Genomic DNA, 243469 nt, shown 5'->3' on the forward strand with positions numbered 1-243469 from the left:
AAGCTGAAAAAGTGGGAGAAGATTAATCTGAACTGCCCCTGCCAAATTGGGACAACTGCAGGGTATGATGTATGCTTAGTTTATTCCACATATCCCATTTCCCAGGTTTATTCTTTCTTTACAAGTAAATTTCTTCAAGTCATCCATGGAGAACATCCTTTCACAAATTCCTTTGTATAGATGGAGGTCCACTTGCATTGCAGGTTGAATTGCTATATGAAATAAATGGAAACCAGATAACTGTATAACTATTTAAGTCCTTTTCTGCCTTATTATTTTCTAGTCCATAGGTTACCTTCTTAGAGAGAGCTAAAGACCAAATTCTATTTAGTCAGTTTCATTGGTGAGACCTTCTCCTCTGGAGAGCTCTTCTCTATCTTCTTTTAAATGCAGGCCTAAAAATGCAATCCTAAAAATCAGGAAAGCATCTTTGGCAAACTTCTTTGTTTTCTGCTGCTCCAGAGATTGGAACACGGAACAATGGATGCAAGCTACAGGAAAAGAGATTCCAGCTCAACATTAGGAGGAACTTCCTGACAATGAGAGCTGTTGGACAGTGGAACACACTCCCTCAGTGAGTGGTGGAGTCTCCTTCTTTGGAGGTCTTTAAACAAAGATTGGATGGCCATCTGTCAGGGATGCTTTGATTGTGTATTCCTGCATGGCAGGGGGTTGGACTGGATGGCCCTTAGGTCTCTTCCAACTCTGTGATTCTATGATTCTAAACCCCTTTGCTTCCTCAGCACAGCCCTGAGGGCTGAGAGAAAGCTGAGGCAGCTGCAACTGAAGCAACCTACTTGGCAAGGCCTAAAATTCTGCAGACCTTTTGCTCCATGTCAGGGGGAAGAAAGAAGGATGTGTGTTTGTGTGCAAGGAACAAGGCAGCAAAAGGAAGGGGGAGGATTAGGTTTTAGACCTGGCCTTGTTGTAGGAAAAGGACTAAGTTTAATTTTTTTTTAAAATGGAGAAGGAAGATTTATTTTCTCAAGTTGTAAATCTCGTTGCCTTGTTCTTCTGCCCAATGAAGCATGATAAAGTCCTTTTCCATAAAGTATTCAGCATTAAAGCCACAAAGCTCACCAAATCAGTAGCCATCTGCTTCTCCCGTAACAGTGGCTCCCAACTCAGGAGAGGAAAAAGAGCCCACAGAGAAAGAAAACCACTGTTCAGGCTGCGAGGACAAATGAGGAAGCTCTGAATAGCAAGGGAGACCCTTTAGTTTTCCTTGTAAATCTGTATCTATAGAGACAGGGAGAGAAAGGAAGCATTATATTGATACAACAATTGTCACACAAAACCACAAAATAGGGACGAGGCATCGAAAGGGCAACGGGAGCACGCATCACAGGGCCCTGTGTGAAAGCAGGGACTAACAGATTTATAGAAACCTTTAATTGGTTTTCAATCGCAAGATAAAGAGGTTGGAGCAAAACAGAGGAGAGTGGCAAAATGTTTCACATTCGGCTGCGCAGTGCGAGCTCCATTCATGCAGGAGCCAATCATTTCCCCCCCTCCTGCCCAGTAAGTGGGCCTTGTCTGATTTGGAGTGGGGATGCCTCCTTCCTTTCCCTCCCTGTCCATTTTTGTCATCCAAAAATTTACATGGAAGTAAAAGAGATTTTCCTGAGAGTTCCAAGAAGAAAAGGAGTCTGATAGTACCTTAAAAGAGGGCCTTTCCCCCCACCTTCCTGACAGCAATCAGCTTCATTAGGCAATAGCCTAGTTCTTGAGATGCAAGAAGAGAGCAGGAAAGGTGTTAGGAACACTCAGTTAATAAAGGAAATGTATTCCTCTGTTACTTCTTTACCAGAAGAAATTTTTCTTAATTTATAAATTCTTGCTGTAATGAATTCATTGGTGAACATCGCAAGTGCTCTTGCAGTTTTGTAGTTATAAAACAGATATTCTATACTCCAGAAGAAATTGTAGAAATAACATGGAAAGAATAGGGATAGTTTCCTATCATGAAAACGAAGAGTTGAACAGGTTTCTGAAAACTTTCATTCAAAACTAGCAATATGCACTTGTAAAGTGGAACAACTAGGTCAAATAAGGCTTGTGTAAGGACCTTATCAACTAGTGAGAAAGGGGATTTAAAGTAGATTTAAATTAGAAAAAAACTGCAAATGTGGGAAGTTTATACCATGATGTTTCGCCAGACCAAAAATAACATGAAAATAAAGTGAATGTAAAGGGGAGAAAAATGGCAGCTTTTTACTTTTAGAACTTTTTGGAACTATGTAAACAAGAACTTGGGCTGCATCCACCTTGCAGAAATAACCCTGCTTGACACGGCTTTAACTGCCATGGCCAATGTCTGGTGCCGCAACAAACTACAGTTCCCAGAATTCCATAGCATTGTGCCATGGCAGTTAAAGTGGTGTCATACTGGATTATTTATGCAATGTGGATGCAGCCATTTTGAAGCTTTTATAGACCACTTGAAAGCTTCTTTCATTTCCCCCCTGTCACCAGCCCAATTTCCATTGTGCACACTCTTGAGTGTTTCACTGATAGAAACTTGAAACATATGTGGCCCAGCAACATCAGGTTGTGATCAAGAGGGGGAAAAGTTAGTAATGAGTAAGAACACACAAGCTAGGAGAGGTGCAGGAGTTTGCTTTTACCAGTGGCTACTCCTTCCATTCCTCTCCTCTCCTTCCCTCACTGAGCTGAGTACAAACTTCTTTGAACTCTATTTGCAGCAACTGAATTAACCCAGAAGACAAAAGTGTTTATCACACAGAGGTTTTTGCAGCTCATGGTTCAGCTATGCAAATTCATGTTATAACGTGAATGTTTTATCACACTTGGTTGCCCTTCCGTTGCCTTTCCGAATTGGGGGGGAACCGAATCCAAGGCAAATCACGTAATGTGGATTCATGCAAAGCAAAGTGAGTGCAAATTGTATTAACCACACTGGTGCATTCCATGCAGATTCAACAATTCGAATTGGCACCCTTGCACACGCACAGTGGGGGTCTGAATGCATCGAGACCTTGTACGTTTTTGGGGTGAAAAGGGGCGCAAGTTCTTGTTCCCTGTTCTGCGTAATTGCATGATTGCATGAATATTTGCCTCGTGAATATTTCTATGTCTTCTTCATCCCCTTTTTTATTTTCCCTTCCATTTCAGCAATTTCAACACACAGATAGATAGATAGATAGATAGATAGATAGATAGACAGACAGACAGATAGACAGACAGACAGACATATCTATATATTCACATTCACACACATACACACATGTATATATTCCAAAAAATAATTAAATAAAATAAAAATGAGTTGCCCTGAAAGTTGCCCTGAAAGTGAAAGGACCACTGAAAGGAAAATGCAAGTAGATAGATAGGTACCACTTCTCAGTGGGATAGTAACAGTGTTCGGTGGAGTCATGCTGGCCACATGAGCACCAGGGCAGTCCTCAGACAATGCTGACTCTTCAGCTTAGAAACAGAGATGGGCACCACCCCTACAGTTGGTTACAACTATACATTCATGTCAAGGGACTACCTTTACATTTACATTAGAAAAGACAATGATGCTGGGAAAGGTAGAGGCCAGTAGAAAGAGAGGAAAACCATATGCCAGATGGATAGACTCAATCAGGGAGATCATAGGCCTGAGCCAACAAGACCTGAGCAGAGAGATATAGGATAGAGGGACATGGAGACTTCTCATTCACAGGCATGAGTGGAGGTCAACTCGAAGGGAGCTAACAACAAACAAGAAGTACATGTTCTTGAAGAACTTTGATAAACTAGACTGGAGCCTGTGTAGAGAACAATGGACAGAAAGAAAAAAAATTGAGAGTATCTGATAGAACCCATACATCTCAAGATGCGATAGAAAGATATTTAATAATGAAAAAGCACAACACATTGTTGCCTGTGGATATTTTAAGGCTTTCTTCACCGGACTATAGAAAGATTATAAAATACAACACATGAAAGCATACATAGGAATATCTTGAAATGTAACATCACATGAAATATTTTAATTTAATGTACTAAATCCATATTATATACATATTAAATACTGTAAATATTTACTTAATTAAAAAGTCTACAGACATTTCTGAACTATAAAACTCATATTTGCTGTTGAGTGAAAGTATATGAATAGTATAGGCTGAAGGTTTTGTATGTTACAATGCCTACATAAATGTTTATGTTTGATAAGCGAGTACAAAAAGGAGACTTGATAGCAGTTTCAAATATCTGAGGAGCTGTCACACAGAAGATATGGACCAGTTTTCTCTTCCTTGAGAGGACAGGATTAGAATGGAAATTGTGGAAATTTCAGGGGAGTATATTATGACTAAATGCTAGGAGAAGCTTCCTAGTAGTAAGTGCTATTTAAAAGTGGAAGAGACAACCTTAGCAGGTGGTGGGTTCTCCTTAGCTGGAGAGATCTGAGTAGTGGTGGTTGTTGGCCAGAGACACTGTAGATGCTGTACTCTTGGTGAGAGTTCTAATACAACAACATCCATGGGACCTTTAACTTTGTCCATTCCCAAAGAGCTTGGCCAACACAGCTACCCCTGTATAGGTTTCCTGGAAGTGAAGATACTGCATTTTAGCTGCAGCATGGGAATCCTAAAGTGGGAGCCAATGGAGTGGGATTTTACTATCTGAGTTTTCTATCTCCAACCAAGGTAAATCAATTTTTAGAAAAATTGGGGACTGCATTTGGCATGTTTTACCTAAACAGCATCTAAATATTTCCTAATGCAAAAGCAAGGTGGCTTCTTGAGAAGTTCAGAGTTCTCTGCCTAACAAAGGAGCCCGTAGTTTCACAAAGGATGGAGACAACCAGGATTGCAAAGAAAGTGGCTTTTTGTGTTGCTATTGAAATTTGAATTTTATTTCCTGGATGCTTTGTCTCCCAGTACCCACCTGGCTAGAAGGAGGAACGACACAAATGACATGACCAAATACAAGCTGGTGACTAATATAGTCATATTTTTTCTGCTCCTGTATGATTTTCAGCACCTTTGCCCAATGAAGAAGGCAATGGAGTTTTGAAAGCATGTGACATGTATTTTGTGCTGTTTGGTTTGCCCCAGAAGGGTATCACTATTTTTTGGATTTTGGATTTCTTTATACTCTGCTATATGGCCAACACAGCTACCCCTGGATACGTTTCCAACATGATCTTTGTTCAGTACATCCAAAGAGACCATTGCAGACAAAGGCACCATCCTTTGCAGACACAATGCAAACAATACACTCAATATTGCCCTGGTGTAATTATACAGGATTAAGTGTTTCCATAAGAGAAAACTGTTTGGTGGAAAATACACATCAGATTATGTTAATGGCTCTTTCTTGCTTCCCCTCCCCCTCCTTATTTTGCATATGAACATTTCCCTAACAACTGGACAATCAGACTTAAAAGACCTGCCAACATAAATGTAGTAGGTCAGAAAAGGCATTTGTTCGTGTAAGGGATTAATGGAGGCCTTGTATTATGCTGCTTTTTGGAATTACTCTCAGGATTAAGAGGCAGATATAGCAAAAGGACATATTTTGTATTCACTATCCATTTTGATTAATGTTTACTGGAGGATTCGGGGAGGGGAAGAGATACAAATTACTGAACTAGCTTCAAGAGCTACACGGACTCTCTCTCTCTCTCTCTCTCTCTCTCTCTTTCTTTCTCTCACCTTCCTCCTTCCATACCCTCTAACATCTCACAGATGAAGATCAGGATACATTTGACCAAGCAACAACAGAGTGTAGTCAAGAAGGCAAAAGTTATTAATGAGGCAGTATAGAAGAGCTCGGAAAGACTGCAGCAGTTTGCTTTTGCTGAACCTACTGGGAAAGACAAGACTGTGCCCCCTCTTCTCTTCTCCCACTTGCTGAGTTAATAGAGTGCAAGCTACTTTTGCACCTTGTACTCAGTTTGCAGCAGCTGAAGTAAACTGAAGACAAAGGGGAAAGTGGGGGGAGAGGAGGAGAAAGAATCTGGGACACCTAAAGAGCTGAGCAAGTGGCAGAGGACTAACTGGGACTGTCCCTACCAAACTGGGACAGTTGGAGTATATGTCTCTTATAGGACCATAGAATTCCAAGAGACCCCTAGGGCCATCCAGTCCACCCCCCTGCCATGCATGAAGTCACAATTAAGCACTCCCGATAGAAGGCCATCCAACCTCTGTTTAAAAAACACTAAAGAAGGAGACTCAGCCACACTTGATGGAGTGTATTCCACTGTCAAACAGCTCTTACCACGAGGATGTTCTTCCTAATATTTAGGTGGAATTTCTTGTAGTTTAAATCTATTGCTCTGTGCCCTAGACCCCATTCAGACTCACCTATTTGCACTGGATGGAACTTGGCAGATTCGGTCCCCCCCCCCCTCAAATCCCTCCGGAAGCAAGTGCCCACTAGAAATTTACCTCAATCAGGGTAATTAAACCCTGAATGCCCTTGCAGCTCTTCTGGAGAGTTCACATTTGCAGGTACCAGTTTAAAATGAAGGTGCTTTTGCTATCAATCAAATCAGTTCTGCTTTCATCAGGGTGACCTTTCCTGCAGCCATTGGGCAATCACATGTGTGCTTCCCCCACTCCCTTTTTTTTTTAAACAAACAGATGGCAGTGTGCGCATAGTTTGTCAAATTTAAAAACCTCCAGGTGTGTGTGTGTGTGTTGTGTGTATTTGGGTCACTACATATACAATAATAACATTAATAATAATAATTAATTCCTCACCCCAAATGGCATCTCTGCATCCTTTGCTTTCCCTCAGCCATCCCCAGAATTCCATACAGACACATACAGTAGCAAAAGTATTCTGTATCAGTTTGCCAAATTGAAAGAGAAACATTTGTAACATTCACATTGTAGTATTCGCATATAAAAAATAATTAAGAAAAAAAGCCTTTTGCAAAGAGCGTGCTGGGAGCAAGGAAATGAAAGGGAAAGTAGCACAAGCAGACACACATTCTATCTATATATGTATATACCTGTAGCAAAAAGCATGTGCATAGTCTGTCAAAAATAAAAATAAAAATAAAAAAAGAGAGAAAACTGCCTGCGAGAGCTGAGGCTTGCTCCATTCCCTACTCTCTCTGACTTGCACTGAATTGACCCTTTCTCCGGCTCCTTCCTTCTTGTCCTCCTTCCGATGCTGCCCTCCATGGCCCCCTGCGTCCTGCATCCTTCATCCTCCTCCTCCTCCTTTTCTCCGATGTTGCCCTCCATCACCCCTGCATCCTACATCCTTCATCCTCCTCCTCCTCCTCCTTCACTCCGATGCTGCCCTCCATGACCCCCTGCATCCTGCTTCCTTCCTCCTCCTCCTCCTTTGCTCCGATGCTGACCTCCATGACACCCTGCGTCCTACATCCTTCATCCTCCTCCTCCTTCACTCCGATGCTGCCCTCCATGGCACCCTTCGCCCTGCTCCTAAATTCCCCTCCTACTCCTTCGCCCCAATGAAGGGGAGGAATGTTCAGCCCTCTGCCCTCCCTCTGACCTAAATCCCTCCTTTGAACTTGATCCCATCATGATCGGGGGCAAGTTCATATTCGCCAGACCCGTTTTGTTTCCAAAAGACACAGCTTTTACTCCACTTCCAAATGACTTGTGCTAAGGGGCATTTGCCCCTCAACTGATGTGAAAGCCTCGGATTCGCTTGTGAGAGATTCAGGGCGAATATGAACTTCCCGTGGTTAATCCGGGTTCTGATCCAGGGTAAAAGGTAGTCTGAATGGCCCCTTAGTCTTTGAAGTAGCAAGCTTGCTTCTCAATATGACAGTCCTTCAAATATTTAAACACAGCTATCATGTCACCTCTTAGCCTTCTGTTTGCCAGGCTAAACATATCCAGCTCCCTAAATTGCTTCCCATAGGGCAAGGTTTCTAGGGCCTTCACCACTTTTGTCTCTCTCCTCTGGACACACTCCACTTGTCCACATCCTTTTTGAATTGTGGTGCCCAGAACTGGACATAATATTCCAGGCGAGGTCTGACCAAACCAGAATAGAGTGGTACTATTACTTCCCTCAGTCTAGACACTATAGTCTTACTGATGCAGTCTAGAATTGCATTGGCTTTCATAGGTCCAAAAAACACTTTAAACCTGCATCTGACCTTTTACTGAATCCAGTGGCAGCCTCACAGTTCCTATGTCTGTGGGGCATTGAATCTGCTCTGGCTTTTAACCTGAACTCTAAATAAACTATCAAAAGAACTGGAACTCTTTCCCCAAAAAGGATCAGAACTTTGAATAGGTTTTCTAAAGTTTGGACTAAAGACTAAAACCTGGAGCAGATCCACTGCCCTATTGACATGGAAGCTACTAGCCACAAATATGGAATCACTCTAAATGGTAGTGGATAAAATCTGGTGAAAGTGCTTTGCCATCAGAGGAACAGTATTTCAAGCAGCAGCCAAGTATCTGTTAGGACATACTGAAGGAGAGTTGCTGGGTATAGCCAACTTTACAAATGCTTTCTTGTTTGACCTTTTCTTTTGCAGAGATTTCATCAGTACATGTAGTGGTGGTGACACTAACAGGATTTATACAGAGCATTAAGTTATGGGCATGGGAGGTAGAGGGGGAAAGAACAGCCACTTCATTGCTGTTCGCTGTGCCTTTGGCCTGCTGGTCCTAACTTCTCCCACCTGTGAAGTTGTTGAAATACATTAAATTTTGCATTCTGGGTGGAAAACCGCCATGGCTTTCCCTCAAGCTGCCTGGCATCCAGCTGTGCTCTAGTGTGTCAAAGATTTGGAATATCTCACAGTGACACATCTGCTAGGTGTGGGTAGCATTCATTAGCCAAGGTTTTCTGCTTGGTGAGAAGCCAGAGTTCTGACAGCCATGCCTGATGCCAATCATTTGTTTGCTGCCAATTCATTTGGGGATGGCTTCTCACCATGCCTGGCCTCTGGGAACATGGGAGATGTAGGCACACTCCATGGGGATGTGAGGGAAAAAAAGATTCATGTGAGGGATAACTCAGTGTTGAATTTACCAAACAGGAAGCTGACTGCATGATGGCAAGGCAGGAATTGTGCTTGCAAAGATCTAGAGATGTAAGGTAGGTAACACATGGGCATTTATTTATTAAATACAGCTACAGGCTGTTGGAAAGCTTGCATATCTTCCAACATTTCACAGATGAAAACCAGGATGCATGTAGCCAAGCAACGCCAGAGTTTCGTCGAGATGGCAAAATATATTAACGAGGAAGTACCCTTTGGAGAAGGGCAAGATTCTGACCCTTTTCTCCGGCTGAGTTAATTAAATTAAATTCAAGCTACTTTTGAACTTGATCTGGAAGGAGATGCCACATTGCAGCAGTACCCTACCACCACCCTACCACCACCAGTAGTTGCAGTAGTGGTGGCAACCATTGGTGACAATCATGGAAGCCTACACAACCCCAGTCTTCTCATAGCTTGGAGGAGAAGTCATAGAGGTGAGCCATATAAGAGGGAAAAGCCATAGATCCCAAATGGGAAGGTTATATAGACAATGGAGATGTGACACATAGGGTTGGTAAAGGCCTTCAGACGAAATTTCAGTTCTGTTAAGGAAGTTGTGACAAGCAAGCCAAATTGGCAGCACTGTCTGCTTTATTGTTTTATTTTAGTATAGCACTGTGTATATAATGGCCAGGTAGCTTATATATGCCTGGTGTAGTGGTATGAGCATTGACTCTGGAGACCAGGGTTCAAATCCCAGCTCAGCTCTGTAAACCCACTGGGTGACCCTGGACAAATCACACTCTCTCACCCTCAGAGGATGGCAAGGGCAAACCCATTTTGAAGATATGTGCAAAGAAAACCCCTTGATAGGTTTACCTTAGGTTCGCCTAAGGCATGTAACAACAACATATTGAAGGCACTAAATTAATCCTTCTCCTCCAGGTTAGTAACTCAATAGGTGTTTGATAATAACAAAGATGGGTAAAACAGGTAAATAATTAAAAGATGAAGAAACTCTGTGCAATTCAATAGGGAAAGATTTATCATGCAAACAGTTGTCCCAAAGTGGATATTTAATAAACCAGGCTTGAACTGAACATGCCATCTTATACTCCACAGTGGTACATAGGCCTTACTTTCCCTTCTTTTGATTTTTCCCTCTGTTCTTTCTCTAAACCATCTGTCGAGGATGCTTTGATTGTGATTTCCTGCATGGCAGGCGGTTGGACTGGATGGCCCTTGTGATCTCTTCCAACTCTGTGATTCTATGATTCTATGATTCTAAACACTGCCCTAGTCCTCAAATTCTCTCTTTTGAGGGCAATCTTTCTCTCACTCTCCCTATCCACACTTCCTTGATCAAATTTCATGGCATTGCTATTTCTCCACTGCACCACTAAGATCACTTTCTATCCCTTCTCAGCTTTTTTGGGTTTGTCATGTGAGTCTAAGACCTTTCAGTCCCTGACAATAGAGTCAGCTTCAGCAGAAGTCCTCATCGTATCTCTTTCCTATCTCTTCTCATTAAAAAATACCCCCACCTGTTTTTACACATTCCTCCCAACATCTTTTCTGTCAATAAAGTCACTGCTTTACAAGGTCTGACCCCATAACTTAGGTTTGTGAGAGAAAGACCAGACATTGGAGGGTTCCCCCAGATTTAAACCTGATGGCCAGTATCCTACAAAAGATCACACATAGCATACGACTTCTGCATGCCAAACCTGGCTGTGGCTCCCCTGTCACCAGACCCAGGAGTCACTGTGTCTATGCCATAACTTCCCTCACTGCCACTCCACAGCTGGAAGAGAGCAGAGGGGAACTGGAGAAGCATCTGGCTGTGTTCCTATAACCAGATGCAGACTGAAGACATTTTTGCAACAGCAAAGAGCTGTTCTTTCTAGTCAAAAGCAAGTAATATTTAATACTGTGACTGTCATTCGTACATCTGAATTCACCAAAATCTACCCTGCCTTTTTGTCCTCTCGAGAGCAGCCAGCAAATACTTTGGCTCTCGACCACCTGCTCAGGAACAGTCTTTGTTCAAAATGGCAAACACAAATCTAAATAAAGCCCATGGCCCACTGCAGCCTCAGCAACAGCATTAGGCATCAGCTAACTAACATTTTTGAGGGCATATGGTACTTTGGAAGCCATATGTATAGCTGTTTAGCGATTCTGGCACAGAGGCGTGGAATGGTGAAATCCAACTGCCAGCATTGCTGAAAACAAATATGTAAATGCTCCAGTGCTTTTGTTATTCATGACATACCTCTCACACAGCACATACAATATGCTGTCCATTCTGTAACCAGTGCCACTACTAAACTATAGTTGATTCTATTCTAGTTCTAGGGGGAAAAGTTCCTTTGATTAAACATTTGGTATTTCCTGTTTTTGCATTTCTTTCTTTCATTTTTATAGGCATTTCTCTCTTACAATTAAGTTAATCAGAAATATTTAACCAAGAGGTTCCTGTTAGGTATACTTTGGTCATAAAGAGCTTCTGTGGAACCAGCTGCTTCAAACATGGCCAGATATAAGAATAGGAATTGTTTGTATAGCAGTTTCAAATATTTAATGTACTTCATAATCAAGATCAGAAATCACTGTTCTGGCCCCAACTACTGGCTTTCATTTTGTTTCTGAACACAATCAGGTACTGGCTTTGACCTGCTATCTCAATCCGGGAATGCCTCTTCCATAGCAGCCTGCCAAAGATGTGAGATCCTCAACGGAGTTTCTCTTGCGAGTGAACGGAATGATTTCAGTCACAGACCAGAATACATAACATATTTTCCAACTGCCCTGATTTGGAAGGGATGGTCCTGATTGATCCTGTCATCCCACTGCTCTTACAACATCTCAGTTTCTCTCCCCCCCCCTCTTCTATTCCTCTTCATCTCACTGCATTTGCTGCAAACTGAGTTCAAAGTGCAAAAGTAATATGCACTAAATCAACTCAGTGTGGGGAGAAGACAGGAGTGGTGGAACCTTGTCTTTCTCTGTAAACTCAGGCAAAAGCAAACTGCTGAAGCTTCTCCTAGCTTGTCAGCTTCAGCTGGTGGCAGGGATGGGGTGGTGATAGTCATTGGCATTTCATGTTATGGTGATAGAGGGTGTGTGTGTGTGTATGGTGTGTGTGTGTGTGTGTGTAGCCTCCCTGCAGACTATTGGAAAGCCCATATCTCCCCAGATGACCTTGTCTGGGTCTTATGATCTTCAGGTGAAGGCTTTCTCTCCATCCCATCCCCCTCCCAGACTTAGATGGTGAAGACAGCCTTTTTAGTGGCTGCTCCCAGGCTATGGAAGTCCCTCCTTGGAAGGTTTGATTTGCATCTTCTCTACTCTCTTTTGCTTAGTCGTCAAAGACCTTGCTGTTTAAGATGGCCTTCAGCTTTAACTGACTAGAGTAGACAAACGTGTAACAAATGTGCTGTTTTTAATAAGTAAAAAGGTAAAGTTTTCCCCTTTGAGTACTTCATGTCTTTTTATGTTAATGTCTTAGTTTAATGTCATGGTTTAATGCTTTAAAAAAATTTTTTTTTTGGCGTTCATATTGTTTTAGCTGTTCCGTTTGCACTTGCATTCTAAGTTGCTTCAAATCCCAACTGAGAGAAAATTGGAATATCAATAAAATCAAATAGATAAATAATAAACTAAAAGAGATGGCAAATCTGCTCTAGGTTTTAATTTGAGCATTAAAAAGCCTATCCAAGCACTGAAGCCCAAGATGCTAAAGCCCTTCCCCAGCAGGTCCAGCACCTTGGATACTTCTTTAAAAGTTTAGACTAAAAGTCAATGCAGATTCACCACTTTACTGACATGGGAGCCACCAGCTGCTACTCTCTGTGGAACTTTCATTCTTTGCCATCACCTGTCTCCATAAAGAACAGCTACCTGGAAAACGGCAAAACGAGCCTAAGGAAAATAAAAACTTTCTATTGGCATTTGTAGGTGTTCCATCCCTCTGAATAAATGTTATGCAGAAAGTGATTTTCTATGGCTGTTTTAGTAGAGGGAAAGTTATATATCAGCTTCTACAGCGTACTCACATTCACAAGTAGCAACAGCTTTTGCTTTTCTGCCCAGTACAAGAAAGAGAAGTGGTCGCACAACAGTGTTGTCCCTTACATGCAATTCTCTATAAATAGCAGCAGGTGGAGTGAGATGAAAGTTTGAAAGTACACACTAAACATCTGGCTCAAAAGTTGTTCGTGTCAACAGTGTAGCTGCATTTAAAAGATGTTTTTCACTACAATAGTTTTTGTAATTGCTTGGATCAGGGTGGGTATGTACTTGGGTTTTGTGACTTCATCTTCCTTTAAAGAATCAGAGCCTGCTGGCACATTGCAGTTTGACCCCACTTTAACTGTCATGACTTCGCTGTATGGAATCCTGGAATTGTAGTTTGTTGTGGCAATAGTGATCTCTGATCGAGAAGGCTAAGTATCTCACAAAACTATAGATGCCTAAATTTCACAGCACTGAACCAGGGCAATTAAAGCGGTGTCAAACTGCATTAAGCCTACAGGTTAGGGGCAACCTCTAGAGTTGGAGAACTGATTCTTCTGGTATACAGTTATCACTAGGATGTAGGCAAACACTCACCAAATAGTGGGAAGATTATTAAAGTTGTTCCATCAGCTGGAACTCACTTCTCTATAGGCAGAGATACTTTCAGTCTTCAGCATGGTGTAGTGATTTGAGTGCTGGACTACAACTCTGGAGAAAAGAGTCAAATCCCTGCTCGGGTATGGAAACTCATTGGGTGACTTTGGACAGGTCACATTCTCTCAACCTCAGAGGAAGGCATGGGCAAACCCCTTCTGAATAGAACTTGCCAAGAAAACTCTGATAGCTTCACCTTAGGGTCAGAAATGACCTGAAGCCCAAAAGTCAGAGATGATTTGTAGGCACAGAACAATAAACAAAAGCTTCTCGGCCAGAGTTTGGAAACATTTCTTTTTTAGATTATGGTTCTAAGAATTTTCCAACCATTTTGACCCAATGCTGGGGGATTCTGGGAGTTATGCTCCAAAAATGTAACATTTTCACGCTCTGTTCTGAATGTGGCAAAATTTTTATTTCTCAGTGGTGGAGTCTAGCATAGAAATAGGTTTGAAATGAAGCTTGGGATCTCTTTGTAATGCATACTGGTAGAAATGGGGCAGGAGGCAGAAGGGAGGGAGGGAAGGAGCAGAGGGGAAAAGGAACAAATAAAAGAGATGCTCACAATGGATTTTTTAAAAAATAAACTTTATTGATATAAAAAAAACCAGATTAAAAATGTAGCTTCATCCATTACAGCTTCATCCTGCAAGTGCTGCCTGCACACATTTTATGCAAGGAGTTTTCAAGTAAAAGTGAAGATTTCTGTGATCAGTTTTTGGGGCTGTATGTACAGGTTTGAAATTGGAGGTTTTTTTTTCCAGCCAAGACAAATAACAGAGAAAGAATAAAGGAATCCTTGAAGGCAAACTGGATTGGTGCCAGATATTCCTCCGAAGGATGAGGGGAAAGAGCAGCCTTACTTCATCCTAGCAGGCCTCCAGTTTGCAATGTAGGAAAATATTTGTTTCAAAACATGGAAAATTTACTTTTTGGAGAATAAGTCTTAGAACTCTGAGTGTTTATACTCAGAAATGTCACTTTTCTAAGATATGGTTTGTTCAAGCTTGCACAAACTGCAGATCCTTAGGCTTGGCAAAGCCATGCTTTGGACAATCATATCTTAATTTTATTCAGATGTTTAATTCTTATGTTTGCAGTATCTTTGGAAAAGAAACTAATAACATTATGTTGCACTTAAATAAAATCTTTTTGCTACTTTGAGGAATGTTATTAGAAAATTTCAGCTGATAAACTGACATACTGGATCGGATTCAGTCTTGGTCAAGCTTAGAGTAGACCAAGTGAAATGCATGGTGCTTATGTTAGTCATCCCATCAATTTCACTGGTTTTACTTGACTAAGACTGGGTCCAATTAACTATCTATAATGAAGCTACAGACAAAATAAGACCTTGTGTAAATATTTATGATTCAGTAAAGCTTGTTTTCCACTTGTCAAATCTGGAGGATGTGTTATGTTCAGACTGGAGAAGGTTTATCTGAAGTGACTTATATGCATGTTGTCAATATAGACATATAGAGTGGCATCCTAGAATAATAGAATCATAGAGTATGCAGTTCCTACCATGCAGGAACACACAATCCAAGCACCCATGAGAGATAGCCATCCGGCTTCTATTTAACGATCACTGATGTGAAGGTGGACCACCCTGTACATTTTGCTCACCTAATAAAGCAATGACAGTAACCCAAACTGTGGAAGATTATACACTAGAGGGGCTCTATTCTTATTAACTATTTTTGAAGGTGATAATACAAAGGTTCTGCATAAATACCTTATTGCTAATTTGCTGGGGTCTGCACTATTAGAAATTACCAGAACGGGGAAATTCCTGGAAGATCTTTCATTATGACAGTGGTTAGAACGAGTGTGAGTCATTACCCTTTCAGAAAGACTGACCTGTAGAATTAGAATGACCAAAGGGGAACTTTAAAATGCCCTGCAGAACTGCATTTGACTATCCCTTCCAATGGAAAGGAACACAGCTGCCCAGCACCAGAGCATGCTTCAATAGCCGTTTAGTGACCAGAAGAGTGTGGGGGCACCTGGTCAGCATCCTGCAGGAATTATGAAGTTTCAAGAAGAGAATAGGTATTGCCCTCCCAGATCTCCACTGAATCTGCTAGCATAAGGTGATTTCTTACCTCTTCATGCTGTGAAATGCTGCTAGATCCTGTCTAGGAACTCCTGGTTTCTCTTGGTCCTTAAATGTTTGTGAGAACCATCTTTAATAATAAAAGAGAACGTATGTCTATGTCTGTGTCTCTGAATTCATTTTAGTCAATGACTGTAACCTGAGGTACCATCTTCAGTCACTAGGTGGCAGATTCACCTAACCACCAAAAGAAATCTGCAGATAGACCTGAAATATTACACCAATATTAAAACCTCTCCACTGGCTCCCAGTTAGTTTCAGTGTGAGGTTGGTTGTTACCTTTAAAACCCTATAGGGTTTGAGTCCTGGTTACTTATCCGTTTACCTCCTTTTGCATAATCCATCCACAGCACTCTATTTCAAAGAGAATTTTTCCCTCAGCTATCCCTAGATTATGGAATGACCTGCCGGAAAAGATTTTACAGCAGAATACACAGTCTGAATTTAAAACAGTATTAGAGACCAGTCTCTTCCGGCAGGCCTATTCAGATTATTTTAAAAATGCGAATTTTAAATAATGAAATGTAAACAATGGATTGATTGTTTTAATATGTACTGGTCTTGTTTGTTCTTTTAAATTGATGCTATGTCTTTTAACTGGTTTATGTCTTTTTTAGCTGATGTTATCTGCTGAACCAATTGGCAAATATATGGTGGCGTCTTCTTCGTTGGATGCCTTAGAAAGAGGCTGGACAGCTCATGCTTTAGCTGGAGATCCTATACTGAGCAGGGGGTTGAACTTGATGGCCTACGAGGTCCCTTCCAGCTCTATGAGTCTATTGTATCTTAAGACAATGACAAACATACAGGCCAATTTTGCTCTGATATTCATAATAAAAACCATTAGAAAAAATGGGAGGGGTCTGGGGATGCAACAGCCTACATTTCTCAAATTTCAGGGCAATCTATTTTTGCAAGGTTTTCCCTGCACTCCTCCCCATTCACCATACACCCCTGAATACACACCCACACCCTCCTGTCATAGTTTCTCTGCTCAGATGGGATGTCGAGCATGGAAGCTGGGACCCCTGATGTGTTGCAAAGAATTGATATGCACTGTTTCAATAAAAATGGAAATGAAGGTGTAACACTTCAGTTCCATGAAAAGTTAGACAGAAGTTCCTCCATGTGCTCAGCTCTGCTAATACTACAGGATATATTGATTATCCTTTACAAAGTCTGTGTAATTTCCCTTGTCCTCCTGCATGCAGAACCTCAAACTCTAATATCTATCCACATAATCTTTTTTCATTGTGTCCACAATGAGTAGAAACTTGATTTTAGTGAAATAAATATAATGAAAAGTGAGAGCCTAGTAAACTAACTTTTGCAGCCTGCACCATGTTGTTAGTTTGCACGTTTATATTGAGCCATCTGTGTGGTGTGGTAATCTGTTATTAGAAACATTAGCTGGGCCTGTATTTGTGCATTTTGTTGCAAAATAACTAGCAAGTACATTTCTATATGCTTATCGGTGCATTTAAGCACTCCCTAAGCAGTTTACAATGTGTAAGCTAATTGCCCACAGCAATCTGGGTATTCATTTTAGTGACCTCAGAAGGATGCAAGCCTGAGTTGAGTTTGAGCCTTTGGCTGGTATTGAACTGAGTGGCTGCAGTACAGGCATTTAATCACTGCTCCATGAGAGCCATCACTAGAGATATGACTAAGGTTCAATCGTTCTCCAATGGCTCCTTGAATATGTATGAGTACAATTACACTGGTTTGCAAAATGGAGGGTAATACAAACTTTTTTTTTTTAAAAAAAGTCTGTTTTATAAGAATTTTGCATTCTAAATCCATAAAATGACCTGAGATTTGCTCCATCATGTATAGTTTTTTCACAACTTGCATTGACATTTCTATGTTGTAATATGTGACTGAATGAAATGATCTTGCAAAGAATTATCCCGAAAAGGGTACAAAACAGGTTGAAGTCTTCTAATAGACTTTCTAAACACTTTAATTCACTGATATGAAACTATATATATTCTAAAGCCTTAAAAGAAATTGCGCTGGTACATCATTATCCTCATTTAACCAAAGCTGAGTAACAACTGAATTGATAAAAATACCCATTTGGTGAAGGACCTGTGTGTGGTACAACATTTTTTTTACTGCATTTTCCAAATTCAGCACCCCAAAATACATTAAAAACAGTTACAATATTGAAAAAAAATTTTTTTTTCATTTCAGGTTTGTGTTATCAGATTAAGGAGGCAGACTGGCAATCTCTCAATTAGTTTCCATATTGCCCAACTGGCCAGATTTTAATCAGTTCTAGCTGTGCCAACAAGTGCCTGATCACACTGTTAGCTGCCTCTTTAAAAAAGCAAGTCAGTAGTTCTTGTAGAACAGGAGATATGAGATAAAACGTGCAGTGACTATTTGCCTATCTGTTCTGTAATGAATGATTTGGCTCTTGCCTTTCTCTGGTTTTAGCCAATGATTTGTAGTTTTAGCTACAGCTATGATTATATCATGTTGGTGAGTGCTAGCCCTGGAGAAAGCAGAAGAGTAGTACAACACAACCATCTGGGGAAAAAATGACTCTCTAGTAAATTCTGAAATGTGTGTGTGTGTGTGTGGGGGGGGGTTATTCCTTTGTGGGAAAGGTGTGGAAAAGCAATATGAAACTGGATTATTTTTGCAGTGTGGATGCAGCCCTGCATTACAAGGCATAGTGCTAGTTGCCTAGAAAATCAGATAACAACTGGAGGAGTAGTCTGATATCCCAAAGGGATATTCTTTAGCTGATGTCCCAATGTGCTGTCCTGAATATCACTGTGAGAGATAGGTGTGATACAAATCCAATAAAAATAGATAGATAGATAGATAGATAGATAGATAGATAGATAGATAGACAGATAGATGATATGTGTATTGGTCCCAGTGTGCAACAGTCACTTTGCTGGCTCCTCTATATAGCACTGTAACTGCACCCCCCCCCCCCCCCACAGAATACAGACATTGCAATACTGCTCAGTTCTATTCTTGAAGATGTAAGTCCACTTATGAAAACTTAAGTCCCCAAGTGAATTCCAATTGTAATTCTTTACAAATATTCCCGTACAACTAGCCATGTCGGTGTTAATCAAGCCTCCAATTCTACAGACACGGCACAAAGCAGAGAGTTGTAGAAGGAAAGGACATCGCCACACAGCTCTGGTGTAATTAGGAATCATCATAATCAAATACAGAAAATTGGCACATCTGCTTTTCAGGCTGTTGATCCAACTGTGTTGCTGAATGCACACCCTGGCAAGAAGCTACGGCTCGATGTGCTCAGCAAAGATGTCTCTGCATAAATATTTACATAATTTTCTCCAGGCAGCAGTGCTAGAAGCAGTTGTTTTTTAACACTTCTCTTCCCCTGTGCAATTTTCTCTCCCCTCCCTTGATCCTGAGAAAGAGGAACTGACTTGACATCCCAATGTTTGTCTTCTCTCCTGTTCTCTCTCATTCCCCGCTCTCCCTCTCTTTCTCTCTCTGGAAGAACACCTCTTCTTCTTTGTAAATTAAACACTGGGTAATTCTTAACTTGGATAGTTAAAAGCAAAGCATTCAGATTACTGTAATATTTATACAAGCCTTATGCAAGAGTTTGGAAAACATTTGTTTGGACACTTGGCATGAATTTCCCAAACAAAGGAAAATTCCTTCTTCTGAGGGACTACCTTTTGTTTTTTGTGGTTTTTTTTGGGCTATGTGGCCATGTTCTAGAGGAGTTTCTTCCTGATGTTTCGCCAGCATCTGTGGCTGGCTTTTTCAGAGTTCTCTGAAGATGCCAACCACAGATGCTGGCGACATGTCAGGAAGAAATTCTTCTAGAAGATGGCCACATAGCCCAAAAAACCCACAAAAAACTATGGATGCCAGCATGAAAGCCTTCAGCTTCACATTGGACTACTTTTTGTTTGTGATTGCACAGGTCAGAAATCCATCATCACCCTCCACTGAAAAGGGATTATGCTGAAATCAGTCTTGGGTGACCTCACTGCGTTGGGTGCCTTTGCTTTTCCCTTGTTAGAGGCAATCAGGTTTCTAAATATGGTCTGGCTAGGTTTTCAGCAGTAGGGCTGCAACCTCAGCATCCCTTTTGATATCAAATACAAGAGGGGTGATTGGGGATCTGACTCTGGAGTAACATAGGATCAACTCAAAAGTGTTAAAAACAATAGGTTTTGAGGTGATATGATAGCCCTGTTTAAATATTTGAAAGGATGTCATATTGAGGAGGGAGCAAGCTTGTTTTCTGCTGCTCCAAAGAACAGGACCCGGAACAATGGATGCAAGCTACAGGAAAAGAGATTCCACCTGAACATTAGGAGGAACTTCCTGACAGTAAGGGCTGTTCGACAGTGGAATGCACTCGGAGGGTGATAGAGTCTCCTTCCTTGGAGGTCTTTAAACAGAGGCTGGATGGCCATCTGTCAGGGATGCTTTGATTTGGATTTCCTGCATGGCAGGGGGTTGGACTGGATGGCCCTAGTGGTCTCTTCCAACTCTATGATTCTATGATTCTATGATTCTATGAATAGTCTGAAAGACTGCCTTCTTCTATATGAGCTTGCATATAATTTTTATTTGACTTCTGAGGCCTTGGTACATATTTCAACAAAGGAGATGACAGTGGCCAGTCTTTGCCTTGGCTTCTGTCTGTGGCCACTTGCTGATGCAGGGAAGTGAACTGAGCATCCTTCAACCCTTTGCGGACCTCCTGTGAAGACACTGAAGCCCTCAGGTGTGTGTATATGTGTGCGTGGACCACAGTTTATGAACCATTGCTCTAAAGCAAGCAATGTTTCTTTTGGGTCATGTTCAGGACTCCACCTACTCCATCTCAGCTTCCTAGTGAGTTTTGATGAAATAATTTGCCACTAAATTTCAGTGGCATGGTTTGGGGAGCAAGACTGAGAGCTGTAAGAATAGCCTCAGGGGCTGCATGAGGCATCATACACTCCTGTTCTATGCTGCCTGGAGGCAGAGCAATCATTACTTGGCTAATAGCCATGATAGCTATATCATATGCAATCTTCCTATTCAGACTTCTTTTGTTGGGTACCTTCCACTTGTTTTCCACTCATGGTGATCATGGTTTTCTTGGCAAGATTTTGTCAGAGGGGATTTGCCTGTGCCTTCCTCTGAGGAATCGAGCAGATTTCCATGGCTGAGGGGTCATTCAAACGATGGTATCCAAAGTCCAGTGCTCAAATCATTACACCACACTGGCTCGTAGTACAGCAGGAATAGGTGGTCTAGCTCTGGCAGCAAAATAACTTTTGACAGCCCTGCTCCCCTCTGTTGCTTGTACAAGTTGCTTGTACGGAGGGGAGCAGGGCTGTCCAAAGATGTTTTGTTGCCCAAGCTAGACAATCAATCTCTGCTGTACTAGTTATAGAACCTAAAGCCAGCTGACAAATTCCATCCCATGGAAATCAAACAAACACTCTCCTCATCCTTGGAAACAGCAACAATAACATCAACAACAATAGTAATATAATAGAAATTTGCTGTCTTTTCATGATACCACAGAGTTGCTGCCTGAGTAGCCACATAATTCTGTGTAATGGTCAGGGCCACCCTAGTAGGAGGGCTGTTGCCCATTTTGTGGGCTTCCCATAGGCATCTAGTTGGCCACTGTGATGCTGGAATAGATTTGGCCTTTGGTGTCATCCAGCAGGGAGCAGTCCATCAAAGGGATAGTCAGAGGAGGTTGCAAACAGATGCTAACCATCTGTTCCAGATGTTGATCCATGTGAAAATGATATTGTCGCTGTTCCAGACACATCATAGAAAGAGACCATGAAAAACGTACTCCAGTAAAGTGGGGGAAAGAAATTCATGGCATGATAATGAAAGATACACCCAGTTACTGTATGTGCACATTCAGCAGAGGTGAGAAACTGTGCAGTAGGTAAGAAGGAGCAATTTTCTGCCCTTGAGATTTGCTATTGTACTGCACAGAATGGCAAAAATGCCACTCCTTCCTCTGCCTCCAAACCTCTAAAGCAGAAACAAATCCACTTCTGGTTTTGCATTAGAGGTTACGTTTTGATATTAGCCAGTACAGGGGCCCTATGAACCTATTTAAAAGGTGGATTGCCAGTTTTGGATGTAGGGTCCTTTTTGTTGCCTTCTGCTTCCTACTGAGAGACATGAAGGTCTTTTCTTACCTAATACATTTATTTTTGTAGGCCTTTTTTTTTCTTCGTTTTTACAAGTTGTTTCTGAAACATCAGTATCTCTATGGATACCTGGGGCAGATTTCAGCATTAAAGAGAGATTAAAGAACATTTAAAGCATCCCACAAATGAAGCGGAAATGGTGGTAATTGTGGGAATGATTATCACATGCAATTGTGCAAATAAAGTGATATTGGAAATGTATTGTCACTGAAATCCCGAAAGTAAAAAGATGTGTATTAATGTTTCTTTGTGATCACTTTAATGGTGGGTTTTGTGCAACGTCATGTGAGATCGTTACATGTAATTATGTGATTTCTCCAGGATATTCACAGGATAAACTCCCAATCTCCTTCGTGATAAACTTCATGATAAACTCCTAACTTAGATTAAAAAACATCTTACAGGATAATGCTTAAAGTATGCTATAGCAAAATGAAACTTTATTCTGAGTTCATTCCCACTTACTTACTAGAACATATATCACTGCTGTTTTTGCACATGGAACAGCCTTAAGCCATTTTCATTGTTGTGGCAATGCAAAAAAGTTAATATTACAAACAGCTCTGTCATATATTACTAAGCATGTATAACTCTCCACCCACACATGACAGGATATGCAGCACTGATGCCAAGCTGTGTTTGTTTAGTTCCCATTCATATCAACAATGTGGAAAGGGGATGCCAGTTTTACAAAGAGCTTTTGTAACTATGCCTTTAATATACAGGCAGTAGCAGCTGTTTGCGAAGCTTTCCATGCTATTAAAAGGCCCACTGTTGGACACCTGCAAATCCAGTTGTTATGAAAGGTGTGAGAGTAGTTCTGTCTTCCACACAATCAGCTGAAAATACAGCTGCCAGTGTGATGATGTGATTGGAAGAGGGGTAGGTCTGGCCCTTTCCTCGTGGGCTGCACCCTCCGTGGCAAGCTCATTCGTCTCTGCAGTCCTTCTAAAAATGGCTTCACTTCCTGTTGCCATTTTGAGAAGGATTGCAGAGGAAAATTGAGATATTTAACATAGTATGGGGTTCTGGGCTGCTTGTGTGTGGTGTGCGGCTGGATATTGTTATGTGTTTTCATGCAGTTGGGGGGCTTTCAGTGTCCTGCTCTCACATTGTACTATTTATTTATTTAGAGTATACTCCACTCTTCAGCCAAAAGGCTCTCAGAGCGGCTTCCCTCAGGCTTACAATCTAAAAATACAAGACACAAAAGGAGAAGGGAATGGCACTGAGGATGCCTGGACCAAGGCAGATAGACTGGAGGCAGGGCCCTTCTTCTTACTGTGGCTAGGCCTGATGGAGCTGGCCTGCCTTTCTCTCCCTCTGGATGGTGGTGGATAAAGGGAGGGCATTCTTCTTTTTCAGGCAAGGCTTCATGGAGCTGGTGCCGAAGGAACAAGCAGTATCTGATAACAAACAGTCCAGGGTCAAGAGCCAAAAATCCAAAGGTAACCGAGTTAAGAAGAAGTCCAGGGTGATAAATCACAGGATCAGGTCTCACAGTAGATGCAGGCTGGGAGAGAAACCAAGCTTGTTTCTTGCAACCAAAAGGAGGAAAGCCCCCTGGCTTGTAAAGGCAGATGACTCAGCCTCACTCAATTTGCAGTCCATAGTTCAAGAGGTTGTTTCCCCAGTGTATGCACACAGCCTCTCATTTCACCTGACAGAGAAGGACTGGGTTTGTGCTAGACACTGAAGCCTTTCCTGAGGACTTGGAGCTACCTCTCCTACCTTCTCCTCCTGTGGAGCACTCTGGTGGCTGTCACACTGAGCTGGAGGAGGACATGGCTGTGATAAGTCTGTGTCATCTCTTGAAGCCGAACTCTCAAAGGGTGTGTGGGTATGACATCTTCAGAAGTCAAACTCTCAAGGGAGGGCGTGCCATTCAGTGTGGTTTGGGACCACACTTCCCCCACTCTTGTGCGATTGACTAGCAACAACTCTAACAACCACAAATTTCCTGACCTGTGCACTTTAGTAATTTCTGCAATGCTTTTTACACTTTCCTTTGTTTTCACATATATGGAATGCTAACCGTATGTGTTCAGTGGTAACCAGGTGTGTCACATCTTGAAGTTGATGTAAATGATTAACAGGCTTTCCAGGTGGAAGCTGATTTTGATATTGAGTCTGTTTCATTGGGAACCATCTCATATTCTATAATAATTAAGAAATGGTTCCCAATGAGCTCACATCTGCAACAAACTCACCAGGAAGCCTTAGGCATGCTTTCATTTCTCATCTTCATCCCACTAAATCTGTGATATGGGAATAGGAATACAGATGTACCTTATGGGGTTTTTCTAAGGATTGGAGGGATATTATATGTGAAATATTAGCTGTGCTGATCCAGCATGTTTACTCTATCTGGCTGCATAATGAAATCAGTTTTAAAGAACTGAACACCACAACTGTATTGACTCCTTCTTCACTTACTAGTGAGGATGAAAATGTGCAAATTATGTGAGGGAGAGAGATAAATGTCCAGTGTTAAACCCAGAAAACAGATAACTGTCTTCTAACTAGTAAATGGCAATGCAGCATGTTCCATCTTTGCCCCAGTAATGCTGGCAAAGCAAACATTCATTATTTTCAGTGTTTTGTCTGTGAGTTGAATAAGGAGTTGAATCAAAATAGCATGTTAGTTTGTAACAGTATCAGGAAACGGAAAGGAACTATGCATGCAATAACTGTCCTCCACACTTCCTGGAAGTTATCTTCACATCCTGGCTTAATGTGGTTTCCTTTTGAGTCAAGGCTGTCAGAACAACCGTAAGATTTTGCAGGTAAAGGATGTGGTAGAATAACTTTTTACAGGCAAAATAGACTTTTTCTCTACAAGGAGTTTGCAGAATAGACTTCAGTTTCTCTACAAGGAGTTTACAGTCAAACAGGGATAAAAGATTATGCAAAGGCAAAGAAAGGGTGTTATATTATGAGGCAGTACCAGTTCCTTCCACCCAGTACTGTATCTTGTTTTAGGACAGCTTCTTTTGTCTGCTAGTTGAAAACAAGCATTCCTGTTAGGTTAAGTGAGTAGCTCCATCATAGCAGGATGAAAAATCATATTCTTGTGGCAATCTCTTACACTATATTTGGTTTTTCAACCTATTTCTTTAAAGACTACATATATTCTCATTATACTTTAATCTAATATTATATCACAACTTGTCTTTCAAATAGGGTGGCTGTCTTTCGCTTTTAAAAACATGATTATGCTCTTGTGCCTTTAGCAGCTGTCTCACATAGAAATTAAACAGTGGGTGAAACATCCTTAAGCACAGGGGAAAACATGGCAACTCTAACGGTATTTTTACACCAAACAATTTTTTGTTTTTGCCCCCTCCAAAAAAATTATTTATTTATTAATATCCTATCCCATATCTCAAGATCTTTGGGTGGCATACAGACAAAATGGACAAGTAAGCAGTTAACATAAGATTCTGGGCATAATCTTAAGCAGTTGTTAATGCCAACAAAACCCATGTGGCAGCGTAACAGCAAGCAAACTGAACAGGTATGAAAAATATTAAAGAATTATCCAGGATGTTTAAATGACACAGGTGACTACTGCTTTTGAAGTAAAGCACAGTATGAAATGAAGCTGCTGACATTCAGATAGGCAGATGAGTATTCTCTTGGGGATAGGGGGGAAAGATCCCTTTGAAATTTAACACTTTTAAATCTAGTGTTAGTTTTACCACTGTCACCTTTCACCCTGATGGGGTGCATCACATTCATGAGCCAAAGCTGAAAGTGACATGATGTGAGCACATGGCTGAACATGGGAAAACTACTATATTTAGCTGCAGTTTGAGTCCCTTAAAAATGACATTTGGGCCAAAACTGACCCAGTAAAATTAATTGGGGGGGGGGGAAGGTTTGGGGACTTAGAGGGGCATCCTAGGAGGGACCAAGGGCTGCAAAGAAGAGTTCAGTGCATACCCTCCAACTGCCTGGTTTGATAGTGGCAGTCTTGATTAATCCTCTATCGTCCCACTCTTCCAGCTTCTTTTAAAATGGCTTTTTTCATTGTCCTCTCACTTTCCCTCTTTGTCCAGTTTACTTCAATTGCTACAAAAAAGTGCAAAAGTAGCTTGCACTCAGTTTACTCAGTGGGAGGAAAGAGGAGAAGGGGACAGAATCTTGCCGTTCTAGTAGGCTCAGGCAAAAGCAAACTGCAGCAGTCTCTCCTAGCTTGTCTGTTCGTCCTCATTAGTTACTTTTGCCAACTTGATCACATTCTTATATTGCTTGTCCTCATGTCCCAGTTTCCCCTGGATTGTATATGTCACTGGCTGCATATAAGCCAGGACCCTAATTCTCCCCATCCCTGTTCTGCTGGATAGATTTGGAAACTGCACTTTAAATCCACACCCTTTTCTGAAACACAGGAGTTTATCAGACAAGGGAAATTGGAAGTATAATCCAATGGTAATCCAACCGCAATCATGGGGTTTAACATTATTGCATGATAGACTACCACACGCAATTTCGAGCAATGGCAAGCTATTTTCGGGCAATGGGAAGTCAGTTCGAATGCAATTTGAATTCACGTAAATTCGCTGAACTAGCGAATTCATGTGAATGCATTCTGGCCCCACTTTCTTTTCATTTGAAATTAAGAGAAATTCCTCCCGTGTGATAAACTCCACAGAGAATACATTCTGTTACATTTATGGATGTCAAATCTGCATGTGTTCTTTTAAAAAAGACATTCTCATGTAAAATCTGACCCCTGAATCTTTAAGGGGTAACAAATGATGTGCTTATGCAATAATGTGGTTGGTAGGTTTGGCACCAGTGCTAGCAAGTGTGCATTTTGATAGCTAAGCAAGTACTGTAGTGTGACCTGGAAGGCATGTTCTAGGACAGGAGTGGGGAAAGTCCAGCCTATATGTTTTATGGGGCATCCAGGGACTATTTTTTAAAAGGTCTCCCAATGTCCCCTGGGTGTGTGTATGAGAGACAACTGTTCCATGTATTTGCCCCTGTACAAGTTTTTTTTTTAGGCTGAGGGGGTGCTCCTCCCAATATGAAATAATCTATAGAATCGATAGGTACAAATATGGAATCTAACAAACATTATTACAGTAAAGAAAACAGAAGTACTTTACCAATCCTCTGGTACCGGATGTACATTTAGTTTCTCTTCCTCATTCTTATTCACAGGAATAATTCCTGCATGACATAAGTAGCCCATGAGGGAAATCAAATGCATTTTTTTCACATGGTTAAAGCATCCAGTGTAGCTCAATTGACGATTATTGCTCATAAGTGGCAAAAACCACGTAGGGTCAAGTTACATACCTTCTAACTGTCCTGATTTGGCAGGGATAGTCCCAATTCATCCTCGGTCATTTCACTTTTTCAACTGCTTTAATAATGTCCTGGTTTCATTCTCATCCTACCACTTTTCCTCCTTGTCTTCAGGTTACTTCTACTGCTGCAAAGTGAGTTCAAAGTGCAAAATTAGGCCTCATACAGACAGGTCAAAATAAAGCTCCTTCGGGTCACTTTGGAGGTATGCTGTTTAAATGATGCATTTGTCCCAAGAGGCTGGAAGCCACACTAAAGCCACGATCCAGTCCTCAGGATAGCTTTGGCACAGCTTTCGGATTCTTAGGACACAAGCATAATTTAAACAGCATACCTCCAAAATGACCCAAAGGAGCTTTATTTTGGCCTGTCTGTATGGGGCCTTAGTTTGCATTCACTCAACTCATCAGAGAGGAAAGAAGAAAGGCAGAATCTTGCCCTCCCCTGTAGACTCAGGCAAAAGAAAACTGCTGCAGTCCCAGCTTGCCTTTTCTTCCTCATTAATATTTCTCATTTTGATCATGCTCTGATGTTGTTTAGCCACATGTGTCCCAGTTTTCATATGTGAAATTTTGGAAAGTATGAAGTTATTCCCCATATAATGTTTATTTATATCTTGCTTTCCCTTCAAAAAGTGGCTCTCAGTTTAAAAGAAAAAAAGCAACCAAAACATGCAAAAAGTGAATATTAAAATAGAATTAGACTACTACAGTATTAAAGCACATTGCACAATCCATGTACACATTGGATTTCTTTGATTCATCCACTCTTCAGTTCGTAAAGTAAAAACAAAGCAAAACAAAAGATTATGAACAGTAGGTTTATTTATTTATTGAGAACAAATGAGGCAATGATAGTAGGGAACACTGGAGATGAATACTAAAAGGTAAAGGTTTAACAAGATTGACAAGATTATCTAGGTCATGTCATGACTGTCTTGACGTGAATACTACGGAAACAACAATGAATCATAAATAGGAAATACACTGGGACAAAGCCCCCAAAGAGTAAGGACAGATTGGCCCACCATTTAAGTAAAAAACTCTGAGGTTTTACATGAGTGTAGTAACAGATGTTGTAAATTTAAAACACAGGAAATGAATCAGTGAGGCTAGTCCTCATGAAAAATTCTGTAAGATGAATGAGTATCTAGATTCTAGAACTTCTGTTTGATGGAAGTAATTATCCAACTGTGCTTTTAAGACATTTTCATAAGTAGGTCCTTTTATGAGAAAATCAATTAAATGTGTAACAGTTAATTGGGAGATAATTTGTTCACTGATAAAGTTTTTTTAAAATTCTGAATTGTTGGGAGATAACCAGAGTTGTAGTTCAACAAAGTTACCTTTTCCAAGCTCTAGCCAGAACATTTACACATTACATTTGGGCCACCTTGTAACTAAGGTTAGGGCAAGGACCAAATGTCAGAAGATTTTTGCTATATATATTTTTTCTTTTTTGGAAAAATGCAATGAAAAGAACATAGCTTTCAATCAAATTGAATAGAAAAATTGTAATTTTTTTTTTTAAATTTGGAATAATTTTTTGGCACAGCACTGCTTCTAAGGGCAAGTGGCTCTAGTCATCTTAAACTATGTGTTTCTCACTAAAGAGTTGAATTTGCTCATAAGGCTACATCCGAAGAAAGAGAAATAATGTGCTTGATCTCAGAAGAGTGGAAAAGGTGTTGTGTGATCCCATTTAATAAGCATATTGCTAGCAATTCTGTATCAAGCCATATAGTATTTTCCTTATTAAACAAACAGACAAACAAACAAAGAAACAAACATCAACTCAGAGTGTGGGGGAGCATTCTGTTAGAAGTGTCAAGGAATTGGATGTTCAAGAGATCAGCTTGGGTAGCTTATCACGAGTATAATGGCTGCACAATTCTTCTTGCATTTTATCCACTATGGACAAGAAAGGAGTTAATTCAAAGAGCAGAGGTTTAATGAGAATTTTTCTTTTTTAAAATGTTATTACATAAAGTAATTGATTAAAATAACCTATGGCTGACATTTCTTTTAGGACTTTATCACACGGGGAAAACTAGGGCTCTAAACAGTGATTATCCCATGAAAATTGCACAATCACGATTAAGATTTTCACACACGTTGTGATTAAAGAGCCATTATCCCAGGAACCAGGCAATAAACAGCAACAAATCAATCATAGGACAATTCTGTGAATGATTTGTGCTGTTTATTCCCTGTCTATTCCTGGGATAATGGCTCTTTAATCACAATGCGTGTGAAAATCTTAATCCCAATTGTGTGATTTCACAGGATAATCACTGTTTAAAGCCCAATCCCCCTCTTTTTCACCATGTGATAAAGTCCTTAGACTGTAAGAGCCCTCTCGACTTATATCTCAAGAGAATGAGTTGTTGTTGTTGTTGTTAAGGAGTCCTGAAATAACAGAGAGAGCCAATGTGTAGTGGTTTGAATGTTGGACTAGGATTCTGGGAGACCAGGGTTCAAATCTTGCTCAGCCATGGAAACCCACCTTAGGTAAGTCATACTCTTGGCTTGAGAGGAAGCCCACAGCCAAGAAAACACCATCATAGGTTTCTCGTAGGGTTGCCATAAATTGGAAACAACATCAAGGCAAACAACAATTCATGAGCTAAGCCACCCTTTCATGGAAGCCATATTGAATCAGATTTGCAAAAATTTGCATGTGAAGAATAAAGGAGAAGTCGTCTTGTACACACTTTCAAAAGTGTTTGAGCACTCAGAAACACAGTTTAACTGTTGTAAGCTGCCTTGAGTCCAAAACTGGGAAGAAAGCTACCTTGAGTCACAAATTGGGATATAAATAATAACAATAACAACAACAATGGAGTTTTTACTGACTTCCAAGTAAGTAAGTGAATAGTTGCTCTCAAGTTTGGTCATTGTGTTGAATGAGACTTACTTTCTGGTATGTATGTCTACTATTGCAGTGCAAGTGAGAAATCCTAAATTATTTGTTGATCTGTGCCTTCAAATAGTTTCCAAGACTTATGGTAACCCTAAGGTGAACCTATAATGGGTTTTTATTAAGGCAAGATTTGTTCAGAGGGGATTTGCCTTTGCCTTCCTCTGATGATGAGTGAGTGTGACTTGCCCAAGATTATCCAGTGTGTTTACAGGACCAAGCGGGGCTTTGAACAATGATCTCCAGAGGTGTAGTCCCAAAATTCAGTCCACTATACCATGTGGGCTCTATGGCTCTTGCTTACAAGGAATTAAATTCCATAGTGATCAATGACCCTTGCTATCAAGTAAAGACAGTTAGGATTGGAGTGTCTAGTACCAAATGTATTGCAATCTTTAATTGTACTGAAATTTGACAGTTGATGGAAGGAAAGGTGTGATAAAATGTTCACATCCAACTAATTTATGCCTCTCTGAACAGCTGCTACGTGTTTAAGTCATCAACAACCATCTAACATTAAGCAACACCACATTTTTCTTCTGCATCGAAACAGCTGCATTTTTTGACATGGCTTGTTGCTTGTGAACATAAAATACGGAGAATGCTCTTTTTTTCTTGTTCTGCACTAAATGGTTAAAAAGAATGGGATAAGAATATGTTTTATAGTTATCACCTGAAGGGGACAAAATATGATCCTGATTGGTAATACAGGCAAGAACATAAGGCAATGGCAGAGCAGTTGCATAGCAAGTTACTAGGCCTTTGGTTCTGTTTCAGGTAAATCTAGTGAGAAAGCCTGAGTTATCCCTTACTGGAAACACCAAACGCCACGACACATTTATAGCACTATGACTCCACATCAGCTGCCAAGGCTGCATCCTATGGAAAGCTCAATAAAGGTCCAAAACACACTGCAGAAAGAATCCAGTCTGGGGCCGCTTTAGCTGCTCTGGTTCAATGCTAGGAAATTTTGGAAACTCTAGTTTTGTGAGACATTGAGCCTTCTCTGCCAGAGAGCTCTGGTGCCACGATAAATTACAGTTCCCAGGATTCCCTAGCACTGAGCCAGGTCTCAAACTGGATTATTTCTGCAGTGTGCTTTGGACCAAAGTGGAGCTTTCTGCTGCTGTTCTGATGCTATGGACAAAACATGTTGAAGTGAGTCTCTGTAACCATAATCCAGGGAGAAGCAAACAATGTTTATTATATACAGAGAGATCTTGTAGCACCTTTGAGAGTAACTGAAAGAAAGAAGTTGGCAGCATGAGCTTTCCTAGACTTCAGTCTCCCTCCTCAGATGCATTTGGTTAGTCTCAAAGGTGCTACAAGATCTCTCTACATACCGATTCTGCAGACTAACACAGCTATATCTTTCAGTGTTTATTATATGATATCTTGTGTGTGTTTTGTTTGTCTGATAACACTTTTGTCAGTTAGAATGTTGTTAGTCCAAATAAAAATAATAGTATACACACACACACAAGCGGAGAGACAGGGTGCATTCAGACAGCAGAAATAATCCCTCTTGGTCTTGACACCACTTTAACTGCCATGACTCAAAACTGTGGAAATTTGGAAAGCTACCAATCCCAGAACTCCATAGCATGGAGCCACGGCAATTAAAGTGGTGTCAAACTGGATTATTTCTATAGTGCGGATGCAACCTGGTTCTTCTCTTTTGGCTCCTTTCTGGGCGACCCATTTTTGGTCCCTCAGCCCTCAATCCCTGAAGGTTAGGCACCTGCCTTAACTTTCCTCACACCATAAAAGGCCGGGGAACAAGGAGGAGGAGGAGGAGGAGAGGGAAATACACACACACACACAACACACAGAGGAGAGGGAAAAAGCCAAGCCCTGGGCCTTTGTGGCAAATGAGAGGGAAACTGAGAAGGCCCAGGAAAGAGAGCCAGATTTGGAACAAGCCAAGTGGGGCAGACCTGGCCACGTCCTCCATTTCCACCTCCTGTCCAGGAGGAGGGCCAAAAGGTCCTCCATTTGGAGCAGGGCTGACAAGTACGGCTTTCTAGTCTCTCCAGGGTGACCAAGGTACGCCCTCCTTTTCCAGGGGTGTCCTCCATTTTCTCCTCCTGTCCGGGAGAAATGCCATCGCCTCCTCCCTTTGGAGCAGGACTCAGAGACATGGAGGCCTATGGCTAGGGCTGCATCCACGCTGGAGAAATAACCCGCCTTGGCACCGCTTTCACTGCCCTGGCTCAAGGCAATGGCATTCTGGGAGTTGGAGTTTGCGCTGGGGCCCAGAGCGGCGGCGGTCCAATCCCAGAATGCCATAGCCTTGAACCAGGGCAGTGAAAGCGGCGCCAAACCAGGGTTGTTCTTCCTCGGGGGGGGGGGAGGCATGCAGCCTAGGAGTGTTGTGTGGCTTTTCTTTGCTCCTGCCCTCCATTTCAAGCCTCCTCTCCAGGAGGAGTTCCCCAAAGTCCTTCATTTGGAGGAGGAGGAGGAGCGGGAGGTCTCTGGGAGGCTGTTTTCTCTGGGCAGCCTTTGCCCGGGAGGCAGGGGGGCCAAGGGGGCCAAGGGGCCTTCCCTTCCCTTCTGCTGCTTCTTCGCCCAGTATTGGCGGCAACTCCCCTTTGTCCCTTTCCCCTCCTCCTCTTCTTGGCCTTCCTCCTTCTCTCTCTCCTTCAGCCCAGCCTTCCTCAGTGGGGCTGCTGTTGCTGTTGCTGCCTCCTTCTTCTCCTTCTCCTGCTGCTTGGAGCCATGGGGACCCCGAGAGCCAGCCCAGGCCCCCCAGGCCGGCCTTTGGGCCCCCGGGCTTGGGCCCCACTCCTGAGCCTCCTTCTGCTGGGGCCCCTTCCTCGCCTCTCTCGCACCCAGGACCAGCCTTCCTGCCACGGCGCCTTCGATCTCTATTTCGTCCTCGATAAGTGAGTGGGGAGGGAAGGGGGGAGAAAGGAAAAGAAAGAAAGAAAGGGATGGAAAGAAAGAAAAAAGAAAAGAAAAGAAAGGGAGGGAGGGAAATAAAAGAAAGAAAAAAGAAAAGGAAGGAAGAAAGGAAAGACAGAAGGAAAAGAAAAGAAAAGACAGAAAGAAAGAAAAAAGGAAGAAAGGAAGACAAGAACGGAAAGAAAGAGAAAAGGAAAGATAGACAGAAAGAAAAGAAAGACAGAGAGACAGCCAGAAATGTAAAGAAAGAAAGGAAATTCAGACAGACGGAAAGAAAGGAAAAGAAAACAAATAGAAGAAAAAAGAAAGAGAAGAAAAGAAACACAGTGTAGAAATAATCCAGTTCGAGACTGCTTTAAATGCCTTGGCTCACTGCTAGGGAATCCTGGGAACGGTAGTTGATTGTGGCATTCAAGCCCTCTGACAGAGAAAGCCCAGTGTCTCCCAAAACTACACTTCCCAGGATTCCCTAGCACTGAGCCAGAGCAGTTGAAGCAAGTTGCTCAAGCTGGATGATTTCTGCAGTGTGTTTTTGGATTTCTGTTGGTGTGAAAGGTGCTACTAGATCCCCTCACGTACTGCTCCTACAGACTCACACAGCTATATCTTTGAATTCCTCAGAAGGGGGTTTGCCATGGCCTTCCTCTGAGGCTGAGAGAGTGTGACTCATCCCCATGTCACCCATTTCTATGGCCCAGCAGGGATTCAAATCCTCCAACACTCAAAAAATGCTACAATACTACATAAAGAATAACTGTTTCTGATACACCAGGCTGTACTCATCTACAGGCCTCGCATAGCTGACACAAACTTTTTGTGGAACCTGTGTCAATTTACCCAACTTTTTGGAGGTTTATAGCAAGGCCACAAGGTCTTTCTATATCCCACTCTGAAAGTATCTTACTGCAAATATTTGTTGTTGTGGTGGTGGTGGTGATGGTGGTGTGCCTTCAAGTTGTTTCCAACTTATGGCAACCCTAAGGGGGACCCATCAAAGCACTCCACCCTTCAGTCAGTGGATTAAAAAGAAAAATACAACAGCCACACAGTAACCCAGACATCCTCCTTTGCCAGGCCATGTCCTCCATTTCGACCTCCTGTTCTGAAGCTTCTGGGGCTCAGGCCAGTTTTGGGAGTCCCAGGCCTAAATGCGACCCTAAAATCTGGTACTCTAAAAATCTCAGATGTCTCCTGTGGAGAGAGTTGTGGTTGCCTTATTCAGTCGTTGCAGAGTTGGTTGAACTCCAGTTTGTCAGCCTTTTTGTGTCGCCTTGGTGTCTGGAAAAAGTAATGGGCCAGTCCTTTCTGTGAGGCATCAAGAGGGAAAAGTATTTTTTTCTGACTGCAACTCCTGCTAAACTCTCCCAGCCACTGGGATCAGTTGGAGAGGCTGGCAAAGAAAGGCAAAGAAAGTTTTCAACTTTCAGTCAACAAGCCAAGAAAGTTTTCTTCCTATTCTTCCTAGTGATACGAAGAATTAACTTCTGAATGCCCGAAAATAGCACATTCAAGGAAGAAGGCCAAACTAGGATCCTTGGGCGAAAACACACTGCAGGAATAATCTAGTTTGAGACCATTTTAACTGCCCTGGCTCAGTGCTAGGGAATCCTGGGCAGAGGTGTCTTTGATTCCATGTTCATGTTCAGCAGCCATATATGTGACCTCTGTTTGCACCAAGTCCTGCAGGAGTGCTTGTAATACAGTGGGCCCTTCACGTTTGCTGGGGTTAGGGGTGCAGGACCCCTGTGAAAGTAGAAAAACTGCAAAAAATAAATAAAAATTCCACATTTTTTTTCTTACTCGAGAGAACACCTCTCTAGGAATCTCAAGGTCCTCCAGTGCAAGACTGTGCTGGACAATGACCAGAGAATTGCAGTGGAGGACCTACAAATGCCTAGAAAAGTTGTTCTCTTTAGGAATAGCTTGGTCCTCCAGTGCAACTTCGGGTAGTCATTGACCATAGAGTCATGTTGGAGGTCCTAGAGATTCCTAGAGAGAACATATTAATCAAATTTGTGAATAATCAAATCTTCAAAAACCAAAGACTCAAATATGGAGCGGCGACTATATACTCTTTTCGCTTAAAAAAATTAGAGGCCCATTTTTTATCTTGTGCAGCAGCATACTTTTTGTGCTTGTGTGTCTGTGTGCCCATCTTGCAATTGTGAGTTTATCTTGCTTCTGCACTGCCCGCTAAACTCTGTATAATGTTACACACTGGCATCTTAATATTACGTATCAAGATGCCAGCACTCTTTCCTTATCCATGAGTATAATTTTGGTTACAGAGAGTAAGCACTGCTAACTTTTCTGGCTTGTCCACAGAGGTCTTCAGTGATACAGAAAGAATAATTGTTTCTGATATGTCAGACCATACTCATTTAGAGGTCTGGCATATCTTACAGAATTTTTTTGTGGGACTTGTATCATCTTACACAACTTTTTGAAGGTTTATAGCTAGGTCACAATGTCCATCTTTCTGTATTCTATTACATGCTGACAAGTATGCTACTGCTAATATTTGTTGTTGTTGTGTGCCTTCAAGTTGTTTGTGATTTATGGCAACCTTAAGGGTGACCCATCATGGAGTTTTCTTGGCAAGATTCGTTTAGAGGTTTGCCATTGCCTTCCCCTGAAGCTGAGAATGTGTGAGTGGCCCAAGGTCATCCAGAGGATTTCATGGCTGAGTTGGGATTTGAACTCTGATCTCGAAAGTTGTAGTCCTACACTCAAACCACTATGCCACACTGGTCCTATGACTTTAATTCCAACTCCATCTGTACATAAATATCATCATCATCATCATCATCATCATCATCATCATCATCATCATATCAAGAAATGGATTGAAATTCATGAAAGCTCATTCAAAAATAAATAACTTAGTCCCAGAATCATAAAATTGGATGAGGTCTTGCCTCTCAAGTCTAATTCCCTGCTCAATGCAGAATCTTCAGGTAAAGCATTCCCAGCAGGTAGCTGTCCAGCTTCTTTTTGAAGATGTCCACAGAAGGAGATCTCATCACTTCTCTAGGGAATTGGTTTCATTGCCAAACCACTCTTTCTGTCAAGATGGTCCTTTTAATGTTCAATAAAAACCTGCTCTCCTGTAATTTAAAACCATTAGGCCGGGGCCTACCTTCTGGGGCAGCAGAGAACAGAGGATAACCCCTCCTCTCTGTGACTGCATTTGAGATACTTAAAAATATTTAATTGTTGTTTTTTAAAAAATGTTCATTGCACATTTTTTAAATGGTTTTATTTGTGAGCTGCTTTGGGTCCCCATCTGGGAGAAAGGTGGCATAGATAAAACAATAAATATAGAAAATAAATAAATAAATATTTTCTTTTAGTCTCAAATGCACTTCTAGATGCTTTCTGCCATTTTTCTTTTTCAGGGTGGCACATGAGACTTAATTCATGTACATTTATTTATTTAGTGATGACCATCTCTTGCAAGGCTTTTAGATGTTTTTGGAATGCAACTTCCAGCAGTCCTTGCCAGGATAATCTGTGGTGAGAAGTTAGGAGTTGCAATCCAACAATATCTAGAGGACTGCATCATTCCTGCCCATGATGTCTTGGTTGCATGGAGGTAAGGACCTCCTGTACTCTGTTGAGACATATTTTCCTACTTAACTGGTGCTGATTAACAAGAACTCAAAACATTTCTGTGATTTTTCAGCAAATGAATTTACTGTTAAAAGTTGCAGTATGAATCTTTTCTCATAGTGGCTGAGCACCACATTGGTAGCACAGAGGGTTTGAAAGGAGAAAATTTTAAAAGATCTTTTGCTAATCTGGTACCTCTCAGATATGTTGGACTACTACAGCCATTGTCCTCAGCCAGCTGGGATAGTGGTTATTGTAGTCAAACACATCTGGAGGGAAATGGGTTGAGGAAATGCTGTTTAAGAGGATATGTTCCATGCATGTGTTCTGGAAGATTCAAGAATCTGGAGGTATGCAGTCAACTTGCAGAACACAGTCCTGTATGTTGCAGGGAAGCCTTAGTAGAGGTAAGCAACCTGTTTGTAGGTGAAACATGTCCACGGTTGTTGAGACTCTCACTGAAGAATGTCTGGTTAAACTGATGAAGAACCTGAGGGACAAGAGTTGGAAAACTGTTGTATTTGTCTATAGCTAGTGCTGTGCTTTGTCAAAGAAAGCTGTTGAATAGAAACCAGAGAAGGAAGATCAGGATATGAGAAGGCTGAAAGAGTGCTGTTAACTGTGTGGTACCATAATGTGCATGTCTGTCAGAAATCTGCTTGTGGAGCATGTGTGAGAGTAGATTGTGGTATGGTGAACTGGGGTTAAAATTGGACATATTGAATATGTGAGACATAAAAAGAATATGAAAGGGTTATGTGCCTTGCTCTTGGGAAATTATTGTTCCACATTGCAAATGCAGAGTGTATACATTCTGTGACAATGTTACATTTATATTAAGTTTTGGTAGTTTAGTTACATTTTAAACTTTTGCATAGTGTAAATGTTTAGCTATGCTTTTTAAAACTGTTGTAAGCCACCTTGAGTCCTTAACTGGATACAATGATAATGATAATAATAATCTATTTACATTATGACCTGGAAATGTGCTTCACTGAGAATCCTATGATGCTTCAAAGGAATGTGTGATTGCTGCAAGGGAAGAAGTCTTAAAGCAAGGCAATGTATGCATCTGGCATTTCGTATTGCCCTACACAGGAGTGCATGTCCTAAGGGAAAACATTCTTGTTGCTGTTGTATACCTTCAAGTCATTTCTGACTTATGGTGACCCTATCATAGGGTTTTCTATTGGCAAGATTTATTGAGAATGAGTTTGTCTTTATCATCCTGAGGTTGCGAGAACATGAATTGCCCAAGTTTACCCAGTGAGTTTCCATGGCTAAGTGTATGTGTCAGAGTTCAAAACAAATGGAGGACAAAAAGTTTGAGAATCACTTCCTTAGGATACTCACAGATAGCCTCCAGAGAAATCTTGTAGCTGGATAAATATATTGTAAGGTGGACTATTCCTCACCTCCACCCTGTTCTCTCTTTCATCTGTATACACCCTCTATACAATGAAAGTTTCTGGGGACTTTTACGATCCCCGTGTATTCCCTACACTATATATAGGGATCGTGAATATGAATAATTTACAAATGCATAACTTTAAATTACACATTTGTAACTGCAATCCTGAATTCCAGCCAACACTAGAATTAAATTAATGCTTTTGAAAGGAAGAAGTGAACTAAATCGAAGTGAAGATAATAGGATGTGGGCACATTCTACACAAATATTTTATCCATGTTAGATTATTTTATCTTTTCAACTATAATACACACTTACTTTTGTTTTCTCTGCAGATCAGGAAGTGTCACAGACAATTGGTTTGAAATTGTGGACTTTGTGAAACAACTGACAGACAGATTTGTGAGGTGAGTTGTCTTCTTCGTGCTTTCCAAGATTAATTTAAAGGGGATAGATTACAGAACAAATGCTAACCTTCAATTCATGAAATATTTGGAAATATGTATCAGTTTGCTCACGTAAGATAGTTTTACAATAGCATGGTATTCTAGAATGCAGTGGTCCCTCCACATTCATTGGGGTTAGAGGTGAAGGACTCCCGTGAATGAAGAAAAACCGCAAATAAAGAAGCACTATCCTTTTTACCTGAGTCAACACCTCTCTAGGAATCTCCAGGTCCTCCAGTGCAACTCTGTGATCAAGCATCTACCAGCAGTTAATTGTAGAATCATGCTGGAGGACCTACAAATGCCTAGAGAAGTGTTTTCTCTAGCAACATCTAGGTTCTCCAGCACAACTCTGATGAAGTTCTTGCAGAATGCCTCTGGAAGAACTGGAGATTCTTAGAGAGAACATATTAATCAAAACTGCAAATAATCAAATCCATAGAAGTTAAAGCCAGAAATGCAGAGGTCCAATTATATATATACACTTGTCCCTCTATATTTGCTAGGGTTAGGGGCACAAGACCCCTGTGAATATGGAAAAACTGCAAATAACAAAAACACCATGTTTTTTACCTGAGAGGACACCTCTCTAGGTCCTCCAGTGCAACTCTGTAGTCAACGTCCAACAGACACTGACCATAGAACTGGATTGAAGGAGCTACAAATGCCTAGTAGAGTATTCTCTCTAGGAATCTCTAGGTCCTTCAGTGTGACCTTTGGTTAATGTTGACCATAGAGTTACACTGGAGGACATAGAGAAAACATATAAATTAAATCCATGAATAATAAAATCTGCAAATCTCAAAGCTGCAAATATGGAGGGATGAGTGTATTTGGATTGCCATGTATGGCTCCATAAGCATGCAGCTTCCAGTTTTGAGCATTCGTACTTTGGGCCAAAACAAACTGCAGAAATAATCCAGTTTGACACCACTTAACTGCCTTGGCTCAATGCTAGGGAATTCTGGGATCTATAATTTTGCAAGAAATTTAGCCTTTTCTGGCAGAGAGCTCTGGTGCCACAACAAACTATAGTTCCCAGAATTCCCTAGCACTGAGCCAATAATCCAGTTAAAGTGGTCTCAAACAGGATTATTTCTGCAGTGTGTTTTGGTACTTTGTTCCTAGTTCAGTTTTTTGACGGAACAGTTTTTGGACAATCTTGCTAAAAGAGAAGAGCATTTTAAAGGTGACTTACTGTAACATTACTATCAACTCACCTGGATCTGGTAAGACTATGTTGTTCTTAACAGGACCAAAGTGTCTAACTTTGCATATATATATATATATATATATATATATATATATATATATATATTGCACCATGGATAGTCAACTATGTTCATGACAAGATTACCTGCCCTCTACAAGTGACAAAATGAAGTGGGATTTGCCCTTCTTTCTTTCCCATAGGGTTTTCCATTTTAATGATTTAATGGGAAAGAAAGAAGGGCAATTTAAATCAAGATTTTTTTTAAATAAACAGGGACACCCCTTGGTTATTACAACAACAACCTGGGAACTTAATAAGAACACCTTACTTCAGGTCAGATGATTTAGCCATAAAGCCTACTACTGTATTATTATCTATGCTGACTAATGGGAGTTTCAGGAAATGGACATTTTAGAAGCATATGCTGAAATTGTTATTTTGATTCAATTTTAATTTAGAAATTCATGAGGTTTTTTTATTTAAAAAAATCCTGATTCTGGGATGTGAAAATGTGAAAGATCAGCATTTGAAAGGAAACACAAGTCAGCTGTACTTCCTGTTTCTCACATATACCTTCTTTTTAGTTTCTCTCTCATTATGTGTGAAATAGCTATTAATCTGGAGAAATATGTGTGTATCTTCTGGAAACTGAATGCTAGGATAGATGGAATTTAGTTTCTTTTTAAAAGGCTATTCTTGTAACAAAGAGCCCATGTTTTCTGTCCATCTAAACTAAAGATTGCATGTTCAGCTGTTACATTTAGTTGCTCGTGTAATGTATCTCTTAACCTTTGCAAACTGTTTTGAGCCTTTGATTGGAAATAAATAAATAAATAAATAAATAAATGTGTAGAATATATGTGACAGAAATATTCTCTATTTCTTCTGCTGTTGCAGGATCCAGCATACATGATTGTGTACTGAAAGTAGAGAACACATCCCTTTTTGCATTGTATGAGGAAATAATTTGATGCCTGCATAGACTTTTTCTCATTTTTGTCTTTTGCTGTTGCAAAAACAAAACAAAACAAAATTTCATTTCTAGAGCACCAGGGCTTTTAGTCTCTTATGTGACTCCAAGGCTAGCCAAACAGAATACATTATGTAATCTAAGCCAACATATGCAAGATCTGCTATTTAATCTTCCTACCCGATATGTAGATGTTGAATGACAATGGTGATTATTGTATTTTAGCCTATACATGTTTAGCCCTGGTTAAAACCATGAAGCTGGGAGCACAGGAGGAAGTAGCCACACATACAGTGCAGTTAATTGTTTCCTATGGAAAATGTAATACAGTAGGCAATTGTGAGCTTGACCAGCTGGTGAAAAGTCATGTGAAATAGCCAGGCATAATTGCATTTTGCTTGCATCTCTCTTCCAAAAGCCAGAAACAAGGAGAGAAGTCTAGTAGAAACCCTCTCCCTGTGACTGTAAACTAATGAAAAGATTCTAATCAGTTGTTCCAAAGAGGCTATGGCCCAGACTTGACAGTTACTGGCAAGAGGAATATTTATCTCTTCCAAAAATGATTTGATTGGCCATTCCAAAACCTTTTGGTCATCTTTTATTTAAGCCAAGAATCCCCTCCCTTGCAAATCTTTTTTTTTTTTTTACATTGAATTGGCTGAAATAAAATAGATTGAGCTGACTCATTTGAACAGTTCTTAACAGCTTATTAAGATTTCTTCCTCCCCCCCCCTCTATTTTTGCTTAAGAAACAGAGGACGGTTTAATGGTTGACAAAAGCTGTTCAGCACAGCATATGGTGAAAACACAGAGCAGGTTTCATTATAAGAATTAGATCATTCCGGTATGAGTTGTACATCTGTTTCCCATTTTTCTGGGTCTGAAAGATGTAGATCTGCTGTAGCCTCAGAACACACAGTTTATTCCCCCCTTTAAGAGACTCAGACTTTCAGTGGGTCCTTAAAAAGAAAGGAGCAGTGCAGGAGATCTTTTTTATCTGCATTTAATTCATTGGTGAGGGAATTAAGGGAAAAAATTGAAGAAAGGCAAATGTATTTATTAGCAACTGTACCTCGCTTAAGGAAAAACTTGAAGAAGATACTTAAGAGTGGCACTGCCGACTAGAACAAAACCTTTTTCCTGTGGTGATATACGGTATTTTTAACATTAGTTATGTAAACTATATTTTATGTAAATTGACAAGCTGAATACAAACTTGAGAGTGTCAATCTCATTTATGAAGCAGCGGCTGCTGACTTTGGATGTTGCTGGACTTCAGCTCACAGAATTCACAGCCACTTTGGTCAGTGGACCAGATTTCTAGAAATTATAGTCCCACAAAATATAGGGAACGAGGGTTGAAGGAACTACTGTTCCAGAATATCTGCTTTGCATGCAGAAGGTCCCAGGTTTGTTCTCCATAATCTCTGGGGAAGCCAAAGCCCTTGACTGGAAATATTTGTTCATCATGGGAATCGTCTAACTAAAAGATTGTATGTACAGCGCTGTGTAAATTTACAGCGCTTCATAAATAAAGGTTAATAATAATAATAATAATCACACTCTGCCCTTTTGAGTTTAGGATGGCACAATCAAAGTCAGAAAATGGTAAAGCAGCAGTGCTTTTGTGTTTTTACTTTAGGCCATACCTCCCTGAACACTCCTGTTCTTGTCATTTGGTTATTCAAAGCACAATTTTTTTTAAAGTTACTTTTTGGACTAAAACTTCCTAAATCCCCTAGCTAAAATAGTGATGCCTGGCTGGGGGATTCCAAAAGCTGCAGTCCAAAATTAACTCTTTCATGCTCTTATTCAGAGCATTGAATGAGCCTGGCTTGGACTTATAGGGCTCATATTGTGTCTAATTTGTCCTGCTGATATAAAGCAGAGGTGGTAAATCTTCAGTCCTCCACATATTTTGGACTACAACTCCCACAGTCTTTGTGTGGGGTTGATAGAAGCTGTAGGCCAAAACAGTGGAAGGTCTTGAGGTGAATGTTACTTTGCTTTAGTTCCCCCTTCTGATGACACTACATGTGATCTTATCTTGGAATAGGAAGAGTTCCTGACAATGAGAGTAGATTAGATTACTGGTATACAGAGCAATGGTCCAAGGTAGCACGAAAGGTAGCACAAATGAAACCAAACATAGGACATTCATTCTTTTGAAGGTTTGGCCTGCAGGGCAATGTCCTCTGTCAGCTGAAATACAGCATGTGAACAAGAATGTACATACTGGACCACTTGATACTTCCTGTGTGGGTTTTGTGTTTACTTGGCTCCTGTCATAAAGGTCAAGAGGGAGCGATCTCTCAGGATCTACTTATGGCAGAGATCCATTCAAAATGAATGTGGGTGCAGTGTTCTGAGACAGATGTTTTTCTTTCTTTCTTTGTCTTTAAAAAAGCCCTCGGATGCGGTTATCCTTTATAGTGTTTTCCATGCAAGCAAAAGTCATTCTGCCATTAACACAAGATAGGTAAGTAAATTGCTATGCTGCTTGTTTTTTGTACTTAAACGGAGTGCTTCTGCAATATGTTGTTGGCAGGGATGGACTGTTTGCCTTACTTGTACCAATAACATGATCTCCCATTTCCATGGCACTGACAGCAATAATTTTCCTGAAAGAATAACAGTCACACAGAGTTGACAGTTTAACAAATGGAAAATGAAGCCTCAAGTGGTATAATTCATCCACTTCACTACCTCAGTCTTCTAGAGATTACAGACCCAGTGGTGGCTGGTGGGTTCCATGTCAGTGGGGCAGTGAAACCCCTACAAGTTTCAGGCCCCAAATTGCTTCAGCACCTTGGATAGCTCTTTTGAGTTTGGACTACAACTGGAGCAGAGTAACTACTCCTCTGATGTGGAACCTAGTAGCTACTTTATGCTGTCGTAAGCATCACTGGAACAATGTAAGCAAGTCCATCCATGTCATATAAGCCTAGCTTAATAGTATTAAGTGGAGATACTAGTGGATTAAGTGGCAGTAAGCCATGTATCTCCTTACATTTGATTACAAGTCTGAAAGACTTGGAGAAACAATTATTGAATGGGATTGCGAAGGAAGACATCAGGCACGATAACTTTCGGAACAGAAATGTCTCTTTTCTGAACAACAGAAGTGTGAGATTCATGCACATATGCTGCACTGACAAGAAATGTTCTGTTTGTAACCACTGAAAGCAAGCAGACAGCCTCCACGTTCTCATCAAGTGGCTTTCTTTTCCTTTCTTTGTCTTGAATTCTAGATGGATTTGATAGACATCCCAGGACTGGTTTCTTATGACATGATCCCACCCCTACGAATTGGTCTTTTACTTTCATTTTAACAAAGCATCACCTATTAAATGATGCAGATGTCTGTTTCTCCTGTTGGATTTATTTTGGTGTGTAGACTTTGGTATCAGAGACAGTGACTCTGCCTCTTTGGTAAAATCAAGTGAGAATCAGTTTAATATAGACCACTGCTTCTCAGACTGTGTGATATAAGGGACAGCAGGGTTTCCCCCCTAGTGGGCCAAGGACCAGTGTCGTATTTGTGACCACTGGCTGCAATTGTTCTATTCTGTAAACCACCATGGGGCAGCAGTCAGTGGCTCAAATACCAGCACCAGTCCAGACACCACCACTTTGAGTAGCACAGGTATTGAGGTTGAAGCATTGGAGTAGACTATGGAGGCTATTAGTCTTCACAGAAGTGAGAAACTCATTGGGTGACCTGGGGCCACTCATTCTCTCAGCTTGGCTTTTTTTTTTTTTATGAAGCTGAAATGAGAAGGAAGAGAGCCATGTACATAATCTTGAGCTCACTGAAGGAAAAAGGTTTTTAAATATATGTATTTTATTAAAAATACAACGTGAATACTCACTGTTCTTTTTAAATATCCATAATGATCATATATATATATGTGTGTGTGTGTGTGTGTGTGTGTGTGTACTGAAAATTCAACACAACATACATTCATTTCAGTTTCATTTATAAAATTATTTTACTAATTTTCTTCCCAGCTAAAACTGGAATATTTCTCTACTGCCTGACATTATTTAAGCTAATTACATTACATTTTAAATGATGTCTTTGACCTCCCAGCCCTACTCTAATCTTCATTGCCTATATACACTCGTTGCTCTTGTTGTTAATTGCCATCATGTTGACTAGATTTATGTCAGCCCTTTCTATGACAGACATCCAAGTCACCCTGTCATCAACAACCCTGCTGAGATCTTGCAGACTCAATGTCGCAGCTTCATTGATTGAGTCTATCCATCTGGAATGTGGTATTCCTCTTTTCTTACTGCCTTCCACTTTACCAAAGAAAGCATTATTATGTTTTCTAGTGAGTCATGTCTTCCTATGATATGTGCAATGTATGACGGCCATAGTTTAGCCATCTTGGGAAAATGGGATGGCAATAAATAAACACCTTTTAGTACATGTTTACTTTTTTTGGGGAAAATATGGATACTTCAGTTAAAAATTATCTTTAAATTATGTTACATTAATATGTTCTGCACAGTTTATTAAATCATGTAGCCAATTCTGCTCCTCTTCATTAGATGAAGCCGGACTAAATGTCTTTCACAGACCACTGGAAAGTGTAGGTACCAATAACAATAAATCTGAAACTTCCTGAGACATGGGAGATTATTGCATATCGTTCTCAGAATGTTGTGCATCGTAACGCTATGAGAACGTTCCTGGAACGGATATTACCGCATTGAGTAAACTGGAACGTGATCAGAACGTGATTGGAACGCATTTTACCGCACAGCGCTTCCTTTTTCTTGAAACCATTCCCAGAACATTTTCCATGGAGGTCCATTCAAGCCGAGAGAAATCCATTCTCTCATTCCTCCGTCTCCTGATTGGCTGAAAGAATGAGCAGGAGCAGGAGGGCAGGCCGAGGCGACTGCAGTGAGGAGGGTGTGTGTGTGGGGGGGGAAAGAAGGAGGGAGGGAAGGGAAGGAAGTTTGGGACAGGAGAGAAGAGGACAGGAGGAAAGGAGGGAAAGAGAGAGAAAGAGAGAGGGAAAGAAGGGACCAGGGCAGAGAGCAAGAGGGAGAGGGTCTGGCTCTTTGCTATGGAATTCTGGAAGTTTGGTTGCTTTTGTGTGGTGCTCCAAACAGAGGAGCTTTTGTGGGTTCCCTCTTTGAGGGAAGGAGGAGAAGGTCCTGTACATCCCTGCCATCCCTACCTCCTGCAGGCTGCCAGTATAAGAGCCCTGCTGGACATGACACAAGAGGCTCCCCGCTGAAGCAGCCAGACCCTCTCCCTCTTGCTCTCTGCCCTGGTCCCCTCTTTCCCTCTCTCTTTCTCTCTCTTTCCCTCCTTTCCTCTTCTCTCCCATGTCCCAACTTTTCCTTCTTCCCCCCCCCTCTCTCTCTCTCTCTCACACACACACACACACACACACAAACCTTCCCTCACTGCAGTCCCTTGCCTGCCTGCCTGCCTGCCTGCCTCCCTGCCTGTCATTCTTTCAGCCAATCAGGAGACAGAGGAATGAGAGAACGGATTTGAGAACAGATAAGAATACCACACAGACCTCTGTTGGAACGTTCTCATCACGTTACAGCTCGCTGGGAACACATTTAATCCATCCCCTCCTGGAACACTGTAGAACACATTTAGAACATTCTGAGAACCTGATTGGAACACAGACATTATTATTATTATTAACCTTTATTTATAAAGCGCTGTAAGTTTACACAGCGCTGTACATCAATTTTTTAGTCAGACGTGCGGTATTCTTAAATGTGTTCCATTCTCATTGGGTTCTCAGAATGTTCTAAGAACGCAGTGCGGTATTCTCCATGGTCTGTGCTTTTTCAGACATATCTTCAAAGGCATAGAGACCTGTCGATTTTTATTCTAGAACATTATGTAATTATGGGTGGTTTCTTATTTGCATTTGCTGAGCCTTAATTTTGCTGTTTTTCAGGACTAGTAGCCAAACTTTGTTCACTTTAAGGGTTTCTTATTTCCTGTTGAAGTTGTCCAGGAGTTTGAGGATTTCAACTAGAGTCAGGGGTTTCCCAGCAGACAATGTTCACTAATTAAGCAGACACTAATCCTCTACATTTCCTCCCACCTTGAGGATTAGACTGAGAAGAAGGAGGCATCAAAATTGGAAGAAGGAACACCAACAATCTAAGATATGCAGATGAGACCATACTGCTAGCAGAAAATATCAGCAATTTGGAAAGATCATTGAAGAAAGTCAAGGAAGAAAGTGCAAAGACAGGTTTACAGCTGAATGTTAAGAAAACAAAAATTATAACCACAACCTGCATAATTTTCAAGTAGATGATGAAGTCATTGAAATATTTAAAGATTTTCCAAACTTGGGCTCAGTCACCAACCAGAGTGGAGACAAGAAACCAGAAGACTAGGACTTGGAATGGCAGCTATGAAGGAATTAGACAAGATTTAGAAGTGTAAAATTATATCACTGAATAATAAAGTTAGGATGGTCCATGCCATCATATTTACCATATAGAATTAGACAAGATTCAGAAGTGTAAAGTTGTATCACTGAATATTAAAGTTAGGATGGTCCATGCCATTGTTTTTCCTATTTCCCATATAGTTGTGAGAGCTGGACAGTGAAAAAGGCTGTTAGGAAAAAAGAATCAACTCATTTGAGATGTATGTTGGTAAAGAGACCACTGTATGGGTTGTAGAGAAAATCAGGCCCAAACTCTCTCTAGAGCCAAGGATGACTAAACTGAGATTGTCATATTTTGGCCATATCATGAGAAGAATGGACTCATTAGAAAAGACAATAATGTTTGGTAAAGTTGAGAGCAATAAGAAAATAGGAAGACCACATATCAGATTGGTAGATTCAATCAGAGAAGACATGGTCAAGAATCTACAAGACCTGAGGATAGGGTGACTTGGAGAATTCCAGTTCATGGGCTCACCATAACTCAAAGTTGACTTGAAGGCAGTTAACAGCAACAATGCTAAAACTCACAAAGCAGAAATACACTCAGATTCTTAGAACCCATAAGAACCCATTTTAGGATCAAGCTGAAAAGCCAGTGCAGAAATTGTTTTTTCAATTAGTAGACAAGAAGCAACTGCAAGACTAAAGAAAAAACTGATCACATGGGAGGATCTTTTGTGTTGCTGGGTTGGTGATGAAACCCCACTCATTGAGGTTGTGTAGGCTTTGATGTTGAGTGTCTCCCCTTCCCGCTTCTTCCACCTCACTTGGGCCAAAGCCTTCCATTCTCTATTTTGTCATGTTAGAGAATATTAGTGGGCAGATGGTAACCTGCCCTCTTTTGCTGCACAGTGAATTCTTTTCTCCTCACTCCTTCCTTCCTATTCATTGGGACCATCAGTTGAAATTGGTCTGTAGGTGTCAGAGATTGCTGGGAGGTCTCGCTTATATGCTGGATAAATAAAACTGAACTGATTGTACGAGAGCTATTTTTTGCACCGCGAAATCTGTTTCAGAAAACTGGAACTCGATTTGTTGTTTGTTTCTTGGCAGTAGAACTGGCGGAGCCTGTGGACATGCTGCCACTCATTCCTGGCAAGCACAAAGTGTCTGCTTTGTAATCTGCATTCATACATAATCAGTTTCAAGTTGTTTTCAATAGATGCCGAGTGTAAAATATTTTGGATTAAACAGATTGCACTGACTTTACGTAACTTGCTCAGCTGCCATCTATAGTGCACAGCATGTCTTCCGTTGAAACCCGGACTGCCAGTATGGATATAAATTGCTTTATGCAAGCTTTTCTAGTTTACCTTTTAAATTGGTTGGGGATGGTGGCAGGTTTGGGGGGGGTTAGTTGTGGCAGATGAAAAATATAGACGTTTCAGAACAAAATGTTTTGTGCTGGCAATAAAAGTGAAAACTATACATTTTTGAAAAGTATTCTTTTGTATCAAATATCCCTTCCCCCAGTTTGTGGGAAGTATATTTAGAATTTCATGGTCTGGATTTGTAGGGCCATTTTATATAATGGTTTCCCATCTATCTATGTGATGAACACATTCATGGCTGGAGGAGAGATTTCTGTTTGGCACAATAGTGGCTGGTGGCATTGAGGTCAATGGAATGAGGAATAGGGATGTAATTCTTCAATTCCACACAGTTTTTGAACTCTATTTATATTTTGGGACTTAATGAGTGCAGATTCACACATGGTTGTTTTGCTCAGAAAAGAGCATTTGCTATCCAGAAAATAATATTTCTATGCAGAAATGTTATTTTCTGTGCAGAAAAAGCTGTTTTCTATGCCAAATAATCACATGCAAATTTTGTATAGAATGAATCCCCAATGACAGCATTTTGTTCATATAAAATAATCTTTTCCCATAGAAATCTTTGCCAAAACAGGTGCTTCAGGTGCTGAAAATGTTGCTTTCAATGCAAACCCACCCTTTGTGCAAGTTTGTACAAAAAAGCCTCAATTGCAGCATTTTCTGCATATAAAGCAGTATTTTCTGTACAGAAAATAATATTTATGTATAAAATACTGTTTGCGGTGCAGAAACAAAACACTTGTTTCGTATGGAGAAAATACTGTTTTCTAAAGAAAGTAACCATGCACAATGTGAAGTCGAACTATGCACAAATTTTGCACAGAATAAATCTCAAACTGAAAATTCTTATTAGGGTTTCTTGATATTGGAAATTACATTTAAAATATTTTTTTTAATTTTTTTAAACCATATCCCCCCCCCCCCCCATCTTAGTGGTAAATTGACTCTGTGGTTTATCCCAAATGGACGAGATTCAGCAATTCAGAGTGCTAAGAAAATTGAGAGTGCGTTCATTTCCCCATTGACATGGAAGCCACCACTAAGAATGGTGGAAAAGCCACTTTTCAGTGGTTTATTTGGGCTGTGGAGGCCAATCTAAATCTCCCCAGTACATGGGAAAAGGGCAGGAGGAGGATATATTAGGAATCAGATACATCCAACAAAGCAGAATTCTGAGTTGTTCAGGTGGAGGTAACACTCAGGCCAATGAAAGACTGATGGACATTCCAGTCTGATGCCTTAGCTTTAAAAGCCAATATGATCCATCAATAGGAGTGTAGTGTCTAGGAATAGTACCACTCTATTCAGCTTTGGCCAGACCTCACCTGGAACATGGTGTCCAGTTCTGGGGACCACAGTCCAAGAAGGGTATTAACAAGCTGAAACATATCCAGAGGAGAGCAACCAAAACAGTGAAGGGTCCAGAAACCATGCTCTGTGAGAAGCAGCTTATGGAGATGGGTATGTTTAGGTTGGAGAAGAGAAGGTTAAGGGGTGACATGATAGCCATTTTTAAATATTTGAAGGGGTCTCATGTTGAGCATGGATCAAGCTTGTTTTCTGCTGCTCCAAACCCTAGGATATAGAGCCAACAGGAAAAGAGATTCTACCTACATATCTGACAATAAGAGCTGTTCCAATAGTGGAATACACTGCCTCAAGGTGTGCTGGTCTTTCCTTCTTTGGAGTTTTTAAACAGAGGTTGGATGGCCATCAGCTGAGAGTGCTTTGATTGTGTCATTCCACATGTCAGGGGACTGGACTTGATGACCTTTTCCAAACTCTATGGAGATTATCATACGGAGGCTTACCGACGCTAAAACATGGCTAAATCATCCAAAAACTGCAATGGTCTGAATGCCAGTTGCATTTGTTTCCCGTGATTAAATTGTCAGGAAGGCATCCCACTGCTTTCCTGTCATCAAAGCGTTCACGCAGCAAACATTTCTCCAATAACAGAAGTTCCCATTAATGGAAAAATGGCTGCTAGGAGAAAGCTTTGATGACAAGAGAGCAATGGGATGCCTCCCTGACGATATAATTATGGGAAACAAGTGTGACTGGTGATCACACTGTTGTGTTTTTGGATGATTTATCCACATTTTAGTGATGGTAAGCCTCCATGTGATAATCACCTAAGATTCTATGGTCCGGGACAGGCTGCCTCAAAAGGGTGGGCTGGCGGCAGCCTGTTTCCCTTTGGAGGGACGCCATAGCTGGCAAACCGAGCAGTGACCTTCCAGAGTAAAAAGAACCCAGAAAAACTGGGTTCTTTTTTCGGTTACTGGGCAGACGTTACGAATGGCACACTCATGACGTAAGCAATGCATTGCAATGTGTATATGCTGCACATCACTTACACTAAGATGGTGTCGCCTGTGTGGTCAGGATGCCAGCATGATGCCGCCACTGTGCCGTACTAGGATTAAGGACTGTGCGGTTGGTGCATGGTTCCTAACCCTAGAATCGGCGGCGGCATGGTGCTTCAGGACCATCTGTCCCGGGCCTATGTTTCTCAGAACTCCAAATAGTGTACAAATGAAACATTGCTGTTTTTCAGTCTGTTTAGTCACTTTTGCTTTGCTTTCTTGTTCTCAGGGGAGAAATTGAAAGAGGCCTGGAAGAATTACGTAAAGTAAAGCCAGGAGGTGAAACATACATGCATGAAGGAATAAAAGAAGTATGTTTGTTCCCCCACCCTGTTTTTATTAAACCAGCTGCAGAATGTGTTACTGTCCAAGGTACCTCACTCTCTTGGTTAAGTTGTGACACGATTTGTTTTTGTTCTTTGGTGACTTTTTTTCCTTTTAGAAAAGAGAAGCAGGTGTCAGAGAACTAATCACAAGTGAAACTGTGGTGGGAGCAAAGGGTTAAATTTTCATGTTCCTATCATGGTTAAGAATCAGTTCAGAGGCTTCCTGCTTTTGCCTCATAGCAAAAATGAAAAACAACCACTTTGAGTATAAGTGGCATTTGAAACATAAATCAATTTCATGCTTAAACTTGGGTCCATTCTCCAAGATATCTCATTATGTAAATGCAAGTACAGTATTCCACAGTCAGAAAAAAATCCAAAATCCAAACACTTTTCATCCTGAGTGTTTTGGATAAGGGAGACTCAACCTGTAGTTCTCGTATTTGGAGTATTTCTCCCCTGTTTTCCTTCTCTATGGTCTAGAGTTTAGAAGTTATTTTCTGGAGAATAGCTCCCAGAATAACCTTGCTTGGGAATTTGGGCAGTTCTATTCCAAATAAGTAACTTTTCCATGCTGTGCCCCCTTGCCAAGACAATTGTGGTAGAACATTTTCTTGGTTTTTCAGGCAAATAAACAAATTGAGGCAGCAGGAGGCTCAAGGTCAAATAGCATCATCATTGCTCTAACAGATGGGAAGTTGGAAGGCTTCATACCGCAGTATTCTGAAAAACAAGTAAGTGCTGAATTGTGACCATGGCCCCCATTATGTTTACTGTTGCACTTATCTCTTATAATCCAACAGTTGCATACATTTTTTTTTTTACTTTCTCTATAGGCAGATATAGCCAGAAGTCTGGGAGCAAGAGTCTACTGCGTTGGTGTTCTCAATTTTAACCAAGAACAGGTAAGAGGAATCCTTCTGTGGGTATTTATATTGTACAATATCAGCAATTGGCAATTGCTGTTAGTTATAGGTAGTGGCTTCTAGAACTCTCAGTGTTTGTACACACCGCCCCTAAGGGGCGGCCTGCAGTCGACTCTCTCAGTGCCAGATTGGGGCTGCGGCAATTGCATGCCGCAGCCCCAATCTTGCCTTTCTTTGCTTGGAAAGGGCACTATAGCTGCTGGCATCAAGGCTTTTCAGCGCTTCTTTAGCACTGCATAATCTAGACCCAGCGCCAGAGGAGTGCCATGACACTGCCTCCCGTGTGGTGTGGCATGTGGCATGCAGCCACCTTGGGTGTGGAGTTGAAGTTTGCATCCTGTGGACACCATGCCCTGGCTCTGCCCCCAGTCCAGCCTTTATCACCAGTCTGCACAGCCCCTCAGTCTCCAAAATAATGTCTCCACACTCTGTTCTGTACATACTCTGGGGTGTGCAAAATGTGACCCATGGACTGCTTGTGGTATTTAGGGCTTGGATTTTTGGCCCATGAATTCTTCCACTAGTCTTCCAACTGCCCAGTTTTAAAAAGCTTTGGTATAACTGCCCCTCAAATCATACAGAAAATCCCTGAAATGCATAAAAACCTGTGAAGTTAACCCACCCCCATCATCACCACAACTATCACAGAACCTTGTACCTCAAATGATGTGATGTCACTTTCAGTTACCATTTTGAGAGGAACAGCAGAGGAAAATTGAGGTATTTGGGCTTGATGTCTGTGTGTGTGTGTGTGTGTGTGGGGGGGGGGGGAATGCTGCCTGTAAGGGGTCTGAGAGTGAAAAATTGGTCTCCAGAGAGTTGCCCACACCTGACAATCACAATGGAATGAGGTATCAAATTTTGAGCAACAGACCTGCATGTCCCATTTTGGGCTACATGTAGAGGTTATCCTTTCTGGTGCAACTTGGATGCTCATCAGACTAAAAGTAATAAAGAAGCACCCCACTGCAAACAATAACCCTTCTGCCCTTCAGAGAGAATAAAGTTCTAGGATGGGGTGGGAAACTGCATGGAGAATGGGGTCAATTTCCTCCTTTACGGGGCATAACAGCATATAGAGGCACATAGTAACATTTTGTCACTTCTGGTTTCAGTTCTGCTTGAAAACTGACTCCCAGAAGGCCTTTTAAAACATTTTTTGCAGGGGGATTCTGCACATATGTGGCGTTTTTAGGATTTGAGGGCTTTTACTTGTGCAGAAGAACACTGCTGATCTGCCTGTGGTCACTATTGGTTTTCAGGTGGAAAATCAAAATCACATTGAATAAAAAGTGGGAGGGAGCTTTGGTGGACTGCCAGGTGGCTTTGAGGTCGGGTTCAGAGGTTGCATTTTGTCCACAGGCTGCACTTTTCCTTCCTCACTTCTACAACAACCTGTTTCTTGCTGTGGTCAGTTTGTACCACATGAGGTTTCAGCTGCAGAATGAAGTGGTTAAACCATTCTGTCAGCTCAGAGCTTTGCAACCTTTGTTACATCTTTGTTTTTCTCTTTTATGTAATTGTTGGCAGGATGGGGAAAAAGCTGTTTCTTTCTTTCAAACTGAGAATGCACTATATGAGGAAGGGAGGTTTTTATTTCTTCACTTGCCACCCATGGCCAGAATGAAATCATCCCCCACACCCATCTAAAGCTAAGAAGTTTAGGAAAAATTTTCATTGATGTACAGTGATTTATGTCAATTTGGGTTGTGGAGGAGTAAGAACATAAACCTCCCCTCCTTTTTCTCTTCTTTCCTTTTAAGAATCAGCCTCCTCCATGCTGGTAATTAATTAAATTAATTAAAAGTGTGACATCACTGCCTGCTATGCATTGCATTCAGTGTGATGTGTGTCCTATGCTTGAATCTCCCCTAAAGTGAGTCAGATTAGGTCAACCTAGCCAGCCTTTCTCAAATAGTGGGCCGGGCCCCCCGGGGGGGGCGCGATGCTTCGTAAAGGGGGGCGCGAGGCTCTGTTATGCAGAGGTGTACTTATAACAATTTTATAGACAAATGATACTATTTACAGTCGCGCGGGGGGCGCGAAATGTTTTCTTCTTCCTAGGGGGGCATGACAGAAAATAATTGAGAAGCACTCCTAATCGAATATTGTCTTTTTTAACTTTTGGCTCTAGCAGCTTCCTAGAGCCTCAAGTAAAGCACTCCCTCCTTCTCTGTCTATGTAGGTGGGATTCTAATAGGACATGAATACAGAAAAATTATTTGGTTAGGAAGTAGGAAACACCACTTCAGTGGTGCTTATGCTGTTTCTGAACAGCCTGGTGTGCTGTGAAAACAGCTACAATGATGGTAGAAAGCGAGGCTCTATCTGCTTGTGTGGTTTTATGTTGTACATTTCTTTGCTCTGAAATCCTGTCAGAACTCAGAAAAAGTTCCTTTTTTGGACTGCCACTCCTGGATTTTTCCAATGTTTGTGGTCCAAACCAAAACACACTGCAGAAACAATCTAGCTTCAGACTGCTCTGCTTCAGTGCCATGGAATTCTGGGAATGTAGTTTTGTGAGATGTTTAGCCTTCTTTGTCAGAGAGCTATTCTACCAAAATAAACTACAATTCCCAGGATATCCTATCTCTGAGCCAGGTCAGTAAAAGCGGTCTTAAACTAGATGATGTCTGCAGTATGTACTGGACCTCTGTTGGCTGGTGGGTGGGAGGTTTCTGGGATTGTAGTCCAAAAAAAAAAAAAATAACTTGCAAATTCTGATCCCTGCAGTAGGTGGACTCTCTCTCTCTCTCTCTCTCTGTGTGTAAATGCACCAAGATTAGTTGGATATTCTGTATTGCTTTGCCAGATGTGTTTGTTTACTTCCCTAGCTTGAAAGTATAGCTGATTCAAGTGAGCAAGTTTTCCCAGTCAAGGAAGGATTCAAGGCTCTTCGAGGGATAATTAATTCTGTAAGTATTCTGGAAAGCACAACATACTGAACTTTCAAGCTCTGAGTTTGTTTGTTTGTTCCTTTATTTCTACTTCTGTGGCTTCCCTTTTTATGCTGATGACAAGCTGCCAAGGCTTTCTGTAGCCAGAGGGTTTCATTCCTAAAGAATGTACTGTTGCATGTTAGGTGGGCTAAAAGTGCTTACAAGGGTAGTCAGGCCTCTACGGTAGGGATGGGTAATTTTTAAGGGTTAGGGTTTTGGCCTCCATGATTTTCTTATGGAACGGGTGCACAACTAACATGGGGATCAGGGTCCAATTTTCCATCCTTTAGCCTTCCTTCCAGCTCCCCCCACCAAATGTCCCAAGATATCTTCTTATCAATGTGAAGTCGAAGGCTTTCATGGTCGGCATCCATAGTTTTTTTGTGGGTTTTTCAGGCTATGTGGCCATGTTCATAGAACATGGCCACATAGCCTGAAAAACCCACAAAAATATATTTTCTTTTCCCTTGGTTTCTTTTTGAAATGGTGACTGGAAGTGACATCACATCACTTGTTTCCTATTATCATTTTGAAAGGGAAACAGAAGGAAAAGAAGCATTTTTGGGGATGAGTGGATCCTTTGTGGGGCAGAGGAGGGTGGATTGTTTTTTATGCATTTCGGAGGGCTTAAGGTAGGACTTTTGGGCAATTTTTCTCCAAAAATCACAGTGGAAATAGTAATAGTGTGTGTGTGTGGGGGGGGGGGGAGGATTCAGAGGGTTTTGGTAGACTGTTGGGAGGAGTTTGTGGGCTACATCAGTGGCATCACTAGGGTTGGCGTTACAGGGTGCTGTAACTCAGGGTATCACCACCCATTGACTTCCTCCCATACCACACCATACAGAATCCTCAGTAATCTTTCTTGTACTAATGTTACTCATAAATTGTAGTTCGTGTATACCACTGAATGTAATGGCGTAAACAACTAGAAAAATTAAAATTATACATTTAAATTACAATATCATACACCCAACCTAAATGTATTTACATATACATAGTTTCATGTCTCTAAAATAAAAATTTGGTAAGATAAAAAGAATAAAAAATTAAAAAATATATATTTTAATTCAATTTTTAAAAACCTGGGGTCTCTCCTTTCTCCTCCCACTGAGCCTTGCCCTACTTACACTATCCTTTCAGCACTTTAAAGGGATGCAGGTGAATGCTGCAGCCCTTTTCTGCCAAAAGGCAGATGTTTGGGAAGCAGTAGTGTTAGTCCCCGATTAAGGTGTCACTTGATCTGACCCGAAACCTCCCCCCCATACACCTCCATACTGATGCTCCTGGGCTACATATGCTAGGTCCAAAGGCTGCATGTGGCCCAAAGGCTGCACTTCATCCACGCTGCTCTGTGAGCTTTGCTAGGACTGAAAATAGACAAAGTAAATAAATGCAAAACATACACAGAAGCCTATTTATGGCTTTGATGTTGAGGATTTGAGTTTTTGTAAACATGCAAAATCATTGCGCCTAGAGACTTCCAAGATCGGGGAGTGGGGCAAAGCACATTTTGCTAGAGAGCCCTGGTTAAATGCTAGTAATGCAGCCACTCACTCACAGCCACAAGGTTGTGAATTTGATTCCAGCCAGGGGCTCCAAGGTCAACTCAGCCTGGCATCCTTCTGAGTTTGCTAAAATGAGTGCCCAGCTTGTTGGGGGCAATTAGTGTACACGTTGTAAACTGCTTATAGAATGTTTAGTTCAGTATGAAGTGGTAAAGGAATGTAGCTGCTATTGCTATTTTGCTATTCCCCCTCTCTAACAGGGCAATGCCAAGATTTGCAATTGGGCTGAAGCCTGCAAAAAAAAACAAAGTCATGGGGCCACATGATGCATACAGCTGTATGTTGTCCAGTATAGCTGCAGGGGTAACAATTCCTGCTGAGATCCATGTTAAACCCGCAGGTGGAATCCTTTCAAGTACTGACTCCTGATGTGTTAAGGGAATTTATGCTTGCTCAAGTCAAGAGTGAGAAAGAAGGGGTTTCTCATGTCATGCTGCTGAGATTTGCTGCAGGGCAAAGCTGTGCAAGGAACTGATTGTGTACTTCTTACTATGCTTTCAGTTTATATTGAATCACATCAGTCTTCACTAAAAGGTCTTGTTTTTCAGTTGGAAAAACTGTACTCATCGTGTGGTACTACTTCTTGGAACTGTTCCACACTTCCAGTGGGCTGACAGCATGGTCAAAATGAATGTGCATTTGATCAAATGCAAGCTGAAGGATATGGGGAAGGGGAGAGGAGGGGAATTAATTCAATAAGAATTTGAGATAACTTGTAATGTTAAGTGTAAATATGAAGGGAGATGGAATTTCCATATGAAGAGTTTTGCATAATGTGGTTTGTTATGGGTAGTCTAATTTGGAGGGGTAATGGTGTTGTCAGTGTTTAATTCTTGAAATTAAAGGTTAGGCTCTACTTTTTTGGCTTGATAAAAAAACTTAGGCCAAGAAATGAGAAGTTCAACAAATGTTTTAAGGTTCTTTGTGTTGGAATATTGAATGTTCCTTTCCTTAAACAATATCTGTGATGAGATCATTGAAGATCTGAATGTTACATGTTTGTGTATTAGATTTGTCCTAACAAAAACAGAATTCTGCAATGCATATAAACGGAAGCAAAGGGAACAAGTTATCAATGTACTTAATATACATTTCAGGAACAGAGAAGTGGGGAATCACCCAGAATCCCTCACTAGTTGGGTGTGCTTTCTAGTCCTGGTGGGGGTCTGCAATCCTGTAACATCTGGAGAGCCACAGGTTCCCCAGCTTTGCTGTATTCTGTATAAGGTAGTTTGCTTTTGCTAGCCAATGGGGATTCCTGCTCAGTACGGTTTACTTTAAAGAGATATCTCTGACAGTTCACACCTGATCATCCAGCCTGTCCATGAAAAATAAATGCTTGTTAGACCCAAATATGAGTCAGTAGTTGTTGCTGTACTTGGTGCAGTGTACTGATTGTGGGGTCTCAGTCTGCATGTGTCTTCTGCTGTGAATGCACTGAGGGGAAGCCATTCTCTCTCTTACTCTCTCTTTCTCTCCCTAAGCCTCAGTATCCCTATCTTTAGCATGGGGCACAATAGTAGGGACTCCCCTCGTGTGTATGTGCCTTCAAGTTGCCTGTCTACTTATGGTGACCTCATGAATTTCATAGGGTTTGCTTAGGCAAGGAATATGCAGAGATGGTTTTGCCAGTTCCTTCCTCTGAACTATAGTCTATGACACCTGATATTCATTGGTGATTACCCATCCAAATATTAACCAGAGTTGGCTATACTTAGCTTCCAGGATCAGATAGGATCTGTGTTTCCTTTCCTTCAGCGGCTTGGAATACAATCTTTAGTATAGGAGGATATAAGCTGAGAGGGGAATGATGGGGGATGAGTAATGGTGAGAAAGAGGTGGGGATTTTTCCTGCACGGGCTTTTGGCTGGGGGAGGAGTAGACTAGCATTGGGGATTTAGCTATTGCTTTTGCTGGGAGGGGTCAGTCTCAGCTAAGAAGCTTAATGGTGTGGAATTGCTGATTCTGTAACTATCAATAAAGTGATGTTGATTCCTAATCAAGCTGACTGGTTGATTGTCCAGGGTTCTGGTCTCGCATTCTGACAATCTGGTACCTTTAGGGTATTTAGGCCTCAGGACTCACAGAGTTGTTATTGTTGTCAAAATTACAGTCTTGGGTAGAGGTGGGTAAAAAGATACATTAAAGTGGTATATTAGGTAAATCCTGTAAATTAAAAAATGATGTTTGTTAGTGGTTATTGAATGTTGTCTCTTTTTAATGAAGTGTTATTGGACCCTTTATAAACAAACACATGAATATGTGCATTGCCTTGTCTTGAGATAATTGGTTAACCTATTCTGCCTGGCCTCTCACAAGATATCTGATGTCCACTGGATGCTTGATACCCATGGGGAAAGCGATAGTCATTTTTGGAGCACAGATCAAGTTTGGTTGGACAGATTTTGTTTTACATTGCCTTGCTTGCTGGGGGCAACTATCCCAGAGCTGGTGGTATGATATTAGGCCTGCATCATCATCAATGTCTGTTGATGGTGAGATCTTAATGCCTAGGAGTGTATTCCTGCAAACATTTGGTGAGGTTAACCTCAACAACCTCAGTCCAATTTCTGTGATGTTCCCTCACATTCTCACAGCAATTTCTATTTTTCAGAAATGCATGTTAGCATGAAGATTTTTTTTTTTGCCTAGCTCAAATGATAAATGAAAGTTCCAGTCCATCTTTATATGTGCACTCTTACGTGTTCTCTTCCTCTAAGGATGATTCAAGATGGGAAAAGAGACATTATCACTTGGGGGCAATCATCCTCTTCTCCAGGACTTTTGTGACCAGAGTTTGTGACTTTATCAAGCTTGGGGTATACCTCCCTGATGCAGTCCTCACAACTGGTGGAATTAAAAACCAGATCCTGGCTATCTGGCTGTGTTTAAAGCACAAGTGGAAACTGTGAAGCCCCTCAGAAAATATTGAGGAATACTGGGAGTTACAGTTGAGCAGCACTTGCAGGCCCACATAGGTCCTACCTATGCTCAACAAGTCCACACTGCTGTTACTGGAAGAACTCTTTTTGGGTGAAATTTTAATCAACACCAGACAGAGTGATCTGTCTAAGGTCCTGACAGGTGCCACATAGGCTGCATCTGCACTGCAGAAATTATCTGGCTTGCCACCACTTTAATTGCCATGGTTCAATGCTGTGGAACTCTGGGAACTGTAGTTTTGTGAGACATTTAGCCTTCTCTGATATAGAACTTCTGGTGCCACAACAAACTGCAATTTCCAGAATTCCATAGCATTGAGCCATGACAGTTAAAGGGTGTTAACTTGGATTATTTCTGCAGAACAGATGCAGCCATAGTTTGATGTGGCTCCACTTACATCAGATGAGCCTGTCCTTCATGTAAAGTGCCAGAGCTTTGGAGCTGCATTCTTTAAGAGTCCTGAGTCAAGATAGGACAAAACAGAACTGTCATCTCATCTATTATTTACCTTCTTGGGCTGTTCACACAGTGATAGCCAGGGTGAATGAAATCACATTGTACTGTATGTCCGTAAGCCAAAATCGTATGGCTGCATACCTTGATGAAGATCTGGAAGCCAACAGCTTGAATTTGGCCAGTGTATGTGGGATTTTATGAACACGTGCCCCATGGATATAGGCTGTCTCCATGTGCAGTTGGGCCAGCATCCTGGTTCCACTTATAGTGCTACCTAGTGGACTGAGTCATCTAGTTAATCTTTTCCCCAAAGTGTCCCATGCCTTTTCTCAAGAAAAGTAATATGAGTATGCTGACCAAGCTGTTAGTAGCAGTGCTTTTGTTTGATTAGAATTTTCTTGGAATGGTATTGTCTTGCTTTTGAGCTCAAATGGCCCAGTAAGTTTTTAGAAATGAAGTAACAGATCCTTGTCCTCCACTTATGACTTGCTGAATGAATCTTAAAGTGTTGCAATGATTTGAAATTCTGAAAATGTGCTCACGTGTATAAAAGTTGCCAATGTACCTTACAGGTTCAAATGAGATGTACTTCTTGTGTGCTTTCAACCCTTTCTTGTCAAGATTTATTCAGGGTTTGCCACTATTTCCCTTTAAACATACATGAGTGAGTGTGACTTGCCTTAGCTCACTGAGGGGTTCCATGGCTGAGTGCCTATTCAAACCCTGGTCTCCATGGCACCACATTGGTTCTAAAATTGGCTACTTTGATTGTGTATTCCTGCATGGCAGGGGGCTGCACTAGGTGGCTTTTATGGTCTCTTGATTCTGTGATTCTACTGAATATCCAGTTCCACTCTTCCTTCATGTTAGTTCTAATAGAGATTACCTCATGGTAGATAGAACAGCATTTTGCACAGAACTTGGAAATCTTAGATTTTGGGCAGCTCCAAGAATCCTTCAGCCACTAGCCAGGCTATTTGGGGATTTGGGGAGTTGTAGTCTAAAACAGTAACTCCTCCAAGCTCTGCATTTATTCATTCATTTATCTTATATTGTATCTCATCTTCCTTGCAGAACTAAAATTCAAGGCAGTTCAAAACAAGATTAAAACAAGTACAGTCGGCCCTTCTTATACACGGATTTTTTATACACAGATTCAAGCATCCACAGTTTGAAAATATTTTAAAAAAGTATAAATTTCAAATAACAAACCTTGATTTTCCATTTTTTATAAGGGACACCATTTTGCTATGTCATTATATTTAATGGGACTTGAGCATCCACGGGTTTTGTTATCCATGGGGGATCTTGGAACCAAACCCCAGGATCCACTGTACACAGATAAAAATACGTATTTATGTTTAAAAAAATCTCAAACATTATTGTATAGGTATATTGTGAAATCACAATTAAAGAAATTATAATATTAAATCACCATTCAATTAAAAAGCACTTTAACAATATATCCATTACACACACACACCCAACCTTCACCACCAGTCTCTTGAAAAACTCATGTCAGCAGCCATCCAGTTGTCAAAAGATAAAGGAGACCTGCAGAGAAGTCAAGATCTGGCTGCTGAAAAAGAATAATTATATGAAATAGTTGAACAGTGTATAAAATGGATGTATAATCCTCTGCTGCTACAACTCTGCCAGTGAACTTTTGCAAGCTTTTCTGGTACTGTTAACGTTTCCCAACTTTACAAAGAATTTAAATGAACACTGACTTGTCAGAATAAATAATCTGAGTAGAAAGCTGAATGGCGCAAGAAGAAATGCTGAAGGCGACTTAAGTTATCCAATCAGTAATGGTTTACTGATCTAGTGTGGCTGATCATTATCTGGAAGTATGGATTCATGAGTAAGTGTTCTGGCAATATAAAATAAATGCTCTGCCAGTGTAAAAATGCAGGGCTCATGAGTGGATATGTTTTCCTTCCTCTCCTCCACATAATAGTATTTCAGTGCAGATATTAATTCCTTGCAAAAAGGCTGTTTGAGTTGAATTGCTAAATTCTGTTCTGATAAACTGACCCTTTTGAGCAGTGGTGGGCAGCCTAAAGCCTGAAGAGAAGTATGCTTATAACGTGCCATGTGCTTACCCTACCTCACGCCATAGTTGTGAGGATAAAGTTGTGAAAGATTTTTTTAACTCCTTAAGGTACATAAATTGGGTTTTATTTAATGAGACAGTGCCAGGTAAACTCTGTGGGTTTCACACTGAACAAGTAATTAACCTAACTTTATATAGAATTCTTACAAAGACATGCAGCTGTAGCAATTGAACAACAGAAGACTATGACATGCAAATAAACTCTTACCAATAAGGAACAAGCACAAACTATGTTTGTTTTACCCATGCTTTATGTCCTGGCTGTAGTAGTAGCAGAATACGTCAAGATGTTTTGGAGCATGGCTCAGACGGTTTTGTACTGTACAGTACATGTTTAACCTAACTGTTTTGAAATCAGTAGCAACTTTACAGCATTCTCTCATCCACACAGCTCTACTGTGTTTAGGACTTATGGCCACTTTCTGACCTATCCTTTCAGTAGGAGAATGAGATACAGTGGTTATTAATTAATTTCCATGTTTAGGCTTCATTGGAATGATCTCACCCAGTTGGGTGAAGTGGAGGACTGAACTTAGCCCCTTGGATGAGTGTGGTCCAAATCCATGTTCTGCCACAAACCTTGTGAGATTTATTTGTTTGATATTATTTACTACATATGTCCCACTTTTGCTCCAGTGAGATCATTCGTGCTTCTCCTCATCCCCACTTTATCATTCCAACAACCCTATAAGGTAGAGCAGGCTCAGACAGGATAACTAGCCCATAATCACTTAGTGAATTCCATGGCTCAGCAGGGACAACAACCTAGAGCTTACAAATTCCAATTCAACACTAACTATTAGCAACTGGCCTAACTTACTGGTTGATTGAAAGTACTAAACAGTGGTAAAGAAACCATGTAGGCTTCTCTGGGCTGCTTGGACAAAGGAAGGAAGCAAGCAAGCAATTTGTTCTTTAAAAAATGTAGCTGTGCATATTTATTTGTTTGTTTGTTTGTTTATTGTGAATAGGAGCAAATGTAACTTACACTGGCTGGCTGCTTTGCACATGTTTTGCAATGTTTTTTGTTTTATTTAGAAATTCTTGTCCTTCAGAGATGAAATTTTAGTTGGATTTATTTCTGAATGGGGGAAGAACTGGGATTAATGTCCTGGACTGCTATTTCCTCTTGAACACAACTGGGAAAAGCCAAACATTTTCTACAAAATGTGTGACGTGTTTACCTATGTGCATGTCAAGAAGCTTTGCAATAGGGAATTTCTTAGGCTTAGGTTAGCCAAGGTGTTGAATGCACTGTAACCTTGGCAAGTCTTGCCTTCTTCTCTTTGGTGTATATACTTCTAAATAAATACTGTTGACGAGGGGCTCTAGATCTTTACTCTAGTTTCACTTTAAAATAAGTCATGTGAATGTGCATCTTGTTTCTAAGCAAAATTGTTTCCAGAAGTCTTTGGCTTTAAGTGAAATTGCATTTGTTGCTCCTGTGGATTGTGGTGTAGCTATAGAAGCTTCAGGTGGGGAGAGCATGTGGCCCATGGGTTGTGTGACAGGCACTTTAGAACTGTTAGACGCACCCCTGTCATGAGTTTGCATACATCATGCTTCAGTGTAGATGGCAATGCCAGAAGAATGACACCCACATGGTGATTGTGATGTGGGACCTTGCTTGTGAGTCCCAGTATTAGATGAAAGATGGAATGTAAATCAGTCAGTCAAATAAAGACTATGGAATGACCTGCTGGAAGAGAGTTGATGGCTGTATACGGTGTCTGTATTTAAAAGTGCATTAAAGACCAATCTCTTCCAACAGGCTTATCCAGATGACTTTTAAATTGTGAATTTTAAATGTGGATTGTTTTAATATGTATACATCTTATTTGTCCTTGTAAATTTATGTGTGTTTTAATTGATGTCTTTTAACTGATGTTGTTTGTTAATTGTTGCTGTTCCCTGCCTTGATCCATGGGGAGAGGCAGGTAAGAAATGATAATGGTAATAATAATAATAATAATAATAGCCTAAAACTTGGCATGGTTGTGGTAATCATACATGTTTACATTTTGCCTGGAGAAGAGAAGACTGATATAGCCACCTTTAAATACTGTATCTGAAGGCATATTATGTAGAAGATAGAGCAACATTCTTTTATGCTGTTCCAGAGACTAGAACATGAATTCAAATCACAAGGAAAGAGATTCCACCTAAACATTAGGAAGAATTTCTTCACTGTAAGAGATATTTGGAGGTGGAATGGACTGCCTCAGTGGGTGGTGGACTCTCCAACTCCGTCTGTAAGATGGGAGAGGAGTAAAGGAATGTGAATTCATTGTTGTTTGGTGCTTATATATGTGGTTAAAGGTTCAGCTCTCTTTTCTGAGCAGTGGATAGAAAGGCCAGGAAAAGTTGAGGTAGATGTCACCATGTCACCTAGCCTACCTTAGGAGTTATAGAGGTGAGCAGCTAGCAGGAGGCCTCTTCCATATGACACTTCATGCTGAAACTCCTGCCCGTCTTCCCCTGTTCTTCTCTCTAGTCACCTGCTCCAAATGCAACTAAGCAGAAAATACAGATTTTGGCAAGAGGGCATGAGAAAGACACACACCTTGTCTTTGCCTGGATTTTTTTGTTTTTGTTTTTCTGTGAGAAACAAAATCCATTTGTAAGTAGCATCTGATTATTAATTATGGACCTTCTCCTTAATTGGAACATTTCATGAAGGAGAAAAAAATATGGTTGCAGTTTGGGTACTGGGGTAGCCAGGAACCAAGCCATTAAATGCTTAAATCATAAGCAGCAGAAAGAAAAGAAAAGGAGGCACTAAGTGAGCACCAAGGAGAATTATTCTGATTATGTCACTCTGGTCTTTAATCCACATGGATAGCCTAACGCTTGAGCTGCACTTGCTGTGCGATTTAGAACGAACATGTTAAGAGGTTTCTGCTCATGCAGCTGAGATGGGGAAGGAGCAGAGAGTTGCACTGGGGGTGGGGGACAGGCCAGGAATTGCCGAGTTGAGCTGTTAAAGTGACTCAATGGCCTGGAAATGGAATATTTCTCCATTCCTACCCTTCAGCATTGTACAGGGCTTAATTTGACATCCTGTGACATATTACAACTCCTATAATCTTCTGGTGCACAGAGAGATAAGCAGGAAGGAGCAACTTAACTGATCAGGTTCCAGGTTCTCTCTCCCTCTGCTTTTCCTGCCCTGTGTGTGTGTGTCTTCATGTATGCCTTGTGATGTAGATTTGACTTGTCAGATACCCCTGAACTACTATCGGTTACATTACATAACTGATATAGTAAGATCTCTTAACAAAACCTCACTTTGGAGCAGAGCTTGAGGAAGTTAACTTGTTGGAAAACAGCTCTCAGAATCTCCCAAAGGCCATACTAACAGGGTGATTCCAGGGGTGTCATTAAAAAGCCCCGATAACTTTCAAAGATATAGCCGTGTTAGTCTGTAGAATCAGAATGTAGAGAGATCTTGTAGCACCTTTGAGACTAACTGAGAGAAAGAAGTTGGCAGCTAAAGTCTATGAAAGCTTATACTGCCAAGTTCTTTCTTTCAGTTAGTTTCAAAGGTGCTACAAGATGTCTCTATCCAATAACTTTCTCAAGCTTTGCTGTAGAGCAGGAATTCTTAGCCTCTCTTCTCTGCTCCTTATTTCACTCCTGTTTGTTACCACTTCACTGTGACCTCTTCCGAGGATTAATTCAAGCTAGGGTCTTCCAGGGATTGGCCCTGGTATCTCTATCAGAGTGCCACTGAGCAAATACTGAGTCCATTTGCCTTCTGAGCTTAATAAATGTAGCTATGTCGGCGCTAGCTCAGGGATGAGGGAACATAGACCCTCCAGATCATTTTGGCTACCGATCCCATCAAGTCCAGCCAGCATGGCCTATGAAAAGGGGTTGTGAGTTGTAGTCCATAACGCAAGGAGGGCCCAAGATTCTCCCCCTCTGTTTTAGTCCCCTTTCAGTAGTAGTAGTAGACCACTATTTCAGTAGTGAATTCACTGTGTAGTGTCCCTCCGTTCCTCTCCTTTTCTTGGTCAAGGTCCTATAGCACTTGTTGCTCAAATCCTCACATTCATAGCTTATTGTCATGGAATCAGTCCTGATAGGATATGTCATCACTTGGTTCCCATTTCAACTTCTGTGAAGGCCTCCCAACTTTCCCACTGGGATCCAGTCCTGCAAAAATCAAATTTCAACAGACCCCACAAATCTATAATTTCTTTGATATGGGCTAGATAGACTTATAACTGGCATAAATGTCTGCCTGTGGCCTGTTACAGACAGCCAAAATAAAGCTGCTTCGAGTCACAGTAGAGATATGGTGTTTCAATGGTGCATGCGTCCTAAGAGTCCAGAAGCCACACTAAAGCCACACTCCAGCCCTTAGGGCTGGAGTGTGGCTTTGGTGTGACTTCTGGACTCTTAGGACGCATGCACCATTGAAACACCATATCTCTACTGTGACTCGAAGCAGCTTTATTTTGGCTGTCTGTAACATCTATCTACATTCTCTGTTGGAAAATTGTATTTTATAAAAACATAATTAAGCTGCTGTCGTAATGTGGTGGTGCCCAAAGCTGTGACCACATTACTTCTGTTTCATTACTCTTCAACCAGACAAATTATGGCCAGTTTATCCCTTCACTGTGTTGGAGCAAACCAAGTAGGACATGGTTATTAAATGGGCAGGTGGAAAATAAGTCACTTAATTTTCCTGCTCATTATAGGTCCTTTATTATCCTGTACAGAAATACCAGCGATTAAAGATGTTACAGCACGGAAAGTCACAAAGCTTTGCTTTGCACATTTTTTGCAAAACAACTTCCTGTTACTAATTCATTTTCACCTCTTCCTTTTTGAAAACACACTTCCTCTTTTGGAGGGAGAGGATGAGACTTTGGGAGCAGGGTTTCTTCTTAAAAACTCATTGTATTAAAATAGAAGCAAGAACAAGTGAAGTTAATTTGGATGTGCAGTTTTGATTTCGCAAATGTATGACTAAATCCTATCCATAATGTTTCTTTTTTCTGATACACAAGCCTTTTTGGTACAGCAGTAATCCATAATAGGTAAAGAATCTGTCTTTGTGTTCTGTCTCATGGCAAGGACACAAATGGAGCTAACAGCGATGTTGCAGTGATTGGCTTTATTTAATACATTGTGTGGTCAGTTATTGATTTCACAAATTGTGATATCATAGGTGGTATCAGAAGGTGAAGCCCATGTGAATCAAGGAGAGGAATCTGCAGAAGTTCAAATGTATAGGCCACTTTAGCTACCCAGACATGTAACAACCAGGCTGTTATCTAACAGTTGTTTGAGCTCAGAGATGGACAAATTGTAACCCTAAGTTGTACATTGATACAGAAAACAGATGTTGGGCTGCCACACTCATCACATGGGACAAAGGAGGAATTATAGAACTTGGAAACTCCATTTTTAGGACTAGAACTCCCAGAAAATTCGTTGTTGGGGAATGTGAAGGTTGTAGGACAAAAAGGGGAACTTTTCCAGGCTGTGGAAGTTGTTAGGATTACATGTGGGCTGAAACTGGATAAAGGCAAGGCTGGACCCCAGGAGAATTGAAAAGCTAGTGGAAGGAGAGTGGTGTGGTTAAAGGATTTGCTCTCTAAAAAGTCTGGCTTGAACAAGAAAAGTGCGAGCCTGGTTTAGAGAAGACAATTCCTGCTGGTAATCTTAATTGTGTGATGTTTCTGGTGTCCTTGCATAGGCCTGGTGTGACTCTTGACTTTTGGATTGCTTTCCCTGTTAGGCAAATAATTGGGTGGGACTTGTCCCTCTTCGTAGCTCTCGGTTGTTCCACTTCATTAGTGTGATATATTGACGTAACCTCAGGAACTAGCTGTAATTATATTGACCTCCTCTGAGACTACAGATGTTTCACAGAAATAAAAAAAAGATCCCACAGAATGTGCAGATCTTGGCTGCTTCCTTTTTTTCTGTCTTTTCAGCATCTCAGTTTATTCTGGGTGCCACTGAGACCATGCTGTAGTCCTTGTTTTGAAATGAACCCAAATCAGAGTTGGGGAAAGTTGTCTTTTTTTCTTTTTTTGGACTGCAGCTCACAAAGTCCCCAGCCATCTGGCCAGCAGCATGTTGGTTTGGGCTTCTGTGAGTTGTAGTCCAAAAAGTAACTTGTGAAAATGGCATACACCCTCCCCTCTTTTGCTGACATGATTCAAGCTGTTAGTGGAGTATGGGAGTAATAGAACGGTGCTATGAGCTAACATTGGGACTCTGGTATTTTCCAGACAAAGTATCATCCCTGTTGGGATTGAGAAAAAAACACCATGAGGATGTCATCTGGTGGTCTGTGTGTGTGTGTGTGTGTGTCCCTCTTGTCTCATTTTACATGAGTAAGAGGCATTTTCCCTCGAACCTATTCTTGTTTTGTGATCCATCACTTCTATAAATCATTTAGTTGTCCCACTGAGGTATTTAGCAACTTAGACATGCTTTCTGCATACCAAGTATAAGGGGAGCTGGGATTCAACAAATCTAACATTTTCACCTTAGAATGGTGTTGTGGCTGACAGATCAAGCAGTCTTAAAACTTGCAGTTGATGGCAAAAGAAGAGTGCAATGGAATATATGGGTTATCTTCCCATTTTGGTCCCTAGGGTGAGGCACAAGCCAGTTGACACAATACAAACAACACTCCTAGCAGAATGATGGCTAGAAACATTAATAGAAAGAAAAAAAATATTTGCCAAGAACGATTAGGCTAACTATTAGTGTTAGGGACAACTACAGACTCTTGGGAATTTTACCTTCAGTTGCTGTCTTTCTTATGTCCCTGTGCAACATACTGCATGGAGACCATAGCAGAGATGTGGAGAATATAGAGCCTTTCACATGTTTCAAAAGTCTAACAAGATGGTCTAGATTGTATCTTCCCATACAAACCTGCAAAAACACTAAGATCTTCAGGGGAAGGCTGGGTTTTTTTTGGTCCCGCTACCATCACAGGCTTGCTTGGTGAGGACATGAGAGATGGCCTCCCTTCCACAGTAGGCTAGGCTTTCCTTTTGCAGGCAGACAAATATCTTTTTGTTTAAGCAAGCTTTTAATGGTTAAGCAGGGAATGATTTTATTTAGATGTGTGTTTTATTTGTTTTAAAATTGTAGGCTTTTGAGTCCAGGCCATTTTATAGTGTTTAATGTGGGATTTTAAATTCTTTTAAAAATTTCATTGTAAACATTTTTAATTTGTCATTTCTGGAAGCCGCCTGGAAAAAGGCAGCATATATATGAAGTAAGTAGGTGAGTAAGTAAACAGATGAGCTGGCTTTAGGAATTAAAGTGACGTTTGGGCAATAGTAGTGCTTCTGTGTACTATAGTTTTGTGTCCATTCCTCCTTGTGATAGTCAATACAGTGTGCCAGGAGGATTGGAGCCAAAACAGGCCCACTAAGAAATGAGAGGAAGGTTTCACCTTGCTTGAGGGAATCCTGAAGTTTCAAGAGATGGGAAAAACCTGAGAACAGAAAACCTGATGAGATAGGAGAGTGCCAAGTTGGCACAGAAAACTGAATATCAACTGGAAATGAAAAAAAAAGAGGTGTCAGGTAGGATGGGACTCTCTTAGGGAAGGACTTGACTGGGTTGCTGACTGTGATTCCAAACAGAAGCATCTCTGTTAGGTGAAGATGCACTGCAACACTTTGTTGCATGGTCTTTTGTTTTGTTTTGTTTTAATTAGAGATATATTATACACGCACTTTGTTTCTTTATAGATTCTGCTCAGAGCTTAGAAAAGTTATTTGGGGAGGGGGGAGTGCAGTTCCTGTAGTCACCCAGCCAGTTTTGGTCACTATGGGATTCTTGGAGTTGAGTTGTAGTACAAAACAGTAATTTTCCCAAGATGTGACTGCACTTTTGTGATGCACTTCTGCTGAAGAATGCAGGGCAGTTTTTAGCAGCTTGTATATGGTTCCCAGAAGGTTTTCTGTCCAGGTTGAGCTTCCAGAAACATAGCAGGCCACTTAGTTCCACAGAATTACAACATACAACCATTTGCTGGATCATTTGTTCTTGTCACTGTGACCTTTTCCAATCGTTTTGGGATAATGTTGGGTTAGATCTGCAAACTGAAACAAATGATAATATCTGAATCATTCTAATCAGAAATGTATTATTTCTCATAGTGTGGTGTGCTGAACCATTATTCGTCATATTATTCAGTGCTGTTGCCAGCTATGTGTATCCCATTAGTACCCAGTGAAATTTTGCATAATGTTTGTATTCATAGTAACCAAGTAGCGGGGGATGAGGGGAGGAATCTAAACATCTGCATAATTATATTATGGGGCCCCTCTCTCTCTCTTTCTCCTTATGAGTTTGCCAATCTTTGAATAACTGTGCATAGTGATAAAACTATTAACGTAATAGTGTGTGCATGTGGTTTTGTTTTGCTTTATTGACACCCAGTTGTGCAGGGTAATTGTAGCAGCAAGTTGCAAGAAAGAAAGAAATAGCTGAGTGGCTGGGCTTGGCTTCCTTCTAGTGCATTTAACAGTTAAGATTTATCTTAGAATCATAGAATTCTAGAGTTGGAAGGGACTACAAGGGCCAACTTCCTGCCATGCAGAAATTCATAACTAAAGCAGTCCTGAAAGATGCCTATCCAATATCTGTTTAAAGGATCAAACAGGATTTGTACATAGTGTAGTAGTAGAATTCAGCAGAGCTCGGAAACATTGACTTCGTGGATTACATCTCCCAGAATCTCCAGCCAGTTGGGGAATTCTGCGATTTGTAGTCTGAACCAGTAACAATTTCAAACTCTAGAAGGTAGTGGCAATGAGATCTGGGTAACAGATATAGGAAATAATAGGTCTAAGCAAAAGATATGGGCAGACGTTAGGCTTATGAGACCTGCTTTGCTTTTGTTTGTTTTTCTTTTCTGAATCCTCTATCTCTATCAAATGCAGCCTGGTGCAAAATGAGTGCAGGATGGATCCAGTTACTTCCTAATCTCTACATACTGAGATGAGCTGCATTTACAAATGCAGCTCTATATTTGAATTATTACGTGTCACATAGAATTCAAAAACATAGCTGGGTTAGTCTGGAAAGTTATTATGCAAAGAAATCTTGACTAATTGAGAAAGGGAAGCAGAGTAGCTGTGGTCCAAAGAATTGCTCAGAGCTTTGTCCAAATCTTGGTGGCTTCTGAATTTATTTAAAGAAGAGGTACACAGTAATATGTTAATATCTGTAACAACAAAATTGGAGATGAAATTTAAAATGCCAAACTGTGAGTGTTAACTAGACGTTGTGGAGGGATTGAACCATCAGTGTGGCACAGTTCCTCTTGAATGGTAGAAATTCATTCCCTCTAGTTTTCTAGATTTAGTCAAAATCTCACAAGTCCTATGGCTTTTTAAGGTAGTGGTGTTTTGAGGATTCCACGTATGCCTTGGATTAAAGATCTAACAATATGTCATAATAATCCCTATCTTTATAAATGAGCAAACAATTGCAATATTGCATGTCTAGTTTTCATGGGATTAAACTCATCTGAAAACTGATACTTGTACTTGGTTGGAAAAAGAGATCCAGCTGTTTTGAAGGCCTGCCCAGAATCCTGAACCCTGTGTGCTGTTTCGTGGGAGGAACAGATGCCAGGAGAGTTATGATTTATGGTAGTAGTAGCTGCCAAAATCTTTTGAACTGCATGCTAAGGCTAAGCGAAATCAAATGATGCTGTGAAATGAATTGATGCTTAGCATATTTTGCTAATTGTCAATGTATATCATGTGTGTTGATCAAAAAGTCACCCATCATGGATACATTCTTTTATTTCTGGCCCTTTCACCCCTGGTTATGAGCTGGGAATGTGTTCAAACAGGACGCTTGCCAGACTTTTCCCAAGGCCCATTTCTATAAAAACAGAGCTACTAGAAGGAAACCATCCTTTATGGTATACTAACCCCAAAGCATGTGCATGTGTGTCATATAACACAGCTGAATTTTATTTATAAAATAAATTGCTCTAATACAAGTAATTGAAGACTTTACACCCATTCTCTATGGAATGTGTTGCTTTCTGGATGTTGTGCTCATTCTAAAGTCTGGATGGATGAGAGAAATGAAGGGGATCAGTGCTTCCAGGACAGATTATGCTCTTACTTTTCACTAGGGGATGATACCCTTTTTTATGAGATAAAGGACTTACATTGAGCTGTGGATAAGTTGATCGAGGTTTTTGGAGTCAATTTTTGACTAAAATTTCTAGACTTATATATGAGTAGATACAGTACCTATCCCAGGATTCCATAGTATTGAGCCATGGCAGTTAAAGGGGTGTCAAACAGCATTATTTTTGCAATGCAGATGCAGCTAGGGTTTATTTTTCAACCAAGTTTCCTGAGTGTTTACAATCCTCAAAGAAATGGGAGCTTAAATTAACCAGTCTTTTCCCCATGAAAATAATGATCAGTGCTATGGCGGTTGAATTAGTCCTGCCTAGAACATATTGTCACGCACATCCTGTGTTTCATTCTAGCTTGCTGAAGCCTGTGAATACATTGAACATGTGGCATCAAGTCTTTCCTGCTCCAACCCCTCTGATGATTGATGAACAACAACACTTCACAGTTAAGCTAATTTTGGATTCTTGGCAGCCCAAGGGCCATCTCCCAATATTTTGTACAGTGGAAAGATTTTCGCCAGTAGCATTCATAGTGGGTGGCAGATATTTATGTTAGGGCTCCTAAATTGGTTCGGAACTTCCATAAGATGTATTCTGTTAAACCTGGTTCTGACTGATGATCCTGCATAATTCTTTATTATATTTCCTACGTTAATGTGCTTTAGTTGTTTCTTATTTCTTTGTTGCTAAAGTTTTCTTTTGGTTGTATTGCTTTGTTTTGAAGGGGGAAGATAACTTTGGGGGCCATATGTTAGAGTCATGGCTACATCTGTTAGGCCTGCTTAGCCATGTTACAGCCATGTTGGGTGCATGAGTGTGAGAGGAAGGGGCTGAGTAGCTGCAGAGATTGTTATATATGAACCAAGGTTGTATAGCTGCCTGGCATTTCATGGGAAATGAATGTGGAAGGTGACTCTGTGAAGTGAAACTTAGCTTGTGGCAAAGAATGTGCTGTAGTACTGATCTTTCCAATAATCTCTGGTTTCATCCATGAAGTGTGTTCATTGAGTCAGATAGAGACAGGATATTACAAAAACTTACACTGAAAAAAGACAAAGTGGAGTGCAGAAGAAAAAAAATGCACTTACAAAAAGAAGATGGTTGAGGGAGTGGGGGAGGGATGCAGCAAAGACTTATGAAGGCACACTCTGGCATCATGGCTGCTAGGCCTTCTTCCAGATGCTGTATCATAATGATAAGTTTGTGAACTTTTGCTAGGTATCCAAAGAAGAAACTAAACTGTTGTTCCACATATAGCCTGTGGTATTTCCAACACAGAGCTGGATAAAAAAGTTTTAGAGGCAATAAAATGTATTAAATCAGAGGTCTAAATATAATTGCTTGTGCTGACCAGAACAGACCCACTGAATCAGTTCCAGAATACTAAGTCAACACTTAATGTAAACCCCATTGATTAAATGGGTCTGCTGTACTTGAGTTTAGACTAGAGACTAAGCAGGGATTTCTACTTGCATTTTGCTGTCTCTCATCCAGGGACTTGTCTACACTTGTTAGAATATTTTGGGCTGCCCCTAGAGTATTCTGGCCACAATTTCCCCCTGAATTTCCCCTTATCTTGATCTCTTTCCATCCATGACGGGTGGCTGCTCTCCCACATGGTCCCCATTTGTCACGCTGCACCACTGCTGAGGTCAGAATGAGACTCCCAATGCTGGGCACCTTGTTCTGACCTCAGATCGACTTGCTCTGACCCACAGTAACAACACCAGACAGCTTACAGGGACCATGAGTTAAAAGGCAGCCATCCATCATTCCTGAAAACCCACCAAAATCCTGCAGCAAATGGTGATTTCTTTAAATGTTGGTGGTGGGAGGAAGTCCTAAATCTGGTGTGGATATTGTGAAGACAGTCTGGACTCAATTTGGAGTTTTGTCCCTGCATTGTGTAAATAGGATGCACCTAGCCCAGGGAGAACTCGGGGCAAGTCCCAGGATTCTATCCACGATGTCATCTTTCCCTAAATTCATGCTGGCTGGGGATGAAGGGAATTGTGGTCCAAATATTGGAAGGTAACATTGGAAGAGAATGCAAAATGCCATCATGCTGCTTTTGGAATGTAGTGGTCTATTAGGTTTCATCCTAGAGATTTTGGTATTTTCTTTAAAATGCTTTTTTGGCGCATGGTTGACAACCTGGAAACATCTATGAAGTGCCCCTATAGACAAAGATAAAATCCTATATCTGTTGCAAATCACAGGGAGGAAAAAGATTACATCACCTTCTCTGCATTCTTCTATCAAGAAAGATTACACATAGATTTATGACAATGTTCTAGGAGAGCCTTGGTTTCCTGTTGATGGCCTTATATAGTATCAGTTTTAACATTTCTTCTTCTTCTGCGCAACAGGCAAACTTGGTGTGCTTTGTTTGCTATCTGGTAAATGTCTGGGATGATATTTCAAAGTAAAGGCTGGCTTTTAGCACGATATTTCCAAACATCTTATCTGGGTTAACTGGTTTTTACTAAAACATGCACATTTGAGCAGCACATGGGATTAAGGTATTAGAAGTAACACAGTTCTCTTTGACTACAGACTGAGTCTTTCTTATTCAGAATTCTAAGATTTGAAATACACCAAAATTGTCCACATGGGTACACAGACTTTGTTTCAAGCACAAAATTATTAAAAATATTACATATAAAATTACCTTCAGGCTGTGTTTATAAAGTATATACCAAACATAAATGAATTTCATGTTTAGAATTGAGTCCCATCTCCAAGGTACCTCAATAAGTATATGCAAACATTTCACAGTAGTAGTAGTAGTAATAATAATAATAATAATAATAATAATAAATCTGAAATCCAAAACACTTCTAGTCACAAGAATTTTTGGATAAGGGAGATTGAACCTGAAATCACTTTTTGTCTAACAAGGGTGCAATAAATTCACATTCCAAAAGTCATTTTATAGAAGAGAAATTATTTCACCAGCATAGCTCAAAGGTGGGGAAACATGTAGACTGTGCTCTTTGTGTCATCTGGGGGCAGTCCTTGGAGCACCTGTGAGCTCCGCAATTAATAAAACTGGACCAAAAACAGAAGTTTAATCTGAAAAGTGTTGGGGTTTTTTTTAGTGTAGTTTTGTGCATGATTGCGCCTTTGGCACCTACTTCCACATAGTCCCTAAAACTGGTGTAGCTTAGGAGGAAATGAGAAAGTATTTAAGAAACCCTCCACATGTCAACAAATTGTTTTCTGTTTCACACGTGTGCATTTCTGTATGTATGTTTACAAGGGATCTGAAATGCAGAGAGGCAAAGGGATGTCATAATTGTGATTTGCATCAAGCTTCCTGCTGTTGCAACAGGAATTATGAGCAAGCAGAGTGAAGTAATCCACATAAAAACTGAAGTACTTGCTTTGCCTACTAGAACTGAATGTCTTATTCTATCTTGTTTTCCTCTGTGTGTTAGAGATAATTTTCATTAGCAAAGATAATTATTAGATGCTTATGCTGCACTGTAGGTTAGCTCGGGTAAACCAGGGAAGCCACTTTCAAGGAATTCCTTTCTATCTCTTTTCTGTGAAACTCTGGCATCAGTTTCTTTGGAGCCAGTTGTTATATCCTAGAGTGGTGGATGATGAAGTCCCTTCATTTTCTGATTGCTTAGTATGGTCAAAGAGTGAATTGCTGAAGTCATTTATGAGAAAGCAAAGGGTGTATTCAAGGATGCCACTGAAAGAGAGGCAAAGGCTTCTTCTTCCCACTGGTGACCCCAGTCTTGGCAATCAATCCTGTTTCTGTATGCCTAGCTTTGCTCCTCCATCTGCATGTACAAATGGAGACTTGTACAGACAGAAGGTCATAAGAACAGCTGTGCTGGATTAGACCAAAGGCCTGTCTAGTCCAGCCTCCTGTTCATACAGCCAGTTGGCTAAAAAGAAAACTCAAGAACAGGACACAAATGAAATTGTACTCACTTTCTTGTGTTATCTTCAGTATCTTGTTCCTGATATGGAAGGTGATATTTAGCTGTCATAAGTAGTAGCTATTGATGGACCCATTCTCCATGCATTTATTCAGTACCCTTTTAAAAGTCTTCCAGGTTGGCTGCCAACTTGGGAAAAATCAGAATGACTGCAGCAGAATGGACAGACACCATTCGTTCTCCTTCATTTGCCCTTCATTCATTAAAATGTCATGCCTATTAGGGATGTAAGTCTTCACTTATTTCATTTCTGTATACATGAACAAAGAATTTCAAAAATTCTTTCTACAAGAATTTATTGGTGCAAAAGGTAATTTTTTTTGCACTGATTAAAAGTATATTTTCTGCACATTTTCAAAACAACAATCACCTTTTTTTTTTGTGTAAATGAATTTTTTTGTAAGAAGGTTCCTAAATGTGTGTGGTTTAGGGTTAGGGTTATGGAGCCCAGTTTCTCTTACCTGAATCGCACCTTCTGTGCTTTTCTCTGTTTCAACTACTGTTGCCACACTACAGAAATAAAGCAGTTCTGCACCATTTTAACTGCCATGACTCATTGCTATGGAATTCTGGGATTTTTAGCTTTGTGAGATTTTTAGCTTTCCCTGTTAGAGGGCTTTGGTGTCCCACCAAACAACAAATCACAGAATTCTGTAGCATTGAGCCATGCAAGTTAAATTGGTATCAAACTGCTTTATTTCTGTAGTGCGGCACTGCCATGATTTGGCAGAACAAGTCATACAGATACAGTATATGGTAGAAACCGTGATGAAATACTTTTTTCTTTGTATGGACTACCCATCTGTTATATTGTCACTAAATCCAACAGGTTGTGGTTGGGCAAACCCTAATATACCATTTCTGTTACAGCTGCATTGGTTGTTTGTCAGTTTTGTTTCCCAATGTCTTCTTAAGTATTGATATTATCTTATAAATTCCAAAATGCCCTGGGATAAGTATATTGTAAAGAACATAAACTCTGTATAATCTCTCTCCTTGAGCCTTGAGCATCTTGCATGTAAAAGAACAAGTTACACAATTTTCATATCTACAAATAAAGTAGCTATGAGGAATACTTAACACCTGCCCTTTAAATGATGTAAATCAATAAAATTGAACGTGCTTTTTACTATGGTTAGAAAAGGATGTTAAAATCTAACATTCTTTTTCTGAGGTTGAGCCCAAATTTATTGAAGTCCACAAATTAAAAATTATGAAAACTCCTATGTCTCAGTCTAACTTTGCACTGCTAAATTCAAAGGTCTGGAGACCTGTACTTCTTAAGGTAGTTTGGGCTGATATCACTCTGAGTCACAGGAGTCATGGGAAACAAAGCAGAGAAGGTCACTCAAGGCAAAGCCACATTTCAAATCTGCATAGACATCCATATTTGCTAATCTAGAGTGAGTGATGATGAAGCAGGACAAGGCAATTTTACACATAACAACCTTTGCCCAGGTCAGCTATTGCTTTTTATGGCTGCATTCTATGGCAGTTCATCAAAATCAGTTCAGTTTTGCCTGGATAAATCTCATAATGTTGCAACATAAAATAAAATGAATTCTTTCCATTTCTCTGAACAGATATTGAAACAGTCGTGCACAGAGATTTTATATCTGGAGCCCTCGAGCGTTTGTGTAGGAGGTGAGTTAGCTGGGGCTGGAAAACAGTGTGCAAATATTGATGATCCTGCTGTTACTTCCTTGGGCAAAATGTGTAGCTCCAAGTTCCATATGCTGAGTAGGAAGATGTGAATTAAAGGTGCTTCTCTTCCTTCTCTAGTTTGCCAAAATCTGCATTGCAAATTTAAACCCTCCAAGAAATCCAGGAATAGCTGGTTTGTAAAGGAGGTTATACTTTGTCACAGTGGCACCCTGTTTTTCTAAATGAATAAAAGCCCTTTGAAATAGGGTTAGGCTAAAAGATTGTCTTTACAGAGCTATTCCCAAACAGGAATTTGCCACTTATTAATATAGCAGAGATAGATAGATAGATAGATAGATAGATAGATAGATAGATAGATAGGGTGGGATAAGTTTTTGTGAGACTTTAGTTCATAGAACAGGGGTTATCTGTCTTCCTTCTCTCCCTACAATAGACCTTTGTGTGTCTCAGAAAAGCTCTTTAAGGACACTCCTAAATAGTTTATGATGTAGCATGTGGTGGTGGGGGATCTCCATTTCTCAAGAGCTAGAATATGCAGTGGTAAAAATGGTACAGTGGAATGGTGCTAGTTATCCCCTTTCTCCTTTTTAATGTTCACCACTGCCCTCCTAAAACCACAGGAATTAATGGGGCATGACAGCATGCACTGAGTTCCTAACCTGGAGCATATCACATAAATTCCTTGACCTGTCATCTGAAGAGTTAGTGTGGTATGACAGCCAGCATGATTGTGGTGGTTAGAGTGTTGGACTTCTGGGAAACCAGAGTTGAAATCCTTGCTCAGTCATGGAGACCCACTGGGTGGCCTTGGGAAAGTCACACTCTTTCAACCTTGTAGGAAGGCATGGCAAACTTCTTCTGAAGAAATTCTGCACCAAAAACCCTAGGATAAGGTCACCATAAGTTAGAGTTGACTTGAAGGTGCAGAACAACCACAAGAATCAACTTCCAAGTCAGAAAGGAAACTCTTGATTGCTGTTGGCATAATTTGTTTAATTTTTGAGATTACACACTGATGTATATTTGTCCATCTGCTTTCAGAGGAATTTCAGGTTGTTTTAAGAGGAAGTGGTTTCACTTTGGGAAGGACAAAGGAAAGCATCGTCTGCTCCTATGTTGCAAATGGAACCACAGTCAGTAAGTATTCACAAAGAACATAAAACAATGTTATATGATTAAATTGTGAAGTCAGAAACTCTTGCCTTTGTGCCCTTTCCCACAAACTGTCATGCATCTAGTGTCCTAAATAATGATGATGATGATGATGTTATTATTTATTAATAAGTATGTGTTTAATATGTATTGTGCATTATCAGTGCATACAGTACTCTACAGAATAAAATAAGCAACACATTCTATTCTTGTCCCAAGGACTTTGTCAACCTAATCTTTCCATAGCACTTTGAATGTACAGGTTGCTTAATAAAAACTTAACATGTGAACCCTTAGACTGCCAGTGTAATTTTAGGCATGTCTACTAAGAAGTAAATCCCTTTAAGTACAATTGGGCTTCTAGGTGAGTTTGCACAGGGTTGCAGCTTGGTTCAGCCTGTAGCTCTCTGAAGTGTGAGTGTTGTACACCTGTGGACCAAAGCTTAATTTAATGCAGCCTTTAATCCCTTTCCAGATAGGGTGACCTGTTGTTTTCTTCATCAGTGCCCTTCTGAGAATGGCATTCTCTTCTCCCTTCTCTATGTGAGAGAGTTCAACATGTATAGAAATGGGGTGGCAGAGGGGTAAAAAAGCCATGATTCTGATCCAGAAAGTAGGTTCAGCAGTTTGGAGATCAGCATTAAAGTTGTCCAAAGAGTGGATTCAGCAAGTGAGATAACGATTTTCAAGCTGTGAAACTATGTCCCATTAAGAAAATAGGCGTGAGCTGCAAGGAGCCAAGAAAACTGGGAGGCAGTCAGAAATTTAGTCTTTATATTTAAGACATGTGTGGTGGTGGTGGTAGTTGTTAACTCCATTGGGGTGGTGGTGGTAGTTGTGAACTGCCCTCGAGTTGTTTCTGACTCATGACAAACCTGTGTATGAGATATCTCCCATTGGGAGTGTGGGAAATTAGATAAATGCAACTCTCAAATCCTCTTGGGATGCCCATCTTTTGTACAAGGCATAATAATTGAAGATCAGTTTCTCATCTAGAGAAATAAGCAGAGCATCAAGATAATATGATGCTTTTTTTTTAACAGATGAAAAACCCAGGCAGGTGGAATCTGACTTTATGCTCTGTCCAGCACCCATTCTCCATGAAGTTGGACAGTAAGTATTTGGCCCTGTAATTATGTTGAGGCATATCTGTGTGCAAGACTTCATTGTGTAACTGCTCTGGCCATGTCCTCCACTTGTCATGGGTTAATAACATTTTTGGAGTTCCCCATATGACTTACTAGATCATTCATGTTCTCCAGATCCAGAGAAAGGCAGCAGTGCCTTTCTAGGTCTAGGAGGGAAATATAGTTCCCCTCTCTGATGATTCCCCCCTCCCAGTTTTTCTAATGGACAGCCTCAAATTATTGAGGAATAATTATGCCAACCCCCCATTAAATGTATTCCCTTTTGGAATGAGTGAAATCTGTAATATGATACATCATAATTCTGGGATTTGTAGTTTTGTGACATATTTAGCCTTCTCTGTCAGAAAGAACTGGTACCACAACAAACTACAAATCCCAGGATTCCACAGGATGGAGCCTTGACAGTTAAAGTGGTGTCAAACCCTATTAATTCTTCAGTGTAGCATCAGTCTCAGTAAGGGATTTATGGCTTCATCTGTGGGAAACAGAACTGAGCAGTTTTGCAATGTCCATATCCAACAAAGGGGCTACTGTGACATTACTACATAGGGAACCAGCAAAGTGATTGATGCCCAACAAGACCAGTACACAATGGGACTGATGTGCACTGGGATCAATGAACATCGATAAATCTTGATGTGCATCAGGATACTCTTGCCAGTGGCCTCATACACATCTTTGTAATTCACTAATAGGATTTGTTAGTGCTTCCGCTACATAGCTAAATATAAGAAAAGTTATGTCATGTAGATCATGATAGAGAATTCCATCCCTCATTTTACTCCTAGACTTTCACACCTTTAGTGAGAGTAGGATTTAATACAAACAGTAGAATCTAGGTCCATGTTTGATTTTTAAAAAGTTTGATAAGAATATCAGTTTCTGCTAAAAATTTGGCCTTCTGTACGTATCATTCCTGCGTGGCTTCAAAATTCCTGAAATTTCCTCTGTGTCCCTCAGTAGAAGAAATGCATTTTGGGAGGACATGGAAGAGGGCTTTTTATGTGGCAGCAGCCCAGTTTTTAAATTCCCTGGTTGGTGCCAACGTTGGAATTATTTCAGTGCCAGCCTGCCTTTTTTATTAGTGCCAACCTGCCCTTAAAAAAAATAAATTAAAGCATTTATGCCAAACTGAATTTATCCAGGCTGCAAATTTTTTTTATAGTTATTTTATTCCAAATTGTTTTAACTGGTTTTAAATGGAAAACAATTTAATACATTTTAATCTTTTAAACGTTTGTAATTATTAATGTTTAAAAGTTGATTTTATTGTAAGCTGCCCTGAGAACATTGGATAAAGGGAGAGATATAAATATTTTAATAAATAAAAAAAATTAAGAAAAATTCTAAGAACCATTCTGTGGGATTTTCCGTTCCTTCCAGTCATAGACAAGCGTAGGCCAGTAAATCTTACAGGAAAATAGAATCAACTTTTCTGAGGGTGGATAAAGCTTTACGCTTTCATATGTTGAGACCAAATCTGTTCAAGCATAAAAGTAAGGTGTGCCTAAGCTCTCTGCAGTTTTTGAAACACGAGTTTATCTGCAGCTTTGTTCTGTGTTTTAGACCTGGAAAAGAACTGGGGTGGGATTAGAATTGTGAAAGATGGGAAATGTTGTGGGGGAAAAAACAAGAAAAATCTTTCTCAAACTTTTTTGGTGAGGGAAATAATTTTTTATTTTCTTTTACTTTCCCACCACACTTTTCATATGTCTAGGAGGTTTGGTTGAGCTAAAGAAGCTGTTTTTCATCCCCCTCTCCCTACCCACTTCCTTTTTGCCAGTGCTCCCAAGGAAATTCACTGCATGTGAAATGAGCTTTAAATAGGCAAGTGTGACCAAACAGATTTGGACAGCACTTTAAAAAGAATGAATCCAGAGTCAGTTAAAAAAAAACCAAAAACCAACTCTGAGAAAGCCTGGCTTGTCATACATTGTGGATGGATAAAAATTGGACATGTTAACATACTTCCATCTGGACAGTCTTTGGGCTTGTGGTTAAAATGCTTACATATCAGTGACACTTGCAAACTATTATTAAAATTTTGAGTCATGATGTGTACCTCAGTTCAACAGGCAGTGATAAAATAGGGCATTGGCTTTAACATTCACAGCAGATCTTAACAGCTCTGTGGTTAAAGTGTTGTCCAGGCCTTATTCTAAGTGTCACTGGATGCTGCTGGAGATCATATCTGTAGTCCTGAAAGCTAACTCTTCTTTCCACATTCATACATGTTTTAGGCCTTTGAAATCACTTTTGCTTAGGCTTAATTTCTTACATATTTAAGAAATAGGGTTTTTTCCCTATCCTTAACACTACCCAAGCTAGAAAAGAAACAGGACTTACAAGGCAATGAAAACATGCATTTAGGATGCTGCACTGAGCTGGCATTGCAAATGGATTGGAAAAATACATGAAGACTAGGCTCTCAGTAGGGCCTAAATACCCTAAAGGCATCAGATCCTGTCTGATCTTGGAAGCTAAGCAGGATCAGCTTGGGTTAGTACTTAGATGGGAGACTGCCATGGATGTTATATTTCAGAGAAAGGAACTAGCAAAACCACCTCAGCTTTTTTCTTGCTTAAAAAAACTCTATGAAACTCATGCAGTCACCATAAGTCAATAGGTGACTTGAAGGTGCACATGTTCACACAGATACAGACACAGACATGGCTATCAGTGGCCTCTGGTCAATATAGCCAGTATCTGAGGTTGTGGCCAGAATCCTTGTAGGGTTCTACATATGTACGCTTATCTGTAGAAGTGATTGGACATTTTTGTATAATATGGACAAAAGATTGTCCATATCAAAGTTAGGTACATGGTGCTTTGGTGCACATAGATGCTCATGCACACATGGGTGTGCATGCACATCACATTGACCTGTGTATTCTGTTGTAGATTTGGGTGTGTATTCAATTGTGCAGTGATGCAGCTAAATGCAAGTGTTGCACAGCACAATCAATGCATAACTTCACATGAAGATATTTACACTACTCAGAAGAACAGACTTTTCACCAGCCAGGAAAAGAAAAGCAGGGAGGGAGTTGCAAAGTCTGGGATCAATTACCAAGAAGGTCCTCTTTTTTTGTGTTGATACCCACCACATATGCCTAGGAATGTGGTGGAACTGAAAGAAGGGCCCTCCCTGAAGTTCCTGGAGCTTGGGCAGACTCATATTGGTAGACACAGTCCTTCAGATATTCAGGACCTCAGCCATATCAATATTTGGAAGGCTTCCTGATGGTGAAAGCTATTTGAAAGTGGAATGGACTGTTTCAAAGATACTGGGCTCTCTTTAATTGAAGATTTTTAACGACAGCTTGGATGACCATTTGTCAGAAATGTTTTAGCTGTGGATTCCTGCACTGGATTTTATGATCTTTTGGGTGTCTTCCATTCTATGGTTCTGTGACAAAGAGGATTGGACAGTTTTATGAAGGAGAAAGTTCTAAATGGCTACCAGTCATGATGGTTGATTGTTATCACCAATATCAGAGACAGTATGCTGGGAAACATGAGCTATTGCTCTCATATCCTGCTTGAGGGCTTCTCATAGCCATCTGGTTGGCCACTGTGTGAACTAACTCACACATCCAATAGTATTTTGGCTTGATTTAACACAATCCTTTCTGTGTTCTTCTGACTTCAGGGCTGTGTATCTGTTGGGAGAGAAGAGTAATGCCACAAAAATGCTCTTTAAGTTGATCTAATAGTTGACTTTGAGCCTAACTGCAGAACACCCTATGCCAGTAACCATTTCCCCTCTCTACAGGAACAGTTAGTTGCTTTAGGAAAATGAAAGAGATGGTGAGGAAAGTGTCAAGTATCCTTCTGGGCAGATTACTCTTTGATGAAAAAGTTGACTGAATTTGGCTGCATGTATTTGAAAGTCGCATTTCCTTGGACTGCTAACTAGTATGGACATGTTAACCTCAATCCAGGACTAAGTAGTTCAGAAGGACACAGAATTCCTGTTGTGTTCCTCTTGAAAATTTCCAAAGACTTGAACTCTAATTCCTGTTGAACCATAATTCCAGTGGGAGATAGTAATATGACCAACACCCTATAACATGATAGCTTGAGAGTTAGAACTGGTGAACAAAACCTCATACATCTTTATTTAGCTGGCACCATTTCATATTGCATATGTTGAGGTGGAGGAAGAATCAAAGGTCTGAATTCTACACACTTGAAAAGAGTATTGTCATAGTATAAATTTCAATCTAGGCTGATAATTGCTTTTTTTAATGTGTGGGGATTATTGTGCAGGATCATTCAAACATTGTTCAATCCCTCCCCTCCGCTTCCATTGAAGTCTAAAATGGTACAAGCCTAACAACAGACACAACACGTAGGCTCATCTGTTTTAGTTCCAAGATGATCACCACCCTGCAGCCTGCCAAATGAACACAAAATGTGCTGGATCTTTATTGCTGTGTGTCTTTTAAACCTTGGTGCAAATTATCAGAACATGTTGTATTTTTATTGTGTTGGAATGTGACTGTCGGGCTTGCAAAGTGTTGCTTGCAGTGGGCACGGCACCAAATCGTAACGGCACGGCAGGCAAAGGACTTGATAGCTGGGCAGTTCGTTTTGGGTCGGCCTTAGAGAATGCTCTCCAAAGCCCATTGGGGTTGCATACAGATGTTACATAATGGTTTCAGCTTGCAAAATTTATCCCAGTTATGTTTGGATTTTAAAATTCTTGTTGTTTTGGAAGGACTTTTAAGAATTACAAAGAGTTTGGCCTAAGCAGTGTGTGGCGAGTTAGGAAGCTGACAGCAATGAAAGCAAATGTACATATTTGAACTTCTGACTTTCCATTGGCACAGCCGGTACTGTTGTTGGAGATCTCCCAAGAATTCTCCTCAAGTGGGGTGAACTTGTGCGGCTCACTCAGCAGCAAGCTGAAAACTATTTCTTTCTCCCCGGTGTCTCCCTAGTCCCCATGGGATCGGAAAAATATCAGCAAGTCAGATTTTACAAACTCTAGAGACATGAAGAAATTTCCACGTGTGTGTGTGCACACACGCGCATGCGAGAGATTAAAAGAAGTCTCTTCTCACCATAAACACAAACATACTGATGAAGAAAGAGGCTGAATAACAGAAAATAAACTAGTACAGCTGGCAAACCAGTGGGGTTGTGTTGGACTCTGTCCCCATTTCTATTGATAAATCAAGATCATGACAGAGAGTGATAAAAGGTGCACCTATTCTGTAGAAATAATGCAGTTTAACACCAGTTGAAGTGCTGTAGTTTCCTCTTATGAAATCTTGGGATTTGGAGTCTTTAGCTTTCTTTATCAAAGCATGTTGGTGCCTCACAAAACTATAAATCCCAGGATTCTGTAGGATGGAGCCGTAATAATAATAATAATAATAATAATAATAATAATAATAAATATTTTTATTTATATTTCCTGCCTCTCCCTGTGGATCGAGGCGGGATTACAACCATAAAACAGTAACAACATCTAAAATCCATATAGTAAAACAATAATGTTGCTCAGAAAATACAATTCGCAACAATAAAATCATCATCTGAAATACACAATTACAACCAGAAGTGGGTTTTTTCCTTGGTTCTTTATAAAAGATCAGGTGGGTAGGCCAACCGGAAGAGATCCGTCTTAAGTGCCTTCTTGAAGACTTCTAAGGTGTGATAAGACGGATCTCTTCCGGCAAGTTGTTCCATAGCTTGGGAGCTATGACTGTGTATGCTCTGTGGAAAGTTGTTGATAACCTGGTCTTTGCATATTCTAATAGATTCTTCCCAGATGTTCTGAGAGTGCGAGGCGGATTATGTAGGGAGAGGTGTTCCCTCAAGTAACTCGGGCCCAAGCATGTAGGTCTTTAAAGGTGATGACTAACACTTTGTATTGTGCCCGGAAGCTAATTGGCAACCAGTGGAGAGATTTTAGCACTGGTGTTATATGGTCTGACCTAGATGTTCCAGTGACCAGTCTGGCTGCCACTTTTTGAACCAATTGAAGCTTCCGAACTTGGTACAAAGGTAGCCCCATGTAGAGCACATTACAGAAATCTAAACGAGAAAATATCAGTGCATATACCACTGTTTCAAGGTCCTTTTGGTCCAGGTAGGGACGCAGTTGGCGTATCAGCCGAAGTTGGTACCAAGCACTCCTGGCCATCACATCCACTTGAGACGATAACTGTAGAGATGAGTCCAGGAGTACTCCCAAACTGCAAACTTTGTCCTTTAGGGGAAGTGTGACCCCATCCAGGACAGGTTGACAAATCTCCGTCCCTGGACGTGGGGTACCTATCACGAATACCTCCGTTTTCTCTGGATTCAACTTGAGCTTGTTTTCCCTCATCCAGCCATTTACTGACCCTAGGCAGGCATCCAGAGGAGAGATGCCATCCTTGGTCACAACAGGGGTAGGAGACATAGAGAAATAGATCTGGGTGTCATCAGCGTACTGATAACTCCGGATGATCTCTCCCAGCGGCTTCATGTAAATGTTAAACAGCATGGGGGATAGAATGGCGCCCTAGGGGATGCCAGATGTCAGCTCTCTGTTAGAGGAGCAGCTATCCCCTAGCCTCACCATCTGGAATCTGCCCGAGAAGTAGGAATGGAGCCACTGGAGTGCAGGGCCTCCAATACCTAATTCCCTCAGGCGATCCAGAAGGATACCATGGTAGATGGTATCAAAGGCCGCTGAGAAGTTCAAGAGCACCAACAGGGTCACACTTCCCCTGTCGATACTGAGATGGAGATCATTGACTAAGGCGACCATGGCAGTCTCAACTCCATATCCCGCCCTGAAGCCAGTTTGAAATGGGTCTAGATAATTGGTTTCATCCAAGACAGCCTGGAGTTGGAAAGTGACTGCCCTCTCGATCACTTTGCCCAAGAATGGTAAAAGGAAGACCGGTCTGTAGTTGTTTCTCATCAGGGGGTCTAGGGAGGGTTTTTTCAGAAGCGGTTTCACTATCGTTTGTTTTAATTTAGATGGAACTATTCCCTCCTGAAAGGATGCATTTATTATAAGTTGTCATGATGTTTTTATTGCATCCCCTCCCTGAGCGGTCAGCCATGATGGGCAAGGGTTGAGGGGGCATGCCGTCCTCCTTACACTTCCAAGGAGCTTATTAAAGTTATGTCAGTTAAAGTTGTGTCAAACTGCATTATTTCTACAGTATATATGCACTCTACAGTATATATGCATGGGTAATAGCTGCCTGGTGCACTATAAACAAACCCTCATGGTGATAGGCCTTGAAGTAAGTTTTTAAAACTTAATGATTTGGACTACAGCTCCCAGCATCCTCAGACAAAATGCTCCATGGGATTGCAGTTGATGTTGGTAACTTTTACAATGGCCATGCTGGCTGTGGGAGTTATCGTTTGTTACTCTATACGTTGGTCATAGCAGCATAGTCATTGAGACACTTACTCCATCTATCCTGTAATTGTCAACTCTTGACTGGCCACAACTCTTCTCAAGAGTTTCAGGCATTTATGTAACAGCTTTGCTTGTGAGAATATTGTTCCTGTTAAATGAATGGTGGCAAGGGAAAGGGAATGTGGCTTATTGACAAAAGTTATCTATTTTACAAGGTTTTCTCTCATAATGGGTTGTTATAAATATTATAAATTAAATATTATAAATATTTCCCATATTTTGACCCATTTGGTCAAAATGGATATTATCCTGAAATCCGTTATTTTGTGTATATTGTTCTATTGTTCTGCAATGTACTCTACATGGGGCAACCCTTATACCAAACTCGGAAGCTACAGATGGTGCAGAACATGGCAGCCCGGCTGGTCACTGGCGCTCCCAGGGCCAGCCACATAACACCGGTTTTAAGGGATCTCCATTGGCTGCCCATCCGCTTCCGAGCTCAATATAAGGTGTTGGTAATTACCTATAAAGCCCTAAATGGCTTGGGCCCAGGATACCTAAAGGACCGCCTCTCCCCGTACATTCCGCCTCGCACCCTCAGAACGTCTGGGCAGCAGCTACTGAAGGTGCCTGGGGCTAGGTTAGCCTCCACCACCCGGAGGACATTTTCCACAGCTGCCCCAGCCCTTTGGAACGCGCTGCCCACAGAGCTCCGCTCGTCTACTACCCTGGCCCAATTTAGGAAGGATCTTAAAACCTTCCTATTCCAACAGGCATTCCCCGAATAAATATCCTGTGGGCCTCCCTCCTCTTCCGTGGCCAAGAGGTTGGGCTGTGGGGCTTTTTTGCTTGTTTATTTGTTTTAATCTGTGTATTTTTAATTGACTGTAATTGTGTTTTAATCTGTTGTAAGTCGCCCTGATCGTAGGAAGGGCGGCATATAAATAAAAAATTTATTATTATTTATTTATTATTATTATATACTGGGTATATTTTGAATAATATATTCAATTTACATTTTTGTATGAATTAAAGTCAGCGTGGTGTAGTGGTTTAGTTAGTATCTCAATCAAAGACATATTTCAACTGTAATGCCTACAGTCCAAAACCTACATAGTTTTACAGGGCAGGCTTGTAAATTAACAAGTGCAGAGGGCTCTAACATAGCCAAATGAGCTGGGTTTCCAAAGCTTGTTTTTAACCATAACTCTCCCATTGTGAGCAGTGGGAGAGAAGTCCTTTAGACCAAGGTCCTAAGCTTCTTGGGTCAGTCTGTCTTACTCCATCCCTTCTTACTTCTCTGGGGTATCAGAAGAATAAAATGTGAAAATGTCATATAAGCATACCAAGTACCTTGGGCAATACAAGTGTAAAATAGATAACTGAGGGGCCACTGTACATTGCTCCACATTACAGGCTTTCTAGCCTCATATCATTTGGCTGTTCCCTGTCCCAGGTTACATCTACACTGTAGAAATAATACAGTTTGACACTCTTTTAACTGCCATGGCTCCATCCTAGAGAATCCTGTGATTTGCAGTTTTGGTAGAGAAGGCTAAAGACCTTGTAAAACTATAGATTCCAGGATTCCATAGGTTGGAGCTATTTACATAGTGCACTTAAAGTGGTGTCAAACTGCATTATTTCTATCGTGTAGATGTGCCCCCAGACACTAAGGGTCTATATAAATGGGAAATGATTTGCAGACCATATACAGCTGAAAGATTTAGTGTCCTGTACTTTGTAGATTTCCCCTCCCTCCCCAACCCTCTGCTTTGCAGCCAAAAGGTCTTAGCTTCCTTGAACCTCCACCTCTTTTCACAACAAACTATTTTTCATTTCTTTATTTCTGCTTTTGTGACAATGCACACATTCCTTTTGGTGAAGCAACTTAGAAGCTCATGTGAGATCCATTAAAAAAAAAAACAAAACAAAACAGCAGGCTGATTTTGAAATCTAGGATTTTTTATTATTAGCACAGAGCAGCCGCTAGCATAAAAGGAGGGCAAGGAGTTTGTCAGATCCTTAAACCAGACATATTTGGGGAATATGATCTGCTTTGTGGACACATCTGTCCTCATTTGAGGTTAGATGAGACTACCCCATAGAATGGTGGCCAGGGTTGTTTGCATGGAAGGAGAGATCTGGCAAGTACAATATTATATATTTCTTCTCTGAAATAACGCTCACGTAATTCAATGTGAATTATTCCCAGATAAAAGTGGAATTCTAAATAAAAAAATGTGACAGCTATCAGAGGTTAGGTTTAGGCAGAAACCTTTTCTGCTAGTAGGATGCCCTTCTGCTAATAGATCTCTTACCTGCTGGTTGATTTTAGGATCTATCAGCAGAACAACTTTGCTGGCTAAGATCTGCTGGCAGAAGAGACAGTACAAAAAAATCAGGCAAACAACCAATTTAAGTGATAATTTTAAGCTATTATTATTATTATTATTATTATTATTATTATTATTATTATTATTATTATTATTTCTATTCTGCTTTCCTCCCAAGACTGAGACCCAAAGTCACTTGAAGTCTAAAAAACACAATACAATTAAAAACCTACAAAAAGTGACAATTAAAATGATATTAAACAGTTACAATATTTAAAAGATCCTTTGTTTAAAAATAGAATACAATTTTAAAAAGATAAAATCACTTAAAAACCCCCCAATATACTTAAAAACAATACACTACCCCCAGGACTTTAAACATGTTCCGTTTCTATAACCTATGTATAAATCTGTCAGTATATTGAGGTGCAGGCTCTTTGAACTGCTGACAGCTGTACCTCTTAAAAATTGTGAACAAAAAGATGTTTTCACTATGTGTACTGTGGGATGACTTTATTTATTTATTTACTTTATGCATATACTGCCTTTCTCCCAGGATGGGACCCAAGGTGGCTTCCACAACAACAAATTAAAAATGATTATGAAAAGCTTCAAACCCATTTAAAAACACTTAGGAGTTTTTAAGAATGAGTACATGAAGAAAGTAAAGTAAGTGCAGATAGTAAGAGTAAGTGAGGGAAGGTAAGAGGAGGAGTGTGAGAGGAGATGAGAGAGAGAGAGTGGAGAAGAGAGAGGAAAAGAGGGGTAAGAGGAGGAAAATAAATAAGACTCAGTAGGAAAGATGATCTATAGGAGTAGGGAAATTAGGGATATAGCAAAGATGAAGAGGATGGTTATTTATTAAACTAATATTTTGGTAAGATTCAATATGAATCAGTCTGGAGGATGTTTGAAGTAATATGATATGAATGGGAAATCCATTATATGTTTTCATTATCTTCTAACTACTTTGTTTTTTGTTACTAGATACTAATGGAAATATGTGGTTGATTGTTTGATATTTGTTAATGTAAATATGTTTGTTTTATGTTAAGGTAAATATGATATGTTGAATATTTGATATTTGTTTGTTTTAATAATAAATGTTATATTAAAAACAGTTTAAAAACTCTTAAAATTTAAAGCAAATATATTTAAAAGCCACTTTGCTTTGCTTTCTTCGAGTATGTATGTGTTTTTTTTAACCAGTTGGCATTGCCGTTGGTGATGAGAAATTATCTCTGAGAATCAAAGTTTATTTTTGCTTTTTCAAAAAGCGGGCAGGAAAGGGGCTGCCATGCAAAGTGACGGATGTTTAGTATGTTTCCCTAATTATCTTTTGGCTAAGGATGCTGAACCATTAAGAAGCTAGTTAGTATACGTCCTGAACAAACACATCTGGTCCAGCGAATGGTGACGCTTCTGCCTGGGTGTGGGTGACAGATGTGACGATGGTTCCCTCTGTCCTCTGCTTTAAATAATTAAAAGCATGCTGGTGGATGTGCCCTCAAAGCCAGCTGCATTGTCTCAGAGCAGTTATCTGTGGACATGTGCCCCATGCTCATTAGTCTGCTCCATCTAGTGCAGTCACAGCTCTGTGCTGTTCCAACAATGGTGTTTAGTTAGGGCGGAGATGGCAAAATGGATTGCATTCTTTGAAATAACTCTGGACACTTGGCTTCTTGGTTTGAAAAGGCAGTTGTGGGAGGAATATAGAGCAGGGCCACCCGTGTGGGGGAAAGATAGCCAAGGCCCCATTAGCATGGGAGATTGATCTCTTTTCCCAAACAAAGGGCATTTTAGCAAGTCCCACCCAGATGTTTCATTCTTTGGAGGTGCTGGGATGAGATTGGAAGCATCCCTCTTCAGGACATGGTGGCATCTTGTCTTCAAACTTGTTTCTTTGGGTGATGTATGGCTGCTCAGGCTAGAACAGCTGGGAAATTGCTGTTAATGGCAGTGAGAGGAAGGAGGGGGAAGAGGGAGAAGGAGGAGAGGAGAACAACAACACTCGAACGGAAGACCGGGGATTTAAGTCATTTCCCCCTGCTTTATATATTGATAGTGCATCTCTGTTTGTTTATTCCTTTATCTGAGTTTTGTTTTGTTGTAGATGTTTTGGCCTAGAGTGGATGGGAATTTGTGAGACAGGGAATTATTTCTTCCTGAGAAGAAGAGAATTTAAAACGAGGTTTAAATTTGTGCTACTGAAAGAGCAGGGCAAAATAAGAAGAGGAAAAAACCCAAAAGCATACCGATCTTCAGAGGATCTCGGAGCCTTTCCTGTTCTACAGCATTTTTATAATGACTGTTGAGGTAGATATCTCTGGCCTCTTGGAGCAATCTGGGATGAATTTGCAACCTCCCCCCTCCCATTTTTGCACGATGGTCAACAATAGCACAGCTGTCCTTCTGCCTAGTTGAGATCTCAAACCTACAATTTGGCAAGAGGAACAGAACAAATTGGATAAATACCAGTAAGCCTGTTGTAAAAGAAAGAAAAAGGACTGAAATGAACTCTACAACTTGTTTGATAGAAATGATTTAAGCAGACATATGGTATAGTGAAGCATGCTTTCAAAAACATTGGCCTGCTTCTTCTTTCAGTATGTTTTTTTAAAAAAAAGTTATTTAAAATTAAAGGGAGTGACTGCAATTCTTTCAATACTGTATTTGGAAAGAAGAAGAGGTTTACTTTTTGAATTTTTTTTAGAGGTTGTAGTTAACACACGTTTACATTTCCCCCTACTGCATTGATAATCCAGGACAAAGTTGGTATGGTTACAGAGAGACTTCTGACAATAATTTTCATTGAGTATAGAAAATTTTTTTCCTGCCATGCTCTGCAGAACACTTGTGGAACATGGGCCTGAGAGTCTGAGCATCACTGTTGTTGCTGTTGTTTTCCTTCAAGTCATTTCTGACTTATGGTGATCCTAAGGTGAACTTATCATGGGGCAAGATTTGTTAGAGGGGATTTACCTTTGCCTTCCTCTGGGGCTGAGAGAGCATGACTTGCCCATTGTCACCCAATGAGTTTTCATGGCTGAGCATGAATCTGAACCCTGGTCTCCATAGTCATAGAAGATTATTGCACCGGGGTTAAAATGTTTCCCGGTGCGTTCTAACGTGCACGTGTGGGGGTGCGCACGGAGCATGATAGGAACCCGATGGGGCCCAGAACGCATTTTACCACACAGCGGAACACCGCCATCGCTGCTGGGTATTCCCATCACGTTCCCATTGAGTTCCAGGGGACGCCATTTCTGGCAACTGTTTCAAAGCGTCCCCAGAAATGGCGTCTCCTGGAACTCAATGGGAACGCGATGGGAACACCCGGCGGCGATGGCGGCGTTCCACTGTGTGGTAAAATAGCATTCTGGGCCCCATCAGGTTCCCGTCACGCTCCGTGCGTGCCCCCGTGCATGCACATTAGAATGCACCGGGGAACGTTTTAACCCCGGTGCAATAATCTTCATAGTCTAGTGCTCAAATCACTATACCACATGGCTCTCTGAGTATCATACGTATTTCTTCCCCATTATCACCCTTAACCTTCTTTTCTCCAGGCTAAACATCCCCAGCTCCCTAAGTCATTCTTCATAGGACATGGTTTCTAGACCCTTCACCATTTTAGTCGCCCTCCTTTGGACCCACTCCAGTTTTTCAATGTCCTTTTTGAATTGTGCTCAGAACTGGATACAGGGCTCTGTTCTGGGGCCAGTGTTATTCAACATCTTTATCAATGACTTGAATGACTGAATTGGGGGCATACTCATCAAATTTGCAGATGACACCAAATTAGGACGAATAGCTAATACCCCAGAGGACAGGATCAAAATTAAAAATGACCTAAATAGACTAGAAAGCTGGGCCAAAGCTAACAAAATGAAATTCAACACGGAGAAATGTAAGGTACTGCACTTAAGGAGGAAAAAATAAAATGCACAGATACTGTATAGGATGAATGAGACTACATGTGAAAGGGATCTAGGAGTCCAAGTAGACTACAAGTTGAACATGAGTCAACAGTGTGATGCGGCAGCTAAAAAGGCCAATGCAATTTTAGGCTGCATCAATAAAAGTATAGTCTTTAGATCAAGAGAAGTAATAGTGCCACTCTATTCTGCTTTGGTCAGGTGCCACCTGGAACATTGTGTCCAGTTCTGGGCACAACAATTCAAGAAGGACATTGAGAAACTGGAGCGTGACTGGAGCGTGTCCAAAGGAGGGTGACCAAAATGGTGAAGGGTTTGGAAACCATGTTCTATGTGGAACGACTTAGGGAGCTGAGGATGTTTAGCCTGGAGAAGAGAAGGTTAAGAGGTGATATGATAGCCCTATTTAAATATTTGAAAGGATGTCACATTGAGGAGGGAGCAAGCTTGTTTTCTGCTGCTCCAGAGAACAGGACCCAGAACAATGGATGCTAGCTGCAGGAAAAGAGATTCCACCTCAACATTAGGAGGAACTTCCTGACAGTAAGGGCTGTTTGACAGTGGAACACACTCCCTATGAGTGTGGTGGAGTCTCCTTCCTTGGAGGTCTTTAAGCAGAAACTGGATGGCCATCTGTTGGGGATGCTTTGATTGAGAGTTCCTGCATAGCAGGGGGTTGGACTGGATGGCCCTTTACATTCCCTTAGGCTTAATGTGCTGAGAACCAGACTGGGAGGCAGGATCAAAGTCAGTTGTGGACCATGCATTTTTCTTTCTTCCTGTCACAAGTCTCTCCTTATTTCCTAGTGGCTGCCATTGATGGAACAGCTCTCCTTCTTGCCAATGGACTGAATTCATTTCTTACAGAATTACAGAGGATTCTGGAATTTGGTATAGGCTGCCTTGAGTATTCTGTTTTTGAAGATGAAGCAGATTTATCACAGCTGTGCCCTCCTCCAGCTCAGTCTGACAGCAACCTGAGTGCTCCATAGGAGGAGGAGGTAGGAGAGATGGTCCCAATACCTCAAGATAGGAGAAGGTTGTGACACCTAGTATACACTCAGTCCCTCTCCTGTGTATGAAGTGAGAGGCTGCAGGCCTGAAATATGGTCTGCAAGTTGGGTGGGGCTAAATCAGCTGAAAGTTGAGGGCTTTCCCCCTTTTGGTTGCTGGAAACAAACCTGTCCCCCCCCCTCCATCCTACACAATGAGATCTGACTGATTTATGACCCTGGATTGTTTCGTGACCTTGTTATCTGCTACCATGGACTTTAAGTTTCACAGCTCCTGGACTGTTTGGTTTTGGATACTGCTTGCTCCTTCAGCTTCTGAAATTCTGGAACCCTGCCTGCTGGTGCAGTGTGAGAACCAACCTTTAGCGACCAATCAAAAGAGAGGAATAGACACAAAGTTCCTTTTCAGAATTAAATACTGGTGCTAATCTGACTGAATGTATTTGTTCATGTGAGCAGCAAATGACTTTCAAGTGAAAAGACGTGACTCACAATGGCAAGAGCTGGCTTCAGTGTTGGTGGGGTGATGAATCTGTTGCAGGTTTTAGTGCAAATGTAATAGGAGATATCAAAAGGCCTAAGCCTATTTAGGCATAAGATCCAGCAGACTGGCAAGCTTCTATAAAGTTCAGATGAAAAGTAGCCTCAAATTCCCTGGCCCACCAGCATGAAAACTACCAGTTGGAATCAGTCGTGCAACTATTCCATTATTTCTTCCTGTTGGAAGTATATGCATGTGTGGGACAAGGATTTAGATAAGAGAAAAGATGGTAGAAGCAGTGGGAAAACTGGGAGAAATACCAGTTGAAGAAAACCTCATCTGAGGCTCTTGTATAACTCTGTGAATGATGGAGAGAAATTTCACAATGAGGAGCTCTCCTGGAGCTGGTTGTCTAAATGATTAAAATACTCCACAGTCCAATCAAACAGAATGCAATCTGACCACAGGCAGTTCACAGGAGTTTGGGCTTATGGGGCATTCACAAAAAACTTAAACTGCATAGCAAAAAGTCTCATGGTTTTCCCTGGAGTATCCGTGTAAATTAACAGAAATGCACATTATCACTTGTGTGGCTGTCCATCCACTGAACATTTTAGGCAGTGAGGGCGAACCGATGAGAATAGATATGAATTGCACAGGAGGGTGAAGACATTTAACCATCAATGTGAATGTGCAAAGATCTGCAGCAATTCATATATGATGCATACACATAGATGTGTAGATAGATATTCATGAACAGGGCAAGCTACTGAGCCATGCTTCGTAAGCATTTTTGTAGGCTAATAATTTCTGTGGGCTTGTTTGTGAGGTTGAAGCGAAATCTCAGTGTGTGGAAAGTCCCTTGTTCAATTGCCAAAGGGCAACTAATGAGTAAGTATGATTGAGAAATGGCTTGCCAACTCCACACATTAGCTCATTTTAATCTGACCTCCAAAATAGCTTTATGTCTACATAAATGCTTCATAGTTTCATCTATGTTTTCATGCATGTTCATTAGTAAGGTCAAACTTCACTGTAAAAAACAAAAGAAAACAACAACAGAATGCCTTTTGTTTTTGTTTTTTGGTAAAAGCAGCTTGAACAAATCTCTTTAAAAAATCTTGAATGCCAAAAATCTGAACACCCTCTTATAGTATTTTAGGTGGCACCCCCATTATATAAATACCAGGGAATAAGGCTGCATCCACACTGCAGAAATAATCCATTTTGACCCCACATTAACTGCCATAGCTCAGTGCTGTGGAACTCTGGGAATCGTAGTTTTGTGAGACATTTAGCCTTCTCTGTCAGAGAGCTCTTGTGCCGCAACAAACTACAAATCCCAGGATTCCATAGGATAGATGCATGACTGTTAAATTGGTGTCAAACTGGATTATAGTTTCAGTGTGGATGCAGCCTAAGTGTCATTAAATTGTGGGACTTAATTTTGATTTGATATTCAGAGATTATGCTCAATTACTTCCCCACCCTTTTTAAAAAAATTGCTGGCACCTCAGTTCCAAAAAATCTCTTCAGTCACCCTCACTTTAATAACTTTTTGAGCAGTTGCCAGTTTAATCTTCAGTGCGTAGAAATTGGAGGTAAATTATTTATTACTTCCAGCAAAATGCCTTTCATCGTTTTTATTTAATTTTTTCCCTATCTTTTTTTAATGGGTAATAAAACAGCAATCTTTTATTGGATGCTCATAAAGAAAGGAGCAAATGAATACTTTGCAAATAGGTTACAGTGGATTGAAATGTCAGCTATATTTCATGAGACGGTGAAGCCCTTCTCAGACCAAAGAAGAATAGACAGGAGGGAGTGGGCCATTTCAGTCTCTTGTACTTTTATTTATTTATTTAAAGGCCAGTTCAGCCAGAAATAAATAAAAGAATTTAGCCTGTGCCCAAGACTGATTCACAATCATTGTTTCTTGATTGTTTGGAATGAAGTTCACCATTGCTTAGTTCTAGAAGAGGGGTGTGAACAGCTAGTGTTCCAGATGTTGGACTACAGCTCCCATCAGCCTTAGGCCACATGACTATCCTACAGAAACCTGGGGTTTGTAGTTTGGTGAGGCATCAGAGTTCTCTGATGGCCCAGGCTGAATACCTCATAAAACTATAAATCTCAGGATTTCAAAGGATGGAATCATGACAGTTAAACTGATATTAAACTGCTTTAGGAAAACACTAGGAAGAACTCATTGACTGTAAGAGCTGTTTGTTTGACAGTGAAATAGATTGCTTCAGGGAATGGTGCACTCTTCTTCTTTGGAGGCCTTTAAACAAAGGGATGCATGGACAACTTTCAGGAATGCTTTGTGTATGTAGTCCTGCATGGGTGAAGAATGATCCTTTGACTAAGTGGTCCTTGTGGAAACTTCCACCTATTGGAGTTGCAGTCTTAACAACATCTGGAGAGCCATATATTTGCTCCCAACCATGTCCTAAAATCTACCTCATTACTGGAGGATATTAGCCTAAAATACAGTGGGCTCTTCACATTCACTGGGGTTCGGTGTGCAGGACCTTCATGAAAGCAGGAAAAAAAGCAAATTAAAAAACTCTTTTTTACCTGAAAGAACACCTCTCTAGGAAGCTCTAGGTCCTCCAGTGTAACTCTGTGGCCAACATCTGGCAGAAGTTGACCATAGAATTGCATTGGGGGACCTACAAATGCCTAGAGAAGTGTTTTCTCTAGGAATCTCTGGATCCTCCAGTGTGACTCTATGGGCAACATCTGGCAGAGCCATGCTGGAAGCCCTAGAGATTATTAGAGAAAACATATTCATCAAATCCATGAATAATTCACTTTGCAAAAGTCAAAGCTGCAATGTGGAGGAACAACTGTAGATGCAAAATAAGCTATCCTCTGAGTCTCGCCAGTGGAAGTGCATCCTGCTCTGCTGTAGTGTTCTAATTGTTGAATATCTTAGAGGTCCAATTGTCACAAAGACTATTGTCATCCCAGTGTGTAATAAAAGCATGACTTTTTTTCTAAAGCTGCTGGGGTCTAATGTCTTTGATCCAAATCTGTACATATACATGGTTTTAATTGATCTTAAACTTTCACTGGTTTAGATGGTCTATTCTTCCCTTTTTATGAGCTTTGTTTAATAGGCTTTTAGTCTGTTTATACTATTTTAAAGGGTCAAATTGGATAAATTGCTTTTATTATATGCCACCTTGAAATTCTATGGATTGCTGTTGTAATTTGCCATTAAGTCAATTTACAGAGACCTTGTGAATGAGAGATCACCAAGAACCATAGTCCTCGGCTGACCTGTTCTTGCTGGGCCTTCCCTCTTTTGAACTATCCACCTGTGGTGTGGTGTTCTCTTTTCCTTGTTGTTGTTGTTTCTAATTTATAGTGACCCTAATGCGAACTTATCATGGGGCATTCTGGGGCTGGATGTGCAATGCATCCAAGGTCACACCAGTGGGTTTCCATGTCTGAGCAAGGAATTGAACCCTTATCTCTAGAGTCATAGTCCAGCACACAAACCATGCTGGCTCCTATGTTATCTTCCATTTTGTCAAGCATTACAATCTATAACTTCAATGATAAACTGAAATCACTGTGGATAAACAGAAATCACTGTGAAATTATATAATATTGGGTGGGATATAAACAAACAAACAAACAAGCTTCATTTATATACCACTTCATACTGCCTATGCAGTGTCTAAGCGGTTTACAACTGTAAGCTAATTTGCCTCCAACAGTCTGGGTACACATTTTAGCGACCTCCTCGGAAGGATGCAAGCCTGAGTTGGTCTTGAACTCGCAACCTTATGGTTTTGAGTGAGTGGCTGCAGTACAGGCATTTAACCACTGCGCCACCAGGGCTCCTAATTATTACTAAATAGTAATTAGTAATAATTCAACAATTTAAATTAAATATAACCATTCAATAATATTTTGAGGATAATAATATTCTAATAATAAATAAGTCAGTATTTTATATACAGAGCTTCTCTTTCATCCATTTTTGTTTCATTACATCTGGTTAGTCCAGGGAATTGTAAAAAAATATGGGATAAAGTAACCTTGCTGAAAGTCTTGGATCTGGTCAGTGTCCGGGACGTGGTCAGTGTCTAAGGATAGGAGTTCACCTGAGAAACCTACATACAGCATTCTGAGCTTCCTGACAATTCAAAAGAGTTCAAAAGAGTACCTTCCCCATGCTCTACCTTTTGTAGATATATTTTCTGGGGCGATCCAGTGCACTAAACAATCCAAATAATTTTTCAGATTTCAGCTGCTTTTGAATCCTTCCCAGCCTTGAATAGCTGAATGCATGAACCCATTGCATTACCCCATATTCGGTTTCATTCCAGGCTATGGGGGCTTGCCAAGTGCACTTAGGGTCCCCTTCCCCTTCTTCTTGATTAGGAGTGTGTATTTAAATGTTACTTATATTTTTTGAAAAAAATGTTATTTATCAAGTTTTATAAATTAAATTTACATCCTGCTTTCTACTACATGTACTGCTACAAATAGTTTTCAAGGCTGATAACGACAAGGGAAGATTAAATTGAAAATAATAAGAATATATTAAGATAAATCAATTAAAACTCATCAAGAAGAAGAAGAAATAGCACCAGTTGGTTAAAACCTTTCCACCAAACAAGACAGCTGAACAACAAGAATCCTGAAATATGTCATAGATAGATACATCCCAAGAAGATCAAAACAAATAAGAAGGTAGCTTGAATTTCTCAGACATGACATTTGCAGAGATGACATGATTAGGTTGATTCTTGAAATGTTTATCTTTACAAAGATGATCTGTATGACTTGACTCCATAGCTTTTAGAACCTTTCTGTCATATCCAGCACCTTGTAATCCCTGCCGCCATGCATAAAAAAACATACTGATATGTTGAATGGTTCTCTTTTGGATTTTTTCTCTCTGTCAGGCTTAATCCTTGATGTGCTCAATCAGTTTATTTCTTGAGATGTTTGTCAGATAGTCTGGTAGCTGGAGGTTGACAGAGGGATTCAAACTGGCAGGGGCGTGTTTGAAAAATGAGCGTGGAGAAGTTTGGAGACTTGGGAAAAATATTTGAATCTCAGAGAAGTCACTTTTTGGGCTACAGCTCCCAAATCCTCCAGGTGACATGGTGGGCATTATAGTTTTAAAAAGTAATGTTTCCAACCTCTGGGCACTCTTGCCATATTGTAGGTGTAAATTTGATTTAAGGCTATATTAGTCCATCTTCATCTGGAGTGCTGCTAGATTCCCACCTCTGGCCTTTAGTATCTGCTGAGGTTTTGGTTCTAGGATCTCCCGTGGATACAAAAATCTGTGGATGTTCAAGTACCATTAAATATAATGGTGCAGTGAAATGTTGTCTCTTATATAAAATGGCAAGATCAGGGTTTGCTTTTTGTGATTTATATATTTTTGGAATATTTTCAAACCATGGATGTCTGAATCGATGGAGAAAGAATCCGTGGATAGAGAGGGCTAACTGTACTTAAAATATCCAAAAGACAAAATTCAGAGACATGATTGAATAGATTTTTGTAATTGAGATCTGGGATCCTTTTACACAAAACACAGTGATTCCACTTTAACTGCCATGAATGCTTCTCATGGAACTCCAGGGTTTGTAGTTTAGGCACACGCTAGAGCTCCCTGACAAGAATTCTAAATAGTGTAACTAAACTGCAAATCCCAGTATTCCATAAGATGGAACTATGTCAGTTAAAGTGAAATCATAGTGCTTATAATTGTACAATTGGCCCTCCGTATCCACAGATTCTTCATCCATGGATTCAAGCATCCATGGCTTGAAAATGTTAAAAATATATATATAAATTCCAAAAAACAAACCTTGATTTTGTCATTTTATATAAAAGACACCATTTTACTATACAATTGTATTTAATGGGATTTGAACATTCATGGATTTTGGTATTCATGGGGGGTCCAGTAACCAAACCCCAACAAATATCAAGGTCTTACTTTATAGTGTGAGTCTGGGAATTACAACCCTCGAACCAGTTTCAGTCCAACCTGATTCACAGGCCTATTCTCAAGACAAAATTGGGATACCTTTCTGTGGCACCATCCAGAGCTGCCTAAAAGAAGAATGTGATGGCTAAAACAACCATAATTTGGAAATCTGTTATATGCTCTTTGTAGCTCAAAGTTAAGTTTCAGTGGAAACTTGCTGAATCTCATGTGAAAGCCAGAGATGCTGGGAACAGCTGATCTATAATCCTGGCCATGTGTTTGGGGTTTTCCAAGGTTATTTGAAGAAACGAGGAACCACTTTACTATTTATGTTTTCCTGATTCCCGCCTGCTCTTTGCTGAAAACCTCAACTATCTATAATTAGTGGCTTTTGTGCTGCATGTATGTTGTCATAGTGGTAATTAGTGTGGGTATTGCCAGTTCTGACATTCCTATGTATGGGAGTGCATGCCTTAAGCTATATGTAGTTTGTCACATCCTGAGATCTTACAGTTGCACCAAAGTCTTTGAAATGATGCAATATCTCTCTGAGATGGGTAGCTGTAGTTTTATTAATTTCACCCACTGGCATAAAAAAAAAAAGAGCTCCCATTTTCTAATAGGTCTGCCTCATGTCAACTGGCTATTTTTACAAACTTTATAGCTTCTGGGATGAAATGCTGGTTAGGTGGTTTGGGTTTTCCATTCATAGTTGGCCATTTATAACCTACACCATGCAGGTCTTTATCCGGCTGTGGGCAACAAGGGCAGGGTAAATAAATCTCTAGCAGATGCTAAGATGTGGTGGCATGCCCAAGCTTCTTTGTTTGGGTGTGCTGTGTGTGTATGGCGTAGGGTGTGTACTACCCTAATGTCATAGAATGCAGTTGTCACTTTTGTGTGTCTTCAAGCCATTTCCAACTTATGGTGACCCTAAGGCAAACCCCTCAGTGGGTTTTCTTAGCAAGATTTGTTCAGAGTGGGTTTGCTATTGCCTTCCTCTGAGAGAGTGATGCTTGCCCAAGGTCATCCAGGCAGCATCCACACTGGAGATCTGATGTAATTTGATACCACTTTAATGGCTTTGCTCTGGTGACACAACAAACTACAGTTCCCAGAATCCCATCACATTGATCCACTGCCATTAAAGTGGTGTCAAACCAGATTATATCTCCTGTGAGGATGCATCTCAAGTGGGTTTCCATGGCTGAGCAGTGACTCACATGTGTAATGATAGCTACATCCTAACCATTACCACACCCTACGTTATTTGGCTACAAGGCTTTCAACTTGAACTGTTAAGCAAATTACTAACACCCACAAGATCTGGTTCCCCCTGCTGCATTCCTTGTTTTATTTTAACTGCATCTGGCTGGGGCATTGGGTAAACGTACTATTAAATTTTCTGTGTATGATTCCCCCCTCCCCAATTTCTTTTTCAGAACTCTGGATGTTTTTGTCAGTCTCAATCATGGGCAGTCCCTCATCTCCAGCTCTTTAACCATTACTGCAGCAAAGTGTGTAAGTACATATATAACAAGAGCCATTTGTGTTTTGTTTTTTTATGGACAGTTTATGGATGGAGTGGGCATAATGCACCTTTTATGTCTCATGTGTGCCTGGACTCCACTTTTGTTGTTCTTGAAGCTCCCCCCTACAATTCCCCCGAGCCCCTCAATCCTCCAATTTTTAAAATTAGTGTAATTTTTGGTCAATTTTCGCCCCACACCATGCAGAAAGACCCTCAAAAGCATGAACACATGTGAAAATATACCACCTTCCCACACACTGCACCCCACAAGCATCCTTGAACCCTATACTGACTTCCAAATATTTCACTTTTTCTATACAGTGCCTCTCCAAATGGCAACAGAAAGTGACACTCCCCCACAGGGTGCATCTGCACTGCAGAAATAATGCCGTTTGAGATTACTTTAAGTGCTGTGGCTCCATCCTATGAAATACTGGGATTTGTAGTTTTACAAGAGTGACTGTGGTATAGTAGTTTGAGTGTTGGATTATGACCCTGAGTGAGTCCCTATATTGGGAGAAAAGAGGGATATAAGAAAATAAAATATTAATAGTAATAGTAATAATAATATTTTTAGGTTTTGAATAATGTTTTTCTGAAACATGCTGATCTGCTCTTCTTCTTGTGGTATAGGAACCCATTCGTAGTCTTTCATTGTTATTTCTGTCCCTGGTGTCAGATTTTTATTTATTTATTTTATTAAAGAATGAATGCTCAAGAATACATCTATTTTGTGAACTGACATGTACCCACATATAGGAGTGGTGATGGTGGTGGTTGAAAGAGTGCTTACTAACATAATTTCTGTGAATTAAAATGCAATTATTATATCTTCCTTTCCCTTTCCTCTAGGCAAGTGGCATTGCGGCACTGATAGCAATCCTTATATTGTTACTCTTGCTGGCACTTGCTCTCTTGTGGTGGTTCTGGCCCTTGTGTTGCAAAGTGGTGAGTGAAATAGAGAACTTGTTTGTATTTTTAAGCTTTTGCATGGTGATAATTGTTGTTGTAGTAGTTCTTACTTGCCTTCAACTCGTTTCCCACTGACAGCGACCTTAAGGTGAACCTATCATGGGGCTTATTTGGCAAGGTTCTTCGGAGGGGGGTTGCCATCTGAGGCTGAGAGAGTGTGACTTGCTCAGGGCCTATTCTTAACACTACCTAATCTAGAAAAGAAACAGAATTTACATGGCAGTGGAAACATGCTTTTGGGATGCTGCACTGAGACAACATTGCAAATGGATTGGGAAAATACCATATCCTGTCTGATCTTGGAAGCTAAGCAGGGTTATCCCTGGTTAATATTTGGTGGGAGACCACCAAGTAATACCAGATGTTGTAGGCTACATTTCAGAGAAAGGAACTGGTGAAACCTCCTCTGAGTATTCCTGGCCTAAGAAAATGCTATGCAATTCATGGGGTCTCCATGAGTCAACAGACAACTTGAAGGCACACACACACACACACACACACACAGGGATAATGCATATAAAATGTTTGGGGTCAATAGGTTGTCAAATTTTGGTCCTCTAGCAGTTTGTGACTTTGGCGGGTTACAGACCGCCATTAAAGTACGCGCGGAGCACGTACTAGGGTTAGGAAGGGGCGGTGCCTCTGTCACGAACGCGCCGCCATCGCTCTGTGTGGGGACACTTAATGCGCCTTTTCCGCAGAGCAGAAATGAGCTCCGAAATGGAGCTCCTTCCTGGTTTGCGTCGCTGGGTGCAGCCTTCAGACGGCTGCGCCCAGCTACGCAAGGGAGAAAGGGGCCAAGCGGCCCCTTTCTCCTCCTCCCCACCGCCGTGGGGTGTCTTTGGGGCTTGAAGCCCCAAGGACACCCCTTTCCAGGCTGCGGGGAAGTAGCCTTTTGCCGCTTCCCCTCAGCCCGGAAAGCAGTGGATCGGGGCCTCAGTGGCTGCTGTTCTCGCCACTGAGGCCCCGATACTTCCTAATCTAATTTCTGTATTCTCCCTACTTTATGTAACCACTGCCTCTACTAGAAAATTGCTGTCATTTTAACCAGTTGAATTTTTAAACTGTATTGTTTAAAAACTATTTTAAAAGGGGGTGTGTGTCAATTTATTTATTGAGAGTATGTATTATTCCAATATATTCTAGTCATGTATGCCACCTTGATTGATGCAGCAGAAAGGCGGGGTATAAGAATAAAGTTTGTTTGTTTGTTTATGTATTACTGTAAGTTGGAAACAACTTGAAGACACACAGCAACAGCAAGCATTACATTGTATTGCATTTGGCTGAGACACAGAGTGTCTCTCTCTCTCTCCTTCCCCCCTCCTTCTCCATACTTGAAAAGTGAGAAACTTACTCAACTGCAAGCCTGAGGGCTGTATTCATTTGGGAATGATCCCACATTGTGGGGATGATGGGAACTGTAGGCTGGAGTTGACTGCATCTGTTAGGGTGCCTTGTTATGCTGATGAATGCAAATCAGCATGTCACATTGTCAATGAAGACTGGCTGAAACAGACTGGAAGTGCCTCAATTTACTTTCATCAGATTCTTTTGGAGTTTGACTTAATTATGTCATTCTTGTATATATATATATATATATATATATGTATGTGTGTGTCCATCCCGTGTGCATGTCTGTGTATGTAAATTAGCATTTGCAGACCAGCATGCAACAAATAATGAAGACACCCACTATAATCTGGGGAAAAAAGACAAAGGATAAATTTCAAATACCATCCAATCAGTAAAACTGCGTTTAAAAAGAAGGAAATGTTTCAATAGCTCCATTAAAAAAATGCTCTTGTGGGATTAGTTTTTGTTGTTGTTGATTAAACATCTGTATCCTTCATTTTTTTGTAACAGGCAACAAGAAGATAATATAAATACAACATTTTCTGTGTTATCTTTTAACATCAGGACATAACTACCTGCCTCTTTTCATGTTCATTTGATATGAAAGCGACTGCCTGTTAACTATGGCACGGTACAGACTGCCCAAATGCGGCGTACTCCTGGCGATACTACGGTTAGGGACTGCGCACCAACCGCACGATCCCTAACCCTAGTATGTGTAGGGGCACCATCGTTACCTGGCACCATCCACATGGCACGCGTAACAATTATGTCATGTATACACCACGTCCAAATGACTCAGTGCACACGTGACATGTCTGCGCCCCCCCCCCCCCCGGCCGCTTATGGCAGCCTGGTGGAGGCATGGAAGGGAGCTCCAAAATGGAGCTCTTTTTGGGCCTGCGCATCATTAGCGTGGCAACCAAATGGCCGTGCCATTGATGCAGAGGAGAAGGGAGCTGCAGCAGCCGCCGCTTTCTCCTCTTTAGTACTGGGGTGCTATTGGTGTCTAAGCTGCAAGAGCACCCCTTTTCCAGGCCAAAGAGAACTGGAAACATGGTGGATTAGGGCCACAGGGCTGCTGGTGAGGCTGCCCTGGCCCCAATTCACTGTGAAAAGGGGCGAGTTCAGGCTGCCCCTATATCTCCTCTTCCTAGGTCAAATACCTGGATCATGGCCTAAATTCAGTTGCTAATCCTAACTAGAGTAGACCCTTACATAAGTGATGATTTACCATTCAGCAGTTGCTTCAGTGGGTCAATTCTAGTTTGGACAAACAAAGTTGGGACTGTAGCAAAGGATTGTGGAGATAATGTGTAAAGCATGGATTTGTCTGAACACTCTGAAAATTTTATATAAAAGAATTCATGTTTTGATTATTAATATTTAATCATCTTTAGATCATTCTCACTTAAGAGTAATGCAGACAAGCTTTAGGTGTTTGTGAAAAACACTTCCATTATCCTGCATTTTCAAACAAACCAAATATACTATAGAGGAGATTGGAAAATTTATTTTTGGAGTACCCAGGGGTACTCCAGCCACCCTTCTGGGATTTGTAGTCCAAAAGGCAACTTTTCCAAGCTCTGCTTCGATCAACAATAACAAAATCAGTGTTGAAGGGGTAATATTGCCCTTCACAATTCAGACGTCCTTTCTGGCAGCAACCAGTTGGCATCTACTGTGTCAAATGAATTGGGCATGCTGTTTAATTCTTGGCAGGAGCCAGTTGGTGGAATTGGTTTTTTTTTACTTGATCTGTAATCCATGCACACCACCAGGTTGTTGGTTTTTCATTTTTCTACTCTCTCTCCTTTAAAAAGAGTTCTCTGTTGACAGTTCTTTCGCTCTTCCCCAAACGTTTGAACATATGACGGCATCAAGCTGGCTGTAGGCTCTGGTGCTGACATTTCTTAATGCCCACCTCATTCGAACATTTGATAAGTGTTAATGAGCAGATCAAAGGGACTGTTGCCTGAAGCAACTTGTTTTTGTGTTTTTTAAAAATTAATTTCAAGATATATACATTTTGAAAAATGAAGGAGGAAGAAATCGGCTGTCTTCCAAAATCAAACCTCAGGTTGTTGCTTTAAAGAAAAAATGACAAGCAGCCCATTGCTGAAATGAGGATAATGAAGCCAAATTTAATAAAATTGGAGAAAACTCAAAGTCTGCATATGGTAAACAAAATGGAGATTTTGTCTCCTGAGCTCTTGGGACAGTATTTAAGAAATCTGAATTAAACAGAAATGCTGGCTGTCTTGCAATATTATGTCTTTTAACATCTGCAAGTTCTCAGGCTTCTGAAATTGAATATAGTCTCTCTTTTCCTCCACCACTTCCAAAATAAAAGGATTGTTCCTGTGTTTTAATTCATTTTCAACGAAAAGATACATCCATAATAACACATGGGAAAGATCTGTATTTCTAGTATGTCTGCTTGATGAGGTCCATCCAGTAGTGCCACTTGGTATAAATACAGTTGGTCCTTCTTATACTCAGATTATTTTATACACGGATTCAAGTATCCACGGTTTGAAAATATTTTTAAAAAGTATAAATTTCAAATATCAAACCTTGATTTTCCATTTTTATAGGGGACACCATTTTGCTATGTCATTATATTTAATGGGACTTGAGAATCCACGGATTTTGTTATACACGAGGGATCTTGGAACCAAACCCCAGTGTATAACAAGGGTCCACTGTACATTTGCTAGTCCCAACCAGAGTAGATCAATTGAATCAAGTGTTGAATGAGAAGAAGAAAAAATAACCACAGATGATATATACATAACTTTGAAGTGGATTAGAAGACATCAAAATAGTCAAAGATTTCCTATACCTTGGATCAGTCATTAAGCGAAATGGAGAATGTAGTCATGAAATCAGAACAACACAAGAAACTGGAAAGGCAGCTATGAAGAATCTGGACAAGATCCCTAAGCATAAAGATATGTAACTGAATATTAAAGTCATAATTGCCCATGCCATTCTATTTCTGATTTCTGTGTATCGTGAAAACTGGACAGTGAAGAAAGCAGATAAGAAGAAAATCACCTCATTTGAAATGTGGTGCTGGAGGAGTGTTCTGCAGATACCACGGACTGCTAAAAAGACAAATAAATGGATCCTAGAGCAAAACAAGCCTGAACTCTCTCTAGAAGGCCAGAGGATTAAATTGAGGCTGTAGTACTTTGGACATATGAGAAAACATGATTTGTTAGAAAAGACAATAATACTTGATAATGTGGAAGCCAGTAGGAAAAGAGGAAGACCACATTCCAGATGGATAGACTCAATCAAGGAAGCTGCAGCCCTGAGTCTACAATACCTGAGTAGGTCTGTTGATGACAAGGTGACTTGGAGGTCTCTTATTCATAGGATTGTCATAAGTAGACGTTGATTTGATGCAGTTAACAACAAGAAGAAAGTACTAATTTGGAGGCTTCCCATAGCTATATTCCTGTTCTAAGTTCAGAAAAGAATTGTTTCTAGATTCTAATGTTTATCAGGTTCCCCACAGGGCAATAGTCTCTGGGGGTATGTTCAAACCAAGTGTTTAAATAAACTAAATGAGATTGCTAGCCCAGACCACAATGGTCACCGAACTGGAGTTCCAGCTGAGAAGAAGAGTAAAATTATCAAATGAAGGCCCCTTTCAGTATTATATTTCATTGTTCATGTGGGCCTGTTACAGACTGCCAAAATAAAGATGCTTCGGGTCTCTTTGGAGGTATGTTATTTAAATGATGCATGGGTCCTAAGAGTCTGGAGGTCGCACCAAAGCCACACTCCATTCCTAAGCACTGGAGTGCAGCTTTGGTGCAGCTTCCGGATTTTTAAGATGCATACATCATTTAAATAGCATACCTCCAAAGAGACTCAAAGCAGCTTTATTTTGGCAGTCTGTAACAGGCCGTGGTTTCAGTTGGTTATAGTCTATGAAGAGCCTCAAGGGTGGGAATGCCATTTACTCATTTCATTCTCACATATAAGAATGAATATTATCAAAAAAATTCTCCTCACTGAGTATTTATTCATTTTGGTTGTTTTTCACATTTTGAGACTTTTTTCTTTTTGCAAAATGCACTGGTGCAAAAAGTACTGGTATTTTTTACATCCTTATGCAGCTGGATGTTGTATTCAGGAAAAGAAGGTGTGTTGGAGGAAATCTGCAGTACTATATACAGTATTGTAATACTTGACTCTGAAAAATCTTGGCTCTCTGTTTCTTACTTATGAACTCTTTTTCCCTTATTAGGTCATTAAAGATCCTCCTCCACTAGCACCACCAGCTCCAGTAGAGGTATGTTCGTCTACAGTGTTGGTTACTTAGGGCCTGTTCACACTATGCAATTATAGTGCTACAATTCCACTTTAATTATCATGGTCTGTTCTATGGAATCATAGAAGTTTAGGGTCCTCAGCTGGAGCACTCTAGTGCCTGTCTGACAGTCCCAGGATTCCACAATGTGGAACCATGGTTTTAAAATTATAATTGTGTAGTGCAAATGGGCCCTTAGACAAGTCTTTTCATTACTATAGCCAGACTCAGACTCACAGAGACGTTAAGGACAGAGTTATCTATTCCCATCTATCTCATAACCTTGATGTTAACATCATACCATTTGCCCATCACACCTTACTATGAAGACTGGGAAAAAAGCAGGAGAATGATGGCAAAGTCCAATGACTTGTTCCTACTTTATTACTACTAAATGTTGTGACAGAGAAACAGATATTTCAGTTCAGGGATTTGTCAGTTACATTCTGAGAGTGACATGTATTTCTGATGGGGATCTGCTTTATCACAACATTTACCAACCACCTTCTGCCAGGAGTGTTGGAGTGCCACTTTTATCATCCCCGGTCAATGACACCATTGGTTGGAATGATGGGAGTACACTGGTGCCTCGGGATACGAAATGATCGGGTTACGAAATTTCCGGGATACGAAAAAGTTGGATTGGCAAAAACTGTTTCGGGTTACGAAATATTTTTCGGGTTACGAAATTCATTTCGGCGCGAAATTCAAATGCTGCAAAGTGCAGCTATAGGCTTTCCAGTGCTAACGGAAAGCCTTTTCGGGTTACGAAATTTTCGGGTTACGAAAGGAATGGCGGAACGAATTAATTTCGTAACCCGAAGCACCAGTGTAGTAGGAGTAGTAGTTCCACTTAGCTGAAGCAGGCACAGTTGTGGAAGTCTACTTTATCAGGTTATTTTGAGGATGGATTATCTAGGGCTTTGGTTTATACAAAATACTTCTCCTTTGCCCAATGAAGACTATTATGGATTAGCCCAGTTTTCATTTTCCAAATTGTGTCTTTCCTGTGCTGACTTCTGGAGGTCTAATATTATTTGGGTTCTCTCAGAAATGTGTATAATCATATACCTCAGGTATTCAAACACGTAGCAATAAATACAGCAGCAATTGATAGTTGAGAGATGCAACATTGCTGTATACATAGCATCTTCCATTAGACAGTTTGGTTTTCCAGAAGTGTGCAGGCAAAGTGGCTGTGTTGATCAGACAGGAATTGGATTGTAATAGACACTTCAAAGTGCATTCCTCGGCAAATTGATTTTCCTTGCACATAACCAGAATGCTGGGTTTATGTATTTAGCGAATGAAGGTAACAGTAGAAGGAGGGTGGGAAATTACTTTCTAATTCAAAGTATATCTTATTCACTCTCCCCACCTACTCTCCAGAAGCAGAGATTTAAACATGGAAGCATCTTCTGATCATATCAAATATCTCTCACATCTATATTTTTCATTAAGTGTTTTTTTTTTCAAATAAAAAAGAAACATTCCAAAATGGCAAGAAGTGCACAGGTTAGTCATGCACAGACAGTGTACTGTAAAGTGCCCTAAAACTGAAAGGACTATGATAGCCTTCCCCAAACTGTTGGACTGCAGCACTTGTTGGCTGAGATCTTACATTGCAGTGTAGCTCTATCTGTGCAGAACTGCATCCTTCTCCCCTCTTGTGAATTGTCAAGCCCTCTGGGAAGGTTTACAGTTGTTGCTTACTGGTAGGGAGGGAAAAAGGCTAGTCAGATCAAAAAGCAGCAGCTGGGCTCAGTTCAGTGGGAGAGGGGAAGAAGTGAGGGAGTGCACCCTGGCGCACTGTAGTCTTCTTTCCCTTTCCCCGGTAACTCAGAGCAGCCATATTTTCATGCCCTGAATTGTCTTCCCCCTCTCCTGCCCACCCCTAAAATGCAACAGTAGCTCTTTCCAGGGCTTGACAGCTGCCTTGGGGGAGTTTTGATGATGGAGCACAAGGACAACAGAATAGACCCTTAAACTCCATCAATAAAGAGAAGCACATACATGTAATCTGTAATCATACATGCACAAACCACACTTACTCATGTGCATGTCACAATGGGATGCTGGCCATTGTCCCCAGCCAACATGGGCCATGTGGGTTGGTGATGATATGAGTTGTAGTCCAACATCTGGAGGATGTTGAATTGGGGAAAGCTAGGCTACAATATGATAGAGCATACTTGTAGCACAGACTTAAAAACTGGTATAGTGGTTAAAAGGTAACCTTAATCCCCTCTCTCTTGGGAGCTACAATTGTGTTGGTAGGTTCTCAGGATGTCTGACACAGTGTTCTTTGCACTCAGCACCAAAGGCGTAGTTCCCAGTGTATTTTGGCCCAAGATACAATGAATTCTTTTCAAGGATTGTTTGGATATACAGTACCTGTAGACCTAATCTGGTTTATTTAGATATCTGCACAACACAGTTATTTTAGTTTCATATCAGTTTGATGGTAATGGCTGAATACTAAAGAATCCTGTTCAGCTATCCCAAGTGCTTTGTTACCTTACATAATTAAAATCATGTAATCCTCAGCCCCTTTCCTTTCAGTATAGTCATCATACTTTCTCAGAATGTGGATAAGTTATTTGAATCACAAGTCCCAGAATATGAATCCCCACTGGCCATGAATACTGGGAGTTATAGTCCAGAAGGTAACTTTTCCACGTTCTGAGCTTGTGTGGTGACATTACCCCTTTTCTGTAATGTTCAGAGCAGGACTCACAGGACACTGGCCAAGACGCCTAAGGACTTGCTGCTGTTCTTGGTGACACTGCCATATAAATCAGATGGGAGCATATGTGGATTCTAGTTTCCATCCTTGCTACCCGGTATGACCCAGTTGTCAGGAAAGGTCGCACTTTGAGTCCAGTAACATCTGGAAGACCACAGGTTTTCCACTCCAACTTTAGGATAAGGAAATGTAGGTTCATTTTCCAGTCACTGTTCTCACAAATGATTCAGAAAGAACTAACTATATGCCCACAGCTAGAGCTTTTTAGATATATGTTGTGGAAGTACACCTCCCTTCAGGTTTTAGTCCCTTCATTTTCTTTGTTTCATTTCATTATTTAGAGTTTTCTCTATATTATGCCTTAAATAATCATTGGTCTGTAATTTCCTTTACCTCTGTAATGCTAATTTCTGTCACCCTTGTTATAGATTGAGCGTTCTATATTGGATTATAGATTTGTAATTATTTTTATAATTATTAATTTCTATTTTAATGCTATGTTGCATTGCATTTATTTTATGATAATTTTAATGAAATATTTTAAAAGAATCTTTATGATTTAAAAGCTGGAATATAATGACACCTGATAAACATCTTAACTCCATGGTTTTCAGTGCAAGCATTCATATTAGAGAAATGTTTAAAGACAGGGTGGCTGGTGGGTTCTATGTCAGTTGTGCAGTGAATCTGCTCTGATTTTACTTTCACCTTCAAATGATCTGTCCAAGGTTCTGAACCTGTGTTATGCAGCACCTTTGATAGTTCCTTTGCCTGCATTCATTGACCTGGTGACCTGGAAGCCACACACTGCCACTGCTAGGATGCCAGACAGGTAGATACATCACAAGCAAGGCAAGGCAACTTACAAAAGTTCTACTCTGAAATATTTATAATTACCACTATCTCATTTGTACTATTCATCAGTTTCATATTTTCCCTTGAAAGCATATCTTGTCATAGTGGATCTATCCATACTACATAGAATCATAGAATCATAGAATCATAGAATCATAGAGTTGGAAGAGACCACAGGGGCCATCCAGTCCAACCCCCTGCCATGCAGGAAATCACAATCAAAGCATCCCCGACAGATGGCCATCCAGCCTCTGCTTGAAGACCTCCAAGGAAGGAGACTCCACTACACTCCGAGGGAGTTTGTTCCACTGTCGAACAGCCCTTACTGTCAGGAAGTTCCTCCTAATGTTGAGGTGGAATCTCTTTTCTTGCAGTTTGCATCCATTGCTTCGGGTCCTAGTCTCTGGAGCAGCAGAAAACAAGCTTGCTTCCTCCTCAATATGACATCCCTTCAAATATTTGAACAGGGCTATCATATCACCTCTTAACCTTCTTTTCTCCAGGCTAAACATACCCAGCTCCCTAAGGCGTTCCTCATAGGGCATGGTTTCCAGACCCTTCACCATTTTAGTCGCCCTCCTTTGGACACGCTCCAGTTTCTCAATGTCCTTTTTGAATTGTGGCGCCCAGAACTGGACACAATATTCCAGGTGGGGCCTGACCAGAGCAGAATATAGTGGCACTATTACTTCCATTGATCTAGACACTATACTTCTATTGATGCAGCCTAAAATCACATTGGCCTTGTTAGCTGCCACATGACACTGTTGACTCATGTTAACTTGTGGTCTACTTGGACTCCTAGATTCCTTTCACATGTTGTCTCCTTAAGCCAGGTGTCCCCCATCCTATATCTATGCATTTCATTTTTTCGCCCTAAGTGCAGTACCTTACATTTCTCCCTGTTGAAGTTCATTCTGTTAGCTGTGGCCCAGCTTTCTAGTCTATTCAGGTCATTTTGAATTTTGATCCTGTCCTCTGGAGTATTAGCAATTCCTCCTAATTTGGTGTCATCTGCAAATCTGATAAGTATTCCCCCAATTTTTTCCTCCAAGTCATTGATAAAGATGTTGAATAGCACTGGGCCCAGGACAGAGCCCTGTGGGACTCCACTGGTCACTTCTCTCCAGGATGAAAAGAAGCCATTGTTGAGCACCCTTTGGGTTCATCCGGTCAACCAGTTACAAATCCACTTAACAGTTGTCTTGTCTAGCCCACATTTTACAAGCTTGTTTGCAAGAATGTCATGGGGAACTTTGTCAAAGGCCTTACTGAAATCAAGATATACTATATCCACAGCATTCCCTTCATCTACCAAGCTGGTAATTTTATCAAAGAAAGAGATCAGATTTGTCTGGCATGACTTGTTTCTCTGAAACCCATGTTGACTTTTTGTGATTATGGCATTGCCTTCTAGATGTTCACAGATTCTTTGTTTAATGATCTGCTCCAGAATCTTTTCTGGGATTGATGTCAGACTAACTGGACGATAATTGTTGGAATCCTCTTTCTTCCCCTTTTTGAAGATGGGGACAACGTTTGCCCTCCTTCAGTCTGCTGGGATTTCTCCTGTTCTCCAGGAGTTTTCAAAGATTATTGCCAATGGCTCCGATATTACATTTGCCAGTTCTTTTAATACCCTTGGATGTAGCTCATCTGGTCCTGGGGACTTAAATTCATTTAGGTTAAACAGATATTCCTGTACTATCTCTTTACTTATTTTGTTCTGAAATTCCCCAATTCTGTCCTCTGCTCCATTATCCTCAGGTTGAGCACCCTTTGCCTTTTCTGAGAAGACTGAGGCAAAGAAAGTGTTGAGTAATTCTGCCTTTTCTCTGTCTTCTGTTAGCATTTTGCCATCTTCTGCACGCAGTGACCCTACCGTTTTCTTCTTCTTCCTTTTGCTGCGGACATATCCAAAAAAGCCATTTTTGTTGTTCTTAACATCTCTAGCAAGCCTGAGTTCATTCTGCGCTTTAGCTTTTCTGACCTTATCTCTACACATGCTAGCTATTTGTTTGAATTCCTCTTTGGTGATTTCCCCGTTTTTCCATTTCTTATACATGTTCCTTTTAAAATTTAGCTGAGCTGAAAGTTCCTTGGTCATCCATCCTGGGTTCTTGCAACACCTCCCATTTTTCTTTCTTACTGGAACTGTTTTAATTTGTGCCTTCAGTATCTCCTTTTTGAGAAACTCCCATCCATCTTGAACTCCCTTCTCTTTTAGTATTCCTGACCATGGGATCGCCCCCAGTATTTCTCTAAGTTTACTGAAATCCACTCTCCTGAAGTCTAGGATGCGTGTCTGACTATGCCTGGCTTCTCCTTTCCACTGTATTACAAACTCCAGGAGAACATGGTCACTTCCACCTAAGGATCCCACCACTTGCACTTCATTAACCAAGTCATCCTTGTTGGTTAGGATCAGATCTAAAATAGCTGATCCCCTTGTTGCCTCTTCCACCTTTTGGACCATGAAACTGTCTCCAAGGCAAGTGAGGAATTTACTAGACCTTGGGGATCTGGCTGAGTTTGACTTCCAACAAATATCAGGGTAGTTGAAGTCACCCATCACTACTACATCTCTCCTTTCTGAATGTGTGGTCATCTGTTCTAGAAAGGCATCATCCAATTCCTCCGTCTGACTTGGGGGTCTGTAGTAGACTCCCACCATAACATCCTTGTTGTTGCCCTGCCCTTTAATTTTTATCCAGATGCTCTCCACCTGGCTTCCAGGATTGATGTCCTGGGTCTCTTCACTGGTGTAAATGTCCCTGACATATAGGGCTATTCCTCCTCCTTTCCTGTTTGGCCTGTTTCTCTTGAAAAGGTTATACCCCCCTATTTCCACATTCCAATCATGAGACTCATCCCACCAGGTTTCAGTGATGCCTATTATATCATATTTGCTTTGTTGTACTAGGAGTTGAAATTCATCTTGCTTATTTCCCATGCTCTGTGCATTAGTGTAGAGGCATCTAAGACCATGTGTTCCCTTTCCTTGCTCCACTTTAACTAGCATGTCTGCATTCTGCAGAATCCTGGATTTTGTTATTTCAAAAAGCACTATGAATTATTTGCACAGTTCTAGAACTGTAGTTCTGTGGAAGGCACCTCACCAAACTGTAAATACATGTATTCTGTAAGATGGAGCCATAGCAGTTAAAGTGGTGTCCCAATTGCTATAATTTTGCAGCATGGATACATTTTTTGTTCCATATCCACTTAATTTTTTTTAGTAAAAATCAATTGCAAATACAGTAATTTGGCTTTAGCTATCCAATGTAAGAGTTGTTTGTTCCCTTTTTTTAAAATGCACATGAACAAATCCAAATCTGTGTTGGATTTTTGCCCAGGAAGAAGATGAAGATCCTTTGCCTTCGAAGAAGTGGCCAACGGTGGATGCTTCTTATTATGGTGGACGAGGAGTTGGAGGAATTAAGAGAATGGAGGTTAGTATCATAGAGTCCAGTAGTTGTGTAATAATGCATATTAAGAAGATAAACCAGTGTAACTGGAATGTTGATCCACTGATACATTACCATGCTTCTGGACTTGATCATAATGCTGCATTCTGCAAATCATTTCAAGCTCTGTTTCTGCATCAAAATATACATGTACACTCTTTGGCACCCCAAAAAGGCAGAGGTGCAAGTACAGATGTATGCCCTAGCCAGCATTATGATTATCTTGTCTTTGTGAAGGGATATAAAGCTACCCGCTGCAATTCTCTAGTAATAGAAAATGTTTTGTTCACAAAGAAATTTTGGTCTTCAATTCGTATAATCCCTTGCCATTGGTTATACTGCCCACATCTTTTGGAACTTAGAACCTAGTGGGCAAAGATTCCCCACTTTTGCTCCAAATGATTCATACAGTGTCTGTTGTGAAACAGTGCACAGCTTCTGTATGTACTAGAAGACTCAAGAGAGTCTGACTTGTTAGATTTTGGTCTGTTTCCTGACCTTACCTCCTGCCTCTGGCTCATTAGACCCTCTGAATTCACCATCCATAGTCCTGATCCCAGCATCCAGGCTGCCTATTCCTTGGACCTTGACAATTCTGTTGGCTAGTTGTAACTAGAGGAAACCAACTGAATCAACTAATGAATAGTCAACACATATATATATATGTATCACACTGATTTATAGAGTCTACTCTAGTGAGCTTTAACAACAGCCCTCATTGATTTCAGAGGGACTGTCCTAAGTATAACTGTGTCTGGATCTAAGTTATTGATAATATCAAGATGTTATGTTATATTTTATTAGCAGAAAGGTAGGACATGAAATACTGTTTTGTTAATTGTTGTGTTAGCTGCTTCAAATGGACTTGTTGCCTTCAGTGAATTGTTGCCTTCATGTCCTACCTGTTGATTTAATGTGGATATCTAGTTGGACCCTCCTGGAAACAGATACATGGACTGATTGAATCTTTGGTCATTCCACTAGATGTCTTCTTAGGGCTCAAAGGTATATAGGCAGACAATAATGGTTGTGTATTCATGTTCACACTGCCCCCATTTTTGCCTGCAGATCAGAATCCTATAAACTGTAATTGATCTCTGGTTGCAATTTCTAGAGGTTTGAGTGGTGGAGGAGAGATTTCTGAGGACATTTCAAGTTCATATATTGATCCAGGAAATGTACTGGATCATCAGTGATTCTCAGGATTTTTCACTCATAAGGGTTACATGTGCAAAAATGGGGTTGTGACCAAATATAGCATATGGGCTGCCATTTCTCCAACCTTGTTGTTATTGTTATTGTTGTTGTTATTGTTGTTATTATTATTATTATTATTATTATTATTATTATTATTATTATATTTGTATCCTGCTCTTCTCCCAGAACTGGGAGTCACTAAGTTTTAAAAATACATGTCTTACTCTTTTATTACATCAGTGAGGTCAGTTCTCAGCCAGCTGAATGAATACTTGTTCAATGGCTTTTATCCTATCTTGGCATTTTGATGTTAAAATGGCTTTCTTTTTAATGAATTTTGATAGAAACTTCTATATTTCCTGGAATTACTTACTTCCCCATGATTTTAGCGTTCTATGTTTTTTCTGTCTAGCTATAGAACAGTTTTAGGCACTTACCCATAGATTAGGTTAAAACTGATTTCATTAGTTCTGTTTCATCAGAACTCTGAGGGGGGAAAAAGAAGGTTGGGTCAGTGTCTGACAGAGCAGGCAGAACAAGGTTTTAAATGGGATTTTTAAAATGTCTTTTTGGAAAAAATTACAGTGTAACATGAGCATGAGTATTCTCATTGTAGACCAGCCAAGTATTCTTACAAGGCTGACTTTTATAGAGAATGCTTTGCTTCTTGTGCAGCTGGTGTGGTGCTGAGGTTAAAAGCATGAACAAGAAAAGAGTTCCTTGTTGAAATATAATGATCACAAAGCTCAGCTTCTGCCTCCCCTCTTCTGTAATGTGTAAATTTGGAGAGAGGGAATGGATCTATAGCCATAGGTGACCCTGTTGTGCTACCATTACCATAAATTAAGGGCTCAGGATGGCCAATATCACTCCCCAGAGGGGCATTTTGTTCTGTTTTTGCCATGTAATCTGGTTCAGATCTGTGGAAAACTTTTGTTCAACTCAAGTGACTATCTAGTTACTTTTTGTTTTAGGAAGAAACAGAAATGGGGCAGATCAAGTAATTATGCTTTCTAGAGGGTGCAGCTGGCCACAAAGGGGGTCTCTGTGAGGGCTGCCCCAGAGCTGGATGCAGCTCCAGAGACTTCTGGAAGTCATTGACCTCCTTATGTAGCTAGAATTCAAGGTTAAACCTGATTATTTTTTCCTCTCTTTATTTTTTCACTATCAAATATACATGATTTCAACTAGTTATTTCCATATCTCATAGTGCATAGTTTCAATTTGCACTTCTCATGTTCCTCTGGCTTAAAGCCCCAATTATCACTTATCCTACACACATCATTTATGTTTTATTTTTACTTGAGATGGATAAATTAATCTCCTGGCTAAACCAAAAAGATATTTAAAAAAATAGAGGAAGAATGGCTACCTTTTGTAGAGTACTGTAAAAGAAGCTGGCAATAAAAAAGTAGGCAGTGGGGTTTGCAAAAATATGTTCTGTTTTGAGTACCAATGTGATACTTAATAAATGAAATAGAACTTGAGTGATCTTTTAATAGTTAAACCTGATTCTTATATATGAATCTATATGTCTTACTTGTACAGAATAACCATCACTAGATCTAAGCTGGCTTATCAACTCTTGCGCACTGAGAACTGGCATGCCAGGGCATGATTTACTATTTTGGCATGACCAGCCATCAAATTTGTATGTGAAATAGGTGATGTGGAGACTCTGGATTTGCCACCACCTATTTAAAGAGTGAAACTCTTAGTAACAATTGGAGGTGTTTTCTCAGATTTAGTTCCAAAACACACTGCAGAAATAATAATGCAGTTTCAGACCACTTAACTGCCCTGGCTCAATGCTAGGAAATTCTGGGAACTATAATTTTGTGTGATATTTAGCTTTCTCTGTCAGAGAGCTATGGTGCCCAAATGAACTACAATATTTCTGCAGTGTGTTTTAAACATCAGTGGTCAGTCTGGGTTGCCAAGAGGTTTACAAAGGATTTTCCTGCTGTTTTCATTGTAGATGGCTGAAGTTAAAATAGGAACAGCATACAGTAAGTTATGGCTATTGGAATGCTCAGAAACTCCGATCAGAACAAAGTTGCGGATATGTCTGATTGGAATGGACATTTGAATATACATGTATCAGCTGGTGCAGTAATTTTATAATGTTGTAGAGGATTATACTTGACCCAGACAAATCAGTTCAGTTGTAGTAGTAACATGATGTGACATTTTTCAAAGAGATAGTTGTGTTAGTCTCTTTCAGCATAAAAAGGAAAAGCAGGGAGGGAGGGCTCTAACAGTACCTTTGAGACCAAAATGAGCAAGCAATTCTGAACTACCATCCACTCCATCAGATGCAGTGGGGGGAGGGAGTGCTTGTACAGGTTGAGTCTCCCTTATTCGAAATTCCAAAATCCAAAATACTCCAAAATCAAAATGATCCACGCGAGTGACACCTTTGCTTCCTGATCATACACATTTTATTTCATCCATAAAGTAATTGAAAATATTATATTTAAAATTACCTTCAAGCTTTGTGTATAAAATGTATACAAAACATAAATGAAGTTCATGTTTAGACTTTGGTCCCATCTTCACAATATCTCATTATGTATATACAAATATTCCAAAATCTGACCCCCCCCCCCAAATCCATAACATTTCTGATCCCAAGCGTTTCAGATAAGGGAGAATCAGCCTGTATTCAGATATAGCAGTTAGGCTCAAAGTTGTTCTTAGATCCCTCCTCTACAATTTCATTCCTTTGATGTGATAAGTAGATTGAGCATCTTGTGCCCAAAGACACAAACCCATTTTGATAATGAATCTTGCTTCTTTCAGGTTCGTTGGGGTGATAAAGGATCGACTGAAGAAGGTGCCCGGCTAGAGAAGGCCAAAAATGCTGTGGTAAAACTACCTGAAGAGACAGAAGAGCCATACCAGCCTAGACCACCAAAACCAAAGCCTACCTCATCCCCTCCTCAGGAAAAGTGGTACACACCAATTAAGGTACTTGTCCACTCTTTGGTCATTTAACCACTGCTTGATGTTGGTTTCCATGTCAGTGGAGTGGTGAATCTTATCTAGGTTTTAGATAAAATTTTAAAAGAGTTGTCCAATATGCTGAATCCTATCTCCAAAATCAGAGCCACCATGATGTAGCATTGGACTGTGACTCTGGAGACTAGGGCTTGGCCACTGGGTGATCCTGGACAGATCACACACTCTCAGTCTCAAAGAATGGCAATGGCAATGGCAAACCCCCTCTGAAGAAACTTGCCAAGAAAACCCTATGATAGGTTTGCTTTAGGGTCACTGTAAGTTGGAATATCTAGCTCAAGGCCACAGTGAGTTTAATAATTCAACATAGACGAACTTGGATCTGCCAAATCCCAGTTCACCATTCTGACTGCCATTAGATCTCTGGCCTGTTACAGACAGCCAAAATAAAGCTGCTTCGAGTCACAGTGGAGGTATGCTGTTTCAATGATGCATGCGTCCTAAGAGTCCAGAAGTCACGCCAAAGCCATGCTCCAGCCCTAAGGCTTCATTGAAACACCATACCTCCACTGTGACTCGAAGCAGCTTTATTTTGGCTGTTTGTAACAGGCCTCTATTTCTTTTCTGATCATTTCCCTCCTCTATTGAGGATATTTGCTGTTTCCCAAGTGTTGGGGAATTACCTTGCCAACACTGGAATTCTTTCAGTCCTCTACATTTACTATGGATTTACTACAAAGCCTTGGAGGCTGCACACTCAAGCCAACATCCTATTCATGACTTACATTTATTTAAGTCCCTTTGAGGATGGAATGCATATGGCAGTTCTCTTGCCTTTTCACTCCAACCAAAAATCTCCCATGCTCAGCAGCTGTCAAGTCCCAAACAGGGGGTTGCTGTTGGTTCTTCATAGTACAATGAAAAGGAGAGAAGTGAATCAAAGGGGAGGGAGGTGATTCAAACCATGAAGATCTGTTTTGTCTGAGCTCCTGGAGAAGTAAAAGAAGGGTGTGGTTACAATAATTTCCCCCCTTCTTTCTTCTCACAGCCGGTTGCTGTGTCCGGGAACTGCAGCGGCCAAACCGCACGATTCCTGGGCGCAGCCGAAAAGAAGCGCCAAAATGGCGTTTCTTTTTGCGCCTCAGAAGTGGTGCCGTGAGGCACTAGTCATGCACTCGCAGCATCACTTCTGGGTTGCGACGTGTGGATGCTATGCGTCCACGACGTCAAGATGGCGGCGCCCATGTGGACGGGCACTGCCATTTTGTACGGACTTAGTCCGTACTAGGGTTGAGGGGCATCAGGAAGTGACGCCCCTTTCTAACCCTAGCACACCCTTTCCTAACCCTAACACACAATAGGCACGTCTGTACGCACCTGAGTCACTTTTACCTCTTGCTCATTCCCCACCAGTAACTGAACTTATTTTAATATGAGTTTTTGTAGGCTACAGTTCATTTCAGTGGCATCAGTACTGCAGAAATAATCCTGTTTGTCACTTTATTTGCCATGGCTCAATGCTATGGAATTCTGCAAATTGTTGTTTATTGTGGCACAGGTGCTATAAGACTTGTTGTTTTATTCAAAGATGCCTCTTGTGGGACTATTCCTTGGCAGATACTCAGTTTAACATTGTTTCTGTGGTCAAAACGTTAAGCAAAAGAATATTAAAGGTTTTTATATCTAGGGGTTTGAAACCTGCATCCCTCTGCACTCTAAACTCTCATAAGTCCCAGTCAGTGTGACAGATGATCAAGATTTGTGGTTCTACAACAGGTTTCCCAGCCTACAAAAATAGTGTTCTTTGTCCTTACAGGCAAGAACAAGTTCCTTCATTATTCTCCCTACTGGATGAGAGGATGAAGCTTTCTCTATACTTCTCAATAACTGTTTATATGTCGGGAAGTATTTGTCTGTGCTGAAATACACAGGGGTCTTTTTCCAATTCAGAAACGCATTTTCTGTGCAGAAAATATGATTTCTGTGCAGCAGTACATGTGGTTTTTCTGTGCAGAAAACCTGTTTTCTTCACTTTCTGTGAAGAAAGAAGTTTTTCTTTTAATGCAGAAATACATGCTTTTTTATATGCAGAAAACATATTGCTACACTATTTCTGCACAAAAGAATACTTCCTGGTGTGGTTTCTTTAGCATCAGGAAATCCCTTTTGCAGGAGAAAAATGAACAACAAATGGATATTCTTGCCATTCCTCAACAAAACCCTAAAGTTACTTAAGCCTAAACCGTATTTTTAGTCCCACCTAGAAAGGGCTACTGAATCAGTGAGATTCATCTATGTGTTGACACATAAGTGAAAACTTGATCAAATAGGCCTAACTAATTAACTAGAAGTAATGAGGCCATAATCTTTATTTGATCTCTCTGGAGGGTTACAGACCGCCGCTGCCATTTGCTCCGTGAGGGAGCTGCAGCAGCCACACCGCGCGGCTCCCGCGCGGAGCAAAAAAGAAGCTCCATTTTGGAGCTTCTTTTTGCGGCGCCTCTATGACGTCGCGAGGTGCCTGGGGTGGACTCGTGATGTCATAGATGCCGCATGACGTCCGGACGCACAGCGTCCATTACGTAAAGATGGCGGCGCCCGTATGAACAGGGCGCTGCCATCTTGTACGTATTCTATACGTACTAGGGTTAGGGGGGTGCGGAAGCACCGCCCCTTCCTAACCCTAGTACATATAGAATACGTACTAAATGGCGGTGTGTAACCCGCCTCTGTTTCTGGGTGTCTTTTTAAAATCCCATATCAACTTAAAATAGTAAAAGACCAGAACTTAGAATTTCCCACTCATTTAACACATTGTTAAGAACCATTTAGTTAATCACACATCACTGGCTCAATGTGTTCCCATTAAGCAAAATTTATGCCTAATAGCATCCCGTTTAAGGAGTGCTCATTGTCCTACAGTGTCATTTGGCTGAAGATTATCTCCAAGACATAGCCAAGGACGGTTAATGGTTTTGAGAACTGCTGCTGCGTATACCAGCTAATCAAAAGTTTTTTTGGTCTCCTCTGAACAGGGTCGACTTGATGCACTGTGGGCTTTGCTGAGGCGGCAGTATGACAGAGTGTCTTTGATGCGACCGCAGCAAGGAGATGAGGTTTGTGGGCATGTGCACTTGGTATGCATAAGTCTGAATTGCCATGATCCAGAGGCCTCCACTTGATAAATGGAATGTTTGTTTGATGCACACATGAAAGTAGAACTTCATGTGATTTCTTTAAGGTATTGACTTTGCAGGGAAGAATCAGAGGTAGATGCATGAATGTACACTCTCCCTTTCACCATGCAGGCAGTTATCAGATCCTCCCTGATGCTATTGGCTTACATAGGTCTGTCAATATGCTTACGTGTGGGATGCGGTGGCTTAGCAGTTAAGGTGCTGATTTTGGCAATTGCAAGAGTGGCAGTTCAAGACCCAAGCACTGCATGATGGAGTGAGCTCTCATCACTGGTCCCAGCTCCTGCCAACTTTTCAGTTCAAAAGCATGTAAAAGTGCAAGTAGATAAATAGATACCACTTTGATGGGAAGGTAACAGTGTTCCATGCAGTCATGCTGGCCACATGACCATGAAGTCTTCTCTAACAACGCTGGTTCCCTCAGCTTAGTAACGAAAATGAGCATTGCTCCCTACTTTTGTATATGACTAGACAAACTTGTCAAAGGAAAAGCCTTTACCTTTATGCTTACACAGGAGGTCTGGTCTGAGATGACAGAGATCTGGGAGGACAGTGGGAAGGGAGAGGGCTTTCCTGGTACCCACTGTGTCCAAAGAATAGTTGTTTGGGCTAGTGGGGACAGCAGGAAAAACTGTTGCTCCTGAATAACCTAATTGATTTGTGCTTGTGTAACCCTTCTGGTTATGGAACACATTCCACCAAGAGGATTCCAGCCAACATTTTGTATACCAAATTGGCTATCAAATTGCCACTGTGCTTCCCTTCCCCCCCTTTCCTTTCTCCCTTTCCCCCTTTCCCCTCTCCCTTCTCTTCTCTTCTCTTTTCCCTTTCTTCCTTACTTTAATGGAGCATCACATCTGTGATGAGCAACTTTGTGACTGGGTAGCTACCTAGAAGACCATGGCATATGTATCATTACTTCACCACTGTGACAAAGAGATGCAGAGATGAGAGAAAACCAGTCCTCCACAGCCGAGTGTACATATTCACCTGATGGATGAATTCCAAACTGGTTGTAATTTTCCTCCCACATTCCCCCAACAGCAGTTCCTTCCACTACATGTCCCAAACTACTTTTGTAATAAACTCCTCCTCTTCCTCCCCCTTCCTCCTCCTCCCTGAGCATCAATGGGAGCTTATCAAGTTTGGAGTTCCAGTGAGAAGCCTGTCATTTTGAACAGCTGCCTATATGCATGTTCTTGCAAGTATGGGCCAGGCATTGTTACAGTCTTACACACTCTGTAGAACACTTGTGAATACCTTCAAATGGATATGCAGCTCAGCTTATGCTTTCTTCAGGTCAAGATCTTGAAGATGGCTGTGGAAATCTCATTAAATAGAGAGCTTTAGCAACATATCATAGTATACTAGCATGCTATTAATATAAATCAGATAGCTGGAGCTAATTAATTACTGGGACTTTACATAAAAACAAGATCAAAAGACACCGGCTTGATAAGTTTGCATTTTACCATCTATGGTGCTCATTGCTGGGACTGGAGGAGGAGGAAAGATTAACCATGCAGCCCTATGCATGTCTAATTAAAGGTAAACCTTTTTTGATTTCAATTGCTTCTAAGTAAACATACTGAAAAATCAGTGAAATGATTAAAAGAAACAAAGTTGAAGGGAAGGGCCACATCACCAAAATATTTGTCCTCGAAATACCAAGTAAGTATTATGTATTTATGTGTGAATCTCTTTTTCCGACGAGCCCTGATTAGCACACACACACACAAAAACTGCAAACAATTCGGAAAACAGAAATGTTAGAACAAGTGTTTATTGTTTTCCCAGACATACACTAATACAGCCCCAGAATGAAAACAGGTTTTATACTCTTTTCTGTCTCTCAGTCCAAATGCAAAAGAATGCCTACATGTGAAGTCATTGTGGTTCATGGTTTTGCTTCCTGCACATGTGCTAGTTTTACCTGCACCCTGTTTGTGTGTGCATTAGCATCTCTGGATCACATCAGTAGACCAGTTTATAAGCTGTTGAGACTTTTGTGCTGCAAAAATTAGATGATTTCTGTATGTTTTATTTGTGACAGGAAAAATGGGAGTCTCTTTCTTAGTCAACAGAAGGTGAAAGCCTGTTACCTGTTAAGCAAACGTCATCTAGTTTTTAATTTGGCTGGAAAAAATAGATGGAGTGAGAAAAAGAGAGAAGGAGATGATAGATGTTGTTGAAAACTGGGGCAGTGATATGACTGTTGACCAAAATTCTAGATTCCTCTTATGTTTTTGGTGGACTCATAGTGTTGTAAGAACAGAGTCTATCTGTCTAAGGGCAAATAATGTTTTACATTGTGAAGGAAAATTTATTCATTTACTCAAAAATTCTAGAACCTTGTGTGTATGAATCAAGTAAATATAAAATACATGCTATTCAACTTCTTTATCAATAATTGGATGATGAAATAGAGGACATGTTTCTCAAATCTGCATATGAGACTAAATTAGGAGGGGTAGCTAACACCCTAGAGGACAGGATCGGAGTTAAAAAATGATCCTAACAAATTAGAGAGTTGGGCTAAAGCTAACAAAATGCATTTCAACAGGGAGAAATGTAGGATACTACACTTGGGAGTAAACATGAAATAGAGAGATGTAGGATAGGTGACACCTGGCTTGACACCTAGGCCCTGTACAAACAGGCACCCAAGTACGTACTCTGTACGTACTAGGGTTGCCCGGGGTCATCTCTTTTAGACGCTCGCAACCCTAGTACGTTCACATGGGCGCTGCCATTTTGATGAAATGGACGCCTAGCGTCCGCATGTTGTGGCGCCCAGGTGACGTCACGAGTGCACAAATGGCGCACTGCGGCATCACTTGCGTGCCGCAAAAAGAAGCCGCTTTTTGAGGCTTCTTTTTCTGCCACTGGGAAGCCTCATCATTTGGAGGCTGAGGCTTCCCGTAAACGGAGACGGCGGCAGACCGCCCTAGATACTTTTTGCAGTATAGTATATACAAAAAGTATCTAGGAGTCTTAGTGGACCACAGGTTGAATATGAGTCAGCGACGTGATGCGGCAGCTGAGATAGCCAATGCAATTCTAGTCAGCATCAATAGGAGTATGGTGTCTAGAACAGTTGTCCCCAAACTGTGCCCTTTAAGAGATTTTGGACTTCAGCTCTCAGAAGAATCAGCGGTGTTGGTGAATAGTCTAGGATTTTGGGAGCTGAAGTCCAAAATCTCTTAAAGGGCACAGTTTGGGGACCACTAATCTAGGAAATCAAAGGGAGGAATAGTGCCACTCTATTCTGCTTTGGTCAGTCCTCACCTGGAATACTGTATCCAGTTCTGGGCATCATAATTCAAAAAGGATGTAGACAAGCATGTCCAGAGGAGAGAGACTAAAATAGTGATAGGTCTGTAAACCATGTCCAATGAGGAATGGCTTAGGGAGTTGGGTATGTTTAGCCTGGAAAAGAGAAGGTTAAGTGGTGACATGATAACTATGTTTAAATATTTGAAGAGATGTTATATTGAGGATGAAGTCAGCTTGTTTTCTGCTACTTCAGAGATTAGAGCATGGAACAATGAATTCAAGCTACAGGAAAAGAGATTTCACCTCAATTTTAGGGAGAACTGCCTGATGGTAAGAGCTGTTCAACAGTGGAACATGCCATTCCCTTGGAGAACGGTGACGTTTCCTCCTTTGTTTTTAAATAGAGACTGGATTTCCATCTATTGGGGGGTGCTTTGATTGTGAGTTCCTGCATGGTAGGGCATTGGAATAGATGGGTATTGTGGTCTCTTCCAGCTCTGTAATTCTATACACACGCGCGCGCACACACACACACACACACACACACACACACACACAGGTGCATCTACCACATTACCTAGCAAATGAAACAATCTAGGTACTTGTCATATAGTTTGTATGTTCTAAATAATTCACATATGAATCTGAGATCTCGATCGAACAATTGCAGCAGAAACAAAAGGAGAAGTCCACCCCTTCGTCTTTTTTCCCTTTTCCCCCTACTTTGCTTATAATCACCAAATACTAATGGCGAGGCTGGCCCAGTTTGAGGACCACCTGCTGTTGACTGGAGAAGCTTTGATTGTGGATGGAACCCCTTGGAGTCATCAATTTTTCAGCTGGCAATCAGTGAGGTGAAGGAGACTTGTACAGGTGTGAGCTAGCAGGTTGTCATAGACATCTGTTCTGAGCAGAGGCCTAGCTCCACACCAGCCTGCAGCGAGGCTTCTGGATTGTCAGCAGATGTAGTTAAGGATGGAAGAACATTGTTTTTGGTCTCACATTTGCTGCCTGAGGCAGGGCTGAAACACGAAAGGTAGAATGGGGGTGGACACAGCTGCACTCCTAAATATGCCTCAGGCACAAATAGAAGAGATCTAATGTAGTTTGACTCTATTGTGGTGGGGAGATGGGGAAAGAGAGCCACTTCAGAGACAACTTAGCATGGCAACATCTGCCACCAAGTTTCCAGGGATTGACAGGGGACAGCAGGTACAGATCGGAGTCCCCAAATAAACAGCCCACATTAAGCGATGAACTCTTTTGAAGGCCTTCCATCAAACGTGTTGGAGTCCTCAGCAGGAGTTTGGGGGTTTTTTGGTCTTTTTTTTTCAAAGCAGTGTTTTGGGGTGGGTGTTGGGTGAGTTTTTTGGTTGAACTAACAAGGTAATTTATAAATGATGCATCACCACAAGCCCTTGCTGTTTTGTTTAAAGTTAAGAGAGAAAGAGGGAAGAAGAAAGAGCCACAATACTTCTGGGGTTGTTCTGTTAAAAAGCCAGTTAATCCTCAGAAGTGTTTCTTGAATTATTTGAGGTTATGTTAACCTTCAGACCACATTGGTACACTAAGGCAGACACTAGATTGTTTAAATGTAATCATAGCAACACTGTTGCAGAAGAAAGCATTAGTCCCCCCCCCCCCCCCCGGCTGCTTTGTTTCAGTCTTGTTTCAAGGGACTTGAGGCAGCAATAGACAGAAACTTGGCATATAGTTCACTGTGCACATCCGGCTCCTTTGCTCTTTATCTAAGCTGGGGCATGCATTTGATTTATGAGTCAAGATTGGCATACAGATTCATAAATTACTCATTTTTTTCAGGGCCTTTGCTATTTTTTTCCTTGTTGGATTTTATCTTGAAAGTTACTGCCACTTTTGATCCTGAACATATATAAGAATAGTTGTACAGCTTCAAAAAGACTTTAGTGTTGTCCTCAATGCAGAGTAGTGTTAGGGTTGTCCATTGACCTTGCCATTCCAATAACAGAACAATACACAGATTAACATGCAAATCATCTCCTTTCAACCAACAGTATATACAAGCTCCACTCTCTTCCATTCTAGAGTTCTCTGAAGATGCCAGACACAGCTGCTGGTGAAACGCCAGGAATAAACTCTTTTAGAACATGGCGTCATAGCCTGAAAAACCCACAAAAAACGATGGGTGTCTCAAAAGCCTTCAACTTCTCATATCACAGGGGTTTCTTGGCAAGATTTCTTTAGAATTGATTTGCTTTTGCCTTCTTTGGAGGTTAAAAGAATATGACTTGTGCAAAGTCAGCCAGCAGTTTGCATGACTGAGTGGGGATTTGAACTCAGAGTCATAGTCCAATTCTCAAACCATCACACCTTGGTGGCTTTCGTGTTGGTATGGGATATTGGACACTAAAGATTACTGGTTTTCAACAGGGTTAATTATAAATGGCAATCACACCACCCACCCGAGCCAAGGTGCATCATACCCAACCCAACAAAAGTCATTTTGACCTATGAACCAGGCAGGTCTACAGACAATTCTCCCCATCCATATCTAGCAGTAAAAAAATCAATAACAACAAATAAAACAAATAACAATTTATTGCTCTCTCATGACCTCCCATATCTGCTGCCTAAGATGGCCACCTCATTGCACAACGGTAGGGTAGGCTCTGGCATTCTTTTTATTTCCAACAGATGAGTTTTCAAGCAGCTACCCAAATGTCAAACGGCCCCTGCACCCTTTATTTATCTTCTTTGCATCAACCTCCCCTTTTTTCAGTATAATTCATTGGGGTTATCTCAGTCCCAGGTTTTTTTTTAAAAAGTTTATAAAGTTCCCCCTCTTCCTCACACAACAATTACAAGAAGTGGACTGGGCTAAGATAAAGTGGCTAACAACACAGTATATGTAATAGTAGATTTAAAATATTCCACTTGACTATACTACATTGGCCTTCAGTTTCTGGATCCAGCCAGAGTAATCATAATGCTTTTTTCTGGACTGACTGTGGCATCATTGTGTGTGAGGAACAGTGTAAAGTGTGTTTTCTTTTTCCTTTGAGAACAGATCTTTGTGAATACCAACTCTGCATTGTGTTGGGTGTGCAGCACCACATTATTCTCTGCTTGTAACTTCAGAGTCTTTATAGAGAGCTTGTCTCTGTTGAAGGGATATCATATTGAGGAGGGAGCAAGCTTGTTTTCTGCTGCTCCAGAGACTAGGACCCAAAGCAATGGATGCAAGCTGCAGGAAAAGAGATTCCACCTCAACATTAGGAGGAAATTCCTGACAGTAAGGGCTGTTCAACAGTGGAACACACTCCCTCGGAGTGCAATGGAGTCTCCTTCTATGGAGGTCTTTAAGCAGAGGCTGGATGGCCATCTGTTGAGGATGATTTGATTTAGATTTCCTGCATGGCAGGGGGTTGGACTGGATGGCCCTTGTGGTCTCTTCCAGCTCTATGAGTCTATGAACAAAAGTCAGCCACAGTTATAGAACAGCTCAGTGCCTGCTTGAACATGGAACATCCATAACCTCATTAAGATATGGTATCTTTCTGATCCTAATACATTGCAGTGGGATAGTCATTCCATACAAATTTCAGGTTATTAGAAAGCAGAAGGAAAAATACTGTCTTAAATCTAGTCACAATCAGACTAAATTCATTGAAACAGTGATAAATCTAGATTTAAGTCCATAGCTACTACCCTTGGGCCAGCAACTTAAATGTTCATGAACACTTGGGATATGATAGCTCTGCAAAATACAGCACAAATGGAATAAGGACAATAATGCCATTGGATTACGCTGGAAAGTGTTAAAGCATTGAGTTTGTTTTGTTGTTTACATTAGCCCCTCTTTCAGTAGCATATCTATTGCCGATATTTGATTGGGCCATTTTTTTCTTTCCCCCTTTCATTTTCATGAGGACACCCTGCAATGTGGCAGATTGTAACAAAACAGTTGTATTTAATTGGAATGAAGCTCCCAGGGAATGAAACGCCTTCTATATCTATATATAACTATGCTCCATCATAAAACGCAAACTCTCCGATTCCAACACAGCGCTTATGACCTGTTGGGAACTGATGTGGTTTATGTTAATGCCAAGTATCTCATTAGTCCAGTTTACAGAAGAGCCTGCTACCATTCCAGAAACAGCAAGTGGAAATCTGACAGTTTAATTCAGTTGCTCCTCTCCAGAGGAGACGTGACAGCTTTAACTGTCTTGTGCACCCAGATTTATGAACTAGTCCTACGCTCTTAACCAGATTAGTTCCTTTTCCATTAACTGTGGAAAATAGGGCAGCTGTCCGAGCGGCTGGTTGTAAATTCGATAATGTCTGCTGTGTTAATCTCTAAGCTTTTCAGATGGAGAAGGCAACAGATAACAGGATTAAAGTTTCCCGACCCAGGGTTTTCACAGCCTGAGATGGGGGTACCAGGCTCAGAGGTGGGGGCTGAGGAAGAAAAGGAGGACTGTGCGCATAGAAATGGAGAACGACTTCTGTCATTAATCTTAATTGATTTCCAAGAGGTTTTAATCTGAGCTATTAATTAGGAAAGTCCTTAACACACTATCTGTATAGGAACATCAGATGCTCTTTTGTGAATTATGATGTGTTTGTGTAGATACAGGATTTACTGAGGGACAATATATTAAAAGCTCATGTTGCATGAGGATTTTTGTTGATTAGGGTCAGACTGAACCTTGTATGCACACCAGAGTGTAACACACACATAGTGAAAATCAAATTTGGCTAACAGTGCCATTCAGATATGTATGCTGGCCACCCAAATGAATTTCATTAATGTTTGAAAACAAATAATGTTTCCTTGCTTTTGGGACACATTCCAAGTGAACGTTGACAGTTTATCTCATTGCAATTGTTTAAATTCATTGAGTTGTCAGAGACTCATAACAGAATATATACACTGATAGAGCTGTATAAATAATAAATAATTTGTTTGGGATTTGGGGAGCCACCAAATTTCAGATATTCACAGACACCATACAAAGCTGTTCTGTCGCAGCTGAACAGAAATTGCAGCAAAATGTTTCTTTAAAGTATGCTATATGTGCTAATAATTATAAATAAAATATTGCTATTTTAAGGGAGAACAGGATGCAATCTTTTCTTCCTCTCTTGTGCTTCCTAACAAACAAATCCATACTAGGTTTTTTTTTTTTTTTTGGTAGGAAATGTGTTTCTCTTCACGTATGTATGGTAGAGGACATATATTTGCAAAGCTATCAACAGCCCCCTGTGCAATATAGTCATTTACATAAATATCCATATTTATTTCTCTCTGTCAGTAGCTCCTAGTAACATAACTTGGCACGATTACTAGTATACAGTGCAATGCATGATTAACCATCCATTATGAAGCCTTGCCCTCCCTCCAGTCCATCTGCCTTGGTCCAGACCTCGGAGGTTGAGAGGAACTGCTGGACCTCTTACCCTTTCCCTCCACCACTCCCTTCTCCTTCTGTGTCATGTCTTTTTAGATTGTAAGCCTGAGGGCAGGGAACCGTCTAACTAAAAAGATTGCATGTACAGCGCTGTGTAAATTTACAGCGCTTCATAAATAAAGGTTAATAATAATAATAAAATCTTGAATCCCAGATTGGACACATCAGTTTTGGTAATTCAGAACGTTCTGTTGCAAAGTCTTGGCATAGATATTTTCTCCTAAGAATGAGCCTGTTTCAGGTCAGCTGAGTATCCCTTCCTGTCATTGAATAATTCCTCTCTCTGTATTTTGAGAAAATTCAAAGGTGACTTTTAAAGAGCAATTACTCAGTTACAGTTACAAGATGCCAAACGTAGTTAATCATAATTACTTTAAAGAAATCACACCATTTTTTGCTTCTCAAAAGTGACTAAAATATTTTTATTTTTAAAGAATATCTCTATGATAAAAGCCACTGGTCTATTGTACCACATACATATTCACCCGCTGTTGCTTCAACACCCATAGCAGAGCATAAAGCAGCAGAACAATGTGAAGTAGAAACCAGTGCTTGTACCATTCCACCATTTAGTGAGTCTACATCCCTTTAACTGTAAAAGTTATGAGTTAGATTGTTTCTTATAAAGGTATGGTTGTCATGTAGTTTAGTTGTACCCTCATTGTGGAAAACTGAATATACTACAAGTAACTAGTTATTTGTAACTAGAAGGTTTTAAGGTATATGTGTGAACACTTCCATTATTTTCTTCCTATGCTGTTAACCTTTATTGTAGGAATGGATGATAACTGACATAGTTAAGGTAGAGATAATTGGTATATTGATCTGCTAACAGAACTCATGCATTTCGTAGGTGTGTAGAAAAATTGTGGATTAGGCAATTTGCCCTTAAAATTTGATACAGTAAGTAGACACAACAAAAGCCAGTGGTGAATTCTGGCTATAGTATTGGAAACTCAGGTGGCTGTCTAATGCAAGAGTGTTGTCCTCAGTTTAATGAAATGATCACCATCTCTCAATATTGGTTAGTCTTCTGAGTTGTTATGAAATGTTTGTGAACTTTCAAACTGCTAAGAAGATTGAAAGAACTGCATCTACACAAAGTCAGAACAGATCTACTTGTTTTGTATTACTAATAAGGAGAGTGACGATGGTCAATCAATGGTTAATTCAGAGACTATTTCTCTAGTCTTTGGCACGAACAATGTTATATCAGTGTTGGGGAAGAGCATTGTGAATATGGGATGGAAATGGATAGAGAGAAAAGATATTAACAATGACAACATACCTCTTAATTTGTGAATTCACATGTATTTTCATTGGCCAGAAAATATATCCACTATCTCTATCTGTTGAGGTGTGAGAATATCTTGAGCAAATCAAACTCGGCCTTTGATGAAGGCAGTGGCAAACCTCCTCTTGCTTAACTTTGGCACGTTACAGACGGGCCTAAGAGGCGCCGTCCTTGCGCCGTGATTACACGCGAGGGGCGGCGCTTCCGGATGTGCCTTGCCCCTCACGCGTAACCGATACGTCAAGATAGCGGCACCCTATACAGATGGGCGCCGCCATCTTGACATAGCGGACGCTCTGCATCCACACGTCCCAACCCAGAAGAGACGTCGCGAGTGCGCGCTTTGGCACTTGTGACATCTCTTCTGGGTTGCTGGAAGGAGCACGATTTTCGCGCTCCTTTTTTGCAGCGCGGAGGAGTCACACGGTTTGGCTGCTGCGGCTCCTCCACACTGCAACCAGCAGCGGCCTGAGACCGCCCCTTTTGGGCAGTCTGTAACAGGCCATAGACAAGAAACCCCTACGATGGTGTCATTGTCAGTTGGTCTCAAAGTGATACGTATGGATCAGCAATAAATTTGGATTCCACCTTACTTCGTATGTACTAGTCAATGGAACCCTAAGCAGATTGGTGAAAATGTGAGCTGCATAATTCAGTGCAGAGTTTGGTATATGGTGAAATTGGTGCATTCCTAAAGTTGCTGCATTTGTATTGAGAATGCCATCCACTGTGGTATAGTAAACCAGACCAGTTTGTTGAATTTGGACGGAGGCAGCCAACAAGAGCTAACCTTTCAGTAATTACTGTTAACAGTATTATTAGGGGCCTGAAACTGTTTGAGTCCTGCAAAGGTAGCCTAGCAGTGCTTGGGAAAAGGCAACTTCACCAGAGAAGGATGAGTGCAAACATGGAGAAAATGGGCAGGCAGTCTGGCAGGGCAGAGGGAAACCCTACAACACAGATGGGGAAATTTAGGTCTCCAGATGTTAGACTGTATCAGCAGTGGTGCATGATCATGGGAACTCTAGTCCAACAACATCTGGATAGTCACTGCCTTCCTTCTCTTGGCCTAGAGACAAACAGAGTGCAGAAAGAGGAATGCTTTACAAGTGAAGCAAGTGGAAGTAGTTTGTTTCAGGGAAGCACTTTACATTAAAAAAAAATTCAAATTTTACCTCTTCTCATCCCTTTATTGTACTCCTATAACTCTACATGATTTTATTAATTCCACAATTAATTTTTGCATGTTCATAGCCTTTATTAATGAAGTACGGTTCCATTAAGATATTAAAAGTTGGGCGGGGGAAGGGGAAATATTAAAAGAGTTGAGTTATTAACATTTTGAAATTACTGGATGAGCTCATTAAATAAGTTTTTTTTAAAAAAGCCACAGAATCTCTTTTAACTTCTGGAGGCTTCATTGTTGAGTATCCCCTTAGGTATTTCTCTGTTCTCTTCTAGGGTAGGTTGGGGTATGTTTGGAGACAAGCTTTGTAAACATAGATACATTTTTAAAAAATAAACCTAGGCCTGTTACAGACAGCCAAAATAAAGCTGCTTTGAGTCACAGTGGAGGTTTGGTGTTTCAATGATGCCATGCATCCTAAGAGTCCAGAACCACACCAAAGCACACTCCAGTCCTTAGGGCTGGAGCGTGGCTTTGGTGTGACTTCTGGACTCTTAGGACGCATGCATCATGAAACACCAAACCTCCACTGTGACTCGACAGCTATTTTTTGGCTGTCTGTAACAGGCCCTAGATTGATTTAACAGTGCCAAACTGTGTGAAGCAGTTTAGGATGGGAGAAATGATCAAGTTAGTCTCCTGAAAGGATCAGCTTTTTGACCTTCAGAAATTACTGTTTTGGACTTCAGTTCTGGGAGTTGTAATTCTTTTAGATTCTGATACAAAAAAGTAACATTTCTGAGCTCTAGCTTTGATGGGATTTTTAGTGGTACATGGGGTTCAGTCAAGCCAGTCCTGTTAATTAAATATCTAGCCCTTGACAATTGAAATTAGCTTCCATTGATGAATGAAGTGACATTTTAATTGATTGATCTGCCAGTTAAAGGCTTGTGGACCTATTTTAACTCAGGGGGTTCATCTGTAGTGATAGAGTCAAATACTAGCCTTGCCCCATACATGTGCAACCTAATATCCCCCTTCTCCCGGCCATCATTCCTAGCAGCAAAGGAAAGGTCTGTATGAAGAATGGAGTTGTGACAGGTCTTGCTCTCCATCTTTTTGATCTTTTTTTAACCGTGTCATTGTTTTTACAATCTGAATGCAACTGCTACTCCCATTTGACAGTGTGTGTCACAACTTAAAGCAAATTTAAATGTAAGGTATGTCTTTTATTTAAACAAAAGAAGGTGGGGGAAGAGGTAGGAATGGACATATTAATTCAATTATAGGTGTGCGGCATTAACATTGCTGCCTCCATGTCACTAGGTGTCTATACTGTCTGTCTATTTATCCATCTATGTATAGCTACATTTAACCTGTCTCATGTTGGGTCCCCCTGAGATAGATTTTTCAATGACGGCTTGGCAGTGGTGGACAAATGCTAAATGAAAATCAATCACCTCCATTTAAATGGGTGAACCGCACTATCTTTATTAAGTAGTCTGTGGCAGCCAGCTAACCAAATGATAAGGAGTAGGTTAACCTTTAGCCTGAGATATTGTTTAACAATAATCCTTTGAGGACTGTGACTCATTATTCTTACTTGTGCAAAGAGCAACTTCCTTCAGAAAATTTAATTTTGTTAATTTTACCTAAATGCTCTAAATGTTAAACACAAGAAAAGTCTCTTATTATGAGCCTTAGAGTGCATCTACACTATAGAAATAATGCACTTTTGACACCATTTTAACGGTCATGACTCCATTCTACAGAATCCTTGGATTTATAGGGTTTTTTGTTTGTTTTTGGAGACACCAGCACTCTTTGGCAGAGAAGGCTAAAGATCTTGTAAAACTACAAATCCCAGGATGGAGTTACAGTGGTTTCAAGCTGCATTATTTCTACAGTGTAGATGCATCTTCAAGAGTGAGAGAGATTAAAAGGGAGAATCTGATATATATATATATATATATATATATATATATATAGAGAGAGAGAGAGAGAGAGAGCATTATTTTATTCTTTTGAGAAAAAGGAAACCATGGTGTGTGTTTTTTTTAAAGAGGATAGAATTATTGTGGTTGTCTCGGTACATTAGGGATGGGCTAAGAGTGGCACTCAAGATAATGCACTGCAGCTCCCAGCATTTCTCACCTTTGGTTTTGCTGACAGGAGTTGCAGTCCAGCAATAGCTGGATGGTCATACTGATCCCATTTCTGAGATGGCCTGTAGGGCTAAATCCAACTGTTAGATGCAACTAGAGTGGACCCATGTAATCAATGGCAACTTGGTAAGCCAACACATATGCAAATCTCGTTGATTCAGTGGGTCTGCGCTAGCTGGGGCAAACAGTTGGATTTGCAGGGCAGGTGAGGTCTTGGAGTTGTCTCATTCAAGGGACCACCAGCAGTTGATGTTGACTCAAGGGCAGTTAACAACAACTTGTGTTTCACATTTTGGCTTGGTGTGTGGTCAACCAAAACCAAGAGTCAGTGTGGTATAGTGGTTTGAATGTTAGATGATAACTTCTAGGACCCGGAACAATGGATGCAAGTTACAAGAAAAGAGATTCCACCTCAACATTAGGAAGAACTTCCTGACAGTAAGGGCTGTCTGACAGTGGAACACACTCCCTTGGGGTGTAGTGGAGTCTCCTTCCTTGGAGGTCTTTAAACAGAGGCTAGATGGCCATCTGTCGGGGATGATTTGATTTGAATTTCCTGCATGGCAGGAGGTTGGACTAGATGGCCCTTGCGGTCTCTTCCAACTCTATGATTCTATGGGATGAAAGTTCAAATCTCTTCTCAGGCATGTAAACACACTGGGTGATCTTGGGTAAGTCCCACTCTCTCAGCTTCAGGGTAAGGCAAGACAAACACTCTCTGAAAAAATCTTGCCAAGAAAACTCCCATGATAAATTTGTTGTAGGCTCGCGATAAGTTGGAAATGACTTGAAGGCACACAACAACAACCAAGATTCATGTCAGTCTCAGTCCCTCATGTATAAAGAATAATAACACCAACAGCTTAGTACATAATTTATTTTTAGTATTTATTTTTCACATACACCTTTCTCTTCTCCAAGGACCTTGGGTGTTGTGTACAGGGTTGTCCAGGTTACTTTCCTAAGGCTAGCTAATGTTCTTCAAAGATGTAGTTTGAAATAATACTAGTGAAAAAGGAAATGGCAGTAGAATTGCAAAAAGAAAGCACAAGTGGGACCCACAACAAAATGTGGCATTGACTGCTTTATTTTAGAGCCAATTAGGACATTCCATTCTATTCCCTTTCCCTACATCTTTTTGTTCCTACTCCCAACAGTCAGCTAGTAGTCCATGCTTTGTTTTATTGTCTTGCTTTGTCCCCTGCTTTTGGGCTCCTCCAAACATTTTTTGTATTACAAACCCTGGTGTTCCCCAGGCCTACATATACCTCCTCCTCCTTCTGCATGAATTTGGTTACATAAATAAATATCTGTACACAAATATTGAGTTTGGTAGTACTGTATATAGGATGCACACTCATGAATCAACATTCAGTATGCTATAGGTATGATGCTTAACCATAACACACCAGAGTGCTCATCACATCTTCTTGATGAATAGCTAAAATTGCTTGATTGTAGTGGATGTGGGTTTTACCCTGCCACATTGATCCAGTGAATCTCTGTTTAATTTCTTATTTTTTGGACAGAGGCTACTGTGTGCTGCTACAGCAGCAGCAGCAGATACCCCATTTCTAGCAGCCAGAACTCCTTGTGTGTGTGTGTGTGTGTTTGTTTATGTGTTGCGGTTAACTGTTCTCAATCCAGCCTGAGTCATGGTGACCCTGTGAATGAGACTTCTCCAAGTCCTCCTGTCCTCCACTGCTCTGCTTAGATCCTGCAAATTCAGAGTTGTTACCTCCTTAATTGAGCATCTAGCATCTTCTTCTCTTTCTGCTTCCATCCACATTTCCTAGCATTATTGTCTTTGCTAATGAATCATGGCTTCTCATGATGTGGCTGTATGATAGCCTCAGTTTGATCACCTTGGTTTCTGGGGAGATTTCAGGCTTGATCTGTTCTAGGACCCATTTGTTTGTCTTTTTGGCTGTCCATGGGATCCTTAGCACTCTTCTCCAGCACCATATCTCAAATGAATTGATCCCCCCCCTCTCTCAGCTGCTTTCTTCACTTGCTAGCTCTCACACCCATACATTATGATGGGGAAAACAATGACTTTGACAATTCTAACTGTAGTGCTCAGTGTTATACCTTTACTCTTTAGGTTCTTTTCCAGCTCTTTCATGGCTCCCCTTCCCATTCCTAGTCATTCTCTCTCTCTCCCTCCCTCCCTCCCTCCCCCTCCCTCCCTCCCTCACACACACATACACATATCCCTCCCTAACATGCAACAAATTAGATGTTTAAAACAGTTTAAAATAGTAAGAGTAATTGAAATAGGCTAAAACAAATTAAACAATCTGACAAGTTAAAACAAAACAATTTAAAATCAATAAAAACAATTTACAACCATTTAAAACCACACATATGTGCAAATTTGGATCAAAACAAGTGGATTAAATTTGGCATTGCAAAATAGTGTTAGGAGATAGATTGTTGGTGTTCTCCATTTCAGTGGTGTAGCTCACTTGGCTGTAGTTGTTCTTGGAGAAGTGGGGACTGAATCCAGGTACGTATACCTCCCCACTGGCTGATCTCTGCTGTCAGCACTAACCAGCTGTTCATTATGGGAATATAGTACTTTCATCAACATCCTTTTCCTGTACCCAAGGGTCAATGGCAGAAGGCTCACTAAGGCACATCAGATCAGGAAAGGACAAGATTGGTTGTGGTTTACATGTGTGCAAAAACATATGCAAATAGTTCCAGGTTGAATTACAATGTTAAGCAGGGAAAGACTCTTGTCTGGAACCCGGAACAGGTACTGCCAGTCAATGGAAAACTTCATGCAATGGGGTAGAAGAGCCATACTGACCCTCTTTCCTCACATTTCCTTAGAGCTGTGCCCTGCCCTGCCCTGCCATCAAATTTTTGCAGGGAAATAGTGGCAAAAACCAATGCAGTTTCACTTTAAAAGAGGGCATGTGTCTTACTTTTAAGCCAACCTGTTCTTCTAGGAAGCTTCCAGGAGTGCACTTCGACTTAACAAGGTGCTTGCTTCACACATGACATGTTTTAACATGTTACTGCAGCAGTTTGCTGCTGCTGCTGCTTCATTAGCATGGTAGCATATTTGGTTGTGATGGGAGTGCATGTGGCCACAGGTCATGTGTTGCCTACCCTTGGTGCAGACAATACTGAAACATATGGATCAATGATCTGACTCAGTATAAATCAACTTTATGCATACATGTTGGCTGTAACAATTGACATGTAATCACCATAACCTGCAGGAGTCCTGTAGAGCCCCTTTCTTTCTTCATTGTAACATTCAGTAACTTGCAACTCTCAAAGTGATGACATTGATTTTTGAGATTCTTTGGACTCACTGCTCTCCATTGGCTGCTGCTTACAACCAGTGGGAAAAGTTGCAATGTGATGAATCCCATTGTGGGAGAAAGGCAGGGTATAAATCCTTGAAATAAAATAAAATAAAATAAATATTAAAAGGGAGTGAGAAGGCCATGCATGTTTGCTCTGCTTTAGACCATCCCTATATTAAGTAACAGAGTACATTTTCAGGTGTAACTTGTGGGGAATAAACAGGAGGAAAGAAGAACCTTAAGACAGCTTTAAGGTTAATGTATTAATTCCAGCATATTCTGTTGTTGACTACAATTCATTTCTTCAAGTGCACAAGTCTACATTAGAAGAAATGGGTTGTAGTCGACAAAAGCCTATGCTGAAATAGTCTTAAGATTGTCACAAAATTCCTTGTGAACAAATATGCTTTGTTGAAGAACTCCTGGTATGTTCCTTTAAATAAACCTCACCATTTAGGTGGTGGGATAGAAATGGTTAAATGTAAATTGTTAACTGCATAGATGCAAAAACTGATGAAGCTGTTGGAAAATGACATGTGCAAAGCAAAGTAGCAGTAGACAAGTTTATATCATGATCTCCCCTGATGTACAAGGGAAGCATTTTTATGTGTCATTATAGGCCAACATAAAACAAGCTCTGGGTTGGAAGGATAATAAACTGATGGGCAAGAGCAAAGAGTTACTGATAAATGTTCTCAAACAGTGGGAGCTTTATGCCTGGGAATTTATAAAGAAGCAAAAATGACTGGATTTCCATGTAATTTCTGTATTTCTAATTTCTGCAACACTCTTGCTCTATGGTCTGATGGCATCCATTTCAGTAAGATGTTTTTAAGGTTCTTTAAAGTCAGAGAAAATCCTGTTGCAGTGGTGCCATTTCACTCAAACTGGGATTAAATGATGCATGGGTGATCTGTTAGTGTTGAAAATATGACATGAACCAGTTGTTTAATTACATTGTTTAGTTTTATGAAATTAATACAATTAGCATATATGGATTAATCCAGTGTTAATCCTGTGGACCACAATAATGTATTGCCATCTTTGACTAGAGGCATCTTCCTTGTATGGTTCTTTCTGTAGTACTGTCTGTCAATTGCATGTTTCAGTTGCATGACTCTTCCCATGGAGTTAAATTGTTTTGAATCTTAAATCACCATTACTGAGTAGGAAATAGTTACATGTTATCTTGATTTATTTGCATGGATTATGGGGATGAGTTTCCATTTCATTCTGCCTCAGAAGAATAGTTGATGGGCAGTAATTGTTAGTGCCACCATTTTCACATTATTGTTCAGAGGTCAAAGTTAACAGCATTGGGTCAGTATGTTAATAGACACCAGGTCACACTGATGATATGACATTTGAACAGATGAGGAGAGGTTATATATGACTGATGAGATAGCTTGGAGTAGCATCTCCTAATGTTTTCTGCTGCTGCCATATGTCGACTGCACAAACTTTAGAAAAGGGCAGTCTGTCATCAGCTGAAGTTCGTTAGAGGCTCTTGTGAAGTGAGTGATTCTCTACTGCTTTCCCAAGAGCTAAATACTGCAGCAATATTTTACAATTTATGATAGCCAGAGCAACTACCAGTAGCTTTTGAGTACAGGCAAGGATTACAACTTCAACCATCCCAAGGCAGCATGGGATTGTTTTATAACACATCTGGAGTACAGTTGATGGAGGAAGGCTGGTATATTGTAATCAATGCCACCAAGCTGCTGGGAGAGATCACCCAGAGACACAGGGCACGGTGTTATCAGAACGTTGATGACACCCAAATCTATCTATGTCTCCAACTGTTGCAGTGACTAAGGATGGCATCTCTCCTCTGGATTCCTGCCTTGGGTCAGTAATGGGCTGGATGAGGGAAAACAAACTCAAGTTGAATCCAGAGAAAATGGAGGTACTAGCTATAGGTACCCTAGACCCTGAGATGGAAATTTGCCAACCAGTCCTGGACAGGGTCACACTTCCCCTAAAGGATGAAGTTCACAGTTTGGGAGTACTCCTGGATCCATCTCTACAATTGTCATCTCAGGTAGATGCGATGGCCAGGAGTGCTTGGTACCAACTTCAGTTGATACACCAACCGCGTACCTACCTGGACCAAAAAGACCTTGAAGCAGTGGTACATGCACTGGTAATCTCTCTTTTAGATTTCTGTAATGCGCTCTACTTGGGGCTACCCTTGTACCAAGTTTGGAAACTTCAATTGGTTCAAAATGTGGCAGCCAGACTGGTCACCAATAGATCTATTGTATCAATACCGTCTATTATCCCCTCTGTTGTAAGCCGCCCGGATTCCCAGTGATTGGGTGGCATATAATTAAATCCTATTATTATTATTATTATTATTATTATTATTATTATTATTATTATTACGACTACTACTATTATCTAGGTTTGACCATATCACAGCTGCAGCCCCCACATTATGGAATAGCCTACAGGAAGAGATCCGTCTTATTACCACTATAGATGCCTTCAAGAAGGCACTTAAGATGGATCTCTTCCAGTGGGCATATCCACCTGATTCTATATAAAACCATAATTAATGCTCCACTCCCAATGACGCTCATAGGACTACAGTTCCTTATATATTTTAAGAAACTAATAGGAATGTTTAATTCAGTATTAATATTTTACAGTTTACATTTGTATTGTACTGTATTTTTAATATGATGCAATCCCACTTTGATCTTTGGAGAAGCGGGCAATACAAATAAAAAATTATTATTATTATACCCAGGCAGAAACAATAATATGTGAGAGCTACCTCTTTGGTCTCATCATACTCTTTCATGACCAAGAAATGGCTAAAGTAGTACTGATTAGAAAATTACTTCTATTCATACAGTTGTGATCTGTGGTATTTCTCCCACAGTAGAAAGTCATTATCTCAGTTTAGGTGTTAAATCAGGGTGGTGAGTAAGAGATTGTTGTACTGTAGTCAGGGCTGCTGTTAGAAGTGGTTTGCTTTTTGCTTCTACCTTGTGAAACATAAGGGTCATAGTTCTGCTGCTTGTGCTTCTTAATGTTTGGCATGGTGGCAACTAGTGGATGCAAAATCAGCAGGGTAGTATATCCGCTGAACCTATCTGAGGATAAGGTTCAGCATTTTGGGATGCTTCTTTAAAGATAAACCTGGAGCAGATTCTTTTCTCCATCAGCCACCACTGGCTTTGCCCTCTCAGTACCAATGTGCATAGCAAAATTACATTATACATTTCTCCCCCTCTCTCTAACAATGCTCAGTACAAGCCTGACACCTTAGGATATAGTGCCCTGCAATCAACAAAATGGGATCCTTTTTAAGAAATGGCTCAGAATCTACTAGGCTGTCAAGTATCATAGGACTGATGTCTCAATTTAGATATCATGCTAAACTGGGGTTATTTAAGAACCCAAGCTGTGGTTTAAGCTCCTGACCATATAACAGGGTAAGTTACTTTTTAGCATAGACTAAGGTAAGTTACTCTCAAGCATACAATAGGGTAAGTTAATACTACACTCAAAATCTGTGAGATCGCCAAAAATAGCTTTCTCCAAGCTCTGTATATGACAGGCAAACCATGGTTTAAAACTGTTTTCATTTTTCTATCTGTTCTGGCCTCAGCATCCTAAATTCACTCATGTCTCCATACTGTAGCAGCCCCCTGAAATGGAGCAATGGCCTGATTGTGGCTTGTTAGTGGTTTGTGAGGTAATACAGAATGGCAAAAAAGTGAAGACTTGGTGTCTGTTGCAGAGTTACCTTTTGCTCATTATTTGTTTTGGTTGCTGAAAACCAGAGCCCATTACTACACACCTTGCAGTCAAAGATGAAAATCACCGTAGTTGTTGCTTTGAAACCATGCTTTTGGAAAGCTATTTTTGGCCCTGTACAGCCATATCCCAACAGCTGGACCCAAGCTACAGCTAGGCATTTGCAGGTCGACTAAATGCAAAGCATCCCCCACCCTTGCAACCCCATCGAAAGATCCTGGCTTTCCTAAACTGACAGCACTAGCAATTAAGACACAAAAGGAAGAGGCAGCAGGTTTCTTAGGTTTACATTGTCTGAATGGGAGAAAGTGATAAGGAATGAAGTCAGTGATGGCATCTGACGTTTTTTGAAAAAATGATGCAAACACCAACTAACGAAGGTTAAAGAACCAGGGGAGGATGCTAGGGATGAGGAAAGGAAGGATTTATGAACAAAATCCTAGAACAGAAGCTTACTAGTTCAGTTAGCTGTTTTCAGATTCCCCTTTTTAAAAAAGAGAGAGTGCAAGGAAACTAAATAGAAGCAAAAAAAACAAACCTGTGCTTATATGACCCGTGTTATAAACTTATAGGTTTTCCCCCCTCTGTTATGCATGGCTCAGTGTTGAGGATGTTTACAAATAGGCATGTGCAAAACTCGTGGGCAAATTATTTACATTTGCCAAGCCTCCTACAAAAGATTTCTTTGAAAAATCTGTTTTAATTTTGGTGGTTTCTTCTGTGTTATCTTTCCTTCATTATTTTTGATTATGGGTTAAAACTCCAAAAATTGTCCATTGCTTTAATAGACATATTCTTGATTTATGGTTTTACAAGTGGTAAGTAATACCTGGAGAATGTAAAGGTGTGAAATACTTGGAGAATGTGAAGACACCCATTTACAGTGACTTGAAATCAACTTCTTCAAAATCTGACAAATGTTGGAATTGCTTTCAGGATGTTTAGCTCATGACCTGGAAGTGACTGAATGGTAAACTTTGATGTGATTTTGAGTGTGTGTTATCTACCTGTTTTGGTTTGTGTTAATCATCTTTACCATTTTCATGGAGATGTTGTCCCATCCTTCTTAATTTCTAAGTTTGCAACATTCTTATGCTGCATTTTAGAACCAAACATAATGGTTTCAAGAATTAATATTCCCAACTTCAAGGTGCAATTGGAAAACCAGTGAAATAACAGAAAGCACATAATAAAATTGAGATCAGTCAGAATTAATCAGCAGCAGTTCACCAAACAATAGTCTCATTTTCCAGATGGACAGATCCTGGTTTTTGCAAACATAGCCTTCATTCTTCTTAAATATTGGTTTCATTCATCCTCCCAATATACTTTAGATTAGAAGAATATTGTGAGTGTTCTGATTTTGCAGATAAAAAATCCCAGGCCTAGAGATAGTGACTGCTCTGTTATCATCCAGTGGGATCACAGTCTAGTAAGGATTTGAGCTCAAATGTACAAGTTCTTATGGCAACCCTAAGGCAAGCCCATTACAGGGTTTTCATAGCAAGATTTGTTCAGAGGGTTTTTTGCCAATGTGCTTTCTTTGAGGCTGAGAGAGTGGCTTGCTTAAGGTATCCAGTGGGTTTCCATGGCCAAACTGGGATTCGAATCCTGGTCTCCGGTCATAGACCAACACTCAAGCCACTACATTTATATATTTATTTATCGCCTCCTGACAAATGTCTCAACACATTAATAGGCCAAAAGCAGCCTTTTTAAAAAAAAAAAGAAAGAAAGAAAAATCCACATACTGCAGTATCTCAAAATGTTTCTCTTTCATAAATGGACTCAATTGGATTTTCTGTGGATTTTCAAGAATTCTCAGAAACAAAACAAAACCATAAGTAAGAGTTTCACATCCCTATAATTAATAAAAATAATATATTTTTATAATTCAAACTATTATTATTTTTATAAGAAATTAATGAAAAATAAATACAGAAAAATGATGTAGGGAGGAGAAAATGGAATGTGTACATGTTTCCTTGGTGGTTAGCGGAAAGAGGGAAATTTGTTTTAATGAAGGGTAGGAGTAGTGGGATGGGGATATAGTGTATGTTATAAGTATTGGTGTCTTTTTAATTGTGAATGGATGTTTTTGTTTGCTTGTGTATTTTTATGCTTTGTTTATGTTATTGTCTATGTATATATGTATGGATTTTTAAATATTTTTTGAAAATTTTTAATAAATATTATTATAAAAACATAATTTCACATCCCTGAGAGGAAGTGGTTAGTACAGCATCATTGGCTCATCATTGGTCCATTAGAGCCCCCTGGGAAGTCTGTTCATGAAGGCAATAAGAACTTGCTTTTTCTCCTTGACAGCTGGTATTCAATGCCACACCACCTCTGAATTTCTTCACCACCTAAGGATGTGCTTGAGAGCCAGTGTAGCATAGTGCTTTCAGAGTTGGAGTACAATTCTAGAGGCCAGGGTTCAATTCCCAGCTCAGCCATGAAACCCACTGGGTGACCTTGTGGTAGTCATACTCTCTCAGCCTCAGGGAAAGGCAATGGCAAATCTCCTTTGAACAAATTTTACCAAGAAAATTCCCACAATTAAGGATTAGGGTTACCATAAATTGGAAAAAAAATTGATGACACTCTATTACAACAACAAGGGATGTGCTCATCACAACAGTTTGTTCAATAAATTCCATGCTTTCAATTGGTAGCAGCTGGTGGCTCCCACGTTGCTGAAACAGTAAATCCGCCTTGGGTTTCAGTGTGAATTTTAAGGGAGTTACCCAAGATTTGGGGCGTGTTCTGGGGACAAGGTTCCCAGAACCTCAGCCCTTTGGATAGCTTCTTTAAATGTTATACTAAAACCTAGAACAATGTCGCCATTCCATATCACTACATTTAATTAACAAGATATGTGAAGAAATGCAATCTTTCATGACTGAGGCCAGAATATTGAGAAATCAGAAGGGTGAGGGCCAGGGGCATAAACTCCCACTTTCTGCATTCTCTGGTGCAAGAATGAAAAAAAAAAATTAAAGAAAATTCACACTGTTTTCTGAGATTACAGCAGTTTTCACATTTTGGGATTTACCTGGCATTTGGGGAATTTCTAAGAGGTTTTGTTGCAAAATGTGGCCTTTTGTGCAACCCCCCCACCCCACCCGCCCCAATGTTTTGGCCTTAAAAATCACAGAAGGTTATTTTGTACAAAAATCCCTGTGACTTTTTTTGTTTTTGTTTTGCAAAATAGCCCAGAATATTATTTGTAAAAAATCTGGGGAAATTGACTTTTTGAATTTTTTGTTTGCGGAATGTCCCTTTCAGCCCTGGTTACAGTATTGTTCTCTCAGCAAACTCAGGGAGTACCTTCCATAATGTCTTATATTACAAGACAGCTGGAACTGGAGATATATCATACTGGGCGGCCATATGTGCTATAAAGGAAAATTTGGCATCCCAAGGTAGACTTGCAAGGCATGAAGGGTTTTGTGATTGTGTTTTTTTCTTTTCTTTTTCTTTTTGTCTGAACAGCAATTAATATTATGCAATGTCTTTCTTCGTGGCTGTCCTGGGTCTAAGCTATGCCTGGTTAGGCCTCGGTGGAGATGGGATTATGGCAGGCAGGGTCAGTGCACCTGGGAGAGACAGCTGTTAGAGCTGACTCCAGCCTTGTCAGCATTAATGACCTGCTTTTGACACCTCATCCCAGCCGTCCTTGTTTCACGTACGATCTACTGCTTTCCAATAATTACTACCTGTCATCCTCCATTTAACGGACATTCTCCTCTTACTCAGCCTGGACATGTAAGTGACATGCGATTGTAGCTAAAGCAATACCAGTTAGCAGGTTGCAGTGGGGGTGAGAGGTGGATTTCCTTTTCATCATTCATGGTGGTAGATACTTTTTCTCCTACCAATTGCCATGCACAAACTTCTTCTTGAGTAGTACTAGATTTCTATTATGAAATGTTATACCTCTCACCCCCGTTTTATAGATAGGAGACTACCCTGCTTGTGATAATTTAATACAGTGGTTTCCAACCTTCGGTCCTTCATTTGTTTTGGATTTCAGCTCCTGGAATCCCCAGCCAATATAGCTAACAGTTAGGAGTTATGGGAGCTCAAGTCCAAATAATCTGGGGAATGATTTGGGAATCACTATTTAATGCATGCATACCCAATGGGAGAAATCTGAACTCAGTTCTCTTTGAAATATTTCATCTGCTATGCAGGACAGGCAGCGGTCTAGATTAGATATCTGTCGCAAGGTGGCAGCTCTAGTTACATGCCTTTTAGAGCCTGTATTAAATCAAGCAGTACATAAGAGAGCCCAGCATGGTGTAGTGGTTTGACCATTTGACTTCAATTCTGGAGATCAGAGTTCAGTTCCTCTGCTTGGTCATGGAAACCCAATAGGTGACCTTAGGCAAGTCACACACTCTCAGCCTCAGAAATCTCATGATATGTTTGCCTTAGGATCATGATCAGACAGAAACAACTTGAAGGCACACAACAAGAACAACACAAGTGCCAGCGATGATGATCACCATGATGTACCCTAGAAATTTGCCACTTTCAGGCAAGCAAAAATCTTCTAGCCAGCAAAAAAGGATTCCTGTTCCATGTATAATTTTCTTGGGTTCCCAGACTAGAGCGCATGTCAGTGTGAAACCTTCCAAAGACTTCAAATAGCCTTTTATTAGTAATTATTGATTGGCTGGATGAGAACCATACTGTGCCACATAAGACCCATGGACTGACAATTCTACTACCCTGTTTTAAATAAATAATGAAGACTTCAACATGTGCCTCTGCTTTTGAACATCCCAGGGGCATTACTTTGGAGAATAGCATCATGGTGGAGCTTATAGACATTGGTGCTACTGTTGTTCAAAGAACTAAATAGTTCATTCAGAACTATTTAAAGATGGTTGAAGAGCAAATTACCAGTATATATTAATTATTGAACACTCTGTTAAGCCTGACAAAGTTGTATGGAGACTCTAGAAAGTGACCTTGCTGAAAAGAGGGAGAAGGGGGGGAGAGAGACGTTTGGTGCCTCTTGAGATCAAGTGGAGTGATGCGTATCAGGAGAAGACACTAAAGATTTATTGTCTGTGGCAAAAGAAACACAGATCTCTGCTTGTGCAATAAGTGTTTTTGACATCATATGCTGCAAAGAATGATTGGATACTGTAAGTTATGAACTGTTTTGCTGAAAGAAAATAACATAGCTATTTGTTGATCCTAAGCCTGGGATTGTCTCACTATTTTGACATTTTGGGACCCAGTAGTTTGATTATTTGTTTACTCTGCCCACTATTTCATCCCAAATGATGATATAACTCACATCACTAAAGCAATCTGAATAAAAAGACCCCTCCACACGCATACACATGCACCAGGCAAGAATGCAATGAGGGGTTAAAATTAATGAATTAATGTTATAATTTGGAGGTCATTGCACACAGAATGGTCTTAAACTACCTTTGGGAGTCCATGTTAGAATTCTATGTTAAAACGGACTGAGAGATGAACAATAGCAGCAGCTACATCTCCTCTTCAGTTTATTAGGCACCTTTTTGTCTTTCCTAGTGAGTCCTGCCTTCTCATGATGTGTCTAAAGTAGAACAGCCTCAATTTAGTCATCTTGGCTTCCAGTGAGAGTTTAGGCTTGATCTGTTCTAAGACCCATTTGACTGTCATGCTGGCACTCTTCTCCAGCACAATATCTCAAATGAATTGATATTCTTTATATTGATTTTCTTCACTGTCCAGCAATCACATCCATACATGGTGATGGAAAATATGATGGCTTGGTTGATCCTAACGTTGGTGTTCATTTTTATATCTTTTCACTTCAATATCTTGTCTATTTCTTCCATAGTTGACCTTCCCAATCCTACAGAGCAGAATTCAGAGACATTAAAGGAAATTATTGCAAAATTACTAAACTAACAAAACTGAAATACTCAGGATTTAAGAGGATTAACTGTGTGATACCAAGTCTATCTACTTAGACGTATGTTTCAGAAAAGTGTTTTTGGTATCTGCTGCCTTGGAGTGCTGACAAGTAATGGACCTATTACTTGTGAGTTTAAAAATGTTCATAATAAATTATTATGGCACTACTTACATAATAGTAAATTATTTAAGTAGCACTATTAGCATACAAGGGGCTTTACAGACTAACTAGTAAGATTACAACCAGCAGGGACACAAAGCAAAAGAGTACTAAATATCCAACAGTTGTTAATTTTTTTTACCTCCCTTTGTCCTTGCCACCTTAGCCACCATTATTTATGAACCGTTTGTAAGTTTCTAACAGAGTTTGAAAAAATAACCTTCCTAAAATGACAATTCCCAGAAACTCCCAGCATTCTTACATTGGTAGTTGACGGCTTCCATGTTAGAGTTGTCCTTCCTTCCTTGGAGGTCTTTAACTAGAGGCTGGATGGCCATCTGGGCAGGTGTTTGGACTGGATGGCCCCTGTGGTCTTTTCGAACTCTATGATTCTATGATTCTAAGTCATGTTGCCCATAGTTGCTTTGAAAAATTGCCAAAATCTCAAAAATTCTAGCTAGATTTCCATGAATTGTTAAAAGAGGACTAAAGGAAGATATAAATCTTTTCTTAAGTAACTGTATGACCTGAAGCAAAGCAAAAGAGCTTTAAAACGTACCCTAATTACAACATGTGCAGCTCCCATCTAAATTTAGGTGTGCAATTAAGCAGTTAATTAGGCTGAAAATACAATTGAACTAGTCACATCCCAAGGCCATCTAGCTGTTTATACTGTTATCAAACTACAGGTACATTCTTCTCCCTCTATCTACCCTACAGACAAGGAAGAGGGTGTCAAATCATTTCCTCTCTTTCTAATGACATATCCAGGGGTAGTTTTGTTTCGACATACAATAAATTACAATACTATCCCAAATCCCCAAAACAGCAGTACCTTTATTTAGCAAACCTTTTAATGGATTTTCAATGTTGTTATTTTCTTTCTAATGTTCAAGTGAAAGTGCTGTTGCTCATGTAGCCAAAGGTGCTGCACACACAGGAGGAGGCGGCAACAAAGTGTTGTAACAAAGTGTTGTGGTGTGAAGTGTTCCAATTCAGATGCTCAATTCCATTCAGCTTCCCCTGCCAAAAAGAAAAAGAGGGAGGACATGAAAACAAAAAGTTACCCAAAACTGCCCAGTCAGGATTGATCATAATTGAAGGGTGGGGCAGGATGAAAGAGAAATGAACTGAGGGTGGATCTGCACTGTAGAAATAATGCAGTTTCACACCACTTTAACTGTCATGGCTCCATCCTACAGAATTCTGGGATTTGTAATTTTGTGAGTCACCAGCAATCTTTGGCAGAGAAAGCGGAACACTTTGTAAAAAGACAAACCCCAGGATTCCATAGGATGGAACTACAACACTTAAAGTGGCATCAAACTGTATTGTAGAGACACCCTGAGTATCACAGTGGGATGCATAGCTCAGGAGGTAGCAGGAACATTCCAGTTTCCACTTACACTTTCCATTATTACAAGTACATTACATATAATCCTGCCCTTACTGAATTACATTTCTTTTGTGTTATGTTAAAACAGAGGGGATTTCATTGCTGAATGGATGCCTATAAGAGATGGGTCTTTTGATCACCTTTCTTCATATTCATCTGTTGGCAATTGTAGTTCATTACACTGCATGGACAGTTCATGAGATGTTATCCCAGTATGAGAGTGGAAATGGAAAGCCCTTAATAGCAAGCTGAGCGTCTTGTGATTGTTCCTCTAGGCGCAAAAAGAATAACACATACATAGCCTGGAAAACCCACAGAAAACTAATAACACATAAAGCTCACAAACTTCCTTCCTCTGAAACTTAATTATCCAATCTGTGGTTAACCTTCTTGACTTTAGCCATGAAGAGCTAACCAGATGTTTCTTAACCTTTTCCACCCATCTTTCCTTTAATCTGTATCTTTTACAAAGGGGTTTGTTTTCTGTTAAAACTGAGATTTTAGTTTTATGGCTTAAATCCAATTGGTAGTTCCAACTAGAATAGACACATTGAAGCAGGGGTAGGCAACCTGCGGCCCGCGGGCCGGATGCGGCCCGGCGAGGCCTTGGGACCGGCCCCAGCCCGGTCCTGCCGCCGATTGCCACCGGGGCCTTTGGCCTCTCGCGCGTAGGGGCAATTGTCTATAGACGTCTCAGAAACATGCATTTATATTAACATTTTTTTAAAAATCAGCAAATTTTTTTGCGTGTCCTCCACTTTTTTAAAAAAAGTGTCCACCATTTGAAAATGTTGTCCTACATTTGTCCTGGTTTATTAATTTATTTAAAAAAAATAAAATTATTTAATTATTTATTTTTTGGCTTCGGCCCCCCCAGTTGTCTGAGGGACAGCAACTTGGCCCCCGGCTCTGAGAACTGTTTCTTTTTTAGCTGTTGTTTGGGAGACACAGTTTTCTTGGTTTAATTGGGATCCTTGAACATCTCACAATTCTGGGTGGTTTCACAACCTTGGCTATGAATTTTTTTTTGTGAATAAAATTCATGTGTTGGATTAAAGCTCATATTTAAGAAACACTTGAAAAAGCCACTTTGGGGACTGCAAATCCCAGCCTCAAACTGGTTAAAATGCCATCTTAATGCACTGGATCAATCAAAATTGGTAGCCATTTTTTTTTCTCAGTGTGAACAATTTAGTAGTTCCTGATGTGATTATTCACACCACCAAGGAAAAAACAAAATGTCCAATGGCAAAAGCTATTTCCATATTTCAGTTTATAATATGAAGATGTGATTGGTCAAGTGTGGACAGTAAACACAATAAACTACTACTACTATCAGCACTGCTACTCATAATTATCAACATTATTTATACCTCACTTTTCCCCCAAAATTGGGTCTCACATTAGTGTAGGATTACTGTACTTAATACAAAACATCAGCATTAAAATGGAATCAAACTGATCACTAAAACCAGTTCAGTATTGAATCACAGAATCATAGAGTTGGAAGAGAGCACAAGGGCCATCCAATCCAACCCCCTGCCATACATGAACTCTCAGTCAAAGCATACCTGAAAGATGGCCATCCAGCCTCTGCCTAAAGACCTCCAAGGAAGGAATCCACCACACTCGTAAGGAGTGCGTTCCACTGTCAAACAGCATTTACTATCAAGAAATTCCTTCTAATGTTGAGGTGGAATCTCTTTTCCTGTAGCTTGCATCCATTGTTCCGTGTTCTAGTCTCTGCAGCAGCAGAAAACAAGCTTGCTCCTTCCTCAATGTGGCATCCCTTCAAATATTTAAACAGGGCTATCATATCACCCCTTAACTGTCTCTTCTCCAAAAACAAGAAATTATCTCTTTCCTCACCCACCCACCCACACCTGATAGAAACATACCACTATGTTTTTGGATCCCTGAAATACACAGGGCACACCTCATAAGTCTTCAGATTCAAGTCCCCTAGGCTGCCAACTGGCTTTATTCTCCAATATTAGAGCAAGACCAAAGAATCTGCCTTTATTGCATGTTTATGTGGTCATCTCCCATCACTAATGGATGGGCTTGGGTGGGTGGGGGGAAGAATTTTTTTTTCACTTTGAGAACACGGCCTCAGTTGTCCTACAATGGGGATTTTCTGGTCTTTCCATGTGATAGGGGGAAATATCTTTATTTTAAGATACAGAGAGAGGCTGGCAGATCCATGCAACTGCAAGAATGATTACACGAGAAGTTAAATTTGCTTTGTGCTAATCACCTTTATTCAGAGGCATACTTGGGCTAGTTAAAAGCTGCCCAGTATACTAACCTTCATGTCTCATTAGATATTCAAAGTGCTGTATAGTATGTGGAACAAAAGTTTGCTTTTGGTACCAAGCCTATGCTAGGTGCTAATACCAAAAGATAGTAAACAAAGAAAGAAAAGGGACCATACTCTTTAGAAACAGAAATGCAATGGATCTGTATTCTAGCTAGTGACCCTCCAAGTCAAGCCTTAAAAATTGAAAGAGGAGAAATGTACAGTGTAAGAAAGCAGCAAAATCAGCTTGAGGAATAATGTCCAGAGTAGTGCTAAGCTTAATGTGTTTAAGAACTTAACAACCCATTTGATATTAAATTGCAAATGGATCCCATCATTGTAGTTAAAAACTCTTATTTACAGTCTCTGGTAACTTGATTTCAAGGCCCTTTCTACTCCTGTCTCTGGCGGGATATAGACCGCCATATAGTACGTATTCTATACGTACTAGGGTTAGGAAGGGGCGGTGCTTCCGCACCCCCCTAACCCTAGTACGTATAGAATACGTACAACATGGCGGCGCCCCTTCCACATGGGGGCCGCCATGTTTATGTACTGGACGCATAGCGTCCAGACGTGTCGCGACACCTATGACATCGCGAATGCGCCAGCGGCGCCTCGCTACGTCATAAAGGTGCCACAAAAAGAAGCTCCAAAATGGAGCTTCTTTTTTGCTCCGTGCGGGAGCCGTGCGGTTTGGCTGCTGCGGCTCCCTCGCGGAGCAAATGGCGCCGGCGGGAGACCGCCGCAAAGCGGCGGTCTATATCCCGCCTCTGTGACTTTTAATAGAGTGCAAATATTTTAAATCTGCTAAACAACTCTTCCACTACCAAAAAAAAGAAAAGAAAAGAATATTCACTTTGTCCCTGAACTGACTGATACTTGACTTCAAGGGACTTCCATTATTTTTCTGGAAGAATGTTGTAATACAATATTGTTTCATGAACTTTTTCTCATACTCCAGCATTATTTTAATGTTCATGCAACTTAATCATCTCTCTTATTTTAATGATTGCAGTAGAAATAATTATTCCTGTGCTAAATGTACCAAACCACCTCTGTTCCACAGAAGCTTTATAGCTGGGAGAAATGCTCAGTTGTTTCCCATTTCCTTTGAACAGTATGATAGCTCGATGCAGTGCCTTTCTCATGTGTTTCCCCCTCATAGTACAGCACACTAGAAGATAGTTAGAAGACTATTGTCACTTTCTTTCTGCTAAGTAGATCATTGGCTCCCCTAAACCATTTACTAAACCGTTTACAGCAGAATGGGGACTTTCAGAGACTCAAAAAGTTAACTTTGGATGACAGTTCCCAGAATTCCCCAGCCAACATGTCTGCCATGCTTGCTGAATAACTGGACCTATCATCTAAAATTAATGTTTTCCAGCTTTGGAAGTCTCTACTTCCTATTTAACCTCTGTCATACTGGCTATGCTAGCTGAAGTGCAGCTTTTCCAAGATCTGATGATTTCATATCTTAATTCCTTTAGACACTAAACCACATCACCTTGGTCCCTTAGCTTCTCAAAATTAGGAGCCATGGCATTGTAAGTGACTGGAATTTGTTCTTTAGGCACATTTTACTGGCTAATGATGAGAGGAACACTTTTAGCATCAAGATAGGAAAATGGTTTATACAATTGAATCTTTAACTGAGGTCTTATATTGTGCTTGCAAGGTTTAAATTTACACCCCCAAAGTTAAGTGATGGCTATTTTCCACCATCCTTCTGCTAAATACTAACATTGCACAATGAACTGTGTATCTGCCAGTGTGCCTGCTGTTTCCACAGTTCAGTGCATCAAGAGGTACACTGAACACACACATGAGTGGAATTCAGAGACAGAACCATGTTAGTCTGGAATATCAGAATGCAAAGGGATGTTCTAGTACTCCATGCATGTACTTCACTCCATGCATCTGAGGAAGTTGACCTAGTCTACAAAAGCTCATGCTACAACCTTTTCACACACTTAATCTCAAAGGTGCTACAAGATCCCTTTCGTACTAGTGAGTAATTACACAGTATCCAAGAATGTAAACTGTACGCGGAACAGTTAACACTTGCAGAACTTTGCATATGTAACTGTGGTGCGTTACAGACCACCTGCTTGGGGTGGCCTGTAACCGGCCCTTTCCCCGCCGGATCGGGGTCTCAGCTGCTACAACAGCAGCCTCCGAGGCCCCGATCCACCGCTTTCCAGGCCGTGGGGAAGCTGCAAAAGGCCGCTTCCCCACGGCCTGGAAAGGGGTGTCCTTGGGGCTTCAAGCCCCAAGGACACCCGGCGGCGGCGGGGAGGAGAAAGGGGCCGCTTGGCCCCTTTCTCCTCTGCGTCGCTGGTGCAGCCATGTAAATGCTGCGCCCAGCAACGCAAAGCTGGAAGGAGCTCTGAAGTGGAGCTCCTTCTGGGGCCACAGAAAGGGCGCCCTAGGCGCCCTCACACGGCCCCACTACGTCACAACCGCGCCGCCCCTTTTAGGGGCGGCGCGGTCGCGACGTAGTCATGGCGGCGCCCGTGTGCATAGGGCGCTGCCATTTTGTACAGACTCAGTCCGTACTAGGGTTAGGGGCGTCAAGAAGTGATACCCCTTCCTAACCCTAGTACGGACCCAGTCCATACTTTTATGCCCGTTTGTAACGGGCCTGTGAATGGAATACAGATGTTACACTATGGACTAAAAAGGACCAATGCATGCATAAGGGAACTTTTGTATGCATAGAACATCAACAGTATGCTATCCTCTGTTTCAGAAATTTGGAGAACAGATTTTTAATAATAATAATAAATAATAATAAATACTTTATTTTTAGCCCACCTTTCCAGAGATCAAGGCGGATTACAACAGCCAACAGCAAATGCAATCAATAGCAATTGCAATACAGTCAATAACAATAGCAATTAATACAATTAAAAACAACCATAGTCTCCACTTATAAAACATCAGTCTAAAAGCTATTACAATACAACAAATTGTCCAACTAGCACAAAATTGCATTGAGGAGATTGCAATGAGGAGAGGGAAGGGGTTACTTTGGAATATCAGGGTATGCCTGCTGGAAGAAATATGTTTTAAGCCCCTTTTTAAATAGGTCCAGAGAGGTGGCCGAGCGGAGTTCATCAGGGAGCGAGTTCCAGAGGTTGGGGGACGAGATAGAGAAGGCCCTCTGTGTAGTGGTGGAATATCTTGCCTCTGGAACTCGTAACAATTGCTTCCCAGCTGATCTGAGTGTGCGGGGCGGATTGTATGGAGAGAGGCGGTCCTCCAAGTACCCTGGGCCCAATCCATATAGGGCTTTATAGGTAATAACCAACACCTTGTATTGCGCCCGGAAGCAAATAGGCAGCCAATGCAGGTCTTTAAGGATTGGTGTTATACGGCTGGTCCTGGAAGCGCCAGTAACCAGTCTCGCTGCCATATTCTGAACCAATTGAAGCTTCCGAGTATGGTACAAGGGTTGCCCCATGTAGAGTGCATTGCAGAAATCCAAACGAGAGGTTACCAGAGCATGTACCACCGTTTCAAGGTCCCCTCAGCCCAGGTAGGGTCGCAGCTGGCGTATCAGCCTAAGCTGATAACAAGAGCTCCTGACCGTCGCATCCACCTGCGAAGTAAGGTGGAGCGACAAATCCAAGAGCACCCCCAGACTGTGAACTGAGTCCTTCACGGGAAGCGTGATCCCGTTCAGGACAGGTGGACAAACAGCCATTCCCGGGCTAGGGGAGCCTATCACGAGCACTTCCGTTTTCTCTGGATTCAGACTGAGTCTGTTTTCCCTCATCCAGCCCATTACCGACTCTAGACAGGCATCCAGAGGAGAGATGCCATCCCTGGACACTGCATCAGTCGGAGACACAGAGAAGACTATTCGGGTGTCATCAGCATACTGATAACATCGTGCCCCGTGTCTCCGGATGATCTCTCCCAGCGGTTTCATGTAAATGTTAAATAGCATGGGGGACAGAATGGCTCCTTGAGGGACACCAGATGTAAGGGCCCTCTTATCGGAGCACACGTCCCCCAGCTGCACCATCTTGAATCTTCCCGAGAGGTAGGAACGGAACCACTGAAGGGCAGTGCCCCCAATTCCCAACTCTCTCAGGCATTCCAGAAGGATACCATAGTCAATGGTATCAAAAGCCGCTGAGATGTCTAAGAGCACTAACAGGGACACGCTACCCCTGTCCATGCCCAGACGGAGATCATCGACCAGGGTGACCATGGCAGTCTCAACCCCGTAGCCCGCCCAGAAGCCGGTTTGAAATGGGTCTAGAAAATCAGTATCATCCAAGACCAATTGAAGCTGGATGGCAACTGCCCTCTTGATCACCTTCCCTAAAAATGGCAATAGCGATACAGGCCGATAATTGTTATGCAACAGGGGGTCAAGGGAGGGCTTTTTTAGCAATGGTTTTACTATAGCCATTTTCAAATTAGATGGAAATTGCCCCTCCCTGAATGATGTGTTTATTATTCGGTGTAACAAAGTGGTTACTGTACAACCGATCCCCCCTGAGCTGCTAGCCACAAGGGACAGGGATCGAGAGAGCAGGTTGTCCTCCTAACACTTCTAAGGATCTTGTCCACATCCTCGGTACTTACAGACTCAAAGTGATCCAGTCCAAGCCAAAGGAATTCCAACATTGTAATGTTTGTTTCATAGTGAGACATGCCTCAGCAATCCAAATTTCTGAGATAAGTAGTTTTTCTTTCATCCTGCTTTGTAGAGAATGTCATACTTTTAATAGACATAATGTATTTATTTGTTCTCTCTTCCTTTTTAATGAAATTTTTATCAGCTTTAACTGCAAGTAATTTTATCTGAGTTTCCTTCACTTAGAGAGCTTCTTTCTCTAATTTTAAAGTTGAAGCTTTTAACGTACTCTGCATATCTAAGCCCATCCAACATTCATGCAAACACTGTTTGCTTTGTGGAGATGGCAGTGGAAGAATAAAATATTCTTCAGTGGAGATCAGACATATGCAATTTTTTTCCAAAGAGCATTCCCTCCCAGTATCTTCAAGGTGTACTACAGAATAAAATTCCACATAACCACCCAGAACAAAAGTCAATCAACCACATATGGAATATAATTCTGTGTTCATTTCACAATATAAATAAATAGATAATCCACAAAACAGGAGTTAAACCAGCTGGCAAGGGTCAAGTCTTTCCAAACAGCTTGTGTCTTGCGAGCATCATCAAAAACATTTCTTTCTACATTAACCTCATCATTCTGAGTTTAATCTGTACTGTCCTTTGGGGAGGGCAGGGGTGTCTGGCACGTGGCTGTTTTAATGTTCAAATGGCAGGCTTTCAAGCAAGTGAGCCCATCCCTGTTCTGACAGTTTACTCCAATTAAGCTGATCATCCTATCCTTAACTCATTCCCCCTTGTGCTTAGGTATTGCAGCACATATGGCAAGCTGCAGCAGGCACGGCCGTGAGACCATTTCTCTGTACCTAGGCTCAAGAGAGGAGCTAAGGAGGAAGAACTTTAGGTTTCCTTTTGTTTTAGCTTCTGCTGGTTTCCCACTTAGTGGGTTGTGACACTGACATCTAATATTCATGTTAAAAACTGGAATTCCTTAGGTCAGAGTTCAGACCCTTGTGGCTGGTAATGCTCACCTGCTTTACTAGCCTTGTGATTGGTAATGCTCACCAGAATATTTTAATGGGTTGTTGCCCACTCAGCTGCACACTGTTTCCCTGCCCCCTCACTGAATAAAAAGTTCTTATTATAGATGCAATTATAGAGCAGCAGCACCTCCATGGGGGGCGTATAGATGACGTGTGGGCATCTGAGCGCCCACATGTCTCTTACAGGAAGCTGTGTGATAAGGGCTGCATTGCAGCCCTTATCACACCGCAAAAAGGAGCCACTCTCGGCGGCTCCATTTTTGTTGCACAGGGTTCCCATGTTGTTTGGCTGCTGTGGCAACGCTGCGCAGCAAAGAAGGGCGGTGCTTCTTCGCCTGTGTGTACAGCCCCATAGTTTTCTTTCCATATCTCCTCTTAAGTGCTACCATCTTCAATGTATGTCTGTTGACCGCAGAATTAGGAGGGATATCTTCTAAGTAAAGGAATTAACCTTGCATTTAAGAATATTCTTGATCACCATCAGTATAGTAGACTTTAGTCAATTGACTTGGACTTAAGTCAAACTTCGTCACTTCACTGACTTGACTTGGCAAAAATGGCACACTGACTTGACTTCAGGCTTCTATTGTTTTTTAGTGATTGACTTGCTGGTGCTGTTCATTTTGAGCAGCAGCCAAGACCTGCCCCCAAAGTTCAGGGCACATTTCTTGGAAGGGACCACCAAATGTGTTAGGCAATAGGCTTGAGGTGGAAGGATCCTTCTAAAGCTTTTGAAAAGCTTTAGAAGGCTCCTCTGATGTACACAGGGACAGGCTGCCAAGCAGACCTCAAGCCGTGGCTCATGTCCTCTGCCTAATGTGTTTGCTGTTCCCTCTGCGGAAGGCACCTCATCTCCCTTTTTGCTGTTAAATGTTGGCTTCCAGACTCCTACCGTATACGGAGTGAGAAATCCCCAAGGTGTAAGCTGGATTCAGGAAAGGAAGAGGCAGTAGGGGTCACATTGCAAACATATGTTGTATAATGGAGCACATCAGGGAATTCCAGAAGAAAATCAGCATGTACTTTATTGACCACAGGAACGCTTTTGCTTGCATAGATCAGAAACAGTTATGGCTTGCACTGAGAGGAATGGGAGTACCACAACATCTGCTTGTCCTGATGCATAACTTGTACTCAGGACAAGATGCTACTGTCAGAACAGAATACAGAGAAACAGAATGGTTCCCACTTGACAAAGGGGTCAGACAAGGCTGCACACTATTATCCTATTTATTCAGCCCATATGCAGAAAATATAATACACAGAGTGGGCTTGGATTCATAGGAAGGAGGAATAAAGATAGAACATTAAGTACTCAGACATATAATATACAATACTACTAGCAGAAACAAACAAATACCTGGAGCATTTACTGAAGAAGGTCAAGGAGGAAAGTGTCAAGGCTGGATTAATGCTTAATATTAAAACAAAACAAAAATAATAACCATGGAGAATCTACAAGAATTCATCCTAGACAATGAGACAATTGAAATAGTCAATACCATAAACAAACAAACAAACAAGTTCCCACATCTTGTTTCAAATGTTGATCAAAATGGAGAAGGAAGTCAAGAAATCAGAAGGAGACTAGGATTGTGAAGGGCAGCTATAAAAGAACTGGACAAAATCCTAAAGTACAAAGATGTAACTCTGAACACTTAAGTGAGGATCATCCATTGTATTTTCCATCATCAAGTAAGGATGTGAGAGCTGGACAATAAAAAAGTCCATAAAAAGAAAATCAATTCATTTGAGATGCGGTGCTGGAGAAAAGTACTGAGAATACCATGGACAGCCAAGAAAACAAACAAATGAGTTAAAGGCTTTCATGGCTGGCATCCACATAGCCTGAAAACCCCACAAAAGACAAATGAGTTCTAGAACAGAACACTCTCTGGAAGCCAAGATGACTACATTGAGGATGTCATACTTTGGCCACACCATGAGGAAAAATTACTCACTAAGAAATACAATAATGCTAAGGAAGGTGGAGGGAAGCAGCAAGAGAGGAAGACTGCATGCCAGATGGTTAGAATCAGTCTGGGGGAGACAGCCCTGGGCCTGTAGGACCTGAGCAGAGAGGCTTAGGACAGGGGTTCTTGGAGGGTCACCATGAGTCAAAGTTGACTCAAGGGTAGTTAACAACAACAATACAAGGCTGATATTAAAGAAGCCCATTTCATCTTAGAATTTTGATTTTGATTTGAGAACCATCAACTCAAGCAAATTTTGATGTTAACCTTGCCAATCATGCTATATATTCCTGCAAATGCACTGCAGCTATTTGGAACCTCTTCTGGGTTAGCGTTGGCATCTTTTTGCTAGATTACATTTATGCATTAGTACCATCTGTGCCTGCTGCACCTTCTGTGAGTCAGCCCTGGCCAAATGACTGGCATTTATCTGGAAGTGCACTTCAAATAAAAGAGGAGGGGGAGAGGGAAGAAAGTACCTAGAGTCTTTTTTTCTTTCTTTCAAAAAAGCATGCTGTCTGTCTGTTGGCACTTAATGGATCTCAGGGAAAGTGTGTGTTGGTAAGTGCAAAACATCTGCAGCTGGTGTCCCACACTTTAGTTGCACTTTACCATTGTGTGTCTGTATGCTCAGAAGATCCCAAGCTATTTTATTTTTAATATGATGCAAACAAAGTCCATAGTCTTCCCCTCTTGTGCCCTGCATATTTTCTTGAAGGGATAACAAAGGCAAAGGCCCAAGTCACTATGTTTTTAATTCTGATTGAGGAATCCATTGTGGTTTTTTGTCTACCTATCCTTGTTCTTATCATTAAGAATAATAAGGATATATAAATAAAAAATAATCCTTATTTTATTATTTGTATCGAATCAGCTTACACATTTTTAAATCCAGTATCGATTGAAAATGTAGAAAAGCAGCACATATTTTTAAAGAATTGAACAATCTATATAGTAAAAGAATTCAAAATTCATTTAAAGATAAAGCATCAAAAACAAAACAAAATAAAACAGTGCACCATTAAAAGCCCATCACAGCCAGTTCCTAAATGCCTGATAGAACAGAGATTTTTTTCACTTACTGGCAGAAGGAGAGCAAAAACTTAGTATAGGTGAGACAGGTGGTTTGCCACATCACCTAGCCATTCTGGAGTTTGACTTTAGAAATCGTATAGCCTTTTTCAAGGAGGCAAAGTACTGAATTGCAAATCTAGACATTCAATTGCTAGCCAGGTATTTTGACAGCTTTTAAAAGGTCATTTAAGATCATTTTAACTTTAAAGATCCTTCAAAGATTACCAGTGTAATAAGAAAAATTGAAATGAAATGCTGGCTGAGAAATTCTAGGAGTTACAGTCCCCCCAAATTACTGTTCCTAACTTAAATCGTTACATGCCTCCAGACTATTCTCCCTGAAAAGATGAGACTCAGCCAAGAACACTATGGTATTGTTGGGAGAACCAGTGGAGAAATTCTCAAATACCTTTTAATGTTGAAAAACTGCTGGAGAGCATATGAAGGATCACAAGGAAAACTAGGGCGTGGTACAGACCACCCAAAAAGGACGGCCTGCCGGAGCCTGTTTTTCCGCTGGAGGGAAGCCTTAGCTGCCAAACTGCGAGGCTTCCCGCCGGCAGAAAAAGAACCCACAAAAAGTGGGTTCTTTTGATGCCACAGTGGTGGTGTAACAAGTGCACCACTGGTGCACTCATTACGTAAGTGCTGTGTGGCACCATGCAGATGCCTCACACCACTTACATCACAATGGCGGTGCCCATGTGTTCAGGGTGCCGCCATTGTTACACCCTCGTCACATACGAGGGTTGTGGGGCATGTGGGCACTCCACCCTCAGCCAACCCCTAGCACATGACGAGGGCGCCTAAAAGGCCTGTATGTACCAGGCCTAGATGTATAACGGTTTGGTTGTAAGGAAACACAGTAATAAGGCTATCTATCTATCTATCTATCTATCTATCTATCTATCTATTTTCTTGCTTTTTCCCCACAGGAGATCCAAATGCTTCACCCCTACATTAAAACAATACAGTTAAAAACATTCTGAAATGATTTTTTTTAAAAAAAGCATTAAATACAAACCACTTACAAACATTAGGTTAAAACCATTAAAAACACATTAAAACCTATCCACTGCACTACCTCAATCTTGGTATTTTGTTGTACAGTTTCCCTCCTTTCTGGGACACAGTTATTCTCTTAACCTGAAGATTTTTTTATAAAAAATCATAGGTGTAACTTTCCTTTCTTCTATGACCAGTCCATGGAAGACTCCATGACCACAACAAGAGTCCATCCTCAGGTTTAGTTGAGGCAGTGCCTAGATTTCATGAGGCATTCTCTGATCCCTTTCAAGTCAGTCCCTGCCTCTTGCTTTATCTGTCTCAGAAATTAGGACATCTTCACAACTGCCTTCTGGCAAAGCTGGAATTCTGACAAAAGTTACAATAATGAACTCATCACTATGTGCACCATTCCTACTCTTCTGAACTGATGACCTTGAGCCAGAGAGGGAAATGGTTCATATTTTATACATCAGGCCTGATCCTTAAAGCCTTCCATCTTCATCCCTATGGATGGCATCAGCTTCACACTGTTCATATGTCCACAGCTGCACTTGCGAGCATTTCTCCTGCTGTGTAAGTCAGCATATTGCTTTGCAGGACACTTTGCAGGCATTCACTTCCTGTCAGCAAAGCTATGCCTAGAGCCAAAACTGTTTTAATTATAGTGAGATTTCTTTTTCTCCTTTTGTGTTATGCTGCTAATGTGCAAAGTGGTGTGATTCACACAACCGTGAGTGAGAATCTGCTTTTGTCTCTAGGTTTCTTCAACCTATGGTGAATATGCCTCTGTTGCTGGGGACCACAAGTAGGAGGATCTTATTGCATTCATGTCCTGCTTGTGGGCTTTCCATAGAAATGGCTAATGGGAACTGAATGCTGGACTTGATGAGTCTTTGGACCAGTGTTCCTAATAAAAAGAAGCCTTGGTTCTGTTTTTTGTTAGCTGTCTTCAAGTTGACACCAACTCATGGCATCCCTGTGAATGAGACACCTGAAAGCCCCTCTGTTCTTAACTGCCCTGTTCAGGTCCTGCTGATTTAGGGCCATGGCCTTCCTGATTGAGTCTATCCATCTAGTATATCTTCTCTTTTGACTACCCTCCATCTTTTCTAGCATTATTGTCTTTTCTAGTGAGTCCTGTCTTCTTGTGACATGTCAGAGGTATGACAGGCTCACTTTAGTCATCTTGTTTTCTAGGGAGAGTTCAGGCTTGATCTCTTCTAGGGACCATTTATTTGTCTTTTTTGGGTTGTCAGCTCTCTTCTCCAGCACCACATCTCAGATGAGTTGATTTTCTTTCTATCGGCTTTCTTCGCTGTGCAGTTCATACATCCGTACATGGTGATGGGGGATATAATGGCTTTGACGATCCTAGATCTTTTTTTATTCTTTATACTTTAAAGTCCTGTCTAGTTCTTTCATAGCAGCCCTCTCCGATTGTAGCCTTCTTCTTATTTTTTGACTGCAGTCTCCGTTCTGATTAATATTTGAATCAAGATACGGGAACTCTTTGACTATTGGCACTTCACATTTTTCTCCATGACCTTCTTCAGTAATTGATCCTGATCTTTGTTTCTGCAAATAGTACTGTATCATCTGTGTATATTAGGTTGTTAATGTTTCTTCCTCTGATCTTCACTCCCCCTGCCTCTGAGTCCAAGCTCACTCTATGTATTATATTTTCTACATATAGGTTGAATATATACAGTGAAAGTATGCAGCCCTGCCTGACCCCTTAACTATTTCAATTTCCTCATCATCTAGTAAAAAGAAGCCTTCTGGGCAATAAGACCAAAGATCCATCTGTTCAGCCAAGTATCCTGGTTTCTAACCATGGCCAGCCAAATGCCTCTGGGAAACCCACCTCCAACACACGATAACAGCTTTCTCCTACTGTATATCACCTGTGACTGGCAGTCGCAGGAATACTGCTTCTGAACATGTAGGCTCCATATACCTACTGTGACTCATGGCTGTTGAAACTGTCTAACCCCTTATGTTATACTGACACTTTATGCACAGTGGCAGCTACAGCACTAAGAATATTTTGCCTGGGAATCAAGACTTGCTTTTTCTTTTCCCATATGCTCTGTGTTAAACATATGCTACACTGTATATTTAAAACTAGCAACGTACCAAAAAAAAATCAGCCATCAAAATATGTTTTCTTCATTATTGAAAGCTGCCATGTCCTCATCTACTCAGGCAAAAAAAGGAGGGGAGGAAGCTTGACAAGAATTGTGGCTGTAAAAAAAACACCCTAAAACACTTGACAACTCCCAAATCTTTTAATAGCTACAAAGAAAATGAAACTTGCAGCTATAGTTCCAGCTTATCAGAATGACACATACAGAATGAACAGTTTGATCTGTTCAGTTTCTCTGCTGGTGGAGTTGCCAACTTACCTTATAAAATGGCCTGGCCTGTGCTTCTAAATTTAACAACAACATGATCTTCAGAAATCAGCAAATGAATCTTTTCCAGGACAAGGAAATACTGTCTGCTCTTGTCTGCCCATCACACTGCTACAAATATGACACCTTTAAGGGCCAGCTCTAGATTGGGCAGCACTGTGCTTAGGGCACCTGGAATGGAACATTTAAGATTTTCAGACCAGTGCTTATGGTGGGGTAAGTGCTGGTAAATCCCTACTAAAATGTTTAGGAAGTGCACGTGTGTGAAAGCCTGACGCGCTTCCTGTTCGGGGAGCAGCAGTTTCCTATGAACACAAAGTTCCCATTCATAGAAAATTGCTGCTCTCCAAATGATTCAGGGACACTGGAAGGGAGCTGACGATTCCCTGATGTTTAGGAAGCGCGTCAGACTTTCACACAAAAGTGTTACCTTAATGTTTTAGCAGTGTTATACCAGCGCTTAAATGCTGGTCTGAAAATCTTCAAAGTCACATTAACCAACAGGTTGCACTTTAGTGTATTTAGAACACTTAAAAAGTGTAACAGTATGTTACATCTGCTCATATATCCATACATTTGTATCATACGTTTCCCCTAAACTTTAAGGCATTGGATACAGACATAGTCATATGCACAACATACCTATTTAAATCAATTTGATTTAAGATACTTGTGACAAATCTAAGTGTATCTCTATATTGCATCATCACAGCAGTTTGATACCATTTTGCTGAAACTGGAAGTGAGATCCATTTGCAATTTTGAGCCACTCCAGACTGTTCCTGAAGTTACCTACTCCTGCCGTAGGGAGCTGTCACCAGGTCTGTGTGGAAGAGATCTTTGTGTGAAAGGTCTCTTTCTCACAAATGGTATAAAATGGTTTATACCATTTTAACTGCCATGGCTGCATCCTATGGAATCCTGGGCTTTGTAGTTCAGTGAGACCCTGGAGCTATCTAGCTGAGAATTTGAAAGATCTCATGTAGAAAGAAGCTGAATAATGATTAATTGATATCCAAGTGATTTGGAACAGATGGATTGACTGTCAGTTGTTTGACAATGGCTACAGGATACCACCACTCCTGACAGCCCAAATTATAATAACTAATTCAGATGTGCAAAATGTAGGTGGCATGTACTCCTCAGGACCATTTTTGAGACCTACACCCCCCCCCCCAACAGATACATATTTTTATTAAACAAAAAATCTTTTCCCCATGCCTTCTAGGGGAGGGGGCATTTCCACCACATTGTTTTCCCCATCCCAGGCCATTTTAACCCTGGTAGAAGTCCTTCTCTAAAGCAGACCATCATTTTCTGTTGCTACCCAAAACAAACAAAAAAACAAAAACAAAAAAACAAAAACAAAAACAAACAAAAAAAACCACCTCTTTTGGCCTGAAACACAAAAATGCACCTATTGCATTTTGGAGCAATTTCTTGTTGTTGTTGTTGTTGTTGTGAGGGTTATGGTGTTCCAAGGTCTCCTGAGGTGCTAACAGGCCTGTAGTCTCCCACAGTTAGCACATCTGAGCTGAAATGAAAATAGTGTAGGAATGTAATCAAGAGTGGAAATTAGTAAGGAAAGACTGATCACCTCTGTTCTGTTCCAGTTACTACTCTAAGTCAATTCTGATGTAGAATAATTGTGTCCTAGACTGTTGTTGGCAAGATTTTTTTTGTAGGATGAAGTTTGTCCTTGCCTTCCTCTAAGGCTCACACAGTATGATTTGCCCAAGGGCACTCAGTGGCTGAATGGGGATTTGAACCCTGATCTCCTAGAAACCTAACCAGCATAGAGACCACTACAGCATGCGTGTTCTTCAGTTCTAGTACAGGTTGAATCTCCCTTATCCAAAATGCTTGGGACGAGAAGTCTTTTGGATTTTGGTGTTTTCCAGATTTTGAAATATCTGCATATATGTAATATCTTGGAGATAGGACTCATGTCTAAATATGAATTCATTTATATTTTGTATACACCTTGTACACATAGCTTGAAAGTAATTTTATACACAATATTGTTTAAAAAAATTATTCATGAAACAAAGTTTGTGTACACTGAACTACCAGAAAGCAAAAGTTTCACGGTCTGAGCTACCCATGTGGGCAATTTTGGAATATTCTGGATTTTGAAATTTTGGATAAGGGAGACACAACCTGTATTCAAAGTAAATTCATGGGTTCATAATTCTTTAGTTCTAAGTATATATGTTCTACGGCTTACTGCTATTGGTGGGTGTTGGGGTTCTACTAAAATGAATGGGTCAATAATCAAATAAATAAAAGATCCTTTCAGTCTGAAGCTTGCCAACTCCAGTTTACACCAGAGCTTGTTAAAGGTACTTTGTTTGATGAAAACTCTCACAGTCCCCCCAGGCAAATGCCTAAGAGATGCCAACCCAAAACTCCCAAGCTGCACTGTACAACATACTAAAATGCAATAGACCCATGGTTCGATTCTATAGGAAGTAGTTTCTGTTTGATACATTTTGGCTAATAGTGGTGCCAGAGGTCCCTTAAAAAAATTGGCTCCCTGGCCATCCTTGGAAGGAAGAGTGAGCCGTATTGACTGAGGCAGTCCTGGCTTTGTTGAACAATTGCAACTGCCTACAACTGAAAACAACCCTTGACAATATCTGGAATGCCAAACGATAAAGGTTGTTTGTCAGGGATGTCATCAGAAGGCAAAGAGAGCACATTTAACTGTCATTTCTGATCTCTTCTCTAACTGTCCACCCTGCTAAGATTGCAGGTTGGCATGATGGGTCAGCTCAGTTGTAGTTGCAGCATTGTGCTGTGTTCACAGTTGTAACTGACGAGGTGCTGACATGACTCTTTCTCATATATATAAAAAATGGGGCATGCCAGAGGCTAGATGTGCGGAGATAGACTACATATCTATTGCCTTTATATGTAGCCTCAAGGAGAGGGGGGCGGAAACAACCCCTATTCTTGTCCTTTGTTTGATGAACATGATCAGTTATTCTTTCCCCATGGGAAAGAATAACTGATCATATTCTATTCTTTTCAGTAGGATTTCTCTGGTTGTGTCATTTTCTTAAACTTTGAGAAAATGTTTCCTGTTATTTTCCCCCTATAAGTACTCAGAAGTGGTTTGTAAATAATTCTCTTCTGACATAAGTACGATAACACGCTTTAAACTATGTCCCTTAGGAACTGACTATATATTTCATTGTTATAAGTTAGAAATTGTCTGGAATATTGTTGATTAATCCCAAGTAGAGTAGGTCCGTTGAATCAGTTGTTAAATGATGAGTCAACATAGTTGACTTATTGCTAAATCCAATTGATACAATGGCTCTACTCCAACTAATACAGTGGCACACAAAATAATACTTTGTGTGATGAGCCAGCTCAGTTAACCCATCTGAGCTCAATGTATTATCCAATTGATTCAGTGGCTCTACTCTAGTCAGTATTAGCATTGGTATTTTTATAATTCAGTTTCAGGCCATGGATTACAATTGGTACATATATTAGTTACTTTTCTATCATCTGAGTTCAAGTCAAGGTAACATGGCTCATCTCTGCTTTATCTACTCAACAGGCTTGTTGCGATTGAGTGTGGCTGGCCCCAGGTCACTTGGTGAAATTCATGGATGTGTGAGGGCTTGATTCAAATACAGTAGAGAAAGGTTCCACAGAGAGAGAGAGAGAGAGAGAGAGAGAGAGAGAGAGAGGCCAGTCAGTTACTAAGAAAACATGGAAGTGACAGGGGAAAAAATCAAACTAATTCTAAAGAAACTGTATGGGAAATTAATACATGAAGCCACATGATATATTCAAATATGCATTAGCATACCAGGACAATGATGTGCTAAATCATAAAAAATCCAAGCACATAAAAATGCTTGTGAATCTTTGTGGAAAAAAGAGGATTAATCAAAAAGTATGGCAACTATAAACATTGTGACATTACCAAATTGCAAATCACCAAAATGAACAAAGTATAAATGCCACAGTATCAACTATTCCAAAATGTACATAAACAGCAGATTGAAATTCCAGAAATACAAACACACAAAAGAAAAGCATAAGCATCTATGATAATAAACAATCACATGAAGTGAAAATACAACAATTACGGTATCTTAGGCTAATATAATCACTTCATGCCTTCATTTGTACATAAAAATATCAGTTATGGAAGAAAGTAGTCTGTACCCAAATATCATGGCTGGAATTGTGTTGGTGTCTTGCCCTTATATAAGTCTCCTTATGGAAATGGTTGTACATTTTAGCCTTCTTTCAGTTCAAGATTAAAGTGCAGAGTTGCACAGGGATACCTACCTGCTGGAGATGCTCTAGGTCAGTGATTCCTGAACTCTGGCCTCCCAGGTGTTTTGGACTTTGGCTCTCAGAATTAGATAACAGCAGTTGGCACCTATACATAACAGATACTGTGCATGTACTTGATCCTCCATTGTACCAGATGCAGCACTCACCCAGTAAGCATTCAGTAAGAGCTTCAATTTTCCTGGGAGTTATCCCTAACATGGTCTTTCTCATCCACACAAAAATTCTTAACCAGTGTTGGTATTAACCATCCATCCCCTCACTGTAAGAAACAGATTTGAGACACTGCTTGTAAATTTCAGAGGAAATGTTCTAATCTTCTAGCTGTCTATTTCTTCCAGAACTTGGGGGATTTACTTTGACCTATGCTCTCCAGATTCCATGGAGAATTCTGGCATTTGTACAGTAGTCCAAAAAGTAATTTTACCAAACTCTAGTTTGCTGTGACAAGAAAAAGAAGAGGGGAAGAAAAAGAAAACTGGAAGGACAGTAAGAATAGGAGACACCTGAAGTTTAAGGAAGGAGAAAATGATTTCACACTTACTGCCTAGAGGTGGGAGTAAGGATTTAGCAGTCAACCCAGTCCATCTAAATCCAGCTATGTCATAGCCAAGTGCTTGTTTTCGTTGTTGAAGTGACAGCTGGATGACAGTGGCATCTAGAGGGCTGTTATATGCAGAAGGTATTAGGGCCCTCTGCTGCTGTCTTCTCCGTTTCAGAGCAGTCAAATAATTCCTGCTTGATTTCAAGGCTATTTTGATATTTAGTATCCAGCAATCCTTTCTCACATCATTGTGTTTAGAAAAACAATCATTCTCACTATCTTGCTCATTTGCAGGCATACTAAAGCAGTAAGTCCCCAAATGTGAAAGCTGTCTGTTTTTAGGGAGAAAGCGAAAATTGATTTATAGATCAGAGGGCTAGTAAATGTAAGTTTAAATGAATCGTATTAAATACTAGTTGTTTACAGTAGTTACTGCATGCAAATAAAATTGTATTAATTGGGCAAGCTGATAATGATTTTGTTTCATATTAATAAGTTCTAACGAAAGGAATGAATGCTGCTATTGATGCTGTAATGCTTAGCATTTCCTGAAAATATAAAGCATTTTATTTGACATTTTGTATTTCTTAAAATCATTGGGATGGTTATAGGGTGAGAGAGAAACCTGTGGTATTGCCCTGTCACCTGCATGTTGTAATTCCAGCATACTCCCCAGGGACATAGGATAATATCACATGGGCAGAGACTTCAGGCTCCTTGACGTGTGTGAAGGGTACTTAAGATAAGGAGATATTATCCCTATAACAAGTGGGCAGCACATGGCCATCCAGTTGTTGTTCAAGGGAAACTCCAGGCATCTTAGCTACCACAGTAATTGGTGAGCAGTAGAAGGGAGCTGCCCTCTCATCCCTGGCATACATATTACAGATAGTTGGGTTTCTCCCTCCAAAGTAGTTTGGCTAGGGGTGTATCTACACTAAAAATAATGCAATTTGACACTACTTTAAGTGGTGTAGATTCATCCTATGGTATCCTGGGATGTGTAGTTTTATAAGGTCTTTAACCTTCTCCCCCAAGAATGTTGGTGCCTCACAAAACAACAAATCTCGGGGTTCTGTAGGATGGAGCAATGGCAATTAAGGTGTTGTCAGACTTCATTATTTCTACAGTTTAGATGCACCTTTGGTGGCTGGAATATTCTCCATTTAACTGGGGCAAGTATTTTGATTCCTGTAGCATTTGTACTTCTCAATCTTGACATATGAATTCATGAATATTACTGCACATTTACTGCTACTGGTATACATCCTATTGTTATTGCAGTGACTGCTGTTATTATTACCACTATTACTGCTAGTAGTATCAATGGTGCTACTTATATTGGTTAGAACCCTGCATCACTTACTGTTAAGTAAACTTAGTAGCCACTCCTGGCCCTGGTTCGATCCCTTCAAACTTGATGGAAACATCATTCACTCGTGCTCCGATCACTAACAGAATGGGTCTCTTTTTCTCCATACATACTACCTAGTTTGGTACAGAGCATGTCCCCATGGGTGTGAAGTTTGTCATGAATGGAAAGGTGGAGCCTTAGGCTGCATCGACACTGAAAAATAATGCATTTTTACACCACTTTAAGTGCTGTAGCTCCATCCTGTGAAATCCTGAACTTTGTATTTTTCCAAGATCTTGAGCCTTCTTTGCCAAAGAGTGTGAGTGCCTCACAAAACTACAAATCCCAGGATTCTGTAGGATGGAACTATCGCAGTTAAAGTGGTGACAAATTGCATTCTTCCTACAGCATAGATGCACCCACTGACATGTAAATCTGTTTTCTATACATAATCACTACTTAATCATGATTGTGACAGTACTGCCAGATGGAGCTAATACCAGATTCTGACTATTGTTTATAGTGCTCTTATTAGTAACAATGCACTACCAATAGTGACACGGTTACAATTGCTGTTATTAATTTAGTATTATTGCTATTAACTACCGTTCATTCTACTGTTAGTCTTACTGTAGTCATTGCAACACTGCTGCTGATTGTTAATATAGATGTATTGCTCACAGTCAACATGTGAGCATGGAATGGGACCTTCACAGGGGACTGGCAAACCCCATTAAATGAATAGAATGAAAGAAATGTGAAATATAAATTAGAGCTGGATTTTTTTAAAAAAGTAATGTATTACTTAATACAGAGCCCCAAAGTTATCAGTGTGATTTCTTGCAACTCATTTTTAAAGAAAGAAAAGTCCATCTCAAAAAAGAGAATGGGCGAACATTTGAAAAATCTTCCCAAATGCTCTTTAAATAAAGCACCTTAGCCCCTCAGAACTAGTGAGAAAATGTTTATGACAGAGAATAAAAAAAGAACATACATTAGATAACTATTTGATCAAAAACAAGAAGGAGTACAAAGAGTTAACTAGAGACACTATTTGGAAAATTTATGTTTATTTAAATCTGAAGTCAGGGAAAATAAATATGTTTTTTTCAAACCAGATTAATGAAGGGAAATACCAATGTAAAATTAAGCAACTAGATGAGTTTATGTCAAAAGAATGTGTAAGAAACATCAGAAGTGTATTGCAATGTGTTTTTATGACAACTTTAACAATATTTATATCCTTGGGAGAGGTGGGAAATACAAATAAATTTTATTATTATTATATTATTATATTATTATATATTTTATTAATATTTGTTGTTATAAAAATAAAGTACACAAAACTTGCTATGCAGAAAAACATAATGGTGTTAGCAGTCATTATATTATTTGCAAAAGGAGCATAATTATGCTCTTATTACCATACACCCAAGTTAATATCTGCTGGGGAGGGGGGTACCTTGTTATCCCAGTGAAGCAGTATAGTGCTCATATGTCGATGCTTCCATTTTAAACAATTCTGTTTAATTTTTCTTTCTTTGTCCTTTTCCATGATGAGAGAGCTTGGCAAAGGAAGTTCATTATGTGCTGCCCATGTCGCTCTGCAGGCCTGGCATTGACAAGGTTAAACCACCAATAAACATGCACTCGAGGGCTTTATTCTCAGTGGCAACAGGGTTGATTCGTCCATATGTCCAGTTACAAAATAAGCACTATTAGCGGGGATCAAAGCGTTGCCCTTAATAGCATTTTCTAAAAGCAGCCTGTGAACTATAAACCTTGGCGACAGTAGTTGGTCGGCTCTCTTGGGCCAGCTCTAAAATGCTATACATTGTTCCTTTCATCACTCAGGCTATGTTGAGTTCCAAAATAGCTGCAGCTGCATCAGATTCCTGGGATCATCTGCCCTGAGGTTGGGAAAGTTCCTTTTTTGGACTACAGCTCCTAGAATCCCTGAGCCAGCATGGCCAAAATTGCCAGATTCTCGTTCAAGTCTTTGAACCTTTGCCCTAGGTCATTAAATAGACTTCTGATAATGGACACACAAATGCCTCTGGCACACTCATAACGATGGCACAAAGGGCATGCCATTTCCTGCTGTTTTCCTCCAGCATCTGTCATTAAAAAAAGCTTGCTAGATTACATGAAGGGTGCTCTGGCTGAACATCTTGTTTCCAGTAGGGGCTGGTCAGATGCTTCTAAGGGTGCATCTACTCTGTATAAATAATATAGTTTGACACCACTTTAACTGTCATGGCTGCATCCTACAGAATCCTGGAATTGGTAATTTTACAAGGCACCAACCGTCTTTGGCGGAGAAGACTAAAGACCATGTAAGACTACAGATCTCGGGATTCCATAGGCTGGAGCTAAGGCAGTTAATGTGATGTCAAAATGCATTATTTCTACAGTGTAGAGGCACCCTAAGATGCTAGCCACAACAGATATTCAGAGAAATTCCATGAATCCCATTTTAAACTCCCTTTAAGCCCATAACAGTTACGTGGCTAAGATATTGCATAGCCACATTTAGCATAAGAGTTTCCTTGTCACCTGCCCAAGACTCACCATATAACTTCAACAGCATATTCCCCAAAAAACTATTCTGTGACTGGTGGAGAGCAGGAGTAGAGACGCATCTGTTGGTGTTCATATTGCCAGAGACAAATGCCATGTTCCACCAAAATCTGCTGGGCTCCTCTGGAGTGACCATCAGATGCCATTAATTTGCTTCTGGCTATAGGAACATAGCCAGACACTTGTCCAATCTCCTCGGCACCATCAATGCAGGGGACTTTCACAGCAACACAGTGAGACCTATGGGAGGAAGGGAGTATCAACTTCCACATTTGCAGCATAAGGTGGAATTAAGCTTGTGCATGTCACTGACAGGTCCTAGGCTACTGCTCCACTGCAGAATCAATGCAGTTTGACACCTCCATCTTAGGGAATCCTGGGATTTCTGGCACCAGAGGTCTCTGACAGAGAAGGCTAAATCTATCACAAAACTACAAATGCCGAAATGCCTTAGTACTAAGCCATGACAGTTAAAGTGGTATCAAACTACATTAATTCTGTGATGTAGATGCAGCCATACTATACCCCATCAACCTGTTAGGACAGGTAGAAGCATACAGTCAGACTGTTGGGTGAATTTTTCTCACCTGGAAGGGCCAGCCTTACTGTTATTCGGAGTAAAGTAATAATCCTAAATACCAGATACCTGAGGCCAGTGACAACATACCCCCAACTGTTCCCCCCTTTTCCTTGTGTGTGGCACAATTTTGGCCCCCAGTGCACTACAAAACTGCTGCCCTCAGAGCCTGACCTGTTTCCTATTTTGAGTTAATAAAATAAATGCATTTTATTTATTGGAAAAGTTTATTTTTTAACTACAGTTCGATGAGTCCCTAGCTGGGGAGTCTGGCCTTGTAGTCCAACCCCACCCCCCAATTTTTCCAAATTCTGGAAATATTTACTGAATATTTACTGCACAGACCAGCTCTTAAGGACACAAAACAGCAACCTTGGCCTTTTTATGCCCGAGAGAATTTTGTCAGCCAAAGGATGTGTGTGAGGAAGTGTCCATTCAAAACTCTGGGCATGTTTCAAAGTTGCTAAGAGTGTTGGCGTTTATTAATCCTGTTCCAAAGTAAATATATCAGTCAGCTCCCTGTGTTTATACATATATATATATATATATATATAGAGAGAGAGAGAGAGAGAGAGAGAGCGCAAAAATACATTTAAATGGAACTGCAGGTGTCCGTGGATATTTATGAGGCAAACCCAATATTCAAACAGTTATAGCAGTGAAATACATCCTGTGTATGTAGCCAGCCAAGAAGCAGGGGGAATGTTAATGCTTCTAGCATGTTAACACCTCCTAGGCTGGAAAAAATGACACACACTTAAGTTCAGGAGTGGGTTGGTGATGTCAGTTTCTAAATGTAACACATTTAAGAGGAAGCATTGGCTAGTAAATCTTTAAAAAAGAGTTTTTGTTATCCTTTCAACCTTCTTGTTCTTTATGGCTCAACTGTCCTGAGAAGCTTTGGCTCTGGAAATTTGTTGTTGTCAACAGAGGTCAAAAACACACTGCAGACAATTATAAGAAAGAATGGTCACTAGTTATTAACTATCTTTCTCAGAGAGGGGAAAGAAAGTGTATAATCGCTTTTGAATAGTAGAATAATCAAACAATTTAAAAAAAGCAACACACACTGCAGAAATAACCCAGTTTGAGACGGTTTTAACTGCCCTGACTCATTGCTACGGAATTCTGGGAACTGTAATTTTGTGAGTCATTTAGTCTTCTCTGTCAAAGAGCTTTGGTGCCACAATAAACTACAGTTCCCATGATTCCCTAGCACTTAGCCAGGGCACTTAAAGCCATCTCAAACCAGATTATTTCTGCAGTGTGTTGGACCAGGCTTAAAGAAGCAATTGCAAGCAATTTTTTTCATGAATTTTGCACTTCACATGCAATGGTTTGCCTCTTACCATGCTTTGAGTTTAGTGAGACTTACTTCTGAGCAGATCTGTGTAAGACTGCACCATGTGTTTGGAAGATCAACACCACACTTTGCACAAGTAGTATAGGTTGTCTCCCTTATCCACAATTCCAAAATCTGAAATATTCCAAAATCCAAAGTTGTCCACATGGGTGGCTGAAATAGTAATACCTTTTCTTTGTGATGGTTTACACAGGCTTTGTTTCAAGCACAAAATGATTACTGTATGTACTCATGTATAAGTCTAGAAATTTTAGTAAAAAAATTGACCCCAAAAACCTACATTGACTTATCCATGGATAATATAAATACTATACTTTAACTCTTATTAAAAAGGAAGTCATCCCCTGGTGAAAGGCAAGAGTGCAATCTGCCTTGGAAGCACTAACCTCCCTCAACTCTTTCTCCCATTCCAAAATAGTTATGCCTGCCATAATTTTGTAGGTTCTTTGGCATTGTTTTCCTTTGCTTCATAATTTAGATCTGTTGTTTTATCCTCAACTGACCCAGAAGTCTTATCAAAATCAATAATTTTGCCCCCAAAATCTGCCCCCGACTTACACATGAGTTGATTTATAGTCGAGTATATACGGTAAAAATTCTATGTATAATCAGGTTATGTATATTAAGGTGCTTATAAAACATAAATATATTTCACTTGGGTCCCATCTCTAAGATGTCTCATTATGTATATGCAAATATTCCAAAATCCAAATAAAATAAAATTGAAAATCCCAAACACTTCTGGTCCCAAGCATTTCAGATAAGGGAGACTCAACCTGTAGTAATACTCACCCGGCTAAAAATAAGCTCCGAAAAAATCAGCTCTCCAAGCTCTGATCTATGGTGTCTGTATCTCAGTTTTGGGGCTGTTGCAAAACCCTGTGTGTGTGTGTGTGTGTGTGTGTGTGTGTGTGTGTGTGTTTTGTTGTTGTTGTTGTTGTTGCAAAACATTGCAAAACAATTGCAAAACTTCGGCACAGTGGTTTCCCGATTTCAGGGTTCTGGGTAAATAAAGCTCTCTTGTCTTGTTTATGGATTTCCAATAGGCATTTGAGTGACTGGTTTCTAATAGATACTCCTTTAGTCTGCTCCAGCAGGACCCTTTTTATATTGTTGGTCCCCAAAGTTTCCTGGGAAGAGAAAATGATGATTCCTGCACCATTATTGTACAAAATGGGGTTTACTTCAGAGTAGATATGACAACAGTTACATCAGGTGTGAGAAGCAGGTAACCCTCCAGACACAGTTGGACCACAAATTCCAGCAGCTCTAGTTGGTATAGCTAGTGGTGGGAAATGGTGGGATTCAGTATGATTCCCACTGATACATTAGCTTTTCAAAGTGTGCACTACAGCTATGCTTTTGATTCTGGGATAATGGCTATGTTTACCTCTAGATACTGGCATGGCTGCTTCTAAATAGGAAAGTGAAATCTCCAAAGATAGAGGCAGTTGCTACTATCAAATATGATTTGATGAGAAAATGAATATGGAGAAGGAATTTTAAAGAACGATGAGACTTTCAGCAAGATGAGCAAAATGCTATTTTCTTTGTCAAGTCGAAGGCTTTCATGTCCGGCATCCATGTTTTTTGGTGGGTTTTCTCGGCTATGTGGCCATGTTCTAGAAGAGTTCAAAGTGGTTCACAGAAACATGGAGACTCTTTCCAGCACAGTCTGCTTAGAAGTGTCCTCTCTGTGTTCAGTGTAGCTTACGCCTAAATAAGTGTGCATAGAATAGGTTGGAAGCACCTTTTGTTATTTAGGGGAAGGCTGCCTGAATATACCTTAGTGCTTCATCATTTATTACACCTCTGACCGATAATTTCTGAAGGGTGTCTTCATAATCCAATTTTGCCAGATCGTTATTGGGAGAGGGTCAACCCCTCCCACACTAATCTTGGAGGGCTCAAGACCTCTTGCCACCCTTATTTTAGAGTCCATGAATATGAGCCATTGTCCCATATGGTTTCCACTTCTGCTATAAAGGTTTGCAAATACTGCTTTGGAAGATATAGAAAGGGAAAATTAAAAAAGGTTGTGAAAGACAACAGATGATGTGTATCATTTTCTCATTTTTACTTCTAAAGCATTCGTAAAAGTCTGTCTAAAAAATGCCCCCCCCCAACCTTACATGCTTAAGTCACCAAACAAGAGATATGTTTTGAAAAATGCATTTGGCTCATCCAGGATACTCTGATCACTCACAAGACTATCATGGGATGCTTGCATAACTCACGTATTAATTACTGTAGCCCTAAGACACTAATTTAGTTCAATTTTATACCGAGTGCATGTTGGTATTGTTAAGGTTTATGACCCAATGATTTACAAGGCATAATACATCTGAATTCAAATTGGATGTATTGATTGTTTAATTGAGTATAAGGGCATGAATGCAACATTAAGCTACCACACTGAATGATAGTGGTAATGAAGATGAGACGGTAACTCCCCAGTCTTCTCAAATTTTTCTGTTCAGGAGGTATATTTGGAATATGGGATTCTGTCCATTTCTAAAAAAGTATTTGTTTATTCATAATAGTGGCTGGTCATTGAATACAGTTGTTTGTTTGTTTATTATCAATGTGTCCATGTGCACATGTGTGTGTGTGCCTTCAAGTCACCTATTGACTTATTGTGACCCCATGAATTTAATAGGTTTTTCTTAGGCAAAGGATACGTAGCGGTGGTTTTGCCAGTTCCTTCCTCTACAGCACCTGGTATTCCTTGGCAGTCTCCTATCCAAGTACACACCAGGACACTCCCTGCTTAGCTTCCAAGATCAGTTTCTAAGATTAGTTGGGATCTGGTGCCTTTAGGGTATTTAGACCTTTTAAAATATTTATATCCTGTCTTATATCCAAAAATCTCAGAGTGGTTTAAAATCAAATCAATTTAAACCATAAATAATAATTTTGAATGATTAAAAAAATTAGTTTATCCATTAAACACTAGACAACTTGAAACCTGTTCGAACAATTTCAAATACAGTAATGCAACCACAGGACATGAGCTGCTTGTTGTTGTTGTGTGTCTTCAGTTTGTTTCCAATTTATGGCAAACTTATCATGGGGCTTTCTGGGGCTAAGAGTGCGTGACTCATCCAAGGTCAGCCAGTGGGTTTCCATGGTCAAGTGGGGAGTCAAACCTGATCTCCAGAGACATAGTCCAACACTCAAACTCCTACGTCATGCAGTCTAGATAAAATCAGGCCAGTTCAAAAAAAGTCACTTTTGTAGTCTCTGCTCTCAGATTTTAGTCAATTTTTCCATCCTCTTCTATCAAGTTGTCAGATGAGCAGAGCAGACTATATGATGTCCAACCAGAGCATACCAGCATGTTCTGTTTAATATTCTCCACTTCATCTTATCTTCATATAAGAGATGAGAAGCATGTGCTACATCTGGCCAGCCACTCTAGGAAAGAGGATGCTAAACTAAATTGATCCTTGCTGTGCTCCAGTAGTCTTTATTTAAAAGGAGAGGGGGGGGGGGAGTGTCAGCAAATGCATATGAAACATCACATTTTGAATTTTGGATGCCAATCCTCATGTTTCATATGTTCATGACCAACAGAACATGGAGCAGTGAATTCTGGGTAATATTTGTTGAAATAAATTTATTATCACCCCAGAGACTGCTTTGGCTGCACAGTTATATGGGAAATTTTAACGTGTCCTCTGCGGCACATCTTGTCACATTCTATTACCTACACATGCAACTTGTTCTTTACTGGCATGGAATCTTTGTTGTTACATCCATGATAATACACCATCCCTGACCTCCCAAGTTAATTAGTGCTTTTTCAGTGTGTTTCCCAATATTTTGCTTTCTGCTGGACGGGCTCAATGGCTGAGGAAAAGATTGCCTCCTCTATGTACATCTAATGTCTCTCATCCACAAGCCCATCAACAGAAAGAGGAAAGATAAAAGTTGAGAACACATTAACAGAAAATCCTATGCTGCTGTGATTGAACCATCTCATCAACCTCTGCTCACCTGGGTGGTTCTGGGATTGTTTTTGTCCCCCCCCCCCCCCGACTTCCCTATGTCTGGGGAAAGGAAGGTAAATTATATATCCTGGAAATCTCCAAGATTAGCCATTCACTTTTTAAATAGGTTGCAGAGCTCCCTGGACTGTTTAACATCAGAAAACACAGTTTTTCAAAACCAGAAGTGGACTTCCAAGCACTTTCCATTTCCAAGCACTGTATAGGCAAAACATTACATAAAACCAACATACCCTATCTACCATGTTGCAAAAGCAGCAAAGAACTCTGCTTTGAGATCATACTGCATTGTTACTCAGACTAAACACTCCTACAGTTGCTGGATCTATGTTATATACTTTTTAATATACTTTTGTCATATACAAAAGTGTATGACAGCATTGCGTTGTCACAGGGATTTTGATGCACTTCTCAATTTCATATTGTCTTGGGAAAAACAGCAAATCATGATTTGCTAGTGTTTGAATGTAGCCTTCCATTATGGAGGTATGTGAACCACTTTAAACATCTGAGCGCACTCCATAAATTCTAACTTGTGTTGTTTTAGTATTAATATTAACAAGAGCAGCTGTATATTATTTCTGAATGCCTGACATTTGGTGTCTGTCTACAGTTCTGTGAGAATGCTGGCAATATCAGATGAATTTTATGAATGCCTGAAAATAGATGAGGCATATATGCATTGTCCCTACTTTTGTGACATCCGCAAGTGAATGCTGACAATCACATTTAGAGCACTGTCAACATTAGCTCTGGTATCTTTGCTTTTTAGAGGCCTCGACAGGATTCTGAGATTGTCAGCATTCGCATGTAAATGTCAACCACTGCCAAATTTCAAACAGTCACTGGAACACAAGCAACTCAGAATCCAAAGAACTCAGATGGAGTTTGTTACAGACTTTGTCTACTTCACTTGCTCCACATGCTATTCAGGATCAGACTTCAGATTAGATTAGGTTTTCTGACTTCCAGTAAATACGAACCAAGCATATGTGTATTCATAGATGAATATTCATTATACATTTGATTTGCTAATTTGGAAAGCCCAGCTCATTTCAGCTTAATGTTATACATCCCCAGTTAACGTGTGAAAATGTAAGAGGGCATTTCCATCCAAACACTGTACAGTTGTTGGCTAAGGAAATGAAAGAACATACAGATACACTGTGTGACAAATTAAAAAGCTCATGGGGTAAGAGAATGCATTTCACCAACCTAGTAGAGTCTGCTATATTCTCTGATATCTTGGACTACAACTCCAATCATTCTCTATCTCTGCCATGAATTTTCTGTTGCATCAGAGAGTACAACTAAGTCTAATGGTTTTAAATTACTGAAGGGTAGATTTCTATTGAATTGAATTCTATTGAAAGGCAGGATATAAATCCAATAAATCAATTAGAAGAAAACTCTTGACAGAGAGTGGTTCAACAATGGAAGCAGTTGCCTAGAAATGGGATGAGGTCTCTTTCTCTAGATATCTCTAGATATCAAGAGAAAAGAAGCTGGAGAGCTGCTGGGGATGCTCTTGCCTTGAACAGGGGATTGGATCTAATGGGCAATAAGGCCCCTTCCAATTCTATGATTCTATAATTCTAGAATTGTGAATTACTTGATACTTGATATACTTCTTGGCCATTAAGAGGGCAAAGTTGTTAGGTAATGGGAATGTGCAGCACAGAGATTGCGTGTGAATGACCTCACTTTCAGTTGCTTCCCAGCCTTGTCCTGTGGTACTTTGGGGGAACACTTTAAAAAATATTCACTATTACTATCCTCACAGTTCAGCCACCTCCATTATTTCCAAGTGCTCCATCCTTAACCGCTGCCACAAGATTTTTCCCTTAGACATCATCCCCTTTTTGCTTTTGCTGGAAGAAATCCACAGTGATGATCCTCATTAAGAGCAAGACAAAGATCTTAGTTAAGAGACACTTGGTATAGTGTTTTGAGTGTTGGACTAAAATCTCATGAGAATGGTGTTTGAATCCCTGTTCCGTCATGGAAACCCTCTAGGTGATAAGTCACACTCTCTCAGCCTCAAGGGAAGACAGTGACAAACCTCCTCTGAATAAATTTTCCCAAGAAAACCCTGAATAGGATCAATATAAGTTGGAGCTGACTTGGAGACACACAATTAATTTTAATTAATGTTATAGTTGTAACCTTTTAAAATTATTGTATCCTGCCTTATATCTCATTTTGGGTGAAAGGCAGGATATAAATCTAATAAATTAGTCAATAAACACCACCAAAGATCTTGGTGTGTACATTGTTATAGCGATGCCCAAGATATGAGGATTTTATCCCCCCTCCCTTGAATATAAAGCTCAGGCATGCCATATTACAAATACTGTGCATATTACACATATTACAAATTGATTTTGAAAGGTTGCTGAGTTTCAAAACTGATTTGCTCTGTGTCATCAGGAGATGTTGCATGAACTCAAAGCCTTTTTGAAGGCACCTAACAACTGTTTTGTTTTTTGCCTATGACAGAGATGAGCAACATGTAGCTCCCATGACCCTGCACCATTGGTACTGCTGTGTAGTGCTGATGGGAACTACAGTTCAAGAACAGCCGGAGGGTTACTCAGCCAGGTCTATATTAAGGTGTTCCAGTTTCAATGTTTACACACCTCTAGATATTTGTAGTGAAAGTGCTGCAGCATATACGCTGAGAAATATTGAAGGCTTAGTGTTCATTTCAATAGCATTACACTAATTCTGTTTTAAAAATGGACTTTTTCTAATTGGCTCTTAAAATTGTACTTGTCACTGAAAGAAAAGCACCCTTTTCCTCTTTAAAAAGAAGTGGTTGCAATCTAGACCTGCTCTTCATAGGGCTTCCTATGCAGGGAAGTTTAAGAAGCAAGCAGGCACACAATTCAAAGTCAGAGAGTCACTTACATCTGTATTTGGAAGCAAGATCTCTTTTGTGCATCTAGCTCAGTGTGAATATTTAGCATGTCTAGATTGGATGTAGGTATTCCAGAGTTTATAAATGATTTATTTAAAATTAACAAAATAAAATAATAATGAAATTAATTAACACTCCTAGTCTGTTAAAAGTTTCAACAACAGTTTTAAAGTCTTTTATCTTAATTGATGAGTGCCATCAAAGTTACATTTTGAGTAATGAATAATTCACATTTTATATGATTTTATTTCATTGCTTTGGAGAATCATTTGGGAGACCATTTTAGTACAGTGGGCCTCTGGTATCAGCTGGAGTTTGGTTTAAAATCCCCCTCCCCCCACTCTGTGGATACCAAAATCCATGGATGCTTAAGCCATACTCTATACAGTGATATAGTAAAATGGCACCCCTTATAAAAAAATAATGAACAGCTCAAAGGTTTGCCTTTTTTATTTCTTTCTTTCTTTCTTTCTTTCTTTCTTTTTTTTTTGAATATTTTCAAGCCACTGGTCATTGTCTATACCGGTTCCCATCAAAATCCCATCAGTAGATGCAAAAATCATGAATATAGAATATAATCATTTTTATTCACTAATGTAATTGGTAAGGGTTTAAAGTCAATAATTAATGCAACAGACTATTGTATTGTTTATTATTAATGTTTTAACATCAAGAAACTAGTTTTGTTTAACTGTTTAGCATTAACATATTTGTCCCATTGTTGACATTTCTGAGGTAATACACTTGAGTTGTGCCTGAATATTCAGCATGAATCAGATTTTGTTCTTTCACAGTTGAAAGAAAAAATGTACTTTGTTCAGCCACATGGACTGGCCCAAAGTAATGGTGTCAGTGTGTGTGTGTGTAAACATGGATCCTGAGTATCTTCACATTTAGTAAGAACTTGCCAGCTTTTATTTTTTGGTCTATACCTCTCAGATTGCCACATCTGGATTTTGAAAGGTATGCCCCCAAAATGTGACTTTTCTAAATGACAGCTAGCTGGAGCTTTTCTTTATTAAAAAATAAAGTTGAATTTAATATTTTAATCAATATTGGCTTTTGGTATTATTATATTTAGCTAAAAAGTAACCTAAAGGGTTTTTTTTTAAATATAAAACTTAGAACAGTAGTCTCCTAGGTTGTTTTTTTTTAAAGTCATAGGCAAAGTACACCAGTTCTGACTGGAGGTTGGCACTAGCCATGTTGCAGAAAGTGATGTGCAAATTATGTTAATTGTATGCTAGTAATATATGTAAATCAGCTACGTTCCTTCAGCACATGATGCATGCACAGTGTGGCCTTTGCTGGTGAGCAAGCTGCTCATCCCCTTGATTTTAATCAAGGCCTTCTGCTGGGTGATGATGCAAATCATGATTACATTAATCTGTCCACTCTGGAAGATGTGTTTAAAGAGACTTACACATTTAGTTTAATATGGTAAATTATGTATTAGAGTTGATACCAGATATATGATGGGGAGGATTGTACTAGTATAAAAACAACCAGCTTTGCCTGTTGTAGAAAAATGGCCTAAAGTTCTTGTGCTTCCTTACTGACGTACACATTTATGTCAGGAAAAAAAAAACATGTAGGCAAATACATGCTTCATAGGTTCACTTAACAGTCAAATTATTCCCAGTATGGGAATATTTCATTATTCCCAATATGGGAAACAAAAAGATTTTGGCTCACCACAACAATGTTGATACAGATGATGGTAATACAGAAAATAACTCAGTGATGTTGATAGAGACTATGACTACATCAACTCAAAAGCAGCTATCACATGACCTGTTGTGTTATAATTTCCTTGGAACCAAAATCATAGCAATAGATCAGTCATGGGACCCTTTCACACTACATAAATAGAGCAGGTTGGTGCCACGATAACCGGCATGGCTGCGTCCTGTGAACCCTGATGTTTCCAGAGTTGTGAGGCGCTGGAGCTTTCTGTCTGAGAATTCTAAATACTTTCCCTAAAATGCAAGATCCTAACATTACATAGAATGTTTCCAGGAGAGCTAAAGTTGATTATAGTTGTATAAGGTGAAAGAGTGTGTGCTCTAATGGCATCAAGACAAGATACTGGACTCCCAAGTTAGAACTTAGACAGCACCCCATTGTTAGTCATTTAGTTTCCAGACTTGAAAATGTGTTTGCCTTATTCCAGTAAAAACATGTTATCATTTGGAGATATTGGTCAAGATCTTATTTACTAGCATAACTGTGCTGGCAGAGGAGGCGACAATGGTATGATGGCAGAAGAGGAAGGGGCATGGGTCAGGGACGTAGCCAAGGGGGGGGGTTCTTGGGGTCCATACCCCCCCTTCCGTTAGATAAAATGAACGGTGTGTGCTGCCGCACCGCCGCACCCAAGCCCCATTATAATGGTGCCACTTAGTCTGGAACCCCCCCTCCCCTTCCCAAAATCCTGGCTACGTCCCTGCATGGGTGTTGTGAAATGGAGGGAAAGGCAGTAACTCTTATCCCTGGCAGGAAAAAAAGCTGCTGTACCATCTCCCAAACTCATAGTGATGGGTTTTGCTGCTGTTCTCAGGGTACTGTTACACCCAAATAAAAAAGGTGGCATCACCAAAATGAGTGACATTTTATACAGGTTTAACTCATCAACAGGATTCCACTCAGAGAACAGACCAATAGATGGTCTTAACAATGATTTCTTAAAAGCATATATATAAAATAATGTGCGAGAAACCAGTAATAAGTAACAGCTACTCTAAGTAGTCTCTCTTGTGTTAATTTTCATAGTTGTGGTTATGTTTATCAAAAGTGGCAAAAACAACAAAGAGTCTTGTGACACCTTAAAATGTAATAGAAGTATCATGGTAGAAGGATTTATGGGTGTATGAAACAATGAAAAATTAGGCCACAACAAATGTTTGAATTCGAAAGTGCTGAGATATTCTGTTATTTTTTCCCTGTATCATGTTAGGGATTCCTATAGCATTCGTGTTAATCCAAAAACAACAAATATCTGTGGCTTCTGTTTCCAGCAATTGTATAGCTTACCAATGCCTGTTGACAGTCTACTGAACCACAGCCATCATCTAACCAATCTGACTTTTAGGGGAGAATGTATGCCTTACAATCACAGACCATAACCATTGAATTATTTTCTATCTTTCTAGGGTCGGTGCATGAACTTCACCCGAGTTCAGTCTCAGTAAAGGATGACCAAGGAGTGAAAAGCCATCAGTTTTGTATTGTAACCAAAGGAAGACAATGAAGCACTTATATGAAGATCCTCAGAACTTCAGCCTCTCTCAGCTCCATTTGGTCCCAGCACAAGTCACCTACTGCTACACTAAGCGCTTTGCCGGCCATTTCCTTTCAAGCTTGTTACCTCATGCAGTATTCATTACAGCATTATATGATTTGCAATGGTGACACGAAGATACATTGGCTTTGCATGCCTAGAGTTCCACCAGAAACCCAGTACAGGAATTTTTTTAAAAAAAAAAAATGTCAGCGCCTTGGCTTTTGTTCTTGTTATTGTAGCTGAACTATATATTACTCAGGCCTTTATGTGCCTCAGTCAGGAGCTGCATTGTTTCTTGGATGTGAAGATGGCACTTGTTATTTAAACAGGAAACTATTTGCCACAGGCAGAAGCGCGAAGTTCCCAACGGGCCTGGAAAAATCTAAGAGTTCATTGCCTTACAGGGATGTCATATCACAAAATCCTTTTGAGTCCCATCCTCCCTCCGCCCCCATCGGATTGTGCCTTACGGGAACCTTCTGACTGAAGATCTTGTCACTTTAACACTGAGCAATGCACATGCATGACAAAATGTAGACACAGTGCCTCAAGGTATTGGTGGCAAGCAAGGCTTTGCCCTTTAGTTTCTGAAGACACCTTTCTTTCATTATGCACCCAGGACAGGAAGAAAATTAATAGAGCGTTATTCTACAGGAAGACAGCCTGTAACCAGAGATCTTGAGTGGAGATTGAAGGACCAATGCTTTAAGGCCTTGGCACTGTGGTTGATATTTTCTCTCCCTCCTCTCTGCGCTCAGCACTCAGTAGCGCATAAAAATATTATCCCTCATAAACATGAATTTTTGGCTTATGTATTGTTACTATTGGTACGAAATAGGGGAAGGCAGTTGCCACAAAGCTGGTATCTCAGGGTCCCTCCCCTCCTCCAAATCTCCAAGGGCTCCTCAGCGTCACAAGCCAGCAACTCTCTTTGCATGAGAATTTCAAAGTTTAATTAATATAATTAAAGGCAACAGCAAGCAGCAGCCTGTGAAGGTTTTGCTCATCTTTTTTTATGCCTTTTGACATTGAATGACCTATTACTGTATGCACATTACTCAGTTTTTGAGGGGGTACCATGCCTTGGTGGAGAATGAACATTGGGTCCAAATTTTTAAAAAAATAAACAAAGAGAGAGATGAGAGGAGGAGGAAAGAGATAGAAGGCGAGAGACCTCTTTTTCTCAATTTTTCTCAATTTATAAATTTATAAACAGGAGTGCTGGGCATCAAAAAACATTGACAAAGTATGTATTATAATTTTTTTAGAAAAACCAGCGTTGTGTCACGTCGGCGGTGCCAAATTATGTTAGCGTGAGTGGAAACACTGTGGGGGAGGAAGGAGGCAGCAGCTGAAGAAAAAGGCTCAAATGATCCAGTCACTTTCGATACTGTACTTCAGATGCAAAATGGATATTCGAGTCGAAACCTGACAAAGTGCGCCTACTTTGATGGGAACCGGTATAGACAATGACCAGTGGCTGGGTCAGTGGGATGTCTCTCTGCGAGCAAGGAAGCTTATCAAATGACACTAAAAATAAGTTCAACAACCATCACGTTGGAGGGGAAAAGGCGAACATTTCACGTTTGGTGGGCATGTATGTGCGCAAGACGGGAAAGAGCGAGGGGGGATGTGTGCTTGTCTAATTATCCCCCTTTGTTGCTTCTCATTGAAATCTCTAGGGACGCAAATTATTCTCTTGGTCGATGGCCAAATTTACAGCTCTTCCAAACCAAGACTATCACCACTGTGCCTCTTGCCTGCATCTGTTATTGGCCTGAGATTATTTGTGCCACTGGTGGCATTGCCAACACCCCATGTTGAGCACACATGGACAGAAATCCTTTACCTAAGGTCATTTCTCTCTTTTATTTTAATCCTGTTTTCCACTGCTGGTGCATCCTTTGACTGGGGTTGCCTTCGTCTCCAGCTACTGGCTTCAGCCAATCACTTCCCTTCTTATGTCATCATATGAGTTTCGAGAAGGCATGTCACAGGCTAACTCAGGGGATGTATGCTTGTACAATTATTTAAATTTGTCAGATGCTACAGCATGTGTAATATGTGGTGTTAGCAATGTACATAACACAGGAAAATGTGCCATCACAATCACTTTTTGCAGCCTCTAGTGGGAACACTTTTCCAGCTATAAGACCATATCTGCAGACCTTTCAGACAGGGTAGGAATGTGATAAGGTTGTCCATTTTATGTACAAAATACACAATACATGCATTTTCTTTAGTTTAGTTTACTGAAAACCATTGGATATGTCTTTGTAAAATTACATTTTCTCTGCCTCTGGTAAAAACCAAATCATGTAATCCTTCTCATTTGCTACTCTGAATTTGTGAAGAGAAATGGTACTAAATATCTGAGTGAAGATATTCAGTCATCCCTTATGGAATATGAAATACATTCATGTTCTATAGCTAATGAAATTTTGCATTTGAACCATAATGTTTAGAAAAACAAATAACCTAAAACAGATGCTTAGAAAACCAAAAAACCAAATTATATCTACCTGTAGATATTTCTTCCTTCCTTCCTTTTTTAAAAAGAAAATCTACAGTGAAACCTCTATGTTGAAAATAATTCAAACAATGATAATTTAAAAAGAAGACATTGATAATATATTTGTTGCTTTGAGAAGGATCTTGTTTAAAATTGACTACATAGATCCAGCTTTATGGATTTCTATTTCCAAGAAATGAAACATATTTTGGTAATTTATCATACCTGCAAAACAATAGCAAATGTTTCTCAGGGTTTAACATTGCATTGTGTCCATTATTTTATGAAACCCTTATTTGTTATTCATTTAAAGCATAACTCATGTGGTAAATAATTGCTCAAATACATATATTTGAACATTGACAGAGACAGAGTATTATTTAACACATATTTGAAAAAGCCCACAGTAAAAAAGTAGGACAACAGCGTTTACCCAATTCATGCCCATTGAGCTTCAGTATAAGTGTACCAAAGTATTATTAATTTAATAGAGTTTATGAAATATATTAAAGTGATATATTTATAAAACCATGAGTCATCTATATTACTGTACGAATCAGTTTTCATAGACTGCATTGGGGATTACAGGTAGAATTCTGGAGTAAAAATTGACTTCAGTTTAATAACAGCAGACATTCATACTGAAAGCACAATTTGGAGGAAAAAATACACACTAGTCTTTCAATACATTTTGAAAGAACAGTGTGTAATAGGGTTCTTAAGGGCACATTTAAGGGCTTTATCCTTTGCCAGGATAGATCTTCTTTTGTATATACACATGTACACACCCTTCCTTCCTTCCTTCCTTCCTTCCTTCCTTCCTTCCTTTTGTACTGTTAAAGGCTGTCAACTAGAAAACCTCTGTGACAATATCCATCCTGATATTCCAAAACTCATTTTATGAATATTCCTAGAGCAAAATAAACCAGCTCTATGCATTGGCTTACAATAACCCATTTTAAAGTGAAATTTAAGAACATGGCTGTTCAGTTCTATCGATGAAAATGTAATGGTCACAAAGGAGCTTCTTGCTTAAATCCCAATAGAACTAATAAAATATCAGTTTGCATCTTATATACCAAACAAGAATCAGTATTTGCTGCATAGCACTGATTCTCATTAAAGGAAATGGTGTATATTAAATCTGCTTCCTCCCTTGTCCTTAAACACATTTCTTTTTATTTCTCCATTTCATTGTAGTGTATATATGTAAAACATAATATCAAAACTTACCAAAATACCCTGCAAGTATTGTTCTGTTACACTAATACTCACCAGTCCTTGTCAAATATGAAAAAAATATTTTGAGATTATCACATTTTAATATTCTTCATGACAGAAGTGACTTGCAATGTATATATGTAACTGTATCTTCATTCTAATAGTGGAAGGAGATGTTTAGTTTTGATGCTTTGTGATTTGATGACAATTACCTTTTGGTTACAAAACCCTTTGCAAATAATAGAGATTTCTATGAATTATTTAACAGTGTCTTATGAGGAACACAAAACTGAACCAAGTGCTTTTTTATTATAAGCACTATTGATATTCTGCACAATAGGTGAAGTCTTTAAACAGAAGAAGCCTGATTTTGAGTATAGATTGGATTTCATTTCTTTTGTTGAGCCTAGAGAATAACTTTATGGAAAGGACATTACAAAGACTGAGCCTGTTGTTAAAAATCAGAATATAAACAGTGAGTATAATCATGGCAGTGTGAAATAATCTAGAAATTGCTTTTATTTTAATGGAAGATATTGATTCACATGCTTGATTCTCCTGGTGAAACCCATGCAGTTGGATCCAGAGTTAGGAACACTTGCTGTAAATCTGTTGAAATCAATGGGACTTCAATTAATTGTATTCACTTATATTCCACTGGTGGAGCTAAAACACTCTAATTCCTTAATCATTTCCAAAAAGGCATTGGCAGCCCAATCCTATAGGATTGCATTGGAAAAATTGTGTTGTATTTTTTTTTAAGTCAAGTGATATCAGAACTGGATATATCTGTTCTCAAAAATTAGAAAGGGGGAAAGTGCCAGAATTATTCAACAACAATAGTTGTTGATTACAAACATGTTTTCAATAAGATGGGTAGCGATAGTAAGGGCGATTTCTTAGTGATGACAACAATGTTGGCAGAATAGGATCCATTTAAAAAAAAACTCACCTGCATCCAGTTTGTATTTATTCATTGTGATAATATCAGAGTTAAATTAGTTGGTGAATTTCATCTCAGGTTAAACGAATCATGATTTTGTAAGCATTCTTCTATACCTTGTTTTTAAATTAACCAGACATTTCCCCAACATTTTTATCTCTTAAATATAAACAAAAGAGACAGTTCAGGCTGGTTATTATAGGAAAGGATCTGTGAGTATTAGGTGATAAGTGGAGGTTTGTAAACATTAGCCCTATGTGGTTGTTCAGTGATGCAAACAGTTAGGGAAAGTGCAAGACACCTACTCTTTGGTCCTGCCATCTTGAGACCCTGAAACCATCCCCAAACTGGTGGAGGAACTTACTCTAACTTGGTTGTGTTGACATGTGGTTTAAGGCCCTACATGATTAAGGTCTGAATGGCACAAGGAAACCTGTGTAGAACAGGGCAGAACCTAGGCATAATTTGTTGGAAATGAATACATTATCATTCAAAATTTCAACCATGATTTTGAAATTTCGTATTTTAATTGCTAAGTTCACTGGCCAGAGGATTCAAATAGCTGGCTTTCGAGTTCCTTCCAAATCCATGATTCTATGACAACATTGTGGTTGTTTTTAATTGATATTTAATTATTCTTGTTACTTTAATTTTTACTGACCATTTGTCATGCCAGACAAATCTTATCTCTTTTTTTGATAGAGTCACAGATTTGGTAGACTGAAAGAATGCTGTGGAAGTAGAATATCTTGATTCGGTAAGGCCTTTGACAAGGTCCTCCATGATATCCTTGCAAAAAAAGCTAGTAAAATGTGGGCTGGACAGTACTACTGTTAGGCGAATTTATAATTGGTTGACTGACCAAATCCAAAGGGTATTCACCAATGGCTCCTTTTCATCCTGGACAGATGTGACTAGCCAGTTGCCACAGGTGTCAGTCCTGGATTTATTGCTATTCAACATCTTTATCAGTGACTTAGATGAAGGAATAGAGGGCATGCTTATGAAGTTTGCAGATGACACCAAATTAAGGATATCGAATACCCCAGAGGACATGATCAAAATTCAAAATGACCTTAACAGATTAGAAAGCTGGGCCATAACTAACAAAATGAATTTTAACAGGGAGAAATGTAAAGTACTACTCTTAGGCACAAAACATGAAATGCACAGACATATGATGAGGGACACCTGGCTTGACAACAAAAGGGATCTAGGAATCCTAGTAGACCACAAGTGGAACATGAGTCTACAGTGTGATGCAGCAGTTAAAAAGGCCAATGTGATTCTAGGCTACATTAATATAATCTTAGATTGTATGCCATAGGCAGGTTTACTCTTATATATTTATTGTTTTCATGTACAGCGCTGTGCAAATCTACAGCACTATATAAATAATAATAATAAGTATAGTGTCTAGATCAAGGGAAGTAACAGTACCACTCTATTCTGCTTTGGTCAGACCTCACCTGGAATACTGTGTCCCCTTCTGGATACCAGAATTCAAAAAGGATGTTGACAAGCTGGAATGTGTCCAAAGGAGGGCATCTAAAATGGTGAAAGGTCTGGAAGCATGAGGAACAGCTTAGGGAACTGGGTATGTTTAGCTTGGAAAAGAGAAGGTTGAGAGATGATATGATAGCTTGTTTAAATATCTGAAAGGATGTCATACTAAAGATGGAGCATAATTGTTTTCTTCTGCTCCAGGACCTGGAGAACAGATTCAAACTGTAGGAAAAAAGATTCCACCTCAACATTAAGAAGGACTTCAGCAGTGGAATATGCTGCCTTGGAATGTGGAGTGTGGGGGAGATGTTTAAACAGAGGCTGAATGGCCACCTGTCAGGGGTGCTTTGATTGTGAGGCAGAGGCTTTGACATGAGGGTCCTTGAGGCCTCTTCCAACTCTAGGATTCTATTATTTATTTTTAGTAATTTTAGTAATTTTTTTAAAAAAAATTCATCACCAAGAACAGGAGAACAGTGGAAGGGCAGAGAAAGCACAGAGGCAGTAAACCCAGAAAGTGCAGCCCTCCTTTTCTGCCTTTACAAAAATTGCGTTGAATGAAGCTGAGTGGCTGCAGATCCCTTCTCTGAAACTGGATCCAGTCTCCAAGATGCAAATCAATGTGTTGTGTCTATTGGGTTCAGTGGATACAGTGGATCTAAAATATCTCCAAATGTTCACTGAAGAGTACAATGGTAAAGCTAATGATGATACAAATTGCAGGCATGTGGCAAATGAGAATGCAAGAGCACTGCAGTACTATGGAAACAACCATATTTGACAGTATCCAGATTGTCTCTCCAGCACCTTACTGCTTCCTAGAAACCCATTTCAGGAAACATCTGACAAAAGTTTCAAGTGTGTCTGTGTGTAACCTTATTTCTACATATTGTAGCACCCTTATTGTACATATTGAAAGTATTATTGTTATATCCCAAATTGCATGCCTTTACCAATTGTCTAATATGGGTACACAAAATCCATCTCCTAATTTTAAAAAAATGATTAACTGTGGACAAATATTTAGCATCACCACCGAAATATCTTTTATTTTTTGAATTTGTTGTAAATGGTCATGATTTGTCAAGTGCAATATAGGGGCTGTGCAGACCACCCCTAAAGGGCAGCCTGCAGCCTCCTCCAACTGTGCCAGATCAGGGCCACAGCAACCGCATGCCGTGACCCTGATCTGGCTTTTCCAGAGCACAAAAAGGAGCGCCACCGCAGCTTTAAGGTGCTCCTTTGGGGCTACATTGTGTAAATGCAGTGCCAGAGGAGCACTGTGATGCCGTGCAGTGTGTGGAGTGGCACACGGCATCAAACCATGGGGACAGAGTTGGGACGTGGGTCATATGGATGCGATAAAATCCAGTTTTTGCAGGTCGCACGTGGCACCAAGAGTTCCCTTCCAGTTCCCATAAAGGGGGGGAAAGGTGTGTGATAAAGTTCCCTGTCTAATCTTTCTCCCTCTGTCCCCCCCCCAGTTTTAACTTTTTGTTAATTTAGTCCAGCCAAACAAAGAATCTGAGATAGTTTTCTTGAACCATGTTAAAATCCTTCCCCCCCGCTCTCTCTCTCTCTCACACACGCACGCACGCATGCTAATATGAAGGTAAGAAATAACCTGAAAGTTCAAGGTGCTCTCAGTTAAAGCTTCCTCAGCCTCAGTAGTGCTTCCATAGGAACTTGTTTAGGATACACATGAAAACTGTTCCATGGGTCCTGAAGAGTAGGGTAGAAAGAAGAGATGTTGCAGCTTTAAAGAATGGCATGAAATCTGAAGAAATTCAGTTAATATTAGAAGATAAAATAATGAATTTTAAAAAATATTATGTTACTACTGTAGGAGAGAAAGCATGACTGAGATACACATCTTTGCATTACAACACAAGGTAGAATAGTTTTTGTTAAATGTTAAACAATGTGGGGGGGGGGGAGGTTGCCTTCAAATAGGTTTCAATGTGACCTCTTTGAAAGGGTACATTCCTGAGGGTTTCCAGATGAGACAACGTACCCTTTTTGCCAGTAAAAAGTTGGTCTAGGGCAGTGGTTCTCAAACTTTGGTTCTCTGGCTCTTTTGGACTCCAGCACCATGGATCTCTGGTCAGCTCTATCATTGCTCAGAGAATCTGGGAGCTGTAGTCCCAGAGATTTGAAAGAACAAAAGTTATTTGGCCTAGGGAAGTCTGTAGTGGACTGCTGATCTATAACAACAACAGCTTTGAGAACTTTGATGTGACTTCAGGATGGCACTTTGCCCATGTGTGTGACCTAAATAATATCCAAAGCCTTTAGTGTTGTTTGAGAGAAGTGATGTGATGTGTGAATCTCCACTTTTGATGTGACATAAAAAATACAAAAGCAAGAGGAACAAGTTACTTCCCCTCCCATCTCCAAGCATGTTGTTGTTAACATTCAACATCCACTTCAAATGGCAGCTCCCCATAGCCAACTAAGGTCTTTCTTTCTTTTAAAAAAGTCACATAACAGGGAAGAGGTGGGCAACCTCATTTCCTCTTCCTGCCCCTTAGGGCAGTGCCAGCTGCAGATGGTGATTTGATTGCCATGGCGGGACCAAGCTCCATATCCCTGCTCTACTCATTTCAAAGAAAATAGAAGGTTCAGACTCGGAGTAACAAAATTGACAATGATATGATCAAGGTGACATGAAATGTCAAAATGGAGCATGGGAAAAAATGGTAGCAACCAAAGGAAATTAAACCAGGTAGAAAGGTATGTATCAAAAATTATTTAAGTACTTACACAAAGCCCGTTAATGCTACATTTGCTAATGAACATTTTCTTAATAGCTATTGTGGAGTTATACAATTTGTCATAATTTCCAGCAAGATACTTATTAGACCTGGCATGCCCTATTTTATTTTGCAAAATCTGTTTTGCATTGGCTCAATTAAAATTGTTATATATTTTTGATCCTCCGGAGATGCCATCTGTTTAGTATTACAGGGGTTCCTGTAATAACTGTTGTCAATTTTATTGTGCAATAATTTGGGTACAATCCAGGAAAAAAAATTAGACATACCTTAATCAATGGGGTTTTGTTAGGTGGACTCAACTGTGCCCTTATTCTTGTTAGTTTCAAAGAGTCTGGGAGAATATTAGCTTTCTATTAGCTCCAAGTTCCATTTTCCCATTGACATCTGAAAGGCAGGAGTGATTATTATCTATGAAATGGTTAAGTAAGTAAGAGCCAGGATAAGTTACATTTTCTGTTATTACAACTCCCAGAATTTTCCAGCTGGCAAATTTAGTAATAATAAAAATTAGTTGTTCCAGCTCTGCAAATTATGAGGTAGGCCTCTAAACTGTGGTGTTATTATTCATATGAAGTTCTACTCAAAGCAGCCTTGCAAAAAGCACTACAGGCTCATTGAAAGGTTCCAGAGACTGTTCAGTCTATAAATGGCAGGGCTATAGCCACAATGCGGACTGTGGAGATTATCACACACAGTTGGGATAGGGAAGGGCTCGCTCCCCCGTCCTTAACCCATCCATGACTGTGATAGCATTAAAGGCTTTCAAATTGTAGTGCTGATCCCGTCATAACCTGTCATTAAAGCATCATTGCAATAACGCAAACCTCTGTTAATGAAAATGCTGGCCAATGTTGCTTTAATGACAGGTTAATGATGGGATAACGACAGGATCTGCACAATATCATCTGAAAGTCTTTCGCGTGATCACGGTCAATTGTGCTTTTCGGACAAGATAATGTCCAGATAAGCAGGACATTGTCTGAAAGTCCTTCCCGCGATTGTGCAGGAAGGATGGGACAGGAACCAGAAAAGGATGGGATAAGCCCCTCTCTGACCCAGGAAGCCTCCTTTTAACCATCCATTAAGAAGCCAAGCCATTCCTCCAGTCAATCTGCCTTGGTCCAGGCCTCGGAGGTGGAGAAGAACTGCTGGACCTGATCCCATTTCCCACCATCACTCCCCTCTCCTTTTGTGCCGTGTCTTCTTAGATTGTAAGCCTGAGGGCAGGGAACCATCTAACTAAAAGATTGTATGTACAGCGCTGTGTAAATTTACAGTGTTTTATAAATAAAAGTTAATAAATAATAATAATAATAATAATAATAATAATAATAATAATAACCCCTGTGTGATGATCTCCAGTGATAATCTTCCTACCATTAGGAAGAATGAGACAACTGCCTCAGGCAGATGATTTCAGTTGTCCAGAAACAGCAGCATTCTTTTTAGTGCCAGAGATAAGAAAGGTGCTTGTAGGGGCTTTAGTCTCATTGTCTGCAAAGAAAGCTTGGCTAGCTTTGGGTGGATGGGTGTTGGTACACTTTCCTGCTCTGCTTCAGGTCCCAGAGCTAACCATGGTGCCATGGGGGGGGGGGTCTAGCTTTGATTTTAAAATGTAGGCTTTCACACCTTGTGGAAATATACAAGAAAGCATGTAGATTTCACTCTCCCTACCAGTGGGTCCTTACCTCTGATGCTCTGACCAATGTATGTAAAGGCTCCTAGAAAAATATTTAAATATTAGACCCAAATATGTAATTTGAAATACCATTTTGTAAATTTTGGCTACAGTGAAATAGCATCATCTAAGCTGCAAAATTCCCTAAAATGGGAAGGTAAGTTAGTCCCCTCCCTGTTGTCCATGTTTTGGCAGGCAAATACAGTCATGTGTCAAAGATCTCTCTTTTCTCTTTCGGAATAGGTAGATGTGGGATTTGGATTTGAATGAAAAACTGATGGAAAATAATAAGGCATTAAGATTACAGAAAGAAGACACATTTATTGAAACATAGAGGCAATTTTTGGAGTTCATTGATTTTTTTTTTTTGGAAAGAACTGTTTCATACAGCTTGAATTCTGAGGGAAGAGAGACGAATGTCATGTCTGGACTCTTAAAACATTGAACAAAATACATCATTATTACTGGGAATTAAAAATATGGATTGATATACCAGTGTTGATGTATCATATTGACAGAACTATATCTGTCCATATGGATGTCTGTATTTGTTATGTTCTGTTATAAAAGTTAAAATTAAATTAAAATAGAAAATCTTTTTTTAAAAAAACCCTCTAAAAATGCACATTTTAGGAAAACTTCTATTGACAGAAATCGCTTTCTGTTGGCAGAAAAGCTCTTCTGTCAGCAGAAGCCTTTTCTGCCATTCATCAGAACTGCTCTGCTAGCTAGGATTGATCAGCAGGAAAAACAAAGGGGTGTTTAGTGATGGAGAAGGGATAGGCATGGGACAAACCCAGTTGCCACAGACTGAAACCTTTTTTTCAGTCCTAGTATACAACTACAGCAAAAATGCTAGGGTAACATCTTGGCCAGTTAGAATTGCACTCCAAGAATATAATGAACATTTGTAAATGTTCTGATCCTAAAATCAAATGAAGAACAAATCAAAGCAATAAAAAAAGGATGTCTGTCATTCACTTCTCAGTTTCTGGTTATAGGCTCAAGTCACCGAAGTTCTTTTTCAATGGACGTTTTCATCTAGGACTTGAATGAGTAAGAGCCAACTTTTTGAAGAGTCATCACAAAAAATAATAAATGGTGATGAAACCAAAACTGGTCAGATGTATTTGGCCAATAGTGCAGTGGTAAATTTTAAAGCTCAGATGATGATCATGACCATCCTCATAGCTATGGCACCAGGAAGAAATGAAAAATGTAGCCCACATGCTGCTCATGGAGGAGTTACCTGTCCATTTCTCTGCCAGGTAAACAAGGATGCCAGCCTAAAAAGCATATGACTGACAACTCAGTTTGTGGGTGGCTCTGTCATGACTTCAATGAATGCCTTGTTTATTCCATAACTGCAAAAAGAGCACTTTGGAGTATTAGAAAGGCCTCTTTTAAAATTGCTGTGAATCAAACTATTTATCTTTTTTACCAGATAGTTAAATACGCTGCCTTGGAGTGTGGTGGAGTCTCCTTTGGAGGTTTTTAAACAGAGGCTGTCAAAATTCTATCATTGTACAATGTAGTGTGAAAGAAACAACTGCCTTTCTAAGCATATTTGCAAGGAACTTACATCCCATTAAATTCAACAAAACATGCCACCAAGCAGAAATAATAATAATAATAATAATAATAATAATAATAATAATAATGTTGGAATACATTTCCCAGAATTCCTCAGACAGCAAAGTCATTGGCAATGATGTCTGGGAAATTTGAGGAACTATACACACACACACACACACACACACACACACACACACAAACACACAAAACTTTCCCAAACTTACCTTCTAAATACAGTTGAAGCATATAGTTGAAGCACATAGCACCAACATAATTGTGCTGTGTGTCCGTTAAAATCAATGTGTCTGTGTAACTTTATATTAGATGGTGGCAAACACTACATTTATTTTTTCCTTCTTCTGGAACATTTGGAAATACCTTCATGTATACCAGCCACATAGTTTGTGCTGTAGAATTTCCCCATTCAGGCCTGAATCCAGTAATGAAAGAAGCCAATGACAAGTAAAACTGCAGTACAAACTGGGCTCAGCCACAGGTTATTTCTGTATGTGAACAAAATTACTCTGTTTGTGATGGCATCACAACCTTCTGATACTTTCTTGATATAGGAAGCAGAGGCGAAGAAAGCACACAATGAGCTGGCTTGCATTCCAGTGCAAGGAACATTAATTTCCCTTCTGAAGAAATGAAACAATGGATCGAGAAGGTCATGAACACTTGTTTTTCAAGTGTCAGATAGCCACTGTTGCACCACTTTTCTGAGGCCTTAAGGACAGGTGACAGTGGAATTGTAGAATTAAGGGGAAGGATCCTTAAGCACACTCCTGTCTTATGGATGACAGCAGTTTTTAGAAAAATCAGCAGATGACTTAGAATCTGGCAATTATGGCCAGATGCAAGCATTTTGACAGCAGGCACAGATGCACAATACTGCAACACAATGATATTTCTTCCTTTCCCCCATTTTATTTATCTTTTGCACAGAATTCAGGATATTATAAATGGTTACAAGGAGAGAGAGAGAGAATGAGAGAGATGGATAGTGGCTGGCATGTGTTTTAAGGCACTGTCCAAGGCACTGAACCCAGTCCCCTAATTGGCACCATGGATAGTTCCTTGAAAGTGCATACTAAAACCCAGGTTGGACTCACCTCCCCACTCATAGATCTTCCAATGGACACACATATCACAATAAGTGAAGACTTCTTTAGGTGGAGAAAATTTCTTCTCTATTTCTGATGGCATCTATTCCACCCTAACCATGTAAAGAAGTCCCCAGTTGCAGCTTCTTCAGCACTGAAATGGTGTATCTGTGCCTAGACCAGGTTTAGGCAACAGACATGGGCCCAAGAGCCAGTTTTGACCCCTGATAACCTGGTGCAAGCACATTCTTTCAAGTGTTTTTAAAAACCTTTAAAATGCAACACTTCATGCCTTACTTTAGAGGAAAATCAGTATTCCTGACCACTTCCAGAGGTGTGATTGTCTTTGTTTTGATTAATAATGAAAACCTTTTTTTTAAAGTTGGGGCTGGCAGGTAATGTCTCAGGGGCCACAAAAATGGACATGGGAGGCTACATGCCACCCATGAGCTGTTTGCTGCCCATGAGACTGTACCCCTGTGGATTGCAAATTAATGGAATATTCCTCGGTTTGTTGAATGTATCAATAGGGTATATTTCCAAGGAAGGCAATGGAAAACCACTTCTGAGAATTCTTTGCTTATAAAGTCTTATAAAAGATTAGATTGTTAATTATGAAATTTATTAGACTGTCCCCGCACCCTAAGATGTTAAACTGGTGAATACAGAAACATGGGTTTTTCTGCATCGCTTCCTAAAAGTAATATGGCTAGCCACATCATTGAGCTATCAATGGGTTGTCAACTCTGTCAGGCCTCTGACTATTTTTAAAACATTTTTTAGATTTTTTAAAAATAATATTTTGTTTCTGTTTTGTTTTTGTATTATGATTTCAACGTACTTGGGTTTTTTTTCAGATCCTGGTGGGCAGGCAAATTAGCTGTGATCTTACATCAATAGAAATATAGTCTCTAGTTCAAGGGAAATAATAGTACTGTTTTCTTCTGTTTGGCCAGACCTCACCTGGAATACTGTGTCCCCTTATGGCACCATAATTCAAACAGGATGTTGACAAACTGGAGCATGTCTAAAGGAGGGTGACCAAAATGGTGAAGGGTCTGGAAACCTATGAGGAACAACGTAGGGAGCTGGGGATGTTTAGCCTGGATAAGAAAAGGTTAAGAAGTAATACAATAGCCCTGTTTAAATATTTGAAAGAATGTCATATTGAAGATGGGATTATTATTATTATTATTATTATTATTATTAGCCCGCCTCTTCCCAAAGGATTGAAGCGAGTTACAACCATAAAATGGAACAAGTTTTTTTCCTCATGCTCCAGAGAATAGGACCCAGAGCAAGAGATTCAAACTACAGGAAAAGAGATTCCACTTCAACATTAGGAAAAACTTCCTGACAGTAAGAATTATTTAATATTGGAATATGCTCATTCAGAGTGTGGTGAAGACTCCTTCTTTGGAGGTTTTTAAACAGAGGCTGGATGGCCATTTGTCAGGAGTGCCTTGATTGTGTATTATTGCATGATATAGGATTGGACTTGATAGCCTTTGAGGTCTCTTCCAACTCTATGATTTTATGAGCTTGCTTGTGTAATATAAAACCACATTTACATAACTAGATGGTGATTGCACTTCAATACCCTTCTGCTGAGTATTGACATTGTGAAATTAGTTGTGTATCTTCAAATGTATTCCCCATTTCTATACTTTCAATGAATCCAGTTGGACATTAAAAGCATTGCGGAGAAGTTATGCACCACCCAAGAAAGTGGATCAGCATGTGCAACAATTACATTTGCACCTGTGAAGTGAATGCAGATGTTACCCTGTGGCCAAAAAAGTTCAATCTTACGCATAAGGGAACGTACGTGTCCATAAAACACCACCCAAATGCCAGCCATTATTTATAAATATTTATGATACCCAGAACAGAGAGAGAGGGAGAGGTATCTTTAAACTCACCAAAGAACACCCTTCTAACATTCTGTCTGAGCTGCAATGGCACATAGAAGAGCAATCACAGCACTGCCTTTGGGAGGTATTTCAATCAAAGAGAATTCTGGATCTGCTTATCTATTAGTAGGAGAGCTACATTTAACTGATCAAATTAAATACTTTGGCCAACATAACTGCATAAGGCGAATTAGCTGAATTGCAGTGCTAAAGGGCTTTCCGTTTCCCATGTATAACAGGGAGGCTGGGCTTTGCTAATGTAATGGTTGGTCTGATTTTATTTGATTAGGCAAATTATGAAACAACTGTGTGAAATTCATTATTGTACTAATGTGATCTTGAAAATTGGAGTCTTATTACAGCTTTGGCCTTGATGCATTTTATCATTATCCTGAGCTTTGAAGCATTTCCCAAGATATAAATATAGATAAATAGTAGTTTATACACACAGCATTACGTGGTTCCTATTTCCCCAATTTTTTGCTGAGACGCTGCAGACATATTGCTATGTGATATGCTGTGGCTTGAGTGTCACATCTCTCTGGAGTGGTCTGATTCATCCAGTAACTGACAAGGCCCTTTGCTCCTCTGATGAACCATGAACCTTTCTTTTCAACTTTACTTCACTTTTTTAAAAATGTAAGAAACCACCTCCAGTCACCTTGTATATTTAAGGTAAATGCCAGTATCACTTATCCATACTTCCTTTCCCAAATTAATAACAATAAGAAATTGTGACCCAAAGGAACATTGTTCTGTAGCATTGTGTAAGGAGGAACATCGCCCCTTGTTAGCTCAAAAGTAACTCATTGAAAGTAACTGAATCCTATTAATAGCCCCAATGTGATTCATTGGGATTTACCTCTGTGTTGACTCATCACTCAGTTCAGTGGGTAATTATACTCTGCTTGGGACCACTAACAAGATTCAAGCTGTTATTTGTAACAAGTTATTTCCAAGAACGTGTTGCAGTCAAGAAGGTAATTTTTCAAAGTTCTCTTTAGGAATGAAAACATTAGAAAGTAGTGCAGTCTGGAAGTAGATTTGTCTATTCATTTATATTTGTATCCCTTATTTATCTGTCCTATATTAACACTTGTTTTTCATTTAACAGAAAATATCTTTGCCAAATAGACACAAAGCTCAAGATCTCTGTGTTTCTTCTAGGCCAGAGATGAGGAATCATGCAGTCATCCAACGGTTGGGCAACAACTTCTTGATTTTATCACCATTATTAATGCCAGCTGGGGCTGCTCATACCTGCAGGCCAATTACACCTGGACTGAGATCATACCTTGTGCTTGCATAGCATAAATGCACACTCACATATTTAAACAGCAGTTGCACTACCATGTCCTTCTGCTAAATTGTGCAACTACTGCTATTGCGCAACCAACGGTGTATCTGCCAGTAGGCCTCCCCATTTTCCCATTGCATAGAGTGGAATGTACAGTGGCAGTTTCCACAGTCACGGTGAATCAAGCCATACATTGAAGGTACTGGACATAGTTACAAACCATCTAAGAATATGCAATTGTTGGCTGAAGTCCTACGATTGGTTAGTTCCAATTAGAGTAGACCTACTGAATCAATTATTGAATGTCAAGCTAACATGTAGGTAAAGCCAATAAATTCAATGGCTCTAATATAGTCCAGAGAAACAGTGGGATTTAGGCCTCTGTGAAATGGTTACACTTGTTGAACTCTGTTTATGCAAACATGAACTGAATACACAAGCCCTCCAATATTTTACACATGACAGTCAGGACACATTTGACCAAGCAACATCAGAGGATAGTCAAGATGGTAAACTGTATTAAAAACACACACAAGCTAGGAGATGCTGCAGCAGTTTGCTTTTGCCTCACCCTACTAGGAAAAGCAAGATTCTATTCTTCCTACACAGTTAATTGAGTATAAACAACCTTTGCCCTTTAAACTCAGTTTAAGAGGAGGAGAAAGAAACTGGGACATTTTAGAAGCATCTGAAAAAGTGGGAAGACAGAGGATTGATCTGACCTGTCTCTACCAGATTGGAACAATTGGAGTGTATGAATACATCCTTTGTACAATGACCAAAAATTACAATCACATGCATAAAGAAACTTGCATATGACACCAACAGGTGTCCCTGGGAAACTGGATGATTCTCACCTGCTTTCTAGCCTCAAAGATCTAATCTGTTAAGGATGAAAGAGGAAAAAGCAGAGACCTATATTTGCATTTTCAGAGGGGAACATAAGAAGAGAAACTGTAACATCAGAACAGGAAAACAGAATAGGCTATGGGTATCTAGTCCCCAAATACTTATTTGAAAGTTAACTGTGACTCTGTGTGTGTGTGTGAATCTCTTGCTTAAAATATATTTTAATTTTGCTCCTATCAATCTCTATTTTCTTTCACTGTATTTGTGAAATATAACATGGAAGATGAAAGCAATAAAAATAATTCACCTGAGTTGTAAGTGAGTAAAAGTAAAATGACAAGAGTAATATATAAGCATTTTAATAAAGAGCAAGATGACAAGAAAGGAAAGCAATCCTTCCCTGATTGATTTATATAACTACCTTCATTATGGAATGGCAGTGACAATGGCATGTACACCTTCTCTGCTCAAGTACAGCAGAAGGGTGGGGTACCTTTCAATGGGAATATAACAAATGAGCTGGGATGTTTTGCTATAAAACTAATCTATGTTCTTTGCACATGAGCCACCTCCCACTTTAGAAGAGAAAAGGCAGATATTTGAGGAGGTCCATTTTTCACACTTCATCTGCTTGGAAGTTTCTGGTGGAGTTTTTCTTACTTTGTTAAGGAGCTGGCTGTGAAATCCAGGTAGGCAAAGGAAACACGCAGTCCATCTTTTCTTGTCATTCAACTGTAATGGAATGATTAAAGTTCTAAGTTCTATCACTGCATTGCCTGGAAAAGGTGACACAAAAAAATTCGGATCTGTGGTGTCATCAGAGCAGAACTTTAGGATATTAACTATGGGCCTTCCCTACACAGTAGAATAAGGAATGACAAATGCAGCAGGGCTGGCAGATCCGGTAGTTGAAGTAAGTGGTCTAATACAGCCAGCCTTTCTTATACACAGATTTCTTATACACAGATTCAAGCATCCATGGTTTGAAAATGTTTTAAAAAAAGTATAAATTTCAAATATCAAACCTTGATTTTCCATTTTTTTAAATAAGGGACACCATTTTGTTATGTCATCATATTTAATGGGACTTGAGCATACATGAATCTTGTTATCCATAAGGGATCTTGGAACCAAACCCCTATGACAAGCAGGGTCAGCCTGAGTTAGTACTTAGATAGGAGAATGCCAACTAATACCAGGTCCTGTATGCTACATTTCAGAGGAAGGAACTGGAAAAACCATCTCTGAAGATTCCTTGCCTATGAAATTCGTGAGGTCACCATAAGTCAACAAGCAGCTTGAAGACACAGACACACACACATTTCATGTGTTTTCTTACACATGCAGTTGCATGTTCTTGATCATGACATAACATTTGTTTTTAATTCACAGTTGTGTAAGTAGAGTTCTCTAAGTGTAACTGTTCCACATGTGCTTGTGCATTCTTGGGTGATATCATCAATGCCTTTAATGTATGGCTTAATTCACTGTGCTTGTGGAAACAGCAACCACTTTTTTATATATGTGGTTCATTGCACTATGTTAGTGTTGACCAGAGGAATGAAACAGTACAACCACCATTTAATTATGTGAGTGTCGATTTACACTACACAAGCATGTAAGTTCTTAGCCTATGAGTAAAGAACAGCGTCTAAAGATGAGGGACCAGTAAAATCAATGGGCAAAACAGATGATGACGACAATGGTGGTGGTGGTAGTAGTGGTGGTTTTGGTTGTGTTGGTCCAGGGAATTGGAGATCCAAAATGTTGATAGCTTCTCTCTGCTTCTGTATGTTGCCTAGACATGCCCTGATCTGCCTGGCCACTAACTGGCTTTGGGATGTATTCCAATATTGAATAGGTCAGCTGTGTGTGTTTGTGAGGGAAACATTATAGAAGGAAATATTGAATACATCCTTGTATAATTACCTTTAAAACATACTGAGGCATGAAGTCAAAGGCTTTCATGGCCAGCATCCATAGTTTTTTGTGGGTTTTTTGGGCTATGTGGCCAAGTTCTAGAAGAGTTTATTCCTGACATTTCACTACCATCTATGACTGGTATCTTCATCTTTGATCTTTTAACTCTTCTAGAACATGGCCACATGGTCGAAAAAAACCACAAAAGCTATACTGAGGTGTAATGGAAATTTTTGCCTGCATGTTTCACTAGCAAGATTCCAGCCCTTATCTTACAGCAAAATGTTATCTAGTAATCTATAAATACACTTTCCTCCTACATATTCCTCTGTACAGTAGACAAGTTCTTTTCATTCTTGTTTAAGCTTTGGCTTAATAGTCACAGGTCAGTCTCACACATATGCTATATTTACCAAGGAACAGCAAAACAAAGGGAAATCGAGGGAGAGTTTGAATTAGTGTATGGTGGTGGAGAAAGGAGCTTGTTAGCAACATGAAGATATGTTTATCAAGCTTTTGTGATACAGTCTTAATGGCATCAGGTGGGATGGCAGGAAATGTGAATGACATAGGGCTTGTGAACCACGTGTGCTTTGTACAATTTGGTATCCTGTGATTCCCCATCACCAAATTGTTTTTATCTGAAAAAGCAGACTTGCACACCTTGAATACCAACCTTGCAGGAGATGGCAGTTTCCTTTAAAAAAAAAAAAAGAAGAAGGCATCCCCTCCCCTTCCCTAGAAGGAAAGGAAACCAGAAGTGGTTTCCTATATGACCTGACCCAATTTGGGTTTTGACAGGTGGTCCTGTGGGGACAGGGAACATAGAAGGATTGCCTTTGGAGTCCCTGAATTGTCCCCGCGGATCAGTGGTTCTCATTTGGTAGGTCATGAGAGTTGCTCAAGGGGCGCATGAGACTTGGAGGTTCTGATCCCTCCTTTTCCTCTTCCCACACTTTCTTATGTGTAAAATTTACACATGCAGTTAAATGTTGCCTTTCCTTAAACAAAACTGGTCTAATTTGAACAATGTTATTTTCCTATAAAACTTTACAATATGAATATGCATGAATGTGCGAATGAAAATATGCACACTAAATAAACAAAATATTTTTATTCATATACTATGTCAAGTTCTGGGGAGAGGGCTGACATCCACATGTAGATGTAAAGAGGAAGTCCCAAGGTTAAAATATTTGAGTACCATTGCCCTAGATTATAAGAAAACCCATACATAGCCTTTCATGTGTTAAGAACCCTTTTTGCTGAAATTTTCAGTATTCTTCCTACACTGCATTTCTACTGAATGTTTTTAACCTTGCCAGTATCTTAGTCCTTGTGCTGGCATACTCTTAGACTTTTCAGTTTTTTCTTAGGTATTAAAAAGGCTTTGTTTTTTCTTAGGCCCAGAACAGACTGCTGCTTTGCAGTGGCCTGGGGCCAAAATTAGGGTTCGGGAGAATGGAGCAACCGGATGCTCCCGAATCCTAGTGTACACTGGGGGCGCCATCATGGTGGCCTCCGCTCCACACGGGGGATGCCATGATGATGCAAACGTGGAGCAGCATCAGCACGTTGCGGCTCCATGCTTGCATCATCGATGCACGACAGTGCGCCAATGGTGGCTCCCATGTGCACCAAGAAGAACCTGCTTTTAGCAGGTTCTTTTTGGCGAAGACGGAGCCTGCATGGTTTGGTTGCAGCAGGCTCCCTCAGAAGCCCTTTCCTCCCTTGCACAATGATATCCAACTCCTCAAGACTCACCCTTTCTCTTGCAGCTGCTCACTGTTCCAATGGACATTAAGTGGCCAGTGGAGAGTGGGAGGTGCTGGAGAAGTATATGGCTATGGAGATTATCAGACAGGGGACTAAACGTCCTTGTCCTGTCCTTTTCCTGTTGTTATAGAGTGATCATGAGAAGATTTTCATGTGACAGTGTGCTTATCCAGACAGTATCCTGTCTAAAAAGCGCTTTTGACCAAGATTATGCGAAAGACTTTCAAACAATGTCACATGATGTCATTGTCCTGTCACTGAAGTTGCACTGCCCAGCATTTGCTTTAATGGGAATTTATTCATGGAATGCCGCTTCAATGATAGGACAATAGTGCTACAGTCTGAAAGCCTTTTGCGGGATTGCAGTCAAAGACAGGATAAGGATGGGGGAGCAATCCCATCTTTAGCCTGTCCCTGTGTGATAATATCCTATGTTTCTACATCAAAACACAGAACAACATCCTCTAGGACTTTCTTAGATCCTCTCGAAGTTCTACAGGATGATGTCCTCATTCTGCATCTGGCTATAGGGACATAGAAGATGTTATTATTTATTTCTGCAGCGCAGATGCAGCTATAGTTCCACCAGGGTGGGATTTTACAATAAGCCCCTCAGTGTGGGATTTCACCTGGACTATGACAGTTTGTGAGCAGGATGGCAATGAATCTGTATCTCTGTTGGTACAATAGATTGCAGAAAGGAGTATTTGAAGGGACCTCCTTCCTCCTCCCTTTTGCTCTGATCTTTCTCCCCAACCACAGGTTCTAGCATAGCCAGGAAGGAAGGCTTTCTGTAGGTATGGCTGTAGCAATGGAATGAGTTGTTTGCACCTGGCGCTGATTTTCTGAACAACTTGCTAGAATGCCCGTGAAGGAGTAGAAGAGTTCAATAGTTCAAACCCATGCAATGCAAGCCCACCATTCTTATTTTAAGTGCGTGATGACAGGGTAATATTCACAATTAATCATCCCTTGCTGGTGCTTTCCCCCCTCCCCCCCTTGTTTGGCTCAGCAGCACACAAACATCTGAAATATCTTTGCTGTCCTCCTGTTGCTCACACTGCCTTCTAAAGATCATCAGTGCCTCCTTGTATCTTTGTCTCAAACCACTTGGAACAGCAGCACCTGGCTTGGGTACTCCCAAGGAAATGCAACACAAGGCACCTGAACATGTTACAATTTGGTTCTTCTTCTGCCAGAGAGAAATGCCCTGTCATAGCTTTGAAATGCACCATCGGTTCATGGCCATTTTTTCCAGTCCAAGGGAGAGAGGAAAAACCGGTGATGATGACAAGCATCTTTGAAAGAGTGGTGTGATTTATTTTCCCCAAAGCTCAGCATAAGTCAGAAGGTCATCACTTCCTATTTCCTGTACTTGGGATGGAAAGAGTTAGAGGGAGATGCATGGAGACCAGCTGTAACTGCCCAACTATTTAATATCTCTGGAACTATTCAGAGCCAGATTCTTAATCATCACTATTGAATCATCTCTCTTGTTTCAGTTGGTAGAGTTACAGCAGGAGTGGAAATCATGTGTTCCTATTGAACTGCAACTCCCAGCAGTCTTCACCATAAGCTCTATTGGGTAACACTGTCCAACAATATGGCTCAGGTCCAGGTTATTTGAAGAACCACATCCTCCCATATAAACCTGCCTATGTTTTGAGGAGTCAGCATGGCATAGCGTTTTGAGTGTCAGACTACAACTCTGGAGACCAGGCTTTTATGATTATTATTATTAACCTTTATTTATGAAGCGCTGTAAATTTACACAGTGCTGTACATGCAGTCTTTTTAGTTAGACAGTTCCCTGCCCTCGGGCTTACAATCTAAAAAGACATGACACAGAAGGAGAAGGGAGTGGTGGAGGGAAAGGGTAACAGGTCCAGCAGTTCCTCTCTACCTCCAAGGCCTGGACCAAGGCAGATGGACTGGAGGGAGGGCTTGGCTTCATAATGGATGGTTAATCATTTTCCAGGGAAAATACATACTCTCAAGTAGGATAATGCATATACAGTACATAGCAATACAGGAAATGGTTTGATAAACAGGCACCAAAAGAACATCAAGTAGTAAGCGACAATTATGCAATGCCTGGGAAGGCTTCTCTTTGATTCCCAGCTCAAGCATGAAACCCACTGGATGATCTTGTGCGACTCACACTCTCTCAGCCTCAGGAGAAGGCCTCCTTTGAACAAATCTTGCAAAAAAAAAAACATGATAGATTTGCCTTAGGGTTGCCCATAAATCAGAAAGGATTTGAAGGTATACAACACACACACATTCTATGCTGCAGTGTTTTGTTGTAGGGCTGATTTGTTGTGGCTTTGTTTGTTATTTCTTGCTGCATAAGTAGGAATTGTCTAATTCATTAAATAAAGGATTGCTGCAGAATTCTAGATGCACTACCCAGTTATGTAACTACCTTAGTTGCATAGCTAAGTGAAGTGTCCTAGCCTGAATCCACCCACCCCACCCAGACTTACTGGGCAGCAGCCACTGTGAATTAGGGGGATCCTTTCTCCTGTCAATTGGAATGCAATAGATTGGTGTGCCCACAAACACCCCTCAAACAATTTCCAGTGTGTGGAAGAATTGCAATGGAGCTCCTGCTTCTGACTGTTGCACTGGAGATTGGTCCTGGGAGGGGGTGGAAACATAAGTTTGCTGTGTCCCAGAAGAGCTCTCCACCACTTGCAACAGTTACTCCCTGGATTGGGGGACTTTTTTTTATTCTTATGTACTCTCTAACAAAAGTCCCCAATGTATTTTCCAGAGAGGCAGCATGGTGTAGTGATTGAGACATGAGTGTTGGATTAGAACTCTGGGAGACCAGGGTCTGAATCTAGCCATGGAAATCCACTGGGTGAACTAGGGCAAGTCACATTCTCTCAGCCTCAGAGGAAGCCAAAGGCAAGCCTGCTCTGAACAAATGCTGCCAAGAAAACCACATAATAGGTTTACCTTAGGGTTGCCATAAGTTGGAAACAACTTGAAGGCACACAACAATGTATGGGTTTGTGAATATGAATCTGTTAGATATGCAGAACTCTAGGTTATGCATTCATAACTGCAATAGTGAATTCCAGCTTTGTTTTTAATCATTAAATAGTATTATTCTTTAATTAGATTCCATTCATTCAACTTTTGAATCCATCAACGTTGATTTATTTAATTTCATTAAAATAAATATACAAAAATATACTGCATAGCTTCAGCTGCCACAGGTTATGGCAGCCTCTTGGGGATAGATCACTGGCAGTATACAACATCTGCTCTGGGAAGCTGTAGGTAAATCACAAGTTCATTTGGTCTATGAAGTCCTGAACAATGCTACATACTTTTGGGGAGCATGCAAGTATTTTTCATGTTTTCTGCTGCTCCAGAGACTAGGACCTGGATCAATGGATTCAAACTACAAGAAAAGGCATTCCACCTAAACATTAGGAAAGCGTTTCTGATGGTTAGAGCTGTGTGACAGTGAAACACACTCTCTTTGGGGGTGGTGGAGTCTCCTTCTTTGGAGACTTTTAAATAGAGACTGGATGGTCATCAGTTAGGAATGCTTTGATTGTGTCTTCCTGCATGGCAGGGGTTTGGACTGGATAGCCCTTGGGGGTATCTTCCAACTCTGTGACTCTATTCATCCAATTTTTACTGGGCTGGTGCTGTACTTTCTTTATTGGTATACTTTTATGTTGCTATAATTCCATTACATTTTCATATTATAATTTGTTCCATTTGTTCAATTGCCTTTTAATAATATGTGATTTGTGAAGGTTTTTATGGCCAGCATCCATAGTTTTCTGTGGGTTTTTCAGGCTATGTGGCCATGTTCTAGAAGAGTTTATTCCTGGCGTTTCACTGGCATCTGTGGCTGGCATCTTCAGAGAATGTTGGCATGGAAGTGGGTGGGGTATATGTATATTGTGTGACTCTAGGTTGGGAGGAGTGATTTATATGTTAATCTGTGTATTGTTCTGTTGTTGAATGGCAAGGCCTCAGGGTGAGAGGATATGCAGGGAGGATTTGTGTCTCCTTAATTAGTGGTCCCTTGTCTGCTGGGAAAACCCCTGGTATGGTTTGTTATGAAGTTCCTTAAGTTCTAATTTTGGGAGTAAGAAAGGATATCATTCAATATAATTTACCTACTCATTCACTTGCTGAGATTCTACATTGTCTCAGCATAGCAAAAAACATCTTCCATTGAGTTATGCTATAGTAGCACTAAGCACTGCCTCTGCTGAATACTACTGTAGTGCAACTTAAGAGAGAAGGGGAATTCACATAGCTGTCATCTGATTGTACAGTGTGCGATACACAATGTAAAGATGCAATCCACATTGTACTCTAGGTGCATTATTGGACATCTGCAGCTGTTACGCATGTGGAACTTTGCTCCCACTATCATTAACTGGATACATCCATTCTGCACTGTCCAGAAAAGTCATTATCTGGGTGTACAACAACTTATTTCTCTTTATGTCACCAACAGGATTCTGGTTAGTCTTTAAACTCAACATAGTCTTTAAACTCAGCCCTCACATACTCTTCTTTCTCCCTATTGCTCAGTCTCTGTTCCACAGTTAGTACGGGAAAATACTAGCTATTTTATATATTTGTACAGTTTGGGTGTCTTCAAAAATCATACATACTGGTCTGACACACTATTCAGCAACTCATTCAATGGGTCTACTCTACTTGGATTTAGATGATGATTTGAGTGAGTTCCAGCTTTCAATGCACCTTAAAATGCTTTATATTGATTGCAAAATTGTAAATCAATAAATAAGGATGTGTGGCTGGGATTGTTGTTGTTGCAATGTGCTTTGATATTGATTTTGATTCATAGTGACTTTAATTTATAAGGCTTTCTTGGATAGATTTTTGCAGTGGCAGTTTGCAATTGCCTCCCTCTGAGACTGAGAGTGTGTGACTTACCCAACATCACCCAGTGGGTTTCTGTGGATGAGTGAAATCCCAGGAGTCCTTTTGGAGTCATAGTACAACAGTCAAGCCACTACACCAAGTTTTTGTTGTAAGTTTTCTGGGGCTGAGAATGTGTGACTCACCCAAGATCATCCAGTGGGTTTCCAGGCTGAGCAGGGAATCGAATCCCGAGCTCCAAAAGGCAGATGTTTAGGGAGCAATGGTGTCACATGGTGTGGCCTGCATGCTCCTGTACCCCACTATTGATACCTTAGTGGTCACACATACACACATACAGTTGGCCCTCTGTGTCTACAGATTCTTCACCCACAGATTCAAGCATCCACAGCTTGAAAATATTTTTTTAAAAGTACATATAAATTCCAAACAGCAAACCTTGATTTTGCCATTTTATATACCATTTTACTATGCCATTGTGTTTAATGAGACTGAGCATCCACTGATTTTGGTATCCATAGGGATCCTGGTGCCAAACCCCAGTGTATATCAAGAGCCTACTGTATTTGTGTATTTGCTTAATCAAATAGCCTTTGTTTTCCTTTTGTTCTGACTGTCCACCTGCAGTTCTGTGAAGTGAAGCCAATAGGAGAGAGGGGAGTGAAATGCCAACCTATGGATGTGTGCATAAAAACAACAAATACAAGAAAATAAAAGGCAACACCACTTTTTTCAGATGCCAGTATAAAAAAGGGAGCTATCCTTCTGTGGTGCAAATAATCAGCCCCCAACCTGCCCCCTTATTCCACCCCCAAATTCCACTGCAGACCAGTTTTGGGTCAAATGATGTTTTTAAAACCTGGTTCTTCCTACATATAATGGAATAAACAAGAGGTTTTTAAACATCAGCTTAAAGCCCCTTAGACATCGAAGAGGAGTGGAAGGAGAGGAACATCATGTGTTCCAACAGGACTGGGATTGAGGGAAGGATGCATTATTTAGCTTGGGTAGATTCAGCCAAACATTGGTACGCCTATCAGATGTTTTGAACTTCATGTCTCAGAAGCCCTAGCCACAATGGCTGATGGGAATTAATGGATGTTGCAATCCAAAATGTCAGGTGAATCGAAAATTCTTTATTCTTGATATTATGTACACTGATGAAATTTACTCATTTTGGAATTTATAGTCCCGTTTTTCTTCTATTACCCTGTCTTTCCTTCTATCATTTCTGCATTCCCCCTCATATTGCCATAGATAGTTTAAAGGGGAAGATTCTATTTTAATTTGCAATTTATAATTATAATCATCCTCTTTTACCATGAGCAGTTTTAAAAAATACATCCAGTCAAAATGTAAACATGTTGGGCAGTCTTTTTTGCCTGGACTACATTAAGCAAAGACATTAAATATATACACATGCACACACACCACAATATTTTCTATATTTGAGAAAGGATGACGTCTCTCCTTGCCCTAAGCATGTGCCAGATTACTCATAAACCTGGACCATATGCCACTGCAATTTGTTGATGGGCCCAAGCTGTTTTGGTAGCTATAAAATCCAAGGGGATTATAGAGGCTCGATCCACATTGGAAATGGAACAACGGTGCTGGGGCAGCTGCTTTCTCTCTCCTTTCAGCATCACAATTTAGGTCAACTTTCAACAGAGAGCCTGAATGAGGTGAACAAGAGCAGCTGAAAGAGTTGCAATATACTGAGACAGATCGCCAGTTTCTGCTGACCCTTTATGCTGCGGGTCGCTTATGTGGCTGAGTGCCCGGGCGGGAATGTGCAAAGGACAAATAGTTCATGCAGAAACATCTAAACTTCTGTTGGTCTACTCTGTTACATATAAAGATGCTGAAGTCAATCAACTTGGTTTCTCGCAACAAACATACAATCATTTTCAGCCTTCCCTTTTGCCCAATACCACCTTTTTCAGGAATTTCAAGATTTTATTGCATACAAAGCTCCCTGATTTAAGCCTGTTTTTCTTTTAGTCTATTGCTCTTTAACAGCTTTCATACTCCTGATGACAAAATGTTTCAGCTGTTTTGTATGTCCTTAACAATCTTTTTCTGATGTCTGCTGGAGAGTATTGTGGTTTTGTAACTCTGAAGTCATCTAATAGTCTTCCAAGAAATGAGTAGTTCTTAGAAAATGTAACTTGGACGGGTTACACACTGCCATTTAGTATGTATTCTATACGTACTAGGGTTAGGAAGAGGCATTGCTTCCGCACCCCCCTAACCCTAGTACGTATAGAATACGTACAAGATGGCGGCGCCCTGTTCATACGGGCACTGCCATCTTTACGTATCGGACGCTGTGCGTCCGGACATTGCGCGGAGTCTATGACGTCGCGAGTCCGCCCCAGGCGCCTCGCGACGTCATAGAGGCGCCGCAAAAAGAAGCTCCAAAATGGAGCTTCTTTTTTGCTCCGCGCGGGAGCCGTGCGGTGTGGCTGCTGCGGCTCCCTCACAGAGCAAATGGCGCCAGCGGGAGACCGCCTCAAAGCAGCGGTCTATAACCCGCCTTGCTGTCTATTGATCTGATTTGATTTGCATCCCACCTTTCTCCCAAAATGGAGATCAAAGTGGCTTACAGTACTTCCTACAATAATCTTGTTCCAGACAAACATGGAGTATTCATAAACTTCCAATGTATCTCCATAAAATACTGGGAGATCTTCCAAGCCTAGGATTGTTCCCTTCCTTTGGTACTGGCCTTCTTTCCCACAGCCTGGCAAGTGAGCATGGGCAGCCAGCAGGGTGTGGTGGCGGGCTTGCCCTGGCATGCAGATTTTATTTAAGAAACAGAGCCTTGCAATTTCTTCCCAGTATGCTTAGGCTTATACTAGCAGGTCTAGAAAATGCTGATTGATGTCATATATCATGTTTGCAAAGTGCCAATTTACACTCAAATAGTTAAGTGGTAGTTGAGCTACGCCACACATCTGCTGATTACCATCATTGCATCACCAATTGTGTATCTGCAAGTGTGCTTGTTGTTTTTGCAATCCCAGTGAATCAAGTAGTACTTTTAAGACACTGATGAGAAGGTGTGCACCATCCAAGAATGAGAAACTGATGAAGTAGACTTAAGGGACTTCTAGAAATAATACAGTTTGACAGCACTTTAAGGACTGTAGTGCCATCCTTTGGAATCCTGGAATTTGTAGCTTTACAAGACCTTTAGCCTTCCCTGTCAAAGAGTGCCTGTGTCTCACAATATTACAAACCCCAAGATTCTGTAGGATGGAGCCATGGATGATGATGATGATGATGATGATGATGATGATGATTTATATCCCACCTATCTACAAAATACAATTGAGGCGGCTTACAAGATTAAAATATACAGTTCAAACCCTCAACCCACCCACCCACCCACCCACCCTTAAAATACAATTAAACAATGGAAGTTAAAGTGGTGTCAATCTTGTTAGGGGTTAAAGCCAGCAAACTAAGAAATGCTTAGATGTGTGTGTGACCATGAGCATCCAGAACCAGAAGGACAAGTCTGATTAGCCACAGCTGATGCTCATAGGCACAAGGTCACTCTGCTTGAATATGTACAGCAAAGCCTGGATGATGAAACATGTGTCTGCATGGACAGGAGGACACTTTACATTGTGGGACAGGAAGTGACTGAGTTTGGGAGACCGCATGGTCTGAAATGTATATAAACTCAAGGGCTTCCAGTAATTGCTTGTGGGTTTGAGTAGGAGTTGGTATTCATTTGATCTGTATAGTAGCATTGGTGATTTGTGGTTAGCACTGTAAATAAAGATAGCACTTTCGGGACCCTGGCTTCTCTGGTCGTTTATTCAGCTGGAGCCGGAGCAGCAGCGATTGCTGGAGAGTTCCTGAGATTCCTGCAATTCCTTCACTTCTGGAAGACATCCAGTGCCTGTCATCTTCACTGAGGACTGTGAACCATGTTTCTGCAAATTTTTCAACTACTCTGCTATATTCCAGAATTGGTTTATAAGCCCAGCAGTTTTTCTGCCAATAGTTATTGGGCTCAGCAGTTATTGACAAATCTGTGTTCTCTCTAGAGTGCAGGTGCAATACTGATATTATACCAGTGCCAAAAACATACAGCTGCATGTTTAAGGGAAATTCCATGTGTGTAAAATACTAACAGAATATTGTGAGCTTTCTTGGATCCCACAGTGGGAGAAAGGCAGGATATCAAGGCCTGAATTCTGTTGCTAGTGCTACCTAAAGTAGATCCATTTAATCATAGGGATTTACCCACGTGTTGATTAACAATTTAACAATTCCTTGAATGGGTCTACTCTAGTTGAGCAGGTCTTACATTTGTATTTTGTTCAGTTCACATGGAATTATCTTTCAGGAGTGTCTGTATTTCACTTACCAATTTGCTGGTTGTATATTTAATGGTTACAAAGTATTGACAGGGAGACCATATTTGGGGCTAGCCGTGTTGGCCACCCAGCAAAACTCACTGGATGCTTCATCAGGCAAAAGATGTTTTTTAAAAAATCATATAGGAGAAAGAATTCTTCTTCTTCTTCTTCTTCTTCTTCTTATTATTATTATTATTATTATTATTAACCTTTATTTATGAAGCGCTGTAAATTTACACATCGCTGTACATGCAATCTTTTTAGTTAGACGGTTCCCTGCCCACGGGCTTACAATCTAAAAATAATCCCCTGTTGTAGCAAAATCTGATATCTTCAAATCAAGGAAATATATTCAAGCTTAGCCATATTGGCTGCTGCTGTTGTTGTTGTGTACCTTCAACTCATTTCTGACTTGTGGTGACCTTATCAAAGTATTTTCTTGGAAAGATTTTTTCAGAGTGGGTTTGCCTTTACCTTCCTTGCCCTATGAGGAACGACTCAGGGAGCTGGGGATGTTTAGCTTGGAGAAAAGAAGGTTAAGAGGTGATATGATAGCCCTATTTAAATACTTGAAGGGATGTCATATTGAGGAGGGAGCAAACTTGTTTTCTGCTGCTCCAGAGACTAGGACCCGGAGCAATGGATGCAAGCTGCAGGAAAAGAGATTCCACCTCAACATTAGGAGGAATTTCCTGACAGTAAGGGCTGTTCAACAGTGGAACACACTTCCTAGGAGTGTAGTGGAGTCTCCCTCCTTGGAGGTCTTCAAACAGAGGCTGGATGGCCATCTGTCGACGATGCTTTGATCTGGATTTCCTGCATGGCAGGGGGTTGGACTGGATGGCCCTTGCGGTCTCTTCCAACTCTATGATTCTATGATTCTATGATTCCTCTGAGGCTGAGACAGTGTGACTTGCCCAAAGTCACCCAGTAGGTATCCATGGCTAAGTGGAAGTTCGAACCCTGGTCTCCAGTGTCACAGTCTAATGTTCAAATCACTATGTTAGCCATACAGCAAAAATAAAAGAAAAATACAAAATACAAAGAATTACAGTGCTATTATTCTGGTTAAAATTGTCATGTTCTGTCCTATGGAGTCCTGGGATTGACAGTTTAAGGAGAAACACATGGGATTCCCAGCCAGAGAACTCCAGTGCCTCACCAGACTATCACTCCCAGGATTCCAATGCAAGGACCATGGCAATTAAAGTGGAATAATAATGCTTTAATTCTGTAGTGTAAATGGGCCTGAGGTCTAAAGGGCTTTTCTGTGGCTCCTCAAAATCTAATGGTTTTAGCAGCATTGTTATACTTCCATGTAGCACTGCTTTGTTTCTTGGGGAGTCTAAAAATGCAATCACAATGAAGGAATTGGGTTGTGTATTATGTTTCTCATTGTACAATTTTATTCTGACTCTACCCAAGAGCAAGGATGTTACGCTTTGCTATAAACTACATCCCATTCCACCAGACGCATCCTGAAATCTTTTCATTCTCCAGCCATTGGGACCTGAATTGGTACACATTAATACTTTTTCAATTAGATCATTTTTTTTGTTTGTTTCTGTGTATTTATTTTCTTTGTCTCTTTGCTTTTGTCCGAATGTGAACTGTTGAAGCCATTTGCAGATGTGGCATGAGTTTGAGATCATTATTGCTCTTTGCAACTTTGATAATTCAACATTCCCATCCAAAATTGCAACACTGCAGGGGGGGGGATATTATTTATGGGGTTTAAAAAGGCATTTTGCTGCTCTCACTCTTCAAAAATAGAAAGAAAAAGAAAATGATTTAATTGTTTTTGTGCTTAAGGCCGTGTTGCCATCTTGGCAGTGAGTGTGCTAAATTATTTAAAGACATTGATAGTAGACAATGGATATATTTTTCCCCATCTGTGTCTGTAGTGCCCTGGATCCCAACTGCATTCAATTTCATTATTATAACAGCACCTCTTAAAAACAATTGCCTTGGCTCTGCAGGATAGTTTTATAATGAGAGAAGAAGGGTACTTAATGGATACATGAGTCAGAGATGAACAGCTTCTCAGGGCTAACAAAGCACAAGAATAGTATGTCTAAAACAAAGCCTGTCTCATGTTTCATTGAAGGGTAAATTTTCAATGTGATGTACACAAATTCTGTGTCAAAAATCTATTAAAAAAAACAAAAACAAAAACCAAAGGCCTCTCAAGTAACCCTTTGAACATTCACCAAATAACAGCTTAGCTTGCTGGTAATGAAAGCATGTAATGTTTAATAGTACAATATCTATAAAATAATTAATTTCCTAAATGAGTTTTATTTTATTTATTTTTTAAAAAACCTCTCTATCTCCCCACCCCCTGCTGAGAAGCTCTCGATTACAAAGCAAAATACATGAACTGTGCCCAACTTTAAAAATTGATTTTGGGATAGATGCCAGACCAGATGGTTGAACAACCTAAATACCATTGATTTATCTCGCCCACTTTGCAAAGCAATATTAGAGACAATGGACCTTATCAGAAGGAATGAGAATAAACAACGGAATGCAAACTCAATACAGAATTAACAACCAAAGCTTAGCTGATTTTATTATGCTATGATTAATTCAGAATTCACAAACATGCAAACTAGCAGTGGAACATACAGTTAAGCTTTATCTAATGGAATTGGACTCAGGTTGTGTTTGGCCTTCTGTTAAATCACCTCCAGTCTGTAGGATATCACAATAGAACAGTACACACACGGGGGGGGGGGAGAAAGATCTAAGGGTTGGGGAACACCTCAAAGTCTTTGCTGAATATCCAAGTAGGTGTGATAGGGCTGCAAAAATGTATTGGGTAATTGTTCAAATAATTGACCAACTTTAGTCAGCAGCCCTCCAAGACGCCATGATTTTTCGAGTTGGACAGTGAAGAAAGCAGATAAAAAGAAAATCAACTCATCTGAGATGTGGTGTTGGAGAAGTGTGCTGACAACACTGTGGACAGCCAAAAAAAGAAACAAATGATCAAGCTGGACCTCTCCCTGGAAGCCAAGATTATTAAGTTGAGGCTGTTGTACTATGGGCAACTTCATGAGAAGGCATGATTCATTAGAAAAGATGCTAGGAAAAGTAGAAGGCAGCAGAAAGAGAGGAAGACCACATGCTAGATGGATAGACTCAATACGGGAGGTCATGAGCCTGAATCTACAAGACCTAAGCAGAGCAGTGGAGGGCAGGGACACTTGGAGATGTCTCATTCACAGGATCACCATGAGTCAGAGTTGGCTCAAGGGCAGCTAACAACAACTTGGTAGATGTACCCCTTTTTTAATTTCATGAAGCTAAGATGTCCATTCTCATGGACTCTTCCCCATGGTATTTCCAAGATTTTGTATGGGCTTCCCCCCTTCTAACCGATTATCTTATGCTACAATCAGCAAGTGACCTGATGGATGGATGGTTGTAGGGCAAAGAGCTGTAGAGTAGTCATTAATACAGCAAGATGAAGAAAGGAACAACAGCAGGGTCTTTAGCCAGTCCAGGAGTCATTACACCAAGCCAGTAGCCCAGGTAAATGGAGCCAAGGAGTGAGAAGACACTGAGTTAGTTGTAGCAAATCTGATGACACAAATTCCCAAAGCACTGCTGGTCCCAGAGATAGGGCTACAAGAAACAAAGACTAAGCTGATGGGAGATATATAGGGAGCTGCTTCTTTGAGTCCTATTTAAGAGATGCTGGGCCCTACAAAGCTGCTCTTTATTTCTCTGGTGAGCTTCAAAAGAAGGGTGGTGTCCAAAGCATCTACCATGTTTTACTGAGAAGAGGTACACCCAACTGCTTCAGCCCCCAGTTCATCAGATATAGAGAGGCCACCGTTCCCTAGAACCATAAACCCTTGGCAGTCTTACTTCTCTGGTTCTTCAGATCCCAGAGGATGAGTTATGACATAGGCTGAAAGTTTAGACTAAAACCCAGAGCAGATTCACAGGCTCAGTGGCACAAAAGCCACCTGCCATGGCTGACAGTACACAATGTCTTACCTTCCAAAATGTTTGCAATGCTGTTAAATTACCTGCCGGTTTTACCAGTTCAGCCAGAGTGATCATTCATCGCTGCTTAATGGCTGTTAGCAATGCAAGGAAATAGATTTTTCTGATGGAAATGTTTAAAGCCTGTTATTTGCGAGATGCAGCTGAAGTGCTTGTATATAATGAATTTAGTCCTTGCCTCACTTCATTTGCCATGGCTAACATATACAATAAAAACCAGAGTTTATATTCCAGCGTCACCATGCATGAACATCTCATTATAACTGTGGTGTCTTTTATTTTTTATTGGAAATACTAACTACACTGCAGTGTGCTAATGTCAACAACTACTACTACAAAAAAGTTGCAAATTCATGTGCCATTTTATCAAGGCAACTTGAAAGAAAAGTAGTAAAAATGTTTCATCTTACAGGACTGATTTCCTTATAAAGGTTTCTAAAGTGCTTAATTGTGCTGAGGATTGAACAAATTTGGACATACAGTGAGTGCCTGTTTAGTTGTGAACATTTGGTTGTGAATATTTGTGGCTCATTTATGATTGATCTAAAGAGATTTTCCTTCACCCAGCATTGCAGAGAGATGAAGCATAATTTTGCACTCATGGAATTATGTGATGATTGTGCATTAGTGGCTTGCAACATTATGCAACTGGATGTGCATACAAATTTGATATGCATGGTTGTAATGCTCAATGCACACCTGCATGTGCCTTGCACAATCTGAATATGAAATGCACCTCATATGCAATTCTGCTTCCACAACCTTCAACTAATACAAACATCCACATCAAATTGCTTCTACAGGGGACTTACAACTGTCTAAATAATTAACAGGATGCCAGTCCTCATTTCCTCAGCAACAAATTCATATTTTGGTTCTGGGGAAAGTACAATTCCCCCTCCTAAGGAATGTGAGGTGCAGTTTCAACCCTGTAGGGCTAACGGTGCAACCCCAAACATATCTGTTAGACATACCCTCTTTCCTGCTGTTCCAGAGAATAGGACATGAACCAATGAATTCAAATGACAAGAAAAGAGATACTATAGCAAGAACTACCTTAAAAAGAAATGGAATATCTCAGAAGATAGTAGACTCTCCTCCATTGGAAGTCAAAAAACTTATTTGATGACTACCTCTCAGGAATGCCTTGGTGATGGATTCCTATAGCAGCACTAGAGCAGCAACCCTTGCACCAATATAATTCTGTGATTACTATGAAATTTGAGAGAGGCCTTCCAAACTATAATTCTCACTAATCACATTTTAAAATTAATCTTTCAAGCTCTGATACCACTGTTCAATTCCATTTGGCTGTTAACATATCCATGGTGTCCACATACTTAGATGAAGAAGAGATGTATTGTATAATTGATTTCATGGTCTTTAAAAGCTTCAGAGGAACACCTGGGTTATCTGGATAAAGATGGTGTTTACCTTTAGCAATAGGATAATATCAGTTTCCTGCATTTGAATTTTTTAAATCACACATTTTCTTTCCCCATGAATATGAAGATTTTTTTGTAAACAAAGTGCAATGTAATGGTTTTTTACTTTTATTTGGCCAAATTCAATAGTACTTGTTAATTCCACTGTGGGGAGGCCTGATTGTATATGCTTGCAATATATAATAATATATAATGGTTGTTTTAATCTTATGTTTATGGGTTTTAACCTATGTTTTTAAATGGTTGTATGTGTTTAGTTATATATTGTATTTTAATCTATGTTGTACCCCTCCCTTGAGCCTTGGGGAGAGCTGAATAATAATAATAATAATAATGGTAATCAATATTAAGAACCTACATGAAAAAGGATGGCAACTCTTAACTCATCATTAATCTGGTTAAGAACATGATTTGAACCCAGATTTTAAGGTATAAAGCACTCAAACCCTGGATAGAATAAACCTTGTTCCTGTTACTTCTGGCTTCTCTTACCTTTGGGTTCCAACAGGGTAGATTACGGCGGGGGGGGGGGTCCGGACCCCCCTTTCTGTTAAATACAATGAATGGTGCGTGCTGCCACACCGCCACACCCAAGCCCCATTATAATGGTGGCAATTAGTCTGGATCCCCTCACTTACCAAAATACTGGCTATGTCCCTGGTCCCAGGGCCCAGCAGACCCTTATTTTCAGGTCAAGAGAGCTACAGGCTGGTACAGATCACATTCCAGCAGTAAAGACTGATGGCTTCAGTAGGGTTAAATAGTGAATCCACCTGGGAATTTACACTAAAGGAAGTCTCCAAGGAGCTGTACCTATTTGATGAGCAGTGACATCAAAACTTTAGATAGATCCTTTAACGTTTTTGATTAAAACATTGTGGGAACTTGGAACAGGGCCTTCTCAGTGATTGCTTCCAGGCTAGACTGGTACCTTCCCTGGTGTCCTTCTGGTGGCAAGCAAAGACGTTTTACTCATGAGTAAAGCTTGTTCATAATGTGCTATATGGGCCATAATTTTGGCTTTTTAAATGGTGATGCTTTTAAATTGCCTTTGATTCTGTTTGGTTGTGAAAGTGCCTTCAAGTTGTTTCTTGATTTATGGTGACCCTATGATTTTTTCATAGATTTTTCTTAGGCAATGAACACTCAGAGCTGGTTTCCCCAGTTCCTTCATCTGAAATATGATGACTACGGCTATATTCATTGGCAGTCTCCCTTTCAAGTACTAGCCAGGGCTGACTTTGCTTAGCTTCCAAGATTGGAAAATATCTGGTGCCTTTAGAATAGTTAGGCCCTACCTTTAATTAGTTTGAGTCTATACCTTAAAATAGACAATCGTCAAAACTATGGGGCTGCATTAAACTCTTTCAGACAGTTGATTCATGTTATTACTCAGTCATTCGCAAGCAGCTCACCAGCAAACATCCTTTACAGCAGAGTCTGAACACATTTTGGATTTAAAGATTCAATCACAGAAGCAGAGATGAAAACTGTGCTATTCTGTTTCTTTTTTAAAAAAAACTTTTTATTACAAAAAGAAGGCACATAAAACCTGTCTCTGAACCTGGGACTAAGGTAAGCTGCCTTCAGATCATGTAACTCTGCTGATAACATGAAAGTCTGGTTTAAGATGAAAATTGGATGAAAGAAAATATTTAGGTATCAATAAAAATATTTTTCCCTTCTTCAGAATGCCTAAGTAGATTTATTTTGTTCATGTGTGAATATACTTAGTCCATAGGTGATGTGCAAACACAATTAAGTACAGTTGGCCCTCTATATCCACAGATTCTTTATCCAGAGATTCAACCATCCACAGCTTGAAAGTATTCAAAAAATATAAATTCCAAAAAGCAAACCTATATTTTGCCATTTTATATAAGGGATGCCATTTTATTACCCCATTGTATATAATGGGACTTGAGCATCCATGGATTTTGGTATCCTCAAGAGGTCCTGGAACCAAACCCCAAAGGATACCAAGGGCCCAACGTAATGCATTGGAAATGTGTGCAAGGGGACATTCAAATCTGCTTTACACTGAATCAGATTCTTGGTTCTTGTAGCTCAGTGATGCCTCTCTGGCAGCAACTCTTCAGGCTCTTCAGCTGAGGTCTTTCCCATCATCCATTCATTGAGAAGCCAGGAATTAAACTTGACCCATTTTGCATGCAAAATAGGCATTCCACCTCCCTCATCTGAGAGGGAGGAGATGCAACTGATCTACAACCTTTCCTGGTTTTGTCAACCAACTGGAACAGCAGACAAATGTACCACTGAATCATTTGGATTCAGGGGGGCATGATATCTAAGGACAACCTTGGAAATAGGATGAGTTCTCCTCCTCCTCTTCTTCATCGCCCACGGTTTCTCCAGACTGGGACCCAAAGTGTCTTACAACAATTTAAAAAAAAAACATAGTTAAAAACCCACAAACTACAAAAAATTTTTAAAAAGGCAATCAGAAAAATAATAAAACCAGGTTAAAACATATATTTAAACACACACACACACACACACCAGCACAGCAAATAGCAATATTCAGTGCATTGTGTAAGATGAGCCTTATATCATCACTCATCAAATCTCTGTCAGAATAGAAAAGTTTTTGCTTCTCTGAGAAAAGAAAGTAGGGAGGATGCCAGTCTAACTTCTCTGGGAAGGGAATTCTAGAGCCTGGGGGCAGCCACTGAGTTTGAATGCATTGCTCCTGATCTTAGTCTCTAGATCAGCAGAAAACAAGCTTGCTCCATCTTTCAAATATTTAAACATGGCTATCATGTCACCTCTTAATCTTCTTTTTTCCAGGCTAACATACCCAGCTCCCTAAGCCATTCTCACAGGACCCTGCAGAATTTTGGTCACACTTCCCTGGACATGCTCCAGCTTGTCAATATCCAGTAGGTTGTGATTGCATAAATTCTGGGAAACACAATAAATGTGACTGCCGACTTCTATGTAAATGAGGTGGTGAATCTATTCTGAATTTTAGTCCTGACAGTAAAGTAACTATCCAAGGCACTAGACCATATATCACAAAACAGAATTTAGCTCTTTGGATAGGATTATAATCTAGAATAGATTTGGCTCCCCAGTGACATGGGAACCAACCAGCCATCCCTGAATGTGGCTCTGTTCTCTTTCCTACCCCTTTCAGCCAAGGCCCAGCTCTGTCACATCTGAAAATATGTAAGTGGATAAAAATGATGTTTAGACAAAGCATTTGAGGAAATTACCCTCTAAAGAAGTGCAATAACCCGAGTGCCATGTGTTCATTGCTCACATAAAGAAGCCAATTAAATATGTGGCAAATTTGCTGCATGGAGCACACCTGCACCACCACTATTCCGAGCTAATTATGGCCATCTTGTAAATGGGATGATTCATAATAGAATTGTAAGCCGTGTTGGACGGAGTGCTAGCAAGGCGATAACACAGTCATTATTCCTGGGGTATGCCTGAGCTTCTTCCTCATGTACAGATGCGTGGAGACTCTCAGAACTTGCTCAACAACTGTGAAATTGAATTCTACCACAACTGAAGTCTGCAGGTTCAGTTAGCAATGATGGAGGCTGAGCCAAAATGTTTGTAAGTTTCCATTTCATGCTGGGATGTGCATATGTGGCAAAGGGAGAAGCCTGGTCAAAATGCTAAGCAATAACTCAAAAGTTCAATGAAGTATTCCCTTGGAAGATGAACACATAACCTGTTGTCACATGTTTAGTGTACACATAGTCCAGTATCCTGTTGGTGACATATGGTGGTGTAAGGAAACTTATCCCAGTGGTTGTACTTTTTAGTTGTTTCTCAAAGGGGATAGGCCCTACACTACCAACTTAGTTCTGATCCCCTGTAGCCTATTTTAACAGCTAGAAGCACAGTGAACAATGGAGGTGTGTTCTGCTGGTGATCATGGTGCTGAAGAAATTATGTCCAGAAAGCTCTTTGATAGTTGAGCTTAGGGTCACTGTAAGTCAGAAACAATATGAGGGCACACAACATGTGTCTTGTTGGCATTTCATTTTTACAAAATGCCCCACAAAATGTGCCAATGTGCAACCTTTTTGAGACAAGGTGAATTTCCTCTTTCAATAAGTCTTACAATTTTATGCATGCACCTGCTTATGCCCTGAGATCATCAGGAGAGACCCTTCTCTCAGTTCTACCACCTTTGCAAGTACAGTTGGTGGGGATGTAAGAGAGGGCCTTCTCAGTGGCTGCCCCTAGACTCTGGAATGGCCCCTTCTCTGCTGTTCTTTTGTTGGCAGGTAAAAAACATTTTTATTCCAATAGGCTTTTAATACAGACAGTTTTAAAGAACAAGCTAGGTGTTGTTGTATAGTTTTAAACTGGACGGTTTTTAATAGCTTTTTAATCTTTTAAATTGCATTTTATTCTTTTAACTAAAGATTTGAAGTGTTTTAATATGTTGCTTAGTTTAATGTTCATTTTTTGTATTTTTTTAAAACTATATTTGCTCTGTTAAGCTATAGGCTGTCATGATTCCCAATTTTGGGAGGAAGATTGGATACTACTGGTACTATTACTATTTTGCAAATGTGGAAAAATCTAGTGAAAGTTGAGCCTTTTCTGAACAGAGCATCTCAGTTTGTCATTGACACACACTTTTTCATAGATGAAGAGGAAATCTGTGAGTATTATTTTCATCTCTAGATGTGGTCTTTCACAAGAGTGAAAAATGTCAAAAAATCAGATATAAATGCGGAAAATTATTTGTATCTGATTTTTTGCATTTTAATGCACTTTATGCATTTTTCTGCATTTTAGTTTCTGCAAAACCTTTTTTTAAAAAGTTTGTGCCAATTCAAACATATAAAATCCTGCCCAGCAGTGGCTAGAAAAGAGAGACAGGACTCTCTCATTCCATGATACTGATGTGCATATTGTAAAGACAGAAAGCCCTGCATAAAACCCATTTTTATCTGTCCAAGAGGGCTTCCAAAACATTTTTTCCCCAAAATATAATTACAAAGGTATCTCTGTAATTGTGTGGGCCTCCTGGAAAAAACACACTAACAAACCCCATGGAAAATATCCCCAACCCTGCCATGTTTTAATTGTTAATTTAGGTTTTAAAGCTGTATACTTCAAAGAGGGAACAAGAGGCATTTGATCATAAAAGGCTTGCTGCGGAAGAGTCTCAACTGTGCGTTTAATTGTTTGCAAATATTCAAGCAGATTGATCAGAAGTATGAGCACCAGGGAGTCAGCAATGCCAAGGGTTGTGCGGGTGACCCTTTCAAGAAATCCAAACCTGTGACTTAAAACGTCTCAGACTTAGATGTGTACCCTGGGAGAAAGCTGGTTTTCTGTCCTCCTAGTTTTAAACAACTTTCAACGCCACCAAATGAAATCAAAAAAGTATGCATCATGTGTGTTAAACTACCTTCCCTTAGAATCAGGAGCAGCTTATTTCTTTGCTCTCATTGAAAGAAAACCAGTGTTCAGAAGCTCACTTTTGGAGTTACAGTTCCCAGAATCCCCATATCATGTTTGGAGCAGATTTAATTCTAGGAATTATAGTCCATTTCCCCCTTAATCTTAGAAAAACAATGGGGTTGGTCCTACTTTAGGCAGAGTGAAGTAACTGCCATAGAAGGCAGATATTCCATACTCTCAACATTTCACAAATGTGAATTGATTATACAGAACATGCAGACTGGAAGAGGCTGCAGCAATCTGCTTTTCCTTGGGCCTATTGGAAAGGGCAAGATTCCTCCTCCTCTCCAATCCTCTCCCCCTACTGAATTATTTGCACACAACCTACTTTTGTATTTTGAACCCAGTTTACAGCAATTGAAGTAAGCTGAGAACAAAAAGGGAAGTGGACAGAGATGAGAGACTGTGGACATTTTAAAAATGGCTTTAGAAATGGGATAATAGAGGATTAATCATAGAAGGTGTGTTGCCATTATTGGAGATTCTGCACTCTAGGAGAGCAATTCCCTTCTTAAATAAGTTTCAGGAAATCCCTGCAGTATTTAGCATGAAAAAAAATTCCAGTTTTACAAATCAGAAGTAGATGTCTAGGCACACCTGAATAGTTTTTGGAAGTCATATTGGAAATCCAGTAGTTCACAGGGCAAAAAAGTTGACCCCTTGACCCATGACTACTGTCCACCTCTTCCCTACAGTTTTCAGGCCTCTTTTGGTATTCATCAGGGTGCAAATCATCATTCTGCATTTGCTGTCCAGGAAGATCATTTTGCCGATTAGAGATGCATTAGCACTACAGGAGTCATAGCGCTTAAGAAAATGAGACTGAGGCTGTACTCCCATACACATTTACCTGGGAGCAAGTCCAACTGAATTCAGTTGGGATTTTTGCTTAACAGTTACATATATGATTATACTGGATATGTTGTTGATGTATTCCCTCACACACCCCTATGCACTTTTTTTTAGAAGGCAGGTAAAAAGAAAAGAAGCAGGGGTCAAAATCCTGTTGGTGTCTCATACAGTCAGCCCTCCTTATCTATGGATTTTTTTTATCCATGGATTCAAGCATCCATACCTTGAAAATATTCCAAAAAGTATAAATTCCAAATAGTAAATCTTGATTTTCCACTTTATATAAAGGACTCTATTTTACTATGCCATTGCATTTAATGGGACTCAAGCATCTACAGATTTTTTTTATCCGTGGGGGACCCTAAAACCAAACCCCAGGGGATAACAAGGGCCCATTGTACATAAGTTGTCCTACAGAAGCAGTGGATATTTTCATCTGATGTATAATGTATGCATTCAGTTTTGGAAGCAGACTTGGGCATGTAGTGTCCATCTGCATGTAGATGTGCTTGTAGATGCACATTGGTTGTGCATTCAGTTACACTCATAATTGCGAATTCCTATTCAACACAAAGGTTGCTCCACACATGGAAATTTATACCATACAGTCCTGATAAGAATCTTGGCCAATGTTTATTCAGTGATATAAAAAGTTTAAAAATAATATTCTTTTTTCTAGCGTGTTATGTGAAACTGAACTCTGTTTTGCAGTCCAGTAAGCTGTTTCATCAAACTGAGCTGTGCTTTGCATAGCCCAGGAAGCTGTTGCATTGAGGTTTCCTACAGAGCAGATATGTGTACACTTGAATTCTGCTATACATGCTTGGTCCAAATTGGTAAAAATTACATCTAACCAACTATTGTGCTTTGGCTTTGCTTGTGTGCTTCACCACTGCAAACAGCTGAAACATATCCTTTGAGTTTGTTTTTGTTATTGTGTACCTTTCAGGTTGTTTCCAAATTATGGTGGCCCTAAGGTGAACCTATCATGGACCTTCTTGGCAGGTTTCTTCAGAGGAAGTTTGCCATTGATATCTTCTGAGGCTGAGAGAGTGTGACTTGCCCAAGGACTCCCAGTGGGTTTCCATGGCCAAGTCAGGGTTTGAACTCTGGTCTCCAGAGTCATGTAGTCCAATGCCCCAACCACTACACCATGCACTCAAGACCTTTCTGAAATTTAAATTTGGACTCAAAGCTGAAAAGGGCCCCCACCTCTGACAAAGGTAGAATTTCATTTGCACTTATGAGAGTTAGAAACTACAAATGACACTTTTTTTTTTTTTTGCTAATGACGGATGCAGATTCCACAAAACCATGGTGGTTTTCAGAAAGGATGCCAGCATTTTGAAATGTATATTTTGACAATGTCTCAAACAAGAATACAATTGCATGCCTTGAACAGGTTGCTAGCCTTTTTAAGGAGCAATATTCTTAATGTGAAGAATGGCAGGGTTCAGCCCAACTTCCCTGTTTTAGTGGCAGCCCAAAGTAAAAGGGTAAATCTTATGTCTAACAGTTTAAAACAACATTTAGTCCTGGCAGAAACTTAACATAGTTTTCTGTCTCTTGCAATCATAGAGAACACTAGAAAATATGTTCTTTTGAATAAAATGCATTTGAAGTCTTGTCAGCAAAAGGAGAGGATTTATATCTTCATGCTCTTCTCCCAAAACCAGCTTCTAAGGAATATTTATCTGCAGGCTTAATGGGAGGGCTACTGAAATACACATTGGACAATGCGTCTGATTTTTATTTGGCCTGACGGCCTCACAAGCAAAAGATCATTGTTGTCATACCAAACCCACTAAAGGCCTTTATTTTTATTTGGGAAAAATACAATATTGTCACACAGAGCTTTGCCAACAGTAACTGCTGTGTATATTGTCCTTCTCATCATGATCTTCAAAATGACTGTACAATAAATAATCAAAGATTAAAACCTTAAACCAGGAGAATTTAGGGGAGAAAATGTGTGAAAATTTTATCTCAGATTATAAAAATCCCCGGGTGATTTACTTTGAGAGACAACTTCATGGCTGCCATGTGCAAAAATTAATGACTGCTCTTGGCCTGTGATTGGTGGGGATGTGCCTTAGCCAGTGTCCTCATAGGGAGGCGATAAAGTTGTGTTGCACCTCAACTACCTGACTTGTCGCTTACATATCTTTTACCATTTGTTACAAGAAAATTGCAGTCTGTGTGTATATTTATATTGGGATGGCAACAGCATGAACAATAAAGTTTGCCCAAAGTTTCTTGTTGTTTTCAGCTCAGGCTTAACTGTTGCGCATTGTTCTGCTTCTGTGTATGGCTGCAAAAGCTGGGCAGTGAAGCAAGATGACCTGAAGAAATCAAAGTAATCTGAGCAAATAGACCAAGCAGACCATGTCTACAAAAACTTATGCTACAACTACTTTCACTCAGTTAGTTTCACAAGTGCTACAAGATCCTTTTGCATAATAAAGAAATCAACACATTTGAAATGGGCTCTTAGGGGAAATACCTACAGATACCCCGGATTACTAAAAAGACAAACCCTTAGAACAATAATGCAGCCTGAACTCTCACTAGAAGTGAAGATAACTAAAATGTGGCTGTCGTACTTTGGATATATCATAGGATAATGTGGTTTGTTAGAAAAGACATAATACTAGGTAAAGTGGAAAGCAGTAAGAAAAGAGGAGGACAGGTGGATTGATTCAATCAAGGCAAATATAACCCTGAGTTTGAAAGACCTGAGCAAGGCTGATGATGATTGGGGAACTTGGAGGTCTCTCATTCATAGAGTCACCATAAGTTGAAGTTGACTTGATGGCAAAATCAACAACCATTGTCAAGTGTACCTTTGCCCCTGTTTTCCCTTGGATATTGAATGACAGGAAATTCCTGCTGCTTGTTTTCATCACTGCAAATTTTGAGAGATTTTTAGTAAAGGCAGCAGGACAAGATATAGAATGAATGAATGAATGAATGAATGAATGAATATTTATTTTCCATCAGGCTGTGTCTACTTACAACTCTATGGATGAAAGACGTCTAATGCACCCTGTCATCAATGGCCCTGCTCAGGTCTTGCACAATTCAGACAATCCACCTCATTTCCTACTGCCTTCTACTTTACCAAGCAATATTGTCTTTTCTAAGTAGTTGCATCACCTCATGACATGTCCAAGTATGACAGTCTGAGTTTGGTCATTTTCACTTCTAGTGAGGGTTCCATCTTGATTTACTCTTGGACCCATTCATTTATCTGTTTAACAGCACATAAATTCTCATCCAGAACCACATTTCTAATGAGTTGATTCTCTCAGCTTTCCTTACTGTCCAGCTTTCAAAACCATATACAGAATTTAGAAACACTATAGTCTGGATGATTCCTCTGTCTTTATTTTTAATGGATTGTCAGAGGGTAGAGGAAGGGGACCAGTCGGGTTGGGATCCCGCCATGGAGGACAACACCCTTGAGGACCCAGGAGAAGCTCCTTGGGTCGAAGGCGGGGCCGCCAAGGGAGAAGCAGCTGAACCCACTATGGAGAGGGAAAGGGAGGCGGGCCCGAGGGATAAAAGGGAGGAGGAGCCAGGGGATGGGGAGGCGACGGCGGGGGCTGTTGGAGGAAAGGAGACAGGTTACGAGGAAAGCATCCAGGCGAGGGTGAGTGAAGCCTTGTCGGCCGAGATCAATCGCCGATACTTCCGGGGGCAGAGAACCAGCCTAGGGAGAGGGCTAGAGGGCCGACCCGAAGAGCAAACCTGGTGGCCACCGCACCCCACAGGCTCAGACCCCAAACCCTACGTGGCACGTCCTGTCCTACACCCTGGACCCCGTCTCTTGTGGGACATCCGCGGAAGGAGTGCGGCTACAGCAAGGGAGGCCTCCGGTCTGGCACGGCGAGAGTTGCTTCCGGTTCACGAGGATTGTTGCCCGAGAGAGCTGTAGAACTCTAAGGACAGAGTGAGGGCGTTTGTTTAGCCCTACGAGGACTTTAAGTTTATTCTTCTCAGAAAGGACAGTGAGTTAACTGTTTCTTTACTGTTGCCTTCGGGCTTGTTTCAGTTTATTAAAAGTTATTCAGCAGCAACCCGCTTCCTGACGTATTTCTCCATGGAACCCATGGGACCACCACCTCCTCCCCCAGAGGGGCCACGGGGCCCGGCGACATGGATGTAATAATGTTGCTGGTTATAGTCTCATTAAAGGGCCTTAGGATGTGTCATACAGACATCCTGATGGAGACTCACAGCCTGTACAGACCGGCCATTAAGGCTGGCCTGGGGGCAGAGTTGGGGCATGGTGTCCACATGACACAAACCGCAACTCCACCCCCATGGCAGTGTGATGCTGTGTGCTGCATCACACAGTGCATGGTGTCACGGTGCTCCTCTGGCACTGCGTTTAGATGATGCAGTGCCCAAAAATCTATGATGCAGCAGCTACAGCACCCTTTCCAGGATGCAAAAAGGAGTCACTTTTTGCAGCTCCTTTTTGCGTCACTGAAAGGCCAGATTGAGGCCATAGTGTGCGGTTGCTATGGCCCTGATCTGGCTACAAAAATGGCGGTCTGCACAGCCCCTAAGTTTACTGGAGGTCAACTGTGGAAGTTTCTTTAGTACAGATGATCTGTTGTGGGAAGGTTGGGAGATATCACCTGCAGTGTGGTGTGTGGAAAAACCTGAGCATTGAAATATTGGTGAATATTAAAGTGCAGGTGTAGGCAGATCCCATAGTTACATAACCAGGGAGATCCCAGACATCCAGGTAGCTATGTTGTTTTATATTAACAAATTAATTTGAGCAGTTTTCATTTCGACAAGAGGCAGAGATTGAAAGATTTTTCCATACCTTGGCTCAGTCATTAATCAGAATGGAGACATGAACTTGGAAGGGCAGCTTTGAATGAACTAGACAAGATGCTGAAGTGTAAAGATATATAATTGAATACTATATAGATTTATTATGATCAACTGATCAAACATCAGAAACATCAGTCAACAAACATCACAATAAATCATCAATTTGTAAAAGTAAATAATAGTTAAAATTGAATACTAAAGTTGGAATTGTCCATCCCATTGTCTTTCCCATATCTATGTATGGGTGTGAGCGCTGGACAGTGAAGAAAGCAGATAGAAAGAAAATCAACCCATTTGAGCTGTGATGCTGGAGAAGAGTTCTGAGAATACTGTGGACTGCTAAAAACAAACAAGCAAATAAATGGGCCCTAGAGTAAGTCAAGTTTGAACCTTCCCTAGAAGCTTTGTAAAAGGCCTGTAAAAGAACTTACCGGTAATCACCTTTCCTCATGCCCACCTATGAAATGAATTGCACTCTATTGTTTGTTTGTGTTTTTCTTTACCTGTCTGTAGACTAGGGCATTTCTTTTGCAGTCCCAAAACTGCCTCCCTGATCTGTGTACTTCAATGCCTATTTACCTTAGAATATGTATGTTCCTTTAAAAAAAATTTTTGCTTTAGGATTCAGCATTCATTTCTGGCATTTGCCATCTTTAAGCTCTGGGATTTTGAATGATCTAAACCCTCCGATGTCTGACTGAGCAGGTCTTTGATTATATACTGTTCTCCTGATTTTATTATCATCTGAAATTGTCACTATCGTGCTTCCAGCCCGTCCCTCTTGGCTCCTGTTATATTTAACAGTCTGGTCTGGAAGAGGCTGCTGGAAACTGCCAGCTACGGGGACATCTTAATACTGTTTATGCCATTGCTGAGGGATGGAAATGTCATGTTTTTACAGTTTATCACACAGATATGCCCCCTTTGTTGTGTGTGCATCACAGGCATCACAAACAGCTGAAGAGGATGCCCATGTGCTCTCCTTTGCAGTCTTCTTTTTGAAGAATTACCCATGGACAGTCTTCTCTTTGAAGACATTCTCTCTTTGAAGGTCTTTCCAGTCCAAGTCCAGCTGAGAGAAAAAGAGCCATCAGATTAGACAGTAGAAGAGGTCTTGAGGTTCCTTGTCAATAATTAGCACCTAGAAAGCACACTTTGGACTACGATTCCAAGAATCCTCTGAAAAGCATAGCCATGGGTGGGAAATTCTGGGAGGGGTCCTTCCCCAAAGGTAACTTTTCCAAGCTCTGGAGCAGGAAAATAATGGTAGACAGAACGATAAAGAGACAGAATCCCTATTTGTGTGATCAGCTTTCTCCACTAGGGTGAGAGGCATTGTTTTTCTACTTAAATTCAACCAATTATTTCTACATTTGCATTTATATGGATGAATGATTGCCACATGCAGAGTTTATGCAGATCTTTGTTGTACTTTGTCATATTTTCTAGCAACAGATTTCCTCTGTTTGGGTAATATATAAATAACTACTTTTTGCTGTTGTCCTTTTCTCCATGATAATTAATTTATTAATTATGAATTAATTATGAATTATTCCTCCCAATATGAGACTCAAAGAGGCCCCAAGAAATACATTTTACCCACATTTGAGCAGATTTTATTGAGAGCTCTGCCACATTCCTTGCTCTGTTCCTATCCTCCTTCTGCTCTCTCTTCTCCTGTTAGGTCCATTAAGGAAAAAAGGAGACAAATATTAAACTTAAGTCACTTTCAAACTACATAATTATAATACTGTGGGCCTTTGCTATCTGCTGTGGTTTGGTTCCAGAACCACCATTGATTCCAAAATCTGTGGGTGCTTAAATCCCAGTATATACAATGGTGCAATAAAATGGTGTCACATATAAAATGGCAAAATCAAACCTTTTGGAATTTATATCATTTTAAAAATATTTTCAAGCCATGGATAGTTGAATCTGTAGATAATGGAGGGCCAATTATACTATAATTTTACTTTAACTGCCATGGCTGCACCCTGTAGAATCCTGGCAAATGAAGTTTGTTATGGAGCTAGAGCTAATTGGCTGAGAATTATTAATACAGTACCTCTTCCTAAACTGCAGATCCCCAGATTCAGGGTTACCAGACATCCTCCTTTTCCAGGACATGTCCTACAATTCTATCTTCTGTCCAGGAGGAATTTCAAAATGTGCTCCCTTCTGAGCATGACTACATTTTGTGGTGCTTTGTCAGTTATGGTTATGACATCTGATCACCCTGTCTGATTCCATACGATGTTGCCATGGCAGTTAAAGTGGAATCATAGCACTGTATTTGTGTAGTGCTAAGGATCCACCACCATCTTACTGCAGATAACCCTGGATGCCACTTAGTGTTTGTGCGATGGAGGTGATTTCAGTCAAGATTTGGAGAAGGGAGGCCTTGATCCCCAGCATATATCCATTTTTTCCATGTTTTCAGACCACTGTAATTCCATCTTTGTGGTGGATTGGATTTTTGTTTGTTCATTTTTTTAAAGAAGAATTTAAAAACATTCACAACTTTTGTCATAAATGAAATAGAAACAACTTGAAATTAACAAGTTATGTGGAAGGATGCATGTTAGCCCAAAGGCATTGATATTTACCTCTTAAAAGTCTGTGTGTGTTCAGACATGTTAGTATAGGATTCAGGTATGTTGTTGTTTGTAATGTATTCCTTCCCAGCTCTAATTCATTCTATGTATCCCTCTGTGTGAGAGTAGAATTATCCCCAATATTATAGTTTCTCGAATACAAAAGGAAGGAATTTTGTGTTGCAGATGGAAATTACGGTATCACAATTAAAGCAGACAACCTTTCCTAATTTTTCCCCCTGAATACCCCTCCAGTTCCATTTGCGAGAGAGACACAAAACTCAATTAGTTATTAATTGGTGCATGTTAAAATTCATTAACTCTGCATATGAAGCTTAAGCTATAATTAACTGTCTTTCTTATCTTTTTTAAAAAAAGATAAAAAGGTAGGTATTAAAAGTCTCCCTTGTTAATAGGAAGGAAGGGAAACGTACGCCCCTGAGATGCATCGCTGGCCAGCAAGGTCCTTGTGAGGACCTTCCACAGCATGACATGACAGTCCCACTGGGGCAGATGTTTTCAGAAACTATTCCCCTCCCTGAAATTTCTGCCTATTTTGTTCTCCAGGTAGAAAGTTAAAATAGAAAGTAAAACAACCAAACCCCTATGAGATTTTTATTTAGCATCCCTGATGTCTCTTGACAACATATGTGCATTCTGCATTTATTCTGTTTGGATGCCTGTTTTAAACCTTACCCAAAAGGCAATTAAAAAAAAAAAAGCTGGAGCCCACATATTCAACTTCAAGGAATCAACAATGCTTTTCAAGTAAAATGAGCAGGGAAATTGATTTACATGCCAGGTTCCCAGGCTAATGTCCCAGTGCCTTTGGGTGGAATTTACATACATCCACATTGCTTCTCTTTTTGCTGAGACAGTTTGTGCGTGTTTGTTGGTCCCCCCTGCCATGCTTGGATCAAGCAATCCAGGCATGGCAGGAGTCTGGATGGGGTCTGCTTACATCACTGATGATACACAGATGATTGACATGCATTTTGAAGTGGTGCAAACTAGTGGGGATGACAATCACACCAAAAAAGAAGTGATTACAGGGGGGTAATGAAAAGATCGACTTTCATAGTGGGAACGAGGGACCTTTTGGAATTGATTTACCAACATGGAGTGAATGCAAATCACACTTTGGTTTCAGTGTAAGTGGGAATGAGCTCGAGGAGTAACAGTCAATGTTTGTACAGAGTTTAGAAGGAAAGGGTTGAGGAGATGGTAGCAGTGGTAGATGCAGGACCATAATGGAAACAGTGAGAGCAGCTGCTTTGAGAGCAGTCACTGAGCCTGAGGGAGGAAAGAAGAGGATGGTCCTGGTTTTCATCTGTGAAATTTTGGAGGGTATGCATTCTTCCAAGCACTTGCCTCCTGCTTTTAACAGACTTCTTTGTCTCCAAAAGCATCTCCACTCTGTTGTCCTTCCCAATCTGTAGTGTTCTGTCGTAAATCTTTTCATGTCTCCTGATGAGTCAAAGTGTAGCTAAGTGTACTTTCTCTTCCAGGAGGAAACTAGATTGCACTTATTGAAGTCTGTTGCTGTGTGCCTTCAATTTGTTTCCAATTTATGGCAACCATAAGGCAACCCTATCATGGGGCTTTCTTGGCAAGATGTGTTCAGGGGAGATTTGCCATTGCTTTCCCCTGAGTCTGAAAGTATGTGGTTTGCTCAAGGTCACCCAGTGGGTTTCATGGCTGATGGGGGAATCAGGCCAGGAAAAAAAAAACATGGCACAGATGGTACAGCTTACCAAAGTGGATCCCTCCTCCCATCATGTCACTTCATCCTGTCTAGGTAGAGGAACAGAGGCCTCTCCCGGTAACTGCCAATGCAAAATGCTCCTGTTTATGGATACCTTAGTTTCTACAGTCCATCATCTTCTTTTTCACACTGGCCTAACACATGTCCCCATGAAATTCATAAGCAACATGTAGGGGCAATTAGCACATAGCTGTGTTGCTTTTGGGTCTGTTTGACCACTGGTTATGCTAGCTGGTGTATTCTGAGGTTTCAGTCCAAAAAGGTAACACACCCTCCTCCTGCTTCTGCCTCCAGCAACTTCCACATGTACCTCCAAACACTGACCATCTTAACACAGGGACAAGCTCGCCATCCTGACCTACACCACAGTGCTAAGCCTTTATATAACTTTCTCTTTATGTGCTGGTGTCAGAAGCATTTCTAATACTAAAGCCCTGTAACATGTTTTAAAAAAAATAAAAGTTGCCTAGGCATGTGGGTAATCTGATCCCACATGATGTAAATCTTCAGCAGCCTCTCTCATTCCTGACATGTAGCACTTTGGCATGGCATTCTGGGAATTCTAAGATGGATTTCTTGAAATTCCAAGAGGAAATCTAGGTAGCGTTTTCACTGAAGCGTAGAAGGATGAAATTCACCTCAGTGCCTGAGAAATCAAGAGACCCCTGAGTCACTTAGTTTCACTTGGGCCTGAGCTCTAGACATCCACAGATTGTGTTTCATCTGTCCGCCTTCTCTCTCTTTCAAGTGGAAAGAAGCAACAGCAAGGGGAAATGAGAATGCTGTTTAAGAACTGGGCCAAACCTGTGGCCTAGTTATTGTGTTTGTTTGTGATGGCAGGGGAAAGAAGGAAAAAGCCAACCAACTGGGGGTGGAGAAATGGAAAAAGGGATAAAGGACAGAAGGAGATTCAATGTTTATTCCCAACTTGTCTTCTTCTTACCGATCAGGCAGAAGCTTCAGTGACATGCAGGAGACAGATTGAGGACTTGTTCATTTTTTGCCTTTCTGTCGCTCTCCCTTGTCCCCAACTTCAAGTTTGAGTGTCACAACTCCACTTCAGATTCTTCTTTAGTTCCCTCCCCACAATGCAGAGTAGAATTATTGACTGTGGCTTTGCGAAACAGCTTTCTCTGCTTCTGTTAGTTAAAAAGCAATGTAGCACTGAAAATAAATGAAGGAAAAAGTCCTTCAAATCATTGGCTGCAACTTAGTTATTCAGCATATTCCCACAAATCTCAATGATTGGGGAAATTATTTGGGGGTGGAGTAGACTCCAAGAATCCCTGTTAAATTGGGACAGTTGAGAGGTATGCAAATGTAATACCTATTCATGTGCTTGTCTCTGTGCATGGACATCCACATGCACAATGGCACTGCAAGCTCAACTCCATGTCTGCACCGAATGCATGTGTTCTGCATTGGACAAAAAATGCCCAACTGTTTCTGTGAAGGGCACTTATTACTCATAAGTAAAAACACCAATAGTATTCCAGCCTAACACTTTTGAGAACTGTGGTCAGATTAAATGGCTCTTTCCCTCAAATTAGAGCTGCTGTTAACATTCCAAGAGGGGCACTTACAAAAATGAGAACCTCTGTTCAGAGGCCTGTAAACAGGGCTGACAAGAGCAGGGCTCATGCTTGCCTTCAGTCTGCAAGCCCCAATTCCCCTGCTCTGAGGCCTTATAACTTTCTTGTGGGGCGGAATAAAGAAGCAGATGGTTGCTGAAGGCAGCCTTCCCTGTGTTAGCACTCTCCAGGTGTGTTGGGCTACAGATCCCATCACTGAAATTAATCTCCATCATCCTCAGTGAATGTGGCAGCCATCCAGGTATGTGAGTTCACAACTCTAAAAGGCTATCATCTAACCTAAGGCCCTCACCCAAAGCCTTTCTCTGCATGTCTCCACCAAATGAGGTGAAGCAGGGGGCTACAAGAGAAGGGACTTTTCAGTGGTGGCACCATATCTGTGGAATGCTCACCCCAGAGAGGTTTTCCTGGAACCAAAAGCCTATAGTCTATTTAGTGACACCTAAAGACCTTTTCCCAGGGATTTTAAGAATCGGTTTAGTGCACTTACACTTGCTTCCCTTTAGACAGTTGCTGGTTACAATCTGGCTTAATTTTCTCATATTTTTTATCATGGATTTATAATCTGCTTTTATTCATTAGTTTATTGTCTTCCTATTGCCTTTTAAAGTCTTTTCTATTTTTAACATTATAGAGAATACCTTGGTTAATGAATGGTTAAAAATACATTAAACAAACGAACAAGCTTCCTGCTTTAACCACAGTGCCCATCAACTCCTGCTATGTTCCCAGCCATGCTGGCCGTGATGATGGGAGTCATACATAAGGTACAAGTTTTCTGATCCACAAATGAGATCAACATAACCAGAGCCTGTCCAGTTGGGAAAGACCTTGCCAGAGCATCTTTTGTTGGTGGGAAGTCTAAAGCTGGGTGTTCTAGACTTTCTGGGCTTTTAAGGAGCCACCTGGAGAATGTCAGGTGAGAACCTGGCTTATCACTCAGTTTAGCTCAAAGATGAAACTGCAGAAAGAGAGAGAGAGCCACAGAATCAGGAGACCATTTAATGTTTGCATGTCAGCAAGGGTAGGACAGGTGCAATGGTACTTCCTGACCACTACAGAGGTTTCGAGGCCAGGCTTAAATGCTAGCCTCCAGGATACCATGAGATGTTGCTTATTTGTGATGTCATGATGTCTTTGGCTCATATTGAACAGGAAAAGATGCTGTCCATGGCCCTGGAGAAATCATCTCTACTGTTTCTCTGTCACTGCTCTCCCCAAAGTGCAGGGTGGTGTGGTGTGATGTGTGTGTGTATAAAGATTCAAGCTGAATATTCACTCACAAAAATTGAGACTCTGAATATTTAAAAAAAAAAACAATTCAAGAATTTTGATTCCCTTTAGTCAAGTAGCAGGAAGCTCAAGTGTTCAAAGGTGAAGGATTTTCAGCATATCAGCTAATTGTGTCTGCTAAAATATATTTCTAATTTGTATGGGAAATGTTCAGATGTGTCAATGGTTAACTAAGGTTTAAAATGGTTCCTGTTGAAGGCCAGAAAGTCTAGGCCTGGAAGAACAAGTCTTCAAGGACATGTGCTGAGACATAATATCAACAAATGTATTATTGTTATGCTCCTGTGTAGCATGGTGACTTCATGGGAAAGAGGTGTGTCCACTTGGTGGGAAGGTTGATCTTCTGAGAGAACAAAGACTGATGTCACATTCGAGCTTCTAGCATGGACTCTGAAAGAGTATAGATGTATAGTAGCCTGCTGTAAAGTGTAAATAGCAACAAAGTAAATAAACCCTCATTTGAGTGAAACTCTGTGTGGAAGTTACTTTGATATTGAGTAGCTGAGAAGACTGCATCTGTTCCAGTTGGTACCAGTTCAGAACCACCGGCAGAACGAGACATCACCCATCCCAAAGATCTTTTTCTCTAACAGTGTCTCCTCTATGGATCTATCAGCAGTTGTTGACAGACAGTCCCTTCATTGACTCTTGGGAGCCCAAGAACCAATGTCTAATCCTTTTCATTCAAGAGAGACTTGTAATAAGCTCCTGTGCTTGATTCTGACTTGCAGCCAGTCCTGAGAGCAACCACAGGTCATTGACTTGGTCTTATCCTGCTTCAGTAAACAACAACAAAAACTGAGCAATATCATCTCTTGGACACCTTAATCCTTAGCATGTTGCCTTGGAAACAGATCCTATGGGTGTACTACCCAGTATTCTGCACCAGAACTGGGTGTAGTTCCAAGTCTCTCCAAAAGTTCTTTCGGTGCTGAACACTGACACACATTATTGTGATAGCACAAACTTTACTGGGGATAAATGATGCTGCAGGTGGTATACAGCAGTTAAGCATCCCAGCTTTTTCACTGATGGGATCCAGCATCCTGCCAAGCCAATGGCAAAAATGAGCTCCCAAACCAATTCTCCCAGTTGGCAATCAAATTCCCCGTAGATGGCTATATGGAACAACTTGGACAGAGTGCACTCTCCCCTCCAGGCTGAGGCTAATGGAAGATGGAACCCCAAATTTATATAGCACAGAAACAATGAAGAAAAGCAACATGTGCAAGTGTGACCATCTCCCCCTGTCATAGCTATGGTGACTGTATAAGCAGGTTACAAACAGAGAAAAATCCATTCCCTGAGTTCACTCTCAGCCTTCACATTCTTTTTCTCAAGCTAATGCAAAAAGTGTCAAAGAAGGTCACTAATACAAATTGACTCTTTCCTGCCACTGGACAAAGTTTATCTTCTGCCCATGATGTTGCCAAGGGCCACATCTACACTGATGGAAAAACCTGGCTTACCGTTGGAGTTTCCAAATCTGTGGCAAGGACAAGCTGTCTACACAACCAGCACTCACAAATGGAACAATAACAGCAGCAAATGTTCAGGAGACTCTCTCCCTCTCTTCCTATGGCTCATAAGGGCAACACCCATCCTGTTGAGCATCGGTGTGCTGTACTGATATTATAGTTGTGCTAATGTACACTTTTAATTTTTAATTTGTTTTTATTTATATACCGCTATTCCAAAGATCATAGTGGTGAACAGCAAGTAAGCTAATTAGCAAGTAAGCTAATTTGCCCCCAACAGTCTGGGTACTCATTTTAGCGACCTCGGAAGGATGCAAGCCTGAGTCGAGCTTGGGCCCTTTTGCTGGTCTTGAACTCGCAACCTTGTGGTTTCGTGGGGGGAGCTGATATTTTTCCCCAAATGGATACCTGGGACTTGAAGGTGTATTGCCCCACAGTCCAAACATTTTAATAAAGTCTTCTATTTGTTTGTTGTCTAGAGTAGCCAAAACAAAGATGTAAACTCAAATGAATGGAACTGCCCAACAGTCTGGGTACTCATTTTAGCGACCTCGGAAGGATGCAAGCCTGAG

At 40.4% G+C, this 243469-nt stretch overlaps 1 protein-coding gene and 1 long non-coding RNA gene across 4 annotated transcripts; both read left to right on the plus strand.

The window, feature by feature from the left end:
• Nucleotides 1-32190: 32190 nt before the first annotated feature.
• On the plus strand, nt 32191-190254 carry ANTXR2 (ANTXR cell adhesion molecule 2). 3 transcript variants are annotated; one of them, XM_042466790.1, is made up of 17 exons: nt 32191-32209; nt 38426-38497; nt 43127-43198; nt 51107-51188; nt 51830-51937; nt 52040-52108; nt 54964-55044; nt 77847-77907; nt 78970-79065; nt 80124-80193; nt 102791-102869; nt 103732-103827; nt 109472-109516; nt 116492-116587; nt 120602-120769; nt 123796-123876; nt 187084-190254. In XM_042466790.1, exons 3-17 carry the CDS (start codon nt 43134-43136, stop codon nt 187120-187122), a joined length of 1236 nt encoding a protein of 411 aa, XP_042322724.1. In that variant the 5' UTR covers nt 32191-32209; nt 38426-38497; nt 43127-43133; the 3' UTR covers nt 187123-190254. The 3 variants fall into 3 exon arrangements, with proteins under 3 accessions (XP_042322724.1, XP_042322723.1, XP_042322722.1); XM_042466788.1 differs by lacking the exon at nt 32191-32209 and adding an exon at nt 32553-33048; XM_042466789.1 differs by lacking the exons at nt 32191-32209; nt 54964-55044 and adding an exon at nt 32549-33048.
• On the plus strand, nt 91655-95329 carry LOC121930459. Its single transcript, XR_006103950.1, has 2 exons — nt 91655-92261; nt 94691-95329. It is a non-coding gene; the product is annotated as an uncharacterized LOC121930459 (long non-coding RNA).
• Nucleotides 190255-243469: the final 53215 nt, after the last annotated feature.

Source organism: Sceloporus undulatus, chromosome 5, assembly GCF_019175285.1.
Source record: "Sceloporus undulatus isolate JIND9_A2432 ecotype Alabama chromosome 5, SceUnd_v1.1, whole genome shotgun sequence".
Taxonomy (NCBI): Eukaryota; Metazoa; Chordata; class Lepidosauria; order Squamata; family Phrynosomatidae; genus Sceloporus; species Sceloporus undulatus.

What these genes read in the sequence shown, in the direction of transcription:
- ANTXR2 (XM_042466788.1), top strand. Translation starts at nt 32,882, where the DNA reads ATGGGGACCCCGAGAGCCAGCCCAGGCCCCCCAGGCCGGCCTTTGGGC. An exon ending in TGCAAATGGAACCACAGTCA is followed by an intron (nt 79,066 to 80,123) that starts GTAAGTATTCAC and finishes TTTTTTTAACAG; the next exon opens with ATGAAAAACCCAGGCAGGTG. An exon ending in CCATTACTGCAGCAAAGTGT is followed by an intron (nt 102,870 to 103,731) that starts GTAAGTACATAT and finishes CCTTTCCTCTAG; the next exon opens with GCAAGTGGCATTGCGGCACT.